This window comes from Armigeres subalbatus, chromosome 3 (genome assembly GCF_024139115.2).
Source record: "Armigeres subalbatus isolate Guangzhou_Male chromosome 3, GZ_Asu_2, whole genome shotgun sequence".
Lineage (NCBI taxonomy): Eukaryota > Metazoa > Arthropoda > Insecta > Diptera > Culicidae > Armigeres > Armigeres subalbatus.
The window spans coordinates 313,344,848-313,591,599 of record NC_085141.1 but is presented as its reverse complement, the minus strand read 5'-3'; the positions used below and the strand labels follow the sequence as shown (position 1 = coordinate 313,591,599).

At 40.6% G+C, this 246,752-nt stretch overlaps 4 protein-coding genes across 9 annotated transcripts in view; all 4 read right to left on the bottom strand.

The window, feature by feature from the left end:
- Positions 1 to 12,782: 12,782 nt before the first annotated feature.
- On the bottom strand, positions 12,783 to 166,621 carry LOC134225323 (uncharacterized). 6 transcript variants are annotated; one of them, XM_062705289.1, is made up of 10 exons: positions 165,616 to 166,621; positions 54,463 to 54,565; positions 17,634 to 17,847; positions 17,424 to 17,572; positions 17,232 to 17,285; positions 15,424 to 17,151; positions 15,275 to 15,369; positions 15,034 to 15,238; positions 14,896 to 14,970; positions 12,783 to 13,795 (listed from the first exon to the last, which is right to left on the bottom strand). In XM_062705289.1, the coding sequence occupies exons 1-10, from the start codon at positions 165,661 to 165,663 to the stop codon at positions 13,128 to 13,130; spliced, it is 3,339 nt and encodes a 1,112-aa protein (XP_062561273.1). In that variant the 5' UTR covers positions 165,664 to 166,621; the 3' UTR covers positions 12,783 to 13,127. The 6 variants fall into 6 exon arrangements, with proteins under 6 accessions (XP_062561273.1, XP_062561271.1, XP_062561274.1 ...); XM_062705287.1 differs by having other exon boundaries at positions 15,034 to 15,249; positions 15,280 to 15,369; XM_062705290.1 differs by having other exon boundaries at positions 15,034 to 15,369; positions 15,424 to 16,596; positions 16,663 to 17,151.
- Positions 166,622 to 170,785: 4,164 nt separating this feature from the next.
- On the bottom strand, positions 170,786 to 189,979 carry LOC134222658 (sericin-2-like; the record flags this gene model as incomplete). Its single annotated transcript, XM_062701819.1, has 2 exons — positions 189,695 to 189,979; positions 170,786 to 171,373 (listed from the first exon to the last, which is right to left on the bottom strand). Coding segments are annotated over exons 1-2 (873 nt in total), but the record flags the coding sequence as incomplete, so codon positions are not given.
- Positions 189,980 to 243,885: 53,906 nt separating this feature from the next.
- LOC134222657 (uncharacterized) lies at positions 243,886 to 244,965 on the bottom strand. Its single transcript, XM_062701818.1, has one exon. The coding sequence runs from the start codon at positions 244,963 to 244,965 to the stop codon at positions 243,886 to 243,888; it is 1,080 nt and encodes a 359-aa protein (XP_062557802.1).
- Positions 244,966 to 245,104: 139 nt separating this feature from the next.
- Positions 245,105 to 246,752, bottom strand: part of LOC134222656 (uncharacterized) — a 3,281-nt gene continuing 1,633 nt past the window's right edge. Inside the window, exons 1-2 of the mRNA XM_062701817.1 lie at positions 246,629 to 246,752; positions 245,105 to 246,575 (exon numbers count right to left, since the gene is read on the bottom strand). The exon at positions 246,629 to 246,752 is cut by the window's right edge and continues 1,633 nt beyond it. Of these exons, the coding sequence (XP_062557801.1) occupies positions 245,105 to 246,575; positions 246,629 to 246,752 (1,595 nt within the window). The remainder of the gene's footprint in view (positions 246,576 to 246,628) is intronic.

Below are 246,752 nucleotides of genomic sequence, written 5' to 3'. Positions count from 1 at the left end.
CATTATTTTATCTTATTTCAAAAAATTTCGAAATGTCGAATGACTTTATAGGATATTTTTGCTATGAAATCAAGTAGTTAGCTTCATTCCGGGTGTTGTAGGTTGATTGAATAGAAGTCTCTGTTGAAACGATTTGATAAGTTTTCAAAATATATAATGCATAAGACCGTTTTCACTTCGGTTTTCACTCGTCGCAGTCAAAATGTGGAATAGATGGCCGACCAGTGAAAACGGCCTAAGGTGTCCCGAATTGGCCTGAGAAAAATCTGGTCACTTTACCCTAATGGTATGTGTTCTATAACTCACGAGAATTGTTTACGAGAACTATTTCTATGGTTTTCAGGTAATTGCCAGGGAGACATAATAAAACTTTTACAGCTGGTTGAATATCGTAAATAATGCTCCAATGCATAAAAGCAAAGTTTCAACCACAGAGCTCGTTTGTAAATTTCTGCTTCTGCTAATTGGGAAGCATTTTCCCCCAATCCAACACCTTCATGATGTGAATAAGGACCATTTATTGCACCGGAAACTTTTTCATTGAAGTAAACGTGATGTGTTGAGAAACAAGCCGAGCATGGATGGAAGTAGTTTCTAGCCCTTACAACTGTTAGGGTAACTGTCCTATTTTGGACCCCTAAAGGAAGTGCATCCCAATATATACTTATATGGGAACTGTTCCGATCTCCATCTCACTGTACATATATCCATCTCATCGCTAAACAAAGAAATATGGCACCAAATTCGTCGCTTCTTTTTGTCAACACGCGTGCTCACTGCTGAAAAAAATCACAAAAATAATAAACAAACCAAATTCCTTTCCATTGCTTTGTTTTTGATGGGATGGAAATAGGAGCTATGAGATGAAGTGGCGAACCGTTCCCCTATTTATTGAAATACAGGTTCGATATGGGCGGAAATGACACCATTTCAAAGATGAAACTCTTATTTATGAAATAGAAATTCGAAATGAGCTTCAGTTATTGATACATCAGTGAAATTTGCCATTTTCTGAAATGAAAATATTCTTCGTTTTGGACAGTGCAACATATTTTGGACCCCCAAATGTACACATTTTGGACACCCCCCATTTAGTCTCTTCAAAGTCAAATTTCTAATTTATTAACTCGTTTGCCTAAAATTACACGCGGCGCTCTCTTTGGGAAACGACGCACCGCACTTTTTGCTGCCAGTATACTTGATTCTTATGGATCAAGGAGGTTCTCCTTAGCCGTGCGGTAAAACGCGCGGCTACAAAGCAAGACCATGCTGAGGGTGGCTGGGTTCGATTCCCGGTGCCGGTCTAGGCAATTTTCGGATTGGAAATTGTCTCGACTTCCCTGGGCATAAAAGTATCATCGTACTAGCCTCATGACGAATGCAAAAATGGTAACCTGGCTTAGAAACCCCGCAGTTAATAACTGTGAAAGTGCTTAATGAACACTGCGAGGCGGCTCTGTCCCAGTGTGGGGATGTAATGCCAATAAGAGAGAGAGAGAGGGGAGGAGGTTCTGGCACGTCGGAGGTGAACAGGTTGAACAGCATGGGCCCTAGGATTCTTCCTTAGGGGACGCCTGCAATGACGTCCTGCGCATTGAAACTCGCTCTTACAATTAAAACCAGGTCCGACCTCAACTCCTGAAACACGACTGGCTACGAAATGTTGCGTTCCATATTGATAATAAACAGGTCTAACGTTGCATAAACCCCAGATCGGCTCCACTGAGTGAAAGAATCTGGGTTTAGGATCATGTACCTTCCTTCCAGGATCAGGCAGCGTGACATAGAAATAAAATGACTGGCATTTTTTATATGTTAGGGCTTATTCAAGAACTTATCATAAGCGAACACAGTAAAGCAAATAATGCGAAAATTGTATACAAGAAAAGTCCCAATAGCACTATTGGGCGGATAGGCCCATATTCATATTTGGTTATACTTATTTCGAGAATCTACGTCGAACGCAACTTGTTCCGGGAAAACTGGTTAGTACCTATTATAAGTGCCAAAAAGTTATTTTCAATATTGAGGTTTTGAGATTAGTATTTTGGCCATAACTTTCGAGGCCATAGTTCGACCAGTCCCATTTCGAGTAGGAAATAATTCGCCTTGACGGCAGTGAGAAAACAAAATGGGGGTTGGGTGATGCTTTTTTATTTCACCCGGCAAGGCATATAGGACGTCAATTTTAAAATTCTTGTTAAACCGTTAAAACGCATTTTAGCCGGAAATAGTTAGATTTTTCGAGTTAGAAATTTCTTTTACTTTCAGATTAGCAACACTAAAGTTGAATTATTTTGATTAAAAAAACATGTATTGATAAGTAGTCAAACATGTAGTTTTCCAAATTTCTAATGCTACGTATTTAAAATCTTTCAGTAAATCAGTTTTAAAAACATTTTAAAAGCAATTTAAAATATATTTCCTATCTTCACCATGTTGAAATACAGTGATTTCACGCACACGTCCGTCTCCACTAGATGGCAGCTGCGCGCCTTCGTCAAACCGAATGGGACAAGATTCATCGTCGAATGCAACAAAAGCAAACCGGTTTAGAGTAAGTGTATGGAAAATAGGCGATATTTTTTACAATTTACGATATGCAAAATGTTCAATAGGAAATAATGGGACCAGATTCCCCGTGGAACGCACATACATACATACACAAACACACACAGAAATAACCTCAATTCGTCGAACTGAATCGATCGGTATATAACACGTTGGGTCTCAGGGCCTTCTATTAAAAGTTCGTTTTTGGAGCGAACATATTGCCTTTACGTATGCTTAGTAATACAAGAAATGAAAAAACTGCCAAATATGGTACGGATTTACATTGAGATAGAGAACACTAGAAATACTAGAATAAGAGATCGGCAAAGACGCCATCTTGTTTCCAATCGAACCGTCAAAAGCGGTTCCAATTCGACTTGTTTACTTTTTGCTTCCATAAGAAGCAAGCAAAAAGTTCAAGTGCTATCAGTATTATTTCCGCGATTTCATGCATTTTCATACTTTGCCAATTCGACAGTTTTTCACTCCGCCGGTCTCTTATTATAGGGTTGCTAAGAGAACACATCCAGTAACAGAACATCGCACTATGGTTTTTATCATCGCATTATGGTTATTTTTTATGCCTTTCCCGTGCACAAAAATATAAATGACTGTTTTGCGCATAACAAAATGGCGTTTTGGCCATAACTTCTGTTCATATAGTCCGATCTGGCCAATTTTCAATAGCAGACAATGCGAATAATTCGGATCTTAGCATTATTCCAAAAGTGTTTCTTCGAAACTTGTACACATACATACATTACACACACATACAAACATCACCGCAGTTTGTCGAGCTGAGTCGATTGGTATATAACACTATGGGTCGCCGGGCCTCCCTCAAAAATTAGTATTTGGAGTGATCATATAGCCTTTCGGTACAACAAAAAAAAACAAAAATTGTGGAAGATTGCGACTAGTAGAATTGAGATTTTGACGTTGGCTTTCTCAGTCTAATTTAATTAGGACGGCTAGTTTGGCATACATAGCCCATTAGTATTTGGAGTGATCATATAGCCTTTCGGTACAACTTTGTTGTACAAGAAAGGCAAAAACAAAAAAAAATGTGGAAGATTGCGACTGGTAGAATGGATATTTTGACGTTGGCTTTCTCAGTCTAATTTAATTAGGACGGCTAGTTTGGCATAGAGGCCTGAATAAGAGAAACGCGGATAGGTATGTGCCGCCAATCGAACCGTCAAAAAACAGCAGCCAATCGAGCAGGAGACCTGTCAAGTAGAGGCCTGAATAGAGGCCTGAAAAGAGCAGCGATCATTCTAGTACCTCAAATTGTACATATTGCGTTAGCGATTTGGTTGGTTCGCCTAAAGTTATTCCTTGTTGGTGGCACACGAAAAGTAGCAACCATCAAAAGATTAAATTACCTTTTGGCTCACGTTTGCCAAGAGCATCGAAAGAGTAAATAAGGCTGCCTGACGTTTTGATCATCTTTCTCTTGCAAACATACAGTCAGGACAGAATTGGTTGTTATCGGGAAAAGCTTCGGAAGCGTCTCCCGATGAAAACAAATCATATCCTCTCCTTCCATGCTCTTGAAGGAGAAAGAAGATTAAAAAAAGAAATGATGACCTTCTGCTAATCTTCAGTTTCTATTCATTTCACACTTGCCGCTTGCTTACGATGTCAATCGAATGTGTATCTTCAGAACTTTCATCTACTCCCATTTGCTTTGAGTAGTATAATTATCACCGAAGAAAGCCAATAAATTAATTTCGATAAAGTCACGAGATTGTGAAACATTATTTCAAGGCAAAATTTTCAAAACGACTTATCTGCTTTTGTAAACAAAGATTCAAATGACGATTTGACGAATTTGATAGCTCTCCCACGCAAACCAACACCGTCAATAGGTAGGTGACGGATTCCGCTACCTGTTGATGGTGTTGGTTTGCGTGGGAGAGCTATCAGATTCGTCAAATCGCCGTTTGAATCTTTGTTTACAAAAGCAGATAAGTCGTTTTGAAAATTTTGTCTTGATTTTATCTTATTTCAAAAAAATTCGAAATGTCGAATGACTTTATATATAGGATATTTTTGCTATGAAATCAAGTAGTTAGCTTCATTCCGGGTGTTGAAGGTTGATAGAATATAAGTCTCTGTTGAAACGATTTGATAAGTTTTCAAAATATATAATGCATAAGACAGTTTTCACCTCGGTTTTCACTCGTCGCAGTCAAAATGTGGAATAGATGGCCGACCAGTGAAAACGGCCTATGGTGTCCCGAATTGGCCTGAGAAAAATCTGGTCACTTTACCCTAATAGTATGTGTTCTATAACTCACGAGAATTGTTTACGAGAACTATTTCTATGGTTTTCAGCTGGGTGGTGCGGATAGAATCGATTTGGTTGTCAAACTGAAGCCAACATTTTCTATTGTGCCGGAGCCAAACATTGAAGATTGTGGTTATGTTCGTTTCTGATCTAATATTGAGGAGTATTGTTATTATTTTGGGAAAAAATAAAAAAAAACTTTGTTTGAGTTTTGTATTCTTTGTAACAAATATTCTCACATTATCTTTCGAGTGGAAAATTAGTGGGAATGCAACTAAAAAGCACTCGTTACGAAATTTCACGAGATTCAGCAGCTGATTGGAGCATGAATGTATGTAAACAATCGTAAAGTCATGTAGAGTCTAGCGCATTTGTGTGCCTTCATGCAGCGTGGAAAGAGAAATTCGAAGAGCGGGAAATGTTTGACAGCCAAGTAACTCCAAAATAATTTTGTTCATGGGAGTGATTTCAAAATATCCTTCTGCTCGCTTGAGCGCAGAAAAGCGGCTCTATCCGCAGCACCCAGGTTTTCAGGTAATTTCCAGGGAGACATAATAAAACTTTTACAGCTGGTTGAATATCGTAAATAATGCTCCAATGCATAAAAGCAAAGTTTCAACCACAGAGCTCGTTTGTAAATTTCTGCTTCTGCTAATTGGGAAGCATTTTCCCCCAATCCAACACCTTCATGATGTGAATAAGGACCATTTATTGCACCGGAAACTTTTTTATTGAAGTAAACGTGATGTGTTGAGAAACAAGCCGAGCATGGATGGAAGTAGTTTTTAGCCCTTACAACTGTTAGGGTAACTGTCCTATTTTGGACCCCTAAAGGAAGTGCATCCCAATATATACTTATATGGGAACTGTTCCGATCTCCATCTCACTGTACATATATCCATCTCATCGCTAAACAAAGAAATATGGCACCAAATTCGTCGCTTCTTTTTGTCAACACGCGTGCTCACTGCTGAAAAAAATCACAAAAATAATAAACAAACCAAATTCCTTTCCATTGCTTTGTTTTTGATGGGATGGAAATAGGAGCTATGAGATGAAGTGGCGAACCGTTCCCCTATTTATTGAAATACAGGTTCGATATGGGCGGAAATGACACCATTTCAAAGATGAAACTCTTATTTATGAAATAGAAATTCGAAATGAGCTTCAGTTATTGATACATCAGTGAAATTTGCCATTTTCTGAAATGAAAATATTCTTCGTTTTGGACAGTGCAACATATTTTGGACCCCCAAATGTACACATTTTGGACACCCCCCATTTAGTCTCTTCAAAGTCAAATTTCTAATTTATTAACTCGTTTGCCTAAAATTACACGCGGCGCTCTCTTTGGGAAACGACGCACCGCACTTTTTGCTGCCAGTATACTTGATTCTTATGGGGAGATAACATTGCGGCGTTTCCTAAGGTGCGGTTGTTCCTTTCGACTATGGAACGCCGCGTGGAATTTTGTGCAAATGCGCTTTTGGAAACATTACAACAGCCGCGCGGTGTATCGTATTGACAACACCCTACAATACCCTGGTCAATTGAGCCGAAGCTAAGTATTATCTTTCGATTGACATGCATCAATGAGAAGATTCCTGCGTTTTAAATTTACAATTGCGACAAAAACTTATTGTGTACGTTCTGAGATTTTCAGCGATGTATACTTTTAAGCGTAACGCATTGTAACGCTTGCCTTTTTGAACAAACTAATTTCCTCAAAATTTCATCTAAATATCGCTTTTTCGCACGGGAAACCAGTGAAACAGATGCTGAACAATATTAATTTCCAGAAGCCAATGGGAGAAGCAGCGGCATTGTTTTTAGTTCAGAAATCAGAAATATGTCGCCAGGAGGGTCCATAATGTGTACGGGTCCAAATGAAGTGGGTTACCCTAGTTACCCTAACGTGGTCGTAGGGTCGTAGGGGAGGTCCTGGGTAGCCCTAGCCTGGGCTAATGATGAACATACTCCATCTCTGTAGAGGAATCCTCTCCTTTGAAGCTAGTTGTAGTCCAGGGTAATTTGCCGGAATTCGATCCGCTCTGTTCTCCGCTAGGCGCGTAGTTGTTATGGTGGATTTAGTTTATTTTGCCATGCTGAGTTGAAAGAATTTCTGTCAAGGTTCTGCAGCATTGACGATGCACAAGATTATTTAATACATTTTGGTTAAAAGGTTCAGAACGTCATCCAAAATCGTCATGGCGAGTCCAAATATCGGAAAGAGATTAGCGTTTTTGTTCGGAGTTAAAATTAATAGAAAATCCTAATTGCAAGGATTGAAAATTTATTCGAAACGTGGCAGTATTGGCTGTGTAACATGACAAAATGTTGGACGAGATCCCGTGTATTTCCCTGAGAAATTCGAATTTTGGGCAGTGAGAGATGAAGTGCTCAACGCTGATCTCTACAACACAGATATCGCAAGGTGACCTGAAAGGGCACCCACCGAAGTTTTGGAAGACCCGGAACGATCCGGCGCCATAACATGATGATCTGCTCCTTCTGGGAGATAGGATCCTTTAACCTTCCTCAGAAACTATTGTCCCAAAGCCGAGCCCAGTCCTGCCCAACGACATTTCTTGTCCACTTTTTCACGTCGGCCGGAATGAGAGTAGCGTTGGCCCTCGTGTCCAACACTGGCGAGGGCGTCAGTGACACTGTACTCCCTGATGCCGCAATGTCCGGAGATACTGAATATTATCTTCGCTTGACGTTCTTCCAGCTTACGAACAACGTGTCCAGCCCACCATAGTGTGCCGTGTTGTATAAGCTTAACAATATCCAGCGCTTTATACACCTGATACAACTCGTGATTCATGCGACGCCGCCAGATACCAGCGACCGGAAGAATCAGAGTAGTATACAGCGCGAATTTTGCCTTCGTTTGCAGACTACGGGACTTAAGCTGGTTACGATGTCCGTAATCAACCCTATTTGCAGCTGCAATAAGCCTTTTTACCTCGCGGGTAACATCATTATCGCACGTCACTAATGTCCCAAGATACACAAATTCTTCTACCACTTAAAATTTTCACCATCCAGCACCATTTCACTACCCCCACCACGTTGATTGCCAGCGACCATGTACTTCGTTTTGCTGGTATTGATCGTGTGTCCAATCCTCGCTGTCTCCCTCTTAAAAGGCGCAAAAGCCTCTTCCACGGCACGGCGATTAATCCCGAAAATATCGAGATCGTCCGCAAATCTCAGGAGCATATGCAATCTTGTGATAATGGTACCGCTTCTTTGCACACCAGCTCTCCTAATCGCTCTCTCGAGCGCTATATTGAACAGTAGATTCGATAGTGCATCACCCAGCTTTAATCCATCTAAGGTAACAAATGATGTCGATATTTTATCCGCAACCCTTACACTTTTTTTCAATCCATCCAACGTTATACGAATCAGTCGTATCAGTTTCACAGGAAAACCATGTTCAAGCTTAATTTGCCATAATTCATTCCGTTTCACTGAATCGTACGCTGCCTTGAAATCTATAAACAGATGATGTGCAAGTTGTACTCCTGAAATTTATCAAGAATTTGTCCCATGGTTAACATTTGATCCGTCGTTGATCGGCCCTCACGAAAACCTGCTTGGTATTCGCCGAAGAAGGATTCTTCAAGCTGTCTCAATCAGTTGAACAGAATGCGGGACGTAGTTTTGTACGCCGAGTTAAGGAGGCTTATTCCTCGGTAATTGGCGCACACCAGTATGTGCCCTTTCTTAAGAAGAGGGGGGCCGTCCAACCAGCTAGCAGCCAATTCCTCGTCTTCCCATATTTTCGACATAACATGGTGCAGAACTTCATGAAGCTGCTCACTGCCATGTTTGAGAAGTTCTGCCGGGAGCTGGTTCTTCACCGCAGCCGTATTGTTTTTCTGCACTTCAATAGCTTTTCTAACCTCATCTAGTGTAGGCGACTCCACAGCTTGTCCATCGTCGCTAATATTATTCTGTTCACCGATGCACCATCACTTCACTTGTTTCACTTGTTTCTTGCACCTGGCAGCCACTTCGGTTTTATCTATCAATAAATTCCCATTTTGGTCGTTGCACATGACGGAAGATGGCGCTGTCTTTCTAAGCACGCCATTGACATAAAATCGCCATCTCATAAAACCTCCGCATATCATTCTGCTCCATATTTTCCTGCGCCTCGCTTGTTCTTCATACTGTTTTATCTTCCTGCGGTGGGTTCGTTTTTCGGCTGCTCTTGCTTCCTTGTACCGATCTCTATTTGATCGGGTACCCGACACCAACATCCGGCTTCTGGCAACGTTCTTCTCGTCTGTCATTCTCTGGCACTCCACATCGAGCCAACCCATCCTGGGTCGCCTCTGTGCAGTGGCTATATCTTCTTGTGCTGTTCCGCTGACAATCGCTGGATATTGTAACGCATCGTTTGCTGTGATCTTTCGTTCGATACAGTTGACAACCGTGATCGAATTTTACTGACAACGAGGTAGTGATCAGAGTCAATGTTCGGTCCTCTGAATGTCCGCATATCGATAATATCCGAGAAAAGGCGCCCATCTACCAGAACATGGTCTATCTGGTTGCAAGTTTCACCAATTGGGTGTCTCCAGATGTGCTTTCGGATGTTCTTTCGTTCAAAGTAGGTGCTACTGATGGCCATCCCTCTAGCAGCAGCGAAATTTACTAGCCGTAGGCCGTTGTCATTGGTAGCGGAGTGAAGGCTCTTCCTACCAATTATGGGAAAGAAAAAGTCTTCTCTAACAGTCTCCGTTAACAATTTTATCGTTTGTCGGTGGGTAAACGTTGATTAGGCTGTAATTGAAGAACTTGACATTCAGATTCATACGCTAATGAGTTTCCACCGCATCACTCGCTTCATCTGCATGCCCATCACTACGAAACAAACTCTATGCTCTGCTTTTCCACCGCCGCTGTGATAGATGTGATTTGAATGCAGTGTTGGTCGTGGGCTCGGAATTCACGTTCTCCGGATCTAGGCCATCGGACTTCTTGAATAGTGTCCACGTTCACTCCAATCATCTGCAGTTCACGAGCCAGAAGGCTCACTCTTGACATTCGAGATACCGATTTCCAATCATAGTCCTTATTTCGTTGACGGGTCGATTGCCAAAAATAACGTTTTTTTTTTCTATCTCCATTTTTCGTGGTATTTGAGAGGCTTCAGTAAGCTACCTTACCGGGGTCGAGTTACCTACATCGCGCTGGTGGGGCTGCCACCTTAGGTATATCTGAAGCGATACAGCATTTCGTTAATCAGCCACTGGGTACCAGGCAGACGCTGTTTGAGCGAATCTATATCATTTCGTCGAATGACATTTAGTCGAATTACATTTGGTCGAAAGGACATTACGTCGAATGGACGTTTGGTCGAAGGGATATTTAGTCGAAAATGATTTTAAAACTCAATAGAGACGCAGGACATTTGGTTGAGAGGACACTACTTCGAATGGACATTTGGTCAAATGTACATTTAGTCGAAATCAGATTTTAGAATGAAGAATCTTCGTACATTTGGTCGAATGACGTTTGTTGAAAACCAGATTTTCGAATTAAAAATCTTGGTACATGAAGTCTAAAGATGTTCCGTCGAATGGCTATTTCAAAAAAGAACTTTATTCAATAACAATTTAAAAAATGAATGATTTATTGTGGTATTTATAAAAGTCACAAAATTATTGCTCCAATATTGTCAAAAAGAATGATGGGTTCATAAAAAGAATAAAAAATACGAAAACGGTAAATATTCCGAGAATATTCCCGACTGGAAATTGACACTGGTGAACCTCTCTACCGACTACGATGAATCTATACCACCTGGTCAAAAGAAATTCAGTCGAATGATGATTCGTCAATAGACATGACGTCGAATCGATTAGGTCATATGACCATTTGGTAGGAATTAATTTTTTACCCAATAATTAACGAATTATGGTTGGAATTTTATTCTGAACTAATTATTGTAAAAAAGGAAGAGCTTCAATGAAAAGAATTAGAAAACCATTGCCATTCAACTAAACGTCCTTTCGACGAAATGTCATTTGACCAAATGTCATTGGACTAAATGTTCCAATGCCGACTACAATGAAGTATTGGCAAAATAACATTGATATCATTGGTTTTTGACCATGTGCCGAAAAATAGATTCGAGGGTATTTCACCATCAGTACCTAATATTTCGCTATTTCTGTAGGTTTTCAACTTTTCTATATTCCACCAGGGTCTCCAGAAGTTTCTGTTAGCTCAGATAAAAAAAAACCCTCTTTGGCATCCGTTTTCGTTTCTTCCGCTGCTGATTGAACTTCCTCACGTCCACTGAATTCCTCTAATCAGTTTATCAATGAATCTTGTGGATTATTTATTCAAATTTAACCAACAATCTATTTGCGAATTATCTATTTAACTAATCACCTATTACCGACTAAACACTTTCAACATTGGACTAAACGTCTTTTCGACTAAACGTCTTTTCGACTAAATGTCCTTTCGACTTCATGTCCTTTCAACTAAATGTCCATTCGACCAAATGTCCATTTGACTATTTTTTTATGAAGGCAAGCGTGTTGCTAGAAATAAACTATTCTTGTAGTTTACTGAAGACCATGGGTGTCAAGGTCCTACTGAAGACCTCTACAATGTCTAGTGGCATCAGGTCAACATGCTTACCGTCCTCGTATGCGCTTCGAAGCACGTTGACCAGGTAGGCAAGATACGTGCTGGTGCCGTAAGCTGAGCGAAATGTGTATTGACGATGACTGAACCTTCCGTCGGCTTCCAACTTCTCGCTAAATCGACGGCTGACCATTCCCTCAACGGTTCTAAAAACGCAGCAGGCTAAGGAAATTAGCCTGAAATTAGCGACACCCGGACTTGTCACGATGCTCTACGGCATGGGGACCACAAAGCTCCTTCTCCATTTGGCTAGGAATTTGAGGTTTTCCCAGACGTCGTTGATGAGTTTTAGAAAGTGATCTTTCACGACCGGGGGAGCCGATTCAATATGGGATACACCAACTCATACAGCCCGGATGATTTCCAGTTGCACTTTGCAAGACCGTGTGCAAGGTTCAGCAGGAATCAGTTTATTCATAAATTTTCCCGCAAAGTAAATTATTTTACGAGTTTCCTGCAGGCACACTCGTTCCCATCGCTTACCATTACAAACAAACTCGATTGAAATCCGTTTATTTGTCGAACAAAGTTTGTTATCACAGATCACATCACAATGAATAGCAAAAAAAAACTCGTTTTTAAATCGTAAACATCACATGAACTACCGTACATAGCCGGATAAAAATACACATATCGCCATTTTTGTACGTAAAAGACGTTTTCGCGACTGATAAGCGATGAAATTCATGCGCATTAGCATCGCATTAAGGAAAGCTTATTTATTTGTGCATGCATTCTAGATGTGTGTGAATGATGTTGCTGAGGGAACCACAAGTAGCTATAGCTCGTTGGAATTCGGCTGATCTCTTGGAGGTATCAGGAGAAAAAGTATTCGCCTAGCGTGTTGGCAACCTGCGAGCGGTCTGAATCGTTCGGTAGTCAAGATGGATGGAAACCGCTCTTGATTTCGCGTTCATCCTTCTCCACAGTTCGGCAGCGGTTTGAACCGGGCTAATGCCGTCTATTAAAACTAGGCTTGGCTTTCGCTACCCTAACAACTATATCTTACATTGCCTGTGTTTCTCTTTGTAGGTTCCCAGGGCATCTGGTCTAAGGTGTAGTCAGGGTTGAGCCTCCTCAAGGCGCACAAAGCCTTACGCCTGGCTTTAACTGCACGTCAAGTTTCCTCCGAGAAGTTAAGAAAATTTCATTCCAAAAGAATCCTTAAACCGGAGAAATTTCTATTTTTTCAAGCTCCTATGTAATGTTGGCTTTATCAATGCAGTGATATTAGAATGAAATAACCCCAAACTTTTTGCTATGAAATTTTTTAATACACTAGATATCGTTCGTTTCGTCTTGTTGCTTGTTCCACAAGAATCAGCTACCTACCACATACATAAGCTTAAAATCGAATGAGTATTTTCGTCTCACGTCCTACCATTAATGGTCGATCACTGGAGGACGCCATACTGGACTCGTCCATCACAACCAGTCTCCATTCCTGTTTCTCACTATCGTTACCTTTTTACTGCCCATAGATGCATAACAGTCCCATGAAGATAGGAAATCAAGTAAACATAGGACTATTATAAATGTATGGGCAGTTTAATACTGCCTCATTTTTTTCCTTGATTCTAACATCCTTGTATCTCTTTCATCATCACGCGGACTCGATCTGTGATTCCGGTCTGATCGCTGAATCCTCCTCCTGCGATGGAGATGGTGGTGGCGGTGGCGGCCGTCTACTCCGAAGTCTACGGTTGCGAATCTGGCGTGGCCTTGGCTGTGGAGTCTGCTGCGGCTGCGATTGCAGTGGCGCTATTTGCAGCTGCTGCAGTTGCTTTTGTTGTTCTTCAGGCGACAGCTGTTCAACGTTCCAGCTTCCGTCCGCATTCTGGACTAGCCGCTGTAGCGGCAAGTCGTCAATGACTCGGCCAACACCATTCGGCGGAGGAGGGGCCGGCCAGTTGATATGAGTGGGAAGACCACTTTTTTGAGCGTCACACCTCGGTACGTAAATGACCGGGATGAAACCGAGATAACCGGTCGGTGGTCGATTCTGGTCCTGTGGGCAATTGCATGGAGCTTGAGGGACATTGGAGGGAGGAGGATAAGGATAAGGAACAAAGAAATATGGATACTGAGAGACAGCAATCTGGTAAGGGGGATACTGGTTGTTGTTGCTGCCTCCGCTGGATGGAGGAGGACCAGATTGACCTGGGCGATTCGGAGGTTGCACGCCACTGGCAGTCGATGGGTAAGCTGGTTGAGCTGTAGTGAAACCAGGCGGGGGTGTCGTCGGTCCATACGGATACTCCGTCGAAGGTCCTAGAATAAATAACCCATGTCAGCAACAATGAACTAGCAGAGCTTACCAGAATTGGTGTTGTGTTTAACCTTGAGGGGGTCTACCGATATCTACACTACCACCACCGCCGATTGTTACGCTACCTTGCTGGGGACCTATGAGTGGCGCACTTATACTGGCATTCGTCGTAAGCATCCCACTCACTGCGACGCCGACGTGCTCCGGACTAACTTCTCCCCCAAACGTACCTCCGGAAGTGCTACTTACGTTAACCGAACCCACCGTAAGGGTTTCGGTGTGGTTAAGCGAACCTCCTACTGTGATCTGACCTCCCTGGAGTGAACCTTCGATGTTGTTAGCACCCGTAATGGATACGTGCGTAGTGTTCAAGCTATTCGAACCTGTATGAGTTCCCTGTACTCCCTGACCAGTCAGCGATCCACTGCTAGTTGATGTATGGTTGTAGGAAACTCCAAGCACGCTTCCTGTAGAGTTGTGACTCGTCGTGGCATGAACGCCACCGCTTCCAATAGCTGCACCCAAGTTGGTAGATCCAGTGTGAGAGGTCGTATTGTGGGATGTCGTGACAGAACCACTTATTCCTGCCTGCGAAATGCCAGCTCCTACGGTAAGACCCACTGAAAAGCAAGTCAAAAAACGGAAACAGAAAACGGAAGCATAGCACAGCAGAAGCGCAGAATCGAAAGCAAAACATTAGTCAAGCTGTTAGACAGTACGAAAGATCGGCAGGTAATTACCGTGTGGTCCACCAATACTAATCGATGCGCCTAGGCCCCCACCGCCCAATAACGGAGGCCGAATGCCAATGTGTACTGCGTGTGCGTGTTCGTTGAGCGTGATGCGTGTGATCATGTTGTATTTGGTGATGCAAATGTACGGTTGTGGTGGTTTTGTAAGTGTATATGTGGGTGAAGTTGGTTGTGTGCGATTATATTAGATGTTGAAACGAAAATATGTTGGTTACCGTTCTTGTAAATAATGGGTTGGCTGAATTAGATCATAATCCTCAAGGTAATGTTTGTGGTTAGGATCACTTACGAATTATGCAGCATGGAATTGTAACACACAGCTCAGATTCCTGAAAATGTTTAAATCTTACCTCCAATGGGCCTACTGGTTGTTGTTTGCTGCCCCTGTCCTTGCCATTGACCCTGTCCCTGTTGCCCCGTTTGACCTGAAAATTGATTTGTATTTCTAGTTTTCGTAAAACACAATTGGAAGTAACCCTGTGACTGACCTTGCCCTTGCCCTTGCCATTGTCCTTGTCCTTGACCTTGACCTTGTTGTTGACCCTGTCCTTGTCCGGATCCTTGCCATTGACCTTGTCCAGGCTGTTGTCCTTGTCCTGATCCTTGCCACTGACCTTGACCAGGCTGTTGCCCTTGACCTTGCCATTGTCCCTGGCCAGGTTGTTGTACTTGTCCTTGCCCTTGACCTTGCCCCTGTCCTTGTCCTTGCCCTTGATTTTGCCCCTGTCCTTGACCTTGCCCCTGTCCTTGCCCTTGTCCCTGGCCTTGTCCTTGCCCCTGGCCTTGTCCTTGCCCTTGCTGTTGACCTTGGCCTTGACCTTGACCTTAAATGACAAAACTGAAATAGTTCATATGAAATCATTTGAAATTCAACCAACCTTGTTGTCCTGGTTTCTGGTTTCCCCACGATACCTGAATGCTGTGGGTGGAATTACCAAACGGCCCTTGGTGGGATCCTTGGTGTTGGGCCTGATGCTCGTGACTGCCACCTTGGTGACTTCCTTGATGACTGCCTTGATGTTGCCCTGAGCTAATCGGACCTTGATGTTGACCCTGATGTTGCCCTTGATGTTGTCCCTGATTAATACCTTGGTGGCTGCTTTGATGCTGATTTTGATGTTCACTAGAACTAATAGGACCTTGATGTGACCCTTGGTGTTGGCCTTGGTGCGTTCCTTGCCCGGCTCCTTGATGACTACTCTGGTGCTGACCTTGATGTTCTCCAGAACTGATCGGCCCTTGATGAGATCCTTGATGTTGGCTTCCGTGTTGACCAGAAGAACCTTGGTGGCTACCTTGATGTTGATTTTGATGTTCACTAGAACTAATAGGACCTTGATGAGATCCTTGATGTTGGCCACCATGGGAGCCTTGTCCTGCTCCTTGATGACTTCCCTGATGTTGGCCTTGATGTTGACCAGAGCTTATCGGACCCTGATGAGATCCTTGATGTTGCCCACCGTGCTGACCAGAAGATCCTTGGTGACTACCTTGATGTTGATTTTGATGTTCACTGGAACTAATGGGACCTTGATGAGACCCTTGGTGCTGACCAGAATGGGAACCTTGGTTGGCCCCTTGATGGCTTCCTTGATGCTGGCCTTGATGTTGACCGGAGCTTATTGGACCCTGATGAGATCCTTGATGTTGTCCTTGATGGTGATGCCCAGGTCCAGTTTGTGGCGTTTGCCCTTGACTCTGACCTCCTGGGCCTTGCTGCTGCCAGTTTCCCCCTTGACCTTGTCCTTGGTTCTGCCCTTGACCCTGGCCTTGTCCCTGACCCTGTCCTTGTCCTTGGTTCTGTCCTTGTCCTTGGTTCTGTCCTTGTCCCTGACCCTGTCCTTGGTTCTGTCCTTGTCCCTGACCCTGTCCTTGCCCTTGTCCCTGACCCTGTCCTTGCCCTTGTCCCTGACCCTGTCCTTGGTTCTGTCCTTGTCCCTGACTTTGTCCTTGCCCTTGATTTTGTCCTTGTCCCTGGCCCTGCCCTTGTCCTTGTCCAGGTCGTTGACCCTGATTTTGTCCTTGTCCTTGTCCTTGTCCCTGACCCTGTCCTTGTCCATGTCCCTGACCCTGTCCTTGTCCCTGTCCCTGCCCCTGATTTTGTCCTCCACCCTGACCTTGTCCTTGTCCTTGTCCATGACCTTGATTTTGCCCTTGCCCCTGATTCTGGCCTTGTCCTTGTCCCTGCCCATGACCTTGGCCTTGCCAGTTTCCTTGATTCTGCCCTTGTCCTTGATTTTGCCCCTGTCCTTGCCCTTGATTCTGGCCTTGTCCATGTCCTTGCCCTTGGCCTTGCCAGTTTCCTTGATTTTGTCCCTGTCCTTGGTTTTGTCCTTGACCTTGGCCTTGCCATTGTCCTTGATTCTGTCCCTGTCCTTGGTTCTGATTATGTCCTTGACCTTGTCCTTGCCCTTGGCCTTGATTTTGTCCCTGTCCTTGCCAGTGTCCTTGGCCTTGATTCTGACCTTGCCCTTGCCCTTGTCCTTGCCCTTGATTCTGACCTTGTCCCTGTCCCTGACCTTGATTTTGTCCTTGCCCAGATCCCTGCCACTGTCCTTGGTTTTGGCCTGGACGATTACCACCAGACTGCTGAGACCCTCCGCTTCCTAAAACATAACAATCAATAGTTTTCGTTCACGGACCGCCTTCCTTCCTTCCTCAATCTGAAACAAAAGTCAAATAATACCTTGAGGACTACCAGTGCCACTGCCACCGCCAGTATTGGTGCCGCTTGTAGGTGCTGTGAAGTAGTGTGAACAAACAAAATCGTGTCTCTGGTGCTGGGTTCTACTATTCAAGTGCTGATGATGTGCAAGTTCAAACGGCCTGCCTGCCTTTTCAACTTTGACAATCTGAAGATTGAAAGACTAAAACTTACCGCCGGTGGATGGTGGTGGTGGTGTAACCACTGGTTTGTCTGGCCGAAGTCCTCCGGGATACATTCCGCAGCCCCGTGGAAGATACAAATCCTGCCAGGCTACCAGCTGACCTCGGTGTCGCGTCTGGGGTTCGTCTTCACTGAGCGAGCTTGCGAAGAATACAAATAGTGTTAAAATAATTGAAAACTTTCGATGAATGCTGTACCAACTTGCTGTAGTGTGTTGGAGAGTCGGTGAAAATCTCCACCGGTCTGTTCGGTTCGACCACACGGTAACCGTGACTGTCGGCAACGTAGTGCGTGACCCGGAGCATCCCGTTAGGATCGATGTAACCATAACAGCCGTAAGTAACTCCATCGGGGCCTCGTGTTTCGTGATGGAACTGGCCGTTTGGACCGACTTCATAGCCGAACTGATAGGCACCTGTGGGAAAAAAGTAAACAACAATTATTTGTCAAAGTTTTTTTTTGCAGATGATTAAAGGAAGGTCGCGAAGTATGGAATAACTACCAAAATCAACATTTAATCATACGAAACATATGAAAATCCTTCCATTATCTTGTGTAGTGTATAAAAAAGCAGCTAAATAGTCTTTTGGAATTCCATATCTTAATTTGTAAAAACAACTTCTCTTCCCAGTGAATGAATACAACCTTGCACTGCACAGTTGCAAGAAAAACATGGTCTTCCACGTAAGAGGATTATATTTGTTTATGTTCGCTGCCATGAATAGCCATGAATAACTTTTCCGCTCGGAGATGCGTATAAAAACTTAGAGGATGATTTTCCTCGTGTTCTGCACTCAAATGGTGAAAATCTTTCGAAGGTAAAAAAGAATGGAACTTCAATTTAGTGAATTTGAAGTAGGTATTAGGTAAAATAATCATTAACTCACTCAGGTAATATGCACGAAAAAAAAAATTACATCATTATCAACTACAATGAACTCTCCCTTACTCGATATTCGCGAAGTCGAAGCAAATTCTGCTCTTCCCTCCTATGGGAAATCCCATTGCTATCTGTCAGAGTTTGAGTGAAACATGGCCACCATCTCCTCCTCTCTATTGCTCTACTGTAAAAACCCATAAAGAACTGTCATTGTTTGTGTGAAGAATTTTGCTTCGACTTCGCGAATAGAAGGGACAATCGAATTAGAGAGGTATCGAGATAGCGAATACATTTATATTTGGCCGAGTAGTTGTTAAGTTTGTTTCCTTATTCAGTAAAGTGAGAAATGAGATGTTCGAAGCGATTAGTGAACAGCGAGAACTGAGAAACGAGATGTTCGAAATAAGTACAGAGTAGTGAGAAGTGAGTACTGAAAAACGGAAGTGAGTATTGAAAGAAATGAGAAATGTCCAACACCAGTTGGTAAAAAATCTGCTATTTTATTTTTTACAATTTTTGACAATCAAATAAAATACATTTAGTAAGTGCAACTAATATATGGGTATTTAAGTTTTCTAAATGTTACTTCGATCTGTCAAAATAATACACGCTCGCGTGTATTTAGCGTGCACCATTTTGTCAGATTGAAGTGACATTTCAAAAGCTCAAATATCTATCTATTAGTTGCACTCACTAAATGTATTTTTTTTATTTATTTTTTATTTTATTTATTTTGCTTATTTCATCTGACTGTGTCGTCTACATGAAAACTTAAAACTTAAGGTCAGTTGATAAAATATCTGTTTAGCCGTTGATGCAACGCGGATGAACTGATGTTGAAGTCGAATTGGTCCGACACCTCGTTGAAATGGCGGATCATAGCGACAAAGCAGCTATTGGCAGCATAATTAGTGTTATGCCTTTCTTCGAAGAGCAAATCTCGAGGTCGAAGGGATCATGAGGGTGCATACAATGGAATTTTTTCCAGTATCTAATTTGATTGTTAAAAATTGTAAAAAATAAAAGAGCAGATTTTTTGCCAACTGTGTAGGGCATCTCTGGAGAGTGAGTCAGTGGTGAAAACTGAGAAGTGATAGTTACAAAGTGAGGAGTAAGACGTGAGTACACGACATAAACAGATGATAATTGGGAAGTGAGAAGCAAGATGTTGAGTAGTGAGAAGTAAGTGGAGTGATTCAATACATAAAGAAGAAGGAAGATAGAAGAAGGAAAAAAAGGAGGAAAGAGAATGACGTTATTTACTTCTCGTTCCCTGGTCCACACTTCTTCCTACTCACAACTCGCTTCTCACTTTTCACTACTAACTTCTTACTTCTCTCTTCGCACATCTCGCTCCTTACCTCCTCTTCCCACTACTCTCTTCTCACTCCACACTTCTCACTTCTAATTTTAACACTTTTCACTTTTCACTTATAGCTTTTTAAATCTCACTTCTGACTTCTCTCTTCTCACTTATTACTTTTCACTTTTAACTTCTAACTTTTCACTTCTCTTCTACTTTGCACTTCGAATTTCTCACTTCATACTTCTCACTTCACACTACTAACTGCTCACAGCTTACTTTGCACTTCTCACTTTCCATTTTTAACTTCTCAATTTTCTCTATTTATTTCTCACTTTTCAATTTTTACTTCTCACTTATAACTTCTTATAGCTCACTTCTGACTTCTCATTTCTCACTTATTTTTTTTATCTATTTCGTTTATTTAAGGCTCACTTACCGCACCAAAAGGACCCAAGAGGACCCAAAGTATTACTTATGGATAATGCAAAAAAAAATCCCGAAGAAATCCAAAGAAATTCTTATAGAATTCTGAAAACTTTCCCGTTCAAATTTCGAACAGTTTTTCATGAAATTCAAAAGCTTCATTAAGAATGTTAGTGGAAATTCCGAAGGATTTTCATAGAAATACAATTCTAGCATGGAGAAACGTAACTCAGGTATCGGCCTCCGTGGCAAATGTAATACTTATTCTGATTTGTTGTAGATAGATGAATAGTGGGTCGTCCAGGCATACGTGCAGCAGACAGCGACTATCGAGGGAGAGCAGATCAGTTTGCTACTAACGACACAGAAGAAAATATACGTAACTTGGGGTAAGCTCCCCGGCGATAGCGGCGGGTAAACACCGCAAGATACCAAAGTACCCCAACCAACGGGGACGATAATCAGGGCCAGATTTAGTGGGGGGCCGTGGCCCCGGGCCCCCACAAATCTTATGTACCAAAACCAACCTTTTGGTACATTTTGGGGCCCCCACATACCATCGGCCCCGGGGCTCCCTTCCGGCTAAATCCGGTCCTGACGATAATACTTATTTTGTTCAGAAACTACTGTCTTCCTACTGTTGTTTCGCTGCTTGTCCATCTATTACGATTCTGTAGACTTTACAAGTAATCCGTTGACCAACGTTTCCATGCACCTTTCCGAGTTGCCGGTTGAAGCTCGAACGGACCACAATAATCTATGCCGACACGCTGGAATGCAGGCGCTGGTGACTCTCGTTCGAGGGGAAGGTCTCCCATCAACTGCTCATGCACGCGTGGCCTTGTTCTAAAACACCTAATACACTCATGGCGAGATTCCAGACGCTCAGCGGTCCAAATCCATGAAGTAGACGATGATGATAATTAATCAGAACTAGCTTAGTTAACGGGGATGGTTATCCAAGATCATCGGATGCCTACGACCTGATGAGATCGGAGCATTTCCGAGCCGGACATCAACACAAACTATCCCATCCATCATAGCAGGGTGAAGGTTGTGTGGATTGTGTACATCGTTTTTAACTACAATATCCGTCAATTCTAGTGGAAAGCACTTCAAAAAGCTTTACCAATGCTAGCAGCGCCGAGTTGTGTTCCTCAGCACTTAGTGATCCAGTCGAACAAGGTTCAACAAAGAGGAACGAAGTGTGAAAACATCACTTGAAGGAAGAGCTTGAAGCGCTGCGGACACAAGTGGTCTTTCCTCGGGCTGCCTATCCGATTCTGATTTTTCGCGCTTGTTTGTTATCATGGCTTGTTATGATTCGGAACAGTTTTTGCCTTTCTTTTATCGTTGTTTGTTATCTATTGAAAGGGATTTCTGCAAACCCTGCTTGAAAAACTCATTTTTCTCGGTTCAGCATTGTTGGCTTTCATAAGTTGCTCGAGACATGTTCAAGAGGCTCGGAAGCTTCCTTTCAAGAGGCTCGGAAGCCTCCTTTCAAGAGGCTCGGAAGCCTCCTTTCAAAAGGCTCGGAAGCCTCCTTTCAAAAGGCTCGGAAGCCTCCTTTTAAGAGGCTTGGAAGCCTCCTTTCAAGAGGCTTGGAAGCCTCCTTTCAAGAGGCTTGGAAGCCTCCTTTCAAGAGGCTTGGAAGCCTCCTTTCAAGAGGCTTGGAAGCCTCCTTTCAAGAGGCTCGGAAGCCTATTTTCAAGAGTCTTGGAAGCCTCCTTTCAAGAGGCTTGGAAGCCTCCTTTCAAGAGGCTCGGAAGCCTCCTTTCAAGAGGCTCGGAAGCCTCCTTTCAAGATGCCCGGAAGTCTCCTTTCAAAAGGCTCGGAAGCCTCCTTTCAAGAGGCTCGGAAGCCTCCTCTCAAGAGGCTCGGAAGCCTCCTTTCAAGTGATTCGGAAGCCTCCTTTCAAGAGATTCGGAAGCCTCCTTTCAAGAGGCTCGGAAGCTTCCTTTCAAGAGGCTCGGAAGCTTCCTTTCAAGAGGCTCAGAAGCCTCCTTTCAAGAGGCTCAGAAGCCCTTCTTTCAAGAGGCTCAGAAGCCTCCTTTCAAGAGGCCAGAAGCCTCCTTTCAAGAGGCCCAGAAGCCTCCTTTCAAAAGGCTCAGGAAGCCTCATTTCCAAGAGGCTCAGAAGCCTCCTTTCAAGAGGCTCAGAAGCCTATTTTCAAGAGTCTTGAAGCCTACTTTCAAGAGGCTTGGAAGCCTCCTTTCAAGAGGCTCAGGCCTCCTTTCAAGAGGCTCAGAGCCTCCTTTCAAGATGCCCGGAAGTCTCCTTTCAAAAGGCTCAGGAAGCCTCCTTTCAAGAGGCTCAGAAGCCTCCTCTCAAGAGGCTCAGAAGCCTCCTTTCAAGTGATTCAGAGCCTCCTTTCAAGAGATTCAGAAGCCTCCTTTCAAGAGGCTCAGGCTTCCTTTCAAGAGGCTCAGAGCTTCCTTTCAAGAGGCTCAGAAGCCTCCTTTCAAGAGGCTCAAGCCCTTCTTTCAAGAGGCTCAGAAGCCTCCTTTCAAGAGGCAGAAGCCTCCTTTCAAGAGGCCCAGAGCCTCCTTTCAAAAGGCTCAGAAGCCTCCTTTCAAAAGGCTCAGAAGCCTCCTTTCAAGAGGCTCAGAAGCCTCCTTTCAAGAGGCTCAGAAGCCTCTTTTCAAAAGGATCAAACCTCCTTTCAAGAGGCTCGGAAGCCTCCTTTCAAGAGGCTCGGAAGCCTCCTTTCAAGAGGCTCGGAAGCCTCACTCTAACCAACGTGAATGTTGATCGGCGCACAGCATTTCATCTCATGTGTATTTAGCCTTCCAAAGGTCTTGCAGGAATATCTTTCCCTGTACTTTTACTGGACCCACTAGTCCATAAGGGGTGAACAGGCGTGCTATTTCGGATAACACAATCCGATAGGTAACATGTCCTTCAGGCTTCCAGTGGGAAACCTTGATCCAAAGTCTATCTGCTGCCGGTTCCCATGTGAGACCCAGTATCTTCACAGTACTACAGTAGGCTTTTAGTCAAATCAAGAACTTCGCGCTCGTCTCTTAGATCGGGAGGAATTTCAGCCAGATTTACTGGATTATTTGTATTCCACTTTTTGAGGTTGAACCCATACTCTTTCAGAAGCTCTAAGACTTCTTTACATAGCTGCTTTCCTTCTTCTACTGTGTGTGTGTGCCTGCTAGCATGTCATCTACGTAAAACATTTTTGACGACAGCTGCAGCTGTAGGATAGCGCTCGTTCGGGCATTTGTTCAGGCATCTAGTAGCAAGATAAGGCGCAGATGATGTACCGCAGGTAATGTGACTAGCAAGCGTCCTGCGAAACGCGGCACACCTATCAGATTGCGTCACTGGCTTGAGAGTAGACTCTCCAAAAATGCATTATGTATAGATTTTGGCCTAAAAAAATTTTAAAAATATTTGTAAGGCTGTATGAATTGTAATAAATTTGTAAAACGAGGATGAAAAATGCAGCGTCTGGTCACATTAACCGTAGCTAAGGGTATGCGATAACACACTTTTCCTAACGAAACGAAACGAAACGAAATTTAAAATATCTATGTTGATTCGGATCGAAACGAAACGAAATATGGATTTACTTTCGAAACTTCGAAACGAAACGAAATCAAAGTTCATTTGATTCGAAATTTTTCGAAACGAAACGAAATTTTATTTTTTTTCCGCGGAATTTTGATTAAATTGGTTTTACATTACTTACGCAATTCGGATTTCACTTTTTCAAAGTCAAATAACTGTTTTACCATATACAGATGTGCTCGACTTGCGGTTAGCGGCAGCATAGTCTTATATACAATCAGCTCGACGAACTGAGCTATTGTCTGTGTGTCCTTGGCATATGAGAACAGCTGTTATGGTCAGTATGAGCTAAAAGCAATCATAAGTAAAGAACTTTCAGCAATTTTAATGATCTTTCAACCCGTTCTGGATTTTTTTTCTTGCTAATTTCATGCGAAGATCTAGAAATGCCCACAAATCTTCAATGTTCCTTACATATTGTGGAAATAGTCAAAGAAGAGCTTAGCTTGATTAACTGTGCACATCTTAGTTGCTAATCATGATTGGCCGAGAAACAACAAATATACACAGCTCACCAATTAAATAATATTCTTGGGATACAAAAAAGTTATTCTTATTGTAAACTTGCTTCGGAATTTCCAATTCATGAACAATAACGATGCTGGTCACGTCCTTACAGTCAATTTAGGATTAGGAAAGGAAAGTTAGTTTAACATTCATTGTTATAAAACAGCGGTTCTCAACATTTTTCTTGTTAGGTACCCCTTCGAACTTGTGCATTAATTGAGGTACCCCCTATAATTTGTTTTGCTGTAAATGAAAATAATCGTAGCTCTTGAAGTATATATAAAATGGATAACTCCATAAACTTCTTGAAAGGAGGCTTCCGAGCCTCTTGAAAAAGGGCTTCCGAGCCTTTTGAAAGGAGGCTTCCGAGCCTCTTGAAAGGAGGCTTCCGAGCCTCTTGAAAGGAGGCTTCCGAGCCTTTTGAAAGGAGGGTTCTGGGGCTTTCGAGAGGGGTTCGAGGCTCTTGAAAGAGGTCTTCCGAGCCTTTTGAAAAGAGCTTTCCGAGCATTTTAAAAGAAGGAGAAAAGAAAAAAACCCTGATTAATCCACCTAGCGGTAATGATGCCTTTTTCGTGCATTATAAAAATAGTATTTTGGCCATAACTTTTGAGCCCATAGTCCGATCTGCCCAATTTTCAATAGGAAGCAATGGTAGAGTATCTTGCGTCGAATGCAATTTGTTGCGAGTAAATCGGTTAAGGATATGTGCTTGAAAAATGAGTGACATTTTTTTACTCAATTTTTCTATAAAAAAGTGGTATTTTGGCCATAACTTCCGAGCCCATAGTCCGATCTGACCAATTTTCAATAGGAAACAATGGCAGAGTATCCTGCGTCGAATGCAATTTGTTGCGAGTAAATCGGTTAAGGATAAGTGCATGAAAAATGAGTGACATTTTTTCTGTAGTGGTATTTTTGCCATAACTTCCGAGCCCATAGTCCGATCTGACCAATTTTCAATAGGAAACAATGGCAGAGTGTCCTGCGTCGAATGCAACTTGTTGCGAGTAAATCGGTTAAGGATAAGTACCTGAAAAATGAGTGACATTTTTTTTGGGTGGGTGCGCACAGACGCACACACATACACACACACACACACACACACACACATACACACAGACATCACCTCAATTCGTCGAGCTGAGTCGATTGGTATATAACACTATGGGTCTCCGGGCCTTCTATAAAAAGTTTGTTTTTGGAGCGATCATATAGCCTTTACCGTATACTTAGTATACGAGAAAGGCAAAAAGTTTAAAGAAGAAAGCCTTAAAGAAGATTTCCGGGCCTCTAGAAAGGAGGATTCCAACCCTCTTTAGAGTAGGCTAACGAGCCTTTTAAAAAGAGGCTGTCGAGCTTGTTCAAAAATCCCTTCCGAGCTCCTTGAAAAGATCCGAGGCTTTTAAAAGAAGCAGATAAAAAGGAAATTTCAAGAAAAACAGCTTGGCTTCCGGGCCTCTTAGAAGGAAGTTTTCGAACTTCTTGAAATTATACTTCCGGCCCAGTCAACACAAAATCGTATATGATGCAGCATAAGATGCTAAAGTGGAGGCGATATACGTACATGTTGTATGGGGAAGTACCTATATCGCCTCCCCTTCAGCATCGTATACGGCATCATATACGATCTTGTGTTGACTGGGAGGTCACTTGAAAGAAGGTTTCCGAGAAGCGTAGAAGGAGGCTTCCATTTCTCTTGCAACAAAGCAACTGAGCTTTTCGGGAAAAAGTCTTCATGTCTTTCAAATGGAGGCTTTCGAATCTGTAGACTCTGGATTTTAGTTAAAAATCATATTCTTAACATATTATTCAACATTATGTTTTGACCCGGAGGGCCCTCCATAGTCGTGCGGTAAGACGTGCGGCTACAAAGCAAGACCATGCTGAGGGTGGCTGGGTTCGATTCCCGGTACCGGTCTAGGCAATTTTCGGATTGGAAGTTGTCTCGACTTCCCTGGGCATAAAAGTATCATCGTGTTAGCCTCATGATATACGAATGCAAAAATGGTAACCTGGCTTAGAAACCTCGCAGTTAATAACTGTGGAAGTGCTTAATGAACACTAAGCTGCGAGGCGGCTCTGTCCCAGTGTGGGGATGTAATGCCAATGAGAAGAAGAAGAAGTTTTGACCCGGAAGATTGCATAGAAGATTTTTAAATTTGTTCAGTCGAGGTTTTGCCCTTTTGATCTTTTGTCCCACATCTCTTCATCCATTGTACTGGTTGTGGAGGACAATATTCAAAATGCCATGATCCACTGATCGCCATGCATAGGGTGCCCAGACAACCACACATCGCATAAGAATGTACGATTAAAATCGTTTACTGATCCAAATTTCATCAAAATCGCATTGCAGTGCAAAGCTCATCAGTTTAATTATAAACTTTCCCGCACAGTAGGCTATTTTGCGAGTATATTCCAGCTTCATATGTTGACATCGCATATCCCTGCAAACAAACTCAATTGAAATCGGATTATCTGTCAAACAGAGTTTGTTATCACAAACTACTTCGCAATGCATAACGAACAAACTCGCATGAAATCGTGCATATCGCATACACTGCCGTGCAAAGTCGGATAAGAAATTCACATATATCGCCTCCACTTTTGTACGCAAAAAGGGTTTTCGCGACTGGTAAACGATGAAATTTGTGTGCATAGGCATCGCATAACAGAAAAACAATTCTAATATCATCTTCCAAACTTGGACGTACATGTTCATGATAGCATTAGAGGCGAAAGTATAGAATTGATAGTTCCGTTAGGATACGGCAGGCATGAAGAATGTTTTTATAGAAGTCGATTTGAAAGCGAGCGGAGGGCAATATTTGTGATGGCACATATCGCACGACCTTCCTTCTGCCAAGCTCCCGTATGAAGGGAGAGGGAAGAATATCAGTGTGGAAGCTGATATATCTCCACTGGCAAAAGGAAGGTGGTTTGACTTGCTCATATGCCATCGCGTGCGGAAGGATTTGCTATCGACGAGTACTGTCCCCAAATTTCTAATATGACATCAGCATTTAGTCGAATAGGATTTTTATTGCACAGTTCTGTTTTCTCATTGCGTCCGTCTCGTCGCAACCAACAGCTGCCTCGGAGAGAACAGAAGTTGGTTGCGACAGACAGACAATGACTGGGGACAATAATAAGCGATACATCAATTGAAAGAATAATAACATTCCATATCATTGTAAATCGTTTAACTTCACGTAGAAGTAACACACACGAAATCATTAATTTAGAAAACAATTCTATTATGCATGCATTCTGGTTGTCTGGGTGAGGGAGGTATTTTGGACCACTAGTTCGACGCCTCATATTTTAAACCACTGAGAGCAAATTCCTCTTGGTGGTCCAGAATAAGAGCCCCGTAAGGATGATCCAAAATACATCCTTTACCCTATTATATATAAGACAAAGTTTAGAAATAAAAAAAATACAAGAAGAAAACTACATACGTATTTGTCGACTAAGAATAGGGTTATGTAGTTAGCGTTATTAGAAAAAATTGTTTAACCTAAAGTTTTGAAAACAACTTAACTATTTTGTTCAGCGGCGCAGCCAAAATTTTTGATAATATGAAGAATGGTTTAAGTTTAATTTGTTTCGAAATTCCACGGAATTCCGTTAAATTTCGTCAGAAGCTAGTTTTTTCTAGCGAAATTTTTCTAATTTTACGAAACGAAACGAAATCAAGAAATGCGATTTCGCCATGCTAAAACTCCGCGAAATTCCGCGGAATTTCGTTTCGAACCACCTGAAACGAAATTTTCCGAAATACCGCATATGCTTAACCGTAGGTAGCTGTGGCACCCAAAATGACATCAATAGCTCCAGACTTATTGAAATTCGGATCCGCCAGGCAAACTCCATTAGGCAGATTCCACGACGAAGTATCGATGTGCTGTAGCGGCAGACTTGTACTCAGAGTTGCAGGACAGTATTGTTGCTGGTACTGACTGTTTAGCAACAGAGAGGGAACCACCCAATCCTTTAACAGGCAAATTCTCATGAAGTCGGTGGAAATTCAAACGTTGCGACAGGTTCTCTGTTATTATTATTAGAGATATTTAATACCCGCTGGCCAACAAAGCACGTGCATGAACGGTATTTTCGATCACCGTGTTTCACAAAATCAGTTGACAAGTGTGGTGTACAGTGGAATGATTTGTGGGAGGTGCGTATTGTGAAGATGTGCTTGGAATTGGTGTAGTCCGTAGGTGTTGAGAGTTGTTCCGGGTTTAGGACTAATTCGATTGCTGTGACTGAATGTTCGCGGCTTGAAGTCCTTTATTATTCTTCTGGAAGGTTGATCAGCAAAATTGACATACGGAAGGAGGCGTTGCCCGCATTTACGACATATAAACTTCGAACACTCTGCAACGAAATGCCCGGAATTCAATCAATTTAGACATGGCTAGCATATTTCTGTCCACAACTTTCATTTTCTCGAAACTCGTACACGTACGTACCACGGAATGTGATCCACTATGAAATGCACTATTTCCAGTCAATACGGCAGCATGAACAACGGGGGTTTTGTACGATTTACGAACTCACTGTTCTAACGCGACAATGTTGATTATAGAATATGTTCTCTAGGAACTCCACCGTCGCCTTGACGGAATATTCTTGGAGCTATAATGCGTTTCCCATTGGCGTCCAGTTTCTGGGAGAGCATGAAGGCCAACAGTCAGTGTAGTGTATTCCACTGCACTACTCGGTGTCGAGATAAAACTAAGCTGCCCTTGCATCTACCTACTATCGTGACTCGTGATGCTGCGAACGCATCTCTGTAGGTCGAGAGAGGCTACCGTGTGGCAACCTATGAGACCAAACAACTGGCCATTGACCAGTCCGCATCAAGTGCGTATCGATAATGTGGCTGACAAGGAAAATGAATTAATTATCTAACAAGACAATTACGACGAAATTCAAAACATTCCGCCGTTAATGTCTTGAAAATATCCAGAAAAAAATCAAAGGCTATAAACAATCCAAATTATTTATGAAAAATTATGACAAACGCCGCCGTAGACGATTTTTGCGACGCACACTTCATAGAAGAATGTACAGATTCCTCCTAATAAGCAATCTCATGAATCTTTCTCAAAAGTATGTTTTGTCGATGAAGAAGGTAGTGCCTTCTGTTTCCGTCGAAGACTAAAAAACAAGACGAATATCTATCGGCACTGAACAGATAATTTCCATTCCAAGCCATTTCACAATGTATTCTTTCTGCCATCCAATCAATATGCAACCAACAGAAAAAAAAACTCACGCCACACAGCTTATCCTACCGAGTCCATCCAACAGTCCATAAATTGTTTGCAAATACACAAGTGTAAACAATTGCGACAACTGGCTGCCACTGTGCAATGTCCTGGGCGCGCATCCAGTGCATTTCTGCATTCCCATCGACAAATGGGATCGAAAATAGCAAATAATTGAATTGGTGTTTCGTTTCCTTCCTACGCCTTTTCCGCGACAGATGAAAAATAAACGACCCACAGTTGGCAATTTAATGTTGCATGACGAAGAAAAAACAAAAACATGATGTTTGAGAAAAAATTGTACGGGAAAGCATACGAAGAAATTTTTGAAACTATTCTTAAAATTTCTAAAAGCAATTTAATTAAAAACGATAAGTAGCACGGATATGGACTTTTACATATTTTTTGTTAAATACCACAACATTATTAATATTTTTCATATACATAGGTATACCACAAAAGATATGTATAATGTGGCGTTTTTACTGCTACCTCTTTAACCCTTTTCTTTCCATTGCCAAGCAGCAGGTCTTCGCTAACCGCGGCAGATAGTTCTCATATTGGATGGCTGTTTGCCAAGAAGATTTATTCCCTCATTAGGTGCGAACAGGAACGCGGTCGCGTGTTGGTCGAGCCGCATCTGGGCCGCCATAATTTAAAAAAAATGCAAGAAAGACACTTCATAGTATCTCCGTGCGCAATGTTAGTTGATAAATAGTAAGAAAATTGTATTAGGGTCAATAACAGACAGGTTATCACTATATGTGCCAATTACGGAGAATGAATTGAAAATAGTGTGAATAACATACACATACACACCAACAAAACATTTTTTTACACATTTGATGATATATTTATTTAGTAAGTGGAGTGCAATAGTTACTTTCGTAAAGAATTACCGCCTATGATTGCATTCGGTGGTGACATAGCTGACATGATGTTCAATTTATTTCAATATGCACAAATCAACGTAGCACAAGGATTCAGCCCGGCCTCTATAACATAGAATGCTTTGGGAGCAGCATTGGCTGGAAATATGGTTGCCTTATTCTATATACACCCAACCAGCAGATGCCAGATTTCATTACAATTTTCTTGAAGAACATAAATGCATGAATGTCGTCAATGTCCCATATTGATATGAAATCAATATTAATGTGGAACAGTTATGCTTGTGGCCACAGTGTGTACATAAGAGCTTTTTGACGTAGGACTTACGTCTCTCTTTACTATACCGGGTGTCATTTCAAAATATTCAAATCGACCGCGTTACGCTCTGTTGAAAGATTTTAAACGTTAATAGCGTTCGTCTCAGTGGACGAATTTCTGCGCTAAGCCCCTCAATCGACAGATTTCAAGTATGCCTTCCATGTCCATGCTTGATAAGACCCGAAAAACTTGTTTCAATAGGCATGAAACTGTTTTCAATGAAAAACATTGAGATCAAGGGAACCTATAAATATGGGTACCGCATAATTCTTGCATCATTCCAATACCACGTTCTGATTGGTGCAGACACCAGCGAATGAGCAGCCGCTGGGTCTGCCGAGAAGCCATAAAATAGCGCAACGCGATTTTTTCCTTTCATTCTGACCGGGACAAGCGAAGCAACCGCATCATCGATTGAACAGCACTCACACTTTTTAGCAGGGAATGAAGTCTGCACCGACCGCTTTCTCGGCTCGACACCATCGAAGCGACCATCATTAGCCGAAACCTAGCCAGTACATCAGCAGTCCACCCTACAGACCCGACAAAACAGCAATGCTGAGCAGATACCGGCAGCAGCAGCATAGTCGAGCCGAGACCGGCCGGCATCGGTGCTGAGCCGAGACAGGCGGAAGAAAAGCCACATTATGCAGCATGTATGTCCAAAAAACAAACGGTTCTTCTGAGAGCCATTAATAGAGATCAATATCAATGCTTTTTTCAATATCAATGTACTTGGGTGCCAAATCCAATATTCTAAAGATAAAATTTTATGCGTGATTTTCATAAATAGCGTCAAAACTAACAGTGGATAACTTTCCTAATTTAACCGCGAAGTGGACGAAGGACTTCGCTTGACCATGCCTTTAAAGATTCATAAGATGTCCAAATCTCTCACATAATCTTATTTGGATAAAAAAACACCGATAACAGCTCAAACATTAATAAACTATCAATCGATTTTTCATCAAATGTTGTTTTTTTGGCATTGATAAAAAAATATGTAGATAAACATTGTTTGATACTGACCGCACACAAAGCGAACGTGACTGAATGATCGTCCCATGTAACCAATTCTAAATCTTATCACCCGAAATCCCATGTCCGGGTGTTTCCTTCCTTCTACTACTAACAATGTTGTTTCAGAAAAGAACACGTACTTCCCACCTGAACTGCAATTCTAAGCTCGCTTGCCCGGCTTATTGGCCTGTATCTAGCAAAAAGTACCGTTAGGAAATAGACGCCAGCAGCGAGCAACAAGCGTAAAAAAAAGAAGCCCTTCTCGAACGCGTTGATGATGACAAAAAAGCGAGATACAAGACACTAGCTGATTGGCCCGCCAATTGGGAAGCAGAGAAGATTCAAAATAAGGTATAAAAAAAAAGTGCATCCGCTCGCAAAGCATTCAGTCTTTTGACGTAGGACTACGTCTGTGTTTTCTATATTGGGGTACACTTTACGATTGCGAAAATCTGGGACCGTCACGAAAATATGATAGACTTTAAACTTTAATATCTAAGCCGTTTCTCGATGGATTTTCAATTTTTTTGACCATTCGATCAAGGATGAGTCAACGCTTCTTTGTGTTTATTTGAAAATACTGATTTTTAACTATTTATTGTCGATAATTGATGAAAAGTTTAGAAATAGGTAAACTAACCAATCACGTACATGCATCCCTAGCACAGACATCAAAAATCAATCACTTGCGGGTTTGGATCTAATCCTCAGTTTGAACAAGATTTTACGCATAGCAGACGCATCAAAGCGATCGTAGCGGAGCAGCATCACGGAGGCGCTAATAACATTTTCAAAGAAAATCCATCGCATTGGTGGTGGTACTCGATGTGTTGCTGCAGATTATTCAACCTCAACGAACCAGAATTTCATATGAAGAAAAGGGTGTCCATACAAATAGCACCGTGGCGATTCCGCACCGCCAGTGCCGATGCTGAATATTTATTACAAATTGTGGTGTCACTTGGAAAGGAACATTGGGAAAAGAAACCTGGTTCTTCTCAGGACCATCATTTTATGAAAAGAAAGAGATAATTGAAAAAATGGACTGTTTCGGTGGCATCGGGTTTGGCGTGGTAGCTTGGTTGCTGTTAGTGATCCCATCCATTGAAATTTTCTACATCATCTCCCTCCGACGCGCTATCAAATTCGCTATTTACGATTGAGTTTTGAACTTTGAAGAAAGTTTATTTCGGATCAACTTTCTTTTGTATAAAGTCCATGAAGACGCAACCTTTATGAAAACTATCTACCTACAGCAACTACCCATTACTGAACGTCGCTTGGACAGACAGATGTCAAAAGATAATGTTTGGTAATATGAAGAAACTTCGTCTTGAGTCAAATTTCTGTTGTCATTCCTCGCAACAATACGCATCTTAGATAAACAACATCTCATAACCAAATTCAGAATCTTGCGAGAAAGTTTCATTGGATTCTTAGAATTCATAATTCTCCGAACGGTCCGTTGTCTGTGGAAACCCGATCGAAATGGCTCGCGCGCGCGGAAAAGCGGCTTTCTTATATCTAATGATGTAATTTCATTAGCCCCGCCCCTTCATTAAATGTTATGAGTGCACATTATATTTACACCATATCAGCTCACAAAGGGGCGGGGCTTACGGGTTTAATTTATTAAATACAAGAAAGCTGCTGTTCGGCGCGCGCGAGCCATTTTGATCGGAATTCCACAGAAGGCGGTTTGACATTCGATGCAGCGAATAGAGATGTCGTAAAATTCCGATTAATCGATTAGTAACTAATCGATTACTCTCGATCCTCGTCGATTACTGAATCGATTAATCGTTGGATAGTAATCGATACAAAATTAATCGATTATCACAACGATGAATCGATTAATCGAGGAAATCAATCCAATTGCGACATCCTTATGATGTCGTAAAATCCTGATTAATCGATTAGTAACTAATCGATTAATCTCGATTCCTCTCGATTATTGAATCGATTAATCGTTTGGTAATAATCGATTCAAAATTGATCGATTATCACAACGATGAATCGATTAATCGAAGTAATCGATTAATTTGCGACATCTCTAGCAGCGAAGCGGACACAGCAGCACGAAGTGGGTGGCAGTGTGGCAATGCTGCAAATATGCACAAGCGATTGGATGCAGTTAGTTATTGGAATGGGAATTGGGAAAAGAAAATTGGTTCTTCTCAGGGCCAACATTTTACGAAAAGAAAGAGTTAATTGCGAAAATGGACTGTTTCGGTGGCATCGGGTTTGGCGTGGTAGCTTGGTCGCTGTTAGTGATCCCATCCATTAAAATTCATCACATCATATCCCTCCGACGCGCTATCAAATTCGCTATTTACGATTGAGTTTTGAACTTTGAAGAAAGTTTATTTCGGATCAACTTTCTTTTGTATAAAATCCATGAAGACGCCACCTTTGTGAAAACTATCTACCTACAGCAACTACCCATTAGTGAACGTCGCTTGGACAGACAGATGTCAAGAGATAATGTTTGGTAATATGAAGAAACTTCGTCTTGAGTCAAATTTCTGTTGTCACTCCTCGCAACAATACGCATCTTAGATAAACAACATCTCATAACCAAATTCAGAATCTTTCGAGAAAGTTTCATTGGATTCTTAGAATTCATAATTCTCCAAACGGTCTGTGGAATCCCGATCGAAATGGCTCGCGCGCGCGGAAAAGCGGCTTTCTTATATCTAATGAAGTAATCCCATTAGCCCCGCCCCTTCATTAATCGTTATGAGTGCACATTATATTTACACCATATCAGCTCACAAAGGGGCGGGGCTTACGGGTTTAATTTATTAAATACAAGAAAGCTGCTGTTCGGCGCGCGCGAGCCATTTTGATCGGAATTGCACAGAAGGCGGTCCGACATTCGATGCAACGAAGCGGACACAGCAGCACGAAGTGGGTGGCAGTGTGGCAATGCTGCAAATTTACACAAGCGATTGGATGCAGTTAGTGATTGGAATGGGAATTGGGAAAAGAAAATTGGTTCTTCTCAGGACCAACATTTTACGAAAAGGAAGAGTTAATTGCGAAAATGAACTGTTTCGGTGGCATCGGGTTTGGCGTGGTAGCTTGGTTGCTGTTAGTGATCCCATCCATTAAAATTCATTACATCATATCCCTCCGACGCGCTATGCCGATGCAGCGGAGCGAACACAGCAGCACGAAGGCGCTCTGGTAGCATTTTCAAAAGAAAATCATCGAATTGGTGGTGGAAGTCTGCGTTGATGGTCGTCATTCAACCTTAACAAACCAGCATTTTATGTGAAGAAAGGGTTGATTACAAAAATGACGTCTGTTTCGATCCCGTGCTATGCAGTGGCGATCTTAGTCTGGCGATGAGTGGCGTCTCATCGAGTGGTCGTCGAACAATAACAGCACGAAGTGGAATTCTAACCCTAAAGTTTCGACGAGCATTGGGTTGCAGTTAGTTATTGGAAAGGTGCATTGGGGACACAAAATTGGTCCTTCTCAGGACCAGCATCTTCTGAACAGAAAGGGATGATTGCAAAATGGACTGTTTCGGTGGAATCGGCGTTTGGCGTGATAGTTCGGTTGCTGTGAGCGATTCCATTCATTCGAACAAATTTGTTGCGTTGTCACTCACCGACGCGCGCTTATGATTCTGCTATCGAAGGGTAACTTTCTGTCAACGCCAAACTATTAATTTTGGACTTTGATGAACATTCTTGCATCCCGGATTAAACTACCCTTGTGTAAAATAATGGTACTGTAAAGAACCGATATGTTTCCAATAATGGAGCTTTTCAATCCTCAACTACAACAAAACATAATCAAAATCTTGTGAGGAAATTCCATTTGACTGCTACTGACGCCATCCATTAGAACAAACTCATTGCATCATCTCCTTCCGACGCGCGCTTGTGGTTGTGCTAAAAAAGGGCAACTTTCTGTCGTCACCAAACGATGGTAACCCGGAAAAAAATCCATATCATTTCTAATGATTAACGAAACAAAACCAATGAATCTTGCCAGAAAATTTCACTTTCCGTCGACGACGGCCAAATCTTAGTGAAAAATGACGTTTAGCTGCCTTAGTTTTTCAAATGGCGCATTATTAAAAACAATAAATCTTTCCAAAATCGTCATTGTCGTTTAAACAGCTGAACAGTCTGTTTGTCTGGGTAAACAATTTTCCCAACGGTCAAAACCTCTTTTTGGATAAATAGTTTAAGTCCTGAAAAGGAAGTTTGTAATTTATTCTTGAAATCCCGCTCACTTTGCCCCCAGCGCTATAGAAAACGATGCATGTATGCTTCCATCGCCGGCGGAAGTCGAACGTTGCAAATTAATATAATTGTGATTGGTTCCGCGCCACCTCTGATTAAGATTATTTTTCCATTATTTCGGACATTTGTGAGCATAATGTCTTCTAGGATTCTGATGATATCCACTGAAAGATAAACGAGTGGCTTCAGTGGCGATGCGGCCGATGAGTCGTTTCTTTTCCACGGCTGGTTCATCCAACTGGGAGCTACTTTCAGTTTTTTGATTCGGTTGACCTCCGAGCAGTTTGCACAATGCTAATAAATTGATACAAGTTATGATGAAAAATACCCTCCATTTCGTATAGCTACGTAGTCCTACGTCACCTTTGCGTACAACCCGATTGGGCTGCACCTTTGAGTTTTTATACCATCACTAGAAATTCGCGGTTATTTGAAAAGATCGTTTTCTTACTTTTTGCTCTTAGCCGAAGCAAACAGCCTTTTTCAAGGCTCTAAGAGTTAAAAATAATGTTCTCCTTCAGTCGCTATCGCACGGATTAGAAGGTTCTTCAGTGGAAGGGCTGAGCTAACTTGTGGTTTATTTCAGGCAGTCCTTCAGTGGGAAGGTTGCCACTGTCGAGGCTAATATTTCGTGACCGGACAGATACTTCCTGAATGATGATTCTTGTTCGAGGTAGATTTGATTTCTGTGTCGGTTTGATGAGAAGATTTTGCCAAGGAATGGTATGCAACGCCGATTATTTATCCAAAATAGTTGATGTGAGAAATTTGGACATATTATGTATCTTAAAGGCATGGTCAAGTCCTACGTCCACTTAGCGGTTATGTCATAGACATTACCCACTGTTCGTTTTTTGATTCGGTTGACCTCCGAGCAGTTTGCACAATGCTAATAAATTGATACAAGTTATGATGAAAAATACCCTCCATTTCGTATAGCTACGTAGTCCTACGTCACCTTTGCGTACAACCCGATTGGGCTGCACCTTTGAGTTTTTTATACCATCACTAGAAATTCGCGGTTATTTGAAAAGATCGTTTTCTTACTTTTTGCACTTAGCCGAAGCAAACAGCCTTTTTCAAGGCTCTAAGAGTTAAAAATAATGTTCTCCTTTAGTCGCTATCGCACGGATTAGAAGGCTCTTCAGTGGAAGGGCTGAGATACAGTCTTACATCCCCTGCTGAGCTAACTTGTGGTTTATTTCAGGCAGTCCTTCAGTGGGAAGGTTGCCACTGTCGAGGCTAATATTTCGTGACCGGACAGATACTTCCTGAATTTTTTTTGATGATTCTTGTTCGAGGTAGATTTGATTTCTGTGTCGGTTTGATGAGAAGATTTTGCCAAGGAATGGTATGCAACGCCGATTATTTATCCAAAATAGTTGATGTGAGAAATTTGGACATATTATGTATCTTAAAGGCATGGTCAAGTCCTACGTCCACTTAGCGGTTATGTCATAGACATTACCCACTGTTCGTTTTTTTATATAAGAATCAAGCAATTTTTTTTAATGGCCCGCCGCTAACCCCCACACCAAAAAGCTCATTTTTTCGAGCGCTCTGGCAGTGGACTCTTCAGAACATACACAAATAATAAACACAAATAGACATATTAACTTTTTGGCGTGTGTAAGGAAGTGGTGAACATGAACAAACAATATTTAACAAATAGGGTTACCCAGTGGAACTATTTATGTTCCTTTGAAGGGATCCCAGGTCGAAGTGACCTAAATAGTTGATAATGAGATTTTTAAAGATTTTGAAACATGGCCATAGCCAAGGGGGGGCAGGGGGGGCGTCGCCCCCCTAAATTGTGGAAAGATTGCACGGGTACTGAAATGAATTCCCTTAAACATGTGCAATAGGTTGGGTCAAAAAACACTTTTTCAAATTTTTTGATGGGCTAATAACTTAGCCGGGCAAACTCGAATCTTCTCGCGGTTTTCTGCATAACATTCTGTACTAAATTCTCCAAGATCTGAATGAGTATCATAGTTCTTCATCGTAAGTTGTGTAGTCCAGCTGCAATTTACTGTTTTTGGATGTTTCTGCATACATTTTTCCATATAAACTTCCAACGAGTTTAGCACTGGCCAAACGTTGACCGATTTGGCTGAAATTTTGTCCAGAGCATCAGGGCATCAAATAGAACCGAATAAGAGGGCGGCCCATCACAAAAATTGAACAAAGTTTTTCCCATACTAATTTGAGCCACCCTAATGTGCACTTTACGATCCAATCATATACAGAAATAGGTGGTTGAAATTCAAAAGATTCCCAAAACTTATTAGGGCATCCAGGATCCATAATATATGGAAGTTCAAAACAACTCGAAACATTTCGGACTCAAAAATTCTCCTTGAAATCCTTCTAGAAGCTCCCCTGGGAACTTCTGAATTCCCCCGGAAAGTTATCCACAAATTCCTCTGAAAATCGTTCGAAAATCCTTCTCATGTAATTGTAATTCCTCCTTATCTAGAAACCCCCAATTTTTTTAGGAAATTCCTTGAAGATTTCTTTTCTTCTCTCCAAGATTTACTTCTAGATATTTCTTCGGCTATTCTCTCTTCAGGAAAAATCCGGCATTTCCTTCAGGCATGCATTCGAGAGTTCCGTCAAGAATACATACGGAATTTCTTCCCAAAATTCTACCAGAAGTTTCTTCAAAAATTTATGACGGAAATCCTCCGATTTAGCTCCGTAATTTCAAATTCCTTCGGAAATTGTTCTAGGAACTTCTCCGGGCATTCCTCTCGGAACTCTTCCTTTAATTCCTCCGGGATTACTTCCAGGAAAATTTCCGGGAATAACTCCAAACATTCAATAGCGAAATCATCTAGCATTCCAATCTGGAATTCTTTTCGCAATTACTTCAGAATATCCTTCAAGAAATCCTCTAGAAATATCTTCATGAATTTCCCCTGGAATTCGTCCAAGTATTTCCCCAGAAATTCTTACAGGTATTTTTTCGGGAGTTTCTTCAGGTACTTCTCCAGGAATTCCTTCAGGAATTTCTCCGGGAGATTTTCCGCGGAAGTGTACTAAAATTCCTTCCGGACTTCACTCGGAATTTACTCGGATATCTGCCAAGAGTTCTTCCAGAAATTTCTTCGGAACAATCCGCAGGGATTTTCTTCAGCAATTCATCTGGGAATACTTTCAGGATTTCATCAGGGAATTTCTGCATTAATTCCTCCTGGTATTTTTTCGGAAATTCCTTTAGGAACTTCTCTAAGAATTATTTCAGGACTTCCATGTGGGAATTCCTCCGGAAGTGCTTGTGGGAGTTCCTCAGGGAGTTCTTCCAAGAGTTTTTCCAAGAAATTCTCCGGTAATACCTCCAGGAACTTCACAGGGATTTCCTGTATATTTGGCAGGAATTTCACGGGAAATGGGGTTTTGGAAGTTCCTTCAGAAATATTTTTTTCTTTTCCTCTAGGGTATTCCACCGGATGTTCCTCTGAAGTTCCACCAAAAGTTCCTTCGGGAATTCAATCAGGATTTCTTCCAGGAATTCATTTAGCATTCCTTTAGGCTTTTTTCTACAAATTCCTCCAGAAGTTCCTCGGAGAATTTCTGTGGGAGTTCTTACGGGAATTCCTCCGGGAGGTTCTTTTAAAAAATCTTCAAGGAGTTCCTCCTGGAATTCTTACGGAAGTTCCTTTGGGAGTTCATCCTAGTATTCTTACAAGAGTTCCTCCAGGATTTCCTCCGGAAATTTTTCCTGTAGTTCTTCAATAAATTCCTCCAGAAGTTCCACCGGCAGTTCCTCCGAGAATTCCTCTGATAATTTCTCCGGAAATTCCTATAGAAAATCCCCCGGGAGTTCCTCCGGAAATTACTCTGGGAGTTCCTCCGGGAGTTCCTTTTTAGAGAAACACCCGGAGAAACTGCCGGTGAAACTCCCGGAGGGATTCTCGTAGAAACTGCTGGTGAATATCCCGGAGGAATTCCCAAAGGAACTGCCGAAGGAGCTCCCGTAAGATCTCCCGTAATAACTCCCGGAGGAATTTCAGGAGGAACTCCTAGAAGAATTCTTAGAGGACCTCCCGGATGAGTTCCCGGAGAAACTATTGGAAGAACTTCGGGAGGAATTTCCAGCTTAATTTCTGAAGAAAGCCCAAATGATTTCCTGAAAAAAGCCTGAATAATTTCCTGGAATAGCTTCTGATGGAACTCCCGGAGGAATTTCCGGAAAAACTCCCGGATGAATTGCTGGTGTGCACCGGAGAAGCAAGCTTCAATAGAAACTTCAGACGACGACTTTATTGAAGTGCCGGAAGGAACTAATGGAAATCCAGAGGAATTGGTTATTATGGAGAAACCCACCGATGTGCGTCGTAAAAAGGATACAGTAACGTTGGAAGACGTGGCAAAAGCTATCCAGGAGGCAATGATACCACAGGCAAGTCAGCGGCGGACTCAATTTACTGCTCAGTTCCTCGACCGAGGAAAAATGTGCTAGGAAAACATTTTATTAAATAATTAGAATAATTTTAATATAAATGTTATTCGCTTCGCATTCGGTTCCGTGGAGTTTTTAGTTAAACAAATGAGCCTTTAAATAAACAAATTGATAAACAAATTGAAATAATGAATTGCTGGTGGAATTCCCGGAGGAACTCTCGAAGGAATTTTCTGGAAGAATTTCTGAAAAAACTCCCGGGAGAATTTTCAAAGGAACCCCGGGGAAACTACCAGAAGCATTCTCGGAAACAAGAGAATTCATCTTATAGACAAATCTCGTCTAGCTGAAACCTTTGTTGGGGTTTGTAGCTGGACCATCATCATCAGAGGACCTCCCGGAGAATTCCCTGAGGAGCTCGCAGAGAAATTCTCGGAGGAGCTTCTGGTGGAAAATTTATATAAATTCCTGAAGAAACCTAAATAAATTCCAATTCTGCCGAAATGCCCGGAAGAATTTTCAGAGGAACTGCCGATAGAACTACCGGAATAATTCTCGAAGGAAATCCTAGAGAAATTCTTGGTGGAAATGCCGGTGGAACTCCTGAAAGAATTCCAGGAGGAATTTTCGGAGAAACTCCTGGAGGATCTCCCAGTGGAAATCTTGAAGTTTCCACCGGAATTCTTTCAGGATTTCATTGCGAATTAATCTAGGAATTCCTCCGAAAATTCCATTGTTGATTTCATTTTCGGTATAATTTCTGTATAAATTTCCGGTGGAATTCTTGGAGAAATTCTTTGAAATTTTCACAAGAAATTATTCGAAACAATTCACGGAAAATTTTATAGATTTTTCGTGAAATTCTCAGGAATGTTTACTGGCAATTCTGCGGAATTTCCACGGAATATTCTTATTCTTAAAAATTATGGGAAACAGCACGAAATTATTTGAATTATTGCAGGGAATTCTGCAGAACTTATAAAGAAGTGAAGATTTTCTTGGAGTAAATAATGGTGGAATTTTCGGATCAATTCCCGGCAAAATTTATGGTGGAATGCCTGGAAACACTGAAGAAGAAGTTGCTGGAGGCATTCCTAAACAATCCCTGATAGAATTTCGGATAGAATGCCAGGAGCAATTGTCGAAGGAATTCCTGGAGAAAGCTTGCATATTGATTTTTCTGCCTATTTTATAATAAATATTATTTCAGAGAGGATTTGTTTAGAAGTTCAGATGTATGGTTCTAGTTTTCTTAAACTTATGGAAAAATGCAGGATTTTTATAATAATTGTTATAGCCGATTTTATATTCTTTCTGAATACTAAGTTCGTTAATATTTTTCTCACTTTATTTAAAAATATCTGATGAGCAATAAATCACGCATTTTTAAATCCATTATTGTTTTAATAATTATTGTTTCGATTTGGTTTCATGTGTTAATATTCATGTGTTTTTATAAAACTACTATAAAACTACGATTTAGAAGACCAAAAAAGTTGGCCCCCGCTTCTCGAAATCCTGGCTACGCCCATGACTGCTGGCTAGGTGTAAAAACATATTCGCGAGCGCCACGATAAAACTGCCCTCGATAGAAAAATAAAAAGAATCATCACACAATATGAAACACATCATTTGATTTGTTCGCCATTTCATTGGAATTTATATCAATATCCGTTTGATTCCGTATACCCACTGGCTTGGGCAAAAGCTTTTGCCCGTTGTTAAACTTCGTGGAAGTCATGGATCAAATGATGCAACGGAAATACCGGGGAAAACATATCCGTTCCTCGAACTTATTTTACTTAGAGTGTTTTTATTGTATGAAAATACACAATGAACAGTGTGCATGATACTACGAACTAATATAGGGTTACGGCTCCTGGACCTCATCTCATAGCTCCGATATTCATCCCATGAAAAACAAAGCACTGAAAAGGAATTTGATTTGTTTCTTATTTTTGTGATTTTGTTTTGGCAGTGAGCACGTACGTTAGGAAGAAGAAGCGACGAAATTCTAGAAAAGAAGGACGCAGCGGTCGCGTTAAAAAACGTGAATAGTTATAGACGGAAACGAAAAGAGCAGTCCCGCCTTTTTCAGGCAAATAAGCGCTGCTTAAGAGAAGCATCGTGCGAAGAGATGGATCATATGTGCCGCGCTCAAGAAGCACGTTAGTTCTATCAGAAACTCAACGCATCCCGCAAAAACTTCGTGGTTAGAGTCAACGTGTGCAGGGATATGGATGGGAAAATCGGTCGAACGTGGGGAGATCGAAAGGTCGAAGCATCACTTCGAGGAACACTTAAATGACGCTGAGAGTACAGGCAGTGAGAGTCAAGGCAGCGGAAGAGACGACTACATCAGTTCAGCGAACTATGGAAACTAACCAGCCTCCACATTGAGAACAATTAAGCAGCTGGTAAGGATGGTGTCGGAGCTGATCTCATCATGCTATTATCGTCACAGGCTGATAGTCAGCTACCGCAAGAGCGAAAGGGATGTCCCATCTGAAAGAAAGGCGATAAGCTGGAGTGTGAGAACGTTCGAGGGATCATCCTAAATTTCACTGAGTAGCAAGAAACCCGTCATTAAAAGTTACTGTGACAACCAAATAACTACTTTTTCTCTTGGACGTCCTAAACCATCCAAACTGCCCTTGAGTTTACAACTGCCAAAAGGTTTCTCTCGTTTTTGAAAGTTTCGAAACGCATTCAACCGTGTTCGTTACAACTCATGGAAGGCAAGAAAACACCGTCACTGGGATGTTCTGGATCATCCAAACTATTCTTAAGTTCGGGACATGCGGTCTAGAAAAGCTTTTTGAAAATACTGATGTGAAAACATGGCACAGGTAGCTATCTTCTCAAGGGATATTGTAGATCGTCTTCAAATCACAGAGGAATTGGCAGCTTTGATTCCAATGAGTGCAACGACTACCGGAAAAGACTGTAGAAAAATTCTTATGACCTGTCTGGAAGAACTTGCAGTCTCCTTTAAAAACTGGCCCTACATCTGGCATTTCCCTGCACATTGCATTATTCACCAAGAAAATTTATGTGCGAGAACGAGTGAATGAATAGCTTCTCTAGTAGATGACACCAAACATCTTTATTACTTGAATATAATGCTGCAAGGCACATGTCGAACTTTTATTTTCCAACATTGAAGCTTTTAAAACTAAATAAATACTTTGGTACAGTAGGTTTACTGGAGTTTTCAAGCCTATTCGCTGATTTTTAAGAACACAGTAACAAAACTGTCATTTTCTTAACTCCGTTTACTGTTATGAACAACCTCCAATGTAAAAACAAGCCTAAATCTATACAAGCAACCTCGACAGTAGTTCCGTTTTTATTTGCCCTTTAGAAAGTGATGCATGTTATAGAACCTGTCCCAATCTTCAAAGGAATTGCTCTGGCCAATTGCTTTAGAATCAATTTTCCCTACATCAATTGATGAACCTTTTCTAAATGGGCGTAATAGATTTTGACCTTGGTCTTTGAACAGCGATTGTAAAATCTCACCGAATCCTCATAAAAATCTCATAAGAATTGTGTTCTTTATTCAGGACAACAAATCTGCTCAACACAAAAAAAACTGTTCTCTCTGGTAGTAAAGTCATATGAATGGAAAAAACAGAATAAAAGTCGTTTAAAACTTCAAGATCAATCCTAGAGTGATTTTTTTTGCAATTATATAATACAACATCCGCCATTACGCATTTTTGTCTCAGGTACCCCCAGAGACCAGCAAAGGTACCCCCAGGGGTACATGTACCCCTGCTTGAGAACCGCTGTTCTAAAAGATTTATTTTTGTTTATTTCAATTAATAACTTAAGACTAGTTGTCTTATAAATGTTACTCTGTTTATAAAGAAGAACTAGTGTCACGTTAATAAGGCGATAATCTGTAGTCATATTTTTCATCATTACTTTGTATGAGAGTGAATAGAAATTGAAAAAAAAAACTGATTATTGATTATTAAAGATTATTAAAGTGCTCAAAACATTTTTTTTCTGAATCGTTTAATTGATGTTTCATTGGTTAGATCATTTGGGAGCAAATTCCATGTAGCAACACCTCTGACAAAAAAGGAATTACCATACTTGGTTGTACGATGGCGGGGAAGGGTGAATTTGGTAAAGCGAATACTTCTACACTGACTAAGTTTGCTGTGTAAATATCTAGGTTGTTGATTTGTTACAATATTTCGAATTTGCAAGCAGCACCTAAGCTTGGCGAAGTTCTCAAAAGGACAACCAATCAGTTTGGACTGCAAATGTGTAACATGGTCGAATCTGCCTAAATTGAAAACGTATCTCACGCATGCATTCAATGCAACACGTAACTTGTTCTTCGTGGACGATGATATCTGTTGCAATAGAAAATCGCAATTGGTAAAATACGGAAAAACGAGGCTTTTGAAGAGTTTCAGTTTTATATCAGACTAGTTGACCCGGCAGACGTTGTCCTGCATAGTAGGCGAGAATGTGCATTTCGAACTACCCATGCAAAGTTCGCATAGGAATCACAATTTTAGTTATTCACGGTTTGCTCAACCTTACTCGTAATTTTCCCATTAGGAAATATCATATAAACCCGTCGGAAACTTTAACGAATGTTTCTGCTGAAGAAATGAAAAAAATCCATCCAGCCGTTTTCGAGTTATGCGGATACGAACACAGACCATTTCATTTTTATATATAAGATGATAAAAAATGTGCACAAAGTTGAAGGGTTCTCAATTTTGAATAAATTTTACCGCATTGGAGAAGAATGTAGTCATCCCATTCAAGATTATTTCTAATTAGGAATCCTAGACTAGTTGTCTTTTCAACGTACCTCAGTGGAGTTTGATTCAATATCAGCGAAGGGACGCCACAATGGGATCATCCTGAAAATAGACGATCGAAAATGTTTTGACCCCCTAAATGGCATTTTTTTGCCACGGTGTCTTCCTAGAGTAGTCTCATATTTTTCCCCTGCATCAGCAGGAATATAAATTTCAAGGGTCAATTTACTTGAATACCCGAGCAAAAAAAATTATGAGAAATTTTTTTAGAGGGTTGATGTCTTCTGCAAAGTTTTAGAGTATGTTATTTTGAACTTCTTTGCTGAATAACCCTTATACTTTGGACTAACATTTGTAAGAGAATTCGCTTCAATTTGGTAAACTAAACTCAAAATCGGGTTTTAAGGTTTTCCATGTTTTAATTTCAATTAATCAACTCAGTATGTTCTGTACCTGCATTACGATATATTATCTCTATAAAAACGATATTTTCAAATATTTACTTTTGTCAAGAATCCATAACGTTTGAACTACTGAACCGATTTTCAATCTATTATATTTATAAATATTATTATATCATATTTTTAAAGCTTAAGAATTCTACTTTGAAGAAAAAATACGAGATCTTACAATTTATTCGATTTTGCTTGGCTACTTCACGAAACAGTTTGATTTCCTTGATTTTTGAGACATTTAAAAATACCAATTGGATGAAATGTGCCTTATGAGACCCGATAATTATTTATCCCCTACCTCATTTTAGACATAATGGGCTAACAAATTATTAAAAATTTAGGTGCCAAGAAGTGCCAATTGAAAAAAATAAACATTGAATAAAATAGCACCTATTTGACCTAATAATCATTATATCATCACATATTCTCATTGTATATTGCTGGAGTCTCCTGCTATATTTTACTAAGATATACAAGTTCACAGAACATACTGAGTTGATTAATTGAAACTAAAACATGGAAAACCTAAATACCCGATTTTGAGGTTAGTTTAACAAATTGAAACGATTTATCCTACAAATGTTAGTCCAAAGTATAAGGTTTATTCAGCAAAGATGTTCAAAATAAGATACTCTACAACTTCGCTGAAGACATCAACCCTCTAAACAAAAATTTCTCATAAAATTTATTTTTTGCTCGGGTATTCAAGTAATTTTACTCTTGAAATTTCTATTCCTGCTGATGCAGGGAAAAAATATGAGACTACCTTAGGAAGACACCGTGGCGAAAAAATGCCGATTAGGGGGTCATAACATTTTCGATCGTCTATTTTCAGGATGATCCCATTGTGGGACGTTTCCATTGTAAAAGCTTGTTTTTAAAAACATAGCATAAGTTTTCTCGACATTGATTGAGAGTTTATTTCTAGAGGACACTCAAAAATTCGTGACAAATCTTCATTTACGTATCTTGCAATGGAATCTATACTATAATTAGAACAATCCAAGTATAACTCTACATCATCAGCGTATATATGTATTTTACAATGCTTCAAAATATTGGGTAAATCATTAATGTACATGGTAAAAAAGATTGGTCCAAGAATGGATCCTTGGGGCACTCCAGACAATAAAACTAGAAAATGTATTATTATTGTATACACTTTGACGTCTTTCTGATAGATACGAATAAACTAAACGTGCTGCGTTGGAAGAAAAACCAAAGTTTCTTTGAAGTTTACTGCAAAGTTTTGAATGACTAATTGTGTCGAAAGCTTTAGAAAAATTTAAAAGAACTAATACTACAGGTTTACCCTTATCTAACGCTATTCCCATATCATCAAATACTTTCATCATCGCTGTCTTCGTGCTGTGTTTTGGACGGTATCCCGATTGGAAAGTGTTCAATAGATCATTTTCATTCAAATATTCGCAAATCTGTTTCTTTAGTATGGATTCCAGAACTTTAGAAAGAACACAGAGAATGCTGATAGGGCGCAAATTTTGGAGAGAACTAGAAACATTTATCTTTTTTATCGGAATGATTTTTGAAAGTTTCCAGCACTTAGGGAATCGACAGTTTTCTATTATTGCATTGAAAATATGAGTTATCTGTGATATAAGATAGGGCAAACACATTTTTATAAATCTTAGTGGTATGTTATCTAGTCCTACTGCATCAGATTTGATATCCCAAATTGAATTTATAACCTGGGCTTCATCAACAGTGTGAAATCTGAATGTTGACCATTGCGGAACTTCAGGGTGCGGCATGAAACCAGTATCCCCATTGCTGAAACTCTTTGATAAAAATTGGTTTATAGTGTCAGCTTCAAAAGTATTGCTTTGTATTGGGGATGAATTATTAATTCCGATATTCTTTAGTCGTTTCCAAAGTGTCTTTGCGGGAAGATCAGTGTTGATTCGAAGGGTGAGGAAATCTTGTTTAGCTTTTCGAACTAAAAAAATTAAGATGTAAAGGATATGATTGAATGCGTATTAAAACCTTGAGTGACAAGAATGATTTCAACCAAAATTTGAACTGTTACAGATTTCTGAAGTGGGCAGCAGGGACTATGTCCAAGGGCTTGACGATCCCTCTCCAGGCCATCTGCGAGTTGTGGCGCCTGCCAAGGATGTGGTGGGGTTTGACAGTGGGCCCTGTTGAACGTCTATAAAAAGCTGCATGTATCCGCAAGTAGGCTCCACCAAAGCGACCGTGTGCCGCTCAAAGCGCACAAGCCCAAGTCCTGGTGTTAGGTGGGACGCTAAACAGCCCTGACACGACGGCCCTCCGGCGAGACAGGAGGTTTGCGCAGGCCCAATAAGCCGCCTGGAAAACCAATAATTACGAACAATATAAGAAATAATGCGACTCGATATAATCGGCAAAGACCTAGGCGACGAATAAAGGATCACGATTGGAAGCTTGGAATATGGAACTGCAAGTCGCTAGGTTTCGCAGGTTGCGACAGGATGATCTACGACAGGGTTTGTAGAAATTGCTCTCAATAGATAACGAACAACGATAAAAGAGAGGCAAAAACTGTTCTGAATCATAACAAGCCATGATAACAAATTTATCAAACTTGTATACAAGTGCGAAAAAACGGAATCGGATAGGCAGCCCCCACAGAAAAATGATGATTCTCGCTGTGTTTTCGCTTATTTCGGGTTGGTAACTGCGCAGCTGTGTAGAACAAGTTGAAATGCATCATCAGATCCAGTGCTCCCCACATTTGTAGCTTTCTAAAAGAAATTTATCATGGGGTATAGCCTCCCGAATCAGTTCTGTATTATGACAGCTTGCGAAAAAAGTCTCTCGCGGTATGCTACACATCATATATGTATACAGAGATGATAAGTGAGAGACTTGTTCATTCTCCTTAGGATTCAATCCCTGATCTACGATGAATTACATCCCCGCAACTTCGACGTCGTGGCGCTGCAGGAGATTTGCTGGACAGGAGAAAGTGTGGAAAAGCGGGCATCGGGCGGCTACCTTCTACCAAAGCTGTGGCACCACCAACGAGCTGGGAACCGGCTTCATAGTGCTGGGTAAGATGCGCCAACGCGTGATTGAGTGGCAGCCAATCAACGCAAGGATGTGCAAGCTGAGGATTAAAGGCCGTTTTTTCAACTATAGCATCATCAACGTGCACTGCCCACACGAAGGGAGACCCGACGACGAGAAAGAAGCGTTCTACGCACAGCTGGAGCAGACATACGATGAATGCCCACTGCGGGACGTCAGAATCGTCATCGGCGACATGAACGCACAGGTAGGAATGGAGGAAATGTATAGACCGGTCACCGGACCGGATAGTCTGCACACCGTATCGAATGACAACGGCCAACGATGCTTAAACTTCGCAGCCTCCCGCGGAATGGTAGTCCGAAGCACCTTCTTTACCCGCAAAAATATCCATAAGGCCACATGGAAATCACCTAACCAAGAAACGGAAAACCAAATCGACCACGTTCTAATCGACGGTAAATTCTTCTCCGACATCACGAACGTCCGCTTTTACCGCAGTGCGAATATTGAATCCGACCACTACCTCGTTGCAGTATGCCTGCGCTCAAAACTCTCGACGGTGAACAACACGCGTCGAAGTCGGACGCCGCGGCTTAACATTTGGCAGCTACAAGACGGTAGACTAGCCCAATAATACGCGCAGCAGCTGGAAGTGGCACTCCCAACGGAAGAGCAGCTAGGCGCAGCGTCTCTTGAAGATGGCTGGAGAGATATTCGATCTGCCATTGGTAGCACCGCAACCGCTGCACTTGACACGGTGCCCCCGGATCAGAGGAACGACTGGTATGACGACGAATGTGAGCAGTTAGTGGAAGAGAAGAATGCAGCATTGGTGAGATTGCTGCAACACCACACGAGGGCGAACGAAGCACGATATAAACAGGCGCGGAACAGACAAAGATTTTCCGGAGGAAAAAGCGTCAGCAGGAAGATCGAAACCGTGAAGAGACGGAGCAACTTAACCACGCTAATAGCACACGGCAGTTCTACGAGAAGTTGAACCGTTCACGTAAGGGCCACGTGCCACAGCCTGATATGTGTAAGGGCATAAACGGGAACCTTCTTACGAACGAACGTGAGGTGATCCAAAGGTGGCGGCAGCACTACGAAGAGCACCTGAATGGCGATGTGGCAGACGAAGATGGCGGTATGGTGATGGACCTGGGGGAATGCGCGCAGGACATAATTCTACCGGCTCCGGATCTCCAGGAAATCCAGGAGGAGATTGACTGGCTGAAGAACAACAAAACCCCTGGCGTTGACCAACTACCAGGAGAGCTATTTAAACACGGTGGTGAGGCACTGGCTAGAGCGCTGCACTGAGTCATTACCAAGATTTGGGAGGAGGAAGTTTTGCCGCAGGAGTGAATGGAAGGTGCCGTGTGTCCCATCTACAAAAAGGGCGATAAGCTGGATTGTAGCAACTACCGCGCAATCACATTGCTGAACGCCGCCTACAAGGTACTCTCCCAAATTTTATGCCGTCGACTAGCACCAATTGCAAGGGAGTTCGTGTAGGCGGGTTTTATGGGCGAACGCTCCACCACGGACCAGGTGTTCACAATTCGCCAAGTACTGCAGAAATGCCGCAAATACAACGTGCCCACACATCATCTATTCATCGACTTCAAAGCCGCATATGATACAATCGGTCGGGACCAGCTATGGCAGCTAATCCATGAAAACGGTTTTCCGGATAACTGACACGGTTGATCAAAGCGACGATGGATCGGGTGATGTGCGTAGTTCGAGTTTCAGGGGCATTCTCGAGTCCCTTCGAAACGCGCAGAGGGTTACGGCATACGGATTAACACGAGTGGTACAATTTTCAATAAGTCCGTCCAGCTGTTTGGCTTCGCCGACGACATAGATATTATGGCACGTAACTTTGAGAAGATAGAGGAAGCCTACATCAGACTGAAGAGGGAAGCCAAGCGGATCGGACTAGCCATCAACACGTCGAAGACGAAGTACATGATAGGAAGAGGTTCAAGAGAAGACAATGTGAGCCACCCACCGCGAGTTGGCATCGGTGGTGACGAAATCGAGGTGGTAGAATAATTTGTGTACTTGAGCTCACTGGTGACTGCCGAAATTGATACCAGCAGAGAAATTCGGAGACGCATAGTGGCTGGAAATCGTACATACTTTGGACTCCGCAAGACGCTCCGATCGAATAGAGTTCGCCGCCGTACCAAACTGACAATCTACAAAACGCTCATTAGACCGGTAGTCCTCTACGGACACGAGACCTGGACGATGCTCGTGGAGGACCAACACGCACTCGGAGTTTTCGAAAGGAAAGTACTGCGTACCATCTATGGTGGGGTGCAGATGGCGGACGGTACGTGGAGGAGGCGAATGAACCACGAGTTGCATCAGCTGTTGGGAGAACCATCCATCGTTCACACCGCGAAAATCGGACGACTGCGGTGGGCCGGGCACGTAGCCAGAATGTCGGACAATAACCCTGTGAAAATGGTTCTCGACAACGATCCGACGGGCACAAGCGCAGCGGGCAAGGTGGATCGATCAGGTGGAAGATGACTTGCGGACCCTCCGTAGACTGCGTGGTTGGCGACGTGTAGCCATGGACCGAGCCGAATGGAGGAGGCTCTTATATACCGCACAGGCCACTTCGGCCTTAGTCTGAATAAACAATTATGTGAAGTGGTTTAAATATGAGATTCAAAAAAAGTATATATCATTGTGCTTTAAGAACGTGCTTTTTTTCACTAGCGTCGTTAAAATGATAATAAAATGATAAAATACGCATTTGATTCAAATTTCTCATTTTAATTTGCGGACTGTCAAAACGCACGCAAACGTATCAATTCTGCTCAGCTCTTAAGGGTCACCCAGAATGATGAACGCAGCGGCGCGCTTTGACAATAGGGCTAATAAACTACAGAGGAAGATTGTCGATGTCATCCCAGGCGATACATCTTTTGCTGGCGAAGATAGGGTGCTAAATGTCAACGAAAGAAAAATCAGTACAGTTTTGACAGTTGGGTACCCAACACGTTTGGGAACGAGAACAAATCTCGCGTGATTTTTGAAAACGTCGTAAGTCCAAAAGAGAGGCTCTCTTTGTTTACTTTCTCTATCGATTATTACAAAGCCATACTAACATTTATATTGGATGTTCGAGCACCGATCTGAAGAAAATAGCTTTGTCTAGTGTGCTGAGGTGAAAATATTGCAACAAATTTTAAACTAGCCTAGATATTGGCAAAAGAGAGCGTAATAAAAGAGAGTCTCTCATTTGGACTTGGACTCCATTGTTTTGACAGTTACCCTATGTATTTACTGTCAAAACCTGCCACTGCGCTCACCATCCTGGATGAGCCATAACTATTCAATTAATTATTTTCAACTATACTGCAAATTTTGCGCAGTCTGAGACACCCGTTCCAAAAATATTGTCACACCAAAATATGTTCCCACCAGTTTTTCCATATACGGATGACGTCCAAACTGCAAGAAAGGGCTGTGTTGGGGTGTGATAAATGATTCAAGAACAATGTTTTGGATTGTGCATTTGCTAGTTTAACAAAGCAATAATAAAAACAATGAATATAGATCACAAGACCGCATTGTGCTCTTGTACTGTGCGGTTGTCTGTTCTCTTTGCTGAAGGAAGTTTTTAATACTACCCGAGGCTATTTTACTTTCCACAGTGCATCTCAGCGCTATTTGTACCTACTGATCCCGTTACGATATTTGCTTGGATCCGTGCCTTCGTTTTACGGTGAACCCGTTTGCGGAAGGAAAATTCCGACAAGCGGTGATAATTCTGCAGGGACCCCGTTCTGAAAAAAAACCTCTTATAAGGTCACGTCTCCACGCTCAGCAATCAGCATTAATAAAAACAATATGAAGGGGGAGTCTCTTAATTCTAACGAGGTTTCACGACCGTCCTGCCAAAGCGCGGAAAAATAGAAGGAAGCTGGAGACTTCAGATATTCCTTCTAACTCTAACATTGGAAATAATTCTTCTCCTGTCGAACTGAGCAGTGAGCAATCAGTTCGATTTGATACATGACGAAATTGACGAAATTGATACATGACGATCCATGCGAAGAAGAAAAGGATTCCGCCAATCTGGCTTTCAGAATGAGATTTTGAGTAACCTTCAGGAGTTTAAGGTTTCATTCCAGACTGTAAGGAAGGGTGACTATCGCGTTTTTTTCGGGATCCTTCGAAGATCGCAAACGTCCTATTCAGTATTTAACTGAAAAGCGGCATAAATTCTTCACGTACGACGACAAAACTGAGCGATTGTTAAAACTAAAACAGGAACACCGTCTTCGACCAGAGGTCGTACAGACTGAATACTTAACACCTAGACAACGGACAGGACACATAACACCCAGTGGACCGGTGGAGAATTTTTCGATCACGAAAAGTTTCCTCCTTACCGGAGCGGGAATCGAACCCTCGCCCCATAGCCCATGCGTCTAGACGATTGACGTCGCTAACCACTCGGCCACGAAGCCCACAAGCTAAATTCACGATTTATTCTGGAAATGCAATCCACGCAAAAAAGTTTTGAATAATATGAAAGTCCCGGATGATGATGGCAATTGGCATACTTCCCAGATAAATGAAAAAACGCCAAAGTTGTTTAAATTTTGAATCCGGACAAAACTCCAGGCCTCTATTTATCGTCCAAACAGTTTGCTGCTTCAATAAGCAAACTGTGTGAACTTCTACTTCTGACTTACCTGATTTACCACCAGGGTGTCAAAAATCTTTGTTTGCAGATGACACGGGCCTTTCCGCCAAAGGGCTAAGCCTTCGTGTCATTTGTAGTAGATTGCAAAAAAGTTTGGATATTTTCTCCACTTACTTGCAAAAATGGAAAATTTTGCCGAATGCTCCAAAACTCAGCTTATAATTTCCCACATAAGCCGAGAGCTTCTTGAAACCTTCTAGCAGACACATTGTTACTATGATTGGGGTTCCAATTACTTGGTCTAGCAAAGCTAAATATTTAGGATTTCTGCTAGATCAAAAATCAACTTTTAAAAATCACATTGAAGCCAATATGTATCATATCAAATAAGCATGATAGTGTTAAGTAACACGGAACACATAGTCTAAGAAATGAATGCATGTATTAGATAATTAATTAATAAAATTTGTCAAAATAAAACCAATGCTTGCTTAGCCAACAATTGCAGTTCAGTGTCTGGAAGCAGTTAATGTTAAACTAAAAATAGAATCCGCCATTATTTTGGCGAACGTGGAAAGTTGGATTGTACACACTTTTTGGGGCTAATCGTTGACCGTTTCGCTTGCAACAAGTTGCATTAGACGGGAATTCCTATCGTATTGTTTTCTATTGAAAATTGGTCAGATCGGACTCTGGGATCAAAATTTATTGTCAAAACATTTTTTTATAATGAACCAGCAAGGCACCATTACCGCGAGGGTGATTAATCAGAATGTTTTACTGTGATGTGTATAAATGAGTGCAATAAACGTAACTCATTGGAAAAAATGAATGCACGAAATCACTGCTAGGTGGATTGATCTGGGTTTTTTAGTGTCTCCTGGGTTTTAGAATAAATAAATTATTCCTTGTATTTAAATTTAGATTGTTCTCATTCTTTCTTCTTTATTTTTAGCCGAGTTTCCAAGGATGCCCAAAACCGAACGACAAAATAGAAATGTCCAAAATTGTCAATAAAATTTTCTAAATCGACGAAATCAATATAATTTCTCTACTAGTAATAGGGCTATTCGTCTCACTTTCCATTGGTATATGACTGTCGGCATAAGATCAATTAGGGCCAAAGGTATAGACCAAACACAAAAGGGTGCCCACAACCGAACCTCTTCCCCTACTAAAATTGATAGTAAAGTAAAGAACTCACTCGTATTGAAATTCGCTTCATGGTATTGTGTCTTATCGGGATCATCTATGGATACTATCACTTCCTGCTGTGCTTTCGCCACCGTAATGTGCACGCCTAAAACCTGTAAAGAAAATAATTAAATTTGACAAATTAGATTCTTCCGACATCAAACAGAGGTGATTATTAAGAATTTGAATTAGCATTTCCGGTACGGTCGGCTTTCGTACTGTACATAGATTTACGTAAAGTGAGGAGCACAATAGAACCCCTTCAAGTTTTCACAAGCGAAATTTAATTATGTGCTCAATGCAACCAAAAGAATCTAATTTCGCGCCGGCACTTTTAATGATAGTAATGGGAATTCATCTTCTTTCCTTCAAAGCATTGAGGCCACCCCTTCGTTATACTTTTTATGAAAACCTCTAAATAATTTGTATGGATTACAACGTTTCTCGAAACCCTCTTCTCTCACTAAATACGTGACGGCAACTTGTCAAGACCGTTTGAATAATTCGTCGAAACATTGGAAAAACACTCTAGCCAAAGGCTTTAATATAGCTAGCGACAGGAAGCTATTTACATTCAAATACAAAAACAGTTCACCTTAACGGATTAGTTTAGGTGAACAAGATTATTTTAGTCTTCAATGTTATTTGAGTGTGCGTTTAAATGATTTGACTGATCCAAGGCCGAATCTAAATCCATCATCAATCGCAGTAGAATACATTATGGGAATTAGTTCGCATTGATCGGAGTATATGAATGAACGAAGTTACCTCCAAGTTCAAAAGAAAATCTCGATTGAACTTTTCCTTTGCATCTGCAAGCAAGATACACTGTGGTTGAAAATTGAAATTGATATAAAATTAAAAGTAATATAAACAGTTTTGATATTCCAGGAATTAAAAAAACCGATGTTCTACAAATGATGTCAACATATATCTGGCAGGTTTTCAACAGCACGACGCGTTTCAAATTGAAACAAAGTTTTTCCCTTGACCGAATGAAAAACCATGCTACCGGATTTGACCTTACTAACCGACGGCGTTTCAGCTCCTAATGCAAATTCCTAACTTCGCAATTTCGTCAACTTTCAAAAGTGCCGTGTCCTCGCTCCACCCTCAACAACGCACAAACCCGACGACGGCTCGAGTTGGACGAATGTTCAGCAGGGAAGCGCCACTCCAACGAATCCATTCCATTTGGGAAGTTTTTAGCTAGCAGCCGGCATCACAGTCCCAGCATGTAGGAGCCGTATTGCAAAACTTTGGAAGGTGAATGTAAGCATTGATTGTTTGTAGCGCTGCTAGGCCTAACTTGCGACCGGAGTGCGACAACATTGAATTGATTAGAACACAACACAATTGTATGTCAACTAGTCGCTAGTCGGAATGCTTAAAGGTCAAGTTGAGATCCGGTGGTACCGATGATGGGGATGATTAAGCGCTGATGGAATTCGGTAGAACTGTTTCAGTGAATCCGAAACAATTAGCAATGCATGTGTAATGATGAGCCGGATTTAGAGGAGAATTACTTCGAAATTGGTTTGCTGCCGCCATTCGGGAAGCCGCCTTTGACGTCATGCTTATTATAATTCGCCACAGCAGCATTTCCACGGATGAGCACGGATTGACACTGACCTACACGCGAATGTGGGAAACTCGCCGGGTGCGCGACAATGGAAATCATCACAACCGATCTGCCGTTATGCCGGCCGGTAATTTCCATGGGCGGTACCAGGTGTTATCATTCGCATGATGTACAAGAATGTCAAAGAGGCAAAAGCGCTAAAGCAATTTCAAAATGCTTTGTGATGAATTCAATATATCAGAGATCAGTAGGGGAGGATCTCCTCCTTCAAAATCGTCTATAGTTCAGGAAAAAGGATGAGGGGCATACAGGACAAACCGATCCTGTGTTCATAGATCCCAGGGATGAACACGACGATCTCATTGTATTGCATCTCTAAGATGTTAATGGGAAGCTCCTTCCAATAGCTCCCTTGCTAATCAAGAAATCCGTACACCGTTTCCTAGGCGGAAATATTGATTTAGCCTTCCCCATGCCCTTAAGGTTAGGAACCAAAGCCACTTCGAAAAGCTGTTGAAGACAGAGAAACTAAACGAAGGTTCTGAGGTCCAGACTATTACCCATCCGGTTCACAACCGGGTCAACCAGATTTATTGTCGGGATACACCCAATATTTTTTTTACACGGTTGGTATTCTTTAATTTCCCGGGTAACCTGCTTTTTCACAGCTTTCTAAATACCCCTTGAATTTTCTTTGATTTTTTGTGAATTTTTTCATGGGGTTAACTCATAGTTTCATCAACGCTAAAGGTCGTAATCAACTAAAACCCACCCGTGTAAAAAAAGAACCGGGTGTACTGTCAACAGTGACTCTGAAGAATTGCGTACAGAGCTGGGCGAGCAAGGTATTGATGAAGTTCATCGTATGTGAAAAGAAAACTAACACTCCTCTCCCAGTATTCACCATTCACGGGACTTCAAGTTCAAGATCAGGGCACTTCTATTTCGGTTTCTCGAGGCACTCACACCCGACACTACACACTAATTTTTTTTACCGGGATCTCAGCAAAATGCTTACCGAGTTTCACACAGCTGAACTCTGGCAAAAATATTTTTTGCTGAGATTTCTGTCAAAGTTGCTGAAAATCAGCAAATGATTTGCCGAAAATCAGCTAACAAACGTCATTTTTGCTGGGATATCAGATTTTATTTTGCTGGGCAGACGGCTGTGCGTATTTTTACCGAGCTGCAGTAATAAAAACTGAGTGTGAACTACCCCTCTCTAATGCAGAGCTTTGGCTGTTGGTCTTTTGGCCCGGCCAAAGTCCGGTGCGACCTTCCGAGATTTTTTAACGAATATACCGGGAACATCACCAGCCGCGGCTGCCTCAACTACAGAAGATAAAGGTCGACTACAACTGCTACGCCGAAATCGCACAAAGAATTCAGATCTTCACAAGCCAGGCTACTCAGCCATTACCAACAGGAATGGACCCGAGTAGCACAATTCTGGTACATTTGGTTACGGTAACTCAAATACAACTAGATCAAATGTAATATAAGTCACAGAAACTCTGTTATGACAAGTGTGTCTCTCAAGAACGTTTCTGCTACTCTTCAGGTAATGAGAACCATGCGCTCGGAGCTGGAGTCTCTTCGGCTAGAAGTCCAGTATTGAGGATTGAGAACGACCTGTTCAAAGGCAACGGAACATCAGATTCGCCTCCTACCAGAGTAATGACAATGCCCAATCTGATTTCACTCCAACCGCTGCTCAAGCATATAAGCCTATCTCAACCCGAGCAGCACAAGTTAGACAAAAACAGTTACAGCAACTTGATTGTGGCTAAATCTGGCCCTCCTTAGCCGTGCGGTAAGACGCGCGGCTACAAAGCAAGACCATGCTGAGGGTGGCTGGGTTCGATTCCCGGTGCCGGTCTAGGCAATTTTCGGATTGGAAATTGTCTCGACTTCCCTGGGCATAAAAGTATCATCGTGTTAGCCTCATGATATACGAATGCAGAAATGGGGCCGTACAGTAATTACGTAAGCATTTTTTCTGGGTTTTTCAACCCCCCCTCCCCCCATGTAAGATTTTTTCCATACAAATCATTTTTATTTATATGGAATGTAAGAAAATTGTAGACCCCCCCTCCCCCCATAAGTGCTTACGTAATTAGTGTACGACCCCAATGGTAACTTGGCTTAGAAACCTAGCAGTTAATAACTGTGGAAGTGCTTAATGAACACTAAGCTGCGAGGCGGCAATATCCCAGTGGGGGATGTAATGCCAACGAAGAAGAAGAAGATCAGTTGCAGAAACCAATGAAGTACAGTGCTGCTAGGGTAGCTCCTCTACATCTGTCGCAACCATGAGTGGCGATTTTGCCACTGTTTCCCCCACTCCCCAGACGTCGCAAAGCCACAACACCAACTTATCCAATATTTCTCCTGAGTAGGATATTTTCTATTCTCCTCATTCAAAACATCCAACAACGAATCTGGCACCACGGCCAAAATCTCTATCTTCATTCGGTTTTCACGTGTCCAACACTCCCAAAAGAAGCCTAACAAACATCACACCTGACTTCAAAACTCCAAGAATGCCCCAAACACCCATCGTACTAACAAAAGTGGTGGACCTTCCACCAAACCCTAACCATCTCTTCAATCCATACGAACACAATCCCCATGCTGCCGCCTCCAGCATGCCAAAAACAAACTACACTACGGCATCCCCTGTGCCGTTTGCTGATTCTGGCCACCGAAGCTTCTTAGGCCGGGAAGCTGTATCCCAACCTTTGGATGGAATTAAGAGTTCGAGCAAAACTCCTGTAGAGCCCTGGATAGTCGGGGCGCTGGTAAACCGGACGTCTTGACCCCACCAGAACGACCGACCCACCAGTTTTTGTTTCCAAATTCCTCTTCCGCCAGTCCTTCTGGGTATTTATCAGCAACTTCGCTTCCATGACCTATCCTGAGGAAACTAGGTTCCCGCAGGGGTCTGTTCTGATGGTGACCCAGTAGGTGAAAGGTGGCTTCAATGGCCTCCCCAAGAGCATCTACATCATTGTCCAGGCGGATGACATGCTGCTTGTGGTCGGAGGCATTCTGGCGCGAACGCGTATCCGTACCCGAGAAGCAGTTCATCAATGGGCGTCATCGGTCGGCTTCACCATGTTAGCCGGGAAAAGTGTCGGCGGACATGTATGCAATGAACGGGACCATCTTTCCGGCCCTAGTCTCAAGAAAAAAGAACAACCGATACAAAAGCGGAACCTTGTCAAGGTCCTCGGAGTCTCCATCGACCTAGGACTGTCCTTTGGCCTGGACCTGTGCGCCAATTGAAAATTTATCGGTGGCGGCGTGATAGATAATTTTCAGTGAATTCCCCCGGAAGTTCCTCCGTGAATTCCTCCAGAAGTTCCTCCGGGAATTCCTCCGGAAGTTCCTCCGGGAATTCCTCCGGAAGTTCCACCGGGAATTCCTCCGGAAGTTCCTCCGGGAATTCCTCCGGAAGTTCCTCCGGGAATTCCTCCGGAAGTGCCTCCGGAAATTCCTCCGGAAGTTCCTCCGGGAATTCCTCCGGAAGTTCCTCCGGGAATTCCTCCGGAAGTTCCTCCGGGAATTCCTCTGGAATTTCCTCCGGGAATTCCTCTGGAATTTCCTCCGGGAATTCCTCTGGAATTTCCTCCGAATTCCTCCGGAAGTTCCTCCAGAATTCCTCCGGAAGTTCCTCCGGGAATTTCTCCGGAAGTTCCTCCGGGAATTCCTCCGGACGTTCCTCCGGGAATTCCTCCGGAACTTCCTCCAGCAATTCCTCCGTAATTTCCTCCAGAAATTCCTCCGGAAGTTCCTCCGAGAATTCCTCCGGAAGTTCCTCCGGAAATTCCTCCGGAAATTCCTCCGGATGTTCCTCCGGAAGTACCTCCGGAAGTTCCTCCGGGAATTCATCCGGGAATTCCTCCGGATGTTCCTCCGGAAGTACCTCCAGGAATTCCTCCGGAAGTTCCTTCGGGAATTCCTCCGAAAGTTCCTCCGGGAATTCCTCCGGAAGTTCCTCCAGGAATTTCTTTCGGAGATTCCTACGGGAATTTCTCCGGAAGTTCCTCCGGGAATTCCCCCGGAGGTTCCTCCGGGAATTCCTCGGAAGTTCCTCCGAATTCCTCCGGGAATTCCTCCGAAGTTCCTCCGAATTCCTCCGGAAGTTCCTCCGAATTCCTCCGGAAGTTCCTCCGGGAATTCCTCCGAAGTTCCTCCGGAATTCCTCCGAATTCCTCCGGAAGTTCCTCCGAATTCCTCCGGAAGTTCCTCCGGAAGTTCCTCCGGAAGTTCCTCAGAATTCCTCCGGAAGTTCCTTCGGGAATTCCTCCGGAAGTTCCTCCAGGAATTCCTCCGGAAGTTCCTCCGGGAATTTCTCCAGTAGTTCCTCCGGGAATTTCTCCAATAGTTCCTCCGAGGAATACTCCGGAAGTTCCTCCGGGAATTCCTCAGGAAGTTCCACCGGGAATTCCTCCGGAAGTTCCACCGGGAATTCCTCCGGAAGTTCCACCGGGAATTCCTCCGGAAGTTCCTCCGGGAATTCCTCCGGAAGTTCCTCCGGGAATTCCTCCGGAAGTTCCTCCGGGAATTCCTCCGGAAGTTCCTCCGGGAATTCCTCCGGAAGTTCCTCCGGGCATTCCTCCGGAAGTTTCTCCGGAAGTTCCTCCGGAAGTTCCTCCGGGAATTCCTCCGGAAATTCCTCCGGGAATTCCTCCGGAAGTTCCTCCGGGAATTCCTCCGGAAGTTCCTCCGGGAATTTCTCCGGAAGTTGCTCCGAATTCCTCCGGAAGTTCCTCCGAATTCCTCCGGAATTCCTCCGAGTTCCTCCGGGAATTCCTCGGAAGTTCCTCCAGAATTCCTCCGGAAATTCCTCCGGGAATTCCTCCGGAAGTTCCTCCGAATTCCTCCGGAAGTTCCTCCGGGAATTCCTCCGGAAGTTCCTCCGAATTCCTCCGGAAGTTCCTCCGGGAATTCCTCCGGAAGTTCCTCCGGGAATTCCTCCGAAGTTCCTCCGAATTCCTCCGGAAGTTGCTCCGGGAATTCCTCCGGAAGTTCCTCAGGAATTCCTCTGGAAGTTCCTCGGGAATTCCCGCGGAAGTTTCTACGGAAGTTCCTCCGGAAGTTCCTCCGAATTCCTCCGGAAGTTCCTCCGGGAATTCCTCCGGAAGTTCCTCCGGGAATTCCTCCGGAAGTTCCTCCGAATTCCTCCGGAAGTTCCTCAGGAATTCCTCCGGAAGTTCCTCCGGGAATTCCTCCGGAAGTTCCTCCGGAATTCCTCCGGAAGTTCCTCCGGGAATTCCTCCGAAGTTCCTCCGGGAATTCCTCCGGAAGTTCCTCCGGGAATTCCTCCGGAAGTTCCTCCGAATTCCTCCGAAGTTCCTCCGGGAATTCCTCCGGAAGTTCCTCCAAGAATTCCTCCGGAAGTTCCTCCGGGAATTCCGCCGGAAGTTCCGCCGGGAATTCCTCCGGAAGTTCCTCCGGGAATTCCTCCGGAAGTTCCTCCGAATTCCTCCGGAATTCCTCCGGAAGTTCCTCCGAAATTCCTCGGAAGTTCCTCCGGGAATTCCTCCGGAAGTTCCTCCGGGAATTCCTCCGGAAGTTCCTCCGGGAATTCCTCCGGAAGTTCCTCCGGGAATTCCTCCGGAAGTTCCTCCGGGAGTACCTCCGGAGGTTCCTCCGGGAGTTCCTCCGGAAGTCCCTCCGGGAATTCCTCCGGCAGTTCCTCCGGAATTCCTCCGGAAGTTCCTCCAGGATTCCTCCGGAAGTTCCTCCGAATTCCTCCGGAAGTTCCTCCGGGGATTCCTCCCGAACTTCCTCCGGGAAGTCCTCCGGAAGTTCCTCCGGGAATTCCTCCGGAAGTTCCTCCGGGAATTCCTCCGGAAGTTCCTCAGGAATTCCTCCGGAAGTTCCTCCAAATTCCTCCGGAAGTTCCTCCGAATTCCTCCGGAAGTTCCTCCGGGAATTCCTCCGGAAGTTCCTCCGAATTCCTCCGGAAGTTCCTCCGAATTCCTCCGGAAGTTCCTCCGAATTCCTCCGGAAGTTCCTCCGGGAATTCCTCCGGAAGTTCCTCCGGGAATTCCTCCGAAGTTCCTCCGGGAATTCCTCCGGAAGTTCCTCGGGAATTCCTCCGGAAGTTCCTCCGAATTCCTCCGGAAGTTCCTCCGGGAATTCCTCCGAAGTTCCTCCAGGAATTCCTCCGGAAGTTCCTCCGGGAATTCCTTCGGAAGTTCCTCCGAATTCCTTCGGAAGTTCCTCCGAATTCCTTCGGAGATTCCTCCAGGAGTTCCTTCGGAGGTTCCTCCGGAAATTCCTTCGGAAGTTCTTCCGGCAGTTCCTTCGGAAGTTCCTCCGAATTCCTCCGGAAGTTCCTCCGGGAATTCCTCCGAAATTCCTTTGGGAATTCCTCCGGAAGTTCCTCCGGGAGTTCCTCCGGGAGTTCCTCCGGAAGTTCCTCCGGGAATTCCTCCGGAAGTTCCTCCGGGAATTCCTCCGGAAGTTCCTCCGGGAATTCCTCCGGAAGTTCCTCCAGGAATTCCTCTGGAAGTTCCTCCAGGAATTCCTCCGGAAGTTCCTCCAGGAATTCCTCCGGGAATTCCTCCGGAAGTTCCTCCGGGAATTCCTCCGGAAGTTCCTCCGGGAATTCCTCCGGAAGTTCCTCCGGCAATTCCTCCGGAAGTTCCTTCGGGAATTCCTCCGGAAGTTCCTCTGGAAGTTCCTTCGGGAATTCCTCCGGAAGTTCCTTCGGGAATTCCTCCGGAAGTTCCTTCGGGAATTCCTCCGGAAGTTCCTTCGGGAATTCCTCCGGAAGTTCCTTCGGGAATTCCTCCGGAAGTTCCTCCGGGAATTCCTCCGGAAGTTCCTCCGGGAATTCCTCCGGGAGTTCCTCCCGCAATCCCTCCGCGAGTTCCTCCCGGTCTTCCTCCGGAAGTTCCTCCGGGAATTCCTCCGGAAGTTCCTCCGGGAATTCCTCCGGAAGTTCCTCCGGGAATTCCTCCGGAAGTTCCTCCGGGAATTCCTCCGGAAGTTCCTCTGGAAATTCCTCCGGAAGTTCCTCCGGGAATTCCTCCGGAAGTTCCTCCAGAATTCCTCCGGAAGTTCCTCCGGGAATTCCTCCGGAAGTTCCTCCGGGAATTCCTCCGGAAGTTCCTCCGGGAATTCCTCCAGGAATTCCTCCGGAAGTTCCTCCGGGAGTTCCTCCGGAAGTTCCTCCGGGAGTTCCTCCGGAAGAGGGTACAAAAAAGCAAATATTTAGACGTGAGAACAAGGTGTGTAGGGCAACCTCAGGAATAGGTGCGCTGCCACCACCGACAGTTTTTAACAACACTTCGAGGCTTACATTTTTACCTTTGCGCAAAGCTGTCAAAAGAATTTTCCGTGGAAGTTCGACAGAATTTTACGAGAAAATTCAAAATAGTGTGTATGGCATGTGCTATAACAAGACAAGTCCTGTTACCCTATACCTTGCATAATGATATTATCGCAATCTTTTATGGTTAAGGATTAACCAAAAATTTCTTTTGATAATTTTGAACTTTAAATAGTTTTGCTGCAATTACAAAGTTCTAGCATTTATCCCCATTGCCCACAATTCAACTACGCCTCCGGGTTAGTTTTTTTGTTGTAGTTTATAATCAACAAACAAACCGTTCTATCCAAAACAGCTGTTGTGGGAAAACTAAATCCACTAAACAAAACGTCAAGTTAATCGCGATGGGGCAACATTAATCGTCACCTAGCCACACGATAAAATATATGAATGTGATGATGATGCATTGGCTACACGCATTAGCCAAACACCTTCCCACTATATCAAACACCCCACAACCTACACAGGAATAGCGTGCACAATAATCTCGCACCGGCCGGAACGAACATGATACTGTTTATGATAATCGAGCGTGCCGGATGAGAACCTAAGCGCACCCGGCGGGTAGACACGTCCCCAGATCTAGATTTCACTTTCCCGGAACGGTTACCTATTTAGCAGCTCAGTCTACTGACGTTGATGCGGCCGGTAGCAAATGACCGTCAGCCCCATTCATTCTATACTGGTGAGGCGGCATCCCTGAGCTTGACAGCCAACGCTCAAAACTTCACCCATATCCAACACTCAGTCATGCGGTCATGCCACACATAATCTGCTCGTCATCCATCGAAGTGCGGTGTGACGGCTGGATCACGACTCCTCGTCTGGCTTGTTCCAAAATCAAAAAGAAACAACAACAGCTCAATAGGTCCAGATTCAGCGCAGAAATGGATCAAATTAAGACCTACCCCAAGGCCACAGATCCGTGATATAGTAGGTGACCGACTCTTTCTAGACGGCGTCACATCAATCTAAATCGTCTGTGGAGTGGTGTTGGCGCGCGCAATCTGAATTGGGAGAGATTAAATCGGGCACCAGACTCTGGGGGTCACCGGTAAAGGGGCGCAGCACTTCTTTTGGCACGTGATTCAGGCCATGATTCATAAGAATGGCAAGGAGGTGCTCAGTTAGTTTATCATAAAACGAGATTAGGAAAATATTTCAATCGTTGAAAAAACTGACGCACCTCTAGACTGGCAGGGAATTGTTCTACCAACCTCAATCATGAACCTTTTCTAGCGAGTAGATAAATTGGAGCCCATGTCAAGTGCATATCTGTGTCTATGACGATAGGGCAGTCGACAATCAAATTTGACAAATATGACGGGGGACAATAGTTCACCACCAGAAATGAAAGGAGCAGATTTTAATGTGTCCCTATCGTATACCGACAGCGGCAGCTATAATCTGACGTGTCGGAGTGCGGTTTCAAGCTCTTGTTTGTTCCTAACAATCAAAAGCCTTTTATGAATGCTTCAAGTGTTTCATTGTCTTCAATGTATTGTCAGGCGAATAAATCTAAAACAGAAGCAACACGAGTAGATGAAAATGGATTGGATATGCTTTTATGCAAATTATGAATGGATGGATCCAAGGATAATCTGGCACAATAGTAGATATTAAAATAATAAATAATACATGCAATAAATGGTCAGTTCGTACGTAAACCATAATTTCCTTATTTTAGTATCTCATCTATATCAAATAAATTCACAATTCATAATTCTTAGTACACACTGAGATCCTGTGCTTTCAATTCAAGATTACGAATTGTTAAGCAAGATTGCACTAATTTACCCAGGTAAATCAAAGGGTTTCGAAAACAAATTATCTTTGATCCGTAAAGACGGAAAATCTGATAGGACGAAAAGATTAGGATGGAGTGAAAGGATATGAGGTGGGTTTGATTGATTGTTCGTGCGGCTCCTTGCGAATGAAGGCCTTCATGTTCGATTATTATAGTAACGCTTTTATGGCACAGATTCGACAATTTGTAGGTTGTAAAACAAGTCTTTGTTTTTACCTTTCTCGTGTACTAAGTATACGTAATGACTATATGATCACTCCAAAACCGAACTTTTTATAGAAGGCTCGGAGACCCATAGTATTATATATCAATCGACTCAGCTAGACGAATTAAAGTGATTTCTGTATTTGTGTTCGTACCTCTCGATGCTCCTTAATGTTTTGGTCCGAAGCTACACCTGGACTTCTGCTGACCAGTCAGCAACCTACCAAAAATATCAAACTCCCGATGAATTCCGTACGACGCCACTCGCAACTCAATTCATAATCCTGCGGCGCCATGCGACTTATGAGGCCGATCGTTGATTACGATACTACGATAACAACGACTCTATGGCTAATCCATCGACACTAAGTTGTAGATCCGGAACCGCTCCTGGACCCATGACCTGTTGAAGTGTTGCAGCTGTCAATCAGTAACCTGCCAGAAGTATCAGTCATTGGCGTGCCATTTGTGTTTTCTTTTAGATGGGATTCCCGTAACTCCGATAGGTTATGGGCTCAGAACGCTTCCACTGCGCATTTTTCGTCTACAGCGAGGTGTCGTACACTACCCGATATTCCAACAGAAAATAGGTTGCTTAAATAGAGCATTCAGCAACTGGTTAAATCCAATACATATGCAAAACAACACAAAAAATCAATCTGATTTCGTCCAACAGATCAACCCTCAAATGAAAAAAGCGCACTCTTCTTTTCGAAAGAAACATGAATATTATTTACTTCTTGAAGTCATATTTTAAAAGAAACAATTCAAATTGGATTTGAATTCAGCTTCTACTTGAACTCTGTATTTCATGGCATTTTTGATATATGAACTCTAGCCCTAAACATTTGATAAAATCGTTTTCTAAACCAAAAGATTGGTAAAACATTGAAAAATCCAGAATCCCAGGAATTCCGGGATACGCGGAACATTTCAACCCGAATTCCGGGACACCGACAATGGGAGGGAAATGGAAACTCTATGAAAGGTGCTTTGTGGGCAGCAGGGACTATGTCCAAGGGCTTGACGATCCCTCCCCAGGCCATCTGCGAGTTGTGGCGCCTTCCTAGGATGTGGTGGGGTTTGACAGTGGGCCCTGTTAAACCTCTATAAAAATTCAGAAAAATATATATAGCTCTTTTAGTGGAATGTATTCAACCGTCTAAGACGAATTAAGTACTGTCCATTTAATTCCACCAGTTAATTTTCGTTATCTTTGCAGATACGTATTTCGACCACAACTGTGTGGTCGTCTTCAGTGTCTTGTACTTGACTCGACTAAAGTACAAGAGTCAAGTACAAGACACTGAAGACGACCACACAGTTGTGGTCGAAATACGTATCTGCAAAGGTAACGAAAATTAACTGGTGGAATTAAATGGACAGTACTTAATTCGTCTTAGACGGCTCTATAAAAAGCTGCATGTATCCGCAAGTGGGCTCCGCCAAAGCGACCGTGTGCCGCTCAAAGCGCACAAGCCCAAGTCCTGGTGTTAGGTGGGACGCTAAACAGCCCTGACACGACGGCCCTCCGACGAGACAGGAGGTTTGCGCAGGCCCAATAAGCCGCCTTTAAAAACAACTATTACGAACGACATAGAAGATAATACGACTCGATACAATCGGCAACGACCTAGGCGACAAACAAAGGATCACGATTGGAAGCTTGGAACATGGAACTGCAAGTCGCTAGGTTTCGCAGGTTGCGACAGGATAATCTACGATGAATTACATCCCCGCAACTTCGATGTCGTAGCGCTGCAGGAAACCTGCTGGACAGGACAGAAAGTGTGGAAAAGCGGGCATCGAGCGGCTACCTTCTACCTGGGACGGGACTTGCAAAGAGGAAAAAATGTAACTTCATCTGCAACCAGCAAGCGCTATCACGAATTGTCAGATGCAACCAGCACCTTTTTATGTGAAAGCATTGGTATCCCTCGAAAAGTATTCCGAATGATTTTATTTTACGAGTACTTTTTCACTTTGAAAAGTATTCTACAATAGCCGGACAGATTATTATTGAACAGTTATAAATACATGTTTTATTTCCGATAGGAAAATCATTATAAAAATAAGTTTACAAATTCGTAAATTGCAAACACGTTTATTGTGCTCAGAAGATTCTACCCGGGATTTAGGTGAAACACTCAAGTAAACAGTTGAAACTCGATGGTCAACTGTGATGAAAAGAAGAACAAGTGTCAAAACAAGAAAAAAGAAGCAGCGTCTTTGCAGGTCTCGTCTCAGCCTTCTACCAAAGCTGTGGCACCACCAACGAGCTGGGAACCGGCTTCATAGTGCTGGGAAAGATGCGCCAACGCGTGATTAGGTGGCAGCCAATCAACGCAAGGATGTGCAAGCTGAGGATAAAAAGCCGTTTCTTCAACTATAGCATCATCAACGTGCACTGCCCACACGAAGGGAGACCCGACGACGAGAAAGAAGCGTTCAATGCGCAGCTGGAACAGACATACGATGGATGCCCACTGCGGGACGTCAAAATCGCCATCGGTGACACGAACGCTCAGGTAGGAAGGGAGGAAATGTATAGACCGGTTATCGGACCGGATAGTCTGCATACCGTATCGAACGACAACGGCCAACGATGTATAAACTTTGCAGCCTCCCGCGGAATGGTAGTCCGAAGCACTTTCTTCCCCCGCAAGAATATCCACAAGGCCACATGGAAATCACCTAATCAAGTAACGGAAACCCAAATCGACCACGTTCTAATCGACGGTAAATTCTTCTCTGACATCACGAACGTACGCACTTACCGCAGTGCGAATATTGAATCCGACCACTACCTCGTTGCAGTATGTCTGCGCTCAAAACTCTCGACGGTGATCAACACGCGTCGGAGTCGTCCGCCGCGGCTAAACATTGGGCGGCTACAAGACGATAGACTAGCCCAAGACTACGCGCAGCAGCTGGAAGTGGCACTCCCAACGGAAGAGCAGCTAGGCGCAGCATCTCTTGAAGATGGCTGGAGAGATATTCGATCCGCCATTGGAAGCACCGCAACCGCTGCACTAGGCACGGTGGCTCCGGATCAGAGAAACGACTGGTATGACGGCGAATGTGAACAGTTAGTTGAGGAGAAGAATGCAGCATGGGCGAGATTGCTGCAACACCGCACGAGGGCGAACGAGGCACGATACAAACGGGCGTGGAACAGACAAAACTCGATTTTCCGGAGGAAAAAGCGCCAGCAGGAAGATCGAGACCGTGAGGAGACGGAGGAACTGTACCGCGCTAATAACACACGAAAGTTCTATGAGAAATTGAACCGTTCACGTAAGAGCCACGTGCCACAACCTGATATGTGTAAGGACATAAACGGGAACCTTCTTACAAACGAGCGTGAGGTGATCCAAAGGTGGCGGCAGCACTACGAAGAGTACCTGAATGGCGATATGGCAGACAACGGTGGCGGTATGATAATGAACCTAGGAGCACGCGCGCAGGACATGCGACTTCTAGAGTTTCCATCCCGGGACATCCCGGGACAAAAAATCCCGGGATTGAGGAAAATTCGGGATTTCCCGATTCCCGGGATATTATTTTTGAAATCCCGAAAATCCCGGGATACCCGGGACAAAAAATACTGCTTCATTTCCGGATCGCAAACAGTGTAAATTTTCTTCTAACAAAACTTATTTGTTTTGAACGCGAAACCCAAATTGGTAACTTGGTGATAAACTAGGTAGGCTCAGGCATGTATACGGAGCCAAGGTTCTTTGTGATGCGCAATCGATATCATCTTATTAATAAATTAGTAAGAGAGGAACAGACATGAAAATATCGGAGATAGTTAATAGAGCACCTTCACAAAAAATATTAGATTCCCCTATACCACTCAATGGAGGGTTATTGACTGATACTTTTTCCAGCAGCTACAGCTCTCTATTAATTAAACGATAAGTATCTTCAGTACAAGATCTGCTACATCTATTTGGCGCCTGCTTCCTACCCATCTTCCGTCTACAGCGAGGTTGTGTACGCTGCTCGCGCCGCCCAACATTGAGTCAGTCTTCCTGAACTTTTTGCCTCCAAAACAATTCTTGATCCAATTCATGTCCTTCCAATCGAAGTTCGTACAACAAACTTTCCAACACATGCGCAAGTACAAGTGGTCCGACCCCGATGCTCTGCCTTATTTTTTTTTTGGTGTATCGCTTCGATCAAAATCAATTCTGGTCAACAGGCTTCAATCAATTTGTCCAATTCTCGGCTTCTGTCAAAATAGTATACCAACTCTATTTTTTTAAGCTTTATTAAGGTGTACCAACTTTAATCGCATAATCTATTAACTCCATTATCGTTAAATTATCGAGTTAACTTACGTTAAATTATCGAACTCCGATAATAATAATCCAATAGGTTATGGGCCCAGTACTGCGCATCTTCCATCTTTCGTCATTGAATGGGGTATTGAATGAAATCCCAGCAACTGTCTAAACCCAATGCATAGTCAAAACAATGCAAACAGCCAAGCCGACTTCAACCGCCAGCGAACCCTTCTTCTTGGACTCGGCGATCATATATTCTAAAAGGGTACTCTACCTTCCGAGAAAAACGTGAATATTATTTGCTTCTTGAAGTCGTTTTTTTTTTTGAAAGAATCGATTCAAATTAGAATTGAATTGAGTTCCAATTTGAAATATGTATTATCTGGCCTTTCTAAAATATGAACTTTACCCCTGAACATTGAACAAAATCGTTTTTAAATCAAAAAATAAGTTTTCTAAGGAAACATTGAAAAATCCCGGGATCCCGGGATTTCCCGGGATATACGAACAAAATCATCCCGAATCCCGGGACAACTAAAATGGCCGGGAAATGGAAACTCTAGCGACTACCGGCTCCGAATCTCCAGGAAATCCAGGAGGAGATCGGCCGGCTGAAAAACAGCAAAGCCAATGGAGTTGACCAACTACCAGGAGAGCTGTTTTAAACACGGTGGTGAAGCACTGGCTAGAGCGCTGCACTGGGTGATTACCAAAGTTTGAGAGGATGAGGTTCTGCCGCAGGAGTGGATGGAAGGTGTCGTGTGTCCCATCTACAAAAAGGGCGATAAGCTGGATTGTAGCAACTACCGCGCAATCACATTGCTGAACGCCGCCTACAAGGTACTCTCCCAAATTTTATGCCGCCGACTAACACCAATTGCAAGAGAGTTCGTGGGCAGTATCAGGCGGGATTTATGGGTGAACGCTCTACCACAGACCAGGTGTTCGCCATACGTCAGGTATTGCAGAAATGCCGCGAATACAACGTGCCCACACATAATCTATTTATCGACTTCAAAGCCGCATATGATACAATCGATCGGGACCAGCTATGGCAGCTAATGCACGAAAACGGATTTCCGGATAAACTTATACGGTTGATCAAGGCGACGATGGATCGGGTGATGTGCGTAGTTCGAGTTTCAGGGGCATTCTCGAGTCCCTTCGAAACGCGTAGAGGTTTACGGCAAGGTGATGGTATCTCGTGTCTGCTATTCAACATCGCTTTGGAGGGAGTAATACGAAGAGCAGGGATTGACACGAGTGGTACGATTTTCACGAAGTCCGTCCAGTTATTTGGTTTCGCCGACGACATTGATATCATGGCACGTAACTTTGAGAGGATGGAGGAAGCCTATATCAGACTGAAAAGCGAAGCTAAACGGATTGGACTAGTCATCAACACGTCGAAGACGAAGTACATTATAGGAAGAGGCTCAAGAGAGGTCAATGTGAGCCACCCACCACGAGTTTCTATCGGTGGTGACGAAATCGAGGTGGTTGAAGAATTCGAGTACTTGGGCTCACTGGTGACCGCCGATAACGATACCAGCAGAGAAATTCGGAGGCGCATAGTGGCTGGAAATCGTACGTACTTTGGACTCCGCAAGACGCTCCGATCGAATAGAGTTCGTCGCTGTACCAAACTGACTATCTACAAAACGCTTATAAGACCGGTAGTTCTCTACGGACACGAGACCTGGACGATGCTCGTGGAGGACCAACGCGCACTGTGAGTTTTTGAAAGGAAAGTGTTGCGTACCATCTATGGTGGGGTGCAGATGGCAGACGGTACGTGGAGGATGCGAATGAACCACGAGTTGCATCAGCTGTTGGGAGAACCATCCATCGTTCACACCGCGAAAATCGGAAGACTGCGGTGGGCCGGGCACGTAGCCAGAATGTCGGACAGTAATCCGGTGAAAATGGTTCTCGGCAACGATCCGACGGGAACAAGAAGGCGAGGTGCACAGCGGGCAAGGTGGATCGATCAGCTGGAGGACGATTTGCGGACCCTCCGCAGACTGCGTGGTTGGCGAAGTGCAGCCATGGACCGAGCTGAATGGAGAAGTCTTTTATGTGCAGCACAGGCCACTCCGGCCTTAGTCTGATAATAAATAAATAAATAAATGAAAGGTGCTGCCCTAAGGTTGATCATATTTCAAAAATGTTCAAACATTTTGACTCCCATATGTTCATCAGCTTCTTTCTGGTGATTTAGGAGTCCTGGCAAAATTTCAGGTTTGGTTTAGGTTGATGGTTTAGGTGTGGCGATAACGCAATTTATATTCATATGGGAGTTTTTATGGAAAAATTAAAATTTGTTCCAGTTCTTCTACAAACGTAAAATAGTCATGAACTCAAATGTACGACCCCAACTTTCGTTTTTAGAATTTATATAAGCAAAACAAACGAAAAACTAATTTATTTTGAGTCAATTTGCCACTGCTTCGTTGAAGCCAAATTCATAATTTTAGCCATTTTTTTAGCACGCTATGTTTAAAGGCAACTTTTATGCAAAGTCAATGCACCTCGAATGTTAAGTCGTTAGATCATAGTTTTTGACCTATAGTTTAAGGATCTGTGTCGATTGAAATATTTCATTTGAGGTTAAATTTTTAATGGTTATATTTTTGATATGTATCTGCTGATGCCAAGACTTCTGATTTGTCTTTATGGTTTTTTGGCAAATGTAGCACTGGAGGAGGGCATTTGTCTAAAATTGTGTCATGGTCTATGGTCTCCTCCTTCCAAAATAGGATAATGAACACAATTGAAATATAATCGACCATCTTTCTTGACCTGTCCAGCGTTAATCCATAGATCGGCGTTCCCTTTGTTTGAACCGATGGTGCGTCAAGTTCCACATCTGTTTACCAAGTCGGATTTGATTGATGTGCAATAGGCATATGTATACGTAGCACTATTCGCCATGACACCAGCCAATATGTTTATAATTTTAGGATCACCTGTAATGTATTCAGTTAGATACAATACCTAAATATAAAAATAATTTAAAAAAAAGACTAAAATAAGTTATAGCATACCTGTTTTAATGGCCCTCCGGTTTTGTAGTTGCAAACGAGTCCTGATCTTTGAAACGATATCATACTTTTCCGATACATTAGGACACAGTGCAAGAAAAATCGATTGCCGAACTCCTGAATCTTTAAAATTACTTGACTGAGAAGAAATTTCTTCGATGTTCATACATATTTTCAATGATCCTTGCCCTCCATTTATCCCAATTTTGATTCGGATGATCCACGTTTCGTCTTGCCCTAATGTAGTCGATCAAATCATTCACTCTCTTGCAAACAACTATCGGATATGGTTTAATGGATTCAGACGTTACGGTTGTATCTAGTGTTATCGCCTCGAAGAATTCATCTAACTCGTGCACCATGGTATTCTGAAGGGCTTGTTTAAGTCACGGCTTAATAGCTGTACGCCTGCCTCGTCGAATGTTTTTTGCCAATCGATTTGTCTGAAGATGTAAACAAGTAGTTTTTATTGCTTATAACTAAATTATAAAAAAATATACCTCTGTTATGCTCAGATTCAAATCTGCTTTCTTTTGTATCATTTCTTGATGTGAGATTATGTCAGATTTGGTCTGTGTCTTATTTCCTGCTATAATACGGTTTTTTTTTTCACGAAAATTGGGCAGCTTTAAAACATTTCCCGGTGCACGAGTCACATTTTGAATTATTTTTCCCGCTGTTTGTTCCTTGACATCATCAGAAATATTCAAAAGGTTTTAAATTTTGGTCCGCTTTGAGCAGACATGTCTTTTTCCTAGAAAAAAAATAGGTACGACAGACAAACTTTTGCAACATTAGATTTATTTTTCGGTGCATTTTCTCTACGATTCTGGGGTTCCAGCGAATCTAACGTCTCTCTGGCTACCTCTCAAAGCGGACAGGTATTGTGGCGATCATCTTGACGAGTTCTAACTAGGTGGTCGTTTGTGTAATCATCAACAGAAATTTGTTTAAAAGGCAAACCTTCGAAAGAGAATACCATAAAAATTAGATTAAAAAGTTGAATGTTAGTGAAGTTTATTTCACCTACCTTCCGAGCACCTGTACGCAGGTGCAGGCAGGAATTGATTTGAGTAGTTTTACTTCCTCAAAACACAGAACGGAGAGTTCTTTCAATTTGTTTTGAATTCTGTTTCCATGGTAACAAGTGGATGGCGCTGGGTTGCTGTTTTTTTATAGACGCGTATGAGATATTCAGTCACATAAGAATTATTCTTATGTGACTGAATATCTCATACGCGTCTATAAAAAAACAGCAACCCAGCGCCATCCACTATCGAAGAGGTGAGCCAGCCTTGGGCTGCAAGCCTTTTTAATAAAGAAATAAAAAAAAAATTGCTATCGAAAAATGAAATATATATTCGGTTTGAACAGTATTTCTAATATAGCATATGCTATTTTCATCATATAAAAAATGTTTTATATGAAATCTTTTCTTCCTTTTAGGAAACAAATGTAGATCTTGGATTCCATGGAACTTGCTTCAAATTTATTTTTTTAATCAAAATAGATTTTAAGGTTGAACATATCACCTGACAAAAAAGTCAAATTTTCACCGATGAAATATTTCAATAAACACAGATCCTTAAAGACAAGCCTTAATAAAAATGACAGTTGTGTGTTGCTTCCGTTCTAAATGGGGTGCCCTTGAAAACGCGAATGCTTTTTGTTTTAGATTCCGAGATGCCCGTCCTTAAACTAGAGGTCAAAAACTATGATCTAACGGCTTAACATCCGAGGTGCATTCACTATGCATAATAGTTGGGTTCAATCAAAGTTAATTGCCTATTTTCCGGGTATTAAACCACCCGACTTGACATTACACTTTACAATGTTTTGAAAACTCAGATGTGAATATGTGCATTGTGCATTATGTGGAAGATTTTGATTTAAAAAATGTATTGGAGGTAACCACTTTCCCTTCGATGAAACTCGAATCCACGACCCTCAGTTGCCTTAAAACATAGCGTGAACCGTTAAATTAACTCAGAACTAATGAGTTAATCGCAAGTTTTGTTTATATAGATTCCAAAAATGGATGTAAGGATTATACATTTGAATTCATGACTATTTTAAGTTTGTAGGACAATTTGAACAAACTTTATTTTTTCTTACAATATTCCATATAAACATAAATTGTCTTAGCGCCAGGACATTTAAATCACCAAAAAGAAACTGATAGATACATGGGAGCGGGAATTTTAGAACATTTTTGAAATTTGAACGTCGTTCACTTCCCGTTCAACGTGTACGATGCCAAGGAATTCCGAAAGCGTTTTTATTCGCAGATTTTCGATAAAAATTCGGAAAGTGCTTTTCGCAGTTCGACCGTTGAATATCTGAACAACTTGGTGGAGCATGGAAAGTTGGATATGGAGAAGATTAAGGCCCACGCTGTGGTAGTGCCTGGAGGGTCAAATCTCATGAAGTTCTTGCTGATATTAATTGAGTATTAATGTCACGAAAGAAGAATTGCTGAGAACTGGTGGCAGGATAATTTGCAAATGTGATGTATTGAAGCTCGCACAACACCATCAAGAATGGGAGACAGTTGGGGCAAATGTTATAGAAGCTATCCAAAAAGATGTAGGGCTGATTAATATTGGAATACAAGAATTTGAATAACGCCTCCAGAAATTGTTTGCTGATTGTCAAGGACCCACAAAACAGATGAGTCATGAAAAATTAATGGACTGTGGGGAACGTCTGACTTCTGTTTTCAAGGGCTTTCAAAAATTGAATCTGCTGTAAAAACCACATATCTTCGCAACAAGTTGCATTCGAACCGGATCGATCCCAATTTTTGTTTTATTATACTGGATTTGGGTCAATCCTCAGTACGGTGCCAGAATTATTCAAGAATCCGTTGGGGTCAGTTGTCCCCGGAAAAAGTCGCCATGAACAAATTTAAGTCAAAAAAGGTCGTGTGACACTTCTAGCTTCATTATTTCACAAAACAATGATATTAATGACATTTTTCGAGTTCCTGGGCCACTTGGAATCCATCTGGGGAATCTTCGGAATGGCCATTTCCTTAATTGAGCCAAAATAAGTCGTGTGACTCCTCAAACTTCATGATTTCACAAATCAATTGTCGAAATGATATTTCCAGGCTTCCTCATTTCATTGTTAATATTTCGTTACCGGATTGATTGCCAAAAATAACGTTCTCTTTTTATTATTTCTTCATTTTCTCGATTTTTTCCTATAAGCTACCTTACCGGGGCCCCATTGGCCTCGGGGGTGGCGTTACCTACATCGCGCTGGTGGGGCTGCCACGTTAGGTTCAACACTCCGTTAATCAGCCGCTGGATACTAGGCAGGCGCTGTTAAGCCGCACCTCCTGGTGGACAGACGCTCGAGACGTACCTTCTTACTCTAGCTGTTGTCAGAAGGACAACAGTGCTCAGGCTGCACTACCAGCTAAGTACGCAATCCATAGTTGGCGGTCTTGTTATCGATCCGTGGAAGGCAGAGATAGGAACTTGTGGTGGGAGCCAGAGCTTAATTGGAGGCTCCTTCCTCAATGTCAACGCACCATTTTGCAGCTCCATCGTAAGGTAGAGGCGCTATTAACATTCAAAATATTGTATCATTTCGTGATGGTCCCAAATTTTAGACTGAGTACCTTCGAATAAGATGTTGTCCAACGTCAAGAAACGAGCAATGGGTAATGTTTTAAACATAACCGCGAGTAGAGGTAGAACTTATATAAACGTAACGTATTTACATTTAACTTTTGAATTTATGGGGTTTGATTATAGGATTTTTTATTGAAAACAACAACTTCCATGCTGTGTAGAAGTATGTATTAGCAATTTGTTTATTCGAAACTTCTGTAAATAAAACTAATTATGAAATACATAATCCAGGCCTGGTAGCGGGTCACTTTTTAGTGACTTGGTCACTTTTTTCGAGCAAGTCACTAAAAAGTCTCTTTTTTCGACTTCAAGTCACTAAAGTCACTTTTTCTCGCAAAAAGTCACTATTTTCAACTATTTTGAAACTATTGACTAATATTTTTGAATTAAGCTTTATGTATCCATCGGATGATGCTTTGATCATGGAGGAAATTAAATTATGGATCTTGGGAAAATGATTGCTCTGAAACTTCGCCAGCCATTTTACTCGCTCTTACAGCAATGAGAATAGATAGAAGGTGAGGAAGAAGACCAAATGCAACTGTATTAGTGGATGATAGAGAATGTAAACAGCAAATGGTGACGTACATATTTGCACGGCTTCTTATGGGAGCTCGTTCGAATGCAGTAGTGAAAGTTTTTTCGCCATACACGAAAGGCACGCACACATTAAATGGATTTCCATACCTTAGTATTCATTTTCATTGCTCTTACAGGGAAGCAATCTTGGGCCGTTGCTTTTCTCCCTCTTTTTCAACGATGTAGTCATGTACATTGGTGAAGGCTACTGCATTTTATATGCTGACGACATGAAAATATATGTTGAAATCGATCAACCGTCGGATTGCATCAAGCTGCAAGAGCTCTTAGATCGGCTTCTCGTCTGGTGTCGAGCCAATCACATGACTTTGAGCGTGCCAAAATGTTCCATCATAAGTTTCCATCGCAAGAAGTGCCCGATCATATACAACTACGTAATCGGTGATGAACCGCTAAACCGTGCTTTTTCTGTTCGAGATCTTGGAGTTGTTCTGGATGCCGAGCTGATGTTCAAAGAACACCAAAATGAAGTAATCAAGCGAGCTCGTCGTCAACTTGGATTTGTGTCTAGAATTTCGTGACCCATATACGTTGAAATCATTATACGTTGCGTTGGTCCGTCCTATCCTGGAAACAGCTTCGTTGGTATGGGATCCGTATCAAGCAACAATGATCGAAAGATTTGAATCGGTGCAACGAAAATTCATAAGATTCGCCATACGTTTTCTGCCCTGGAATGACCCATCGCACCTTCCACCGTATGCAGCCAGATGTCAATTGATTGGCATCGAAACTCTAAGACAGCGTAGGAGAAACGCGAAAGCGATTTTTGTTGTCAAAGTTCTGGTTGGAGAAGCGGATGCCCCCAATATTTTGGCGCTAATGGACATCAATGTGCCTGCGTATACATTCCGTTCTAGTGCTTTCTTCCGTTTGCCTCGACGACACCATGACTACGACCTGAATGAACCAATTCGATCAATGATGATCGTATTCAACGAAACGTATTCCAATTTTGACTTCGATTGACAAAGTGATCGTAGAATTTAGGTTTTTAGAGTTAAGATTCATTAAGACAAACATACAATGTCGGATGATCATTATAACAACAATAAACAATAAACAAACAATTTCACCAGTAGCTAGTTGAAGGTGTTTTACGTCAGAATTTATAAATTGGTAAGTTCCCGTGGGTTAAAAAGCGGCCAATACAATTTTGTTTAGTAACTGAGTAGATAAAAGTTAGCGTGCACGATTTTCGTTTCTCTTCTGGATTCGTTATGAGAGAGTGATGAGTGAAAGATGTTCTCCGTCAAAAATTACGGAAAAACATTCTCCTTCGACCCAAAAACACTTGAATTCGTCTCATCAAACTTGCAACTGAAACTAAAAGTCACTATTTGGTCACTTTTTCTGCAACTGAAAGTCACTATTTGGTCCCTTTTTTCGTCAGCTTTGGTCACTAAAGTCACTATTTTGAGTGCCATTGGTCGCTACCAGCCCTGATTAATACACGTTAAATATCAATGCATTGATCAATGCAATATTGGCATTGATAAAAAAATATGTAGAAAAACATTGTTTGATACTGACCGCACACAAAGCGAACGTGACTGAATGATTGTCCTATGTTATGAATTCAAAATCTTATCACCTGAAATCCCAAGTCCGGGTGTTTCCTTCCTTCTACTACTAACAATGTTGTCTCAGAAAAGAACACCCTACTTCCCACCTGAACTGCAATTCTAAGCTCGCTTGCCCGGCTTATTGGCCTGTATCAAGCGAAAAGTCCCGTTAAGAAATAGACGCCAGCAGCGAGCAACAAGCGTAAAAAAGAAGAAGCCCTTCTCGAACGCGTTGATTATGATGACGCTTTGGCTGACAAAGAAGCGGGACACAAGACACTAGCTGATTGGCCCACCAATTGGGAAGCAGAGAAGGTTCAAAATTAAGTAGGGGTAATGACGGCTTTGGCAGGTTTTGTTCTATTATTGTCAGGGGTTTTTTTATGACTGATCATGCTGCATATCAAAGAATATTATGGCCAAATTTCATAAAATTCGGTCGACAAAAACCCCCTGCCAATAATAGAACAAAACCTGCCAAAGCCGTCTGTTCCCCTAGTATAAATGAAAAGTGCATTCGCTCGCAGAGCATTCAGTCTTTTTTATACCATCACTAGAAATTCGCGGTTATTTGAAAAGATCGTTTTCTTATTTTTTGCACTTAGCCGAAGCAAACAGCCTTTTTCAAGGCTCTAAGAGTTAAAAATAATGTTCTCCTTCAGTCGCTATCGCACGGATTAGAAGGCCCTTCAGTGGAAGGGCTGAGATACCGTCTACAACCCCCACTGAGCCAACTTGTGGTTTATTTCAGGCAGTCCTTCAGTGGGAAGGTTGCCACTGTCGAGGCTAATATTTCGTGACCGGACAGATACTTCCTGATTTTTTTGATGATTTTTGTTCGAGGTAGATTTGATTTCTGTGTCGTTTTGATGAGAAGATTTTTCCAAGGAATGGTATGCAACGCCGATTATTTATCCAAAATAGTTGATGTGAGAAATTTGGACATATTATGTATCTTAAAGGCATGGTCAAGTCAAGTTCTACGTCCACATAACGGTTATGTCACAGACATTACCCACTGTTCGTTTTGTGTAACAACTTGTAATTCACTACCTGTTTTCGTGACGCTGGGTCACGCCTTGTTACTTAATATGATGCCTGTGTTACTTAGTATGGTAACTTGGTCAATGGTCATATTGCTAGCTTCTGGCTAAGCCAACGAATATCATCCTTAATTTCCAACTCCGTGGTACTTATGAGAGTGTCGTAGTCACTGGCCTCTTTGCTTCCATCCTCTCCCTCCTTACCGTGAAGATGGACATGGCCAGTAGCAGTAATCTTCATGCTTTTGTTGTTCTTACCTTTTCTTGATTTGTGATAACATTCTAGATAAGGATTTCAAAAATAAAACACTAGTTTGTAATCTACGCTAATGCAACTTGTAGCTCTATCCCGGTATAAAACTTCATACGAATGTCACTATTTGGTCACTTTTTCTGCAAATGAAAGTCACTATTTGGTCACTTTTTCGTAGTCGTTGGTCACTAAAGTCACTATTTTGAAAGGCATTCATCGCTACCAGCCCTGATAATCAGAACTGATTATATTGAATTTCTAGTGATGATAGTATTTAAAGTTTAAAAAAATCGAATAATCAAATTTTTGTTGTTGGAGAATCAGAACTGTTATAGTATAACTCTGTTTTAATGTACGTGTTGTTTAGTACCAACCACAACTTAACATATGGTCAGTCATATGCCATGACTCGTTCCCATCCCGGAAGGATGTGGATTATGAAACCAATAACTTTCCCTGGATGAGCAGACCAAATCTCTCTGGGCTAATTTTATTCTTCTTCAACCACCAATGAATGAAAGTAATTATTGACGTCGATTTCCAAAAATCTAAATGACACCCAGTATAGTAAAGAAAGACGTAAGTCCTACGTCAAAACGGATTAGTTTTGACCTGTTTTGACTTGAGCTTTGATCTTTTGCTTCGAAATAATATGAATGGGGAAGATAAAAATATAGTAAATAACTAGAAATCCTGCAAACCTTCGAAACATAAATAAGGCATGGCAAATATTAATTTCGAATATCAAAGTTTAGGTCAATAAATCGCCAATCTTTTTCAAGTCATTAATATTGTATAATGCTTCACGGGTGTCCATTTTGGCCGCAGAAACATTACCCATGCACAATTTATGCAGAATTTAGTCATAATTATTTTTAGACGTGCAACATCTACATGTGTCCGCCGCTGCGAAAATCACTGAGATTGGATTAGGTTGGAGAATTGCTCAGCTCAACCATTTTCCAACTTTGTATCAATTCAATTATGTCGAATGGTGGTGTTTATACTCCGTCCACGTGAACTATCTATCCCAAGTTTAACCTTCATCGGCAAAATGACAATCAATCTGCCTTTCCGTTGCTCCATTTCACAAGCAAATGAATGCAGGAAAAAAAAAACAACAGACTCCCTGGCGGTAATTGATATTTGAATGAAAAACTTCTGATAGCTCTGCAAATGCGCAATGCTCCGAGCAGTTCGCTCACGATAAAAGAGGAAGAGCCATTATGTCGGTCCGGTTTGTATTCAATTTCCATCACGATGACATCAAATCAAACTACCCGTTGTCGGTACAGAGAAGAAGATATTTAGATGCCGCCTGATACAGCGATGGAAAGAATCTGCGTTTTATAACAGGAGAGTGAACAGGTTTCCCATTCTTCGGATTGCATCCAAACAGGATTCATTTTTTTTAGTCTATCAAGGTTGCAACTGGGATGGATCTTCAAATGTGGACACTAAATTAGACTGGGATGACTCAGAAAGTGCATATGTGTTGACATCCGTTTTGAGACTGAGTCTCGAAACAGATTTAACATTACGATTGAATTGTAGTTTGGCCTATTGAAATACTGGAATGGGGCCTTGATCTTCGATGGTACTCGAATAAATCCTTTGCTAATTGTATTTATGAACTTCCGAGCGTGCGGGGAATGAAGTCACATGCATGCGGCATCTGTTTATTGCTGCAATGCGGCTAATAATCCCCATTTATAAATGAGTGTGCTCGAATGATATTTCGACTCAGCAGTACTATAATCTGTTTAATGTCATGAGTACTTCATTCCGAGAGGATTATGTCTGCTATTGGAAGTTGCAGCTTATTCATTGGGTTAATTATGTATCATCGCTGCAATGCTGCTAAATAACTTTCTGAAATAATTACCAAAATATGCTTCCTGTCCGTTTACCAAATGAAACTAAAGAAGAGTCAAATATTCGTGTGTGATAAAATATTTAGAGCTTTTAAGTGGAATGTCTTCACTAAATAAAAGAGGAATTAATAGTATCAATTAAATTTCACCACTTGATTATAAGTTTACAAATACAATTTTCGACCTCAACAGTAAGGCCTTCTTCAGTGTCGGGTACTTTAATCGGCTTTTCGAGTCGAAACATGTACGAGACAATAAAGACGGCCTTACTGTTAAAACTAATATGTGGGCGAGGTAGAAAAACTGTCCAATTATCCATCTCACTGTAAAAAAGTACCTCCATCTCCAAAAAAAGAAATCAATTACCAATTTCGCCCATTTCATTCTTAAACCTTTTATTTTTTACTTATTTCTCATGTTTTAGCAACCACCATAAAACTGGGATTGAACTACATACCATTTGCATCTCTATCCCTGTACTAGCACGACTACATTCTATCAGTATCTGTTGGATTTAGAAAGCTCGCTTGTACAAAGCATACAATCTGTCTAATAAAAATTATTAATAGCTTCCCTAATCACATTGGCAATCCGTAAACCATGACGCATCTCCGCATTGAATCTATCCAAAAATGTCGAAATCGTCGCACGTGAGCCGCCCAACACTGGTACAATTTTGTCCCAAACATAGAATAAACCGCTCAGTCATTGGAATAAAGAGATGGACCATTGAAGTCATCAGCAAAGTTTTAATTTTGATCAATGCCGACATTTTGGTCAATAGTCACAATTTTCAGCGATATTCGCACAAAAGTCCTATTCACCAAATCGACCAAAGAGCATTTTTCAAGATGAGGCGGTTTGGTTTCTTCATAGAACTTGTTCGTAAGTTCTAGGGAAAAAAGATGTATAAGAATCTAGCATTTTCGCATATGCCCATTTCATATACAAGTTTTGGTAGATTCTTATACAGAATTGTTGGAAAATCTAACAACCGCCGGTTGGGTGGGTTCATTTGGATCTCTGGCCTTTTAAATTGTGGACTTTTTATTGAATTTAATAAAAAAAATTAAAAACAAAAAATCAGTTAAGCATTGAAAATCGCGGGATCCCGGGATTTCCCGGGATATACGAAACAGGGACAGCGAAAATGGCCGGAAAATGGAAACTCCAACTTCCATAGATCATTGATGTTGTCGCTAACGTGGATTGCACTTATTCGTTCGTCGAGCTTCAGGCTGCACTCAGCCGATACTCCTTCCGTCGATAATCGCATTAGTGAAGGATTTCCACACCGATTATAAGACGGAAAAAATCCTTTCAGCCGAACTGAACGTAAACGCCTCCGATAACAATTTTCAGCTTTGATCTTTTGCCAACTTATTTAAGGCCAACTTTCCGGAAGAAACCATATTTTTTAAGTCTTATTTTAAAAATCGAAAACAACCGACCTGAAAAATTCACCCGATGTTCGTTCAAAATCGAGCAAATGTTAATTAGTGAGGTTTTCGGCCCTGGGCTCTTAGAGGCGTCAAGAATATGGGTTCTTTAGGAAAGTTGACCTGAAATGAAATAAAGAATCAATTGAGCGAATTAAAAATGTTTGACGGAAAAGGTCAATTGGCTTCCTTTCGTACATCTTACATCTAAACAAATAGCACTGAATCAACAATTGGACGCTACAATACACGGTTCGAGGCCGCATCTCTCCATCCTCGAATGCATCCCACGTTCGCCAAATCGTTTTGCACCTGGTCTGCCCACCTCGCTCGCTGTGCTCCACGCCACGTCGTCTCGTACCTGCCGGATCGGAAGCGAACACCATCTTTGCGGGGTTGCTGTCCGGCATTCTTGCAACATGCCCTGCTCATCGTACCCTTCCGGCTTTAGCTACCTTCTGGATACTGGGTTCGCCGTAGAGCTCGTGGTTCAATCTTCGCCGCCACACACCGTCTTCTTACACACCGCCAAGGATGGTCATAGGCACTAGACTGGCCCAGATTACTATGGGGAGAAAAAAAATGTTGTCGAATTCCAAGGGGCATCCCCCAGAATTGTGTCTTTGGGTGAGAAAATCAATCTCTGAAAATTTCAGCTCAATCGCTTGTTGCATAAGCTGGCGCATTTGATTTGAAGTTTGTACGGGGATTTCAGCCAAAATGTATAGGAAAATACACCTCCGTCACTCATTCGATCTGGAAATTGGTTCTGATTGCTCGATTGACCTCAGAATTGCATAAACGGCAGTTGGTATGCTACAGAACAATTTCACAGAACATTGCATGATGATTAAATGAACTTTTATTTAGCTTTCGGCTGATTTATTAGGCGCTGTTTTGTCTATTTTTGGATGTATTAATCGAATCGAATCAGCTATAAAGTATACAAAAGTTCATTTAATCATCGTGCAATGTTCTGTGAAATTGTTCTGTAGCATACCAACTGCCGTTTTTGCAATTCTGAGGTCAATCGAGCAATCAGAACCAATTTCCAGATCGAATGAGTGACGGAGGTGTATTTTCCTATACATTTTGGCTGAAATCCCCGTACAAACTTCAAATCAAATGCGCCAGCTTATGCAACAAGCGATTGAGCTGAAATTTTCAGAGATTGATTTTCTCACCCAAAGACACAATCCTGGGGGGTGCCCCGTGGAATTAGACAACTTTTTGTTTCCTGAGCCAGTCTAATAGGCACCCGTCTCTCGAATACTCCGAGTACTTGCAAGTCCTCCTCGAGCATTGTCCATTAGGGTGGTTCAAAAAATCGATTTTGCTCCACAGTGCTCATCTAATTCTTTACCATGTTCTGAGTGTCCTCTGAAAATTTGAGCTCATTTGGATTAAAACTGATTTAGCACAAGCCGTTTCAAGTTTGCATGCAAATTAGTATGGGGAAATTTATTTTTTCATTATACTGTTAATGACGCTTCCCCATTAAACGCAGGTTTGAAGAAAACCTACACAGCTAAAAGGAATACTCAACAGCTTTCACCCAACGAAAATCGCATGTTGATTAATCACCCCAATAATTAGTAATCGATTTTAAGACAGGTTGCGAATCTTTAGTCATGATCGTTAAACTTCTTTGAGGGCATCACTGAAATGTGCAGTGCAACATAGTAGCCTGAACTTGTGTGTGCTATCTTTCGCGCCACGAGCAGCAATGTTGCCTGTTGATGAGTTATGCAATTATCTCCAGAAAACCACGGTATAGATAAAATTCGATTACTAATTATTGGGGCGATTAATCAACATGCGATTTTCGTTGGGTGAAAGCTGTTGAGTATTCCTTTTAGCTGTGTAGGTTTTCTTCGAACCTGCGTTTAATGCGGAAGCGTCATTAACAGTATAATCTTCTTATATATAAAAATGAAATGGTCTGTGTTCGTATCCGCATAACTCGAAAACGGCTGGATGGATTTTTTTCATTCCTTCAGCAGAAACATTCGTTATAGTTTCCGACGGGTTTATATGATATTTCCTGATACAGAAATCACGAGTAAGGTTGAGTAAATCGTGAAGAACTAAAATTAAGAATCATATGGAAATTTCGCATGGGCAGTTCACAACGCGCATTTTCGCCTACTATGCAGGACAACGTCTGCCGGGTCGACTAGTGAAAAAATAAATTTCCCCATACTAATTTGCATGCAAACTTGAAACGGTTTGTGCTAAATCAGTTTTAATCCAAATGAGCTCAAATTTTCAGAGGACACTCAGAACATGGTAAAGAATCAGATGAACACTGTGGAGCAAAATCGATTTTTTGAACCACCCTATTGTCCATGTTTCATGTCCGTAGAAAACTACCGGTCTTATTAGCGTTTTTTCAATTGCCTTACCATTACAAAATCTTAAATAAATCTCCAAATGACTTCGATTGGTCAGGGCAGTGAATAATGAAACAAACAGCAGTGATGATGCGTTTTTCGTGCATTATAAAAACATATTCATAACTTTTGAGCCCATAGCCCGATCTGGCATTTTTCCAATAGGAAAATAGAAATCAATGAGACAAAAAATCTGCGTCGAATGCAACTTGAAGTAGAAGTGTTCGCAGCTGACGCTGACAGTTTTTGACATCATGCCGGCCGGTGCCGACATTTTTGTAGCGGTGCGCTGCCGTTTAAAATCTATAGTTTTATACTCCGAGTCAAATTCGAAATTCGTATGGAAATTTGTGGAAATTCCGAAGAACCAGTGGAATTTCCATATAATTTGCCGATATCCTTAAAATATATCGTTGAAACCACAGAGATTTTTTGACCAATGTCTTGCTTGAAAATTCAATCAAATATCCGGTTAGAAATTTGAAAAACTTTCCGTTAAAATTAAGAAGAACTCCAGTGGAAATTCCAAAAAGTTTTCAGTTTAAACCCAAAGAATTTCGACGTTGAAATCCCGAGTAAATTTGCGTAGAATTTCGGAAGAATTTAAGTTGTAATTTGGCTGACAGATACAAGCCTTTAAGTTGTTTGGAAGAATACGTCATTTGGCTTAATAAACCATTGGGCCAAAACCCAGTCGAACAGGTTTGCCGAAAAAGTCGTTTGGCTGAATGAGCTGTTTGGTCGAAATGCTCGTTTGTCAGAAACGACCATTCAACCGAAAATGTCATCTGGCCGAAATGAACATGCGACCGGAAGTGCCCAAAGAATTTCTCGTTGATAGTCGTTCGATAGAAACGACAATTTAGCTGAACATGTCATCGGTCCAAATGGCATGCGACCGAAAGTGTCCGAAAATTTTCTAGTTGACTCGGGGAATGGCTGTTTAGCCGAAGTCCACAAGCCCGAAAGTTGTTTGGCCGAATATGTCATTCGGCTGAAAAAAAAAACCATTAGGCTGAAATCCATCTGGTCGAGAATGTTTTGCTGAAAAATTGATCATTTGGCCGAAAATTTCGGCTTTATAAATCTTCAGCTATTAGACCAAATGTCCAAATGACCAAATGACCGAAAATGTCATCTGGCCGAAATGAACATGCGACCGGAAGTGCCCAAAGAATTTCTCGTTGATAGTCGTTCGATAGAAACTACAATTTTGCTGAACATGTCATCGGTCCAAATGGCATGCGACCGAAAGTGTCCGAAGGATTTCTAGTTGACTCGGGGAATGGCTGTTTAGCCGAAGTCCACAAGCCCGAAAGTTATTTGGCCCAATATGTCATTCGGCTGAAAAAAAAAACCATTAGGCTGAAATCCATCTGGTCGAGAACATTTTGCTGAAAAATTGATCATTTGGCCGAAAATTTCGGCTTTATAAATCTTCAGCTATTAGACCAAATGTTTCTTTCTGTCAAACGTCCATTTTGGCCATATGGCATTTTTGGTCAAATGACCTATTCGGTAAAACAACTTTTTCGTCCAAATGACTTATTTCCCAAGTAACACCGAAAACATCTTTTTTGCGGAGGTTTAAGATACTTGTTGTATGACGGTTAGAAAGATGAAATACAAAACATAACATGTTCGATGTAAGTTGTGAAAAGGTTTTTGTTAAACATACAGCTTTTTGATCATAGAAGATGTTTGGTATTACATTTTCACGACTTGCTGATAACATGTCATTTTTTGACATTTGTTTGGGTTTTAAAGATGTTTTGTTTTACACTCTCAAGACATAAAACATGTCGCCAGGATGATTTTACGAACTTACAATTAACATGTTTCAAGACAAAATTTTCAAAACGACTTATCTGCTTTTGTAAACAAAGATTCAAACGACGATTTGACGAATCTGATAGCTCTCCCACGCAAACTAACACCATCAATAGGTAGGTGAAGGTTTCTGTTACCTGTTGATGGTGTTTGTTTGCGTGGGAGTGCTATCAGATTAGTTAAATCGATGTTTGAATCTTTGTTTTCAAAAGCAGATAATTGTTTTGAAAATTTTGTCTTGGTTTATTTTTTTGACATTTGTTTAGTTAGAAGATGTATAGTTCAGCTGAAATCGGTGTTTTGAACTTTACTTCAACATCTCTTTAGATCTAAGCAATGGATATATTTCATCGACTCTATAGTCTGTCGAGAACTCGCCGTATTGCTCTTCTGGAGATTCGAGCATGTGTTTACAGATGAATTTCTAAATTTTATGTTTTTCATATAGTGCGTATTTTTCGCCAATCAATGGCGCATGAATTTAGGAGAAGTAAAATAAAAGTTCCACGATGAGTCGTGAGTGGCATATAATGTTGCATCGTCACGAATTGCAAATGCTATGTACCTATGTGTATTATATTTTATTTTATCAATTCATAGCTAAATTTATGCATGCATTTTTTCATCCAATTTTGTAGGGTAAAATGCCTAATAGTAGACCCCCTAGTAGCGGAATTTTGCTCTTCCTGTCATACGGCTTAGAAATTTTCAAAATATTAACTCTGCTTGATATCTAACAACAAGCTCTGCATCCGCTCTTCACGATACATACATAAAACACCCAAATACACGACGTTATTCGTTGAAATTAACATTTTAAAGTCTAACTGAATTCGCCCTATAGTAGACCCCCTGGGAGTCCATAATAGGAAATTGCTTCCCTATAGTCGACACTTCATTTGATTTTCATGTCCCGTTTCGGGACGTTCTTCTTCCCTATTATGGACCCCCGAAAATATTCCTATAGTGGACACTCTCGTGTTTATTTTTTATAGAATTGTAAAAAATCATCTAATTTGACTTTCCATAGCATTTCCAACGCATGTAATCAAATCATAGGACTGTAAGGTAGGTTCTCCCGATAGAATTTTATAGCGAAATGTTGACATTGTGCAGTAATAATGCAAAAATGGCTGGAGGGTCCACTATTGGTTGGGGGTCCACTATTGGTCACTTTACCCTAAATATTATTTTGGCATGAAACATTTGTCAACAATTTTTATTGTATTCAATTTGACAAATCATATCATATTCCCTACACGGAAGAAATAAACTACCCAATAGTGAGTTTAATTCACCCAACCTCGAACATCCGTACGGGAAGCCAAAATTGAGTAAGTAGGGTCGAAGTAGTTTGCCTTTACTCCCATGTTAAAAAAGTACCCAACGGAAAATTTATTTACCCAAATGTAAGTTTAATTCACTCAATCTCGACCTTAGGTAATAAAACTCAAAATTGGCTTCCCGTATTGAACTGGCGTCGTTGGATTGTTTGGCTCTTTTGTTTTTGACAACAAAAGAAAGAGTGGATGAAAGAGAAGAGAAAAAATAACTCAAAAGTCAGTTTAAAAATACTCAATTTTGGGTACTTTTTTTCTTCCGTGTAGTAGCACAGTTCAGATCGATTTTGTTGCAGCAACTCCAATGCGACTGAATTTGGTCGCATATGAGTCACAGTGACTGACATGTGACAAGTGTGCTACTCGGGTTGAGAGAATGTTATTGAATACTCACTTCCAACTTAACTTGTCTTGTGAACGTATTAAGATGTTGAAAGATTCAACAATTTTTGCGCTCTTTCGGATGTGTGAAGGTCATGAAACAAGTTTATACCAGGGTTGTAAATATTCGACAGCACTGGATGAAGGTGATGTTTTTTTAAATCATTTTTTTTTATTTTCTTCCTGCTTTTAAATCAACCTCACATTCCCGGAGAAGCAGAAAAGTGAACAACAGAACTCAAATCACCCACTGCGCCGCGAAGATGAAATTTACCACAGCAAAATGTACACATTAACCCAGCAGATTGAAAAAAATCACCACGCGTTTAAATAGGCCACTTACAGTCATACGGTAAGGCGCGAACTGAGCAGCCTGTCAGAGCTTGAATGGAAATTGAATGGTCGGTGTTGGAAATGATTTTTCGGCTGCACCCAGTCGCACTCACCACGGCGGCGATGAAGGCGACCGCAGATTGTACTGAGATCCATATTTTTCCTAGAAATACTAGAATAAGAGATCGACGAGTACGCCATCTTGTTTCTAATAGAACCATCAAAAGCGGCTCCATTTCGACTTGTTTACTTTTTGCATCCATAAGAAGCAAGCAAGAAGTTCAAGTGCTGCCAGTATTATTTTCACGATTTCATGCATTTTCATACGTTGCCATTTCGACAGTTTTTCACTCCGCCGGTCTCTGGTTTTAGGGTTGCTAGTTTTTCCCTGCATTGACTGTGAAATATTTCTACCCTGGTTTATACACCAAAACAAAAACAACCTATATGTTTGAAAGATTTTACTCTCTTTTTCACTCTCATTCAATAAACTGTGTTACTTGAGTTGATCAAACGACATTCTCGACTTTCGGCCGAAACAATTTGGTGGAAGGCTACAACGCCGAAAGTTGTTTGTTTCTAATATGTCATTTGGCCGAACAAATCCATCTGTCCGAAATTGATATTTGGATGACAATTTTATTTAGCCGAAATGAACATTCGGCTGAAAAGGTCGTTCAGCCGAACTGGTTCTTTGGCCGAAAATGTCGTTTGGACAAATAGGTCATTTCACCGAAACGGTCGTTGGCAGAAAATGCCATTTGACCGAAATTTTCATTTGGTCGACATTTCAGCAGAAGGTTCATTTGGCCGAAAATGTAATTTGCTGACCATGTAGGGTACCTGAATGAATAAAATAGACCCCACTTTCCGGTCCTTATCCTCTTATCCAGCAACTCCTATCCATACCTCCTAGTGGTGCTGGCTGGGATACGAGCAATCTTAGGGAAGGCTCACAACAGCGTTTGTTCTCCATGTTGGGGGCGGCTGATCATCGTTCGAGTGCCAGCGAGGGACTCTAAGTGAAACTAAAGCTACGTCCATTTAGAATCCGGAATCATTTATTGTATTGCAGCGGCACGGAAAGTTTTACAGCGGTTTGTCTACCTAGGCGCCCACTTGCTGTGGTATAAATTTCACGAAGTTTCGTGCAGCGAGTCAAAATTATTCCAGATGGAAGCCGAAAGGAGACAAAAAAATCTACACACCCACGTTGATAATCCTGCTCATCGACGATGGAAATGGATTTGAATGGATCAAAATGGATTTCGGACAGCTTCCTAGCCAAATATTCTACATGGTGACGGCACGAGGAGTAGTTCCTGCGAAGTTTAAGTTTGCTTTTCTACAAACTTGCAAAAAAATAGATGATTTTGGCAAGGGATATGCAGCTGTGGAGCAAAGACCTAAGTGTTTGTGACGAATAAGACGATGGATTCGAAGCTGTACAAGGAGGAATGTCTCAAAAACCGCGGTCTACCTTCTATAAAGCCCATAAAGGTCCCGTGAAGTTTTGGCCAGATTTGGCGAGTTGCCACTACAGCCGGGAAGTCATCCAGTGGTACCGCGATAATAACGAAGATTTCATCGATAAAAACATAAATCCACGCAACTGCCCACAGCTCCAGCCCATCGAGACATTTTGGGCAGTAATGAAGCGGAAGCTTAAGAAAAGTGGAAAAACAGCTCGGGACGCGACTCAGATGACCAAAATGTGGAAAAAATGTGCCAAGGAAGTTGACTCCGGAGGTATGCAACTTTTAATGAGAGGAATAAAGTAGAAGGTGCGAATTTCACGAGAAACAAGAAGAAATGATTTGTATCAATATTTTTTCCTTAAGTACAGTACAGTACAGTGAATCACCCTTGTTTTGATGTATTAACCTTATTTTTACGTCAATCCGTTACCGAGATACAGATGATTTTATTATTCCGGATTCTAAATAGACATAGCTTTATGCATCATGGTCCACCGCAAATAAGGGGGAATAACCCTCCGGAAATTCAGGGGGGGTTGGTGTCAGGCCCTGCAAGCCAACCTTTAAACGCAACGAATAATCAACTTGCACCATGCTCGAGGAGGACTTGCAAGTACTCGGAGTTTTCGAGAAACGGGTGCTTAGGACCATCTTTGGCGATATGCGAGAAGATGGTGTGTGGCGGCGAAGGATGAACCACGAGCTCGTCCAGCTCTACGGCGAACCCAGTATCGAGAAGGTAGCTAAAGCCGGTAAGGTACGGTGAGCAGGACATGTTGCAAGAATGCCAGGCAGCAACCCCATAGCGAACACTTCATTCAAGTACCATATCTACTATAGCGGCGGAGACAGAGCAGAACGAAAAGTTTACTTCATGGTGATCGGGAAGCAGATGAAGCGTGTTATTCGTCGGAGGTTCAATGAACAACCGCATTTGCGTATTGAGAATGAAGAATGAATGAATTCTTCAACTATAGCCTGATCAGCATCTATGCCCCAACTAACGATAAGCCTGATGACGTGAAGCATGAGTTCTATAAGAGCCTTGATAATGCCTACGGAGAGTGCCCAACACACGATGTAAAGATTGTCATTGGGGATTCAAATGCGCAGATCGGAAGAGAAAGTTTCTTTCGCCCTGTCATTGGTACGGAAAGCCTTCATTCCGCTACCAACGATAATGGTCTGCGACTTGCAACCTTTTATGCTGCCAAAGAGATGGCAATCAGCAGTACCTACTTCGCACGTAAGAATATCCGCAAACACACTTGGCAACATCCGAGTTGAGATACTTGCTCACAGATAGATCAAGTGCTGATCGACGGACGGCATTTCTCGGATGTTATAGATGTAAGGTCCTTCAGAGGTCCAAACATTGACTCGGATCACTACCTTGAAGTTGCAAAAATTCAGGCGCGACTTTCCAGCGTCACGAATTCAGAAACAACAGAATGACGCGTTTCAATATCTGGCGACGTCAACAGGTTGTGGTAAAATACCCACGAAGCTGCGACTACAACAGCGCAGGGATTGTTAACCACTGCACAGCGATGCCAATTAAATGGTTGGTTTGATGAGGAGTGCCAGCGAGTGACGGTCGCGAAAAATATTGCTAGGAGGCGAATGATAGTGGCTCGTACCCGTTCCAACAGAGAGCGGTACAGTGTAACAAGGACAGAAGAGAAACAAATCCACCGCAGAAAAAAAGACAACACGAAGAGAGTGTGATAGCTGAAGCGCAGGAGAACATAGATAAAAATGATATGCGGAGGTGTTACGCAACTGTCAATAGTGCGCGGCATAAGACGATCCCCACTGGTGTGTATCCAAATGAGTGTCTAGTATGAGAACAAATTGCGTTCATATTTTATTTACGCACTTGTTCTCGCACCGGTTGTTTCTAACAAGGTTGTTGAAGTGTAATCGTGTTTCGCATCGGTGGTGAATATCCACGGTTGCTATAATAAACATGGAATAAAAAAATCAGAAAAAATATTTATAAATATTTATTATTTTCAAAACTTTCAGATTTGTGATTATCAGATTAGTTTGACATACATCTGCTTGGTGGCGCTAGCTTACATGCAACAATTTAATGAGGTGGATATCTCGAGATCCATAAGACTTGGAAAGAGTTGCCGTCTTCTACAAAGTAATGTGGATGGTTGGAACCATTGCGATGGACGCCAGTTATACGCCAAGTGGTTGTATTGTAGATCCAGTTGAAAACCGAACTGAGCTCTCGCATTTTCTCTCATTTCCGGATGTCGCAACTGCATCACGAGTAGTGCGCATCTATGCCATAGCCTTGTGCCATCATGCGCACCACTCGCGATGCAATTGCGACACTCGGCAATGGGAAAAAATGTGATTGTCGCGAGAGCTCAGCTCGGTTTTCAACTGGATCTACAATATTTCAAACTAAACTTGATGACTTCGACTATCCGAACAATTTTGTAGAATACGACAATATTTTAAAAATTTCAGAATACGAGATATCTAACCTATCAGGTTATTTCTTATACACTAGCGCCGTCAAGCGGTTATATTTTGAACTATACTTGCTTTCGTAATGATGGTTTAGACCACCCGAATAAATTTGTAGAAGACAGAAAAAATCTAAAAATGTCAGAATTCGAGATATCTAACCTATCACGTAATTTCATACACACTAGCGCCGCCAATCAGTTGAAATCCAAACTAAACTGACCACCATCACAATGGTTTTGATGATAAATAACCGAACAATTTTTCAGAAGACGGCAAATTTTTCATTTATGAGTTACTTTATTTTTCCGTGTGATGGTTTGGCAACGGTTGGAGCGGGTCGCCAAATTTGCCAACTCGCTATTCACCGAAGGTTGCGTTTACATTTCCCAAACCCGTTTACCAACGACCGGTGCGAGTTCGCGTCATGATAAAGGTTGCTATTTTGGCTTTATTCACGCACTGGTGGGGATCGTCTAAGACTGCGCCAGTGCCCACCATGTGCAATTACCGAGAGGGGAATTTGCTGACAGACAAGACTATGGTGGCAGTCAGGTGGAAGGAGCACTTCGACGATTTGTTGAACGGTGAAAATGAAGGTGTATTAAGGAGCAGGATGGACATAGTCGGCAATGGCAACGCAGGGTGAGGTAAAGAAGGCTCTAAACGAGCTAAAAAACAGTGAAGCTGCTGGGAAGGACGAGATCCCGGTCGAGCTTCTCAAACACGGCAGGTCATTGTCAAGAGAATATGGGAGGATGAAGAACTGCCTGCCGGCTGGTTGGATGGCCTCATATGATCAATCTATAAGAAAGGGCACAGACTAGAGTGTGCCAATTACAGAGGGATCACCCTTCTAAGCTCGGCGTACAAAATCCTGTCGCGTATCCTGTTTAACAGACTGAGACCTCTTGAGGAGTCCTTCGTTGGCGAATACCAGGCAGGTTTTCGTGAGGGTCGATCAACGACGGATCAGATGTTTAGCCTGCGGATGATCCTTGATAAATACCGGGAGCACAACTTGCCGACTCACCTCACCATCTGTTCATTGATTTTAAAGCAGCGTACGATTCAGTGAAGAGAAATGAGCTGTGGCAGATAATGTCCGAACATTGTTTTCCGGTGAAACTGATTAGACTGATACGTGCAACGCTGGATGGCTCGAAATCAAGTATTTGGATTGCAAACGAAGTGTCAACCTCGTTTGTGACCTTAGACGGATTGAAGCAGGGTGATGTACTTTCGTGAAACATGGTGATGCACATTTATTGTGCAGAGGAACGGCACTATCATCACACGGTCGCATATGCTCCTGGGCTATGCGGACGACATCGATATCATTGGAATCGATCGCAGAACAGTAGTCGAGGCTTTTGTCCCACTGAAGAGGGAGACGGCGAGGATAGACTTAACCATTAACTCTACCAAGACAAAGCACATGATGGCAGGTAGAGATAGGGAAAGATATGCTGAGGTAGTGTTTGATGGGGATGTGTTTGAAGTTGTTGTAGATGTTTTACCTTGGAACGCTTGTGACATGTGACAATGACGTTTCCCGTGAAGTGAAAAGACGTATTGCTGCTGCGAATAGGTCATTTTAGGGGTTTCAACGAAGCTCTTTTAATTTCGATTTTAATTTGTCAAAATGTATGTTTAGAAATAAGATTCTTTACTAACTAAATGGTATCTGTCTGTACGACTTTTAAATCGAAGACTAGTAAATAAATAAATAAATAAATTTTACGGATTACGTAACCAGTTTAGGACCCGCAACATGCAGACGAAAACGAAATTTGCTCTATATAACTCTGATTCTACCAGTGGCCCTTTATGGACATGAAGCATTGACGTTTAAAGAGGCGGACCGGAGAGCTTTCAAGGTTCTCGAGCGAAAAGTGCTGCGCACAATACTCGGAGGCAAACCAGAAAACGGTGTGTGGTGCAGACGCATGAATCATGAGCTGTATCAAGTATACAAAGAAGAAAATATTGTGAATCGTTAAAAATACGGCAGACTTCAGTGGGCTGGTCACTTATTGCGAAGGTCGGAAGAAAGAATAGCGACAACAATATTCAACAGAGAACCAGATAGAGGCCGGCGACTTCGTGGAAGGCCACGAACACGCTGGCTGCACGCGGTGGAATCGGACCTGGGGATTCTGAACGTACGGTGAAACTGGAGGAACATCGCTCAAGACCGACGATTATGGAGCTCTACAATACGCCAGGCATAAGTGTATCGACGCTGTAGCCATCCAGCTAGGTACGCTCATAGCACTTCCGGACTTCGCCCAAATCGTCCTTGATGCCACCGTTGTCTACATCCCGCTCTATGAAAGCAGGACAGTAATACTTGAAGCCAAGAGGAAACAGTAGGAGGGTTTCCTCGATTCGGTCAACCCTGCTCAATCCACTGTCGAAATCTGGGGTTCATTCTGGGGCAAAGTTCTTTCCACATCCACCTCGATACACCAGGTTGTACCATTACCGATCACCCCGAGGTAGTCAACACGCTTGGGGAGTGCTTTGCCGGGCAAGTGTCGCTAAACGACTACTCCGCCGAGTTGAACTGGACAATCACTGCATGGTAGTTCATCGTCCTTTTCGGATCCCTCCCCCCACGCATATGCAAAATTCTGGTCTCAATCTTCAATATTATGCTGTAGATATCGTTAACCATCTACAAAAGTAATACTGAAGCCATTTGATTTTGGCAACAAAGCTATTCGAATTTGGCAAAACAATTTTTTTAATTGTAAAAAACGAGCAATGGGTAATGTTTCTAACATAGCCGCGAGTAGACGTAGGACTTGTATAAACGTGACGTATTTACATTCTACTTTAAACTTTTCAACCTATGGAGCTTGATTATAGGTATTGATATTGGAAACGACTACTTCCATGTTGTGTAGAATTATTAGCAATTTGTTTATTCAAAATTTCTGGAGATAAAACTAATAATTAAATACATAATTAGAATTGCTTTGTTTCTAACTATTAAGCCCTTATTTACTCAAGAAATTTTTAGGTTTATAGATTTCCATTTACAGATTTCTTATTGATGGCAGTATTTGAAGTTTTAAAATTCTATTAATAAAATTTCCAGGCTTGAGCAAAATGTGCTATTTTAGGGTAACTGTCCCGTTTTCCAAAGAAAGAAATAGAACACCAATTTCGTTGCTTCTTTTTGCTAACATGCGTGCCTACTGCTGAAAAAATCACAACAATAAGAAACAATAAGTCAAGGAGCAGTAACCCTACTTAAATAAAGAAGGTACTGCCAATACGTCAACGAAAAATTATTTAATGTTTTGATTCCAAACTTCGAGTCTACGTCATGTTTAATAATATAATTTCTCAGAAAATGAAAAACAAAGAATAAGATAATGTTTATTTGAATATTCTTCTGGGAATTATCTTTTGCGGACTTTTTCAAAACATTTACTTGTAATACAGCGAAATTTTCAAATCTCAAATGGATATTAACACTAAATACTAAATATTGGTGATTGTGCATCTTTAATTGCTAATGCCTTCTGCGAATAAATGAAAGTAATTATTCTAATCCAATTTTTATTTTCATCAGCGTAGTTGATTTTTTTGCTGGGTATTCAGAACTGTTATAGTATAACCATGTTTTAATGTACGTGTCGTTTAGTACCAAGCACAACTTAACATATGGTCAGTCATATGCCATGACTCGTACCCATCCCGGGATCATGTGGATTATGAAACCAATCACTTTTCGTGGATGAGCAGATCAAATCTCTTTATTTTTATTCTTCTTCATCCACCACCGCTGCCCTCGCTGCCTCAGCCATCATCGGCCTCTAGCCGTGAACTCCGAGCAATGCGATGGGCGATTGCATCCATCGCAACCGACACCACTGCATCCGACCATCATCAAGCACAGAAAGACAAAAAAAAGCACCCACTTCTTTCATGCATATTCGCAGACTCACCGCTGGCGACTGCATGCCGTGTAGGTAAACAAAGCGAACGAACAAACGAAACGAAAAATGTGCGAGCAAAAAGCACGTCATTACGCGTTGCTGTCACAAACTGTAATGACTCACACACGGCAGGCACTTTTTCTTTTATACACAAAGAAAATCTTGCGATGGACCCGAAGGCCCGTAACATACCGCATTCTGATGTCCGTGTTAGGAATGCACGAGATTGGTTACATATGAAATTTTTGCTGGCTTTGACAAGAATTGAAATTTTCAATAGCTTATCGTTAATATTCTTAAGTTTCAATGAAATGAGCAAATTGCTGGAGAGTGTCCGAGTCGATTGATATATAAATCCTAAAAATCCATCGAAAGATAAAGGCGCTATTAACGTTCGAAATCTTCCCTTTCAGCGTAACGCTCTCGATTTCCAAAAATCTAAATGACACCCAGTATAGTAAAGAAAGACGTAAGTCCTACGTCAAAAAATCGCTTGCATTTTTTTTTTCAGTGTAAACGCTTAGATTTCAAAATTCGCGTGGTAAAGTGTTACAATAAGTGAGAAATGTGAAGTATCGTTGATTCAGGATCCTCCAGCCCCTCCAACGGGATTAAATAAGGTAGCACCAATAGTGGAGGTAGTGGGGTTTTAATAAAATTTATCATATTTATACACTTTACGATGGTTTCAGCTGATGCGTCGTGCTTTAAATATCCTGTTAAATGCAACTTATCTTAAAATTTCGCTTGAAAAGCTATTGAAAATAATTATGTTCCTTAACAAAATTGACTCCCTTGCACCTATAGTGGTGCAACTGTGGCCAATAGTGACGGTTCTCATAAGAAACTAATGGATAGCACCACTATGGGAACCAAAATTAACCACTAAAGCCACTAAAGGAACAGTGTACCCATAGTGGTGCAAGCAATATTTGGTAATTGTTGATGTTAAATGACATCTATCTCATTACAGAATACATCAGGGTTCAGCATCTGAATCAGGTGATCCCTAAGGGCAGAAAACACAAAGTGTCGTGCACAGCTTTGTACTATATCCAAATTTGCATTTAACCACCTTATAAATCAACACATGTTTTAGGCACCACCGCGACGCCGATCAGTTTTGCAGTTCGCTCAGCGAACGCTCACTCTCCCGGAGCTGTGGGCACATTCGCTTCTGATGCTGCACGCTAAAGTTGACTACCTAATAGAGATGGCCTACTTGCAGAAGGCATTGAAAAGAACTCTACACTTAGAATTTGGTTACCCAGCTCAAAAATAGAAATAATACATATTTCACAATAATAATAAATATATCAAAATTCCCAATTTCCACTATCTTTCATGATTTCATCCCTAGGATTTATACCATAGTACTATTAAGTGAAAAGTGAACTTTAGCGAATCAAGCGTCGCTGATGGGGACTACAGTCACGTACTTCACAGCACGCCTAATGAAGATATATGCAACAAGAATCCCTCGACTATTTGGCTTAAGTCCTCATTGCAGGCAATTGAACCTCTGCTCTTATATAATCCAAAAATTCATTAATTCTGTAATTCCTACAGCACATATGAATCCTCATAGTATCAGACCCGACTGTACCCATCAATATGTAAATCCGTGGTAAGCCGACAAAGTACGTTTGCATTTAGATGCGAACAACCTTTCAATATGACAAACATTATCAACATCATCATTGTCGTCGTCGTCGTCGCCGCGATATAGCAACCTCCCTGCACATAAGCAGCAGCGCCGCCAACCACAAACTCAGACGATCCCTTGACATGGGTTGAATATCGTTCCTAATTTGCACCGGCAATAACACCTACGCACTTTTGGAAGCGCCACCGTTTTGAAAGGGTAAGTGATATATGACCCATAATGCGTTGGATGATATTTGTATACACTTTGTATTTATATACTGGATAAAAGTATTAAATCATTATTTTGCACGCATTTATTTTATAGGAAAAATTAAATTTTCAAAAAAGGAAATCAAAAAATGTTTTCTACTAAATGTTTGAAACTCTGGTTGTAGATTTATTAAAGACATGTATGTAATGAGATTTTTTTTAATTTTTCACTTTATCACCGTATAATTATTTGGCTACCATATTAAGCTTTTCGCGTGAAGAGTGTGTGATTTATGTCCGTACCTTATTGTGGATCATGTGTTCGTTTGTGTGGATGTTGCTCAGCTAAGCTGGATTAAGGTGGAGGATTTCCATTTTATTGTGCTGCGGGTGGCGATTCTAATGTCGTTAAATGGCTGGATGCATGACGGGTTTTTGGAGGATGATTCACTTTACATATATGTGAGTCTGAAGAGAGAACGCTCGCTCGCTGCCCGCAAAGCTGGGTGCTTAAGTTATTCACCTTGAGACTTTTTGGCGATGTGTTGCGACGCATGTTGGGGGTTATGGCGAGAAAGATTACGTAATTCCATATTGGGTATAGGTAAAATATTTTTAATATTCAACAGGCGATTCCTGATGGATTGGTTCTAACGGAAAGCTTCTGAATGAACTCCTTATGTTGTGGAAATTGGGCAACTGACGTGGAACGAGTCGTGCAGAAACAAACACTCACTCTTGTTCACACTTTCATCCCAGCAAAACAAATGCTTTTCACGCAACTTTTAAAAAGCATTTCCTATGAAGCGAGAACAAAGAGTAAAATGTTAGCAGCAGAAATATTACAAAAATGACGAAATGTGGGGGACTCTCAAATCAATGAATATTAAGGAATTTTGATAAATAGTGGAATACGTTAGAACAATAAATTCGACTCAATATTTACACGGGAAATAAAAACGCTTTAAAAAAAATCCACCTTGGAGATCCGTGCACAAATACTCTATTTTATTTGACAAAATCCTTGTAAATTAAATTCTATAGAGCATTTACAAATTTTGTAAAAAAAAGTGAAAAAAATTGTGTTGCCTTTAGGTTCTCATTTCAATTTTCATGAAAAGGAATCAAACCGAATTGCCTAATTGCGTGAAAAGCACTATAACTACTTAGTGAATTGTTTTGTTTTCTCTTGAAATCAATAGAGGAAGAATTAATACTTTTATTATTAAAAGAAATGTAGGGGAATGTAACACAATTAGTTAAAAAAAAGGATACCGGTAAGCATACCGTTACGGTATGGAATATACTTGTAACATAAATTCGTTTACCGTTAAGAGCGTCACCTAATCACCAAACTTGACCCATATTTTCACTACACTTAGTTTGACATGTGCTTGGTACAGGTGAGGGAGCCATAAAAACTTAAGTGCCGAACTGAGTGCCACGCCGTTACTATCGCTTTAATTGCCAGCAATATGCCTATACTGTTCTTAACTCCACGATTAATCGTAGCCAGAAAAAAAGACAGCACAACTACTAGGTTGCCTCAAGTTCAACATCCGAGGACAGTCCTAAACAATCTATGCGATAATGATGCCACACTGAATCCGCAAATGTATATGCGTGTTGCCATTTGGCAGACAGATGACCATTAAGAAGAATTCTCATGCTGAACAAAAAAAAAAACATTTAACACTCTAACAAATAAAAAGCACGCAGCATTCGTGCTGGTCCAGCAGCTCGTTAGCAAAAGGGCAAACTTTAAATCTAATACCATATCCCATATATATACACTTTGTGGAAAGTGGTCTAAAGCGCTATGGGTAAGCAAAATCAATCAAAAAATAATTGATGTATCAATTTTAACTCTTTGCATGCTGATTTCAGACATTTCCTCGCAAAACAATTTTAATGTAGATAAAACACCCAACAGAACTGAATATTGTACTATTCCCCCCTATAAACGAGTTTCCGCCTTGTTTAAAACTTACGATGCTTACTGAGCTTAAACGGCTTTTGGGAGTTTTGACTACGGTGCGACGCGTCGCCTTAAGGCACCACCAACAACAGCAGTGAGGAATACTGTACCATCACTCAAGCTCTGACCGACCACTGAGCATTATTAGTCATATCGGAAGAAGGTGAGAACAAATAATAGACCTATCGCAGACGGAATACGCGCAGCAAATCTAACAAATTAGCACCACACCGATTGATTTGCCGTGCAAGGCATCACGAACGATACGCTCAATCACGATCTCGTTCGAATCGTTCGCAGCCTATTTATGCCATTATTGGCAATCATCTCGTTAATTGCTGATTTGGTAGTGTGATTCCTTTTTAGAGGTGGATCTATTATGATAGACTACCTAATTGGATCTAGCCTAGAGTGTCCCCTTTCATACAATAGGTTGGTCATTTTCTAATTTAATGGAAGATTTTCAAATTATCAAAGTCAGATTATTTTTATCGAAGATGCTTTTTACATTGCATTCATCATCATTTCGAATATTTCTTATAAAATCTGAAATACTCACATTTTCATTGCGGGCATTTACTTCTGCAACCAGCTCATAAATAAAACTCTTAACTGCGTCTTAAACGGCATTATACAGAAGAAATATGTATTTTAACTGTCGTGAGAACTTGAATGACAAATCAATTAAGTTGGTTCCCAATTCACTCTCATAACAAATTGCTCGAACAAGAAACCATGATTATATCGATGACAAATGCCTGGAACAAGAAATTGTAATCCATAGTAATAAATAAAATAGCGAGCGAACTTCGTTCTATGATGGATGAATATTCAATTATAGTTATTTCTCGTCTTCTCATTTTACGTTAGGGCAAATTCGATGTAAGTCAGCTGTCCAGAAAATATCATTCAATCAATTTTACTGATTGATTTCCATCATATCTGTTTGGGTTCAGCAACAAGTGAAATTCTATTCGCAAGAGCATTATTAGTTCAAAACAAAAAGGGCAACATAAAACGGTCGTCATAGCACAGACTATATAGCAAAGCAATTCAATTTACCGCGATCCACAACTAGGTATGTAATGGAACCTGCATCGAGAAAATCGTTTTACTTTTATTCTGTGAATATCGGTCCATCAACTTTATCAGTGATGGTTGAATATAACAAGGAACTGGTGCTATGAGCCGTCCACCAACAGCAAAACCCAATTGTTCAAATCAGGTCACCTGGCTGCGTGGTTGTGCACCTTCCAGAAGCAAATAATACCATAGCAGGGTTTTGAATGGTTGATGGAATTTATCTTCCACTGTGTCAACTTTGAATAATTTCTCAGTTTGCTATTAAGGTTTGATTATTCAATTCAATTTAAATCGCATAGTGTCATATTTTCTTTTTTACCTCAATTTTGTTCCTGAATGAATAATATCTCACTGTTTCCCAATTATTCGATAGATGTGCGTCGATGCTTGACGAGGGTGAAAAAAAGCCTCTTGAAAGGAGGCTTCCGAGCCTCTTAAAAGGAGGCTTCCGAGCCTCTTGAAAGGAGGCTCCCGAGCCTCTTGAAAGGAGGCTTCCGAGCCTCTTGAAAGGAGGCTTCCGAGCCTCTTAAAAGGAGGCTTCCGAGCCTCTTGAAAGGAGGCTTCCGGGCCTCTTGAAAGGAGGCTTCCGAGCCTCTTGAAAGGAGGCTTCCGAGCCTCTTGAAAGGAGGCTTCCGAGCCTCTTGAAAGGAGGCTCCCGAGCCTCTTGAAAGGAGGCTTCCATGCCTCTTGAAAGGAGGCTTTGAGCCTTCTTGAAAGGAGGCTTGAGCCTCTTGAAAGGAGGCTTCTGAGCCTCTTGAAAGGAGGCTTCTGAGCTCTTGAAAGGAGGCTTGAGCCTCTTGAAAGGAGGCTTCTGAGCCTCTTGAAGGAGGCTTGAGCCTCTTGAAAGGAGGCTTCCGAGCCTCTTGAAAGGAAGCTTCCTGAGCCTCTTGAAAGGAAGCCTGAGCCTCTTGAAAGGAGGCTCTGAGCTCTTGAAAGGAGGCTTCTGAGCCTCTTGAAAGGAGGCTTCTGAGCCTCTTGAAAGGAGGCTCTGAGCCTCTTGAAAGGAGGCTTGAGCTCTTGAAAGGAGGCTTCTGAGCCTCTTGAAAGGAGGCTTCCGGAGCCTCTTGAAGGAGGCTTCTGAGCCTCTTGAAAGGAGGCCTGAGCCTCTTGAAAGGAGGCTCTGAGCCTCTTGAAAGGAGGCTTCTGAGCCTCTTGAAAGGAGGCTTCCAGGCCTCTTGAAAGGAGGCTTCAGGCCTCTTGAAAGGAGGCTTCTGAGCCTCTTGAAAGGAGGCTTCCAGGCCTCTTGAAAGGAGGCTTCCGAGCCTCTTGAAAGGAGGCCTGAGCCTCTTGAAGGAGGCTTCCAGCCTCTTGAAAGGAGGCTTCCGAGCCTCTTGAAAGGAGGCTTCCAGCCTCTTGAAAGGAGGCTTCCTGAGCCTCTTGAAAGGAGGCTCTGAGCCTCTTGAAAGGAGGCTTCCGAGCCTCTTGAAAGGAGGCTTCCTGGAGCCTCTTGAAGGAGGCTTCTGAGCCTCTTGAAAGGAGGCTTCCTGAGCCTCTTGAAAGGAGGCTTGAGCCTCTTGAAAGGAGGCTTCCAGGCCTCTTGAAAGGAGGCTTCCAGGCCTCTTGAAAGGAGGCTTCCAGCCTCTTGAAAGGAGGCTTCCAGGCCTCTTGAAAGGAGGCTTGAGCCTCTTGAAAGGAGGCTTCCGAGCCTCTTGAAAGGAGGCTTGAGCCTCTTGAAAGGAGGCCTGAGCCTCTTGAAAGGAGGCTTCCAGCCTCTTGAAAGGAGGCTTCTGAGCCTCTTGAAAGGAGGCTTCCGAGCCTCTTGAAAGGAGGCTTCCTGAGCCTCTTGAAAGGAGGCTTCTGAGCCTCTTGAAAGGAGGCTTCTGAGCCTCTTGAAAGGAGGCTTCCAGGCCTCTTGAAAGGAGGCTCTGAGCTCTTGAAAGGAGGCTTCCTGAGCCTCTTGAAAGGAGGCTCTGAGCCTCTTGAAAGGAGGCTTGAGCCTCTTGAAAGGAGGCTTCCGAGCCTCTTGAAAGGAGGCTTGAGCCTCTTGAAAGGGCTTCCAGGCCTCTTGAAAGGAGGCTTCTGAGCCTCTTGAAAGGAGGCTTGAGCCTCTTGAAAGGAGGCTTGAGCCTCTTGAAAGGAGGCTTCTGAGCCTCTTGAAAGGAGGCTTCTGAGCCTCTTGAAAGGAGGCTTCCGAGCCTCTTGAAAGGAGGCTTCCTGAGCCTCTTGAAAGGAGGCTTCTGAGCCTCTTGAAAGGAGGCTTCCTGAGCCTCTTGAAAGGAGGCTTCCTGAGCCTCTTGAAAGGAGGCTTCCAGGCCTCTTGAAAGGAGGCTTCCAGGCCTCTTGAAAGGAGGCTTCCAGGCCTCTTGAAAGGAGGCTTCTGAGCCTCTTGAAAGGAGGCTTGAGCCTCTTGAAAGGAGGCTTCCTGAGCCTCTTGAAAGGAGGCTTCTGAGCCTCTTGAAAGGAGGCTGAGCCTCTTGAAAGGAGGCTTCCGAGCCTCTTGAAAGGAGGCTTCCGAGCCTCTTGAAAGGAGGCTTCCGAGCCTCTTGAAAGGAGGCTTCCGAGCCTCTTGAAAGGAGGCTTCCGAGCCTCTTGAAAGGAGGCTTCCGAGCCTTCTGATATGAGGTTTCCGAGTATCCTGAAGCGAGGCTATCGAGCCTTCCGAAAGGAGGCTTCTGAACCTTCTGAAAGGAGGCTTCCTGAACCTTCTGAAAGGAGGCTTCTGAACCTTCTGAAAGGAGGCTTGAGCCTTCTGAAAGGAGGCCTGAGCCTTCTGAAAGGAGGCTTGAGCCTTCTGAAAGGAGGCTCTGAGCCTCTTGAAAGGAGGCTTCAGCTCTTGAAAGGAGGCTTGAGCCTCTTGAAAGGAGGCTTCCTGAGCCTCTTGAAAGGAGGCTTCTGAGCCTCTTGAAAGGAGGCTTCTGAGCCTCTTGAAAGGAGGCTTCCGAGGCCTCTTGAAAGGAGGCTTGAGCCTCTTGAAAGGAGGCTTCTGAGCCTCTTGAAAGGAGGCTTCTGAGCCTCTTGAAAGGAGGCCTGAGCCTCTTGAAAGGAGGCTTCTGAGCCTCTTGAAAGGAGGCTTCCTGAGCCTCTTGAAAGGAGGCTTCTGATCCTCTTGAAAGGAGGCTTCCAGAGCCTCTTGAAAGGAGGCTTCCGAGCCTCTTGAAAGGAGGCTTCCGAGCCTCTTGAAAGGAGGCTTCCGAGCCTCTTGAAAGGAGGCTTCCGAGCCTCTTGAAAGGAGGCTTCCGAGCCTCTTGAAAGGAGGCTTCCGAGCCTCTTGAAAGGAGGCTTCCGAGCTGCTTGAAAGGAGGCTTCCGAGCCTCTTGAAAGGAGGCTTCCGAGCCTCTTGAAAGAAGGTTTCCTAGCCTTTTGAATGGAAGCTTCCTAGCCTTTTGAATGGAGGCTTCCTAGTCGTTAAAAAGGAGGCTTCCAAGTTTCTTGAAAGAACACTTCTGAAACTTGTTAAAGGAGGCTCCGGAGCATCTCGAAAGAGAGAATACAGGTATCAGGTATCAGAAAGTTGACTCACGAGTTCCCTCTAATTGGGAGATGTGTGCCTCTTCATTCCCTTTCTCATCAATTACCTGACGGAAACAAAAGTAGGAAGTAGGATATGGAAATAGGAAAGGGATGATGGAAAAAGATGAAAAATGATGGAAAAGGGACCCTTCCCCCTCAGAAGCTGGCAAAATGCCGAAATCTCAGCCTTTGAATAAGCAGATTTAATCTGCAAAAGTCTCTTATGAGCACATTAGGACACCCGAAGGTAATTCAAAACGTTTGCCTATCAAGGTAACTTTGTTTGTTTCTGGTTAGCTGTTGGAAGAAAGATAGAAAAAATGCAACTATTAAACAGTAAGTCAGTCATATAATTGGTGTTGGGAGAATAAAATGTACTCGCTCGTCGCCAACTGAATACACGAACACAATTCTTTAGATACAAAAATAGTGAACGCGTAATATTAAGAAGATACCTTCTATAAGAAAATGGTAAGCGACTGGAAGCTTTTAACCGTTGAACTGATGTGGTTTACCAGTAAATATCCATAATAAATGGGAGTAGACACTGAAGAATGAGACGCCTTAAATGTCAGGCATGACTCTGTCGAGGAACGTCCACTACCCAAACCATGTCCCTCGAAGAAAGAGAACGTTTTTTTTTCGGGCTGAATACTGTGAAGAGCGCCCTGATACTCCACAGGTTCCGGTAGGAGGTTACGTTCTTGTTAGACCCCCGCTGACCATTCATTCTTAAGCACGGAAAGCTTGACACCGTAAATGAGGGGTCACCTGTATGATGGACATTTACCATCGGAACTGCGTTATTCTTAGCCGATTGATAGACTACCGACACTACACGGCTATCTAGGCTATTCGAAAAAAAATGAAGTTACATTGAAGATCAACTCCACAAGTAGGCGAACAGTCGGTGAAATGATCAGCAGATCATTCGGACGAATAGGTCATGTGACCGAATAGATCATTTGGCCGAACAGGTCATTCGACCGAAAATGTCATTTGGCCAAATAGGTCATTTGATGTCTCAATTCTCAATCATCATTTCTCACTTTTCACTGCCAAAAGTAAGAAATGGGAAGTTAGAAATGATAAGTGAGAAAAGAGACGTCCTATTTCTCACTTTGCACTTCTCATTTTTCACAGTGAGAAGTGCACAATGATTAGTATGAAGTGTGAACAAAAGTGAGACGTTTCACTTTTCAATTTTCACTAATCGTTTTTCATTTCATTAAGAAGACGTCTCACTTCTTACTTCTCACTTTTCAATACACACTTTTCACTTGGGAATGTTAGCAGTGAGAGGTCTCGCTTCTCATTTCTTGTAAGTGATAAGTCACTATTTCCAGTAGTCCTTTTTGCCAAACGACCCTTCCGGCCAAATTACTTTGGGAAATAGCTGAAATTTCCAATCAATGGAAGATCAAAGTGATTCGTCGATGGCCAATCATTCGTCGGTGGCCCCATTATGTCGCCATCCAAATGAACCGATATACAGAGAGCTCGGCATGGAATGTATAATGCCAATTGAGTATCACGGCTTCGAATTTGAACCAAAAGGTCAGGGGTTCATTTAATCATGGTCGGCCATCGCTGAAACATAGTTGGCACATCCATGCAAATGTTAGTCGGCCCTCCGCGACATTCCATCGGCGCAACTTTTTCTAACAAATCGGAGGCTTTCTGTTCCGCCTTCCGGAGGCCATAACCCATTTTTTTTTTCCTTAGCCACTATCAACATGAAGAAGTAGAACGCATTCCATCAAGTCGATGAAGTAAAATTATGCGCAGGTTGGTTTGGTTTTTAGACATGGCATGATCTAGTGAGCAAGCACTCGGAGTATTCGAGAGACGGGTGCTTAGGACCATCTTTGGTGGTGTGCAAGCAGACGGTGTGTGGCTGCACTGAACCAAGAGCTCCCCCAGCTCTACGGCGAACCCAGCATCCAGAAGGTAGCTAAAGCCGAAAGGGTACGATTGACAGGGCAAGTTACTAGAATGCCGGACAGCAATCCCGCAAAGATGGTGTTCCTTTCCAATCCAGCAGGTGCGAGACAGGTCATTCGGCCAAATAAGTTATTTTGCTAAATAGTTCATTTGATGTCTCACTTCTCAATAATCATTTCTCACTTTTCACTGCCAAAAGTGAGGAATGGGAAGTTAGAAATGATGAGTGAGAAGAGAGAGGTCCCACTTCTCATTTTTCACTGTGAGTGTTGGGATAAGAAGTGAGACGTCTCACTTTTTAATTCTCACTAATCATTTTTCATCTCATTTCGCACTTCTCCGATTTCGCAGTGAGAAATGAGGAGTGAGAAGTGAGACGTCTTACTCCTTACATGTTACTTTTCATTACTCGCTTCTCACTTGGAAAAGTTAGAAGTGAGAGGCCTCACATTCGCTCCTCATTTATCACTTCTCACCAGAGCATGAAATATTTATCTTCCTGAAGCAACTTCACCCCGAATTTTGACAAACCTTGCATGAATATTCAAAACATAGAATGACTTACTGAGTTTACTTTTCCATATATTCACTCATTTGATTACTACTGAGTACGGTAACTGCGAGCGAACAAAACATAATTAGCCTTGATTATGCTGACATTTGCCGCTAAAAATGTACCTCAATTGAACGTCGAGAATAGATCTATGTGTGTTTTTATTTAAAGCTTCAGATAAATGTTCAGTTTTACGGTAATTTTATAATTTGTGGAATTTAAATAATACTTACTGACGCATATTCATTCCGAAAATTGACAGTGCAGAGCCGAATATGAATATGTTTAGAAATGAGGTGACAAAGAAGGCCGGTGCGCTTTATAAAAAAACAATCGATTATTTAAAAGCAGAGCAGAGCTCACTACTTACAGTAGTCCTTTTTGCCAAACGACCCTTCCGGCCAAATGACTTTCGGTCTATTGGTCTGTTTGGCCAAATGGTATACACGGCCAATCAATTCTAGTGACATTCGGGCGAATAGTTTCCGGTTCCTTTCTCCATTATGCATGCGCTTTGGTTGTCTGGGAAGCGTTTCAGCCAAATGGAATTTGGCTAGATGTCTGTGGTGATCAAAAGGTGGAAGCAGCGCTAAGATGAACACTTAAACGGCGCTGACAGTACAGGCAGTGAAGGTCAAGGCAGCGGAGAAGATTACTACGTCCGATTACGACTACGATCCGGTAAAGTGTTGGAACACGAACGCCGACGGTAGGACGGGTGATATGGTCTAGTGTGCGAAAATAGAAGACGAAGGACTTCGTTAAGGATCTTTTTATCGAAACACTTCGAGCGGACATCAGCAGCGCTACAAACCTTGACGCAGACCAGCTGACGGAAACACTAGCGAGGGCTTGCGATGCGACGATGCCGAGGAAACTAGAGCCAACGAACAACCGGCGACCAAGTTACTGGTGGAACGAAACTCTTGCCAACCTTCGAGCTGCCTGTCGCAGAGCCAGGAAAGTTCCCTCTGAAAGTGCAAGGTCTGAAATGGTCAGAGTAGAGCGAAAGATAGTTTTCCGTGAAGCTGAAGCGGCTTTCAAACGGGCGATCAAAATCAGCAAGTCCAACTGCTTCAAGGAGTTGTGCCGAGAAGCTGATGCTGATCCTTGGGGCAACGCGTTGCGGGTCGTAATAAAGAAGATCAGGGGTCCAGTGACAAACTGGTGGTCATCGTGGACGGTCTTTTCCCGTAGCATGGTTCTACGAAGTGGCCACGCACCCCGTACGAAGATGAAGAACGAGTAACCGCTGCAGGTACGCAAGTCTCCAATGACGAACTGTCATCAGTGGCGCAAGGAAAAAACACCGCGCTTTTGGCGATTCCGGACTTGTTAAGGATGGTGCTGAAGAAGTGTTTAGTAGATGGTAACTTTCCGGATACGTGGAAGATCCAGAAACTGGTGCTGTAGCCGAAACCAGAGAAACCGCCAGGAAATCCAGTATTGTATAGGCCCATATGTCTTCTGGATACACTGGGGAAGCTTCTGGCAAGGGTACACATTGTGTACTAAAAACCTAACATTATTTATGTTGTTTAGATCTGGCAGCAGTCGTAACTGATCTATGTCTTACGGCACGCTAAAAAACATTAAATTAACATGATTTTTGATAGGATGTCATTAATACTAATAAGCAATAAACTTGAAAATTTCAATGACACATAATGAACATTCTATAAATCTAAAAATACCATGCAAAAGTTCTAAAATCAAAAATGGGGTTTTGACCAGACATTTGTTCTAGCTACTCCATCGTGCAGCGATCGTTCGAGTGCCCCTTGAGCAGTAAGTCGAGAATTAGTCGGGCAAATAGAACCGGACTTGTGATCTTCAAAATACCGAAAGTCATTAAATCATCTCGAGCAGAACTGCCGTAGTCTGAGAAAGTGACGTATATGCCATTTTCCACCAATCATGTAGATTGTAACTTGCGCATACGTCACTTTTTCAGATTACGTCAGAGAAGCTACGAACGGTTACATCTTATGCCCATGGAATTTAAAAATATTTGCAGGCCAAAAGTTTTCTAGGTCGGACCGGGAATTGAACCTAGCTACCTCCACCATGGTCTTTCTTTGTAGGCATGCATCTTACGGCTAGGCTTAGAAAGGTCCAAAGAATTTCTGTTATTTGGTATTCTAAGCTTACTGCCGATGATCGCTCTACTAATAATATTGTTTTAGACAGTTTCGATTGGTTTGTTCCGTGACGTGACCGATGCTTCGTGTTCGTATCTTCTTTTTATCTTTCGTCCAGTTCTAGAATGTTGGCAGTGAAAATGCTATTCTTCTTCCGACACACGACCATTTCCGCTGTAATTCCAGCATAAAAATATCGGTTTGTTCAAGGGGCCCATGATAAGATGCACGGGGTTTATTACTAGCATACAATCCCTAGTGGAGGGAGTGAGTAGTAGTAATGGACCCCGTGCGTATAATGATTCTCCACTGAAAAAAAAACGAAATTCAACGATGAAATCAATGATTGCCTGCAATCTTTCATCGGATAACGTTGCAGTTGTGTTTATCCTGGGAAACAAACCTTGAGTTATATTAACTAATTTGTAAATATAAATACGCTAAAGGGCCCATTACTAGCGCAGGGGGTAACGGGTGTCCTTAATATGCACAAAGAACATGTCCTGTAAAGGAACATATAAATCAAATGGGGGACCATAATATGTACATACATATACAGGTACTTATAAAAAAACTCAACGTTGCGTATAACGAACCCTGAGGTGGCCATTCTGAAAGTATCTTTATTTAAATCTAAGAAACTCGGATTCATTATGGCTGAACCTACAAATTTTAATAAAAGTAGTTTCATATCCAACAATGTACAAACCATTGTGACAAACAATTTAAAACGATTATTCATTATTATTCAATAAACATGGATATCAGGAAACAGTACATCCATCCTCCTCCTAGTTTAATGAATTTATATTTTTTATCTTCCAGCACAATGCACAATAACGGCAGTCCCCCATTGGCATCGAGTGCATCTCTGCCAGAACCGGCTCACTGACTGACTGGTGCCATCGAAGCTAGATTTCTCATATCAAGCAAGCATGTCTATTGATTGAACGTTCACAAGTTTGCGATTTATCGACTCCAATCATTAGAGCGAGAGTCAACATTTACCCATCAGCATCCGTGTGACGGTCGCGTAGAGCAAACAATTGAGAATATGAACACCGAAAATCGACTCGAGGTCGAAGACCATCGATTGTCAACTTTTTTTTACAACCGCCGATGCAAAGTTTGGATTAGGCAAGTGAATTGATCAACTCAGTTGAATTCATTGGACTTGACAAAAAATGGACTTCAGTTCAAATAAGTGGATTAAAAGTTATTTAAACATCACATTCCCGTTTAAGCCAAAGAGAATCGCTCAATTCATTTGAACCAGCTTTTAACAGAATATAATCAAAATTGGAATGTTAATGTTAATTTGACTAACAATCTCCCAAAACGAGATGTTTATCATCTTTCACTGTGCCATCTTTGCCGCAATAATTTCACAGCCATAACAGATTCACCTACCCTAGGTAAGTGTACCTTGATGATGCTAGCTCAATGCATAGATCCGCAAGCTTCTCGAAACTTTGGGGACAGCAGGAGGAGATGTTAACCTTGGGAAACGCGTGTTTGATGATTTGGTAATAAGTCGCGCGCGCGCTTTGGGCCGCTCCTCCACATCGCACTGCTGTGCGGAGCGCCCGGCGGTGTAGTCTGCCGTTCCATCTCCCGTTTCGCGTGCATTTTCGTACACTTCTTGTCTATCCAGTTTTGCTGCTTGTGCCTAAAATATGTTTTTGTTGGCTATCTGCTGTTGATGAGTGATGCTTTTTTTCGGCATTCTTCTTTTCTGGTATTCGTCAAGAGAATATATGTGATGATGATATTTGATCAACTGGATAACCAAAATAGCAAGTAGAAATGTGATCTCCGTGAAAAAGTTATTTCCAGCTTTTTCGCAACTAAGGCATTCTACATTTATATCGATAAGCAGGCTAGCGTTCACATGAACAATCGTTGCTTCACTTCCTTAACAATGAAACGGTAAAATAATTCAAAATTCATTTCATTTGTACTAAACATAATGGAAGCAAGTTAGACATTCAAAATTAGCCTTTTTTGCCTTTCACGTACTAGAGTAAGACGGTATAATATGCCCCTCTTAAGGCAATATGATAACTTTTTACTTTTCAACGCAATTTATGCAAACTTTGTGTTATTTGGTAATCCAAAAAGTCGCAAATGCATTGCCCGTGAGTAGTCATATATCAATATTAAAGAGAACAAGTACTAAAGTTTTTGAAAAGTCGTCCCACTTCCGGAGGAATTGCTGGAGAAACTTCCGGAGGAATTCCTGGAGGAACTTCCGGAGGAATTCCTGGAGGAACTTCCGGAGGAATTCCTGGAGGAACTTCCGGAGGAATTCCTGGAGGAACTTCCGGAGGAATTCCTGGAGGAACTTCCGGAGGAATTCCTGGAGGAACTTCCGGAGGAATTCCTGGAGGAACTTCTGGAAGAATTCCTGGAGGAACTTCCGGAGAAATTCCTGGAGGAACTTCCGGGGAGATTCCTGGAGGAACTTCCGGGGAAATTCCTGGAGGAACTTCCGCAGGAATTCCTGGAGGAACTTCCAGAGGAATTCCTGGAGGAACTTCCAGAGGAATTCCTGGAGGAACTTCCAGAGGAATTCCTGTAGGAACTTCCAGAGGAATTCCTGGAGGAACTTCCGGAGGAATTCCTGGAGGAACTTCCGGAGGAATTCCTGGAGGAACTTCCGGAGGAATTCCTGGAGGAACTTCCGGAGGAATTCCTGGAGGAGCTTCCGGAGGAATTCCTGGAGGAACTTCCGGAGGAATTCCTGGAGGAACTTCCGGAGGAATTCCTGGAGGAACTTCCGGAGGAATTCCTGGAGGAACTTCCGGAGGAATTCCTGGAGGAACTTCGGAGGAATTCCTGGAGGAACTTCCGGAGGAATTCCTGGAGGAACTTCCGGAGGAATTCCTGGAGGAACTTCCGAGGAATTCCTGGAGGAACTTCCGGAGGAATTCCTGGAGGAACTTCCGGAGGAATTCCTGGAGGAACTTCCGGAGGAATTCCTGGAGGAACTTCCGGAGGAATTTCCGTAGGAATTCCTGGAAGAACTTCCGGAGGAATCCCTGGAAGAACTTCCAGAGGAATTCCTGAAGGAACTTCCAGAGGAATTCCTGGAGGAACTTCCGGAGGAATTCCTGGAGGAACTTCCGGAGGAATTCCTGGAGGAACTTCCGGAGGAATTCCTGGAGGAACTTCCGGAGGAATTCCTGGAGGAACTTCCGGAGGAATTCCTGGAGGAACATCCGAGGAATTCCTGGAGGAACTTCCGGAGGAATTCCTGGAGGAACTTCCGGAGGAATTCCTGGAGGAACTTCCGGAGGAATTCCTGGAGGAACTTCCGGAGGAATTCCTGGAGGAACTTCCGGAGGAATTCCTGGAGGAACTTCCGGAGGAATTCCTGGAGGAACTTCCGGAGGAATTCCTGGAGGAACTTCCGGAGGCATTCCTGGAGGAACTTCCGGAGGAATTCCTGGAGGAACTTCCGGAGGAATTCCTGGAGGAACTTCCGGAGGAATTCCTGGAGGAACTTCCGAGGAATTCCTGGAGGAACTTCCGGAGGAATTCCTGGAGGAACTTCCGGAGGAATTCCTGGAGGAACTTCCGGAGGAATTCCTGGAGGAACTTCCGGAGGAATTCCTGGAGGAACTTCCGGAGGAATTCCTGGAGGAACTTCCGGAGGAATTCCTGGAGGAACTTCCGGAGGAATTCCTGGAGGAACTTCCGGAGGAATTCCTGGAGGAACTTCCGGAGGAATTCCTGGAGGAACTTCCGGAGGAATTCCTGGAGGAACTTCCGGAAGAATTCCTGGAGGAACTTCCGGAGGAACTTCCGGAGGAATTCCTGGAGGAACTTCCGGAGGAATTCCTGGAGGAACTTCTGAGGAATTCCTGGAGGAACTTCCGAGGAATTCCTGGAGGAACTTCCAGAGGAATTCCTGGGGGCACTTATGACGGAGGTCCTGGAGGAACTTCCGGAGGAATTCCCGGAGGAACTTCCGGAGGAATTCCTGGAGGAACTTCCGGAGGAATTCCTGGAGGAACTTCCGAAGGAATTCCTGGAGGAACTTCCGGAGGAATTTCTGGAGAAACTTCCGGAGGAATTTCTGGAGGAACTTCCGGAGGAATTTCTGGAGGGACTTCCGGAGGAGCTTCCAGAGGAATTCCTGGAGGAGCTTCCGGAGGAATTCCTGGAAGAACTTCCGGAGGATCGCATGGAGGAACTTCCGGAGGAATTTTTGGAGGAACTTCCGGAGGAATTGCTGGAGGAACTTCCTAAGGAATTCCTGGAAGAACTTCCTGAGAAATTCCTGTAGGTACTTCCGGAGAAATTCCTGGAGGTTCTCCCGGAGAAATTCCTGGAGGAGCTTTGGGAGGAGCTCCTGGAGGAACTTCCGGAGGAATTCCTGAAAGAACTTCGGAGAAGATTCTTCCGGAGAAATTCCTGGAGGAGCTTCCGGAAAAATTCATGAAGGACCTTTCGGAGGAATTCCTGGAGGAATTTAGGAAATTTGAAGGAAATTATTTTCAAAGTGTGGAGAGAGATCACTGAGCAAACTGTGATTCTCGAGCTTTTGGGTGTGGGTTTGAATCTTTCATCAGTCATACTAATCGATTGTTTAGTGTAGTACTACTCATGAAGAATAGAATGGTTTAAAACAGAATGCACATTGTACAACTATAATAGTATTTCATGTTACCATACTTATACTGTTTTTCTCATCATTTTGATTGCATCACAGCGCTGCTTGAAACTTACCTGTAAAAGAGAGAAGACAAAGTTTTACTATGACAATCAATACGAATATATGTACATACATCTTAAAAATCTAAAAAGAAATATCTTTTACATTATCGGTAATCTTAACAACGAATCAAAATTGGCACCGGCTTGCTTGCATTGTTCAGCGGCAACCATGTGAACCTCACAAAAGCCGGTTAAAATTAGTCAGCTTATTCGGCTCCGAAAAAGCGATTAATCAGCAAACAAACAAACGAAAAATAATAAAGCTGCCAAGAACAAGCAAAGACACATTTTTCCAAGAAACCAATGGCATCGCGACTTGTGCGCCCTGTGCGTGGGGGTGGAAATGTTTGAACCCATTTTCGTTCGTAGCACCCACTCCAACGCCGCCGTGTTTAGTTCAATTAGTGGCACACACACAGAACATGGCTTCAGTTCGGCAGAAAACAATTTCGTTCGGTTACAGCATTTTTCAACTAAGCGGTACAAACGAGCCAAAGACCAAGATTTATTGAAAATTATTCAAATGATTGGCTTAATTAACTCAAGTAGTAATTAATAAGTTCCGACAGACGGTTCTCACCGGCTACCATTGTGGATCAGAATGTGTCAATGGAGGTTTCGGTTCCGTCATTTTACTACGGCAGAGCGCAGTGGCCGGAAGCTAGACAGCATTCAACTTTCCTCGAAAGAATTAGAATGATGAATATGAACAAAAGCATTAGCAAGTTCGTATAAGTTGGACAGTAAAAGCATCATCCAAAATCATTAAGTTTTTTCTCAATAGGTTGGTCCATCTATGTCCATCTACCAATCTATGATTTTTCATCGGATAAAAAAGGGTATTTGATTTGATGGATGATTAGATTTCTAAATAATCATCAAGCATTGCATGATAATTTGTAACCACAACTATACAGCCCTACAGTGTTGTTCATCGATATCGACCTTTCAACTAAGCTTAACTTCTTCCAGAAGACTCTCCCCTGTGCAGCAACGATTATACGCAAACAACATATTTCCGACCAGCGCCGTCCGATGATGCTTTATGGTAGCTACCTGAGTTCGAGTGCACATTTGACTTGTGCCCGCTGCTGTTGGGACGCTCGCTGGCAGAGACAAGGGGTCACTAATTACCCTCTCGCCACCTTCTCCATCAACGTCACCGTTGGTTGTCGTCGTCTCAGCCGAAGTTCCCACTGCCATCGAGACGCAGACCCCAGACAAGAGTATCTAACAGGTATTACAAGCCAAGCACCCCCGTCGTTTGAAGAGCCATTGTCGTTGCCAAATGGGTAGTAAATAGTGGCACTTTGGACATACCCCACCTCGATTACATTTTGCCACTTTACGTTTAGAGAACGTGATTGGGGTTTGGCGTTCAGATTGTTGATTATTGCGAATAACCAGAAGCCGGATATGTTTCCGAGAGCATTGGAACCACATTGCTGAGGTCCACCAGATCAAATATTTAGTAAACACACCATCCGTGAATGGAAAGGTCGTATGAATTATTATCTTCAACGGTCAATTAAATATACAAAACTTTAAAGTTTTTGCTGCTAATCGCAATTTGTTCAGATGCGCGCCAATTCGTAAACCTATCACTTGAATAGGGTAAATCATCGTTCCCATAAATAGTACAACATCCGAGAATAGTTATGATCCACTTCGCAAGTTCAAGGAGATGGAAGGTCCGGTCGGACGCACGGCGTGGACGTTCTCCAAATAATTTCATTAGCATAAGGTTGCGGTGGTAAGTGTTTAGTTTTGCGTAATGAACAGGTAGGTCTGCGCAAATAAGGCTCGTCACGATCTAGGGGCAACTCGAACCATTCTGTCTGTGGTAATTGAATAAATGAGGTAACAGGAAACGAATGATCTTCCTAAAACGTTCACAATAAATTATTTTTTTTGTAATACGTTTAGCTTACTCATATGATAATTCAAATATTGCAGAAAACATAAAAAAGAATGGAACAATATTTTCTGTCATTCATTTTCACTTTAAGTTATTTGGATCTTAAGTCGATGACATTTTGACGCTAGTGCATTCATTCACTCAGATTTCATCAATTTTAACGGACAACATCAATTTCCACAACTTTCAAAACACTAGGTACCTGATTTTTCTTAGATTTTTGCAAATTTAACTGAATTGGGTTAACTGAATGTTTCATTGAATAGAAAGACCATAATTATCCAAAACCAAACCGCGAATAAAGCGACCGCAGTGTATGCAGCTTCGGAATTGCCTTGACGCATTCAACATCTTTTGGAACATTAACTCCACTCAGTTCGGTGCATGTAAGTCGACAGACTTTCTTCAGTGGATGGCATATACTACAAATGATTGCATATCAGTCCCATATGAAAAAAGTACAAACAGCGGAAAAAGCCAATTAAGTTGAAATCTGATTATCCATCATAGCATATCTTTCATGCTATGAATAGTAGGGTGGTTCAAAAAATTGATTTTGCTCCACAGCGTTCATTTGCTTTTTTATCATGTTCTGAGTGTCCTCTGAAAATTTGAGCTCATTTGGATTGAAACTGATTTAGCACAAGCCGTTTCAAGTTTGCATGCAAATTAGTATAGCGAAAATTAATTTTCCATTATACTGTTAATGACGCTTCCCCATTAAGCGCAGGTTAAAAAAACCTACATAGCTAAAAGGAATACTTAACAGCTTTCACTCAGTGAAAACCGCATCTTAATTAATCGTTCCAATAATTAGTAATCAAATTTAATCTATACCGTGATTTTCTGGAGCTAATTGCATAACTCATCAACAGGCAACATTGCTGCTAATGGCGCGAAAGATAGCACACACAAATTCAGGCTACTATGTTGCACTGCACATTTCAGTGATGCCCTCAAAGAAGTTTAAGGTAACTCCTGACGAAATCCAAGTTCCAAAGTGCTCGCGATTTGGGAGGCACATCACTCGATTCAGAGGCAGCGCACAACTGTCATTTTTGTTTATTTAGCTTTGCTGCGTCGCAGCATGCGTGAAAAGATAAAAATGACAGTTGTGCGTTGCTTCCGTATCGAGTGGTGTGCCCCCGAAAACGCGAGCACTTTTGATCTTGGATTCCGTCAGGAGTGACCTTAACGATCATGACTGAAGATTCGCAACCTCTAATAAAACCGATTACTAATTATTGGAGCGATTAATCAACATGCGGTTTTCGTTGGGTGAAAGCTGTTGAGTATTCCTTTTAGCTATGTAGGTTTTCTTTTAACCTGCGGTTAATGCGGAAGCGTCATTTACCGGAATCAATGGACTGTCTTTGTTCTATATTATGTATGTTGAAAATGCATTTTTTTCTTGTGCTTGTCATTATTTGTGACGTGAAGCTCCTGTCGTGAGAAAATGACGTTTACCATACTGCCATTGAATACTCCATATTTATTCATGAAAACGCCACAATGTTCGATGATATTTTGTTCGAGCCATATATTGATTTTAGGAAGGCTATAATCTTTTAAAAAAGAATTTGAACAGCATTGACTGGCAAAACCTATTGCGTAGTAGTAGCATAGAACAAGCCAATAATATTTTTTCTTTCGTAGCATGTAGGGGAACTGCTCCTTGAATTCATACCATGTACCCAAATCAATACCATTCTAAAACAAAGAATTGGTGCGCTAATTGTTTTATTTCTCATTTTTGTGATTTTTTTCAGCAGTGAGCACGCCGGAAAACAACAAAACATGATACAAATTGAGCCTAAATTGCCTGTTTTACGAATGTTATTGATATAGGAGCATGTTATTAATAATGGAACTGATACCCTATCATGGTATACTGAAAAATAACAATTCCAATTGAGCGCAAGAAATAATCAAATACTAAATTACTCGTATGATACACTATACAGATTATTAATCTCAGAAATAGAAAACAAAAAGCTCATAAAGCATACAAAATAAACAAAACTAGTAAAACTCTTGCAACTTACAGTCACTCTCAAAATTGAGCGTACAGTATGGATTAGTTGATTACATTCGAAAATTTCAAAGGAAATTAAATGGTTGGCTCGGTTATTTTTAATGCATTTCAATATTCATCCCTTCTTTCAATGTATGCGTACATACAATTGTTGAATTTTTTTCTCTAAAGTTCATTTATTTGAAAATAATCTCAAAATACGCCTATTAGATGTTACAAAATTGAGCGTAGAGCGAATTTTTTTCTATAAAATTTCTTATTATAAACACGATTCATGTATTTTAATATTGTTTTTTCATGATTATACTTAAAATAATAAACATCCGCTACTTAAAAATTCAATTATTTGAAATTAAACCATGTTTTATTCAAAATGGCGAACAAGTAAGATGTATAAACAATGCTATTTAACAATTCAACGCTGCTGGGCAAAATAGATGCTTTAAGATATGAATTTCACCGGTATCGTGTCTTATATATGATAGATAATCGAAATCGAGCGAGATATACGATTAATTTGGGAAAATTCAGTCGGAAAATGATGAAAACAGATGTAAACATACAGAGTATCTTGCTATCAGTGATCAACTGAATCTTGAAATGAAAAAAAAACATATGAAAACACAATGCGCTGATAGACAATTATTAGGTCAGATCCGAAGCGGTTTTTTAATTATGTTAAAGATAAGCAAAAGCAAGGGCGTAGCCATGGGGGCGCAGGGGGGGCCACAAATTCCTCTGAAAATCGTTCGAAAATCCTTCTCAATCAGAAAAAAAAATTATGAAAAGTAATCAGCGCGTAAATAATAAAGACGTGGAAAATTACACTATTCTGGGCGTACATGTATCTTTTCTAACAAGTTCGCCCTAAATGTATGCAATTTACTTAACATTATGACACTTACTCGTATAAAAAGTGACATAATGCAATACAAATTGCATACATTCACGTACACTCTTTTTGGCATTCCCTTTATGTGCATTACTTTCGTGTAAATTTTAACAACTTTTTCTATCTGTGCATGTAATTGTAATTCCTCCTTATCTAGAAACCCCCCACTAAATGTTTTTAGGAAATTCACGAGGAAATTCCTTGAAGATTTCTTTTCTTCTCTTCAAGATTTACTTCTAGATATTTCTTCGGCTATTCTTTCTTCAGGAAGAATCCGGCATTTCTATCAGGCATGCATTCGAGAGTTCCGTCAAGAATACATACGGAATTTCTTCCCAAAATTCTACCAGAAGTTTCTTCAAACATTTTCGACGGAAATCCTCCGATTTAGCTCCATAATTTCACTTGTAAATCTATAAGAAATTCCTTCGGAAATTCTTCTAGGAACTTCTCCGGACATTCCTCTCGGAACTCTTCCTTTAATTCCTCCGGGATTACTTCCAGGAAATTTTCCGGGAATACCTCCAAACATTCAATAGCGAAATCATCTAGCATTCCAATCTGGAATTCTTTTCGCAATAACTTCAGAATATCCTTCAAGAAATCCTCTAGAAATATCTTCATTTCTTCAAATTCTCCTGGAATTCGTCCAAGTATTTCCCCAGAAATTCTTACAGGTATTTTTTCGGGAGTTTCTTCAGGTACTTCTCCAGGAATTCCTTCAGGATTTTTTTCGGAACAATCCGCAGGGATTTTCTTCAGCAATTCATCTGGAAATACTTTCAGGATTTCATCTGGGAATTTCTGCATTAATTTCTCCTGGTATTTTTCTGGGAATTCCTTCAGATATTTTTTCGGAAATTCCTTTAGGAACTTCTCTAAGAATTATTTCAGGACTTCCATGTGGGAATTCCTCCGGAAGTGCTTGTGGGAGTTCCTCCGGGAGTTCTTCCAGGAGTTTTTCCAAGAAATTCTCCGGTAATACCTCCAGGAACTTTACAGGGAATTCCTGGACGATATTTGGCAGGAATTTCACGGGAAATGGGATTTCGGAAGTTCCTTCAGAAATATTTTTTCTCTTTCTCTAGGGTATTCCACCGGATGTTCCTCTGAAGTTCCACCAGTAGTTCCTTCGGGAATTCAATCAGGATTTCTCCCAAGAATTCATTTAGCATTTCTTTAGGCATTTATCTACAAATTCCTCCAGAAGTTCCTCGGAGAATTTCTCTGGGAGTTCTTACGGTAATTTTTCGGGAGGTTCTTTTAAGAATTCTTCCAGGAGCTCCTCCTGGAATTCTTACGGAAGTTCCTTTGGGAGTTCATCCTAGAATTCTTACGAGAGTTCCTCCAGGATTTCCTCCGGAAATTCTTCCTGTAGTTCTTCAATAAATTCCTCCAGAAGTTCCACCGGCAATTCCTCCGAGAATTCCTCTGATAATTTCTCCGGAAATTCCTATAGAAAATCCCCCGGAAGTTCCTCCGGAAATTACTCTGGGAATTCCTCCGGGAGTTCCTTTTCAGAGAAACACCCGGAGAAACTGCCGGTGAAACTCCCGGAAGGATTCTCGTAGAAACTGCTGGTGGATCTCCCGGAGGAATTCCCGAAGGAACTGCCGGAGGAGCTCCCGTAAAATCTCCCGTAAGAACTCCTGGAGAAATCTCAGGATGAGCTCCCAGAAGAATTCCTAGAGGACCTCCCGGATGAGCTCCCAGAGAAACTATCGGAAGAACTTCGGGAGGAATTTCCAGCTTAATTTCTGAAGAAAGCCTAAATTATTTCCTGAAAAAGCCTGAATAATTTCCTGGAATAGCTTCTGGTGGAACTCCGGAGGAAATTCCGGAGAAACTCCCGGATGAATTGCTGGTGGAATTCCCGGAGGAACTCTCGAAGGAATTTTCTGGAAGAATTTCTGAAGAAACTCCCGGGAGAATTTCCAAACGAACCCCGGGGAAACTACCAGAGGCATTCTCGGAAACAAGAGAATTCATCTTATAGACAAACCTTTGTTGGGATTTGTAGCTGGACCATCATCATCATCATCATAGGACCTCCCGGAGAATTCCCTGAGGAGCTCGCAGAGAAATTCTCGGAGGAGCTTCTGGTGCAAAATCTATATAAATTCCTGAAGAAACCTAAATAAATTCCAATTCTGCCGAAACTCCCGGAAGAATTTTCAGAGGAACTGCCGATAGAACTACCGGAATTATTCTCGAAGGAAATCCTAAAGAAATTCTTGTTTGAAATGCCGGTGGAACAACTGGAAGAATTCCAGGAGGAATTTTCGAAAAAACTCTTGGGGGATCTAACAGTGGAAATCTTGATGTTTCCACCGGAATTCTTTTAGGATTTCTTTAGAAATTAATCTAGGAATACTTTCGAAAATTCCATTGCTGATTTCATTTTCGGTATAATTTCTGTATAAATTTCCGGTGAAATTCCTGGAGAAATTCTTTGAAATTTTCACATGAAATTATTCGAAACAATTCACGGAAAATTTTATGGAATTTACACAAGAAATTCGAAGATTTTTCGTGAAATTCTCAGGAATGTTCACTGGCAATTCTGCGGAATTTCCACGGAATATTCTTATTCCTAAAAATTATGGGAAACAGCACGAAATTATTTGAATTATTGCAGGGAATTCTGCAGAACTTATAAAGAAGTTCGTGAAGATTTTCTTGGACTAAAAAATGGTGGAATTTTCGGATCAATTCCCGGCAAAATTTATGGTGGAATTCCTGAAGACACTGCCGAAGAAGTTAATTGAGGAATTCATGAAGAATCCCTGATAGAATTTCGGATACAATGCCAGGAGCAATTGTCGAAGGAATTGCTGGAGAAAGCTTGCATATTGATTTTCTACCTTTTTTATAATAAATATTATTTCAGAGAGGATTTGTTTAGAAATTCAGATGTATGGTTCTAGTTTTCTTAAACTTATGGAAGGATTTTTATAATAATTGTTATAGCCGATTTTTATATTCTTTCTGAATACTAAGTTCGTTAATATTTTTCTCACTTTATTTAAAAATATCTGATGAGCAATAAATCACGCATTTTTAAATCCATTATTGTTTTATTCATTATTGTTTCGATTTGGTTTCATGTGTTAATATTCATGTGTTTTTATAAAACTACTATAAAACTACGATTTAGAAGACCAAAAAAGTTGGCCCCCTTCTCGAAATCCTGGCTACACCCATGAGCAAAAGTCTAACAACTTTCCATCAACAATGTGTTTGGATGATAGAACACGAAACACGCCAAAGGAGATTAGCAACATATTTGCTGATTTCTTTCAAAACAATTATTTATCTCATGATGTTTCTGAGCGGGATTTTTAATATTTTTCGTACCTAACCGAACATGATATAGACTACAATGCGTAAGCATATTTAGATGTCTCAAAAAGGGGTGAACCAGATGATTTACCACCTGTATTCCTGAAAAATCTCTCAAAACAGCAAATTAAACGTTTATACTGACTATTCAATTCACCCTTAGAGACGACTTTTCTTCCCCCATTTTGGAAGGAATCATTTCTAATCCAGATTTTCAAAAATGGTAAGAAATTCAATATAAGCAACTATCGAGGAATTGCTATGTTATCTAGCATTCCAAAGTTATTTGAAACCATAATTAACGACAATTTATTCTCACAGGTCAAGTCTTTGATTACCAGAAAACAACACGGTTTTGTTAAAGGACGGTCAACTACAACTAATTTGCTAAACTTTGTAACGTTTACTCTCCTTAATGCAATGGATAAAGGAAATTATGTTATGTTTATGATTCCACGCAGAATGACACACCTACCAAACTTGATGATAGTTGATTCGATTGAAACTTGTCACATATTTTCGGTATTGGAGATAGACTATTTTAAACTAATTTAAAAAAATGTCGAATGTGTTTCGAGCAAATTAATTTAAAAAAATGCATCTCAGAAATCGTCCCTTGTACGGAAAAACTGTCTTAGAACTGTAGGCGACTAATAGGGCTTTATGGAGAAAATATTACACTGGTATCTGGTAAATCGATATTCAAATAAAAAAATTAAATATCTCGAAAACCCATATTTATATTTCCAACAAAAACTTGACTTCAAAATACACATTTTAACGACATCAGGTCAATGGAGAAGTTAAAAATAAAAAATTTAGTGGAAGCTATTTTTGGCTCATTTTTTAAACATTGACTATTTACAAGAAAACACATGTATTTGACGCCGAATTATGATTCCTTGGTCAATTTTGAACAAAAAAGCTGGTACATATTTTCTTCCTAAGTATTAGAGTAAAATTAGCAGTGATTCAAATCGTTCGGGGCTGTCAGTTTAAATATGAATCTGGAACAATAATTCTCCCAGCACCTGTTCTAGATTCATTTTTTATACCAGTCAACTGTCAAAAAAATAAAACTGGTATAACGCTCCGTTTTATTTTCTACAGATTTGAACCACGAATGAATCACGAGATACAAATATTTTTCAATTGTTTTGGTGTATGAACGTGTCTCTTATTTACGGATCAATCCACTTCGCAGTTACGGCGCCTTTCTTAGCAGCAACATAGTGATTTCATGAAATAGAAAATTTGAAAAACGTGAATGGAACACTACTGGGGAAACCAGCGAGTTTGTTCTATTTTGCTCCAGATTCAAACTAGAATAGTGGTCGAAAATTTAGAATGAATCACTACTGATTTCATTCTAAGTTTCTCGATTCGTGTATGAATTTCTAAAATTTTTACATGAACATCAAGATAGTTGTGCACACAAACAGCTTCCTGTTTCCTGTTTTGACCAAGGAATCATAATTCAGCGTCAAATATATGTGTTGTCTTGGGAATAGTCAATGTTTCAAAAATGATCCAAAAATAGCTTCCACTAAAACTTTTTTATTTTTAACTTCTCCATCAAACTGATGTCGTTAAAATGTTTGTTTTGAAGTCAAGTTTTTGTGGTAAGAATTTTGTGAATAAATAAAGATGGGTTTTTAAGATATTTTATTGTAACTTATTTTTATAATAATTTGCTCGAAAACACATTCGACCTTTGCATAAATTGCTCGAGGGTCGATTTTTTTTTAAATTGGTGGAAAATGATCAGTCTGCTGTGCCGACGTCATGTGCAAAATTTCATCTCAATTAAAGACGATCATGTTTAGATTTAGTTATTTATGTGTCATTCTACGTGGAATAGTAAATGTAACATCAACATGCTGACGATCTGAAAATTTATTTGGTGATGACGATTGTTGCACCAATGCACGATTGTTGTTACAAAGTTTCCTGTATATCTTTGTTACCTGGTGTGCCTGCAGGCATGACCATGGTAATGACGTCCTATCGATCAAAAGAGCCAATATTGTTCGATTACCGGATAGACGGCACGATACTTAAAAAGAGTTGAGGTAGTTTCCGATCTTGGAGTCATGTTGGATCCAAAGCTGACATTTAACTCTCACTATACAGCGATAATTTCCAAAGCAAATCGTCAGCTGGGCTTTATTGCTAAAATTGCCAAAAATTTTACCGATCCATATTGCTTCAAGTCTCTGTATTGTGCGCTTGTACGACCTATCCATGAGACCGCTTCTGTTGTGTGGACACCAAATGAGGCTCATTCGGTTAGCATTACGCAGATTGCCCTGGCGTGATCCATTGAATCTTCCAGCATACCCTGATCACTACTTGGTATGGACGTCCTAAAGAAAAGAAGAAGAGTGCAGCAGGCAACTGAACTGATCTGAACAACGAAATTTATTCTCCACAGTTGCTTGAGCTCCTGGACTTCGGCGCAATTCAACGTCCTCTCCGGCAACGATCATTGCTACAGGACCAATTCCATCGAACAGCGTTCGGCTACAATGAGCCGCTATCGTCGATGATCTGGACACGATGAAGATCTTTACGCTTCCGATCAAACAAGTACAAGTTTCGAAAAGAAGATTTGTCATTGCTGTAGGAGTAGTTATTCGTGTAATATTGCAAATAATGTATATTTTTTATTCATTAAGATATTGAAGTCAGATGGATCAGTAATAAATGAATAAATAAACAAATTTGGTGTTCCACAAGGGTCGCATCTTGGTCCATTGCTATTTATTCTGCTGTAAACGATGTTGAATACCTTGTTAAACATAATGCCTTACATAAATGAACACGTTTGCCCGATTAAGGCAAACAGAGGAGATGATGCCTTCTTTAAATCAACGCGTCTGCCCGGTATAAGGCAAAAAGAAGAAAAATACCTTCTTTAAATTGACGCGTTTGCCCGGTATAAGGTAAACAGAGTGGATAATGGCTTCTTTTAATAAACGCGCTTGCACGGTATAACGCGAACAGAGGAGATGATGCCTTTTTAACCCGCATCGGCCTGAAGGAAAACCAATCAAATTGTTGCCATTTCGCCATTTTATGTCGTATAGGCCTGCTTTTGTCACTGTTCTGCTCGTACGGATTCCAGAATTCTGAACACATGTTGGGACTTGTTATGTGGTCCTCCTATCCGGAGTTATTCCGGTGGGTCACTGGATCAGATGCAGTGAATTTGACCATAACTTCCTTTTTTGGCGATATAAGTCCATCAAAATGTCGCTTTTTTCATCCCTATTCATACCATTTCGGTAGATTTGTATATAGGGATTATATCAGAACCAAAAATGTGATGACACTTGTTCCATAAATGGCCAAGGCGGTGGTTCCTTCGAAGTGACCCTTTGGGAACCGGTCCGAAAATGTCCAGTTCTATATTTTCGCTTCATATTAGCAATATGGGTATCAAACTTCAGCATTTTTCAAGGCAAGTGGAATTATGTCATCCGGCAATGATTCTGGAGATATTGGCCATACTAGGGTCAGTTCGGATGCCCTTGAGGAAGCATCGGGAGGTATCAAAACCGGCCGTTTTCAAAATATCACAAACTATGGCAATATAGGAGACAAACTTTAGAATTTTGCAAGACAAGTGGGATTATAACATCCGAGTATGATTCTGGAGACGTTGACCACCCTGGTATCAGTCCCGAGGCCCTTGGACAAGCCTCCGATTTTGCTGCCTCCGGGGATCTTGGGACTGTCATAGTGCGACCAGTAGAATGGGACTGTCATGGTATGAAAATGGCTAATTTTGATGCTTTCGCAGGCTTCTTCAAGAACCTTGGAGCTCCGTTCAAGGTGGTCAAAAGCTCCAGAATCATACCAGGATGTCACAATCTTCTTTTTCTTCTTATTGGCATTACATCCCCCACTGGGACATTGCCGCCTCGCAGCTTAGTGTTCATTAAGCACTTCCACAGTTATTACCTGCAAGGTTTCTGAGCCAAGTTACCATTTCTGCATTCGTATATCATGAAGCTAACATGATGATACTTTTATGCCCAGGGAAGTCGAGACAATTTCCAAACTGAAAATTGTCTAGACCGGCACCTGGAATCGAACCCAGCCACCCTCAGCATGGTCTTGCTTTGTAGCCGTGCATCTTATCGCACGGCTAAGAAGGGCCCCTGTCACAATCTTACTTGTCTTAAAAAAAATAAGTTTGAAACCCATATTGCTCCTCCATCAGAACTGACCTCAGAGATGCCAATATCCTCAGAATCATACCTCGATGTCATAGCGAAAATATTGAACTGACCATTTTGGGGTCGGTTCCCAAAGGGTCACTTCGAAGAAACCTCTTGTTGGCCATTTCTGGAATAGGTGTCACCATGATTTTTGGTTCTGATTTAATTGCTATATATAAATCTAACGAAATGGTATGAATAGGGACGAAAAAATCAACATTTTGTTGGACTTATATCGCTAAAAAAGGAAGCGGAATAACTCCGGATAGGAGTACCACATGACAAGTCCCAACAAGTATAGGCAACAAGTAGTGGCACGCTGCGCTGATCTGCGCCACCTTAGTAAAATCTAGCTCATTGATCAACTCTAGCACGAAAAATCAAACGTCCCAAGCGACGCTTCATATTACATCATAGCGATCATAGCATGCGTTTCTCGGAAAGGCGAAATCAACAAACAATCTAATGTCATTTGTGGCTATTATTTGGCAAGCTGCAGAATATTACAAAAAAAATGTTCACGGATTTTTGTTTGTTGTTATGAGTTCAAAAGTATAGGATTCACGGCATTTTGGCACGGATAATCTAAAATCTTGTCCCATGTAAAATCATGGGGATGAAGTCTCGGCGATTTTGTTTTCCAAGCTGTATGTGCGGAGCAGCATGTTGTTAAGGTCACTCGATTCAGAGGCGGCGCACAACTGTCATTTTTGTTGATTTAGCTTTGCTGCGTCGCAGCATACGTGATTAGGGCTTCCATTTTTCCCGGGAATCAACTACCCGGGAAACGGGAAATAAAATAATAATTTCCCGGGATTTCCCGGGATCCCGGGAAATAAAAAAAAAACTCTCGAAACTAATTCAAAATCGTAGTTTAAATTGTGTTGTAAAATATTATTTCGAAAATATACATTCGACATTAGGGATGCTTGCTATTTTGTCCTCAAATGATAAAAAGTTGTTGAAAGTCTGTGAAAGTTTTTGTTCAGTTCGAAATAAGTATCAGCATCTGCTCTGGCTCAAGAGTAAGATCTGCAGTGTCCTGATGAGCTCCGCTATGTAGCTCCGCTACTACTTTTCCATATTTTTTTAAAAACTTTTTCACTGTTTTTTTTCCAGTTTTTGGACAACGATAGCTTCGAGAGATTCTCTTCTATTATCGCCAAAATATTTCTAGCAAGAACTTTTCTTATACTCGACTACTTTTTTTAGTGCATAGAATCAACACCATTTTTATTCATGTACGTCCACTAGAACACATTTTCGTCCACTTGAACACAATTTGTATTTAAAGCAGGTGAAAGAAATATTTGAAATGAGAGTTCTTCCATTCGAAATAAAAAAGAGCTTTCAGGTGAGTGCTTGATTGTCGTACTTTAATGATTCTGACTATAATATTTTTTTCAGTCAAACTTTGCTTGAAATGGTGAACAGCACCTCAGCGCATCAAATTGCAAAAGTTTTGCGATTATTTTTGTAAGACAGTTGTAAAGATCACCTACTAAAGACCTAAAATCTGTTTTTCCATCAAGATCTGTTAGTCCACCAATATTATAAAATATTCGAATGAAATATTTCAGACATATCTCAAAATACAAACGAGTCTTTGGAATATGAGTCTGTTCGGGAATTGAATAAAAAAGGATTGAAGGTCTTAAAAAACCTTTGACAATAATAGGACAAACCTGCCAAAGCGGTCACTGCTATTGCCTGAATATCTGCGAACATTGTTAGCTCTGCTGTTTCACCACAGACACTAAATTTTTAATTCGACTTCACAACGCTTACCGACGACGTTTGGACCTACTGAATAAACGAACAAAAGATACAAACTGTTTCTTTGTCTCGCCTCTCTTCAACACGTGTTGGAATTTACCGTATGATTCTGTAGCATTTTTAGTTATAACTTAAATTCTTAAACTTCAAAAGTGAAATAAATGGTGAGATGATGCTAGTAAAAAACATATATTTGATACCCCAAAATCCGTTATCATCAAATTTAAAAAAAAATAAGACAATTACTTAGTACAAAATATTTTAGTATTTTCATTTCCCGGGAAATTCGGGAAACTGATGCATAAATCTCGGGAATCCCGGGAAATATGATTTCCCGGGAAATCGTTTCCGGGAATGGAAGCCCTATACGTGATATAATAAAAATGACAGTTGTGCGTTGCTTCCGTATCGAGTGGTGTGCCCCCGAAAACGCGAGCACTTTTAACCTTGGATTCCGTCAGGAGTGACCTTAAGAACAAATGGGTTAATGGTGCTTGTCCACGGACCCGATCCAGCATCTACAAAATTATCTCTATGCTGAACCTATTATTTTTAGCACAGAGAACAGACGTTCATCTTCATTCGCGTGCTTGTGTAAAGTTTGTACTGGTCATTTTGAAGTATGTCGTTATGCCCCCGTTGCGCGGTGCTAGTGTGCTGATAAATATGGTTAAAATTTGCCGTGTTTTACTTTTTAGCGCTAGTGTTCATTCCTAATTATTCCTAGGCTCGCTCCTAGGTGGCAGCACTACATTGTTTATGTAGTGTATGTCAACGCCATCACTTAGTGAGATTGAGTTTTTATGTCGGGCAGCCTGCGTTGGCGGCGTTGAGGTGCGATTTGAATCTTTACACACGTTTTTAACGAAATTTTGTTCGAGCATCCATGTCTGTTCTCTGTGTTTTTAGTCATTTCTGTTGTTCGTATACGTTGGTATATGATTCAAATAAGGAGTACTAAATATATTTGAAAACTGGAAGTCGAATAGGGCTCATTTACAAGTTACATAACGAAAAAAATTACCGTTTTAAGCCCCCACCCACCTCCTCGTAACATTATTTGTATGGAATTTGTATATTTGGGGGTGGTCATATCGATGGTAAAATACATTTTTTAAAACCAGATTTTAAAATACTGAAACTTAAGTCGAAAACGGGTGTTTCATGGAAAAATCAGCAGAATTCGAAACAGTGTTACAAGGGTTACCACTTAGGGTGGACATCTTGCCCAACTTTCCCCTACCTAGACTAATTCAAGACAAAATTTTCAAACCGACTTATCTGCTTTTGTAAACAAAGATTTAAACGACGATTTGACGAATCTGATAGCTCTCCCACGCAAACCAACACCATCAACAGGTAACGGAAACCTTCACCTACCTATTGATGGTGTTGGTTTGCGTGGGAGAGCTATCAGATTCGTCAAATCGTCGTTTGAATCTTTGTTTACTAAAGCAGATAAGTCGTTTCGAAAATTTTGTCTTGAATTGCGATGCTACGAACGAACGATGCAAAGAGAGAATCGTCTTCACAATGTGACTGACTTGCGGTTACTTTTCGCGTGGGTGAAGAATGTAACCACAGAGAACAGACGTTCATCTTCATTCGCGAGCTTGTGTAAAGTTTCTACTGGTCATTTTGAAGTATGTCGTTATGCCCCCGTTGCGCGGTGCTAGTGTGCTGATAAACATGGTTAAAATTTACCGTGTTTTACTTTTTAGCGCTAGTGTTCATTCCAAATTGCTCCTAGGCTTGCTCTTAGATGGCAGCACTACATTGTTTATGTAGTGTATGCCAACGCCATCACTTAGTGAGATTGAGTTTTTATGTCGGGCAGCCTGCGTTGGCGGCGCTGAGGTGCGATTTAAATCTTTACACACGTTTTTAACGAAATTTTGTTCGAGCATCCATGTCTGTTCTCTGTGATGTAACCGCATGTCGGACACACTCAAATTACTATTGGAAAAATGATTGTTATCAATAGTTTTAACAATGTTTCTACTAGAAAACCATTAATTCTGTATTATAGGATGGCTATTTTATATCAAATCAGTCTAAACACATAAATAGTAGAGAAAATATGCTAAACTTTTGCAAGCGATTTTCTCGTTTTCACTTGTTTACATATGGGACTGACTTGCGATTTACGGCAATAGTTTGTAGAGAAGTGTTTTTCTCTTATAGCGCATTAGTGGATTACCATTCCAAATCGAATGAAAACATCAACTTTTGCCGCTTTTTCTCGTATCGTTGAGATTTTTATAATTCGCAACATTCCGATGGCTGCTATGAAATAAATAAACACCAACGAGGTATCACCATGGTAGCTGACTGGCAATGCTCAAAGCTTTGCATGACCGCGTTGCATCGCTTGAGAAGTACGTAATGGAGGCGTTGATTTTAGAAGTGGGACCACAGAGAACAGACATGGAGGCTCATACAAAATTTTGTTGAAAACGTGTGTAAAGCTCCGCAGCGCCGACAAGGCAGACTGCCGGACATACACACTCAATTTCACCAGGCGATGGCGGTACCTTACATTACAAAAACAAGGTGATACCACAGAGAACAGACATGGATGCTCGAACAAAATTTCGTTAAAAACGTGTGTAAAGATTCAAATCGCACCTCAACGCCGCCAACGCAGGCTGCCCGACATAAAAACTCAATCTCACTAAGTGATGGCGTTGGCATACACTACATAAACAATGTAGTGCTGCCACCTAGGAGCGAGCCTAGGATTAATTCGGAATGAACACTAGCGCTAAAAAGTAAAACACGGCAAATTTTAACCATATTTATCAGCACACTAGCACCGCGCAACGGGGGCATAACGACATACTTCAAAATGACCAGTACAAACTTTACACAAGCACGCGAATGAAGATGAACGTCTGTTCTCTGTGATTTATGTGCGTGATGGACCAAAATTTTATCCTATGCCAATATTACCTCCCGTAACCCTATATGGAGAATGATGTTTCAGATAACTTATTTGGTAATGATGAATCTGTAAATATAAATTCTTACTACCTCTAAGGTGACCAGAACAAAGCTTGATATCAAATCTATAATTTGCTTTGATATTGAGAAATAGCTCATTTTGATTACTTACTTTTATATCCTTTTGGCCGTTGTAATGGTTAAAATATGAAAATCGACGACAGAAAAAATCTTACTGTGACACCAAATTGAAAACTATTTCTGCTGTCAATGAGAGCAAATTGAAAACTGAAAACCCAACACCAAGGGTTTTGATTACGAAATAAGTTATCAGTTTAGTATCAGTTCATATAACAGCGAATTGAAATCGAGTAATCAATAACGGAAATCAAAATCGTGATTTCAATTTCATGTCGAAATTAAAACATGTTTTACATGTTTACATGCACGACATACATTTACAAGCATGTTATCTATATTACTAAGTAGAAATCCGGTTATAGAAAAAAAATGTTGAAAACAACTAAAAGAAAACCGATTCTTGGGATACAACTCATTTGGAAAGAACATTTCCCGAGAAATCGTATAAAATTTCAAGGTTATGAACCACTTTTAAGCACAAACCAAACCATTGAGCCTACTTCACAGAAGAGGTCGTTAGCATACACGAGGGACTATCGTTTCCCTAATTAAAAACTTCTCCGGGTCGGTGAACGATCTCGCCTTCGAGACGCCGCCGCCAGTCGTTGAAGTTGAGGTGTTTTACCAGCCACTTTGAGTCATCTGCTTAGTTACGATTCCTACATATATCAACATCCTACATCCACAACGGAACGAGTGCCGTGTCCGTCCGTCGCTGAGGCACTGACCGTCGTCATCATCTTTATCCCCAGAAGCATCAGCCATTTGAAACACTTTTGCAAAAGCCGAATTAGAGTGGGATGCGCGCAAATGTGCACCGCATTTTGTGGCACGCGAGGAACGTCCTTTTATTTTGGAGTGGGTGAGCTGAAATGTGTATGTCGAAGTTAAAAAAATGGTGCAGCTCTTCACCTTCGCGTCGCTCGACTTGAGGTGAGATAATTTGTTTGCCCACCGAGCGGAATTAACGAAAGGGTGAAGCAACACATTCAATGTCGCCCCAAGCACCAGATCCGTGGATATCAGAAGCATGTAGTGTCCAACAACTGGAATAACGCTTGGTATGCCGCAGCGTGGATGGTCTTGAACATTTGCTTCGCGGTACTTAAACTCTGGGTATTCTACAAATGCGAAAGTGAAATAGGCTGGATGTGATATCACCGTCCACTCTTCGTTCTAGATTAGGGTGTCCAAAATCGGCATACTTTATCTTGAGAAGCATAAAGCCACAGGCTTTCTTCAGCAGAGTGATTCGATTCGTTTGTAACACTGTTCTCCAACGATGACAATTTTTGGACTAATTTGGTTGAAATATAACTTAACATAAACATGTCATAGAATGTTATATTTGCTTCGAAATGCTATAGTAATTTAGATCCGTGATGCTGCGATGAAATCATGGTACACTCTAGTCGTGTAGATAGCAGCATTAGTACTTAGTCGGATTGGTGCCGCGTACTCAGGTATCCTTCACATTTATCTGTATCACGAAGCCGCATCAGACATTCGCGTGCGGCTACGTGTGAGTTTCTGGTGGATGGAACTGCAAAGAATGTTGTTCAACATGAGAGCCGCATCATATTGGAATGTTCTGTGTTTAATGGGAATGTGTTTAACAATAAGAAAAATCTTCTTCAGGAGATGAGTTTGTTTTCGCTAATGTAGTTTGCTTAATGATGTGCATTTGTTAATTGGCTTTTAAAGGGTAAATTGTCTAGTGGTATGCTACTTAACACTTGTGAGCCTTCGTAGAAGTATCATTATCAGTTCGTCACTATTCTCAATTCCAACCTTCATTGTTTCAGCCGGTTTAAATAGTACAATACAATAACCAGTACTTAAGGCAACCCTAATTCAAATTTCATTTGTTTATGGGCAGCCATCTTCATAGTTGTATCTGCCTTACATTTCTTATTGAAGACCAACTTACATAGGTTCTTGTGATGTCAAAGTAGGTTTCCTGCTCATGGACTTCGTCTCATAGTTTCTATGTCCAGGTCATCCCATCAAAAACAAAGCAATGAAAAGGAATTTGATTTGTTTCCTATTTTTGTCATGTTTTCAGCAGTGAGCACACATGTTAACAAAATGAAGCAACGAGATTTCAAAGTAAATTGTCATATTCTGAGGTCGAGAAGTGAAAGGTGGGCTCCCATACAAATGAAACACTAATTTCTGCATAACTCGATAACTAATCAGAGAATAAATCAATTTTAGGCGAAACGAAGTTCGTCGGGTCTGCTAGTATATCATAAACTCAGCAAATTTTCAATGATAATGGAAAGTAAAGATAAAAATTTGTCGATTTTGTTTTGTTTTTCCACATTCAACTTTTATCCATGGCAGAAATCGAAGATTAATTTCGACGACAACGATTGAATCATTGGGCTATTTAGTCACATAATCTGAAAATTATAGACATTCATTTGGGATGGGATTGGTTATTTGCAGTGTTGCAAACCTTGAAGATTTGCATCAAGCTTGGACTTTCATAGGACCATCACGCAAATGGTTTCCCGATGAAATCATCCAGAAGTGTAGACACCGAGTGCCATATTTACATAAATTCTACATGTTTGCATTCGTACAACTTTGTTAGCTAAGCTTCGATCAACGAAAAAAACGTATCCGACATCTATCAAACCCCTATCGGTAAATGTCACCGAGCGACCCGTTGACCTCACCAAAAAGAACAATACCACTGCTATCCACTATCCTCAGCACTAGGCCTGTGTACTGAGTGGGTACATAACGAACCACGAGACACATTTCGATCCGCACAGCCACTCTGCCATCATTCAGCTGTCGTCGACGTCGTCAGCTTCAGCGGGCTGTTTTGTTTGACTTTTATTTGGACTCGCGGCGAGCCGCTCATGCTTATTAACCATTCATCAGGTTATGGTCAGTGAAGACCCACGGTACGGAATACTACTATCGAAGCAAACAAATTTCACAGCCGGTTTCCATCCACTGACCGACTATTTTCACGGGCAGCGTAGCTGAAAAAAAACAAACGCGAACGCATCACACAAAAAAAAGTATGGAGGTGAGTTTGGATCTACGAACCGGTGGATGAGTGTTGGGATCTAGCTCTTCAGTAGCGATAGTTTTGGTCATTGCATAATTTATCTATCGTCACAACAGCTGTACTACTTAGATCGATCTTGTATGAGTGATACTCAAATAATCACTATAGCTTAACATTTTAGGATGAACATGGAAGGTTAGTGCCAATTGAAAATTAGCAATTTTTCACATTTAAAACGATATTCGTTTTTCAATTAATCAAATTAATATAAAATAGACAATTTTGTCTTTATTTTACTGATCATTGTCGCCTCACGGCTTAGTATCCTTTATAGTTGTACGAAAGCCCACTTCATACGCCATTATCAAATCAAAATATAAGTCCGGCCGGTGAGCCGCATCTTATTATTACTTTAATAACATCGTACAAAGTCATTTTGAAATAAATATAAACTGCAATACCCTTTATCAGGTAGTTAAAGTTCTAAACTTTCATCCTAATACCATTGGCGTAACTATATGTAGAGAGACTTAAGCTTTAGAAATTGTTATCTTCTCTTATATATAAAAATGAAATGGTCTGTGTTCGTATCCGCATAACTCGGAAACGGCTGGATGGATTTTTTTCATTTCTTCAGCAGAAACATTCGTTATCGTTTCCGACGGGTTTATATGATATTTCCTTATGCGAAAATCACGGGTAAGATGGAGTAAATCGTGAAAAACTAAAATTAGGAATCGTATGAAAATTTCGCATGGGAAGTTCACAACGCGCGTTTTCGCCTACTATGCAGGACAACGTCTGCCGGGTCGACTAGTATCTTATATATCTTATTATCTTATTTTCAGCAGGGATTGAATACAAAAAGGAAAAGAAACTAAATGATCAACCCTTTTAACACTGGCACTGCACTGAGTAGTGGGTAATTACCAAGATTTGGGAGGATGAGGTTCTGCCGCAGGAGTGGATGGAAGGTGTCGTATGTCCCATCTACAAGAAGGGCTATAAGCTGAATTGTAGCAACTACCGCGCAATCACAATGCTGAACACCGCCTACGAGGTACTCTCCCAAGAGAACTCGTGGGGCAGTACCAGGCGGGATTTATGGGTGAACGCTCTACCACATACCAGGTGATCGCCGTACGTCAGGTATTGCAGAATTGGTGGAGCCAACACATCATCTATTCATCAGCTTCAAAGCCGCATATGATACAATCGATCGGGATTAGCTATAGCAGCTAATGCACGAAAACGGATTTCCGGATAAACTAAGACGGTTGGTCAAGACGACGATGGAACGGGTGATGTGCGTAGTTCGAGTTTTAGGGGCATTCTCGAGTTCCTCCAAAACGCACAGAGGGTTACGGCAATGTGATGGTCTTTCGTGTCTTCTATTCAACATCCCTTTTGAGGAAGTAATACAAGGGGCAGGGATTGGCATGAGCGATACGATTTTCACGAAGTCCGTTCAGCTATTTGATTTCGCCGACGTCATTGATATTATGGCACGTAACTTTGAGAAGTTTGAGGAAGCCTACATCAGACTTAAAAGGGAAGCTACACGGACTGGACTAGTCATCAACACGTTGAAGACGAAGTACATGATTGGAAGATGCTCAAGAGAGGCCAATGTAAGACAACCACCATGAGTTTGTATCGGTGACGAATTCGGAGTGTTTGAAGAATTCGTGTACTTGGGCTCACTGGTGACTGCCGAAAATGACACCAGCAGAGAAATTCGGAGACGCATCATGGTAGGACGTACATACCGTGCGGGACCGAAATCCGCCCACCTCATGAGATATCAATAAATTAAAGGGGGTTAAAGGTAATTAATGAAGAAATAATGTATATTGTCCTGTTCAGATACTTGGCAGTAAGCTTTTAGGGCATAGAAATGGAAAGAAGGCTTTGGAATGAAGTCAACAAAAATCAAAAACAAATCGCCACCCACCAAACGCAAAATTTTCTGCCGCCATTTTTTTTGCGAGTATTGCATAATTGCACCAAAAGTAACTGTGTTTCAATTGCGAATCATTACATAAGATAAGCGGAATACAAATCGAAGGGATCGCTTCTCAAGATGCGTATCGAACTATTTACAGTGGTAGTTTAGTCAATCAGACTGTTTCAATATTTAGTTAAAAAATAGCTGTACGGATTTTGATCCTTTGATTCGAAATCCGACCACGGTGGACGGATTTCGAGTCAGGAGTAGTTGATTTTATTCATTATTTTATTATGTTTTTCGTAGTTTTTAACGAATAAATGTGAAACACATCAAAAGTAGAAGCCTTCATGCTCCTAGGGTATCTGTCCCTATATCCATCTCATTAAGCGAGCGTGAATGTTTTAAACATCAATAACTCAAAGAAAATGCATTCGATCCTGAAATAAATATAAAAATCCTGCTTGCTCACATTCATAAATTATCCTAATCGCATTAAATATCGCATTTCATTTCAATAATTAACCATATCAATTGATTAAGATTCCACCGAATTGTACCGATATCCATCTCATTGTAAAATTTTCATCTTATTGCATGCCCCGATATCCAGCTCATTTTTTACTCACTCAAAATTGCATCTCACGCCACCGCAAGTATGCCCGCCCGGCATAGATTTCTTTATAGTTACGACAAAGATATGCTCGTTGCATTGAAGATGACAGCTCCGATGTAGATGTTTTTCTTTTGTTTAATGAATAATCGATATCAACACGCTTTGTGACGTAATGTATAGATTTGTCTATTCGTCAAAATGTACAGCATCTTTGCCAGCTAGCGCATGCGCATCGTGGTGCTATGGAAACGATGGAAACATGCGTGCTGTGATGCCAAATTCGTGGAATTTGGAGCAGCGCAGTAGAATAGATGATTTTTGATCTTCCTCAAATTCATTATTAGAACATAAATTTGAAGCTGAATTTTAAATCTTTTGTTGTTTCCACTATTATGTGATGTAGCAGAAATATATTCATAGCCGTTTGGCTTTCAGAAGTAGCGAATTACTAAGTATAATTTATGAACATCATCCTAACAATTTCATGCCATCTGGCATTCCTGTATTTCTACGACAGTGATAAATTGCGATTGAAATATGTTCAAGTATGTTTCTGTAGTAAGAAAAATTCATCCTATTATTTTCCGGCTTTCTGAAGCTAATTATTTAACAATAATCATTGGATAATTTAATCCTTATTTCTAAGAATGTGTTGTGTAGTGATTTATTGTGTTATATATAGTGTATGTTCTCCAATTCAAATGGAAAAAATAGTGCCGGTGGGTGATGAACGATTTGTACGGATGAGCAAATGAAGCGTATGAAGTGAAAATTCCATCTTATTCAAGTAAGTGCTCTGTGTTTCATTAAAATTTAACTTTATTTCATATTTATTGCTGTAACTTTTGGAAACATTATATAAATTAGTTCCAAAAGAATGTGCTTCATTAATTTCTGATTTGAATTAGTGCGCATATCGTGTGTTTCATTCCAATGAAGTTTACCGTATGCAGAATGAGATGAATATAGGGGCTGAGATGGAGATGGGAGCATATACCCTATGTGAAATGAAAATGACAAACGTTTTATTTACATTCGATTCCTATTTTCTAATGACTTTTTCATATACTAAGTGTACGGATTTCGATGCCCCACGGTACTTTAGACTCCGCGAAACGCTCTGATCGAGTAGAACTCGCCGCCGTACCAAACTGAATATCTTCAAAACGCTCATTAAACCAGTAGTTCTCTTCGGACACGAGACCTGAACGATGCTCGTGGAGGACCAACGCGACGCCGCGACGCGACAGTGCAATTTGACAGTTCATTGATAATAATTGCTATTATTTTTACGTGAGTCGCGTCACGTTTACTCTGGCGGGCACCTATGGTGGGATGCATTCCAGACAGCGGTAAACGCCGGTGGAGGAGGTAAATGTCGTGAACCAGACCAGGATTCAAACCCAGCCAACTTCATCATGGCTAGCTTTGTTCGCCTTCTCGTGCGACGAGAGGATCTGTGCAACCAATTGTTTCTGCAACCCGGGGGACACAGACATTTGATTACAAGCTTCGTGAATGACGCTGCCACATTTAGTATATATTTAACTCTTGAAAACACCCTAAGGAATTGTTCTGAACATTCCTACGAAAATTCATTTAATGATTGCTTTGAAAATTCCTTCACGAATTTCTTTGGCAATTCCTTTAGGAATCTTTTCGGAAATGCTTTTGAACAATGCCTTTTGAAATTCTTTTAATATCTTCTTCAAAAACTCATTGAGAAACTCCTTCGTAAAATTCTTCGAAAAATCCTTTGAACGTTTCTTAGTAATTTATTCAAGAATTCCTTTGTAAATTTCTTTAGGTAGGGGAAATGACGGCTTTGGCAGGTTTTGTTCTATTATTGTCAGGGGGGTTTTCTATAACCAAATATCTCAAATTCGGCCTAAACATTCTTTGCATATCGAAGAACATTGTGGCCGAATTTCATAAAATTTGGTCAACAAACCCTCCCCCACCTCCTGAGAATAATAGAACAAAATCTGCCAAAGTCGTCATTCCCCCTATTCCTTATGCCTTCCGAAAATTATTTGATTATTTAATTTAACCGAAAATTCCTTAGGGAAATCTTTTATAAATTCTTTGATTTTTTTTTGCAAATTACTTCTGGAATTCATAAAGGAGATTTTTTTAGGTATTTTTTTACATTCCTCCAGGAACTTCTTTGGAAATTCCTTTGGACATTCACATGAAGTGTCTTTTACCAACACTTCCAGAAGCAGAAATGTCGTTAAACCTTTGAAAATTCTCTTTAGAATATTATTCGGGAATTTATTAAAACAATTTATTCGAAAATTTGTTTAAGAACTCCTGTCTAAGGAATTCTACGAAAATATTTTTAGGAATTCAATTGAGAATACTGTAGTAGATAAGATCAGATCTATAAAGTATCGGAAATAATATTCACTTTACTTCATTGTGTTATTGACATTCAGTTATTACCCAATCAGGCACGGCTAATGCTGGGAAAAGCGCAAAAGGTACTTCGCGTACCTGAAGGAATAATATAGACTCATTTCGCTGCCCTTAGCCTCTTACCCAGCATCTCCTATCCCTACCTCTTCGTGGCGCTGGCCAGGATACGAGCAACCTTAGGGAAGAACGGGTAACCAACCCCGGCGGGAACTATGGTCGTATGCTGACAGGGAAAGGGGGCTTTGCTCCTATTCGGAGGTACAAATCTAATCGAGCGTCTGTTCTCCATGTTAGGAGCGATTAATAACAGCGTCTGTTCCCCATGTTAGGGGCGGCTGATCATCTGTAACCTTTGTTGCTGCTAGAGGGATAGCAATCAGCAATACCTACTTTGCACGTAAGAATATCTGCAAACACACCTGGCAACATCCGAGTGGTGACACTTGCTCACAGATAGGTCCTTCAGAGGTCCGAACGTCGACTCGGATCACTACCTTGTAGTTGCAAAAATTCGGGCGCGACTTTCCAGCGTCACGAACCCGTAAAACAACAGAACGATGCATTTCAATATCTAACGCTTGTCAGTTAAAGGAGTTACTGAACAGTACCACCAGAAGCTGGTGACGACTCCAAATCTGGCGATGTCAACAGATTGTGGGAAAACATCCTCGAAGTTGTGACTACAACAGCGCAGGAAGTGTTAGAGCACAGCGACGCTAACGAAAAGGTTCGTTTGATGAGGAGTGCCAGCGAGTGACAGACGAGAAAAATGTTGCTAGGATTCGAATGCGAGTGGCTCGTACCCGTTCAAACAAAGACCGATACAGTGTAGCAAGAGCAGAAGAGAAACGAATCCACCGCAGAAAAAAGGCAACACGAAGAGAGTGTAAAAGCTGAAACGTAGGAGAACATGGATAGAAACGATATGCGGAAGTTTAACGCAACTGCCGATGGTGCGCGGCATAAGACTGCGTCTGTGCCCGCCATGTGCAATAACCGAGAGATGAATTTGCTGACAGACAAGACTATATGGTGGCAGCCAGGTGGAAGGAGTACTTCGAAGATTTGTTGAACGGTGAAAATGAAGGTGTATTAAGAAGCAGGATGGACATAGTCGGCGACGGTCAAGCTGTGGAACCATCAACGCTGGACGAGATACAAAAGGCTCTAAACGAGCTGAAAAACAGTAGAGAGATCCCGGTCTAGCTTCTTAAACACGGAAGTGAGCAGCTGCATCAATCAATCCACCACATTATCCAGAAAATATGGAACGATGAAAAACTGACTGCCAGCCATCATATCCATAATCTATAAGAAAGGGCACAGACTAGAGTATGCCAATTACAGAGGGATCACCCTTCTGAACTCGGCGTACAAAATCCTGTCGCGTATTTTAGTTTAACAGACTGAGACCACTTGAAGAGTCATTAGTCGGCAAATACTGGGTAGGGTTTCGTGAGGGCCGATCAACGACGGATCAGATGTCTAGTGGAGACTTCTGTCTCACTGAAGAGGGAGACGGCGTGGATAGATTTAACCATTAACTCTGCCAAGACAAAGTACATAGGTAGAGATAGAGGAAGACCTAGTGGTGTTGGTGCTGAGGTAGTGCTTGATGGGGATGTGTTTGAAGTTGTTGAAGAATTTGTTTACTTTGGAACGCTTGTGACATGTGACAAAGACGTTTCCCGTGAAGTGAAAAGACGTATTGCTGCTGCGAATAGGGCCTTTTACGGATTACGTAACCAGCTTAGGTCCCGCAACATGCAAACGGAAACAAAATTCGCTCTATACAAAACTCTGATTCTACCAGTAGCCCTTTATGAATATGAACCATGGACGTTAAAAGCGTCGCACCGGATAGTTTTCCGGTATTTTGAGCGAAAAATGCTGTGTACCATACTCGGAGGGAAACTAGAAAATGTTGTGTGGCGCAGACGCATGATTCATGAGCTGTATCAAGTATACAAGGAAGAAAATACTGTGAATCGTGTAAAATATGGCAGACTTCAGTGGGCTGGTCACTGGTGCGAATGTTGGAAGAAAGAATAGCGAAAACAATATTCAACAGAGAAACAGATAGAGGCCGGCGACGAACACGATGACTGCACGCGGTGGAATCGGACCAACCTGGGTACCCTAAACGTTCTTAGGGGTCTCCAGTAGCCTTGTGAGCAAAAGCGTAGGATTGCCAATCCGGAGATGGTGAGTTCGATTCTCGGTCCAGTCTAGGATGTTTACGAGTTGGAAACATTTTCGACACCTTGGGCATAGTCTATCCATTGTGCTTGCCACACAAGATACATACTCGTGCAATAGCGGGCATAGAAAAGCTTTCAATTAACAACTGAGTTGAAAAGCAGGCCAAGTTCCAGTTGGAATGTAGAGGCATTGAAGAAATAGAAGAACCCTAATCGTTCTGGGAAACTGGAGGAACATCGCCTAAGACCGACGATTATGGAGTGTATTGACGTTGTAGCCAACCAGGTATTCAGGTAGGTATTGCCGAATCAGAATATACTCTTTTGTAGTGTAATCCGTTTAAACATGTGGTCGCTCGCTACATTAGATTGTAAGACATATTGATTCCATCCAGCAAGACATTTTTCGTGATGATCGTGTGAGAGAGAAATGAGAATCAGTTTGCTGAGTATTGTTGCGACGAACGGTATGGAAAATTCTTTAGGAATTCATTAGAGTTCTTTCGTACAGACTTTCGGAATTTATCATTGTCAGTTACTCGCAACAGGCTTCATTAGGGGCCCTCCTTAGCCGTGCGGTAAGATGTGCGGCTACAAAGCAAGACCATGCTGAGGGTGGCTGGGTTCGATTCCCGGTGCCGGTCTTAGACAATTTTCGAATTGGAAATTGTCTCGACTTCCCTGGGCATAAAAGTATCATCATGTTAGCCTCATGATATACGAATGCAGAAATGGTAACTTGGCTTAGAAACCTCGCAGTTAATAACTGTGGAAGTGCCTAATGAACACTAAGCTGCGAGGCGGCAATGTCCCAGTGGGGATGTAATGCCAATGAAGAAGAAGAAGAAGGCTCCATTCGACGGGAAATCCTATCATTGTTTGCTATTGAATATCGGCCGGATCGGACAATGTAAACGGCAGTTATGGCCAAAATACTATTTTTTATGCCCACGCTAAAATATACTCATTAATATTTTTTAGCATTTTTTGAAGGAGAAAGGCACTAACACCGCTAGCTGGATTAATCAGTTTTTTTTTTAATGTTTTGCTTACGTATAGTTTTTATCTTGTCTACTTTCTCATACTGTCGAGAGTTTTTCAAATTTTATGGAATATAGTCTAATCATGTTTTGGAATTTTTTTTCTAAATGTGACGCAAATATTTGAAAAAAATACACCATGTTTATTTAGCGGATGTTATATATATATATATATATATATATATATATATATATATATATATATATATATATATATATATATATATATATATATATATATATATATATATATATATATATATACCCACTCGCATATCAGTCCCAAACCGTTTTTTTTCGCACGCCGAGATAATAGCCATTGAAGTTCCAAATCGCATCTTCCAAACGAAACTTCAAAAAATCCATTAAATTGAAACATAATCGTATCTTTCTAAAATTTTGCTGAGTTGTTCATGATTCGGTAATCTACCGTGAGGCGATTTAGTTTGATCGAAACATTGTTTAGTTTTGTGCAATCAGGTCATGTAAATTCTTTGAGGGCTGTTATGAGGGTACTTTCAATGTATAACGCACATGACTTGGTATTTTTTTCACTCACTGCTTTTTCAAATAAAATATGTACATGTAAGGACATTTCATTCTGAAGCTTTTACCGCCATAGCTGGCTTTTAGTTTATAGTACCGTATTTGCAGTAGTGAACTTGACCCGAGAAATTGTTTTTTTCGCCATAGCATCTTTTTGGCTCAGTTGACTGAAAATATTCTAAACTGTTTTTCCAAATAGTCGTATGTCCATCGATTCTGTAATATCGATCTTATGTTTCTCATGCTCGAGGTTTATTGTTCACTATAACTTGTCGTAGCATATAATAGCAAATAACGAATGGGCTCTGAGAAAAACTCTATTGGGATTCTGAGCAGTATCCGGTCAAGATTCTGAGCAAAAGTCGTTCGTGATTCTAAACAGAATCCGTCTAAAATTCTGAACAGGTATGAGAACCGTATTTCGGAACGTATGTTTTGAAGGTGGTGATTCAGCAAAATTTCAGTTCAATTCCGCCAAAACCAAACTTGTTTTAAAAAATAAAAGTATTCTAATTGCGGAGCATGAGTATGACAGCATTAATTCTACCAATCAGGCTTGTAAAATGTCATCTGCATGTCATTTGACTAATTTGTTCATAACTTTCTTCACAAGCCAAATTTATTCCATAATTTTAGATGTACTCATAACGCTTGAGTAGGGCTATATTTTTGTCCAAGGGTACATTGCTCTAAATATCACATATGAGGCTGGATAGTGAAAACTCTCCAAAATGTCACGTGTCATTTGACATAATGTCATTTGAATGACATTTTGCCTCCCACGCCTCAGATTACATATTTACAGCAATGTCTTGTTAGACAAAGTTGTAGGCACATTTAAGCGCTATAAGTTCGTCATACCTCAGGAATTATGGCTACCTTCAGAAAAAAGTTCTGGGAAAATTATACAACCGAATGCAAATGACATTTTACAACACTGCTACCAATAGTCCAACCTTTAGTTCCTGTGATTCTGCGGATTCTATGCTATTATTATAACCGGAGGCGATAACATCGAAGTATATTTGATGTGGGCTTACAACATTTCTGTATGAAATTATGAATTTCATGAATCATGATGATAAAAAACTATTCATGATTATAAATCGTGCTTCAACAACATAGTGATGTGATCCTGACAGGTTCCCGGGTACACAATAGGGTGCCAATGGAATGTATGGGAGAAAAATTGTCATCGAATTTCAAAAAACGACATTGCTCACAAGTTTCATTACTCCAAAATATGACCCCATGCAAAATTTGAGCTCAATCGGACATGATTTAGGGGTGCCTGAAATTCATCAAAGTTTTGAAATTTTTACCCATGAAAATTTTCCCAAGGAAAAGTCGAAAATCGAATTTTTGTTTTTGATGCCAAATGACTTTAAAATGCATGAAACGTCGAGATCTGATGTTATCTAAAAAAATAATTTGTGGGACTTTTTCCGTCGAATTTTAACACCGGACGATACCCAAACGTTTTCGTAGCCAAAAATATTCCCCTATGCAAAATTTGAGCTAAATCGGACATGATTTAGGGGTGCTCTAAATTAATGAAACCTTTTTTTTTCTCACGGGGGGAAGTAATTTTTTTGTTTATTTGTAAACATTATTTAGTTTTGTGCAATCAGGTCATGTAAATTCTTAGTGGGCTGTTATGCGGGTACTTCAATGTATGACGCACATGACTTGGTATTTTTTTCACTCATTTCACAAATAATAATGTGATACCAAAGGACTCAAAATGCATGAAACCTTGAGAATTTTTTTTAAAATAGATCGACTGTTTTAGGACTGCAATAAAATGCAAACCGGACGTTACGCAAACAATTCCTAACCCTTCAATTATGCCCCTATCGGAGTTTCATCGGACATGATTTAGGTGTACTCTAAATCTTGCGATTGAAGTTTTGAATTTTTTTATCAATCCCAATATCTTTGTGTACTCGACATTGCTCACAAGTTTCATTACTCCAAAATATGCAAAATGCAAAATTTGAGCTCAATTGAACATGATTTAGGGGTGCCTAAAATACATCAAAGTTTTGAAATTTTTACCCATTAAAAATTTTTCCAAGGGGGGACCAAAATCACATGCCCTATCGTGCCTCAGCTTAGCTCCACCAGAGTCAAGAAGCATAGCAGTATCTAAAAGGAATTGAAGCGATTGGCTTCGTGGCCGTGTGGTTAGTGTCGACAGTCATTCAATCGCATTGTGCTGCTATTGGTTCGATTTCCACCTCGGTCCTAAAACTTTTCGTAAGGAAAAGTGTTCGGCAGAGCCAATGGCCGTTGCATATTGGTACGATGTCTAGTCGTCTAGTATGGTGCTTCCTTCAAAGAGCAAAATGCTCACTGAAAGCGTTAAACGTGTAGCGCTTGAGCTGAAAAGTGTTTCCATATTTTCCCCACGTACAAATTCGAAAATTGGCGTTGGTTTGATTATTCCAGTTTAAAATTTAATTTAATTTGGTTCTTTTTTAGTTTAGTTAAAAATATAATATCCAACAGCTCCCAAGATTCCCAAGCCATATTGTTCCAGCGAACTGTGAAGCCTCGGGTGATCCTGTTTCTGGTGAATTTCATATTTAGTACAACCAACATATTTTATGTAATTACGCTTCGTAAAGAACATGACATGTTCCACTTTTGGTTTTGTCGCATATAGCATATTCATTGTAATAAGGGAAATGACGGCAGGTTTTGTTCTATTATTGTCAGGGGGGTTTTTGTTGACCAAATTTATGAAATTCAGCCACAATATTCTTTGATATGCAAAGAATATTTAGACTAGTATTGGTTAACTAGCTGCCAATGTGATAGATGGGAGAAAGTAACTGATGGAATTTCTAATTGGATGTAGGAAACAAGCCTTATAGCACCTTATAGTTCATTTTCAAATTATAGCAGATTACTACTAGTATATTCAAGTTGGAGGTATTTAGAGAAACATACAGAGTAGGAGAATGGAACGGACCTGGGATTGAACCCACGACCTCCTGCGTATGAGGCAGAAGCAGTATTCATATGACTACCAAGCCCGCTACTATTTGAAGCGGAAAATATGGTCGTTTCATTATGCGAAACCGGATATTATGATTCGCGATTGCAAAAAGAAACATTTATGTCAATTAAGGTACAATATTTGAAAGTTTCAATCCTCTTATTATTTCTAGAATTTTGACAAAAACTGTAATTTTTCTCTAATTGCTAGTTTTGGTACGATTCTTTTCGTTAGATATTGTAGGAAAAGACAATAATTTCAGAACTCTTTTTGTTGATATTGATTTTGATATGATTGATTTATTTATTTTACGATATTGATATGATTAAGGAAAAAATATTAGATTGGCAATCTGAATTGCAATAAGATGGGGGCTGGGACTTAACTGATGAAATAACAACATAACTTATTACGCTTCCAAAGCTTCACCTATCCAGTGTCTGTAGAATCAACCGACTATCAATCACGATAAAGAGCGATACTAAGTGGTAGACCGCAACGCTTTGACAAGTATATTACCTTCTACCGCTCTGAACAACTAACTGCTCGACCACAAACCACAATGCACCTTACTTTACGATGATGAGTCTATACCGACGGAAACTACGACGACGACGACGGCGAGTGATAATGGATGAGAATCAGTCGCGATCGGACGCGCCCCAAGCAATCACCGCACGACAGGTAGCGACGATAAGCAAATTAGGAGGTACCCACAATCACAATCCCAGTAAATAAACTACCGCTTGGCTGATGATGGATCCGCGCACTTGGCTTCGCACACTGAAGAAAACGCACCGTGCGTTGATGCTCCAAGCAAGGGTGGATAACTTGTAAAGATTAGCATCTTGAATGTCCGCGCCTGCTGCGGCCAGCGCCAGCGGGGTGTTGTACAGATGAAGTAGCGCCTTATCGATTTGATCGATGAATCAAACGAGCCGCCGCTGTTTCAGCTTCTGCTACGCGTTCTGAACCGCTTGATGGTTACTCGTAACAGAATATTGTAATAAAGAGGACAGAAATCTATATCTCCAAATTTTCATGGTAGATATTTTTTTAGTAAACTTATGAGACACTGACTACGCAATGCATACATACGCATTCATTTTCTCTAAATAATTTTATTAGAAATCGTACGTAAATTCGTATTAATTATTTTTAAATTCTAGAAAACTAGTTAAAAATGTCCACAATTCTTTCCCACTCTCTACATTGATCTTGTTACTTGGTGATGAACCGATATGTGATATAAAAATCACAGAAATGGAAAAAAAAAGATCTTGTCTTGAACCCAATATTTGCTGTAGCTATATTTTTAAATTATTATTTTTTTATTTTATTTAAGACACTTTACACCATTACAGTAAATTCGTGTCAAATCCTTGAATTATAAAAAACAATCCTAAACTATAAAAACACCATTAAAATTGATATTAATTTTCATTAGGTCCTTTAAACGCGTTTCGATACTGTAAATAGAAATTTCTTGTGTGCTATTTGAACTTTTCCGTTAATTTTCAAAATTAGAAAATGCAAAAACTAAAAAAAAAATCCAAGTGGAATTACAAAATGGACAATGAAAGAAGATTGCGTTTTACTCAATTAGCCAAACACTAGTGTGCTCTTCTTGTAATATTTTGAACGCTCATGACTAAAAATTATCCAGAAGCAAACTTCACTGCTCGTCGGTCCGTCACTATTGATCTACAATGTGGTTCGTCATCTCGGGAACTTTGAAACTATCATATTACATTGGGGTCACTTTTTAGTGGATATTCTTGTTGGCAGCCCTTACTTTGTACCGGAAAATGTGCAGAAACGATCCATAAATAAAATGAAAAACGATCCGCGAATTACATCTGAATGATCCATAAAATGCTACCATGAATGCATAAAACAGTTCAGGAGTATCCATAAAGAATAATTTTAAGATCCATTACTTGGCTCAATTTTAGAAATTAATAGGAAAATATGTTCCGTTAGGCATCATCAAGAAAAACAAAAAAACATTTATGCTATTTTCCCATGAACGTATGACAAATGATCCATGAATCTTTGGGAAACGATCTATAAAAAACTATATTTTGATTCATAAAAGTTCAAATTTTAATTTGATGATGATCCATAATTTTGTTCATATGATCCATAATTTTGGTAATATCTTCCATTACGCTAAAAAAGAAGGACAATAAAACTATATTGGCCACAAAATTGAGGAATCGTTTTTACTAAAGAAAATAAAAGATCATGGTTTTGAGCCCTATAGCCCTAAGCCCTAATCTTTTGTTACGCGAGAATTGTATGTTATGTCATCAAACTGATTTCTTATTTTACGAACAAAAACCAGCATCAAAATTAGTTTCTAGTTTGCTTTTATGGACAGCAGAAATAGATTTCAATTTGATGTCACAGTAAGATTGTTTTGCTATAGATTTTGATCTTTTATTAACGGTTAAAAAGACCAACGGAAACAACGAAGATCAACAGATACCAGGAGAGAACTATACTAGCGATCATCAACAAGAAGGAAAGGACCTTACGCTGAAATGGACTAACAACGCTGACACCGATCGATGAGCCGCGAGTTTCGGTCCCGTATGATCAACACATCATCAATCATCGATCTAGTATTCCCCAACAAACAATTTAAGCTGAATAAGCTAGTTTGTTAACTGAAGAATCCTATTTTTGTCTGTATAAGCGTTTTATTCGTCTACAATGTTTGTTGGGTCTCCAGTAGAAGCCACCAACTCAAGTCTTTATTGGGTTGAACGATGGCCGCCCTCTTATTTCGTTCTATTTAATACCCTGTTACTCTGGACGAAGTTTCAGCCAAATCGATCAACGTTTGGGCGGTGCTAAATTCATTCGAAATTAATATCAAAAATATATATGCAGAAACCTCGAAAATCGGTGATCTGCAGTATAAAAATTGTCGGAAATCTGTGTTTTCTCTTAGAACAATTTGGCGTATTTAATTAAATTTCATGGAAAATATTCAATTTGGTAGGTATCGTGCCCCATCGTGCCCCAGCTTAACTCCGCCAGTCAGTGTTTGCAGTAAGACTGCACCATTTATGATGAAGAACTATGATACTTATGCAGTTATTGCAGAATTTAATACTGAATGTAATGCTGAAAACCACTTGTGGCACAAGAGTTCTGGTAATGGTAGGTACCAGCATTTTTGACGTAATTGGATCATTTAAAGCCTGTACACGTTAAATTTCGGACACCCATAATCCAATGCGATTTTTTCTTTTCTGAAATTTGGAAAAAAACATGAACATGGCTATGTTCAGTGAAGATCACATAATTGGCACCTGAGCGAGGAGTTACCATGTTGGCTGTACTTAATCCAACCAATGGACGTGAATAAAGCCATCGTCAAGAGGACTGCTGATTCAAACAGATCACAGATAAGAAAAAATTAGAAGGATGATTCCTATGTGGCGTTCTCTGAAGAAGATGTCCCTCAAGAAAGACAAATGACAGAAGATAGTGTGTGGCGAATTGCTTAGTCATCAATTGAAGCGCAACAACGTCCCGTGACTGATCATCTAGTTGAGCGACGTCCAGGTGCTAGTTTTAATTGGATAAGGAATGGTACTATTAAGTCTATTCTAAATTTGGTAAGTCCTTACGTTTTCTCGCTTTTATATTTTTTTTTACTAGCTTTATGTACCCGGCCTTGCTCGGAATTGCCAGTTTGGTTTGCAGTTTTCTTTTACAATCGGAAAATGATAAAACCAATTGATCAACAGGGTAATTGTGTTTACTTATTCATACTTTATCATTTGATTAAAAGAAGGCTTTTGGAAAGGTTTGAAAGGTCTTATTCCGGGAAAACGTCTATTTCTAAAGAAGGAAAAACATTCATTGATGCCATATTCGGGCAACGCATATTTTTAAAGAAGGGATCACACCCACCATTGCCTTATTCCGGGCAAATGCCTACTTTTGAAGAAGCAATCACATCCACTCATTCCAAAAGTCCCTTCCAGCCTCTCTATAATAGTTTCCTTTGGGTAGGGATTACGTGCTTACGTGTTTGGTTTGAATTGACCTATGCGATAAAAAGGTATACTAAACTGTTCGTTTAATGAATATACCCTCTCTCTCATTTAGCTATGGCACTCATACCCAGTCTGATATAGTCTTCCTTAGACAGATAATATGGGTTCCAAATTTGGTGGACATCGATAAATGGGTTCAGAAGTCATGCTGAATTGATCGATAACTAAACAATACCCCTTGTCCCACACCCTCCCCTTTTTTTTAAATTACTTAACCAAATCCACTAAAATCGCTTCCTTAGGACAGACAATATTTGATACAAATTTGGTTCAAATCGGTCATGAGGCTCAGGATTTACATTGAGTTGATCGATTGCTAAACAATACCCCTCCCCCCATACCCTCCCTCTTTTGTAAAGAACACCCCTCCTCCCACACCCTCCCTCTTTTCCAAAGAGCATGCCTAACCCCCTATCGTCCCCTTCTTAAGATAAAAAATTTGTGATCCAAATTTGGTCGAAATCGGCCAAGGGGCTCAGAGTTTACACTGCGTTGATCGATAATTAAGAAATACCCCTCCCCTTTTTCAAAGAGCATACTTAACCTCCCTATCGTTCCCTCTGTAAGATAAAGGATTTGTGTTTCAAATTCGGTTGAAATCAACCAAGGGTTCAGAATTTAAACTGAGCTGACCGATAACTAAGAAATACCCCTCCCCACACCCCTTCCCTTTTCCAAAGAGCATGCTTAACCCCCGATCGTCCCCTTCTTAAGAGAAGGAAATTGTGTTCCAAATTTGGTTGAAATCGGCCAAGGAGTTCAGAATTTAAACTGCGTTGATCAATAGTTAAGCAATACCCCTCCCCCCATACCCTCCTTCTTTTACAAAGAGCACGCTTAACCCCCCTATCGTTCCCTCTGTAAGATAAAGAATTTGTGTTTCAAATTCGGTTGAAATCGGCCAAGGGGTTCAGAATTTACACTGAGTTGACCGATAACTAAGCAATATCCCTCCTCCCACACCCTCCCCCTTTTCCAAAGAGCATGCTTAGCCCCCTATCGTCTCCTTCTTAAGATAAGGTAATTGTGTTCCGAATTTGGTCGAAATCGGCCAAGGGGTTCAGAATTTAAACTGCGTTGATCGATAACTTAGCAATACCCCTCCCCCCATACCCTCCCCCTTTTCCAAAGAGCATGCTCAACCCCCCTATCGTCCCATCCTTAAGATAAAGAATTTGTGTTCAAAATTTGGTTGAAATCGGCCAAGGGGTTCAGAATTTAAACTGAGTTGATCGATAACTAAGCAATACCCTTCCCCCCACACCCTCCCCCTTTTCCAAAGAGCATGCTTAACCCCCTATCGTCCCCTTTTTAAGATAAGGAATTTGTGTTCCAATTTTGGTCGAATTCAACCAAGGGGTTCAGAATTTAAACTGCGTAGATCGATAATTAAGCAATACCCCTCCCCCATACCCTCCCCCTTTTCCAAAATGCATGCTCGACCCGTCCCCTCCTTAAGATAAAGAATTTGTGTTCTAAATTTGGTTGAAATCGGCCAAGGGGTTCAGAATTTACACTCAGTTGATCGATAACTAAGCAATACCCCTCCCTCCACACCCTCCCCCTTCTTCAAAGAGCATGCCTAACCCCCCTATCGTCGTTTCCTCAAGATAAAGAATGTGTGTTCCAAATTTGGTTAAAATCGGTAAATGGGTTCAGAAGTTATGCTGGAACATACATACAAACATACATACAAACATACAAACATTGAGTTTTGTATATATAGATTATATTTTTTGAATTCATCATTTTCATGCTCATCACTTTATTTTATTTCAATTTATATAGATAAATTTCATTACAATCAATTTTCCCAAATTTTTCTGCGAGAGGTTTCAGTTTTTTTTGTTACAATATTTTTCAATTTAACATAATATATTACAAAAAAAGAGATGCTGGTTGAACCGTTCTTCAGATAAAGAGATAAATAATCGTTTTTTACGCCGTACAGGCATATATGCTCATGTAGTGCGTATATGTATTGTGAAATGTGTGTCTGGCGAATTAGGCTAGATGTACCAGTTGTGGCTATAGCACCAGTTGTCGCACTAGTGCTTTATATGCCAAATGGCCAATAAAATCACCGCAAACCAAGTTCATATCGATAAAGCATGTTAATATGATACGATAAAACCTTTGATCTCGTCCAAAACAAGCAAAGAAAAATTGTAAAAATTGATTTTGCTTAATTTTTGACGTCCTTTGTACCAGTTGTCGCACTAGTGGTCCCTATTTGGCCAATCCCATAAGAAAACAATGGGATTTGCCAAATAAGGAACCAAAATTAAGAATAGTGCCACAACTGGTGCATGCGTTCCTATTATGGATTAATCAATTTTGATGCTTATAACATTGTTATTGTGGTTTTCACAGCTGTTCTAAGGAGCAGGAAGTAAAACCTTTCGCTTGATATATAAATTCCACCCACATGCCTTTTGCTTATTTTTTAAAAAATAGTTGTTCTTATGTATGGCGACAATTGTTGGTATAAGGAAGTGTATTTTGTCACAAGCAATGAATGTTTTTTTCACTTGATCAATATAACTGATTTTATGTTTATAAACTCAATCGATCCAATAATAAGAAATAGATGACAATAAATACACCACATGTAGGGTTTCACGAATAATAATGATTGTTAGAGTTAATCAATTTTATTCATTAATTATTATTTTTCCGGTCAATATTTTTTTTCCGTATATTGCAGCTGGAACAACAATCGAACAAGCTAATGAAGCGATGTTTTCAGCTCAATTTTTTGGATTCTAATATGAAACTAGACTTGTACATTTTTTTAAATCGTTTTTGTCAGAAGTCGAATGGCGAAAAAGATGTTCTTATATGATATCTATCTATGTTTCACGTTGTACCTGCTTTAGAATTTCCACAGAAAGTTCTTTCGATTTTACTCCGAGAACTTTTCCGAATTTGAATGAAAAAACCTTTTGAACTTTCATCGGAAATTATTTTTAACTAGCAGACCCAACGAACTTCATCTCGCATAAAATTGATTTATTCTCTGATTAGTTCTCGAGTTGTGCACAAATTTCTGTTTCATTTGTATGGAACTCCCCCTTTCCCAAAGTGGGATGGTCTCAAACCATCTTCAGAACCATCCTCGGCCCCAAAAACCTCTGTATACAAATTTTCACGCCGATCGGTTTTGTAGTTTCCGAGTCCATAAGAATCCGACAGACAGAAATTCATTTTTATGTATATAGATTTCTATGGAAAATTCTTAAATCTTATTGGGATTCTTACAAACTCCCACAAAAATTTCTTCCAATTCATTTAACCCTTAAAAGGCCGAGACGCCATTCACCTCCTTCATAGTGTAGAGCAGCGGTTATCAACCTGGGGGTACCTTTGTCGGCCCCTGGGGGTACCTTTGTCGGCCCCAGGGGGTACCTCGGACCAAAATGCGTAATGGCGGATGTATTACAATTCCAATAAAACTTATTGATATTGTTTTAATATTTATGTATTTTTAGATTTCAAAACTTTGTATTGTATTATGCATGGCGGCCAGCAAATCAAAACCTATTGAATCCTGCCCACTACTACCTGCATAGTGTATGATGGTCTGTGCAACAAAAGATTAAAAGAACAAAAGTTTTAACGACTTAAATCTAATACTAAGAGGTCTCAAAACCTCTATTTGAGATGCGTGAAGGCTCAGTAACTTCGTTGATAACTCGTAAGCTTGGAAGCCTCCTTTCAAGAGGCTCGGAAGCCTCCTTTCAAGAGGCTCGGAAGCCTCCTTCCAAGAGGTTCGGAAGCCTCCTTTCAAGAGGCTCGGAAGCCTCCTTTCAAGAGGCTCGGAAGCCTGCTTTCAAGAGGTTCGGAAGCCTCCTTTCAAGATACTGGGAAGCCTCCTTTCAAGTGGCTCGGAAGCCTCCTTTCAAGAGGCTCGGAACCCTCCTTTCAAGAGGCTCAGAGCCTCCTTTCAAGAGGCCTGGAAGCCTGCTTTCAAGAGGTCTGAAAGCCTCCTTTCAAGATACTGGGAAGCCTCCTTTCAAGTGGCTCGGAAGCCTCCTTTCAAGAGGCTCAAGCCTCCTTTCAAGAGGCTCAGCCTCCTTTCAAGAGGCTCAGAAGCCTCCTCTCAAGAGGCTCAAGCCTCCTTTCAAGAGGCTCAGGCCTCCTTTCAAGAGGCTCAGAAGCCTCCTTCAAGAGGCCTCAGAAGCCTCCTTCAAGAGGCTCAGAAGCCTCCTTTCAAGAGACTCGGAAGCCTCCTTTCAAGAGATTTGGAAGCCTCCTTTCAAGAGGCTCCAGAAGCCTCCTTTCAAGAGGCCTCAAGCCTGCTTTCAAGAGGCTCAGGCCTCCTTTCAAGAGGCCTGGAAGCCTCCTTTCAAGAGGCTCAAGCCTCCTTTCAAGAGGCCTGGAAGCCTCCTTTCAAGAGGTTTGGAAGCCTCCTTTCAAGAGGCTCAGAAGCCTCCTTTCAAGAGGCTCAGAAGCCTCCTTTCAAGAGCTCAGAAGCCTCCTTCCAAGAGGCTCAGAAGCCTCCTTTCAAGAGGCTCAAGCCTCCTTCCAAGAGGCTCAAGCCTCATTCCAAGAGGCCTCAGAAGCCTCCTTCCAAGAGGCTCAAGCCTCCTTCCAAGAGGCCTGGAAGCCTCCTTCCAAGAGGCTCGGAAGCCTCCTTCCAAGAGGCTCAGAAGCCTCCTTCCAAGAGGCTCGGAAGCCTCCTTCCAAGAGGCTTGGAAGCCTCCTTCCATGAGGCTCGAAAGCCTCCTTCCAAGAGGCTCGGAAGCCTCCTTCCAAGAGGCTCGTAAGCCTCCTTCCAAGAGGTTCGGAAGCCTCCTTTCAAGAGGCTCGGAAGCCTCCTCTCAAGAGGCTCGGAAGCCTCCTTTCAAGAGGCTCGGAAGCCTCCTTTCAAGAGGCTCGGAAGCCTCCTTTGTAGAGGTTTGGAAACCTCCTTTTAAGAGGTTTGGAAACCTCCTTTTAAGAGGTTTGGAAACCTCCTTTTAAGAGGTTTGGAAACCTCCTTTTAAGAGGTTTGGAAACCTCCTTTTAAGAGGTTTGGAAACCTCCTTTCAAGAGGTTTGGAAACCTCCTTTCAAGAGGTTTGGAAACCTCCTTTCAAGAGGTTTGGAAACCTCCTTTCAAGAAGCTTGAAAACCCTCTTTTCAAGAGGTATTGAAGCCTCCTTTCATGGTGCTTGGAAGCCTCCTTTTGAGAGGCTCGGAAGCCTACTTTCAAGCTTACTTTGAAGAAGCTCGGAAGCCTCCTTTCAAGCTTACTGTGAAGAAGCTCGGAAGCCTCCAAAGGTCATCAAAGTCTTATAGAAAGCTTGATGTGTAAATTTAATTTGAACAGCAAAGTTTTACAGAATAACGAAGATTTCATACAACATTTTGAAGAGCCATATATTGAGTTAATTTTCAGGTCCGTTTTCCATATATCTTTTGAGGTTATTTTCATTTACAACAAAAAACAATAGGGGGTACCTCAATGAATGTAAAAATTCGAAGGGGTACCTATCAAGGAAAAGGTTGAGAACCGCTGGTGTAGAGCGTTAATCAAATTTCATGACCCCGGACTTTTGTCAAAGGGGATTAGTAGAGCTTTCATTTGGCCGCCCACTAAAGCCCAACCCGCGATCATGAGTTTCGAAAATGTCTGTATTTTTTTTCCTGTTTTTTTATGATGGCTAAATTTCTTCAGTAATCAAATGCAATAAAAATCTGGCGTCATAAAAAAAAGATACATGAAATATATCAAGTAGAACTTTTAGCGTTTCCAAGTGATCTGATTACTGTAATTACCGATATTGAAAGTCATATCCCTGATCTTATTGTCATATTTTATAAAATCTGATTCGTTATTGTCATATTTCATAAAATCTGATCACGAAATAAACCAAATTATGCCAGACAGTAGGGAAAAATATCACAAAAAACTGTAGACATATATGTAATCAATTTTATGTCCCTTGTCATAAGACGAGTTTATACAATCCCATTAAATTCCACCACTTAATTATATCTTGACAGATACGTATTTCGACCTCAACAGTAAGGCCGTCTTCAGTGTCTCGTACTTGACTCGACTTACTTACGAGACACTGAAGACGGCCTTACTGTTGAGGTCGAAATACGTATCTGTCAAGATACAATTAAGTGGTGGAATTCAATGGGATTGTAAAAACTCGTCTTATGACAAGTGAGTTTTTCTTATCAATTTTATGTGTTGAAGATACTATTTTGGAACATTCCAGTTCATCCAAAATAACCGTGAGTTCAAATCATGGATTCTACCATAGAAGCGAAAGATAATGTGCACATAAAAATACTCAGAGTACATCCTACTCAGTTCAAAGATATCAAATGACTCATGTGAAATGCACGAAATGTTCTGAAGTTTGGCTCGTAAGACCTACGCAACAACGACCTCGAAAATGTTTTCGCGAGCTATCAAAACCCTTCCCAACAGATCCTTGGATACCTGCCAAGAAATATTATACCGATCTTTCTGCATTTCAATATACTGATGGCCATCTTAAACGATTTTGAGTTCAGGTCGTCAAATCTACTATCAAGTAGAAGCGCAATGCCTGTTTCAAGTCATCCTGCTCAGTTCAAAGAAATCAGATGACTTATTAGAAATATTTCTGCGTGCCCCAAACCTAATGACTTGCTAGAATGCGCGAAAGGTTCTGAAGTTCGGCTCGTAAAACTTACGTAGCAACGGCCTCCAAAATGTTTTCGGCAGCTATAAAACCTTTCCCAACAGATCCTTGGATAACTGCCAGGAAATGTTATACCAATCTTTCTGCATTTCAATACACTGAAGGCCATCCACAACGTCCTTGAGTTCAGGTCATAAGATCTATAAGAATATTTCGCGCATTCTAGAATGTCATTATGCGGCACGAAAAAAATTCCAACAATGTTTTTGATTTCTTTGAACTAAGCAGGACGACCTTAGCTTGATTTGACACAAGCATTGCGCTTCTGCTTGATTGTTGATCTGACGACCTGAGCTCAAGAACGTTATGGATCAGTGTATTGAAATGCAGAAATATCGGTATAACATTTCTTGGCAGGTATCCAAGGATCTGTTGGGAAGGGTTTTGATAGCTGCCGAAAACATTTTCGAGGCCGATGTTCCGTAGATCTCACGAGCCGAACTTCAGAACATTTCGCACATTCTAGAATATCATTATGGGGCACGCAGGTAGAATTTTTAAGAATATCTCCCAATTTCTATAGGAAACTCTTACAACATTTATAGAAAATCCAGAATTTTACCCAAGTTCTATCGGGAAAATCATCTGGATTTTCATGGAAAATTCTTACAATTTCCTAATTGTTATACTTCAAGTTTTCTACGAGAATTCCTATCCAGTGAAACTTTTTTACGAAAATTTTGTCCAAAACATGTTTCTTTCATAAAAGCACTGCCAGACAGTGAGAGATAGAATGTAAACACACACACACCTTCGAAAACTGCTTTATGGGAAAAAATCTTTTGAGAACTCCTCCAGCAATGAATTCCTCCAGGAAAGAAAATTTCGCCAGGAATTCCTTCTGAAAATTCTCTGGAAAGGCCTTGGTAAATTTCTCCTTATATGCATACTCCAGGAAATCTTTCGAAAGTCCTTTTAGTGAAGCACAAGCAATTTCTCCTCATTAAAATATGAAATAGGAAAGACTAAAAAAAATCCAGATGAAATTTTTTAAAGATCTCTCAAAGTAATTTCCGAATTATTTTTTAAAGAATTTGTGAAATAATTTCGGAAGTGACTTCCCAAAAAAAAATCAAAGGAATATCCGAAGGTTGGAGGTTATTCAAATTTCCGTAGGAATATCCGAAGAAGATCCTAAAAAAAAATCGATAGAGTTCCTGGATGATATTTTAACGAAATTCCGGAGGGATATCTTAAGGAATTACTGGAAGAAATTCTTTGAGAAATTCCTGAAGTAGTTGCTGAAGGCATTTCGTAAAACAGCTCGAGGGAATTCCCATTTCCCAATTTCCGCAGAAATTTCTAGAGCAATTTCCAAAAGAAAGTGTTGCCGAAGAATTTCCCTTAGGAATATATTTATTTAAAGGAAATATTGCCTTAAAGGATATTCCGAGGAAGTTCTCATTACGCAAGTATTCCTTGATGATTTTTTAAAGGTTTCCCTATAGGCATTTTTGAAGGAATATCTTGATGCATTTCCAAAAGAATTTCTGGATCTATCTCCTAAGTAATTTCCTGATACTTTGCCGAAAGAATCCCTGCAGGAAACTTCAAAGGAATTCTTGGAAGAATGTACAGAGAAATTCAAGAATTTCGGAAGTTTCTTCAGGAATTCCTTCGGAAATTCCATAACAAATTCGTTCAAAAATTCCTGAAAGGGATTATGGGAGCCGAAAAATAAAACACCTGGAAGAATTTCTGAAAATTTGCTAAAGGAATTCCTGAAAAAAAATCCGGAGGAATTCCCTGGTATGACTGAGAGAACTTATGGACCAACCGAATTAATTTTTAGAGTATTTTTTACAAAAAATGTGTGGAGGTCTTTCCGAACGAACTTTTAGATAAATTTATGAAATATCACCTGTATAAATACTAGAGAAATTCCCGAAATAAAAAAAAATTAAATTCCTAAAAAATCTAGAGAATATCCAAAGAAGTATGATGATGGCGATCCATCTGCAATCAAGATATTTTTGGATTTTTATTTTGGCTTCATAATGTCAAATCAAAAATCCAAATTTAATTCCAGATTGAAAACAGTGTTTTAACTAATCCGGATAGTAGATTTTCAAATAAATTCCCGAATAAATTCCTCGAAAAATTCCCGAAGGGATTCCTTCGGATATTGCTGAACAAATTATTGCAGAAGTTTCTGAAATAATTTCCGAATTAATTCCTGTAAAAATCTAAAAACTTATGCGAAAATTCCAATAGGTATTTGCTAGAAAATTCCATTTGAATTTTTTTCGTGGATTCCTATAATAATTATTCAGGAAATTTATTCAACAATTCCTTCAGAAATTCGTTACGAAATTCTTTTCGAAAACTTATTCAGGTTGATTTTTGGAAATTCCTTCGAGTTTATTCGAAAATTTCTCCTGAAATACATTTCAAAAATTCTCCAACAATTTCTTCTAAAATTTCTCCAGAAAATCATCCTGATATTCTTTCGAGAACTCCTCCAGGAATAATTTAATCAATTCAATAGAAAACCGAAAGTACAGCGCATCATCAAATGAAAACAGCGCACCACTTCCGAATTTAGCTTTGGCGTAGGGATTGTGATAAAAATCCAACTTCGCTAATCTCCCATTTAGGTTTTCTACTGAATTGATAATAAAATTTCCCTAGGGAGCTCATTTAAATGCTCCCGGGATTTTTCCTTAAAACCTTCCAAAAGTCCTTTGTACAATTATTAAGAAATTCCTTTAGTAAATCATTTGTTGAAATACTAAAGACTAAAGGAATCTCCGGAGAAGTTTTCAAAGGAAATAAGAAAGGGATTTCCTGAAGGACTTTCATGAGATTTTTTTCAAAATTTCCACAGGATTTCTCAAAAAGATTGCTAAATGAAATATCCGAAGGATTCCTGAAGGAACTTTTGAAGGATTTTCTGAAGGGATTCCCGAAAGAATGCTCAAAGGGAATTCCGAAGAAATTTCAAAAGGAATCTCCGAAGGTCTAAAGTTATTCCTGGAAGAGTTGCTGAAAAAATCCGGATGAATGAGCGAAGGAATTCCTGTAAGAATTTTTGACAGAATGCTTAGAGATCTGAAGAAATTCCTGAGGGAAATTTCGAAGCAACTCCAAGCAAATCTTTCTATAGTTTGCGAAGGAATTTCTTAAGAAAGTAGTGGCAGAATTCTCAAAACATATTTCAAAAAGAACTCGTAAAAGAATGAGGAATGACTTTTGAAATTTTCTTACAATTTCAATTTTTGAATTTTCGCAGGAATATTATGAGGAATATCCAATGGAATCATCCAATTTATTTCCGGAACTCAATTTTTTTTCAATTTGTCTTCGAATATTTTCCAATTTGTCTTACGAAATATTCTCGAAAATTCCATTTCCCGAAGGAATTTCTTCGAAAATTTTCCTAGGGATTCCTTCCAGAAATAATTTACAAATTCTTTTAGGAATTTTTTTTTTCAATACTTTTGTAATTTCCTTTGGAAATTTGTTTGGAATTCCAACGAAAAACCTTTCAGGAGAATTCCATTTATGAATTTCTTTATGAAATCCTTTGAAAATTGAAAATTGAATTAGGAGCCCTATAATTTTTTTAAGGAATTACGTCAGCAAATATTTCAAGTTTTTGTTAAACAAATTCTTCTACTAATTCCTTAAGAAATCCCTTCCATAACTCTAAGAAGAAATTCTTGGAATTCCATTGAAATTTCACTTAGGAATTTATTCAGAACTTCATATATTCTCCCGAAAATTTAATTAGAAACTCATCAACACTTTCGGAGGTATTTATTTATTTATTCGTTTAGGCCGATACTTATATTTAAAAACTATTTTGTCCTCCTCCTCCCCGGATTTTTTTGCCTAAAAAATAATATTTGAAGGGCGCAGCAAAATGAAATTCGAATAATTTTGAGGATTTTCAGAAAATTCTTTCACAAATCCGAGGAGTTTTTAGATTTTTTTCAATTTAAAATTTTTTTAAGAAGGATTCCTGAAAGAACTTTTGAAGAATTTTCTGAGAATCGGGAATCACCCGAAAGAATGCTCGAAGGGAATTCCGAAGAAATTTCAAAAGGAATCTCCGAAGGTGAGTTATTTCGTTTCGTTTCCTGGAAGAGTTGCAAGATAAAAATCCGGATGAATGAGCGAAGGAATTCCTATAAGAGTTTCTGAAAGAATTCCTTGAAATCTGAAGAAATTCTTGAAGGAAATTTCAAAGCAACTCCAAGAAATCCTCCCCTAGAGTTTCCGAAGGGATTCCTTAAGAAAGTACTGGCAGAATTCTCAAAACATATTTCAAAAAGAATTCGTAAAAGAATGAGGAATGACTTTTGAAATTTTCTTACAATTTCAATTTTTGAATTTTCGCTGGAATATTATGAGGAATATCCAATGGAATCATCCAATTTATTTCCGGAACCCCAATTTTTTTCAATTTGTCTTCGAATATTTTTCAATTTGTCTTACGAAATATCCTCGAAAATTCCATTTCCCGAAGGAATTTCTTCGAAAATTTTCCTAGTGATTCTTTCGAGAAATTATTAACAAATTCTTTTAGGAATTTTTTTCTTCAATACTTTTGTAACGAAAAACCTTTCAGGAGAATTCCATTTATGAATTTCTTTATGAAACCCTTTGAAAATTGAAAATTGAATTAGGAACACTTTAATTTTTTAAAGAAATTACGTCAGCAAACATTTCAGGTTTTTGCTAAACAAATTCTTCTACTAATTCCTTAAGAAATTCCTTCCATAACTCTAGGAAGAAATTCTTGGAATTCCATTGAAATTTCACTTAGGAATTTAATCAGAACTTCATCTATTCTCCCGAAAATTTAATTAGAAACTCATCAACACCTTCGGATACTTATTTATTTATTCGTTTAGGCCGATACTTATATTTAAAAAAATCCGGATTTTTTTGCCAAAAAATAATATTTTAAGGGGGCAGCAAAATAAAATTCGGATAATTTTGAGGATTTTCAAAAAATTCTTTCACAAATCCGAGGAGTTTTTTTTTTAATTTATTTTTTTTGTCCCCCACCCCCCTTGACCTTTCCGAGACCAGTAGGACAAAATGTTAATTTATTATTTGTAACGGCCTTATAAATTTTAGACCATCAAAATTTTCGGAATAATCACTGCATGAATTTTGTATGGTTTTACAAAAATAAAGGAGTCCCTGGAGAAAACTCAAAAGGAATCAATGGGTCAAGTATCAAGAGTCAAGTACGAGATACTGAAGACGACCACACAGTTGTGGTCGAAATACGTATCTGCAAAGATTCGAAAATAATTGGTGGAATTAAATGGAGAGTACTTAACTCGTCTTAGACGGTTGTTTTTCTGAAGGATATTTAGATGGAAGAAATTCGTACAGGAATTTACGATGGAATTATCAATAGATTTTCCGGATGAATACCGATTGGATTTTGCAAAGAAATTCCTAGAACTTCTTTCAAAATTCTTTCGAAAATAACTTAAAATTGCATCGGATGTTTCTCTAGGATTAATTCTAAGAAAATCAGTAGTTTTTCTCAGGACAATTTTGGCGCACCTATATAATTAAATTTCAGAGAAATATTCGAATTGATGGATGACATGCCCCAGCGTAAACTCCGCCACTGATTATAAAAATTGGAGGAATACGGATCTACTAATAGTAGGCTACTTTAAAAAAAATATTGGTGAGAACAATAGTCTTTCGGTACACTCTGTATACGAGAAAGGCAGAAACAATATTTTATGCTTCATTTCCAATCACAACTTTTGTAAAAGAAGACAAAAGACTGTAAGTTAGACATAGTTCTGGATACCGCCGTCGATAGTGACAATGGGTCAAATGGGGTGAGAATGGGTCATTAAATAGGATGCTTGAAAAATATAGATTTAATGTGTCTGAGAGAAATAAAACTAAATTATAAGAGACCTTTTTGAACGATTTGGTAAACCGACCTCAATAGTTTCGATAAGGGCGCTGACCTATTCTTACCCCGGTACGCGTAAATGCCGGAATTCACGTAAAATCGAATTAAACGGAAAGTTTTTTCACGATCAAATGCCAAACAAAATCTTCTCTTTTTAGAATTCTACGCTACATTATTTCTTTATTTCAGCGTTGCTACGGTGCTTAATTTTTTTTTTTTGAGTAATGATAAGTTTGTTCAAGTGAGACGGAAATAAAAACAGCTTCCCTCGGAACTGAGAATTTTCGCAGATCTGTTGAAATTAAATTTTATCATAAGTTCGGAAACTGCCAGGATATTTTTTTTTTGTTTCATTAGAACAAAATAAAATAAAAAGTAAGTATAAAAATCAAACATCAAAAATTATTTAAACCGCCATAATTGACTAAGAATCTGTTTAACCATTTAACCCCAACCACTATTCACTTGGATCGAAGTGCAGTTAGCACCAGCTCTGATAAATCACGGAGTAGCAACCATTGCATTGATATGTAAGTCAGTCTAAGCTAACCTTAGCTTATGATTGACGTAGAATCTGTTTAGTGTTTCAGGTGTTCATTTAGAATTTCAAATTCTGGAAACCGCGTGAAAACGATTTCGTGGAAAATCGATTTTTTGTGGTTTCCTAGACTTTCCCGAACTTTTTGAAAAACCATGTAAAAAACCGCATAAATCCCAAAATCCGCGTAAAAAATCCCAATCTCAAAATCTCAAAATCTCATGATTTTATCTTATTCATTCCTATCTCAAGATAGGAAACACAGAAAATACACTCAGACCTATGACCAGACCTATTTGAACTATGATAATCATGAATAAGAGACTTTACTTCGCTAAACCAACAACAAGGTCAGTGAACGTCAAAGAATTCTTTAAAAAAAAATAACATAACGATCGAATAATGCAGAATCCTAAAGCCCTTAAAAATATCTTATCAGCTGAGTGCTTGTACCCTTCTTTACACTCGGAGTGATTTTTTTAGCATCGAAAAAAAACGTTCAGAGCCGTTTTAAAGCTGCTAGCGATGGACAAAACTTGATGATTGTGAAGAAGACTTTTGCTTTCGGATTTTATTGGCATTGGTTATTTGCATTGATCCATAGTTCTTGGTATGTAGTGAAATTGCAAGCTGCAGCATGTTCCTTCAAATTTCAACGGAGTTTTTTTTTTTTTCTAAAATCCGGCATACAAAATCACGTGACTTTGAAGGAAATTCAATCTCCAAAAACGGACACTTTTTATTTTTAATGTTTTCGATTTATATTTTATTTCGATATTTGGTAATGAATAATGATGAAAATGGGATAATAATGAAAAGTATTTAAAATCTGCAAAATAATTTTCATTTTCCATTTTTTTCAAAAGCATAATATGTACCTTGAAAAAATACAGTTATTTATTAATGTTTTTACCGTATTGTTACGGAAATGAAGTTTTCTTCATTGAAATTTTAAAATCTAATACCACAGTACTTAATGTGAAGATTGCTTTGTGATAACCCAGCCATAAGAATGTTATGGAAACATCGCGTAAGGTTAATGCAACAATTTCGTGTTGACTGTCGTCAGTCTTCAACCTGACAAATTTCCAAACAATCAAACACGCCAAACAAGAACCCCATCAATTCCATGCTTTCCCCCTCACGACGACAAAAGCTCAACAATGTGACGCGTCGTTGACTAACCCATCATGGAAGGTGTATCACCTGCGGGTCTTAAGTCTAAACACAGCACGGTCTTAAAGCATTCTGTAGGCATATGATCAGCTGTACTTACCACCAAAAGCAGCACCGGCAGATTTCCCATCGCTGCTGTCAGCAGCATCTTTTTCTTGCGGGCTTAAAATATGACTAATGCTATTCACTTGTTCGACACGTTGTTTGTTGATGAGTTTTTCCTCTGCCCGCGTGTGCAGAGGAGTTGTTGGCTTGGCAAGTGTCTTCTAGTACGGCTACGGCTGTTTTCGCTCGTTGATGAAGATGATGATGCTGAGCGAGTAGCAATTGTTTACCTATTCATTAACACCGTCACACACATGCACGATCCGGTGACACTTGGCGTGCCAGAGCTCCTACTCAGTTCTAATCTCGCCGCTATAGGCGGTTGGATTTGATTTTTTTTTGCTATTCCAAACTGAATCTATGCGTTCTATATGGCTACAACATCCACGGATTCTTCCAACGAATGAAGGAAGTGCAGCACTTCGCGAACCTTTTGCGTTATTGTTACCTGCCTAACGTGCACTAATGCTATATTTATTTCTATTATAAATGCGAGCTATCGTTAGAAGAATAAATAAGCGAATTACATAAATACTAAAATGGAATGGGATGAGACTGGCGGCGATGAACTATAGGATACGATCGCTCGACGACGACGACGACGATAGACATTCGCGCTATAACTCTTCCAGCGTCAATTCTAAAGGTAAACAGTGACAAACAACAGTTCAGGGCGCCCACAGCGGCATTTCTAGCCTCGCTGGAGGAGTTTCGATGGATTTGCACCTAGATTGGGGCACGCCACTTGCCATCAATTGAAGATCCGGCTTCTGATCACATCAATCACAATGTTTGATTTAAGCTGCCCACTTCTATGTTGATTTTTTCAGAGTTCTAGAACACACAGACCCCTCGGAAACACACGTTTGCCGATATGTCACTCTACAAAAAAGCAGATTCTTTCCCAGAATCTTTGGAATGGAAGTCTCACAGGATCATCCGGGAACACACCCCAAGAACAATGCCAAAATGCGATCTACACGGGTCGAGCGGTTGCAAAAGACTGGCCCGCGCATTGACGAAATGTTGAGTTTAAAAGGTGGCAGTTCAACGAGGCATCCCGAGGCGCAAACGATCCGCGCGTGAAACGTATCGATGGCTCTCACGCAAAAATGATTTCGTGATCAACGCTGTGTAGCGTGATCGTGTCTCGCTCAAGCGTGGCGTCGCGACGCATAAGTCACGCAGCATCCCCGGCGTGGCGGTTTCCAGCTTTGAAGCACTTGATCACTGACTAGTGGAGATTTGCGAAGCGGGAATCAAAACAAACAGCAGGAAAATGCTAACTTCTTACCGGCGCCTGTCGTCGCGTCGGAGAGAGAGCCCCGAGCACGTGGGCCGATGCGTTACGATCGAGACCCAAACTCAACACGCTAAAGATTTGCAACAATCAGCATGCTTCGCTTCCACGAAGAGTGTACAATAATTACGTTACTCGTCGTTCAGCACAATGAATGGTAGATTCTGCAAAATGCATTTTAAGTAAACATAGACATTTAAGTAAACTGTAATGAGTGCATTTATTATTAATAAAACAATCATATCCTATCGACCCTTTCTTTATTTCCTTCTTGTGGCTTTGTCGCCATGTGCCCCATGGGTTTGCCCCTGCTCCTTTGGGTCTCTTTCTCTTGCCATTCAGCAGCACCTCCTTTGGAGCTATTCCAGTCCTTGCGTGTCGTTACCAAATCAAATAGTCCCCGACGGCGGATCTATCCTACTCCGACGGGTAATGACCCGACTGCCAGCAACCGATGACTCGTTTCAACGTGTGACCGAAAAATGACGGAAGTCTTATCTATGATCCTTGATTTCGATCCGTTCAGTGTTGCACGGATCAGTCGTATTTGTTTCGCCGGAAAATAATGAACTAGCAAAATTGGGCTATATCTCGTATCACTGGAACCACCAAATCTAGGCGATAACGAGGTCTCAGAACGGGAGATGTGATGACCACCAACGTCAAGATGAAGCTGCGAGAAAAGCTCTTGGGTCGCGTGAATTGTATCCTGAAGTCTTCTTTGATTGCAGGGAGAATGGTTGGGGCAGTGAACACGTTTACCATTCCCTGTTGACTTATAGTATCGGAGTTAACCAATAAACTAAACGGAGGAGGAAGTTTGGGGAAAGAAGTTTTTGCTCAGTACTGGAAAATGAAACCTACACTGAACTACACAATTAACGAAGGCGGAATTCCTGGAGGAACTTCCGGAGGAATTCCTGGAGGAACTTCCGGAGGAATTCCTGGAGGAACTTCCGGAGGAATTCCTGGAGGAACTTCCGGAGGAATTCCTGGAGGAACTTCCGTAGGAATTCCTGGAGGAACTTCCGTAGGAATTCCTGGAGGAACTTCCGTAGGAATTCCTGGAGGAACTTCCGTAGGAATTCCTGGAGGAACTTCCGGAGGAATTCCTGGAGGAACTTCCGGAGGAATTCCTGGAGGAACTTCCGGAGGAATTCCTGGAGGAACTTTCGGAGGAATTCCTGGAGGAACTTCCGGAGGAATTCCTGGAGGAACTTCCGGAGGAATTCCTGGAGGAACTTCCGGAGGAATTCCTGGAGGAACTTCCGGAGGAATTCCTGGAGGAACTTCCGGAGGAATTCCTGGAGGAACTTCCGGAGGAATTCCTGGAGGAACTTCCGGAGGAATTCCCGGAGGAACTTCCGGAGGAATTCCTGGAGGAACTTCCGGAGGAATTCCTGGAGGAACTTCCAGAGGAATTCCTGGAGGAACTTCCGGAGGAATTCCTGGAGGAACTTCCGGAGGAATTCTTGGAAGAACTTCCGGAAGAATTCCTGGAGGAACTTCCGGAGGAATTCCTGGAGGAGCTTCCGGAGGAATTCCTGGAGGAGCTTCCGGAGGAACTCCTGGAGGAGCTTCCGGAGGAATTCCTGGAGGAACTTCCGGAGGAATTCCTGGAGGAACTTCCGGAGGAATTCCTGGAGGAACTTCCGGAGGAATTCCTGGAGGAACTTCCGGAGGAATTCCTGGAGGAACTTCCGGAGGAATTCCTGGAGGAACTTCCGGAGGAATTCCTGGAGGAACTTCCGGAGGAATTCCTGGAGGAACTTCGGAGGAATTCCTGGAGGAACTTCGGAGGAATTCCTGGAGGAACTTCCGGAGGAATTCCTGGAGGAACTTCCGGAGGAATTCCTGGAGGAACTTCCGGAGGAATTCCTGGAGGAACTTCCGGAGGAATTCCTGGAGGAACTTCCGGAGGAATTCCTGGAGGAACTTCCGGAGGAATTCCTGGAGGAACTTCGGAGGAATTCCTGGAGGAACTTCCGGAGGAATTCCTGGAGGAACTTCCGGAGGAATTCCTGGAGGAACTTCCGGAGGAATTCCTGGAGGAACTTCCGGAGGAATTCCTGGAGGAACTTCCGGAGGAATTCCTGGAGGAACTTCCGGAGGAATTCCTGGAGGAACTTCCGGAGGAATTCCTGGAGGAACTTCCGGAGGAATTCCTGGAGGAACTTCCGAGAAATTCCTGGAGGAACTTCCGGAGGAATTCCTGGAGGAACTTCCGGAGGAATTCCTGGAGGAACTTCCGGAGGAATTCCTGGAGGAACTTCCGGAGGAATTCCTGGAGGAACTTCCGGAGGAATTCCTGAAGGAATTCCTGGAGGAACTTCCGGAGGAATTCCTGGAGGAACTTCCGGAGGAATTCCTGGAGGAACTTCCGGAGGAACTTCTGGAGGAATTCCTAGAGGAACTTCCGGAGGAATTCCTGGAGGAACTTCCGGAGGAATTCCTGGAGGAATTTCCGGAGGAATTCCTGGAGGAACTTCCGGAGGAATTCCTGGAGGAACTTCCGGAGGAATTCCTGTACGAACTTCCGGAGGAATTCCTGGAGAAACTTCCAGAAGAACTCCTGGAGGAACTTTCGGAGGAATTCCTGGAGGAACTTCCGGAGGAATTTCTGAAGGAACTTCCGGAGGAATTCCTGAAGGAACTTCCGGAGGAACTCCTGGAGGAACTTCCGGAGGAACTCCTGGAGGAACTTCTGGAGGAATTCCTGGAGGAACTTCTGGAGGAACTTCTGGAGGAACTTCTGGAGGAACTTCTGGAGGAACTTCTGGAGGAACTTCCGGAGGAACTACTGGAGGAACGTCCGGAGGAACTCCTGGAGGAATTTCCGGAGGAACTTCCGGAGGAATTCCTGGAGGAACTCCTTTAGGAACTTCCGGAGGAACTCTTGGAGGAACTTCCGGAGGAAATCCTGGAGGAACTTTCGGAGGAACTCCTGGAGGAACTTCCGGAAGAACTCCTGGAGGAACTTCCGGAAGAACTCCTGGAGGAACTTCCGGAGGAACTCCTGGAGGAATTTCCGGAGGAACTCCTGGAGGAACTTCCGAAGGAACTCCTGGAGGAACTTCCGGAGGAACTCCTGGAAGAACTTTTGGAGGAACACCTGGAGGAACTTTTGGAGGAACTCCTGGAGGAACTTCGGGAGGAACTCCTGGAAGAACTTCCAAAGGAACTCCTGGAGGAACTTCTGGAGGAATTCCTGGAGGAACTCCTGGAAGAACTTCCGGAGGAACTTCCGGAGGAACTCCTGGAGGAACTTCCGGAGGAACTCCTGGAGGAACTTCCGGAGGAACTTCTGGAGGAACTTCCGGAGGAACTTCCGGAGGAACTCCTGGAGGAATTTGCGGAGGAACTCCTGGAGGAACTTCCGGAGGAACTCCTGGAGGAACTTCGGGAAGAACTCCTGGAGGAAATTCTGGAAGAACTCCTGGAGGAACTTCCGGAAGAACTCCTGGAGGAACTTCCGGAGGAACTCCTGGAGGAATTTCCGGAGGAACTCCTGGAGGAATTTCCGGAGGAACTCCTGGAGGAACTTCCGAAGGAACTCCTGGAGGAACTTCCGGAGGAACTCCTGGAGGAACTTCCGGAGGAACTCCTGGAGGAACTTCCGGAGGAACTCCTGGAGGAACTTCCGGAGGAACTCCTGGAGGAACTTCCTGGAGGAACTCCTGGAGGAACTTCCGGAGGAACTCCTGGAGGAACTTCTGGAGGAACTCCTGGAGAAACTTCCGGAGGAACTCCTGGAGGAACTTCCGGAGGAACTCCTGGAGGAACTCCTGGAGGAACTTCCGGAGGAACTCCTGGAGGAACTTCCGGAGGAACTCCTGGAGGAACTTCCGGAGGAATTCCTGGAGGAACTTCCGGAGGAACTCCTGGAGGAACTTCCGGAGGAACTCCTGGAGGAACTTCTGGAGGAACTTCCGGAGGAACTCCTGGAGGAACTTCCGGAGGAACTCCTGGAGGAACTTCCGGAGGAACTCCTGGAGGAACTTCCGGAGGAACTCCTGGAGGAACTTCCGGAGGAACTCCTGGAGGAACTTCCGGAGGAACTCCTGGAGGAACTTCCGGAGGAACTCCTGGAGGAACTTCCGGAGGAACTCCTGGAGGAACTTCCGGAGGAACTCCTGGAGGAACTTCCGGAGGAACTCCTGGAGGAACTTCCGGAGGAACTCCTGGAGGAACTTCCGGAGGAACTCCTGGAGGAACTTCCGGAGGAACTCCTGGAGGAACTTCCGGAGGAACTCCTGGAGGAACTTCCAGAGGAACTTCCGGAGGAACTCCTGGAGGAACTTCCGGAGGAACTCCTGGAGGAACTTCCGGAGGAACTCCTGGAGGATCTTCCGGAGGAACTCCTGGAGGAACTTCCGGAGGAACTCCTGGAGGAACTTCCGGAGGAACTCCTGGAGGAACTTCCGGAGGAACTCCTGGAGGAACTTCCGGAGGAACTCCTGGAGGAACTTCCGAAAGAACTCCTGGAGGATCTTCCGAAAGAACTCCTGGAGGAATTTCCGAATGAATTCCTTGAGGAACTTCTGGAGGAATTTCTGGAGGAACTTCCGGAGGAATTCCTGGAGGAACTTCCGGAGGAATTCCTGGAGGAACTTCCGGAGGAATTCCTGGCCTGTACGAACTTCTGGAGGAATTCCTGGAGGAACTTCCGGAGGAATTCCTGGAGGAACTTCCGGAGGAATTCCTGGAGGAACTTCTGAAGGAATTCCTGGAGGAACTTCCGGAGGAATTCCTGGAGGAACTTCCGGAGGAATTCCTGGAGGAACTTCCGGAGGAATTCCTGGAGGAACTTCCGGAGGAATTCCTGGAGGAACTTCCGGAGGAATTCCTGGAGGAACTTCCGGAGGAATCCCTGGAGGAACTTCCGGAGGAATTCCTGGAGGAACTTCCGGAGGAACTTCCGGAGGAATTCCTGGAGGAACTTCCGGAGGAATTCCTGGAGGAACTTCCGTAAGAATTCCTGGAGGATCTTCCGGAGAAATTCCTGGAGGATCTTCCGGAGGAATTCCTGGAGGAACTTCCGGAAGAATTCCTGGAGGAACTTCCGGAGGAATTCCTGGAGGAACTTCCGGAGGAATTCCTGGAGGAACTTCCGGAGGAATTCCTGGAGGAACTTCCGGAGGAATTCCTGGAGGAACTTCCGGAGGAATTCCTGGAGGAACTTCCGGAGGAATTCCTGGAGGAACTTCCGGAGGAATTCCTGGAGGAACTTCCGGAGGAATTCCTGGAGGAACTTCCGGAGGAATTCCTGAAGGAACTTCCGGAATAATTCCTGGAGGAACTTCTGGAGGAATTCCTGGAGGAACTTCCGGAGGAATTCCTGGAGGAAATTCTGGAGGCATTCATAAAGGAACATCCGGAGGCATTCATAAAGGAACTTCCGGAGGCATTCAGGAGGAACTTCAGGATGCATTCAGAAGGAACTTCCGGAAGATTTCCTGGAGGTACTGTCGGGGAACTGCAGGAGGAAATTTCGGGGAAACTCCTGGTAAAACTTCCAGGGACCCTGCTGGGAGAACTTCGGTGGGAGCTCCTGGAGGAACTGCTGGAGAAGCTCCTGGAAGCTTCCGAAAATATCCGAAGAATTTTTGATGCATAAAATTAGCCGACGCAACGCCACCACGCTGCCCCTGCTGGCTGAAAATGATCTATCACGCCGCCGCCGATAAAATTTCAATCTTCGCATATATCTAGAAATTTGAAATGAGAAGTGAAAAGTGAGAAGTAAAAAAAGTGAGAATTGAAAAGTTGGAATTAATCTCACTTCTCGTTTCTCACTTCTCATTGCTCATTTCTAATTTCTTACTTCTTTCTTTTCACTTCTCACTTTTTTTTCTCACTTCTTATTTCTCAATTTTCGCTTCTCATTTCCCACTACTTATTTCTCTCTTCTCACTACTTCATTTTTTTTCCGCCTTCTTCCTTCTTTTTTCTTACTTTTTGCAACTTCTTTCTTCCTTCTGCCTTCTTCCTTCTTCCTTTTTCCTTATTCCTTCTCCCTTCGTCCTTCTTCCTTCTTCCTTCTTCCTTCTTCCTTCTTCCTTCTTTCTTCTTCCTTCTCCCTTCTTCCCTCTTCCTTATTCCTTCTTCTTTCTTCCTTCTTCCTTCTTCCTTCTTCCTTCGTTCTTCTTCCTTTTTCCTTCTTCAATAATCCTTCTTCCTTCTTCCTTTTTCCTTTTTCCTTCTTCCTTCTTACTTCTTCCATCTTCCTTCTTCCATTTTTATTTCTTCTTTCTTCCTTTTTCTTCTTCCTTCCTTCTTTATCGCAAACGGGGTGCATGAATTGACATTTTTGGAACTGTTTAACAATAAAATCAAAACATCAAAACATGAAACATATATTTTTTTTCAAATGAAATGATAAATACGTGAATTATTATTTTAATTACGCGATTAACTACTTTTGAGCGCCCGAACGAAAAATTGACTCAACAGATACAAACAAAAGGTGTATAGTGGAATCAAATATGATAAGGCCGATACAAATATCTAAAAACTATTTTGTCTCCCCCCCCCCTGGATTTTTTTCCCAAAAAATAATGTTTTGAGAGGGCAACAAAATAAAATTCGGATAATTTAGAAAATTTTCAAAACGAGGAGTTTTTATTTTTTTCATTTTAAAATTTATTTTTTATTATCCCCCCTCTTGACCTTTCCGAGACCAGTACGACAAAATGTTAATTAAATATTTGGAACGGCCTAATTAAGAATGTAATTGGGGTTTTTGAAAGTTTTTTGACACGTTTTATTTTAATATTTAGATGCTGCTTCCGACATATTTTTAGATTTTTCATAGATAACGTTTTCTCTAGCTGAATTATCAAACTCGCGCTACCCTATTAGTTGTATTTGCAAATAAAAGATCCGCGCAAAATGTACATATTTATGTTTCCTTTGTTTAACGTAAAATATTCAAAAGAAAACTAATTAGTATACGTCTAGCGATGTTGATATCATGCGTGTTAAAAACTTGTCGCAAGGAATTTGGCAAAAAAATGAGTGATTTTTTTTTACTTTCATATGCACAAACAATTACAGGTCTGTAATGATGACAAACGACAGTCACTTCTCCTCAACCTTCTATCAAACTTCGTTCTTTTGGAGGAACCTTAGTGTTCAAAAAAGACGAATATAGAAACATTTAGAATGTTTTTCAGTGTAATTCAATCCTTTGTTTTCGAATACAAACGTGAAGCTAAGAGCATCATAATTGCACTATTGATGTGGAAAAGATCGAATATTCGTCTAATTGCTTGTTTAGGTAGAGAATAGACAAACTACAGATAGCGAACAGAAACCATGCAGTAGTGGAATGCTTATTCATTCAAAGTCAAACCATAAATCCAACCCGATGAACGCAATATCAATATAAATTGGAGTCATCGAAGAAAAGACGTCACCAGCACTGTGAGAACCAAGTGATTTATTCGAAACTCGGAGTAGAAACCTCTTCAAGCTAATTACATAGTATGGATTGCAAAACTCGCAAACATAATTACGGAGCTAAATTAAGAAAACTAATTGACAGTATTTCAGGAATGTCCGAAATCTGGCATGTGGCCTTCAAATGCTGCCCACACTTCCTAAATCGCTCTTCCTATCACCCCCTCACCTAGCTTCGAAATGTGTACTCCGGCATAATCATTCGATTCAGTCAGACGCAAAGGTGGTCTTCTGACGACCAATGCGTGGGTCGCGACGTTCAACAGCAAGTTCCAATTGCTCAATAGGCGGTCGCGTCCAGATGACCGATGACCGATCGTTGCCCATTGTGTGGCCATCGTATCGTTATAATTAGTTAGATTATTATGCCATCGTGGGAGTGGCCTTAGAATTTGAAAGTGACGGGAGTTGTCCGAGCTGGATGTTTCCATTTTCCGGAATTATTTATTGCCGCAGCAAGCGGACCGACTCGTGCTAATTGGAGCTAATAAGCTGCAGAGATTGTTTCTGGTTGAAAAAAAAAATTAAACATCAATTATGTTTCAATTTTTGCAGCATTGTGAAAAACTTATGGGTTCTCACCGAACAAAATCACCAAACCAAAATTCTATGTCATCAGCTGCGATGCATTCCACTTGAACTTTGTTTCGAGATAGTTTGAATGTTCGTTTCGTATAATGCAACTCCACTTATAGCATTTCTAGTTGATGCGAGCAATAAGTTCCATGATGATAATGTTCAAAGGATCATCTCTGAAGTGAGATACTTGAAATCAAATCATTATTGAGTGCATTCGACTGAATGAATCATTAATAGCGATTGGGATCACAATTTCTTCAGATGAGCAGATCGTATATTGATGATATTTATTTGTTGCAACAAAATAGTTGACGTTGCTGCCAGTAGATAAAAGTGCATGAAGGGCATAACAAATAATAGCAAGTCACACCATTGGTAGTAGAAGGTACGTATGTGCCGGTCTATCGGCTTTCCTTACACAAGAGTTGATTAGAATGTTGCCGTCTTCAACTTCAAACTTCAACTTCATAGTCATACATAGTTGCAAGTGGTAAAATGAATAAAAAAAACTTCGTTACTATAAAAATTCAAATTATTACATGTTTTCAGGCATTGCATTTTATCCCATCATTCGATCTTCTGAGCAAAGATACTGATGATATGCTGAGATATCGATCTTAGTTATCTATCTGCTCAGTAAACAAAGTGCAATATTGCAAAGATGATATCCTGTGCTCAGATGATATTGCAATGCCTGCATGTTTTCCATTTTGTTTGCCTTTTTCGTATAATATTTTCCACGTGGTCCATCACTCGAAGAGCACTAGGATTGATTTTCTAGTAATTGTAACAGCCAAATCTGTATTTATCATTTAAAAATCCATTAAACAGTTCCCGTCATTTTATGCATTCCCTGTAAGTATCAACTTTGTGTAACAAAAGATGTAATGTGTGTATAAACAGTCTATGCTAATTCAAAAGCCAGTGTCATGTACAAAGTTATTCGTTGTCGGTGCGCAAGAATCCTGGAGTAAGCTCTCCATCAACAGCTATCCCATCATTTTCCTGAACAAGGGAAATTGATTGCACCGTGATTGGGTTTGCTTTGATATTAAACTGCTTGTTAGGGAGGAACACTGATCTTCCAATTACGTGGATATGAAATCATCGTAACGACTTCATCCAAGAAAGATTACAGTGGAAACTAGACTCACATATTACAAAACATTCTAATCAGCAGATCAACTGGGCATTATCCCAGCAACTTCAGTGTGATGCGATTCATAATTGCTCCACTCTGCGGCCACATTGGCACGTTCTTATGCTGACGCACATCGCGCATTGCTCGATTCAATGGTTGCAAACTACCATGTTCACGTTGAAAAATGACTGATGACTGCTTCTGACGAGTGAGTGGCTACAGCAAGGAGCCATTCATCGGAACCGCCACGTCCGACCCGACGTTGTACGCACATCGGGATCCTGTTTACTTGCGTCGATCGATGCATGCTTCGAACATTGACGGTGCACGTTAAGATAAAATCGGTAAACTAATTAAACGACCTGCCCACTAATTCACTTGATTAATATGCGTCATAATTAATTAAATTATTTGCTCGTTAACAGCGAGACAGTGACTGACTTGTCAAAATTATCAATGAATAGCGACGATTAGTGTGGAAGGCATTTTTATTAATTAAATAAATACGGAATCACTCATCGAATTCCACACATACATAAAGCTTTTGTTGGCAAACGTTCACAAGTACGCCTCTATGACTTTAGCCTCTTTATGTGATTTGCCACCAATTTGAATTTTAAGCATTTAGTAAATTATTTACTAAATAATAGTCATGCCCAGCAGCATAATTTGGATTGATTTGATTGCAGCAACTCATATATGACCTGGGCCTGTAGCATAATCGAAATTTTACTAATAATATTAGTAAAGTAGCTTGTAACTTGTATTTTTCATTGCATGAAAATCTGCAAGTATCGCTGGTTTATTATTAGCGCTGGCACGTATTTTCTTTTACAAGCATGAATGGTACTGTAATTTAATTTACAAGTAGCTTTTATTTTATTATTTTAGTTGTGCAAAGTAAATATATCGTTTTATTGTTTTAACGACTTAACAGAGAAAAAACTATTATTCAGAGTGCTTTAAATTATCATACAGTGAAATATTATGCACTAAGAATAAATATCTCGTTCTAATACAAAACTGAGAATTATGAATTTTTTTAAATAACTCTGGAGAAATCAGAAATACTTTAAGTGCTGACACCAACTGATAGTCAGAATCTGGGAAACCGAACAGCTACCGGAGGAGTGGAAGGAAGGGGTTATATGCCCCATCTACAAGAAAGGCGACAAACTGGAGTGTGAGAACTTTCGAGCGATCACCATCCTTAATGCCGCCTACAAAGTGATATCCCAAATCATCTTCCGTCGTCTGTCACCATTAGTGAACGAGTTCGTGGGAAGTTATCAAGCCGGCTTCGTTGACGGCCGCTCGACAACGGACCAGATCTTTACTGTACAGCAAATCATTCAAAAATGCCGTGAATACCAGGTCCCAACGCACCATCTGTTCGTTGATTTCAAGGCGGCATACGACAGTATAGACCGCGTAGAGCTATGGAAAATTATGGACGAGAACAGCTTCCCTGGGAAGCTTACCAGACTGATCAGAGCAACGGTGGATGGTGTGCAAAACTGTGTGAAGATTTCGGGCGAACACTGCAGTTCGTTCGAATCGCGCCGGGGACTAAGACAAGGTGATGGACTTTCGTGCCTGTTGTTCAACATTGTGCTAGAAGGTGTCATGCGGAGAGCCGGGTGTAACAGCCGGGGTACGATTTTCAACAGATCCAGTCAATTTATTTGCTTCGCGGATGACATGGACATTGTCGGCCGAACATTTGCAAAGGTGGCAGAACTGTACACCCGCCTGAAACGTGAAGCAACAAAAGTTGGACAGGTGGTGAATGCCTCAAAGACAAAGTACATGCTTGTGGGCGGAACCGAGCGCGACAGGGCCCGCCTGGGAAGCAGTGTTACGATAGACGGGGATACCTTCGAGGTGGTCGAGGAATTCGTCTACCTCGGATCCTTGCTAACGGCTGACAACAACGTTAGTCGTGAAATACGAAGGCGCATCATCTGTGGAAGTCGGGCCTACTACGGGCTCCAGAAGAAACTGCGGTCGAAAAAGATTCGCCACCGCACCAAATGTGTCATGTACAAGGGTTAGGGACAAAAGGTCGAAAGGACAAAAGGTCGAAAGACAAAACGTCGAAAGACAAAAGGTCGAAGGGACAAAAGGTCGAAAAGGTCAAAAGGTCGAAAGGGACAAAAGGTCGAAAGGACAAAACGTCGAACGGGACAAAAGGTCGAAATGACAAAACGTCGAACGGGACAAAAGATCGAAAGAAAAAAATGTCAATAAGATCAGAAAGACGAAAGGGACCAAAGGTCGAAATAGACAAGAAATTGAAACGGAAAGAATCAATCTCGCAACAGAGTTGGCCTACACAGCACAATGGTCCCAGAGTCGAATCTAGCAAGACAAAAATGTTTGCGCCAAAACTATTAGTTTTAGATATATAGTGTCTTTCGGAGAAAAAATTCATATTTTTTGACGATTTTTTTCCATGTAGTGAAATTAGAGTGGTACCTATATTTCAGAAGTTCATAATATCAACTTTTTAATTTTTTGGTAAAGACTTGTGCAATGTTCCACAAAGTTGTAGAGCAACTAATTTTGAGCAACTTTGCCGAAGAAACCATTTTTCTATCACTTATGGTTCACAAGTTATGAGCTTTTTCAATAAATACGTTAGGGCGGTCCCTTAAAATCGGTATTCTTCACATAATGTATAAAAACATTCATTTTTCGCATAAACTTTGTTCCGAGCACTTTTAGGACTTTTGAAGACGCACATTTTTGTTAAGGAATCATGGATCTATCTCTTATAACAAAAAAGTTATTCGAGTTTTTGTATGAAAAACATGTTTTTTTCATATGCGTATATTTCAAAATGGAGCAAACCGATTTTCAATCTATTGGTTCTATTCGAAAACTCGCACTTTTCTGCGTTTATGGTGGGAAAACTGCAAGTGCGTTTTTTGTTTAAAGCGTTTTATTTCATTTTGAAGAAAATATGTTTTTAATCGAGAAACGGCTATAACTTGATAAATAAACGAGATAGGTCCATGGGTCTTCAACAAAAAAATGTTCCTTTAGAAGTTCTAAATGTGGTCCATACAAAGTATCCCTCAAAAATCAATACATAAAAATATATTTAAAAAAAAAAACGGTTTTCGTAAGGAAATAAACGTTAGATCGATCAAAGTAGGCTGAACTAGAGAGCGCATTTTCTCGGTTCACCGGTTCATTCATACTGCGTGAAATGAATGTATAAAAAGTTTTGTGAAGAATACTGATTTTAAGGGACCGCCCTAACGTATTTATTGAAAAAGCTCATAACTTGTGAACCATAAGTGATAGAAAAATGGTTTCTTCGGCAAAGTTGCTTAAAATTAGTTGCTCTACAACTTTGTGGAACATTGCACAAGTCTTTACCAAAAATTAAAAAGTTGATATTATGAACTTCTGAAATATAGGTACCACCTAATTTCACTACATGGAAAAAATCGTCAAAAAATATGAATTTTTTCTCCCAAATATTTTCTCTCATATATCTGAAACTAATAGTTTTGGCGCAAACATTTTTGTCTTGCTAGATTCGACTCTGGGACCATTGTGCACAGTTGGCAAAAAATCTGCTCTTTTATTTTTCACTATTTTTAACAATTAGATAAAATTCATTCAGTGAGTACAGTATTTTTAATGCACTCGCCTGCATGGCTGAGGCGTGAACTATTTTGACAGATCAAAGTAACATTTAGAAAACCTAGACATCAATCTATTATTTGCACTCATTGAATGAATTTTATTTAATTATTAAAAATGGTGAAAAATAAAAGAGCAATATTTTTGCAAACTGTATAGGACAACTCTGTCTTGTGCAATACAGGTTTTATTTCAACAATCTTTTTTATCTCTAACAGAACTATCTAGATATTCTTAATATTGTTTCATAGTCATTACTCCTTCTTTGAAAATGGCTCATTCTTCAACTTTGAATTATGTGATGAGTGTGTAATTTCTGCTTGAATTTAAATGCATTTCACAAATTCCTTAGGAAAACACAAAACTTGTTATCAGCCTGTTCTTGATCGACCTTTTGACCTTTCGACCTTTTTGTCCTTTTCGACCTTTTGTCCTTTTCGACCTTTTGTCCCTTTCGGCCTTTTGTCCTTTTCGACCTTTTGTCCCTTTCGACCTTTTGTCCTTTCGACCTTTCGCCCGGATAAAAATGTACTATTTGTTCAATAGTGTAAACAATTGAATTACAATACAATGTACGGTGTACAATAGGATACATTGTTTCTTGATAGTTGCACAGATTGTATCAACACTGAGGATACAATACATCAACATATTTTTCTCATGTAACAATACTGGCAATTGTTTTTGAAACGTTTTCGTACATAAGATTCATACATTGATAACTTTTGAAACGTTTCTTTACATTGCATATAAACTGTATAACAATATTTGCCTCATAGCGCCAAATATGCATTTTTTCCCTTTAAATTGTATTGTTGAACAGTAAAGCTGTCACAACTGAGAAATCAAAAATCGTATTTTTTTACTATACAAATACAATACAATCCACTGTATTTTGAACAGTTTTGTTCGGATATTTCAACTATATATTAACCATACACTCTATTGTGTGACGAAAAAAATGTATGGAAAAATATCAGATTTTGTATAGTTACGATACTTAACAACCCGTACATTCTATTGCGAAAACTTCATTTACATTTGAGTAAATAGTTCATAACAATGCATTCTAATGTATTTCTATGGTTTCATTTACAATATAATCTAAAGACAACTAAGTCTTAATGTTATTAATAGTAGTATTACAATAAATTGTATTGTTATTCTACTTATTTTTATTCGGGCGTCCTTTCGACCTTCTGTCCCTTTCGACTTTTTGTCCTTTCGACCTTTTGTCTTTCGACCTTTTGTCTTTCGACCTTTTGTCCTTTCGACCTTTTGTCATACATTCATGTACAAGACGCTTATAAGACCGGTTGTCCTCTACGGACATGAAACATTGACAATGCTCGAGGAGGACTTGCAAGCACTCGGAGTATTCGAGAGACGGGTACTTAGGACCATCTTTGGCGGTGTGCAAGAAGACGGTGTGTGGCGGCGAAGAATGAACCCTGAGCTCGCCCAACTCTACGGCGAACCCTGTATCCAGAAGGTAGCTAAAGCCGGAAGGGTACGATGGGCAGGACATGTTGCAAGAATGCCGGACAGCAACCCTGTAAAGATGGTGTTCGCCTCCGATCCGGCAGGTACGAGACAGCGTGGAGCGCAGCGAGCGAGATGGGCAGACCCGGTGCAAAACGACTTGGCGAGCGTGGGGCGTATCCGAGGATGGAGAGATGCGGCCTCGAACCGTGTATTGTGGCGTCAAATTGTTGATTCAGTGTTATCTGTTTAGATGTGGGGACGCTAACTACTCAAAACTGGGTTGTTTTCGCTCAAAACCCTAATTTGGCCCAATAACACAATTTTGCGTAAAATGACTCTTCTAACACTATGTAATTTACCTTAAACCACGTAAGAACATATTACCCAAAGCAGAGTTCAACTTTCTTGCAGCAGTGAAAGCCGACTTCAAATGGATATCAAGCACCCTCCTGTGCTGGACCCAATACGACCACCTATAGTAAGACTCACAGAGCAATCTGCGTCTGGTGATCGACGTTTTTTAAAAGCACGACTACGGGACCCAAGAATTATAGACATAGTGCGGATGTTCCTGTCATACTTGCACGACCAGCCACCTACAGTATGCATCCGTGGAACCACCAAAACCAGTGCCACTGCAATGCTATAGCATCTGAAGGACTACCAACAGACTTACAACTATTGCGTCAAATTTTCCTGGATGTACACGAGGAATATCTCGCAACGACGCCTTGGCAGACCTTCAATCACACCGTTTGTTCCTTTCCAGTGAACGCACTCAACAACTGCGACGCACTAGGGAGGCCGCATATAAATTTCGTCGACCGTCATTCTTCCAAAAACTTCTTCGCAGAAACAGAATTCGACTGAAGTTCTAATTTATTGTCAGAATTTCAATCGAATGAAAAGCCCAGCCAAATTGAAGGATATATTTAAAAAAAAATTAAGCTCATCCTTTTCGATTATTCTGGCAACTGAAACAATCTGGGATGAAAGCGTTAGGAGTGAAGAGTTTTTTGGAAATAACTTTAATGTATTTAGAGATGCCAGCAGTTTTCTCACGTCTCAGAAAAAGTCCGGTGGTTGTGTTCTGATAGCTATTTCAGCAAACTTTAATTCAGAAATCATCACAACAAATAAATTCAATGAATTTGAGCATGTCTGGGTAAAAACCCATATAGCTGTCAAAAAACCAAAAAACCCAGAAATGCATATATTCACATCGGTCCATTTTACACTATTTCGAGAAAATAACAAAAAACTGTTTTTGAACAAATTTGCACCAAATCTTTCGATTTCTTTGATACAGATCAATAGTTTTTGGCAAAACTCAACACCATGGGACACTTTCAATGCAAAAAATGTAAGCAGTACTCCACAATTGCTCTTCAAAGTACGTGGACATATGTAGTTTCCCAAACAAACGAAAAGAAATTCATACATTCCTTAACAATTTTTTTTTTAATTTTTTTGCCAGAATACGTATTTTTGGACGAAAATTCAGAATATATAAAATCTTATTTTGGTCAAAAATGTTACATATGCAGTTTCTCAAACAAATGGTTCAAATACTATCAGAACATCCACCGGAGGTTAAAGTTCACATCTATGGGGACTTTAACCAACGCAATGCTGACTTTATTCTAGGCACAGAAAACGAATGTATCCTACTGCCAGTCGTTGGGGATAACGAAACTTTGCAATTATTTTTTTTGATAAGTCTGCAAAATTGCTATTTGGACCTCTTGCCGACAAATATCTATAAAGATTTTTGTGTAACAGAATCTATCAATCCATTGTGGAAAAATGTTGCGTTCCACACTGCAATCGAATACTCGTTATTCATACATGAACAACAAAGACCCAACGATTGTGAATATGAGGATCTCTTTGAATACAATTTAGCGAATTATGAAAATATTCGAGGTAGATTAAGCAGTGTAAACTGGGAAACAGTTTTTAGAAATAAAAAAATGTCGAAGCATCTGTTAATATTTTTTACAGATTATTATCTGACATATTCTCACAAGAAACTCCACTAAAACGAAAACGACCTCATAACAATAATAAAGACCCAATTTGGTATAACCGGCAAATCAAGAATTTAAGAAATCGCAAGCAAACGGCACACAAAACTTACAAAAGTCATAACAGTAATAAAAATTTAGTATATTACTTGGACGTATGCGATCAATTGAATTACGCTATCAGTAACGCTTTTGAAGATTACAATTCAAAAACTGAGAGCGAAATAAAGTCCTGTCCAAAGAACTTCTTTAATTAGGTAAAAACTAAACTGAAATCTAGTAACTTTCCATCAATTATGCATCTTGACGAAAACGCGGGGGATAGCTCGGAAAAGAATGTAGGTTGTTCTCCGCTGCGTCGTTAATGGCTGCTTTGACTGTATTCCAGCAGTCCTTAAGAGGGGCCCCATCGAACTCACCCTCTTCCGGCAACGCTGCCTCGAGATGCTGCGCGTATGCAGTGGCGACACCAGGTTGCTTCAGTCGCTCTAGGTTGTACCGCGGCGGTCGTCGGTACCGAACATTGTTGATGACGGATAGTTTTGAGCGCAGTTTAACCATCACTAGATAGTGGTCGGTCAGAGACGATGTTAGCGCCACGATACGTCCTGACGTCGAGAAGTGCCGTCCATCAATCAGAACGTGGTCGATTTGTGATTATGTCTGCAGTGGTGATCTCCAGTTGTATCGATACGAGAGGCTGTGTTGGAAGTATGTGCTGCGAATGGCCATATTCTTGGAGGCGGCGAAATCAATTAGTCGCAGGCCGTTTTCGTTCGTCAGCCGGTGAGCGCTGAACTTCCCAATAGTCGGTCTAAACGCCTCCTCTTGGCCAGCCTGAGCGTTCAAATTTCCTATGATGATTTTGACGTCGTGGCTTGGGCACGACAGCTGCCCACTCACGTTCCAGCTGCGCGTAGAATGCGTCCTTATCATCATCAGTGCTTCCGGAGTGTGGACTATGGATGTTGATTATGTTGAAGTTGAAGAACCGGCCTTTGATCCTCAACCTGCACATTTTCTCATAGATTGGCCACCACCCGACCATGCGGCTTTGCATATCGCCCATCACTATGAAAGCTGTTCCCAGCTCGTGTGTATTGTCGCAGCTCTGGTAGATGGTATGATTACCTCTAAACGTTCGTACCATTGATCCCTTCCAACAAACCTCCTTCAGCGCTACGATGCCAAAACCACTGTCCTTGAGCACATCGGCGAGTATGCGTGTGCTCCCGATGAAATTGAAAGATTTCCAGTTCCACGAACCGAGTTTCCAATCGCTAGTCCCTTTTTGTCGCAGTGGTCTTCGCTGATGGTTCCGGTCCGTACTATCTTATTGATTGTTCGTTGCGTTTGTTTTTTTAAAGGCTGGCTTGCAGGGCCTGACACCAAACCCCCTAAATTACCGGAGGACCATTCCTCCTTATTTCTGGTGGACCACGGTGCACAGTTTCATTTAGAGTCCCTCGCTGGCACTAAGACGATGATCAGCCACCCCTAACATGGAAAACAGAGGCTGTTGTGAGCCGATCCTGACGTGGACAACAGACGCTCAGTAAGATTTGCACCTCCGCACAATGGTTCGAAGGCAGCCAAAACCTCAAAAATCGAAATTCGTATTTCGGTCGGAATTATATTTTTCTCATTTTATAGGATACTTATGTGGTTCAAATTCAAAATTTGAAGAAGTTCTGTTGAGTTTTGACTTTGTTACATCATTTTTAATTGAACATGAGTGTTGATTTCTAATTGAAAACGCTGTTTGACAATGCGTTTAGATCAGCGTCGTACGGCTTCAATTACATCGCTAACCCCAATATTATTTCAAGACTTCATTATCAGGGTCTTAAATAGTATGCCTATGTCAAATATAGGTGACAGAAGTCAACTTAAGTTAACTTTATATACAAATTTAATTAAAATACTTACATTTTTTTGATTGAAGTGATCCAAAAGTATATGCGCCAATGAGTGCACATAATGATTCTATGCTCATTACAAAGCTGAAAGCAATAGCTTTCCATTAATCACTATTTTGTTTTGCGAAAAGTTGCGATAAGCTGCTTTTTTAACGTTTTTGTATGAAATGTGCTTAGTATTTTATGGTCTATTTCTAATTAAAATTATTTTCTAATTAAAAATTATTTTTTGTTCACAAGAGCCTTAGAAATGCCTTTTTCTAATTATTAGATTGAAGTGTCTTACTTCCAAAATCTGTTCCTGGCATCCGAGACTCTCTCAATTTTAGTTTTTTTTCACATGGATTTTATTGTTGGGATTTTGTTTTTGTCTATTAATCCGAAATATGTAATCATGCTGAAAGCTTTTCTAGAGCATATGAAAACTCATAGTATTGGATATTAGCATGGTTCATCACTTTGCAATAAAAATGATTCTACCTATAAATAGTTTCAAATTCTAATGTTTGAGCTCAAACTAAACTATCCTTGCCAGCAACAGACAATGTTGGTACTGATATTTGAACTGAAAAGCTGAACCGAAACAACTATTTGAACAAGCATAAAGCTATGTCCATTTAGAATCCGGAATGATAAAATCATCTGTATCTCGGCAACGGATTGACGTACAAAGAAGGTTAATACATCAAAACAAGAGTAATTCACTGTACTTTAAGGAAAAATTATTGATACAAATAATTTCTTCTTGTTTCTAATGAAAATTCGCACCTTCTTCTTTATTCCTCTCATCAGAAGTTGCACACCTCCGAAGTCAACTTCCTTGGCATATTTGTTCCACATTTTGGTCATCTGAGTCGCGTCCCGAGCTGTTTTTCCACTTTTTACACTTTTCTTAAGCTTCCGCTTCATTATTGCCCAAAATGTCTCGATGGGCCGGAGCTGTGGGCAGTTGCGTGGATTTATGTTTTTATCGATGAAATCTTTTTTATTATCCCGGTACCACTGGATGACTTCCCGGCTGTAGTGGCAACTCGCCAAATCTGGCCAAAACTTCACGGGACCTTTATAGGCTTTATGGAAGGTCGACCACGGTTTTTTGACACATTCCTCCTTGTACAGCTTCGAGTCCATCGTCTTATTCGTCACAAACACTTAGGTCTTTGCCCCACAGTTGCATATCCTTTGTCATAATCATCCGTTTTTTTGCAAGTTTGTCCAAAAATCAAACTTAAACTCCTCGTGCCGTCACAATGTAGAATTTTTGGCTAGGAATCTGTCCGAAATCCATTTTGACGTAGGTTCCATCGTCGATGAGCAGGATTATCAACGTGGGTGTGCAGACTTTTTTCTCTCCTTTCGGCTTCCATCTGGAATAATTTTTGACACGCTGCACGAAACTTCGTGAAATTTATACCATAGCAAGTGGGCGCCTACATAGACGAACCGCTGTAAAAGAATTCTTGCAGCGGTCACTTGCCGTGCCACTGCAATACAATAAATGATTCCGGATTCTAAATGGACATGACTTTAACAGATGAATAAAGCTACCGCGATTCTATCAATCAAATCACACACTACTACTATATTTGTCTTTGTTATGTTATCGTTTAACATTTGCTATTTCAATAGTCTTTCAAATTTTTGAGAGTTGATTGTAATTGAACAGAGCACAAGCCGTTTGAAGTTTGTATGAAATTTACTACGACAACAGTAACTTTAGTCAAGAAACAACGTTCCGCAGCACTGTCCACTGACCTTTTAAAATATATTATTACGTTGTGAACAAATAGATCATCTTTTGTTTTATCTTGTTTTAGCACATGGACAGCAAGCAATTATTGTGATAGGAAAATTATTTAGAGCCTTTTTGTGGGATATCTTCACTTGCCGAGTGTCACTTGGACGAGTTAATACTACCCTATTTAATTCCACCACTTGAGTCAAGTATGAAACACTGAAGACGGCGTTGCTGTTGGAGTCGAAATACGTATCTGTAAAATACCAATCAAATGGTGGAATTAAATGGAATAGTACTAACTAGTTTTATGGCATGTGAGATCGTTTCTGTAACGATCAGTTTTCAAAAACCGAATTTAGATGTGAAATAAAAGTATTTACTATTCACAGAGATGCCGGAAAATGGCTATATATTACCAAAGTAATGCTTCCAACACCCACGATTAAGTCTGTATGTAACAAAAAGCCTCGAAATACCATGATACAAGCATAAAACCAACTTTTAGGGACATTTTGAGGTTTTGGCCACCCTTTGTTCTAGAGCGAACCACTGTGCTCCGGGGAGGAGCAAACCCCCCCTTCCCTGTCAGCATACGACCATAGTTTCCACCGGGGTTGGTTACCCGATCTTCCCTAAGGTTGCTCGTATCCCGGCCAGCACCACGAGGAGGTAGGGATAGGAGTTGCTGGGTAAGAGGCTGAGAACCGCGAGATGGGGTCTATTTCATTCCTTCAGGTACGCGAAGTACCAATGCAATGGTCGGTTCACTTTACCCGGCATTTGCAGTGCCTACTCTATAGAACAAAACCCAACATAAAAAATAAAAGTCTTGAAATCTAAGTTTGGACTGATATTCACACGATTTTAGGAGAGCATTAATCTTAATGTTCAGGCCGGTTCAAACTGCAGCACTTTTATGAATTTTTGCTTTCGATTATTGTAATAGTTAGAGGTGTCAAAAATATGGGTTCTTTGGGAAAGTTATCCCTAATTAAGTTGAATGATCGATTGAGATGATTAAATATCTTGGCTGTGCATATGCACAGCATATGTTTTGAAATGGACAAAATGATATGAAATTTGCGAAAAAGAATCCACGTGTCTTGGAGGGACTCGAACCCTCAACCTCCTACTCTCTAGATAGCAAGCAAACGTGACCTTTAAGTGGTCTTGTTGTATATGGGTTATCACGCCTATCTAGAGAGTAGGAGGTTGAGGGTTCGAGTCCCTCCAAGACACGTGGATTCTTTTTCGCAAATTTCATATCAGTTTGTCCATTTCGAAACATATGCTGTGCATATGCACAGCCAAGATATTTAACAAAAAAATGGTTTTCGTACGGCCGAGTTGCCGAATAATATGCAATTAATTGTGATTGAGATGAGTTAATTTTTCTGACTTATTTTCGACGAGTAGTACTAAGTGATGCAATTTGATTCCGTTCACCCTTTATTAGTTTTCCTTTACTAAGAGAAACAGTGAGACACGTCATGATTTAAATCATGCCATCATTACTTCAGGAATGTTTCTGAACGCGTGAAAATACTCCCGAGTCATAATGTGTTTTATTCTAGCTCACAAAATCTTAGATTTTTTTGTACGCTTTTAAAAACCACGACTTTTTTTGTCCAATGAATATCAACGTTTTAAATACATGATTAGCTTTCATATGATAGCAGATGAATTGTTCAACCTTCGTCGAACTACATTATCCATCAGGCTGTTTGTCACTTGTTAGTCTGTAGATTTCAAAAAGTAATTTATCTTGTACTTGGAAATCTTTAATCCGGCTATCAGACATTAAACATGTTTTTCGGTCCGTTCAAGAGTTGGTTGTCCGTCCATGTCTCGTTAACTCATTAATGCCAAATGCAATTATACTCGAGCCGAAAACCGATAAAGAACTTTTTCAAACAGGATTCTTTTCAGTGGAAAACATGCTCATATCATCTCCAATGTCTTATTCGATATTCTCTGACTGACAGTTCTGATGAGGATGATCCTGATTTCTTTGAAAAATGTGATGGGAACGTATGGTGGAACATTTTACTTTTCGATGTGTTTTGGTGAGCATAATTTGACACTGCGGCAAGCGACTTTGGAACTTCGAATGAATCATCTAAACCCACCGCTAATTGGCATGTGTCGGATTGATAAGGAAGGCTAGCTAACAATTGGACAGGCAACGATCATAAAACTTTGAAATTAGTTAATTGTGCTATCTGTGCTCAATATCTAATGAACAAAATACTAGTTCTATATTGAAGTCATCATTTGAAACTACAGAAAAAAATAATGAAAATTAAGCGGCATGTAAAATTCATGTAAATATATATATATATATATATATATATATATATATATATATTTTATATAATTGATATAATTATTTTTATATAATTTTATAATTTTTAAACTATTTTGATTTTATTTAGAATATGTTGTAAATTTGAATAAAAAATTTAAATTACAACTTCAAATCAGCTTTATTTTTATATATTTGTTCGCGCGCGTGTAAATTTGAATTAGTTTTTATTTAAAATGACTGCCAGTTCGTTTAGTTCCAAACTCCTTCTCTTCTCAATTCTAACCATTTCCCCCTACAGAGAAAACGATGCCGACAACGACGATGGAGCAGCCAAAGTATGTACATTTGCGAGGATTAAAGTAAAGAACCCTGTTAGGCATCTCTAATCCATCCTACGGAAAGTGAACTGCTGGGAAGGATTTATTTTTCTCGGCAGTTGTAATGCAATGTTTTGCATACCCTCTGAGTGGCATGCAGGTATCCCCGCCGTTTCCCGGTTAGTGATAAACCTTTTTCGCTCTTGTTTGTCTCTCCGGTTACCGAACCCGAACGCCGAACAACGTGCATCTGGGGCTTTCCTATCTTAACCCCGCCGGCGTATGAATGATTAACCTTGAACTTGAAGGCAGCTTCGCCGTAAAACTGGATCGGTTGTTTGGTTGCTGAAATGGATGGCAGGCATGGCATAACCAACCATGAAACGATTTCGCAGGAAGCGCCCGAACGTGAACGTGAGCCCTTCATTTTCATATTACGTTGAAAAGCGCTGCTGCAACAAATTGTATCAATTTGAAGCCATTCCGGATTAATGCGGACCCACATTGGGTCTTGCATGCGCTCTTCAGTGCAGCCGCCCAAGACCTTGGGAACAAACAAAGCTGCTCTCGTAGCTCGAGAATCTGCTCCGAAGTAGTATTGATAAGGAACCTACCTATTTTGTTTTAGTTTAGTTGGTGTAGTCTATCTGGTTAGACTGGCTTGTTTATTGATTCTGACGGAGGGAATTGTTGTACCGGTTGTTTGCGTATAGCTACCCATTCATCAAGTGTCAACTCAAATGTCATGTCCATGTAAAACAACGAAGCGAAAACGGTTAGCTATAAGCTTAATTATGATCACATTTATTGCAATGGCATCCAGTACAAAGGGTGTACAATGTACACATACGCAAGTAACCAGTACCCAAGTATAATACGTCTTCGTTGGACGCATTAGAGGTAAGATTTTTTCATAAAACAAAAACAATAAATATAAAACATGTTCAGAACAAGGATGTTTTCTATTCTACTGCTCCTTCGAATTTCTGTTCTATTTTGGTTCTATTTTCTTATACAACATTAAATCAATAAATAATAAGAAGATTCAAGGATCCAAAATAAATTTTTTAAAGTGATTCTAAACTCAGAAATGCTAATATCATCTTTCAAACTTAAACGTACATGTTTATGATAATATTAGAGGCGAAAGTACATATTTGACAGTTCCGTTAGGATATGGCAGGCTTGAAGATTTAATATTTTATAATTTTTGAATTATTGTTTAATAATTTTTGTGATGATATACAGTCGACTCTCCACATCTCGATGTTCTATATCTCGATATCTTTCCCTATGTCGATGGTTTCCTCAGTCCCTTAAATATATATGCATTTGGGCTTTCTACATCTTGATAACCTCCCTATCTCGATATCTCTCTATCTCGATGTATTCTGATCATATTTTGTTCAGTATTCACTCTCCTTATGTCGATATGTTCAATATGTTTTTATGGCTACTAGACCAGCTTTGGACAATAACAAACACATCAACAACAGCAAACGACATTTGTTTTGTTGTCGTTTTTCATAGCAACGAGCTTTTTTGGATCTAGTATTCATTTCGACTTTACTTCCATTCCTCGATCTCTTCCTATCTCGATGGTCCCTTCAATATCGAGATGTGGAGAACGACTGTAAATCACTACGATATTTTTTCTGCCAAACTTCCGTATGAGTGTGGAAGCTGTCTTTGTAAAGGCAACTTGGCCACTAGATCCCTTGCCATTCAACGTATTTATGGCCAAACAGAAACATATTTTTTTGAAAAATCTTGAAAATTTTGGAATTGTTTGTCTGGAAATTAAGAACTGCTCCTTGAGTGGCATCTAAAATTCTGTTTCAGAATTTCATTTGAAATTTGTTTTGAAATGCAAAAAGATTATCTTTTTGAAATGCATTTTAAACTTGCTTGAAAATACTCCGTTTTTTTATTTTTTCCCAGATTTTTTTCCAATACTCTTCCGGAGGTCCCTTCAAACATATCCAATAGAAAATCCAATGGTCCAATAGAAAACCCACCCGATATTCCATAAGAATTTCCGTCAAAATTTATTCGAAAATTCCTCAAGGTATTTAAAACCAGGAATTCCTACGGTGATTTTTTTTTTAATTTAGAGAAAAAAATCCAGAAAAAGCTTTGAAACTCCTTTTGATACTCCCAAACTTCCCAAGTGTTTCATGAACCAACATACTGAAAAATTTCTGAAAAAAATCCAGGAGGAACTTTGGAAGAGAACTTCTAAAAAAAATTCTTGGAGGGACTTCCGGAGAAATCTCAGAAGGGACTTCCAAGGGAATTCTTCCGTACCTTCCGTAGGAACCTTTGGAGAAATTTCTTAAGAGACTTTCTATGGCATTCCTAGAGAAACTTCCAGAAAAAAAAACCTGGAGGAACTCCAGCAAAAATTCAGGAGGAACTTACGGAGAAACACCTGCAGGAATTCCTGAAAGAAATTCTGGAAGAGCTTCCGGACAAATTCCTGGAAGAACTTCCAGAAGAATTGCTAGAGGAACATCTGGAGGAAATCCTGAAGAAAATTCAGAAGAAATTCCTGGAGGAACTTTCGGAGGAACTGCTGGAGGAACTTCCGGAGGAATTCGTGGAGGAACTTCCGAAGGAATTCCTGGAGAAACTTCCGGAGGAATTCCTGGAGGAACTTCTGGAGGAATTCCTGGAGGAACTTCCGGAGGAACTTCCTGGAGGAACTTCCGGAGGAATTCCTGGAGGAACTTCCGGAGGAATTCCTGGAGGAACTTCCGGAGGAATTCCTGGAGGAACTTCCGGAGGAATTCCTGGAGGAACTTCCGGAGGAATTCCTGGAGGAACTTCCGGAGGAATTCCTGGAGGAACTTCCGGAGGAATTCCTGAAGAAACTTCCGGAGGAATTCCTGGAGGAACTTCCGGAGGAATTCCTAGAGGAACTTCCGGAGGAATTCCTAGAGGAACTTCCGGAGGAATTCCTGGAGGAACTTCCGGAGGAATTCCTGGAGGAACTTCCGGAGGAATTCCTGGAGGAACTTCCGGAGGAATTCCTGGAGGAACTTCCGGAGGAATTCCGGGGGAATTCTCCGGGGAATTCCCTGGAGGACTCCCGGGGGACTTCCTGGAGGACTTCCGGAGGAATTCCCGGAGGAACTTCCCAGGAATTCCTGGAGGGACTTCCGGAGGAATTCCTGGAGGAACTTCCGGAGGAATTCCTGGAGGAACTTCCGGAGGAATTCCTGGAGGAACTTCCGGAGGAATTCCTGGAGGAACTTCCGGAGGAATTCCTGGAGGAACTTCCGGAGGAATTCCTGGAGGAACTTCCGGAGGAATTCCTGGAGGAACTTCCGGAGGAATTCCTGGAGGAACTTCCGGAGGAATTCCTGGAGAAACTTCCGGAGGAATTCCTGGAGGAACTTCCCGAGGAATTCCTGGAGGAACTTCCGGAGGAATTCCTGGAGGAACTTACGGAGGAATTCCTGGAGGAATTTCCGGAGGAATTCCTGGAGGAACTTCCGGAGGAATTCCTGGAGGAACTTCCGGAGGAATTCCTGGAGGAACTTCCGGAGGAATTCCTGGAGGAACTTCCGGAGGAATTCCTGGAGGAACTTCCGGAGGAATTCCTGGAGGAACTTCCGGAGGAATTCCTGGAGGAACTTCCGGAGGAATTCCTGGAGGAACTTCCGGAGGAATTCCTGGAGGAACTCCTGGAGGAACTTCCGGAGGAATTCCTGGAGGAACTTCCGGAGGAATTCCTGGAGGAACTTCCGGAGGAATTCCTGGAGGAACTTCCGGAGGAATTCCTGGAGGAACTTCCGGAGGAATTCCTGGAGGAACTTCCGGAGGAATTCCTGGAGGAACTTCTGGATGAATTCCTGGAGGAACTTCCGGAGGAACTTCCTGGAGGAACTTCCGGAGGAATTCCTGGAGGAACTTCCGGAGGAATTCCTGGAGGAACTTCCGGAGGAATTCCTGGAGGAACTTCCGGAGGAATTCCTGGAGGAACTTCCGGAGGAATTCCTGGAGGAACTTCCGGAGGAATTCCTGGAGGAACTTCCGGAGGAATTCCTGGAGGAACTTCCGGAGGAATTCCTGGAGGAACTTCCGGAGGAATTCCTAGAGGAACTTCCGCAGTAATTCCTAGAGGAACTTCCGGAGGTATTCCTGGAGGAACTTCCGGAGCAATTTCTGGAGAAACTTCTGGAGGAATTCCTGGAGGAACTTTTGGAGAATTCCTGGAGCAACTTTCGGAGTATTCCTGGAGGAACTTCCGGAGGCATCCCTCGAGCAACTTCCGGAGGAATTCCTGGAGGAACTTCCGGAGGAATTCCTGAAGGAACTTCCGGAGGAATTCCTGGAGAAACTTCTGGAGGAATTCCTGGAGCAACTTCCGAGGAATTCCTGGAGGAACTTCCGGAGGAATTCCTGGAGGAACTTCCGGAGGAATTCCTGGAGGAACTTCCGGAGGAATTCCTGGAGGAACTTCCGGAGGAATTCCTGGAGGAACTTCCGGAGGAATTCCTGGAGGAACTTCCGGAGGAATTCCTGGAGGAACTTCCGGAGGAATTCCTGGAGGAACTTCCGGAGGAATTCCTGGAGGAACTTCCGGAGGAATTCCTGGAGGAACTTCGGAGGAATTCCTGGAGGAACTTCCGGAGGAATTCCTGGAGGAACTTCCGGAGGAATTCCTGGAGGAACTTCCGGAGGAATTCCTGGAGGAACTTCCGGAGGAATTCCTGGAGGAACTTCCGGAGGAATTCCTGGAGGAACTTCCGGAGGAATTCCTGGAGGAACTTCCGGAGGAATTCCTGGAGGAACTTCCGGAGGAATTCCTGGAGGAACTTCCGGAGGAATTCCTGGAGGAACTTCCGGAGGAATTCCTGGAGAAACTTCCGGAGGAATTCCTGGAGGAACTTCCGGAGGAATTCCTGGAGGAACTTCCGGAGGAATTCCTGGAAGAACATCCGGAGGAATTCCTGGAGGAACTTCCGAAGGAATTCCTGGAGGAATTCCCAGAGGAATTCCTGGAGGAACTCCCGGAGGAATTCCTGGAGGAACTCCCGAAGGAATTCCTGGAGGAACTAGAGGATAAATTTCTGGAGGAACTTCCGGAGGATAAATTTCTGGAGGAATTTCCGGAGGATGAATTTCTGGAGGAACTTCCGGAGGATAGATTTCTGGAGGAACTTCCGAAGGATAAATTTCTGGAGGAACTTCCGGAGAATAAATTTCTGGAGGAACTTCCGGAGGATAAATTTCTGGAGGAACTTCCGGAGGATAAATTTCTGGAGGAACTTCCGGAGGATAAATTTCTGGAGGAACTTTCGGAGGATAAATTTCTGGAGGAACTTCCTAAGGAACGGAACTTCTGACATATTCAGGAATATTTTTAATGCATGAAAATGATTCACGCCGCCGGTACTCTATCAGTTGATGTTAACAGATTTTTATCCGAACTTTTTATTCTGTTACAGCAATTTTTTATATCGTAGGTTGTTTTAAAACATGTACCATTTGTAGTTGAAATAACAAAAATTGCAACAAAAGTTCTTATAGTTTTAACAAAAACATTACTAAATATCACATTTTGTTTAATCGATCATTATTTTTTCGTTTATCTAAGATAGAAAATTTATAACAAAATTAGATATTGTTAGTTGTAACACATATTGGTCATTGGTCAACACTGGTCAGGTAACCAACGCTTAAATCACTTAAAAAGGCTCGATTTCGAATCACAATTAAAATTTTCCAAACAACAGCGCAGCACCTAGACCAGCAGACAGCGTACAGGGAAAAATTAACGAGGAAAAAATAATGATAACTAAATTATGCACGGAGAAACAAAATAAGAATCAAAAAGTTGATGTGCATTTTGCGGAATATTTTTATGAATCCACTTAGATCCACCTATGATTTATATATGTAACAAAAGAGTAAGAGCTACTGAAGCTGATGACATAAATAACAGCTGCTACAACCTGCTACCCTGAAAGGTATACCTGATTAAAAATAGTGTTAAAAAACTATAAAATCTGATATAGCTCCTTAAAATGAAGAGATAGCGATTTGCACTCTTCTACGACAAAATGTTTTTTTTGAAGCACCTAAAACTTTGTAGAACATTGTAAAATGTAAAAATTTAAATAAAAAGTTAGAGCTAAAAAATAATTTTAAGGAGTTACTAACTTTGCACCCCTATAACTTTTCCACTTCAGAGATAAGAAGTTGGTGTCTTCGACAAAGTGTCTTGAAATTGTCATTTCTACAATGTCTCCATACAATATAAACAATTTTATCAATAAAATAAAAAAAAATATTTTTTTTCTCGGGGTGCACCCTTTTAAGACAATTTCTCTTACTCCTAAAATAAAATGCTCTAAAAATAAAGACACCCTCCAGAACACGTCAAAAGTCTCCAATCAATAGTTTCGCCGATAATACCAATGTCCCACTTTTTTCAAAACCATCCCACTGTGCAACGGCGTGACTTTCTTCTTTCATCTATATTCTTTCTTCTATATTCTTTCTTCTGTCTTATTTCTTATTTCTTCTTTCTTCTATCTCTCTTTCTATTCTTCTTTCTTTTTTCTTCTTTCTTCTTTATGTTTTCTTTTTCTTCTTTAATCTTTGTCCTTTCATCTTCCTTATTTCTTTTTTCTTCTCCTTTCTTTATTTTTTCGTCTTCCTTCTTTCTTCTTTTGTCTTTCTTTTTTCTACTTTCTTCTTCTCCTTCCTTCTTTCATATTTCTTCTTTCTTGTATCTTCTTTCTTGTTTCTTCTTTCTTCTTCCTTCTTGTTTCTTCTTTCTTGTTTCTTCTTTCTTCATTCTTCTTTCTTCTTTCTTCTTTCTTCTTTCTTCTTTCTTCTTTCTTCTTTCTTCTTTCTTCTTTCTTGTTTCTTCTTTCTTCTTTCTACTTTCTAATTCCTTTGGAATACCCCCAACTTGTTATCAACTTGTTCTTGATCGAAATTTTGTCCCTTTCGACGATTTGTCCTTTTCGAACTTTTGTTCCTTCCGACCTTTTGTCTTTTTCGCCCTTTTGTCCCTTTCGACCTACTGTTCCTTTCGACGTTTTGTCTTTTCGACCTTTTGTCCTTTCGGCCTTTTGTCTTTTCGACCTTTTGTCTTTCGACCTTTTGTCCATTCGACCTTATGTCTTTCGACCTTTTGTCATAGATTCGATTTTTACATCTTATGATTTGGATAACGTCGAATAATAGAATTCCGAACTTATACAGACTTAGTTACAAAGGATGGAACTTGTCGTAACTCAACATTCTTGTTGGTTCATTGCTGCCTCTCATACCATCTCTAATAGATAGTTAACTAACCATTGCACACCAATGCAACTTATTAATTGACACCCCTTATCTACTAAACGCTATCCTCCAATGACATCTGAGAGAAATACGTAATCATTCCCAAGACCGCCCACTTCCGTTTTCAGAATGTGTTCTGTTTTCCTGACTGGGATGTAGGCTTGGACGCCTAAGCATTCTTGATTCAACCGTAGCACACTGAAAAAACTTTGTTTTCGCCGCACAAATACTTTTGGCATCGTTTCGGCAAAGCAATAATAAGGTACACGCATATCTTATTATTAATTTCCATTTTCATCCAAATATAATTTCGGAATCAATATACATAACCTCGTTATTTGCTAGATATACAAAAAAAGTTTTAACCAGTTGTACAACGGTGTCGCTCCCGACACTGTCCGGTTTATGAATATAAGCCGAGGAATCCGGACCTACGCGAGATGAGTGCGAACGACGACGACACTGTACGATTCCAAATGGGATAATTTGTAGGAAAAATTGCCACCTTTGCGCGAAAATTAGTGGTTCTGGATGGGTGGACGGGTCATCGCTTCTGGCGCTCGCACTGCGGGACGTGGCCCATCGTAATTGAGCTATTATTCCTGAAGCGTTTGTGTTTGCGTGTGCCAACCAACCAATAGAGGTGTTGCAATCTAGTTTCAATGACGACTCTATCTGCGGAGTCGCCGGCTGCGTATCAAGCGGTGTTCTTAGGGCAGGGTTTCATCTCCGCTGACGATTAAAGCAATGTTAATGGAGCGCGAGTTATGATGCGGTGAAATGTCATTAAATGGTAATTTTATTGCATAATAATTGATATTCTGTCGTTAAAGTTAATTTGAGCGATTACAACGTCGTTAAAAGTTTATATGAGTCTTGCTTCCACTTAGAGAAGGCAATGAATCCGAGTTGTGAATGATTGACATATTAGCGATCAATTAGATATGATGAAGATGATGGTAATTCGTTTGCACACATTTTTGCTGATGCTGACTCTGTATTTTTCTTTTATTACTTTGTAAACATGACAAATAAAAATTTATTAGCGTTGCGTTGTTTGAAATACACGACTGTTCTTGATTGTGAAATATTGTTGTTACCCTCACGTTTTATATCCATTCTACTGCTTCTATGAGCATTATAATTGAAAATTGGAATATTATCAAGTTTGTGAAGATTGTGAAAATGACATCTACAGTGCAACCTTGCCTCCTAGTTGTACTAAGATTGCTCTAATAGATATTTGGTTTAAAACCTCGGGTTATATCCAATAGACTGGCCCAGATTACTATGGGGAGAAAAAAATGTTGTCGAATTCCACGGGGCACCCCCCAGAATTGTGTCTTTGGGTGAAAAAATCAATCTCTGAAATTTTCAGCTCAATCGCTTGTTGCATAAGCTGGCGCATTTGATTTGAAGTTTGTATGGGGATTTCAGCCAAAATGTATAGGAAAATACACCTCCGTCACTCATTCGATCTGGAAATTGGTTCTGATTGCTCGATTGACCTCAGAATTGCAAAAACGGCAATTGGTATGCTACAGAACAATTGTACTGAACATTGCATGATGATTATGTAAACTTTTATATAATTTTCGGCTGAATTATTAGGAGCTGATTTGTGTATTTTTGGGTTTTTTGATCGAATCGCATCAGCCGAAACCCATATAAAAGTTCATTTAATCATCATACAATGTTCTGTGAAATTGTTCTGTAGCATACCAACTGCCGTTTTTGCAATTCTGAGGTCAATCGAGCAATCAGAACCAATTTCCAGATCGAATGAGTGACGGAGGTGTATTTTCCTATACATTTTGGCTGAAATCCCCATACAAACTTCAAATCAAATGCGCCAGCTTATGCAACAAGCGATTGAGCTGAAATTTTCAGAGATTGATTTTCTCACCCAAAGACACAATCCTGGGGGGTGCCCCGTGGAATTAGACAACTTTTTGTTTCCTGGGCCAGTCTAATATCCAATGTACATAAATGAACTTTTAATTTAATCCTCCTCCATAAATGTATTTATGATATTGTCATTTGATAATAGCATATGATACAAGCCATTTGATTGTACGTTAATTACATGTCACAGGCAAATATTTATTCCTTCCCATGCTTAATCTGACACCAACTTGCTAACAGTAGAATTCTGGAGCAATTTATTTGCAGTCAAGTGGCATCACGGGATAAAGCGAGCTTAGTGTCAGGTAAAAGAAAACAGGTTCCCTACTTCATTCCATATGCATTCATCTATCGTCCCGAAAGCAAGAACCTACAACCACCAACCTTGATTCGTTGACTGGCAGCAACTGAGCTAATATTTATAGCTCTCTATCCCATCCCAATAAGGAGAAAAAAGAGTCAATCACCGGATCGTTTCAAGAACGTTCCTGCTCATCTATCGGGAAGGGCAATCCACCATCGATAAGCCGTTGTTACGAAAACATTTAATGCAATTAGTGTCCATTAAAAGTGGCATTACTTTTAATATGGCACCTCCTCCCAAAAGCACCTTTTTTGCATACCTACTTCACTCTCGTCTGCTGTGGTGGTCCCCAATTTCGCACAATTGCTCTGCTGCTTATCATCACATCACGATCCTGCCTGCCGAACATAACAAGAACCCCGCGGATTCCTATGCTGACAAACGTTGTCACGTTTTGCCCCTTTATTGGATCGTACCGATAATAATCGATGCTCATCAACGTCAATATCGCTTTCGTAGGGGGCCGATTTCAACGCACGTCCAAGCAGCGAACCCGATCTTGACGATCGCCGCACATAGGGGTATTTTCGCAATCTAGCCGGAATAAATTATTTTATCTCTCAAACTGCTATATTTCACCTTATTTTATGATACTGTGATGATAATTTGGCTGAAATATCAGTTTTCTTAATTTTCACTTTTTGACCCATGTGCTTTACCCTTTAAAACCCTGAAAAACAATGGTAATTTCATATAATTCATTCTCATCAACGCTTTTACCGAAATCAGCTCAACTCTATGTGTTTGCAAGGGGAAACATAGAGCTAAAAGATGGTGTCATGGAAATTGCTCTATGACTCTTCCTCTTTTCATAGGGAGGTTGAATGTATGATATAGGCCATAAATGCCTTAAATACAGTACCAAACTAAAAACATCCGCTTTCAAAATGGCGCAAATTTGCGCAAGATTTTTCTTCGGGATCCTAAAATATAGACATAAATGCGTCCTCTCTATACTGAAATATTACCGAATATCATCGAATAAGTGTTTTATGCATATTGAAAATATGAGTAACATTATCTAGTTTCAGCTCGAAAATGGACTTCGAAATACTCTTTTGTATTTCTGTTCAGAACCATTCATTCTTGTCAAAAATATGTTTACATGATACTATTTTGTCTACTTTTTCATGGTATGTACTGATCTGTGGATTGCTGTGACAAATATTTGACCACAATAGAACATACCGAACGTAATCAAATTCAACAGAGAAAATCAATAATTTCCTCAACGAAAAACCTCTAACTTCCTAGAAGTGTAGTGGTAAAACTTTAAATCTAAATAGAAAACCTAGTACTAGGAGTCGCTCGTCTACTATTCAGAGAAGTTTGAGGCATATTTGGACTGCTCTAGGACAATTTTGAAAATTTAACTTTATTCCGGCTAGAATGGTGAAATACCCCTATGTGCGCCGGCAGCCTGCAGCCAGCCAAGCAGCATTCAGCAACGGTAGATTGAGAACATTACCATTCTGTTCATAGCCGTCTGGACGAAGGCTCCCGTAGTTCATCTTGTATGAACTTTTTGTATCGTCGAAAGTATCCAAAATATGGCTGGGTTCGCAGTATTTCGGAAATAGTAGAGGGTGCCCTTCTCAAAACAGTCGGCTAAAATAAACTATTGCATTTTGTTCTTTGATTGGTAATTTAGCTCATTTTGATTTAATTCGGGATGTGTTCGAGAAAAGGGATTCTCTTCGGACGATCTGTGAGCAAAAAAAAACGAGAAGCTGGAAAGCGAAATACTTATTAACATTTTTTTTTTTGCAAGATTTTTTCCCCGCCTTTTTTTTCGTGCCAAAAAATTTCTGTGAAGTTTCGAGTGTCAATGCAAATGCTCTCTTTGTTTATTTTTATTATGTTCAATTGAAATGAAATCAATGCTTTTCATTCGAAGAATCCACGAAAACCTGGCAATCATGGCCGGTGTTCGCGAACAAAATACTGCTACACTATCTGGCTTGTTCTTACAGTTGCTCGTTCTTGAATAGTGTCAACAACTCTCTAGTGTCATTTTGGAGGATGAATTCTTCGGATCTTGGATCTGTTGATTCCCAGCAAGAGAAAAAAAAACTTTGATTATGTAGGCACGGTGCCCCGATAAAGCGTTATTATAAAATAAACATGTCCGTCAAAACCAAGAACAGGGCTCGATTCCTATTCTGCACTTCTGGACCATTTTTTGCCTTTCTCGTACAACTAAGTTGTACCGAAAGGCTATCATTTCACTCCGAAAACGAACTTTTTATAGAAGCCTCTGAGACCCATAGTCTCATATACCAATCGACTCAGCTTGACAAGCTGAGCACATGTCTGTCTGTCCGTGTGTATGTATGTGTGTATGTATGTGTGTATGTGTGTGTGTATGTGTGTGCACAGAAGCTATAAAAAACATTAGACAACTTTTCGTATAGTAATCCTTAACCGATTTTCCCGCAACAAGTTTCATTCGACAGGGGCCTTGTTGATCACTATTGAATTTTATAACGATCGGTCATTGCGTTTCAAAGTTATGAAGAAAAAGGTACATCGGGGAATATAAACCCCATATAAGGTTGGTGTCTTAACTAAATGCGAGAAAGGCACCACCAACGCTAGGTGGATTAATCTGGGTTTTTTTAAATCTCTAGGAGGAATCTCGAGAAATCTCGAAATGATTTTTTAAGCTAGAAAATTTGAAAAGAATTCATATATGAATCCAACAATATTACCAAAATACCTTTAACAAAACGTCCAAAAACGTATTCAAGTGGTTCTCAACCAGTTTGCTCAAAAATTCCAAGCAGATCAGACGTTATCCACTGTGCAGTGCACCAAATACCACATCGAAATAATAACCATTGTTTAAGTTTGACCTTGAAACAAGTGTAGCGAAAGTTATTGATGCAAAAGTGATTCGAGAAAATACCTGGAAGCTGAAATTCGGTGCTCAATTTTGGAATCCGACCGATGCGGAAGTTTTCATTTTTTTTTAAACAAGGATTGGATTGCAACACGTTGTCAGCCATGTATCGTGAAGACTTTAATCTTTTCGTGAAATTCTAGAAATCAGCTGGAGGTGTCGGCATCGAACAGAATGTTAAAATACGTACAAGTGTTCGATCTACCTCCCGAAGTTGAAGTACATATCGACATATTTTACATATTTTTGAAATACGGCATGGAGGCTACATGGAGGTGCTGCTGCCAAAGCCATCAAGGTAGGTGATGGACAAGGGCAAAGTCTTCTGAATTTGCAGGCGCGGAGATCGCGATCGTTATCACGACAGAAAGGATCGATAAGCCTCAACGGGAAAGAAGGCTTATCAGTGGATGGAAAGCAATTTCCCCCATTAAGTAAACCATAATTATTTCTTAAACACTCGCTTTGCTATGGACTACATATGTATATATGGTAGCAACGATAAACTTGATTAGTTCAAATAGTTTGGTCAATCAAGGTTTGTTTAAAGATTTTCTTCAGGATCATGATCATGATGAAAATTTTATGTTTTACCTATCCATTACGCTTTCAGTTCCGACAACAAAGGCACAGCTATCCCCCAAGCAGCACATTTCCGACAGATTTGATTGCAGCAACTTCAATGTGACCGTATTCAGTCACAAATAAGTTGCGGCAACTGAATTGTCACATGCGTGCTACTTGGGCCTTGTAAGAAAAATCTTCAATATTTCTAATGTTTTGCTAGAAACAAACGGAAGAATAGTGACATCAACTTCATAAATGTTTACGCACATTTTGGGTCAAAATATCAAAGAGAAAGAAATGATTTATTCACAAACTTGATGGTTGCACAATTAAATAAGCAGGTAGTATTTTGTTCAGTATTAGGTGGTGACTTTAATTGTACAATAGATAAATGTGACTCAAATGTATCTGTATCAAAAAGCCCATGTGCTGGTTTAAAGAACTTAGTTGACTTGTTCCAATTGAAGAACGTTGCTATAATTTTGTATAGAACTGAATTTACTTTTTTCCGTGGCGTAACTGCCTCTAGATGAATCGGTTTTATGCACCAGAACAGTTTGTTGCCTTTCTCCTAGGAAGCACCCAGGTAAAAACGTTGTTATGGGGCTGCTCCGATCAAATGGCCAGAGCTAAATCTCACAAACGTCCGTAAAAGTATTTCAAACAACCAGAGCGAAAGCATCATGGTGCGTTGTTGCTACTCAGCTGAGAGCTACATAGCTTGTTAAACAGTTTAGCTCAACTGATTTTCTCAAGAGTGGCCCTATGGGTCCAGCTTCTTAAAAAACTTGCAGTTGAAGATGCCAAGTCTCTTCTCATATACGTCTTCAAGATCGTAGCAGGGCTCCTTTGAGCTTTGACCTTTGAGCTACAGTCTGAGCGTGTTATGGATCGGGTTTAGAACAGATTTTTGCATGCAATCAGGGTGTTTTGTTTTGTTGCCCGTGTTTTGTTGCTGTTCGTGTAGAACAGTAACGTTAGTAAAAACTAATGAATGACATTCCTGTTATTAATCAAAACTGGTAATATTTTTAAAAACCAAAATTTTTGTTTTGGTGCCGAAAGACGCAAAGTTATATATTTTGATTTTATCAGTCTATTTTTCACATATTTTAACTCAAAAGTTGGCTTTACTACAGATAAAAGATATTTAGGCTAGAACAAATTTTAATGAAAATCCTGTGTAAACTTTTGAATTGATATACGTTGGTCCACTATTGCCATCTTCTCGACTGATTGCGGAAGCACATACGAACGCAGCTGCTTAGCAACCGTCAAACGCAGCCAATGCATTTGACAGCCGCATTTGGGCTGCGTTTTCCATAACATTGATCTTTGTGCCATCTCCAAACGATTGCCAAACGCGTTCCCAATGTAAAACACATTTGAATTAACGGTTGCGGATGTTTACACACGTATCGGATGCCAGCCTCAATATCTGTTATCTGTGGCTTTACTTTCGACCTACACCAAACATGAAATTTTCGCGAATGAAGAACATTCCTATTTTGCTTCGGAATCCGCTTATCGACGAGAACTTCCAAAGTATCTTGCATGCATTAATTTTCTATTCTATGATCCAGCTCTACATTACTTGAGTCCGATGATTCCGAATGAAAGTTACCTGAGGAATTCCTAATACGATTTTTTATGTCCCTTTCCAAATCTAAACAATCAGCTCTGACATGATCATAGCCCTTGCAGTACCAGCAAGTAGGTGCATTTTCTATTTTTTTACCTTTTACCATTTACAACTGGTATTTCATAATTAAACTTGTAGTCTACATAAATAATTTTTTTTTACTCCTTTATATTTTGCCTCTGTAGATAGGATGTCCAGCTCTAAGTCCCATATTTCAGTTAGAAGAGCTTATCTCTCCCGTTCATTGTCCTCCTCATATAATTCCGTTTGCTTTTCCTTTAACTGTGTGGATAATTCTTTTATCGTACCTAGAAGAACTTCCTTTTTACTTTCTTTCATCTTTTTAATTGACTAAGCCCCTGACATTGCTACTAAGTTTGAACTGAAACAGCATAAACCTTAATAACAATAAACTACAACAGAATTACCTTAGAACAGTTCATCACAACATATCATAGACCCAAATAATCTCCAAACAACATATCCTAATTATTCAATCATGTTCAATCACCCAATTTTATCCCTCAATGATCTGTCTTTGGTAACAGTAAGTGGTTTCATTCGTACTGTTCAAACAACAGCTTTAAAGAAAACCGTAATAAATGTTTTCTATCACCGACCAAGGCATATTTATCGTTAATTTCTCCAGAACATCACCGCATTACTCGTACTGCAGCATATTCTTAATAATTTTCTCCAGAAACAACCAAAAATTCGGAAAAATTCTAAATTTTATCCATAACAACAAAATTCATAGAATAACAATAACTTTACATAACCAAACATGGACCATAAGAACTAATATGTACATTAACTCCAGACATTACCAAAAAAAAAACTACAGTTCAGTTGGGCGCCATTTTGTAGTTGGCGCTGGCCGATGCTCTAGAAAATCGTGCGGCTTAAGCGCCACTTCATTGGGAGACCGCACGACGCGTTTAAATTGCCCGGTTGAGACTGCCTCAGGGTGAGTCCATTTGAAAAACTCCGAAGAGGAGATCGTGCCAGCCCGTCTACTAACTGCGCAGAAACTAGGGTAACTACCCTACCACACCTCAGCATAAATCTCAAAATTTCCAAACTATTTCTCCAAAGTACGGTATGAGATCACGCATACCCTCCAACGTTGCACGTTCTCTTTTCATCACTGATAACTTCAACTAACGGCCGCTCGACAACGGACCAGATCTTTACTGTACGGCAAATCCTTCAAAAATGCCGTGAATACCAGGTCCCAACGCACCATCTGTTCGTTGATTTCAAGGCGGCATACGACAGTATAGACCGCGTAGAGCTATGGAAAATTATGGACGAGAACAGCTTCCCTGGGAAGCTAACCAGACTGATCAAAGCAACGGTGAATGGTGTGCAAAACTGTGTGAAGATTCCGGGCGAACACTCCAGTTCGTTCGAATCGCACCGGGGACTAAGACAAGGTGATGGACTTTCGTGCCTGTTGTTCAACATTGTGCTCGAAGGTGTCATGCGGAGAGCCAGGTGTAACAGCCGGGGTACGATTTTCAACAGGTCCAGTCAATTTATTTGCTTCGCGGATTACATGGTCATTGTCGGCCGAACATTTGCAAAGGTGGCAGAACTGTACACCCGCCTGAAACGTGAAGCAACAAAAGTTGGACTGGTGGTGAATGCGTCAAAGACAAAGTACATGCTTGTGGGCGGAACCGAGCGTGACAGGGCCCGCCTGGGAAGCAGTGTTACGATAGACGGGGATACCTTCGAGGTGGTCGAGGTATTCGTCTACCTTGGATCCTTGCTAACGGCTGACAACAACGTTAGTCGTGAAATACGAAGGCGCATCATCTGTGGAAGTCGGGCCTACTACGGGCTCCAGAAGAAACTGCGGTCGAAAAAGATTCGCCACCGCACCAAATGTGTCATGTACAAGACGCTCATAAGACCGGTTGTCCTCTACGGACATGAAACATGGACAATGCTCGAGGAGGACTTGCAAGCACTCGGAGTATTCGAGAGACGGGTGCTTAGGACCATCTTTGGCGGTGTGCAAGAAGACGGTGTGTGGCGGCGAAGAATGAACCATGAGCTCGCCCAACTCTACGGCGAACCCAGTATCCAGAAGGTAGCTAAAGCCGGAAGGGTACGATGGGCAGGACATGTTGCAAGAATGCCGGACAGCAACCCTGCAAAGATGGTGTTTGCTTTCGATCCGGCAGGTACGAGACGGCGTGGAGCGCAGCGAGCGAGATGGGCAGACCAGGTGCAAAACGACTTGGCGAGCGCGGGGCGTATCCGAGGGTGGAGAGATGCGGCCTCGAACCGTGTATTGTGGCGTCAAATTGTTGATTCAGTGTTATCTGTTTAGATGTAAACTAAATAAATGAAATGAATGATGTATGAACGAGAGGAAGACATACGAATGGGGTTTAACGGTAGACAACAGGAGCAAGACATTCTTAAATGATTACGACACCAAAAGGGATGGATGGACGACGATTATAATCTAACAAGCCCTAGTTTTAATGATGATGATTTTTTTGCTTAGTTTAAAATTTGAAAAAAGGTTTATTTATTCGCGCCTTCACATTAAGCTTTTCATATCCTCGCGTTGAAGCAATAACGATGGCTTTGACGTTTTAGTCCACATTCAAATGAACAATCGATCCCTTTGAGTGATTGTTTGTTTATCCTCACGATGGATGAACAATTCAGCACGGAGTGCTTGGAAAATCGTGTTAAAGTGCGCGTCGGTTCGGTTCAAGTTACGCGTTTCTCGGTATGCAAAAGTTACCAAGCTTACATTGTGCGAGATTTTCTCTTAATTGCGGGACAATCCAAATAACAAATGAAAGTTGATACGGTTCTTGAGTATGCGTCGGTTCGGTCGTAGAAGCGCGATCCTCAGTATGTAGAAGCCACCAGGCCGGCATTGTATTAGTTTTTCTTTGTCGCGATACCATGAAGGTGAAAGAGTTTTTAAAATAGTGTTCATTTAAAAAGTAGAACGGTCTCGAGGCCACAGATTTTTGTTCTGCTTTGTGCTGTAAGTTATTCAAATAATTAAGTGCGCGATCGGACGTGTTTGTTTAAAACAGAACGGTCTCGATATCACGGAATTTTTGTGCGGTCAGTAATTGAACTAATTAGTGCGCGATAGTAACAACATCCCAGTGATTTCTCGTGTAAGTGCAGATGACTGATCGGCTTCAATCAAACCGAGTATCACGTCAACATTTTCCTACCCATTCCTTAATTGAACTGCATTCGGACACGGCCGGCGCGGTATTGCTTTATATTGGGTCACCAGTTTTTACACATCGAGGATGATGTTAGTCCCAAACATCATCTGATGGTCCTCTGTGTAATTACAGCTGACCTGGCAATAACGGAGTAGCAACCGTGGGCGGTCAATCATGCTCATGCTCATGCTCATGCTCAAGTATGCGTTCTGGCATATGGCCAAAAGTTAACACCCATTTTAAATCCAAAATAGCTCCGGTATCAAGTAGCCAGTCCTAAAACTCCATAAACTCCAACTTGAATAAATTCCGCTTCTTTTGGTGAAAGTTGCGAAAGAAATGTCGAAAGACAAAAAAGGTACAGCCTAGGATTTTTATATTCGTTATTTTTTTTATTTTTCGTTTTCGCCAAATTAATCAGTCAAAAGAAAATGGCTTGGCATCAGACTGGGAAAGTTTAGGCATAATCATTTCCAAGAATTGTTTAGTGGTGATATTGATGAAAACCCGCTGGAGCACATAACTCGTTCAATAGAAGAAAAACAAGCAGTTGAGCTCTTAAAACCAATAAGAGTTGCTGTAATATGGACAACTCTGAATGAATGCAATAAAAAAAAGTCTCCTGGGCCAGATGGGCTAACATATGAGTTCTACATTAGTCATTAAAGAAGATGTATGTTTAACATTTTCAATGGTTACATCCAGTCCAGTAATAGAACTCGCTATTCTAAGCCTCTTACCCACCAACTCCTATCCCAACCTCCTCACAACAGCGTCTGTTCACCATGTTAGGAACGGCTGATCATCGTCTGAGTGCCAGCGAGGGAAGCTAAGTGAAACTTTGCATTAATGGGTTTTTTACTCAAGAATTTCAAATAAAATCTTCAATGAGACAAGGTTGTCCATTGAGCATGATAATGTTTGTTTTGTACATAGAGCCACTTATCCGAAAAATTTATGCAAACACTTGTGGGATTCTTGTATACAATAATATCCTAAAAGTAATTGCATACGCTGATGATCTAAACGTATTCATACGAACTGATAAAGAATTTGATTTGCTTTTCAAAATCATCTCGCCCTTTGCCAGTTTCGCAAAAATCAAACTAAATCTAAAAAAACAAGTTTTTTAAGGGTTAACAACTGTCTATCGGGACCTCATTTCATTAAAGAAACAAGTGAGTCTAAAGTTTTAGGTATAGTTTTTAAAAAGTCATGGAGTGAAAGCATTGATATTAATATATGGTAAACTTATCAATGATATTTAATATATAGAATAAATATGAAAAAATTCTGCAAATTTAATTTACTCCAATGTGTTTGGAATGTAAATACATATTTTTAGCCAAGTTATGGTATACGGCGCAAATTTTTCCACCCAAGAACAATCATTTGGCAAAGTTAAAATCTGCTGTTGGAATGTTTCTGTGGCATAACAATGTGTTCAAGTTGGTTTACAAGACCCTGAGGCCAAATGCAAAGCTCTCTTTTTAAAAAACATTTTAAGAGATCATAGTGAGAATAACAGCAATTATCTCTTGCAGTTTCATTATCCCGATAAACTAACCAGGTACGCAAGATAATGGCTTGAGAAGACAGATTAGTGCTTTGTCATTATAATATCGAAACATGTAAAATGTTGTATATGTATTTTTTCGAAAGAAAAAAATTAAACCGAAAATTTAAATATTATATCCACAAATGGATTGGGAAATAATTTGGGGCAATGTCAGCAATACTTTTCTGCAATCCAAAGATCGATCCAAGGTGTTTGAGTTATTAAAAAAGAAAAAAAGATTAAAATTAATTTATAATGATTTAGAGAGCTTTTTGATCAGTCAATTAGACATATGTTGTCCCCAACAGAAATCAACATGCCATAGTATGCCATTTAGTATTTGTTATTTGTTTAAAAAAAGTAGAAGAGAGTTGCGATGGAATAATGAAGTAAAGATTCAAAAGAAACTATTTAAATATATGTCAAATATTGGTGATATAGATGTAGATCTTGTTTGTGAAACGATGTTAACTGGTATCTTTTTATAACAATAAAAAACTGTTTTGTAGGGAAACTGCTCCTGAACATATATTCATCTCATCGCGAAACAAAGAAATACGACACCAATTTCGTCACTTCTTTTTTGCTAACATGCGTGCTAACTGCTGAAAAAATCACAAAAATAATAAACAAATCAAATACCTTTTTTGCTTAGTTTTTTGTGGCATGAATATTAGAGCTATGAGATGAAGTCCAGGAGCAGTAACCCTATTTGTTGCCGTTATTACAATTACATATAAATATTTACAACTGACTTAATTTCAATTAATTGCATATTATTCGGCAACTCGGCCGTACGAAAACCATTTTTTTGTTAACCTTCTGTCTGTGCTTAAAAAAACTTACGTTGTCTGTGCTCTGGGGTCGTATTGACCCCAAATTGAAATTGCTATAACTTTTTTAATGTTTGGCCAATTTTGGATTTTTGGGGCTGTTTCGAAAGATAATTTAATCATTTTTCAGGTCATTACCAAAGATTGACTATTGGTGGGCGGGTACATCGTGGGGAGGTGTTTTAGTGAACAAGGGTACAAAAACAGTGATTTTTCATAATTATTTTACTTATATCCGAAAATCCTACCCATTTTGAGCTGCACCTTTTTTAAAAAGGCTTTGCAGGAAGGCGTGTGATTTGGCATGAGGCGTTGATAAGTTTAGAACTCGGCCGCCAGGTGGTGGTATATTTGAATTCATTATTTTAGACTACTCAAGATATTCCGATATATAGAATTGTCCTCAGTGTAAATATTCTTATCGCACAAATTTAAAAATGGGTAGAAGTGCTCATTATATTGAGCACCGCTTTGTAGTGCTAGACATCCTGAACAATGTTTTTGAATACAACTTGTGTGTAGGTATGAGGGATCTCAAGCTAAAGCAATATTTCATATATGCAAGAATATTGTACACTAGCGCCGCCTATTTGTAAATTTCCTTATTATTTATTCCGTCACATGACAGTCTATTCCAACCAGACGAACTTTGTTGCAGACGTCATCTTTACAAATTTCAAAATTGTGCGATAAGAATATTTACAATGAGGAAAATTCCATATATCGGAGTTACTTGAGTAGTCTAAAATAATGAATTCAAACATGGGCGTAGCCAAGGGGGGGCCGTCGCCCCCCCCTCATTTGTGAAAATATTGCATGGGTACTGAAATGAATTCCCTTAAACATGTGCACTTTACGATCCAATCATATACAGAAATAGGTGGTTGAAATTCAAAAGATTCCCAAAACTTATGGCATCTAGGATCCATAATATATGAAAATTCAAAACAACTCAAAACATTTCGGACTCAAAAATTCTCCTTGAAATCCTTCTAGAAGCTCCTGGGAACTTCTGAATTCCTCCGAAAGTTATCCACAAATTCCTCTGAAAATCGTTCGAAAATCCTTCTCATGTAATTGTAGTTCCTCCTTATCTAGAAACCCCCACTAATTTTTTTAACGAAATTCACGAGGAATTTCCTTGAAGATTTCTTTTCTTCTTTCCAAGATTTACTTCTAGATATTTCTTCGGCTATTCTCTCTTCAGGAAAAATCCGGCATTTCCTTCAGGCATGCATTCGAGAGTTCCGTCAAGAATACATACGGAATTTCTTCCCAAAATTCTACCAAAAGTTTCTTCAAAAATTTATGACGGAAATCCTCCGATTTAGCTCCATAATTTCACTTGTAAATCTATAAGAAATTCCTTCGGAAATTCTTCTAGGAACTTCTCCGGGCATTCCTCTCGGAACTCTTCCTTTAATTCCTCCGGGATTACTTCCAGGAAATTTTCCGGAAATACTTCCAAACATTCAATAGCGAAATCATCTAGCATTTCAATCTGGATTTTTTTTTCGCAATTACTTCAGAATATCCTTCAAGAAATCCTCTAGAAATATCTTCATGAATTTCTCCTGGAATTCGTCCAAGTATTTCCCCAGAAATTCTTACAGGTATTTTTTCGGGAGTTTCTTTAGGTACTTCTCCAGGAATTTTCCCGGGAGATTTTCCGCGGAAGTGTACTAGAATTCCTTCACTCGGAATTTACTCGGATATCTGCCAAGAGTTCTTCCAGAAATTTCTTCGGAACAATCCGCAGGGATTTTCTTCAGCAATTCATCTGGGAATACTTTCAGGATTTCATCTGGGAATTTCTGCATTAATTCCTCCTGGTATTTTTCTGGGAATTCCTTCAGATATTTTTTCGGAAATTCCTTTAGGAACTTCTCTAAGAATTATTTCAGGACTTCCATGTGGGAATTCCTCCGGAAGTGCTTGTGGGAGTTCCTCCGGGAGTTCTTCCAGGAGTTTTTCCAAGAAATTCTTCGGTAATACCTCCAAGAACTTCACAGGGAATTCCTGGACGATATTTGGCAGGAATTTCACGGGAAATGGGATTTCTGAAGTGAAACTATCGGAGAAACTTTTGGAGGAATTTCCAGCATAATTTCTGAAGAAAGCCTAAATGATTTCCCGAAAAAAAGCCTGAATAATTTCCTGGAATAGTTTCTGGTGGAACTCCCGGAGAAATTTCCGGAGAAACTCCCAGATGAATTGCTGGTGGAATTCCCGGAGGAACTCTCGGAGGAATTTTCTGGAAGAATTTCTGAAAAAACTCCCGGGAAACTACCAGAAGCATTCTCGGAAACAAGAGAATTTATCTTATAGACAAATCTCGTCTAGCTGAAACCTTTGTTGGGGTTTGTAGCTGGACCATCATCATCATCAGAGGACCTCCCGGAGAATTCCCTGAGGAGCTCGCAGAGAAATTCTCAGAGGAGCTTCTGGTGGAAAATCTATATAAATTCCTGAAGAAGCCTAAATAAATTCCAATTCTGCCGAAATTCCCGGATACATTTTCAGAGGAACTGCCGATAGATCTACCGGAATTATTTCTCGAAGAAAATCTTAGAGAAATTGGAAATACCGGTGGAACTCCTGGAAGAATTCCAGGAGGAATTTTCGGAGAAACTCATGGAGAATCTCCCAGTGGAAATCTAGAAGTTTGTACCGGAATTCTTTCAGGATTTCATTGCGAATTAATCTAGGAATTCCTCCGAAAATTCCATTGTTGATTTCATTTTCGGTATAATTTCTGTATAAATTTCCGGTGGAATTCCTGGAGAAATTCTTTGAAATTTTCAAAAGAAATTATTCGAAACAATTCACGGAAAATTTTATGGAATTTACACAAGAAATTCGAAGATTTTTCGTTAAATTCTCAGGAATGTTTACTGGCAATTCTGCGGAATTTCCACGGAATATTCTTATTATTAAAAATTATGGGAAACAGCAAGAAATTATTTGAATTATTGCAGAGAATTCTGCAGAACTTATAAAGAAGTTCGTGAAGATTTTCTTGGAGTAAATAATGGTGGAAATTTCGGATCAATTCCCGGCCAAATTTATGGTGGAATTCCTGAAGACACTGCCGAATAAGTTGCTGGAGGCATTCCTAAAGAATCGGAATTTCGGATAGAATGCCAGGAGCAATTGTCGAAGGAATTTCTGGAGAAAGCTTGCATATTGATTTTTCTGCCTATTTTATAATAAATAATATTTGAGAGAGGATTTGTTTAGAAATTCAGATGTATGGTTCTAGTTTTCTTAAACTAATGGAAGAATGCATAAGACAAGGCTTATGGAAGAATGCAGGATTTTTATAATAATTGTTATAGCCGATTTTATATTCTTTCTGAATACTAAGTTCGTTAATATTTGTCTCACTTTATTTAAAAATATCTGATGAGCAATGAATCACGCATTTTTAAATCCATTATTGTTTTAATCATTATTGTTTCGATTTGGTTTGGATTTGGTTTCATGTGTTAATATTCATGTGTTTTTATAAAACTACGATTTAGAAAAAAGTTGGCCCCCCCCTTCTCGAAATCCTGGCTACGCCCATGAATTCAAATATACCGCCACCTAGCGATCAAGCGCTAAATTAATTAATGTCTCATATCAAAGCACACGCCTTCCTGCATAACCTTTTTGAAAAGGTGCAGTTCAAAATGGGTAGGATTTTCAGATATAATAAAATAAGCATGAAAAATCAATGTTTTTGTACCCTTTTTTACAAAAACCCCTCCCCGCGATGTATCCGCCTACCTATATTAAATCTTTTGTAACGACCTGAAAGATGATCAAATTATCTTTCAAAACAGCCCCAAAAATCCAAAATTGGCCAAACATTAAAATAGTTATAGCAATTTAAATTTGGGGTCAATTTGACCTTAGAACACAGACAACGTAAGTTTTTAAAAAAAAAGGACACTGTAGCGCATATTTTCAAGCGAATTTGCACCTAGGAGACAGATCTCGGTGAGTTTTACCAAACTACCAAAAATTAGGAGAATCGGTTGAAAACTAAAAAAATGGCAGCCACTCAAAGTGGCCTGGGGTCATATTGTCAGTCAAACGAGTGCACATTGTTTATTAAACGAGAGGATCGCACTCCATGCCTCCCTTGACTGTGGATATACAACAGTAAAGCACATGTGGAGATTGGACAAATCAAGCATCCGAAAGATATTCAATTTGCAAAAAAGTGGTGGAGGTTGGTACTCGGATTCTGATGGTTTTTCCGCAAACGTGACCTTTAAGTGGTCTTGTTGTGTAGGGGTTATCACGCCTATCTAGAGAGTAAGAGGTTGAGGGTTCGAGTCCCTCCAAGACACGTGGATTCTTTTTCGCAAATTTCATATCAATTTGTCCATTTCGAAACATGTGCTGTGCCTATGCACAGCCAAGATATTTGACTTAATTTCCCAAACTGACTTAAGTATGTTTTTTGGATGGCTAACTGGTTCGAGTATTTTTTTTTTAATTATTGTAATAAAAAATCCGCTAGCTAGACTGTTATTTATCAAATGATTCTTTCATTATTTTTTAATCGTTAAACGGTATCAATCCATATGGTGCAAAATGAAATCTACCAGAAATTGATGGTTTGACCTAATTTAGACTGAGATAAACAAATCTTTGCTGAGGGCAAGCTCCCTCTCATGTGAGATGTAATGCCATGAGGTAGGGATAACTACTGCACAAACTTAAGTAGGCAAATCTGCGTCAATGCACAAAAAGGTGTAATGCAAGAAGCACAACAAAAAGGGCCACAAAAAAGAAATCTGTTGAGACATTGACTTCGGCATTGAAAATATCCGATCCGATCTCGTTCCATTATTCGCACTATGCCTTCCGTCATACACACGTTGTTGCGTAGGGGAGAACGGTCCAAAATGCACCCCTTAAGCTTTTTCGATGTTTTCGCCCATATAAACAAAAATACCCAACCATTTCAACGTACAGGTGCAAAATTTACAAACCCAGCTACATTTCATAATGATCTCCTATTTAAAACAATAAGGTTTTCATGACTTTCTAACGCATTTAAAAAATGTTTTAAAAATAGAGCTGGGGCAAAATGCCCGAATGGTGGTCTAAAAAGACTCAATTGCATGTAAAATGATGGTGAACGCATGGTTGTTTGTTTTTTCTTATTGGATTGAACTACAATCTTACGGATGTGGTGGAAAAATAGCAAATCGTTAAATTTGAGTGAATATGAAGGGATTTTGCCAATTTTTCCCAATGGAGCTCAATGATGGATATCTAATCATGAATTGTAATAGTAATATTCGGTCATAAATGTACTATAACGGATTATATGAGTGATTTTAAGAGTGAGGCCATTTTGCCCCAGGGGTGCATTTTGGACCGTTCTCCCCTACCCCCTCAGGAAGCAGCTTTCCGCAGCAGCGCACCTGGACACCATGCTCGAAACGGGACGAAGTGAAACAATGAGCTCCAAATTCCAGTGAATAAAATCAATACAAAATAATGTGTTTACAATCGCACGGTACTTGGTGTGATGGCGGAGGTCCAAAATTGGGCGGAATTCGAACTGTGTTCGAACTGATGATCGCTGTGGGCAAGCACAAAAGACCGATATATGATGCGCTTCATCCGTTGACGGGATGCTGAGAATCCGGGACAAACCGAGATGTATTTCCCTGAGGGGGTAATAACTTTTACAGTTACGATAATAGTTTTGGACAGGTTCCCGAAAAAAGCTGCACACGTAATGAATATTTATCGTGGTCCATTTGCGTCGATGAGCGGTGGTTTGATTTACATCCCCATCATTCATGCCCGCGAAAGATGCACGGGAATGGGGCTCGTGTGGGCTTTGAGCATGCAGGCATGGAGTGCATCCAACAAAAGGGAATGACAAAGGGAATCCAGTTTTTTTTTAGGATTTTTTGAATGATTGCTTGAGTGAAGTGCCATCAGCAACATTGATTACCCGTCTTTCTCTTCATTGCGAATGCCAAATTGATGATCCGGAACAATAATTTATGGCTAATATAAATTCCGTAATTTGACCCTCCTGTGTCGGTTGCGTATTAATCGCAATTCAAGTTACAGTGATTCGATGGAATATTGGCAATAATGATGCTGATAATGATAATGAGGTTGGAAATGGTTTTAATTTAAAACGCATTGCCTTAAAAAACATGCATTAGGGAAAAGCCATAATTTTGGATTCATGTTGCAGTCATTGTTTTATTTGACTTTATATTTATATTTTGTTTTGGTGCTTCTTCTTCTAGACATTCTCAGTATGCAAGTATCAGTGGCCCAAACGGAATTGTACTAATAATCCTATGTGGTTTTTACTGTTTGAAGACCGTTTTTACCTCTACGTCTCCACCGAAACCACATGAAGGAATATTAGCTAGTAGATGGTTATCGTTGGATCTGCATTGACTGTAAAAAGTCATGCGACCGCGCCAGTTGCACACTGTGTAGTAGGATGTCACTTATTTCGACTGAAACGACGTGCAATACAAATGGAGCCTTCCAAAGCAAGCAAAAATGGTAACTTGGCTTAGAAACCTCGCAGTTAATAACTGTGGAAGTGATTAGAAAACACTATGCTGCTAGGCGGCAATGTCCCAGTGGGGGATGTAATGCCAATAAGAAGAAGACAACTGCACTATTCACCATGCACTATTTATTCTCTTTCAGTGTTCCGCGACCAGATCAAATAAAATCACACTAAAATTACTCCTCCATGGTTTCCACAAACGCGGATAGCGGATCTTAATTTACTCAACAAAACAAGGCAGAATAAAATATTTATGATGAACGCGTGATCTTGCGAAGATCTGCGTTCTAATGGAAACACACTCAAACGCGCACCAATTGTATTTACAGTCGCCTCTCCAGATCTCGAAACTTGGATTCTGTCAGGAGTGACCTTAAAGGAACCATGCATCGTGATAGGGAGAGATCGAGGAATAGAAGGAAAATTGAAATGGATATTGTCGTGACCGGAACTTCCAAGCTCCGATTGACGGAATGGTGCCACCCGCTACTCGCCATCGGAGCGAATGCTGTCACCTCCGAACGACAATTCAAGTAGAGAGCAGTGCTTTCTACTCGAATTGTCCACGAGAATCTGCTTCCTCCAGTGACATTTCGATCAGCAGAGGGCGGTGCCACCCGCTTACTCACTGTCTACCAATGTCACCGGGAATTCCGCTGCTACTTGGACCTACTCCTGTAGGTCCTGGTCCCGGGATGGGCACTACGTTAAAGTAGTGTAGCCCTGGTCGATGCGTTTCCACACATCTGCCAACTATTCAAATCCGTTCGGTCATTTTTCTCATATTCATAGACATATGAGTCATGGTCCGTTAGTGATGAGTTAACGCTTCATGTATATCATTCGTACCTTGTTGCCATATTTTACCATCGACTTGCATTAGATGACATTTAATTGCCTACTTCACGGTTGATTCTCAGCAATACGCACCGAGCTTTCATAGCTTGGTTACACCACACATTCAAGAGTTTGAGATATGAGAAGATTTATAGTTAGCCCCAAACTATTTTTTTTAAGAGTTATCAAGTATGTTTAAAGGAACTTATGCTTTGTTATATTTTTTTCTATTTACTTAATCTCCAATACTACAATCCCGCTCACCTCTACTCTTTGAAACAATCCTTAATAAAAAATTTCATTCATTTGAAATCCTATATTAATCAGAATTAAATCCAAATGCACTAAGAATTTTCTTAGCATTCACATCCAATTCAACATCAATTTCAATCCAAATTCAACATATCAAAACTTTTAGTAAATCAAATCCAGTCGTTATATACATTTTTTAATTTCCAACTCAACAGCAGTTAAACTTCAAATTGGCCATCAACACTCGATTTCAAACCAAATACCAAATCCAATCGATATCCTATCCAAAACCAATCCAAATTCAATTAAAATTAAATACAAATTTAATCGAAATCCAAATCCAATCCAATGCAAACCAAATCCAATACAAATTCGTTCTAATGCAAACCAATTTAAATCCAAATCCAATCGAAATCCAAATCCAATTCGAATCCAATCCAATTCCAGTTCAAATCTAATCTAAGGCAAACTAAATCCAAAACAAATTCAGTGTAATACATCCCAAATTTTTTTTATTGTCTTTATTAATGAGGTTTTCGGCCCTTGACCGGTTCACCTCATGCATCCCAAATTCAATCCAAATCCAATCCAATCAAATTTAATACAATCCAAATCCAGAGCTTCTAATTCATTTCGATTTCTTATCTGAATGCAAATCAAACTAAATCCAAATTCAATACAAATCCAAACTAAATCCAGTCCCAATCTAATACAATCCAAATCCAAAACAAATCCGAGCCAAATTCAACCCAAATCCAATCCAAATTCAATCAAAATCCAATCCAAATCCAATTCAAATCCAAATAAAAATTCAATTAAATCCAACCCAATCCAAGGCAAACCAAATCCAATCCAAATTCAATCTAATACCATCCAAATTGAGTCCAAATCCAGTCCAATTCCAAATCAAATTCAAATATAAATCCAATCAAACTACAATCAAAATCTAACCTATCTAAATCCTACCCGAATCCAATGCTTAATCTGCATAATCCAAATTTTAACCAACTTCAATGCAAATCCAATACGAATCTAATCCAAATTAAATTTAAATCTATTGCAAATCCAATTGAAATCCATTGCAAATCTAATTCAAATCCAATACGAATCCAATCCAAATCCAGTCCAAATACAAATCCAATCCAATGCAAACCAAATCCAATCCAAATTCTATCTAATACAATCCAAATTAAATACAAATCCAATTCAATTCCAATTTAAATCCAATTTAAGGTAAACCAAATCCAATACAAATTCGATTTAATACAATCCAAATTCAATCCAAATCCAGTCCCAATCTAAATCCAATCCAAATCCAACACAAATCCAATCCAAATTCAATTCAAATCCATATCCAATCCAAATCCAATTCAAATCCAATCCAAATCTAATCCAAATCCAATCAAATTCCAATTCAAATCCAGTTGAAATCCAATTCAAAGCAAATCAAAACCAAATCCAATCCAAATTCAATATAATACAATCGAAATCCAATACAAATCCAATCCAAATCTAATCCAAATGCACTCCAACTCCAAATCCACTCCAAATCCAATCCAAATCTAATCCAAACCCATTACAATTTTAATCCAAATCTGATCCTAAACCAATCCAAATCCAATCCAAATCGAATCCAAATCCATCCTGAGTCCAATCCAATTCCAATTCAAATCCAATTCAAGGCAAACCAAATACAATCTAATACAATCCAAATTCAATCTGAATCCAATTCAAATCCAGTCCAAATCCAACCGAAATAAAAAAAATCAAAACAAATCCAATGCAAATCTAATGCAAACCTAAAAAATAAATCCAATTGAAATCCAATCCAAATCCAATATAAATTAAATTTAAATCCAATTCAAATCCAAATCCAATCCAACGCAATCAATTTAATACAATCCAAATTCGAAACTTCTAATTCATTTTGATTTCATATGTTCATCAATATTTTATTTTATTAATAAAATTTAAATCTATTGCAAATCCAATTCAAATCCATTGCAAATCCAATCCAAATCCAATACGAATCCAATACAAATCCAATCCAAATCCAGTCCAAATCCAAAACTAAATCCAATCCAATGCAAACCAAATCCAATCCAAATTCGATCTAATACAATCCAAATTAAATCCAAATCCAATTCAATTCCAAATCAAATCCAGTCTAGGGCAAACCAAATCCAAAACTAAATCCAATCCAATGCAAACCAAATCCAATCCAAATTCGATCTAATACAATCCAAATTAAATCCAAATCCAATTCAATTCCAAATCAAATCCAGTCTAAGGCAAACCAAATCCAATACAAATTTGATCTAATGCAATCCAAATTCAATCCAAATCCAGTCCCAATCTAAATCCAAATTCAATCCAAATTCAATCCAAATCCAATCCAAATCCAATCCAAATCCAATCCAAATCTAATCCAACTCAATTCCAAATCAAATTCAAATATAAATCCAATCCGAATCCAATCAGAATACAATCAAAATCCAACCTATCTAAATCCTATCCGAATCCAATGTTAATCCTATGCAAATCCAAATTTTAATCAACTTCAACTGGATTTCATTTTAATCAACTCCAATACGAATCTAATCCAAATTAAATTTAAATCTATTGCAAATCTAATTCAAATCCATTGCAAATCTAATTCAAATCCAATACGAATCCAATCCAAATCCAATCCAAATCCAAAACTAAATCCAATCCAATGCAATCCAAATCCAATCCAAATTCGATCTAATACAATCCAAATTAAATCCAAATCCAATTCAATTCCAAATCAAATCCAGTCTAAGGCAAACCAAATCCAATACAAATTTGATCTAATGCAATCCAAATTCAATCCAAATCCAGTCCCAATCTAAATCCAAATCCAATCCAAATTTAATCCAAATCCAATCCAAATCCAATCCAAATCTAATCCAACTCAATTCCAAATCAAATTCAAATATAAATCCAATCCGAATCCAATCAGAATACAATCAAAATCCAACCTATCTAAATCCTATCCGAATCCAATGTTAATCCTATGCAAATCCAAATTTTAATCAACTTCAATGCAAGTCCAATACGAATCTAATCCAAATTAAATTAAAATCTATTGCAAATCTAATTCAAATCCATTGCAAATCTAATTCAAATCAAATACGAATCCAATCCAAATCTAGTCCAAATACAAATCCAATCAAAATTCGATTTAATACAATCCCAATTAAATCCAAATCCAATTCAATTCCAAATCAAATCCAATCTAAGTAAACCAAATCCAATACAAATTCGATCTTATGCAATCCAAATTCAATCCAAATCCAGTCCCAATCTAAATCCAAATCCAATACAAATTCAATCCAAATCCATTCAAAATTCAATTCAAATCCAATCCAAATCCAAATCCAATTCAAATTCAATCCAAATCCAATCCAAATCAAATCCAACTCAATTCCAAATCAAATTCAAATATAAATCCAATCAGAATCCAATCCAAATACAATCAAAATCCAACCTATCTAAATCCTGTCCGAATCCAATCTTAATCCTATGCAAATCCAAATTTTAACCAACTTCAATGCAAATCCAATACGAATCTAATCCAAATTAAATTTAAATCTATTGCAAATCCAATTGAAATCCATTGCAAATCTAATTCAAATCCAATACGGATCCAATCCAAATCCAGTCCAAATACAAATCCAATCCAATGCAAACCAAATCCAATCCAAATTCGATCTAATACAATCCAAATTAAATACAAATCCAATTCAATGCCCATTCAAATCCAATTTAAGGCAAACCAAATTCAATACAAGCTCGATTTAATACAATCCAAATCCAATCCAAATCCAATCCAAATCCAACCCAAATCCAACCCAATTCCAATCCAGATTCAATTCAAATCCAATCCATATCCAATCTAAATCCAATCCAAATCCAATTCAAAGCAAATCAAAACCAAATCCAATCAAAATTCAATATAATACAATCCACATTCAATTCTAAGTTTAATTTCCAATCCACTGAAACACATTCAAATCTATTTTCAAATTCGATTCAATTTTAATTCAAATTTTATCTTAATATTATGCAATATAAATCATACTCTAAATCCATTCTTAAATGCAATAACATATCTAATTCAATCCAAATAACTTTGTCGTCACATCTTTGCATATAAAACTTATGGAAAATATTTGATTTCCAAATCTAATACCCAATCTAATTACAAATCCAATTGAATGTTTATTCTTAACACTCTTTCTGTCTCCAGCAGACACTTTTTTTTTTAATTTCTCGACTCTCCGTCTATCTCCACCGGAGAGTCTACTTTATCTTTAGACCTCCGTCTTCTACCACCGGGGTCATTTAGTTTTCCTTGACTCTCCGTCTATTTCCACCAGAGAGCCTTGATTATTCTAAGACCTCCGTCTACTTCTACCGGAGTCTTTCTTTGTCTAGGCTCTCCGTCTATCTCCACCGGAGAGCCTACCAAACCTACCTTTTTTTGCGCCATTGTCGTGACCGGAACTTCCAAGCTCCGATTGACGGAATGGTGCCACCCGCTACTCGCCATCGGAGCGAATGCTGACAATTCAAGTAGAGAGCAGTGCTTTCTACTCGAATTGTCCACGAGAATCTGCTTCCTCCAGTGACATTTCGATCAGCAGAGGGCGGTGCCACCCGCTTACTCACTGTCTACCAATGTCACCGGGAATTCCGCTGCTACTTGGACCTACTCCTGTAGGTCCTGGTCCCGGGATGGGCACTACGTTAAAGTAGTGTAGCCCTGGTCGATGCGTTTCCACACATCTGCCAACTATTCAAATCCGTTCGATCATTTTTTCATATTCATAGACATATGAGTCATGGCCCGTTAGTGATGAGTTAACGCTTCATGTATATCATTCGTACCTTGTTGCCATATTTTACCATCGACTTGCATTAGATGACATTTAATTGCCTACTTCACGGTTGATTCTCAGCAATACGCACCGAGCTTTCATAGCTTGGTTACACCACACATTCAAGAGTTTGAGATATGAGAAGATTTATAGTTAGCCCCAAACTATTTTTTTTTTAAGAGTTATCAAGTATGTTTAAAGGAACTTATGCTTTGTTATATTTTTTTTTCTATTTACTTAATCTCCAATACTACAGATACTAGATCCAAAAAATTAAAATGGATACTAGATCCAAAACAAATGTCATTTTATGTTATTGATCTATTTGTTATAGACCAAAGATGGTCTAGTAGTAAGGACAGTGAATCCAGATCAAAATATGATCAGAACACATCGAGATAGAGAGATATCGAGACAGGGAGGTAATCGAGATGTAGAATGCCAAAATATATGTAGATTGAATGGACCAAGGAAACCATCGACATAGGGAGAGATATTGAGAACTATATAGAACTATAGAACATCGAGATGTAGAGAGTCGACTGTAATAAGGTTACTCACCAAAACAAAACAGAACAAACTATATTTCTGGTGATCGAGCGATGGTTCTGCGTGCAAAAGGGAATATGATCGATTGCGCACCAATTTTTACTAGCTCATTAAGTTACTCAATCGCAAAACAAAAGCAAAACAAAATATTTTTGATGATCGCGCGATTGTTCTGCGTGCTAAAGGAAACACAATTAAATGCGTACTGTTTTTAAGTTCATAATTAATTTGCCCATCTGAACAAATCAGGAGAAAATATTTCAGATGCGTACTATAGGAAAACCGTTCGAACGCACATTCTCACACGAATTATTTGCTTTTTGAGTGCTCAAAGCAGAACGGAACCGAATCTCGTGAACTATCTGCTTACTAAGCAGAAACACATCCAATTGCGCCGAATACGCTTAATATATGCAAGCACATCAAGCACAGACTTCAGAATCGGGCAAACTGGGCTCTAATCAGCTCAATCAAGACTTCATGGAGAGCGGGCACGAAGGCCGCACAGCAGCTGTCGCAAGCAGGGACGGGAATGGCTGACATTTCTTCCGCAAGATGACGCCGGTAGCAGCGATCCCAGCGGAAAGAGAATCATCGACTGTCCCTCGACGACAGTGCAGCAGCACTCAAGTAAAGTCTCCACGCAATTAAGCCTATTCTCATTGCGACCGGGCCGGACGGGGTCGGGAAGCTTTCGATTTCATGCCGGGTTTTTGCCGAGTTTTCAATGAAACCACTCAGTGAATTATAGGGCTTCAGGACATTAAACAAGGTCTCGTTTGAATCTAATTTCAGGCAACCCATCCACAATTTTTGTTTTAATCAGCTTGAACAACACACGTCCTTAAATGGCGAGACATTCTCCCGGAAATTCCTACAAGAAGCCAGCAATCTCTCTCAAAACTCATCCGGCAATCCCTCCGGGACTTTATCCAAGAATCTTTTCGGGAATTCCTCCCAAAATCCTTCTAAGAATTTCTCCAGGAATCCCTCTACAAATCTCTCCACAAATTTATACGGGAATCTTTACGGAAATTTCTTCAGAAATCTCTCCAGGAATTCTTCCCGAAATCTCACCGGAGATCCTTTCAGAAATCTCTCCGGATATTCCGCCAGGAATCCCTCCGGGCATTCTTCCCAGAAACCCTTCACAGGATTTCTCCAATAATTCCTCCGGGAATTGCTCCCGCAATCCCTCCGAATCTATCCGAAAATTCCTCCAAGAATCCCTCCAGCAATTCTGTGAACTCCTCCAGGAATTCCTACTGGAATTTCTCTAGTAGTCCCTTTGGAAATTCCTCCAGGAATCCTTTCGGGAATCCCTTCGGGAATTTCTCCATGAATCCCTCCTGGAATTCTTCTAGAAATCTTTTCGGGAATTCCTCCCAAAATCCCTCCCAGAATGTCTCATAGAGTGCATCCGATAATTCCTCCAGGAATCCTTCTCAAAAATACCGGAAATTCCTCCCGGAATACCTTCAGGAATCCTTTCGGGAAATCCTTCAGGAATACCTTCAGAAGCTCCTGCAGGAATCCCTTGGGGAATTCCTCCATGAATCCTCCATGAGTTCTTCCAAAAATTATGCCAACAGTTCCTCCGGGAGTTCCTCCAAGAATCCGTTCGGCAGTTCCTCCGTGAATTCCTCCAGGAATCCTTCTAAAAACACCGGGAAATCCTCCAGTTATCGATTCGGGAATTCCTCCCCTCCGGGCATCTCTCCGGGAGAAACCACTCAGTGAATTATATCACTTTAGGACCTGAAACAAGGTTTCGTTTGAACCCAATTTCAGGCAACCCATCCACAATTTTTGTTTTTCTTCCCTGAAACCCTTCACAGAATTTCTCCAATAATTCCACCGGGAATTGCTCCCACAATCCCTCCGAATCTATCTGAAAATTCCTCCAAGAATCCCTCCAGGAATTCCTCCAGGAATCCCTACTGGAATTTCTCTAGTAGTCCCTTTGGAAATTCCTCCAGGAATCCTTTCGGGAATTCCTCTAGGAATCCCTCCAATAATTCCTCTGATAATCCTCGAGGAATCTCTCCGGGAGTTTATCCCAAAATCCCTCCAATATTTCCTCCGAGAAATTCCTCCAAGAATTCCTCCAGGAAACTCCTAGGAAGCTTTTCTGGAAAAAATCCCGGCAAGATTCTTTCGGAAATTCCTTCGAGAATTCCTCCAGCAATTCCTTCAAGAATTCCAAGAGGAAATTCCTCCGAGGATGGCATTGTGAAGAAATTTCTGGAGGAATTCTCGAATGAGTTTCTGGAGAAATTCTCGAAGGAATTTCTGGAGGAGAAATTCTTGTGGAAATTCATAGAGGAATTCTTTCAATTCATACCCCTGAAATTCCTTCAATTCTTCCTCTGGGAACTTCTTCTGGCTTGGGTATCAACTTGGACACCGCCATCATATAATATTAATATCCTCACTACGATATATTTCGGCATTCAGTAATTCCTGAAAAAGTTCTAAGAGGAATTCACGGAGTAAATCTCTAAGGAATTCGATGATAAATACTCGAAATTACCGGAGTGATTTTTGGAGAAATTCCCGGAGGGATTCCTAGAAGAATTTCCGGAGGAATCTAGAATATTGAAGGAAGTGCTTGGAGATTTCCTTCAGGATTTGCTTCGGGAATTTCTCCAAGAATTGCTCTGAGAGTTCTTCATGTAATTCCTCTGGGAACTCTTTTAGATGAATTTCTGAAGGAGTCAATGATTGAACTAAACAGGTACACAATAAATTTATTTACTTTCATCAACCAAGGTTAGTGGCTTGCACATCAATTTTTGCCTTTCTCGTACAACATTTCACTCCAAAATCGAACTTTTTATAGAAGTCTCGGAGACCCATGATGTTATATACCAATCGACTCAGCTCGTCAAACTGAACAAATGTCTGTCTATCCGTGTGTATGTGTGTGTGCACACGAAAACCGAAAAACATTAGCCACTTTTTCATATAGTAATTCTTAACCGATTTTCTCGCAACAAGTTGCATTCGACAGGGGACAAAGCCTGTTGATCACTATTGAATTTGATAACGATGGACCATTGCGTTTAAAAGTTATTAAGAAAATGGAATCGAACTATGTAAGTGCCATATAAGGTTGATGTCCTGGCTAAATGCGAGAAAGGCAGTATCACCACTCGGTGAATTAAGTTGGGTTTTTACGATTAGGATTGGAGTTCTCACTACAATATATAAAAGACAATATATAATAAAAGGCTAATAAAAACATTATCTTTCGGTTTGCCAAGAGGTGCTTATTGGAATAACGAGTGGTCAATGCGAATACTAAGGGGCTGTCCATATACCACGTGGACAGGTTTTGGTCAGTTTAATATACCCTTTTCCCCCAGCGAATACAACTGCTCATATATATTTTCAAAAATTTGTGTTAACCGTGGATATTCGCCATATACTCCCTCCCCCTTAACTGTTCACGTGGTATATGGACAGCCCCTAATAGGGTATCTGTTCCACTATTAATATCATGTTCCTATATCAATAACATTCGCAAAACAGGAAATTTAGGCTCAATTTTTATCGTGTTTTGTTGTTATCCGGCGTGCTCAATGCTGAAAAAATCACAAAAATAAGAAATAAAACAATTTGCGCACCAATCCTTCGTTTTCGAATGGTATTGAACTGGGCACATGGTAACCCTATTAACCGTTCAGCACTCGCGTGATCCGAGTACACTCATGCAGGTTCGTTCGTGCTGTGTACCGGAACTAAATGCCAAAGACCCAAGTTGGTAGAGGCAAGAAAGCCAAGAACATCTGACATAGCGATCGTGAAGCGTATTCGACGATAGAGAGATGTGGCCTCAAACCGTGTATTGTGGCGTTTTATCTGTTTATATGTAAGCTAAATTAATGAAAATATATAATTCGCCACTTACATAATGTTTAAATTAATACAACCCTCACTCATCTCCTCGTACAGAATTGTATAAATATGAATATTTGTATAACTTGTAACTCTGCGACAGACTAGGACGTTTGGCCGAAAAGGATATTTTGCCAAATAGGACATTTGGCCAAAAAGGACGTTTGGCCGAATAGGACTTTTGGCCGAATAAGACGTTTGGTCGAATAGGATATTTATCCGAATAGGACGTTTGGCAGAATAGGAGATTTGGCCGAATAGGACGTTTGCCGACGTCATTTGCAATTTTACAGAAATGGCTCCGGAAACAAAATTCCTCTATGAATTTCTCCAAGAATTGCTTACGAAAATTCCTCCTATAATGTGTCCACAAATTCTCTCCAGGAACTACTCCAGGTATTCCCCGAAAAATTCCTCGAAATTCTCGCTGGAACTCGTTTTTCTACGGAAATTCCCCCGAAAAATCGCTTGAAAATTTACCCCGCCCCCTTCTCCTTAATTCAACAAAAGTATACCCATAAATTCCACCGAATTTTCCGGGAATTCTCCTGAGAGTGCTCACAAGAATTCCTCCAGAAACTCCTCACGAATTCTACCGGAGGTTCTTCCAGGGTGTCCTCCAGAATTTTCCCCAAGAATTCCTCCGGAAATCAACTTTGATATCCCTTTTCGAGTAGCAAAACTCACACTGATTTGGTTGCAGTAACTCAAATGTAACTAAAATGTGACCAAAGAACTCCTACGGAAATTCCCCCAGGGTGTCCATCGGAAATTTCACAACGGAGCTTCCCCGGAAACTCTCATAAAAATCTCTTCAAAAATTACCCCCAAGGACTAGTCTGGAAGCTCCCCCGAGAATTCCTCCTGAAAACTCCACAAGACTCTCCGAAAATTCCCCTGGAATTCCTTCCAATATCCCCCAAAGGATTTATCCGGAAATTTCCTACGGAATCCCTCAGAAATTCCACCAAGATTTTTTTTCGCAATCGCTCCAGAAATTTGCTCCGGATTTTCTCCATAAATTCTTCCGAAAACACCGTGCAATCCCTGCGGAAATTCCCACAACAATTCCATCGGAAATATTTCCAGGAATTCTTCTGGAAGTTCTTCCAAGAACTCTACCAGAGACTTTCACAAGAATCTTTTCGAAAACTACCACTATACTCTTGAGCTTTCCAGAGGACTCCCCTGAAGACTTCTCCAGGAATCTCTCAGAAAATTCCCCGGATATTCCCCCTGGAATTCATTCCAGAATTCCCCCAAGAGTTCCTTGGGAAATTTTCCTCTAAGGAAAGTTTCAAGATGCCAATCCGGATATTCTCACTAAAGAACTCCTCCAGAAATTTCCCCGAGGAGCTGCTTCAAAAATTCCCTCAAAAATTCTTCCGGAATTCTCCCCAGGAATTCTCTAGAAGATTCTATCAGAAATCATCCTGGAAACTACTCCAAGAATCTACCCGAAAATTACCCATAGAACTCGTCTGGAAGTTTCCCCAGGAATTAATTTTAAAACTCTCCCAAGATTTACTCCAGAGAGTCCTGCACGAATTCCTCTGAAATTTTTTCCAAGAACGCTTTCGAAAATTTTCCTAGAAATCCTCTATGGAACTTCTGCCGAAAATTCCTCCAAGAATGTTTTCCAATAATACCCCAAGAATCCCTCTGGAAGAGTCCAAGCAATTCCCCCGAAAACATTCTCAGGAATCTCTCCGAAAATTCCCCCAGGAGTTCTTCCGAAAGTTTTTCAAGAAATTCCTTCCAAAATTCCCACAATATTACCTCTGATTTTTTTTCCCATGGATAACCACGAGCTTCCCCAGGAATCTCTGCATATTTCTTCGAGAATTCTTCTGAAAATTGAGAAAGTGACGTAAACGTCAAATTGCAACATGTATGTTTTCCATTTTTTCTGTTAAAGAACTCAATGAGTACAACTCGATAACATTATTTTTTGTTATATGGTGTGTACATCATTTTTCAGATTACGGCAGCCCAAGAATCTCTCCAGGAAATCCCCTAGGCACTATTTGAAAATTCCTCCTACAGCTTCTTCAGAAACTCCACCAAAACTCCACCAGGAATTCCTTCAAAAACTCTCCAATGAGGCTTCACCCGGAAGTTTCCTTCGGACTCCCCAAGAAATTCCACCCGGAATTCTTCCGCATTTATTTCAACAATTTGATCGGAATATTCTTCATGAATTCCTTCGAAATCTTCCGGGCAAAATATACACATTTTTTTATACTCCACCATAAGTTTTACAGGACTTCTTCCAAAAATGTTTCCTGGACTTCCGTAGAAACTCTCTCGGAAATCTCGGAACACAATGGAAATTGAATTCTCCACGAATTCTTCTGCATTTGCTTTCAAAATTTCCAAAAACCAAGAGCACCTCTCAAACTCGAACTACGCACATTACCAATAAATCGGGTTGACAAATCGTTAAATTTTATCCGGTAACCGAAAAAACTATGTAGAGTAATATCAAAACTGAAATCCTGAGCGTATACTTTCCACCCTCCATTGTTAAGTAATATTGTTTCATTCGTGAATTGACCTTTTCTGGACTGTTTTAGGCTAATCTAATGACAACCACATTACTGTACATGCTCTTTTAATGATAAAATGATCTCACTCATTAATGATAAAAGATACCAAACCCTCCAGTCTACAGAAAGCAATCCAATTTCGTCGCGCTTGTTTTTCTGTTTTTCTTTTCTTCGCAAAGGCACTCCAAAAAGTAGGTATCCAATAAAACCGTTCCCAAGCCAACACGCAGCGAGTACAAATTGGTCGGCCCCCGGAGGCAATTTTCCTTGCAGAAAGCTCCTGATGTCCTCATAAATAAATCATTTCACTGACTCCATATTTACCGTCGTAAATTAGTCATAAACTACACCCCGTGATAATAACCACCCAGGGCACACACGCACCGATCATTAAGCATTTCATTATACACATTCGCCAAGGGTTCCTCTTTCCGCGCAGCTTCCAATTTATATAGGGCCAATTGCTCCCACCAAGTTGTTCACGATTTTTCGGCATTGCCCTTGCCATTGCACTGAGGAAATTGTATTGCGTGCAGGTATTATTATTCATGATGATATTTTGATGAACTTGAAACCTGCTGCCTCTGGGGAATACGCGGTTGTCAACGGCTTCGAAGTGTTGCACGTTGCACAATGTATTTTTCGATGGATAAAAATTCACGCAAATGGTTCTGTGCGATCCTTCAGAATCGATCTTTATCGATAAAATACGTGGGAAAATAGCAATTGAGAGATCGTAGTGAGCCGTGTCATCTGGCGGAGGTGTTTTTGCGTCAAGGAAATTTTTCTTGTCGAATAATTAAGAATAGAAGAAACTTTATATGTACTATTAGAAGAAAGTGAATAGAAAAAGAAATCTATTTCATTTGAAAGGAGCAGTAATGTTTATGACTCCTGTCGAACAACAATATGACCTAACGCACTGTGTCTGCTACTTCTGGAGTTTGGTGCTCATTCAGAACTTCAAAATCGAACAAATCAAAAAACCTTCGCGATGCCACTGAACGTTCGGATAAAAATATATGCGACGAGGAAAAAATGGCTGCACCTGCTGAAGAGGGAATTCCTTCTCTGAAGGTGCATATATGAAGGTAGGCGTTTGGAAGCGGGAAATGGAATATAATTAGAAGCTTCGTCAACGACACAGGGATGATGTATTCCCTGCTTCGGTAAGTCTGTTCCTTTTTCACCTAACGCGTCAACGCGACTACAAAACATGAATGAGTGCTGATTGTAACATGTAAGGGGAAAGGGGAGCAATTTGACCACTCTAAGGAAATTACTTGCCACAGGTACAAACACACATTTTTCATAGTTGATTCATTAAAACCAATGTGTGGAGTATTACCATTCATATCAAATGTATTACTTTTGAAAAATAATCAATTTTAGTTCATTTGAGATCATTTTAGAAATTCAACCTGCTTAAGAATAACTGATGGGGATAATATGAGTTGGGACAATTCGAGCAAGTGTGAATTTTCAATCACAACTTTTTTTTATTTTCTCCAGTAATGAAGTTATTTCCTAAAAAAAATAAGTATTCTGTTGCGCATAACATTTTGGGTTTATTCACCACTGCTGTTGAGAGAATAACGTGTTGCGAATATATTGTTCCAGAAATTTCAAATAGCGATTCAACTTTTGGCGTAGAACCATTGGTAGAACACCGTGTACTATCGCAACTCTGTTGACCCATGACCCATGGCGATTTATGGTTTCAATTGCTGTTGATAAACCACTGCTTCTGATGACCTACACAATTGTAACACCAAACAATATTTTTTTATTCATATTAAACTTAAGGTGAAACCCCTTAGAAACTTTAGATTTGAAATAATCTACCTCACGCTTTCATAGGCACAATTCTTAAAAATCAAGATGCAGCAACCACAAAACCCTTTCTTTCAATTTTGGAAATGTAAATAAACTTAAATTTGTTCATTTCAACATGCCGATATCGCCCCTCTCATCGATGCTCATGTTACCCCAACGAGTGATTAGTTGAAATTGACGTTGTGTTACATCAAATTTATTAATTATATGGAAATCAAATACTTTTAATATGCAAATAATGAATGGACAAAGTTATCTTAACTTCAAAAATAAGCAAAATAAAACAAAATAGACTTGATCCTTATTTAGGATGGTCAAATTCATATAATCTTCCTAATATTTATTCCGTTATTAATAATTTAACATTTTTTTGTGATAAAAACTTGAAATAATTTGAAAAACAGCTTACATTGCTTCATCATACGAACAGACAACTGGGTGGAGCTAATAATTCAACAAGCGATTGCATCTTCATCTTGAAAAAGGCATTGGCCATTCCACCCCGTTGGCGAAATTACGCCCTCCTTCTCTATGTGTAGGGATATGGTCACCCAACACCAAAATCATGTTGAATATTTGTAGGTTTTTTAAACTCCTGATTACGTTTTCGTTAACTTTTTCAGCGAAACGCCAGTAAAATTTAAAAATGCTTAGTATATAAATTGCATTCAATATATTGATATATTTATAAATCCTTGTATCGACATCTATTGAAAAAAAAAACAAAAACAATCCAGTTGGTGTTTCAGAATTCTGATATTGCGGTGCCTCCACTTAGTTAGTTCGTTGAAATTTCTATTCATCCCTATGTAAAATAAAACCAGCAACTATTCAACAGTTTCTCTAACGGGTAACGAGTAAACTGTACTTTTCTCGCTTAACTCGCTTAGCATTTTTTGCAGTACTCAAATTTATTTGCGAGGAGGGTGTTGATTGTCCTTTTGAAAAGTTAAGATTTCTTTTGTGCTGTCCGCTTGGTTAATTCGTTTTCTTTTTATCATGTACTCGTTAATCTACACTCTTGGTAATCCATAACAAATGTATAACTGCATGGAAAACATTCTTTTTATTGTTCCCAATCACAACTCGTATTTAACATTCTTTATTAAGATTATTTAAACATTTTTTCTATTAAACCTATATATCAAATTGTTTTGTGAGAAACAGAGTAGAACATGATATGTCAAATATACGGTAAGCTAATCGTTCTGAACATAAAGTGTACTGCCGTCTTATGAAATATTAGTTCGCGTTCGATCGTGTTTTCTTTAATGAGCAGAACGATCGCGCGATCATAGAGATATTAGGCTTTGCGTTGTGCGGGTAATTAGATTAATTAACAAATAAAAATTAGTGCGTGTTCTATCGTGCTTCTATTAGTACGCAAAGCGATCGCGCGATCATCGAAATATTTTGTTCTGCTAAGTAAGGACGATAGGCCGATTAATTAGTGCGCGGTCGATTGTGTGTGTTTTTTTTTAAACTTCATCAAACTACACGCCACACACGGCCAACTGTTTACCAATACGAACCCTGCAGCACCCCTACCCCATATATCCAAAATCCCAATGATGTCTCGTGAAAGTGCAGATGATTCGTCAGCTTCCATCCAAGCGAATATCCTGTTAACATTTTCCTACCTATTCCCTAATTGACCTGCATTCGGACACGGCCGGCGCTGGTATTGCTTGACTTTGGGTCACCAGTTTTTACACATTGAGGATGATGTTAGTCCCAAACATCATCTGTTGGTTCTCTGTGTAATTACAGCTGACCTGGCAATAACGGAGGAGCAACCGTGGGCGGTCAATCATGCTCATGCTCAAAATACGTGGGAAAATAGCAATCGTATTAGCAAAAAAAGAAATTATTCTTCTTCAACCCGTTTAACCTTTTTGTCTCTGGATTGGCAATCCAATGACTTAGATCGTAATGCATAGAGTGAGATCTCGACTTCGTTATGTATCAAGTAGGCAAAACCTTAAGTCATCCTTTGACCGTCGACCATCAGTTTTTATCCCATTATCCTTATTGGCGATAAAACATGATATTCCGGGAATCCGAAATGGAAAAGCCAAATGGAGTCGCAAATGTACTACGCACAAACCGCACAAAAAACGAACAACAAATGACTCAAGAAATAAATTGCGCCGAAATGTTGCAAATGGTTGCACGTCCCATGTATTTATTTGTTACCGACAAGGACCCCGAATGGGACAGGCGTTTGTATGTTCAACATTTCAACAATGCAGTTTATTTATTGCTGGATTCCCATTTCTCAAAGCAGAACGAGATGTTTCAATATTCGTAAATATGGTTGCAATTTGCACTTTGTGTTCCACCTCGTGCTCTTCTTGCTGGGTCCTTTAAATGAAGGACTTTGTTATTCTGCCGCACAGTCACATTTACTCAATCGAGCTCATTGCACTGAGATGTAGCATTCACAGCTTGGTGCATAATTATAATGATCATCTACCTCGGAATGGGAATGGTGTGCAGTTTGCGGTTCAAATTGTGTCTGAAAATATTATGATAATGGTATAACCGAGAAGAAAATTCTCCAAACTTTTTTGTACGTCATGAGTTTAAACGAGTGGAAGATCATTAAGACGATTCTTTGTAGATATTCTGAGAGGATTGGCAATTTTCGAAAACAGAAGTGCTTCAATCATTCGAAATACGTACACGATTTATCCGCAATAAATGAGATTTTCGATTCTGTTTGACATAAAATGGATTCTGTTCTCTTCTGCTCTATCCAGAAGAGAATTCCATGTATTTTCTTAAGTGCTCCGATTTTTTTTCAGAAATATGACGCACAGTATCTAAAAAGTATTAAAAAGTTTCCATTTCATTTTCTTTCCATAGAATCACACCCATCTGAACAGTGAATAGATGCTTTCAAAATCGAAAAGGATTGTTGAGTGCAATTATTCCTAAAAGCTCTTACGAGCAGAACTAGGACTGAAAATCCATTGAATACATCCAATGTATCGCAAGAACTTAACGAGACGCATTGAGATGACTATCAACGTTCGTTGTCGTGGGACACGTCGGACGGGAAGGATGCAATCCATCATCTTAATACAATCGTGATCTGGAAAATGAGTGCTAGTTTCGATTTCAATTTAATTTTATCGTCGAAAAAAAAACAGCCAGGTATAAAATTATTTTAATGGCAGCAATTGGTTGATGATATGGTGAATTCAATTCACCGACCATTCAAGTTAAGTTGCCTCCATTGTTAAGTAATATTGCGCAAACGAGCGCCGATCCCGACTCTCTATTCTAGACCACACTATCGACTATTAATGGAGGTGAAGGAACGACTAACGAGACCAATTTCACTTACGCAAATATTATTTTTTATGATGGATTATTAACTGGATTATCGATCGATATACGCGTACTAATTTCCTATGAGCTTTAATTTTAAAACTGTGTACAGGGCGATGCCCCTCTAATGAGGATGAAGTCACTGATTATGCTAGGCATAAAAGAACCTTGAATCTTGAACAGCTACGTCATAGACAAAGTACCTTATTCGGTTGTTGTTAGCTATTTTACTAGTTATTATTGGAGTAATCATTAGGGATGACCTTTTGCTTAGTTTCTATAACTTTCGAAATGCTACCGGACATATTGTTGTGGTATGAAAAAGATTTTTTTTTAATCTTAATCTTCCATCGTCGGCTTCACCTCCCTGAAAAATCTATTTTCTAAAGAATTTCCCACCAAAATTTAAAAAAAAATCGTTTGGCCGAAGTCAGTCAAAGGTGTCGATTGACCGAACAGGTTATTTGACTGCAAAAACAAATTAGCTGAATACGTCATTTGACCGAAAATGCCGTTTGCCCGAAAAAAAAAGTTTTGGTCGAAAAAAAACGTTTGGAAGAACAGATTGAAATTCCTGGACATATGACCCGTGCAGCAAATGACATTCTCGGTCGTATAAACCGTTAAGAATGATTTGTTTATCGGCTTTATCGGTCAGTTTTTTTTGGAAGCTCAATTGCCGTGAAGCGTTACGGAACCGAAATCAAGTTTAACAATTCATTTCTTAAATCTTATACATAATGTTAGTTTTGGGGAACCGAAAGACTCGCGGTTTGGTCGAGGTTAGGGAATACAATAATATCAGGTATCAGGTATCAGAACGTCGGCTCAGGAGGCACGTTCCCCTCAATTTGGGAGATTTGTGCCATCGCCTTCACTGGCCTTTCTCATCATTTACCTGACGGAAAAGGAAGTGAAAAGGGGAAAGGAAGAGGAAGTGAAGTTGGAAAGGAGAAAGGAACCATTTATAGGAAAGCCAATTATGTAGACTCACACGCATTCAGCTAGGGACTAAAGAGAGGTGTCACAAAAACACAGAGGACGTAACAATGGACGAACGTCAAAGACGAAACAAAGAGTTCACTGTGAAAAACGCATAATGCGAATCCATATAGGTGACAATCACAAAGTACATTGTAAAAATCGCATAATGCGAATCCATATAGGTGGCAATTTGTTGAAAACTAAGTAAAACACATATTCATAACCCCATTCTTATTGAACCTCACGTTGAGATTGAACAAGAGTAGCCGAACCCGAACGTCAAGAACGAAACACAGAGTACACTGTGAAAAACGCATAATGCGAATCCATATAGGTAACATACACAAAGTACATTGTAAAAAAAAAATGCATAATGCGAATCCATATAGGTGACAATTTGTTGAAAAAAACTAAGTTAAAAAAAACATTTTCATAACCCCACCCTTATTCAACCTCAAGTTGAGATTAAACAAGAGTAGCTGAAGCCAAACATCAAAGACGAAACACAGATTACACTTTGAAAAACGCATAATACGAATCCATATAGGTGACAAACACAAAGTACATTGTAAAAAAAACGCATAATGCGAATCCATATAGGTGAAAATTTGTTGAAAAACTAAGTAAAACACATATTCATAACCCCACACTCACGTTGAGATTGAACAAGAGTAGCCAAAGCCGAACGTCAAAGACGAGACACAGAGCACACTGTAAAAAAAACGCATAATGCGAATCCATATAGGTAACATACACAAAGCACATTGTAAAAAACGCATAATGCGAATCCATATAGGTGACAATTTGTTGAAAACTAATTAAAACACATATTCATAACCCTACTCTTATTTAACCTCACGATGAGGTTGAATAAGAGTAGCCGATTATCTCGGAGAAGTAAAAACACAACTACGCCATATCTCCGGTTAGCGCAGCGAGGGCTAAAATACTGTGAAGGGGGCCCTGGTGCTTCACAGGCTCCGTTTGCGGTTAGGTTCTTATTAGACCCCCGTAACCATTCATTCGTAGGCACGGTAAGCATAAAGCCGCATCACACCGAGAATTAGGGGTCACCTGTATGGTGGACTTTTACCACTGGAACAGGCAATCCGTAATGTTATTCTTAGCCAGATAACTAGCTGCCGACACCACACGGCTATCTAGGCTGTTCGTGGAGAGAAGTTGACATTGACTTTACGTCAACTCTCAATGTGGCCGAACAGCCGAATGCGTCATTTGACTGAAAATGCCGTTTGCCCGAAAAAAATTGGTCGAAAAAAAACCGTTTGGAAGAACGGATTGACATTCCTGGACATATGACCCGTGCAGCAAATGACATTCTCGGTCGTATAACCCGTTAAGAATGATTTGTTTATCGGCTTTATCGGTCAGTTTTTTTTAAATCTTTCGTTTATTTTGGAGGCTCAATTGCCGTGAAGCGTTACGGAGCCGAAATCAAGTTTAACAATTAATTTCTTAATTCTTATACATAATGTTAGTTTTGGGGAACCGAAAGACTCGCGGTTTGGTCGAGGTTAGGGAATACAATAATATAGTAGGAAAAGAAGGGAATTTAGGGTGCTTAAGTAATTACGATGCTGATGTTCACATAGTTGACATTCTTGGCGATGTTTCACACCTGTAACGGGGCAAACATTTTTTTGGGAGACAACAATGAGAGGAAGACATACGAAAGGGGTTAAAGACAGACATTGAAATTGACAGAGAAATGAAGACATTCGATATGGGGTACGACAGAGAAGGTGGTGTGCAGACTGTGCGGCCCAGTTCTGCCGAACGAGCTATCCGTCACGGGGTGTGCTGTCTTATCGCGCGTGCTACTCCGTTCGCTGTCCCACGAGGAAAGAGGCAAAGTCATGGCCTGCTATTTACTAGTCGGTGTTGGCAACCAAACCGTTATACGATATTTACATATCTTTAATCAATGCACTCTAAAAGTCGATTGCCCAATTCCTAATATATCTCACCCTCACATTCCCCTTCTTCTCTCACTAAAAAAAGAGAAAAAAAAACATTGACTTAGGATTTTCATAAAACAAGTAAATAGTGGCCGCATTTTTTTTCTAATTTTACAATCCAGTATCCGATATCCGTACTCAATTCCTATGTTCAAAAACATCCTAATTCAAATTGGATTTTTTTTTACAAATTGGTTTACTATTTACGTTTTTTAGCATTTCCACAGTAATTAATTTAAAGTTTTATTTATGCCTGCCATTGCATGGTTATAAATAACTCGTATCAGTATTATTTTTTTTTCATATTCATATCCAATTTTCACAACTAATATTCTAATCCAACTCCATCTTTCAAATACAATCTCTAGCTTATAACCAAAAGTTGATTCTAAAATAATATTAAATATTTGCAACCAAGCCAATTCCAATTTTCAAATAAAAGAATCATGTCGCTTCACCCATTATCAAAAATCAAATATTTCATTAAAAACCAATACCAAAAACAATCATTTTTCAATATTCCAATTCCAAGTCTACATACAAATACGTAAATGCATATTTACTAAGCTTAATTTGCTCCGGCCTTTTTTAACATTTTGAAAATGTCAACTATTTCAGGTTCATGATTTTTTTTTTTTGCAAATATTTTCAGCATTGCAATCCGAAACCAATAGAATTCGATTCGGCAGACCATATCCAATACAATTTGATGGCTTTCCCATGGGAAAATCAGAACAATATCGGTAGCTCTTCAAACATACTATGTATTGGCCCTTTAAGCTCAAGCCAATAAGTACGGTACTCTCACACAACACCTTCGAAATTCAAATTTGAATAGTTGTGATCTGCTGATCTGCATTCTTTGACGCGAACAATTCGCGAACAACAAAAGCTGCAACAATCCGATACTTTTCCAGAGCACCTTCGACAACACAAGCAGAAAACCGATGGGAAAACAAATCATTTATTCCGAAAACAAATCATGTTTAGTCGAAACCGATAAGAAAAACAAATCATTCAATCTGGCACCTTCGACATTACAAGTGGAAACCGATGAGAAAACGATTAATTTGTTTCGGCGCTACTGCAGAATTCTTTCGACATTTTAACTCGTAGGTCAAACCAATGAGAAAACAAATAACTTTTTTCGGCGTTCTTCCAGAGCGTCTGCGAAGTCACAAGCGAAAACATTCAATCCAGCAAATCATTCATTCCGACGCTTCCCACAGCGTCTTCGACATCACAAGTCGAATCCGATATACAAATCATTCAATCCGACGACTTCCAGAACGTCTTCGACGTCACAAGTCGATCGGTATCGACAAATGCAAATCATTTAATCCGAAGCTCTTCCAGAGCGTCTTCGACATTACAAGTCGAAACCGATGAGCAAATCATTTAATCCGACGTACTTCCAGAGCGTCTTCGACATCACAAGTCGAAACCGATGTGCAAATCATTTAATCCGACGCTTTTTCAGAGCGTCTTCGACACTACAAGTCCAAATCGATGAGCAAATCATTCATTCCGACGCTTCCCACAGCGCCTTCGACATCACAAGTCGAATCCGATATACAAATCATTCAATCCGACGACTTCCAGAGCGTCTTCGACGTCACAAGTCGAAACCGATGTGCAAATCATTTAATCCGACGCTTTTTCAGAGCGTCTTCGACACTACAAGTCGAAACTGATGAGCAAGTTTACCAATCCGACGCTCTTCCAGAGCGTCTTCGACATCACAATTCGAAACCAATGTGCAAATCATTTAATCCGACGTTCTTCCAGAGCGTCTTCGATATCACAAGTCGAAACCGATGTGCAAATCATTTAATCCGACGCTTTTTCAGAGCGTCTTCGACATTACAAATCCAAACCGATGAGCAAATCATTCATTCCGACGCTTCCCACAGCGTCTTTGACATCACAAGTCGAATCCGATATACAAATCATTCAATCCGACGACTTCCAGAGCGTCTTCGATGTCACAAGTCGAAACCGATGTGCAAATGATTTAATCCGACGTTCTTCCCGAGCGTCTTCGACATCACAAGTCGAAACTGATGTGCAAATCATTTAATCCGACGCTCTTCCAGAGCGTCTTCGACATTACAGGTGGAAACCGATGAGTAAATTTATCAATCCGACGCTCTTCCAGAGCGTCTTCGACATCACAAGTCGAAACCGATGAGCAAATTTATCAATCCGACGCTCTTCCAGAGCGTCTTCGACATCACAAGTCGAAACCGATGTGCAAATCATTCAATCCGACGCTCTTCCAGAGCGTCTTCGACAATACAAGTCGAAACCGATGAGCAAATTTATCAATCCGACGCTCTTCCATAGCGTCTTCGACATTACAAGTCGAAACCGATGAAAAAATGTCCCAATCATGCCCACAGGATACTTACAAAACAATTATTTCCAACCAGGAACAACCTGGCAGGATCCCCAAATGTGCGGCCCAGTTCTGTCGAACGAGCTATCCGTCACGGGGTGTGCTGTCTTATCGCGCGTGCTACTCCGTTCGCTGTCCCACGAGGAAAGAGGCAAAGTCATGGCCTGCTATTTACTAGTCGGTGTTGGCAACCAAACCGTTATACGATATTTACATATCTTTAATCAATGCACTCTAAAAGTCGGTTGTCCAATTCCTAATATATCTCACCCTCACACAGACTAATCTAATCTAATCAAACACAAACGCAGCCAGTACAAAGAAAGCATCCTGGAAAATCATTGAGTGAGATGACGCTCAATATTTTTTCTTGTCAATATTGAGGCTCACAGCATACCAGCGGTATGACATAAACTTCAAAGTGGCCAGGCCCACTGCGTTGTGTTTGCCGCAGAGATGATTCTTCGATATGTATCGTGTTCAAGTAGTCACTTCAACATGACACATATCACGAATCTACAGGGGTTGAAGGATGCGTGGACATACCGTAGCATACGCACCGCGTTCTTTTTAAGTTCTTATTTTGGTAGTTGTATATAAATATGTAATGAAATAAATAACATTATAATAAGAAAATATTTCAAATTTTATATATATTTGTTGAATATTGCATCAACTAGGAGCCAAAGTTAACTCGGGATGTACATTTCTTGTAGAAAAAGCTGCAAGTTATGTAAACAATATAATTATTATTTGGAAAGTTATGAGTATCAGATAGCAGGTTATGTGCCAGAACATTGTCTGGATAAAGGCTACATGGCAGGTTGTGAAGCTTTCGTTCCTGGGATGTTTTGTAGAATGTTAAATCATGAAAATATGAAGGTTCAAAGTACAATAATATAAATATATTTAAAAGCATGAAAATATGGAGATTTTATGATATGAAAATAAGAAACATAAAAATATAATGTAATAAGGCCGTTACAAATATTTAAAAACAATTATGTCTCCCCCCCCCTCGGATTTTTTCGCCCAAAAATAATATTTTCAGGGGGCAACAAAAAAAATCGGCCAATTTTGAGGATTTTCAAAACATTCTTTAACAAATCCGAGGAGTTTTTTGATTTTTATTCATTTTAATATTTATTTTTTATTATCCCCCCCTCGACCTTCCGGAAACCAGTAGGACATAATTTAAATTAAATATTTGTAAATAAGAGAAAAAAATGCAATATGAAAATATAAAAATATGAAATTAGAAAAATGCATATACAAAAGTATGAGTACAAAAAAACATAAAAGCATGAGAATATGAAAATATTGAAAATTTGAAATATAAAAAGTGATATTAAAGAATTAAAACACAAAAATATACAACATGGAAATATGAAAGTATAAAAACATATGAAACGAAAACATGAAAATATAGAAATATGTAAATATGCAAATTAAAATTTAATAACATGAAAGTATAAAGATATAAATTAAAATATGAAAATTAAAATATGAAAATTATATTAGAAATTATGACAATATGAAAATATGATACCATGGGAAAAGAAAATACAAATATATGAAAATACAAAAGATTTAAATATGGAATTTGAAATTTAAATATACAAAAGTATAAAAATATGAACATATAGGGGGAATGACGACCCCGGCAGGTCCTACTCTATTATTGTCAGGGGGGCTTTTTATGCCTGATTATGCTCAAATTTGGCCTAAACATTCTTTGCATATCAAAGAATATTGTGTCAAAATCTCCTAAAATTCGGTCGACAAAAACCCCCCTGCCAACAACAGAACAAAACCTGCCAAAAACGTCTTTTCCCCTACATGAATAACAAATTTGAAGCATGAAAATATGAAAATATAAGAGCATGTGAGCATATAAAAGTATAAAAATAGGAAAAATATAAGAATATGGAAAACATAAAAATATTATAATACAAAAGTATAATAACATAAAATTATATAAATCTCGCGCTCAGTCTCACATGGGCGCAACTGTATTGATCGATTTCTCTTAATCGATTTTATATTTTGTTAATAACTCAATTGTTTCAAAAGCTACAACCGTGATTATTGATTCTGGTGCAAGATACAATCATACTTTATACCACCAAACTATTAAAACATCGACAAATTAGCGCAATTCGGCACAACAATAAAAAGAAAACATCTGTCCACTCCGGAACCTACCTCCGATTCTGGCTAGGAAATTCCTACGTCTAGCCTAGGCTCCGTAAGCGCACAATTAATTTGCCTCCCAAACGACACCAAAATAAATCCCACCACTGGGTCAAACAGCCACCATTCAGAGCGAACAATAAACCCCAACCGGGCAATATCCACGAGAAACACAGACCACCGTTCACTCCTTGAAAATCACCCGCAGTCAAGGATTATCCCAGGATTAAGTTCTTTCGTTGATGCACTTTAAACACGGACCGTTTTCTAATATTAAACTGTATTAAAATCTAAACTTACTGCTACTCAATTTTATCAAAATACGGTATCCAATATTACCGACCGAACCAAATCTAGTTTACGTTTGTACTGGTTACTGATATCTTCAACAGAGCAATCCAACCTTCCTCCGTTCTCTGTTGAAGATATCAGTGACGTAATTACTGACAGCATGGGAGCACATCGCCGTCGGATTCTCTTGCAATCTGCCACGGCATCCATCTCGATCGATATAGTGGTATCGCCATATACCGAATATCTATTGCAGCAACGAACGAGCAGCAGAGTTATCATTGTCTGTTGGTTGCTCTGTTGTCCAGTCTACCCATCGGCTGGTCAGCTGTTATAGCCACAGGAAGGCGGCGGAGCAGGAACGATCGTCGTACAGCGTAAAGCATTGTTTCTCTCTCCCATCCATGCCGCATTGTAGACGATCTGCTATCGGTGGTAGACCACAAGAAGAGCAACAACATCCATTGCTCGCCGGGCGATAGATCCACTGCAGATAAACGTATTTTGGCTGCTGCTAGAGATCGCAGAAACCACTGGTGTGCTCAGGAAGGGGCGAGCCCAAACATTCTCACCCACCCTGAAATTCGTTGAATTTCTGAAATAGAAAATAAACTCCTCTTCGGCTGGGATAGGACTGGGAAAGGATGGTATTGGTGTAATTCAGTGTTGACGATTTAGATAGATTGCTGTTCCTCTGCTGGCTCTGGTAGAAGACAAATTTTTTCTACCGGTCGCGTATAATTTCCTGTGGCAGTTCGCAAGGTTATCACGCGAACAATGCCATCTGACCAGGATGGATCTTCTCGATTCTGCCAAGCTTCCAGTGCATGGGTGGCAGATTATCATCGCAGATAACTACCATCTTACCAACTTCGATTTTCACCGGTGGTCGCCAACGTTTAGTTCGTCCTTGGAGTTGAGACAGGTACTCTCGTCGCCACCGGTTCCAAAAATCTTGGAGCCTCCTCTGAACAATCTGAATTTGGGCGAGCCGGTTCATAGGGATTGTCGTCACATCGACATCTGGTAATGCTTGCAGGGACGCTCCGACCAGGAAATGAGCCGGGGTGAGTGGCTCCAGGTCGTTGGGGTCAGTTGAGAGGGCAGTAAGGGGTCGCGAATTGAGACACCCCTCTACCTGGACCAGCAGGGTATTCATGTCTTCTATGGACACCGGATTATCTCCGATGACTCTTTGGAGATGGTATTTGGTGGAGCGAACAGCTGCCTCCCAGAGGCCACCGAAATGAGGTCCACTTGGTGGGCTGAAGTGCCATCGTATGCCTTCTTCAAGGCAGTAATTATTAACCTTCTCCCTGTGGTCCTTGTCCTTCAGCATTCGTAGTAATTCCTGAAACCGGTTCCGCGCACCCACGAAATTGGTGCCGTTATCAGAGAATATTTCCGAACACCTTCCCCGTCTGGCCACAAATCTTCGCAGTGCTTGAATAAACCGGTCCGTGGAGAGATCCGAGACCAACTCAAGGTGCACCGCCTTGGTCGCCATACACAAAAATGGCACCATACGCCTTCACAGCGGTTCGTCTGGGACCTGGCCTAACATACACAGGACCAAAAAAATCTATTCCCGTTCGCGAAAACGGACGGGCTACCGTTACTCTTTCTGCTGGCAATTCACCCATGAACTGCTTCACAGGAGACGGCTTTGCTCGGAAACACTTGTAGCAGCGATGAACCACCTGCCGTGCGATACTCCTTCCTCCTAATGGCCAGAATTTTAACCGAACAGTACTCAGTAGCAATTGCGGTCCTGCATGGAGCAATCGTTTATGATAGTCCTCAAACAGTAATCGAGTCAGTTGATGACCTTTCGGCAGTACAATAGGATGTTTGAAGTCCTCCGACTCGGATGAATGTCGTAAGCGTCCGCCGAGGCGAATCATTCCCTCCTGCGACATGTACGGGTGGAACCATCGTAACTGCGACTTCCGTGAAACCGGAATTCCTTCCGATAAAGCCTTCCATTCATCGGACAGCGTAACTTTCTGGACTAGCCGAACGATGGTGTGTTCGGCTTTACTGAGCTCCTCCGTGGTGAAAAATCCACCTTTCCTATGCTCCTTCGGCATCTTGAGCAACTTGATCAAACGTTGCCATACAGCAGTACTCCGAATCAATTTAGAATAGTTCGAAAACTTGGCAACGTACTCATCGATGAATGTATCTTCGCTTGTTGTCATGGCTGCCGTTACGGTACGGCGTTTCTCTACTTCGACCTCTTCTGCTTCCTGAACGGCTGGTGGCTGAGGCCATTTTTCTTGTCCTTCTAACAGCCAACCAGGACCATGCCACCAGAAACTATTCTCAGCAATGTTTTCTGGTGTGATTCCTCTGGAGATAAGATCCGCAGGGTTTTGAACACCTGGAACATGGCGCCACTGGAAACCTTCCGTTAACCGTTGAATTTTTGCGCACCTGTTTCCAACATACGGGCTCCAGGTAGATGGCGTAGCTGCTATCCACCGTTGAACACAAGTAGAGTCCGTCCAGAAATGTGCAGGCAATGGGAGTCTGATGGCCTTCTTCACCTTGTCATACATCTCCGCAGTCAATAGTGCACCACACAACTCCAACCTCGGGATGGTCTGGCTCTTCAACGGTGCTACCTTCGATTTTGACGCGAACAGGTGCACTACCACCGTGCCATGAGAATCCTTACTCCGAACGTAGATACATCCCTCAATATGCCGTCTCCGAGGCGTCCGAAAAACAATGGAGTTCTATCCGTGTTGCCTCCGGGATAATGACGCATCGGTTGATCCTGATCTGGTTGATTATTGGAAGTTGTTGATGAAACAATCGCCACGTCTCACCCACCGTTTTGGGAAGCTGCTGATCCCAATCTAAGCGTTCTTGATCTTCGTTCTTCAGAGTCCACAACATCTGCATAAACACCTTATACGCCGTTATGGCAGCACCGATGAGTCCTAGCGGATCGAAAAGGGTCGCGATAATAGACAGAACCTTGCGCTTGGTCAGAGATTCTGCTTCATCTAACGGCGGAACGTTGAATTGGAATCGTAGAGTATCAGTACCCGGCATCCAAGTTAGGCCAAGCGTTTTTACCGACGGATCTGGATCAAGACAAATCTCCGTAGACGGCAATGCTAAATCTACATCTGAAACTCCATGCAGCGCCTGCAGATGATTGGACGCCCACTTCCGGAGCTTGAATCCTCCAGACTCCATTAAACCTTGTAGCTGCTTCCTCAACTCTACCGCTTCATCCACCTCGTTTGTGCCAGTTATCACGTCGTCCATGTACGTGTCCTCCCGTACTGCCTGGGCAGCGAGCGGAAACCCTTCTTCCTCGTCGTCTGAGAGCTGCTTCAAAACCCTTGTAGCCAAAAAGGGTGCTGGTTTCGTGCCGTACGTGACAGTATTCAGCTGAAACGCGCTGATTTCCTCTTCCGGTGATGAACGCCACAAAATGGATTGCAAGGGTCTGTCTTCCTTACAAAACAGGACCTGTCGAAACATTTTTTCGACGTCCGCTAAACGCATCACCTGTTTCGTCCGACTCCGCATGATGATCGATCGTAGATCGTCTTGAATGATGGGTCCCACTAGCAGTGCATCATTCAACGTCACCCTAGTCGACGTTTCGCTTGAAGCATTGAACACAACACGAACCTTGGTTGTAGTGCTGGCTTGCTTAACTACCGGGTGGTGTGGTAGATAGCAGCGTTTCGGTTGAATTTGAGCTATCTCGACCTTGGTCATGTGGCCGAGTTGAAGATACTCCTCCATGAAAGAGCGGTATTGGCCACGGAGCTCTGCATCCTTCGCTAACCTGCGCTCCGTGCTTTGAAGACGACGAACTGCAATGCCCCTTGACTCGCCAATTCGACCCAAAATGTCTTCATCCTTCGGCAACGAAACGGTATAACGGCCGTCCTCCCCACGTCGGACCGTTCGAACAAAGTGCTCCTCGCAACGCGCTTCGTGTGGCGAATAGTTTTCGGTAACTCCGACCTCCTCGCAGGACCGAAATCGGGCTACTAATTCTTCAAGACCTTCTGAAGCCGACACGTTGCAGCTGATGTTCAGCGATTGGTTGGAAACCGATGCTCCTCCACAAACGACCCAACCGAAAACGGACTCATTAAGGGCCGGCAGTCGATCTCCCAATGAAATCTGGCGCCCGCTTCTGAAGAAATTGAAAATGATTCAATTCCCAGAACCATGTCCACACCCATGGACACATTGAACGATGGATCGGCCAATTCGACTCCATCTGGGACGTTCCACTCCTCAATGTTGATCGATGAAGTCGGTAGGTTGACGGTTACCTTAGGTAGAACGAGGAAACTCATGCGCTGAGAGA

What these genes read in the sequence shown, in the direction of transcription:
- LOC134222657 (XM_062701818.1), bottom strand. Translation starts at nt 244,965, where the DNA reads ATGTATGACAAGGTGAAGAAGGCCATCAGACTCCCATTGCCTGCACAT.
- LOC134225323 (XM_062705285.1), bottom strand. Translation starts at nt 165,663, where the DNA reads ATGCTGCTGACAGCAGCGATGGGAAATCTGCCGGTGCTGCTTTTGGTG. An exon ending in TGCCGGTGCTGCTTTTGGTG is followed by an intron (nt 54,566 to 165,615) that starts GTAAGTACAGCT and finishes TTTTCTTTACAG; the next exon opens with GTTTTAGGCGTGCACATTAC. An exon ending in CCAGAAACCAGGACAACAAG is followed by an intron (nt 15,370 to 15,423) that starts GTTGGTTGAATT and finishes TTGTCATTTAAG; the next exon opens with GTCAAGGTCAAGGCCAAGGT.